General features: G+C 51.5%; 1 protein-coding gene across 4 annotated transcripts; it reads left to right on the top strand.

Annotated features, from left to right (window-relative positions):
* Positions 1-25,637: 25,637 nt before the first annotated feature.
* On the top strand, positions 25,638-212,419 carry DYSF (dysferlin; the record flags this gene model as incomplete). Of its 4 annotated transcripts, XM_081100951.1 has the most annotated exons (56): positions 25,638-25,725; positions 37,558-37,613; positions 38,477-38,568; positions 55,373-55,478; positions 63,488-63,602; positions 64,948-65,040; positions 65,391-65,602; positions 67,479-67,607; positions 68,060-68,122; positions 69,104-69,154; positions 71,525-71,555; positions 72,170-72,285; positions 75,212-75,338; positions 78,076-78,179; positions 84,143-84,211; positions 84,325-84,368; positions 88,276-88,358; positions 98,371-98,486; positions 98,972-99,085; positions 100,852-101,029; positions 101,569-101,693; positions 103,464-103,570; positions 108,718-108,910; positions 111,027-111,182; positions 114,664-114,795; positions 114,881-115,047; positions 115,875-115,989; positions 116,273-116,378; positions 116,614-116,756; positions 117,265-117,438; positions 130,576-130,669; positions 131,189-131,266; positions 139,396-139,577; positions 142,124-142,264; positions 143,082-143,111; positions 144,484-144,513; positions 153,231-153,332; positions 153,438-153,599; positions 154,646-154,811; positions 155,334-155,410; positions 163,662-163,724; positions 181,059-181,157; positions 188,598-188,726; positions 189,036-189,191; positions 190,744-190,835; positions 193,623-193,793; positions 194,451-194,593; positions 196,606-196,745; positions 197,522-197,610; positions 197,859-197,954; positions 198,325-198,466; positions 203,906-204,005; positions 205,293-205,471; positions 207,194-207,303; positions 208,631-208,778; positions 212,138-212,412. In XM_081100951.1, 56 exons carry the CDS (start codon positions 25,638-25,640, stop codon positions 212,174-212,176), a joined length of 6,363 nt encoding a protein of 2,120 aa, XP_080957077.1. In that variant the 3' UTR covers positions 212,177-212,412. The 4 variants fall into 4 exon arrangements, with proteins under 4 accessions (XP_080957077.1, XP_080957078.1, XP_080957075.1 ...); XM_081100952.1 differs by lacking the exon at positions 163,662-163,724 and having other exon boundaries at positions 212,138-212,419; XM_081100949.1 differs by lacking the exons at positions 25,638-25,725; positions 37,558-37,613 and having other exon boundaries at positions 38,481-38,568.
* Positions 212,420-252,438: the final 40,019 nt, after the last annotated feature.

Below are 252,438 nucleotides of genomic sequence, written 5' to 3'. Positions count from 1 at the left end.
AGCCTGGATCCACAAAGACAAAGCAGCCTTTACTTCTTTGCACCACTAGGATCACTTTTTAAACATTTAAATTATTACTGAATAGGTGTGTAAGAAATCATAAGGGTATAAAAAATAATAATACAGTGGGTTGTTAAATGCTGGATACAGCCCAGTACTATAAATTTTAGAATAGACCATGCTTAAAAAATAAGCCTGCTGACTTTGAATTATTTTAGTACCTGATTTTTTAGCTCCTCCATGAGTGCACCAATTAATAATAGAGGGTGAGTGAAGGGAACAGATACTACATTTTTAGGTTTCTTTTTCATCATAGCACAAGAGTTGCCTCACAGTCTGCAAGAGTGGAGTGAAGTTGCTTACATTATAAAAGATAAGAGCTCAATTCAATTTATAACTCAAGAAACTGGAAAAAGAATAGTAAAACCCAAAGCAACCAGAAGGACAAAAATGATAAAAGCAGAAATCAGTGAAATTGAAAAGGGGAAAATGAGATGGAAAAAATTAATGAAATACAAAGGTAGTCCCTTAAATCAATAAAATCGATAAACCTCTAGTACGGTTAACAAAAAGATACAAATTGCTAATATCCAGAATGAAATGGAATACTACAACAAATTCTGCAGTGATTAAAAGAATAAAGAAATATTCACAACTCTGCTCAAAATCACCAATTTAGAAGAAATGGACAAATTCCTTAAAAATTACAAGCCACAAAAACTAAGCCAAGATGAAGTAGAGAATCTGAATAAAACTGAATAATTGCAAGTTGAATTTATAATTAATTTCAAAAAAAGATACCTCCAAACCCATACTATTTTTCTGGAGAATTTACAAAGCAAAGAATTTATACAGTCTCGCCCAGAAAATTGAAGAGAGATTACTTCTCAACTCATTTTATGAGGGATTGACTCCAGATCTGCAAGGCTGGTTCAATATTGGAAACCCAATCGATATAATCTACCATATGATATCAAAATTCAGAAAAAAGGGGCATTTGACAAAATTCAACACCCATTTGTGATAAAAACAAAAACTCATCAATACACTAAAAATAGAGTCCTCAGTCTCATAAAGAGGTTCTACAAAAAATAAAAATCTACAGCCAGCATCATACTTAATTTTGAAAGACAATGCTTTTCCTCTGAGATCAGGAACAATGAAAGTATGTCCACATTTACCACTGCTATTCAACATAGTACTACAAGTTCTAACCATTGCTAGAAAAAAGAAAGACACATATTAGACACATGTCTCTATTTGCAGGTAACATGACTGTCTACATAGAAAACTCCCAAGAACTAATAAATGGCTTCAGTAAGATACAAGATTAACACAAAAGTCAATTGTATTTTCTATATACTGACAACAAGCAAGTAGAAACCAAACTTTAAAAATTTGGACAGGTACATGCAAAAGAATGAAATTAGCCAAACCGGTTTGGCTCAGTGGATGGAGCGTCGGCCTGCAGACTGAAAGGTCCCAGGTTCGATTCCAGTCAAGGGCATGTACCTGGGTTGCGGGCACATCCCCAGTAGGAGATGTGCAGGAGGCAGCTGGTCGATGTTTCTCTCTCATCGATCTTTCTAACTCTCTATCCCTCTCCCTTCCTCTCTGTAAAAATCAATAAAATATATTAAAAAAAAAGAATGAAATTAGACTACTAATTTACATCATATACAAGAGTAAACTCAAAATGGGTAAAAGACTTAAGTGTAAGTCACAAAACCGTAAAAATTTTAGAAGAAAACACAGGCAGTAAAATCCCAGACATTTCACTTAGTGACATCTCGGGCAAGAGTAACAAAGAAAATAAACAAATCGGACTACATCAAACTGAAAGCTTCCATACAGCAGGAAACCAACAAAATGAAAAGGGAGCCCACTGTATGGGAGAACATACCTGCCAATAATACATTAGATAAGGTGTAAATTTCCAAAATAACATACAACGCAATGCGAGGAAAACGATCCAATTTAAAAATAGGCAAAGAACCTGAATAGACACTTCTCCAAAGAGGACATACAGATGGTCAATAGACGTAAGAACTAACAGGAAGGGAAGAGATTATATGCAGTAGGATGATTGGTCTCAATTACCAGGAGGAACTTGAATTGCACCTCAGTTGTTACACCCAGCATAAAATATAACGGGAGGGTTAAACTTGAATTGCTTCTACACATACAGAAGGACTATATTTGTAATCCAGAAGATTCATGAGAGTGCCCCTTAAAACTCTTGCCCAGTAGTTCTCATCAATGGAAAACTGCGGCAATTTGGTAAAGACAAGACCAGCAAAGACTCAAATCTACCCAGCTTTTATGCTGGCAGAGGGTAGGAGGAAGCTGGAATGAGTAATAGAAAAATTCAACTGTGATTATCAACAAAGGCCTTGTTATCAGATACAGACGTTGGGACTACAGCAAGCATTTGGTATGATTTTAACCCATTATATTTTATCCTGGGTGTAACAAACTGAGGTGCTCTGACAAGTACCCAATTGTAAAACTAAGAGATTTGAATATGAATAAAGATTGACCTCAGGGCCTAGGTTTGAAGGGGATCACCTTGGAGGGGAAAGAGTCCTCAAATGTTGGTATCTGTAGGATCTGATTTCTGGATCAGACATCGGGCAATGACTGGCCAAGAAAAGAGCAGTTGTGAAATACTGTGACTCTGGGTAGGAAACACTGCATCATGCTTTGTCCTGCTGTCTCAGCAGGGCCTATGGTTCAGTCCTGGTTTTCTCAAGAGGTTGTCCTCAGCTGACTCTATAGAAAGAAAGCTTTTGGAAGGGGTGGGTATTTGCCAGGGTCAGGCAATTAAATAGATTTCCTAGGCTCGGGGGAGCCTGGTTAATACAGCATGTTGTGGAAATCACAGCGTTTGGGTCTTGAAAGCTGGTCATCACCCTGGCCAGCATCCATCCTGAAGATTCTTCCAGGTTTCTCTTCTGCCCTTGCTTTTCCAACCAGTTCTTTCTTGGTCAGGATTAGGTTCCATGTAGCAGATTTCTTTTTTTTTTTTTTTTTTTAATATATTTTATTGATTTTTTTACAGCGAGGAAGGGAGGAAGGATAGAGTTAGAAACATCGATGAGAGGAAAACATCGATCAGCTGCCTCCTGCACACCCCCTACTGGGGATGTGCCTGCAACCAAGGTACATGCCCTTGACCGGAATCCAACCTAGGACCCTTGAGTCTGCAGGCCGATGCTCTGTCCACTGAGCCAAACCGGTTAGGGCAGATTTCTTTCTGAGAGATGCGATTGTTCCTTAGATAAGTCAAAACATTATGAGATGCTTGTCTTTGAGCTAGTGTAACTTCCCTTAATGTCCAGAGAATGCAAGTCTGTCTTCATCACCTCAGCTGGCCTTGCACTAGAATCATCATTCTCATCTTTCCTTCCCCTGTAATGCGCACATAGACCCTTCCTTGCATGAGTCTTGGTGAGGATTTCTATGCAGAGGTATATTTTCTTAATCTGCAGTCTCCTGCCTTCTGGTTGTTACGCTTCCTTGAACAAGGAGTATCTTTCATCACTTTGTTGGATTGTTATAAATACCCCTTCTGTTAAAACCTCAAATGCTTTTATTGCAGTCTGAATGTTTGTGGCCCCTCAAATTCATATGCTGAAATCCTAACCCCTAAAGGTGATAGTATTAGTAGGTAGGACCTTTGATAGGTGCTTAGGTCATGAGGGTGAAAGCCTCATGAATGGGATGAGTGCCTTATAAAAGAGGCTCCAGAGAGATTCCTAGCCCCTTTCCACTGCATGAGGAGGTAGTGAGAGGTCTATGTTATTTTGTTATAGCAGCCTGAATGTTCTAAGCTTACAACATTTTTACAGATGTCAGAGACCTTAAATATCTATGGCTTCATTTTTAAAGTTTTAATTCTATGAAATACTAGTTACACATTCCAGTGATAACAATTCCAATAATAATACCTAATATTTATTGAATGTTCACCAGGCACATATAATGTATGTCAAGCACTATTAGTAAAATTTCCTCAGCCCTAACTGGTTTGGCTCAGTGGATAGAGCATCGGCCTGCAGACCCAAGGGTCCCAGGTTCGATTCCAGTCAGGGGCATGTACCTTGGTTGCGGGCACATACCCAGTGGGGAGTGTGCAGGAGGCAGCTGATCAATGTTTGTTTCTCTCCCATTGATGTTTCTAACTCTCCCTATCCCTTCCTTTGTAAAAAAAAAAAAAAAAAAAAAGTCAATAAAATATATTTTAAAAAAAATTTTCTCAGAGAAACAGAACCAGTAGAATATATATAAATGCAGAGGTTTATTATGAGGGATTGCTCTTGGATTATGGAGGCTGAGAAATCCCATGATCTGCCTTCTGCAAGCTGGAGGCCCAGAAAGCTGGTTGTGTAGTTCCAGTCCCAACCCAGGATAATTAGGGTGGAATGGGTGGAGTGGGAGAGTAGGTTGCTGATGGTGTAAGTCCTAGTCCAAGTTTGAAGGCCCAAGAACCAGGAACACCGGTAGTGTCTGAGGGTAGGAGAAGATGGTTGTCCCAGCTCAAGCAGAGAGCAAATCTATCCTTCCTCTGCTGTGTTTACTCAGTCTGTTCAGGCCCTCAAAAGGTTGGGAGATGCCCACCTGCATTGTGAGGGTGATTTTCATTCAACCTACTGATTCCAATGGTAATCTCATTCAGAAACACTCCCACAGACATATGCAGAAGTAATATTTTACCAGCTCTCTGGGCATCTCTTAGATCAGTCAAGCTGTCATAGAGTTAACCAAAGCACTTGTCCTATGAGGCAGATATATTTATAGACCCCACTGTACAGATAAGAAAACCGAGACTCAGGAAGATAAAGTAACTTGCCCAAGACCATAGAGCTAGTGAAGAGAACTGAGGATTGAATCGAGGGTCCAACTCCAGGGTCATCCCTTTACACTGCTGCCATTGTTCTTCTCTAGTCCTTCTGGTTTCCCAGTTTTTAGCTGAATATTATATCCCTCATCTTCTCCCCACTCCTCCCACTGCTGTGTTTTCCCACTTAATGCCAATTTCCAGACGGACAAGACTTCACAGTCCTTGCTGAAATATACTCCACCTGGATTCCCGAGTGCTTTCATCTGGCATCTTAGATTATGATCTGGAGAGCTGAAGCCTGTTCTTTGACAATACCTATGTCAGTGTTCATGGTCTTTGGTCTGCATAATAACTGGGAAGCTTTTAAAAGCCTGAGTCCTGGGCCATTTGCAGAGATTTTGATTCAGTAGGTCTAGGAGTGCAGCGGCTCTTGGTGTGTCTATGTTTTACAGGAAGATTTCTGATGCAGGAGACCTTCAATTGGCCACACCAAGAAACTTGATAAGTCAAATATCCACTTTCCTTTCATTTTCAAAGTGCCAAAGAAGAAACACTGGGGATGCCACCATTTATTGCCCTCTTAACTCCTGGGAATATTCTCTAGGCATTTTCTGGTGGTATCTCTTACTGAATTGACGGAATCCTTTGGTATGTGAGCCTCAGGAAGCTCTCTGGCTCATCTCCGCCCTGAGACACAGCAGGGACCACTCTGACCTGCTCCCCTTCATCTGCATCAGCCCTGCCTGTGCCCTCATCCTGCACCTTAGCAGAGACCCATCCATCGCCAGGACCTGACTCTGCCCCCTATTGGGGCCCGGAACAGATTTCCTCACATTTGCTAAGATTGGTGCATCCTGGGATGTTGTGACTTCTTCCAGGAGATGAGATCATCTCACTTCAGAAAAAGTTTAATTCCTGTTCTGCCCTTCACGCCATCACCTTCGTTTGGATCTTTCTGCTTCCTCAGACGCATGTGCTTGCTTTTCCTTCTGTCTTTCCCAGCCTGTGTGCATGTGCACACACTTTTCGTCATCCTGTCTAGAGACTCCTCATCCTCTAGAATTAATTCAAAAGGAGGACTATGCCACAAATGGACCCTCCTGCATTAGTCCCAAAGCATTCACCCTGCAGTTCAGCAGACGGGCCACTCTCCACTCCCTGCTCAGGGGCAGGGCTTTCCGGGGGGAATGTCAGAGCAGAGGGACTTCAGCCCTCCTTTCTGAGCATACTCCTTTCTGCTGTATCAGCAGCCAGGCCTGAACAGACAGAAATAAATACTTGTCTATTCATTGAGTGTTTACTGAGTGTTTATTATGGTAGGTTCTCAGGAAGGCCCCCTCCATAAGAAATTGATACTGACACTACCAGGAGTGTTTCTTCTCAGGGGAAGCAGATGAGGTGACCAGAGTGTGACCAGGGTCGGTGGTTCTTAGCAAGCTTCACCAAAAAATCATGTCGGGTGTTCAGATGATCTCCGGGTAAAAAATCCGTTGCTGCTTTCTTCCTTTCTGTTTTCTATTGGAAATCAGTATCAACATGTGTCTCTTGATTTCCCAGTTGCGCTGACAGAGGGTTGGTTAATTAGTTTCTTATGGCTGCTCCAACCAGTTGTCACAAATGTGGCGATTAAAACAATAACTTGATTCTTCTGCAGTTCTGGAGGCCAAAAGTCCAAGATTAAGGTGTCAGCAGGGCCATACTCCCACCAAAGACTTTTAGGGGAGAATCCAGTCCTTGCCTCTTAGTCTGTTGGCTGCCTAGCATTCCTTGACCTGTGGGCCCATCACTTCAGTCTTCTGCCTCCATCTTCGCATCGCCTTCTCTGTTTGCCTCATTTCCCTCTGCCTCTCTGACCAGGATACAAGTGATTGCATTTAAGGCCCAATGCAATAATCCAGAATAAATGCCTCCTCTCTAGATCCTTAACTTCATCACATGTTTTGCCATCTAAAGTAACATTCACAGGTTCTGGGGATTAGGAAGTGAACGTATCTTTGTGGAGGCATTTTTCTGCCTGCCACACTTGACTGTGGGAAGTAGGTACCCTGTGTTGTCAGCCCCCAAAGATCAAGCAAGAGAAGCCCACCCCCCTAACCCTGGACCATATAGAGAGTTAAGGAATCTCACTTTAAGCAGAGGGCAGAAAAGTAGTGGACATTTTGGGATTTCATAGGAAATAAAGAATAAAATATTTTGATCAGCTTCTGTATCTTGATGTGCTGTAATTTCTTACCCGCTATGATAAAAATAAAATAAAAATCTTACCTAGGCCAGAGAAGAGAGGCACCCCTGCTTCTGGAAGACCCCAAAATAGTGCTTTGCATACATTTTACTTTCATTTTATCCTCACCATACACTGATTATATTCACCTTACAGATGAGGAAACCACAGCTCAGAGATGTTAAATCTGTCAGCGGTCAGGTGGTAACTGGGATCTAACACTGTTCCCACCCCACTTCCTGCCCCCAGTACATCGTGGCCCACCAGATTCCTCTGCCCAGAAGACCTGAGCTCACAGAAGCGAAAATGTATTGACCTTGGTTTAAGTAATATTTCTGTAAATTGCCAAAGTTGGAAAGTGCTCTACTTCTTTCTTTTCTTCCCCAGAAGAGAAACAAACTGTAACCTGAGAGAATTTTAAGAATTGAACAAACTAAACTGGTAAATATAGGTAAAATCTAAGCAAATCTAGATAAATTTTTAAAAAATATATTTTATTGAATTTTTACAGAGAGGAAGGGAGAGAGATAGTTAGAAACATTGATGAGAGAAACATCGATCAGCTGCCTCCTGCAAACCTCCCACTGGGGATGTGCCTGCAACCAAGGTACATGCCCCTGACTGGAATCGAACCTGGGACCTTTAAGTCCGAAGGCCAACTTTCTATCCACTGAGTCAAACTGGTCAGGGCTCTAGAAAATTTATGTAAGTCTTTTTATAACTTTGGGATGAGGCAGGGAACTTATCAAGCCAACAAAGGTAGAAACCACAGGGAAAGGACTAATAAATTTAACTACATGAAGATGTATATCTTCTGCAGGTTGGCCAGGCTATCTACAGAGTAGAATTCATTTCTAGGGAGTTCCTGAGATGAAGCTGACTGCCTGCCTGTTTATTTCCTCCAGCTAGAGATCCTGACTTCGATGCTGCCATAGTCTAGGAGGGTCTCCATGTGTCATTCATTGTTCAGTATACTACCTGTGTGGCATACACACGTAGCCGCCCTGGTTATTCTCATGATGCCCCAAGTAAAAGATGGACCCCAGCCCATAAAGATTGCCCTGACAATAAAACACACACACACACACACACACACACACACACACACACACACACACTTCACCTCATCCTCTGAGGAGTATTCTGGGTTACATCAGAGCTCTAACTCCTTATACTCTTCACTTCCTCTCTTCCTTCATGGACTGATCCCAAACATAACCCCAAGGAGAAATATAAGATGCTGGTGATGCTTAATGCATCTTGAATGTCATAATGAGGTTCTTTTACAGCAAGAAACAGAACTATGCTTCAAGTTACCTGAAGCAAAATATGAAGGGATCCACTAGAAGGACTAGTCAGTTGGATTCTTGGCTGCTAGCAATAGCAGCCCAGCCTTGACATCTGAGGCAAAAGAGGATTACAAGAGAGGTTTGGGGGCTCAGAATGGCAGCCTCCGGTAGGAAGTGGGCAGGACTCAGGGCAGCAGGAGCCACAGCGGGAACACGGTGGTCACTGGCAGTCACTGCAGCTGCCACATCTGACTTCCCGAAGCTCCTTAAGGACTTACTTCAAATCCGGGAGAGTGGTCGACTGGCTGAGTCTGGGCCATGCAGCACAGTGATGGGGACAGGGCCCTGGCTCTCTGAAACTTCCATAGAGAGAGGCAGGCACCTCTGCTCCCCAAAACTGCTCACAGGGAGTGGGGAGAAGGTGTTTTATGAGGGGGAGGGAGAAAGCTGAGAGCCCCAAATGACCACCACCCTCAAGGCCATCTCTCAGAATTCATAGACTCATGAGGAATGGGATCCAGGAACAACCTTTCTCTCTGTCCTTCCACCCCATCTCCTGCTTATGATCTCATTTTCTCTGACTGCAGAACATTCTCCATTTCATGCATGTGGCTCCGCTGAGCCCCCAGTTTTATTCATCCCAGCTCCAACCAAACATAGGCTAGCAGCTCTCAGACTCAATTCCAGATTCCTGGGAGAGATCGTCAGATTGGTTCAGCTTGAATCAGATGTCTTTTCCTGCTGCCAGGGGTGGTCTCAGAGACCGTGGTTCTTTTAAGTAGAGAAGACACCCCAAACACGTCCTACATATAGAGGAATGAAATCAGGTGCCTTCTCACTGGGGCTCATTTCTGAACAGATGGGGCTCTGTGCATGAAGAATTTGAAGAGAACCTACCATGTGAATAAGTGATGCAGAGAAGTTGTGAGGGGGATACTTAACTTATAAAGAAGACTGGTTCTTTTCAAACCACTTTAGTCACACCATATTTGCAAATAGCTACGTGCTTCTTAGATCCAATGTTAGCTCTGCCTTAGAGCAGGTTCATATTACTTTATGCATCTGGATAGAGTCAAACTGTACTTTAAAAATAGGTCAGCCTGAATGGTGTGGCTCAGTGGTTGAGCATTGACTTATGAACCAAGAGGTCACTGTTAGGTTCCATTGATCATTGATTGCTGCCTCCTGCATGCCCCCTTCTGGGGACTGAACCCCAACCCGGGCATGCAGGAGGCAGTGATCAATGATTCTCATTCATCAGTGCTGTTTCTATCTCTCCCTCCCTCTTCTTTCCTCTCTGAAATCAATAAAAAATATATTTTTTTAAATAGACTATAATTTGGGCTTTCCCTAGATCAACAGGACCTTGCCCTTCTTCCCAATGAAATTAAATTTGACTCCCTACTTGGTACCTTTCTCTAAAACTTGAATCTGACAAACTTCTGCCACAAAGCACCCTATAAATCTTGGTTAAATGAATGAGTGAATGAATCAATTAGTCAGTCACTTTATCTAGCAACACATAATGGCCAAGTGAAGCAGCAAGATATTTGATCTACTCCACCTGGTCTGCAGAATGCCCCTCATACTCCCTGCAGCTCTATTAGCTCCATCCCACTTTCCCCATCCCAGGCCAAGTCATCATCACGGCTCACCTTGACCCTCTGCTGTAGCTTCTAACTGGTCTCCTCACCTCTCCTCTGGCCTCTTTTACTTCATTCTCCAAAAAAGCAGCCAGAGGGAGCTTTTGAAAAGTAAGTTGGTTCTTATTATTCCTATGGACTTAGCAGGCCTTGGGTACCTTCCCATAGGCCCCGCTGGTTCTCTATAGCAGCGATTTTCAATCAGGGTGTCACAAGAATTTCTAAAACATGCAATACCTATTTAGTTAGGGACACTGACCTCTTTTCCCTTAGATTGTCAAATTAAAAAAAAAAACAGACAGCCAACATAACAATAGCTGTCTGGTGTGAATGAATCAAAATTGTGCCTATTTTTTTGTCAGATCGACCAAAATATATTTTTTGTTGTGCCACAGCATTTTAGTGACTAGTTTATGCGTGCCATGAGATGAAAAGGGTTGAAAACCGCTGCTCTCCAGCCTCACCTCCTCCACCCTCCCAATCTGCACTGTAGTCACGATGTTCTTTCCGCACTCTTCCCTGGGCCTTGACCCAGAGCACTCCCTTCCTTCTCTTTAGAACACACTTGTCCTCTCTGATCCAACCTCAGTCTTGTCCAGTGAACTCCAAATTGGCCTTCTGATCTCATCTCCCATAGCTGTCTGTCAGTGTCCCCGGGTCCCTGCTATCTGGTCTCACACCCACCCATTTTCTGTCCTTATTACACATACAGGTTTGTAATGGTTGTGATTGGCTTGGTTATTTCATAGATATCAGTTTCCTCTACTGAAGTGGAAACTTCTTGAAGTCAGGGGCTGTATTGATTTTCTCAAGCTGCCGTAACAAAAGCTCACACACTGGGTGACTTAAGCAATAGAGATTTATTGTCGCACTGCCTGGAGGCTAGAAATTTAAGAAAAGTTGTTGGTTGGCAGGTTTGGTTTCTTCTGAGGCTTCTCTCCATGGCTCACTGTGTCCACATGGTCTTTCCTCTGTGTGAGCACATTTCTGGTGTCTCTGTGTCTGTCCAAATTTCCTCTTCTGATAAGAACACCCATCAGATTGAATTAGAACCCACTCGAACAGCCTTGTTTTAATGACGTAGTCACCATTTAAAGGCCATACCTTCAAATACTGTCACATTCCTAACTGGGGTTAAGGGCTTCAACATCTGGATTTTAGGGGGCCACAATTCAGCCCATAACAGTGACCATGTTACTTGTCCTCGCCATTGAGTCTCCGTCCCCTAGAATGGTGCTTGGCATGTTGTAGGACTTGATACATACCTGTCAAATGAATGATTACATTTACCCCCTCCCTTTTCCTCTCCCCCATCACATATTGTGCTAGAGACAAATAAAAGAGGAGGCACAGATTGCAACAAAAGCCTAAGTGACCACAGGAAATGTTTGCTATCCTGATCTTAAAATTACAGACCCCCCCTTAGCTGGCTTGGCTCAGTGGATAGAGCGTGGGCCTATGGACTGAAGGGTCCCAGGTTTGATTCCGCTCAAGGGCACTTGCCTCCTACCTTGGTTGCAAGCTTGATCCTGGCCCTGCTTTGGGAGGCAACCAATCAATGTGTCTCTCTCATATCAGTGTTTCTCTCTCTGTATCTCCCTCTCTCTTCACTCTCTAAAAAGCAATAGAAATTCTCAGGTGATGATTTTTGAAAATTACAGACCTTGGGGGAATGTTTCCCCCTCCTGGTACCTCCAAACCAGCCCTGCCAGCCGCTGACCCTTCCTGCCCTGGAGGGGCAGATGGAGGAGAAGTTTTGCTGACAGCTGCGCAAGCATCCATGTAGCTCTCTTTAGAAGGTGAGTCACCCAACTGCTGGGCCTGCGGATCTGCACGGCTCCCTCCCGGAAGGCAGTTTAGCAATAGGTACTGGGACCTAAAAAAAGGCATGTCCTTCTCCAGGGCTAGGAATCCAATCTGAGGAACTAGCAGAGGGGGACTGAGATAAGGTTTGTTTTTTTTTAATCCAAGTTTTATAATCCAAGTAATACAACAATTTTTTATTTGCCACATAAAAATTACTTCTCACTATTACAATAGTGAGAAACTGGGAAGAGCCTAAGAGTGTAGCAACAGGAGAAAGCTTTGCAAATCTAGTCCATTCTAATGGTAGAAAATCAGGTAGTTCCTGAGAAATTTGTGAATGAAGGATTTTTAATGATGTGAGAAAATGTTACATGAAATAGCAGGACAAGATCTCAGATATATAATAAATAATGTAACTTCCACGCATATATACGTACATTCACAGGAAAAAGCCTGGATTGGTAAAAATCCAAATGTTCATGCTATTTTTTTCCTAGACTCAGAGATTTCTTGTGTGTGTGTGTGTGTGTGTGTGTGTGTGTGTGTGTGTGTGAAAAATAGCATGTGTTGCTTTTACAACCAGAAAAGAGGGAGCAAAGTTTTACAGGCAGCCGGCGCTTCTTGTCAATGAAATTCCTCCTCCAGCGCCTGCTCCCAGCTTGGCCCCGGATCTCGCTGCGGCCCAGGGCGGTCCCGGCGGCTCGGCTCGGTGCGGGAATGAGTGCTGGCATCCCTGGGCCCGGAGGAGGCGACAGCTCAGCTCCGCGCTCGGCCGGAGGTGGGAGGTCCGGGGCGGGTCCAGGAGGGAGAGCTGGCTGCCCACAGCGCCCGCCGGGAGCGCAGGTCCAGCCGGGCCACCGCGGCCGCCGCCCAGCCCGTGTCCGCGCGGCCAGGTGCAAAATGCCGTGTCATCGGGAGAGTCCGCGGCCGGAGCATTGAATTACAGCCCAGCCGAGCCCGGGAGGACGGCGAAGGTGGAGGAAGAGCAGAGGCTCCCGAGCCCCCCCAGGGCGCGCTGAGCGGCGGGGCAGCGCCGCGGGAGGGGCACGGAAGGCCGCCCCTCGGGGCCGCCCGGCCGGCTGCTCCTCTTCAGGGCAGGTCTGCGAAGCGAGCCAGTGCTCCGAGCCGCGCTCTCCAGGGAGGCACCCTCGCCGCGCCCTTCCCCGGCCCTCTCCGCGCCCGGGGCCAGGGCCCTAACTCGTGCCAGTCATGCTGAGGGTCTTCATCCTCTACGCCGAGAATGTGCGAACCCCGGACACCGACATCAGCGACGCCTACTGCTCCGCGGTGTTTGCAGGTAGGAGGGGTCTGCGATCCCGGCCGGCAGGAGGTGGGGGTCGGGCAGGGGACGCCGCGGCCCTCCATGACCCGCAAGACTCTCCGCCCCGGCCAGGCTGACTCGGGGGGCTGCAAAGAAGCATGTCCTGGGGACTCAAAGGGAAACGGCAGGGAGGGAGAGGTGGCTGAGCTGCGCTTCTCCGACGGAAGCTGAGCCCAGGTTGGGGCTGAGGTGGGCCTGGAGGGCGGGCCAGTGTCTCTTTCCACAGACGGCATCTCTTAGCACAGGTCTCTCTGCGCCGTGGGCTGCGAAGCACTGTGCTGTCCGGCTCCCCAGCTCTCCCCGGAAGGCTGGGTCCAGGCCTATTTATAACCCAGGTCTCCCCGCGGGGCCCAGGCCGAGGCCTTTGATCTCTGTCACAGGCCAGGCGGGCAGGCCAGCAGCCACTGGGGCAGCGGCACCGCCCACCAGCCCAGGGGGCACTACCTTGGCTTTGGGCACTGGATGGGGAAAATTTAGCAGCAGGAACCACTGTCACCAGCACCACCTCTAAGGACTTTCTTCCCCTACCCCGAGACGGAGCCTGTGGGGGTGAGCCTGGGGGTGGTATCTCGTCAGCAGATGGGGGCTTCCGAGCAGGGGGCCTGCTCCCCCGTCAGATTGGGATCCCCATGGGATAATCTCCACGTGGGTCTGAGGACTTTCCTTCTGGAGGTGAAGGCTGGGCCGGGTCAGCTTCCTCTCCACCCTTAGGGGCCAAGCCAGAACTGGGGCTACACAGCCGGGTCTTTGGGTTTGGAGACAAACTGTGGGAGAAGGACCAGGGGCAGGAGTGTGAGAGGTACCTGCGCATTCCCTCAGCCTCCATTACAGTCATCCCCATCTCCCTAGAGAGGGGGTTATGCCCCAGGCACCTGGAACTCAGAGTATCAGCCGGTCCCTTTCAGTTTCATGAGCTCCTGGAAATCCCTGCTCCCAGGTGCCCGTGTGCACACATGCTCCCACACACCTGCACACCTGCCAGTGCATGTGACACCTGCAGTGCTCCAAGGAGTAGGGCAGTGATGGCGAACCTATGACACGCGAACTCATTTTTTTGGTTGATTTTTCTTTGTTAAATGGCATTTAAATATATAAAACAAATATCAAAAATATAATGTTTATAATGTACCCCGGGAATCACAGAAGGACGCCTTAAGAAGTCGAATTAAAGAGTCACATTTATTGCCATCCGGGACTATGAGGGGCCATTTTGCTTTCCCAAATCTCATAGTAACAAGATGGTCACAGCTCCAGGGTTAGATAGGCAAAAAAATCACAAAGGTAATTATAGTTTTGGGTCTCAGAGTCACTGAATTGACAGAAACACATTATCTAGAGCCCTCCGGTCTGGAATGAGGAACCTGAGTTAAACTGAGGCATGTTACCTAAATTACAGTTTGGGGTCTCTGGAACAATGAGTCAACAAGGATACTTAACTGGAGCCTCTGACCTTGGGATAACTGTGCTGTCCTTCCCAGGTAAAGGGAAATGTGCTTTCTAAGACCAGTATGACCACAACCCATGGGATATTCACAGTACAATCAATAAGGCATTTAATCGAATGGGATGATTTGTATAATTCAGAAAATCAAAATAACCTGTCCATTGTTAAACAAAGCAAAGAGGTACCATACTTCAATAAGTCTTTGTTTTACTATGGTTGCAAATACCAAAAAATTTCTATATGTGACACGGCACCAGAGTTAAGTTAGGGTTTTTCAAAATGCTGACACGACGAGCTCAAAAGGTTCGCCATAGCTGGAGTAGGGACACTAAGAGGACACAGGCATGTGGTCACAACAGCGCACACACACACACACACACACACACACACACACACACACTCCTGGGCCTGCGGCCAGGAAAGCAGCCTAGACCAGGAGGAGGGACAGAGGGGGCATTAGAGGTGACCCTCCAGCTGTGTTTGGAGGTGACCCTCCAGCTGTGTGTTTTTCCTAACGTGCCTCTTTGGCCTGTTCCCCCGTTTCCCACAGCTGCCTCTGGAAACGAGCTTTAGCGAGGTGTTTCCAGGGGAAGGGCAAGGGCACGAATGGGGGCCTCCACACTCCCTGTGTTTTCTCACCTGCATGGCCCAAGCTTGCAGCCTGGCTGAGGGGAGCAGCCCTGGGCTCCGAGTTGTGCAGCTCCAGGGAACACTCTGTGTCCTGACAATGTCCCTGTGGCTGAGGGGAGGGAGATATTCTCAGGCTGTGGAGGGAGGACAGGCACCCTGTGCATTAAGCAGCTGCCTCTCCCTCCGGCACCTCTCCCCATCACCGTCTCTCACCCAAGGGCCGAGCAGGCTTTGTGCACAGCATCTGGAGCGGTCGGTCCAGTGCACAGATGAACCCTAAGAGAGCCCACCTTGAGCTCCTGCCTCTGTTCTTAGGGGTCTTGTCTCCTCTGGGGTGCAGATTTTCCTCCACCTTCCCTGATCACACCCCCACCTTCCAGTATCCCCCCTACACACACACTGCCTCACACTTTATGAACCCCCTGTTCCCCTGACCCAGGCAGGCTCAGAACCCTTGCAGGAGAAAGGAACGAATGAATAATGAATGGGGAAGCACTTTCTAACCCAGAAGTACTTCACCCACAGGAAGTACTGCTGGGGTTGGCTGCTCTCATCATTATTTCAGCCTCAAGCGCTGTCTGTGGAACAGTCTTTCCCATCCTCCATCCACATCCCTATCTCTGACTGAGCCCCTCCCCCCATCTGCCTGATGTCAGTCTGTGATCCTGCCTGTTTTTGCTGCTTGGCTCCTCGATGTGGGCTCCCCTTTCCCTGGGGAGAAATAACGTTCTCTGTGCTGACTGTGGGGGCCCTCAGCCTGTGGCGGGGGCTGGCTAGAACCCCGACTTGAAGTCATCACAGTCACTGTCAGGCAGTCACTGGGAATGCAGGCCCTCCCTCCCACAGCCCTGGCCACATTCCACCTCCTGCACTGGCCAACCTCTTAGCCCATGTCCAAATTTGGCCTCCCTGCGGCGTTCAGGCTGCGGGGCCTCCTTCTCCCTGCCAGGGCCAGGTTGGTGACTGATTGCAGGGAAGGCGCTGGTCTCAGGGACACACTACCCAGATCAAACACCCTTCTGGGAAGCCTTGCTCACCGGCTGGCCCTCCCCTGGCCTCCCCAGGCTCTTCAGGTTTGACTCCCAGATGATAATATCCCACATGACACCTTGTCTCCTCCGTGCACCCATACATCCATTTCCTGCTCACAACAGCTTTGTGCGGCCTGTGGACCAAAAAGGTCCACAAACTAAACCCGACGAGCTCAGGGGAGGCCAGCACGGAGCCCTTACAAACTCAGAGACCGAAAGTAACCACATGGAATGGTATGAACATAAAAATTCCTGACTGAAAGTGGGTCATGGCGCAGTCACGTCCCAGGCATGAACTTCCTTAGCAGAGGTCAGTCTTTACCTCACGGGGGCCTGTGTATGTCTTTTTGTATCTAAGGTAACAGACCTTTGAAATGTCAAAGTAGTCTCCTTTTCACAACCCCTCAGGGCGCAACCATCTCTGCGTGCTGTAAATGTTAACTATCCTGGACCCACAATGTAATAAGAGTGCGCATCTCTCCCCTGCACTCTTTATCCAGTCCTAGAGATCCCCCCCTTTGCTTTCTCCTGCCTCCCTAATCTACCACCAATGAACTTCATGCGACCCTCCTGAAGGCTCCTCCTTTGATTATAATGTATAAATAATGTATAAAACACGGTGGAACCTTGGTTCTCAAACTCAATTTATTCCAAAAACCGAATCATTTTTTCCCCATTAGAAATAATGTAAATTGAATTAATCTGTTCCAGACCCCCAAAGGATTCCCTGTTTTAACCTTTCTTATATACAGTACTTGTCTAATGTACTGTTTAATCTGTAAATAAACACTTCTCTTCTTAAATTTATCAAACCACCCCCTACTAGCCTTAAACAAAGTCACTTTAAGCATTCGGTCCAGGAGTGTCTTCCAGGTCAGCATGTAGCATCTTTGCTTGTTCCTATATCACCGCCTCCGAAAATGGCTGTCACTGGCTAACTGCTTTTCCAAATCAACAACAGCTTTTCTACCTCTTCACCTGTCTGTGATCATTGTTTCGTTCACACTCTTAGCAACGTTAGCACTCTAGATGGCTTTTTTATATTTTAAAATCGTGCTAATTGTTAATTTTGCTAGCAACAAAAACCTTCTCTCCTTTGTTTGTTGCCTGAGAAACGCCTCTTGTCAAGCGGATACGGTTGTCAGTTCAAAAACCGAAGTTTGGTTCGACAACTGAGACATTTTTTTCTGTGAACAACTTGGTGGAGAACTGAATTGTTCTATCCAGATGGGAGACATTTGAGAAATGAGATTTGTCTGTAGCTGTAAAACGGACTTTCTCTGGAATATTTTCTCAATCCGTTGAGATTTTGCTTCTCTGCAGTCCTCATCAGTTTGGCTCAAACTCTTACAAGAATTTTCCTTAAGGCTGGACATTCTTTTGTCGGCAGGTCAAGGGGCAGGGATATTATTCTCCTTCACAGATGAGTAAAGTGGCCCAGAGAAGTGCAGGGGCCTGGCCACGGCCCCACAGTGACCCCACTCCCGTCATCCGTCTCTCTCTTTTTTAAAAATGTATTTTATTAATTTTTTTGCAGAGAGGAAGGAAGAGGGATAGAGAGTTAGAAACATCGATGAGAGAGAAACACCGATCAGCTGCCTCCTGCATACTCCCTACTGGGGATGTGCCCGCAACCACGTACATGCCCTTGACCGGAATCAAACCTGGGACCTTTCAGTCCGCAGGCCGACGCTCTATCCACTGAGCCAAACCAGTTAGGGCCATCAGTCCCTCTCTTATCAGCATCCATGGCTCACAGATAAGAAAGTGCTTTGGAAAGCATAACATGTGCTGCCTACCCCTGGGCAAACCCACAGCCAGCACAGGGCAGGACTGTACTTGGGGTGCCAAACATGGGGGAGTGCAAGGCTGCAGGGAACAGTATAAGACAAATGACCAAAAGATGGAGGATTCTGATTTTGAAAATGTATTAATCCCAAGGAGAGAGGATGGGTATTCGTTAAGCATGAACAAGGTACTATTTTCAGATGCTGTTTCTTTTCTTTTTTTAAAAAAAATATATTTTATTGATTTTTTACAGAGAGGAAGGGCGAGAGATAGAGAGTTAGAAACATCGATCAGCTGCCTCCCGCACATCTATTGGGGATGTGCCCGCAACCCAGGTACATGCCCTTGACCGGAATCGAACCTGGGACCTTTCAGTCCGCAGGCCGACGCTCTAATCCACTGAGCCAAACCGGTTTCGGCCAGATGCTGTTTCTTTAAACCCTCCCAACAATCCTATGAAAAAGGCATATTTAACTGATGTTATACTTACTAGCTGCTTGCCACTGTTCTAAATAGAACTTATGTATTATGGGCTGTATCACATTCCAGTTAAATTTATCAAAGTGTATATATGTAGATGCGTAATCCTTCTGGCAACCATATTTGGTAGCAACTATCATCACCCCCATTTTACAGATGAGAAAACTGAGGCACAAAGAGGTTATGTTATATACTAGTTAGTAGTGGCGTTGGGAGGCAAGCCCACAGGATCTGGCTCCAGAGCTCTTGTCTTTGCCCACCCTACCATCTCCCTCTAGCCTTAGCTCTGATTTACAAGAGTCAAGAAGTAAAGGGGGAGGGGCAGGAAATTTTTTTTCATTAATCTTCGCCAGAGGATATTTTTTTAAATTGATTTTTAGAGAGATTGGAAGGGAAGGGGAGAGACAGAGAGGGAAACATCAGTGTGAGAGAGACACATTGATTGGTTGCTTCCCACACATGCCCTGACCAGGGTTGGGGATCGAGCCTGTAACCAAGGTAGGAACCCTTCTGTTTGGGGGCCAACACTTTATCCATTGAACCAAACCGGCTAGGGCGGAGGGGCAGGATTTGAATCCAGGTCTGGCTCACGCCCTGGAGCCTAGTCTCCATCTGAGGTTGCCTGCTCACATCCTGCCGTAGCTCACTCACTGTCTATACTGCCACTCAGTCCCTGTCTTTCCCAAGCACAGACAGCCTCACTCTTGCTCTCTGGTCTAGAGGATTCTTTCTTACTCAGAGGGGTCTCCGCTCTTCTGTATCACCTTCTCTGGGTCTCATGGGACCATTCAGTCATCAGTTGGTCCAGAATGCCCCCTCTAGGCATTACCCTCATGCCGGGCCGTCTCACAGGGCTCTGGCAGACCCTGGTGGCTGTTCAGGGTCTGATAAGCAGGATCATGGGCATGGGGCACTGAGGAGGGCAGCCTGCAATGGGTGAGGCAGGTACTCTGGGGCATCCAGAAGGGGGCAGTGTAACCTTGGGTTCCAAGCTTAGCCAGTCCAGTATGAAGTTGGGTGGAGGGGCTCAGGAGGGCAGATAGCTGGTAGCCTTGGTCACATTCCAGTGGGACAAGAGCATCAAACAAGAGGGAGAGAAAGATGGTAGCTGAGAGCATGGACTCTGGACCCAGACTGCCTGGGGTCTTGGATTTTGAATAGTTCTGCTGCTTTCCAGCTGTGTGTCTTTAGGCCAATTATTTAACCACACTGTGTTTCAGTCTCCTCACTTGTGAATGTTGATAATAATAGTCCCTGCTTCAGAATGGCTCTGAAGAGTTCATGTTTCTCCATATCAAGCACTTTGAATAGTACCTGGCACTCAACACATGTTAACTATTATTATATTATATATATTTATTATAATAATAATTATTATAGTTAACATGTATTGTATACATACTAAGAAATTACTGCACACGTCCATGAAGCTTTGCACAGTCTTTTTTGCCTTGTCAGTCATGCCATCAGCTCTGTTTGTCCATCCACTATCCTACCAGAGTGGGAATAATGGGCCAAGTCGTGAGTGCGTCCCCAGACTCTGGTCCTGTCTCCACTGGCTGCCCCTCCTGGAGCAGCCCCTTCTGAGCCAAAGGCAGTTGTTTCTCTGCGTGATGGCTGCCCGTGGCCCTCCCCATGGTGCTAGGACTTTCTTGGAACAAATATCTCTCCGGTGACAGGGCCCACAAACCTCAGTCCCTCTCCCCAGGCCGACTCACTCTCTTTCTCTACTTCCTGCATGCCAGTCTCTCTCCAGATTGGTTCACTAGAATGAGTGTTAGCAGGAAGAGCTCTAACATCTATCTTACCCCGACTGTGCACCAGGCACTGTGCTAGTGTTTGGTTCGATCCTCCCAAACACCTGTGTGAAACTGTCATTCTCTTGATTTCACAGAAGGGGAAGCAGACTCTGAAAGGGCAAGTCACATGCCTCAGGTCACACAGCTAGAAAAAGGTGGACTGGACGGAAGCCTGGAATTATGAGCCGGTGCTTCCCGGGCAGAAACATAATCATGGCTGTAGCCAGGATCACTGCTTCCTGTGCGTGCATTTTACGCCCTGGTGGACACGCAGGTGCCCTTCAGCCCCCCTGGTTGAATAGATTGGGATATACATGCACACATATTCTTCAATGAATGTGAGGGGAGAGGGCAGACGGATGCATTGGATCATCCATCTTCCTTGAAGGTTTTGGACTTTGGCAAATGTGCCCTGAGGAATCCTGTAAACTCACATGCAGTGTTCACCTCATGGTCAATGGTGTTGAGCAGAAGGGCAAGGATTGTTTGCTTCTTGCACACCTAATGTCAGGCTTTGGGGGAAAACCAGAGACCTGAGCCCGAGCAGGCCAGCTGGCCCAACTCCAACAGCAAAAAGGGGCCCTGTTAGAAGTACCTCTTCCTTGACTGTCAGGGAGGTAGGGCCCCAACGAGTGATAGAAGAGGACAGGGGTCACAAACTCAGATGTCCATGGGAGCCTGGCAGGTGGCATAACTAAGATGAGGCCAGAAGGAAAAGCACATGCCTATGGGGTGAGTGGTGGCAAGTGGGGTGACCTGAGAAGGGCAATGCTCCAGCCACAGGTGTCAGATGATCAGTGTTAGGCAGAGACTTTGGGTCCATGGGCCAGCTTCTCTGATTTTTTCAAGAGAAGCTAAAGTCCAGATCTATATGGGAAATCTCCTAATATTTAATTCAAGTACAATATTGTTCTAAAACATTGTGTTGGTCAAAGACAACGGGGCTATGAACTGGATGTGTCCCCAGGAGACACCAGTGAGAGCATCCGAGGTTCAGTGTTTCATTTAATCTTGGAGACCTTTGTCCTAGGCTCTCTGGAAAACAGGCAGCCAGTCTTCTCTCACGTGGGATTATCAGTCAGCACCTATCCGTGACTGCATCGATGGGGCGATGGGGGAGAGCTTCGGTTCCCCGCCCCCTTACTTCTATTAGCAATGAAATGTCATTGAAGTTAACGTGACATCGTAAGTGAAAATGGTTTGCTGTGAAAACTCAGCTTCAAAACAGGTCCCTTCTCCCCTTTGCTACACAACGTGGCTCCTATGTCAGCTCTATCACCTTCACAGTGGGGCTGGCATTGTCAGGGGTGCCAGGGATCTGCTCTTACCTGCGGCTTTTGGTAGGATGAAACCTGGCTGTTAGCAAGCCCTAACTAACGATGTCTCTCTCACTCACATAACAGTTGATATGCAGGCAGTCCTGGCTGGTGAAGTTCTGACTGTCAAGAGCCCCAGGTCCTTCTGGCTTGTTGCTCTGCTGTCCCCATGCTGACAACATGGTTGGTGGCAGCTCACCATCACAATCTATATTGTAACTTGGGCAGGCATGCCCCTTCCCTATAAGGCAGTGATGGCGACCTATGATACGCGTGTCAGAGGTGACACGCGAACTCATTTTTTTGGTTGATTTTTCTTTGTTAAATGGCATTTAAATATATAAAATAAATATCAAAAATAAAAGTCTTTGTTTTACTATGGTTGCAAATATCAAAAAATTTCTATATGTGACACGGCACCAGAGTTAAGTTAGGGTTTTTCAAAATGCTGACACGCTGAGCTCAAAAGGTTCGCCATCACTGCTCTTAGGACACAACCAGGCAGTTACATACATCCCTTCTGCTCACATCCTATGGGTCATCACTTGTTTTCATAACCACAGCTAGCTGCAAGGGAGGCTGGGAAATGTAGTCTTTCTATGTGTCCACGTAAAACTCTTTGGAAAATTTCTGTGGAAGAAGGAGAGAACATATGGGAAGGGGACCAGTGGAGGTCTCACTCACACTCTCCATGAAAGCTGCATTCATGATACAAGTCCCCATGGGAGGAAGCCCCCTTGAGCACCAGGCCCTGGTATGATGTCCCCCAGGCACAGGCAGCTGTCTGATCAGGAAGGAGTCCTGGGCAGTGAGCAGCAGCCATGGCTGGAAGTTGGAGGTTGGGATGGAAAAGAAGCCTCAGGAAGTGTCCAGCAGCCAGGCCACCAGCTGCTGCGTTTCTGGTTTACAGAACAGGTGTGTGGAGCCCCTGCTCCTTGGACACAAGCCAAGTGTTTGTAAAAGTCCCCTGGAAGACTCACTGGACATGTTCGCCTGCAGACTTCCTGTGCTGACTGACAGCAGAAGTACGGTGTGGCGAGCCAGCATGGCCATGGCATACTCAGCCCCAGGGCGCCTTATGTGCCGAGCCAGCTCAGCCAGGTTCAGTGAGCCTGAGCGGGGGCGGTGAAGGATGGAGAAAAGACAGACAAGAGAATAAAAGCTGGGTCTGGGTGGGACGCTGTCCTCTCTGATGGAGAGTTAGTGACAGTGCCACGGATTACAAGCCTTGTCTTTATTTTATAGCCAGATTCCACGAGGCAAAGCAAGGGCGTGGTCAAGATGTTTACAGCGTTCTCATGGGTTTTGAGTTTACTCAATTACATGCTCCTGAACTCTATCAAGCCCACATCACTCGGGCACGTGGGGCCACGTGTTCGGACCATAGGTTCAAGCTCACAACTATAGCTGTTGGCTATCATTGTGCTGGGAGGGCTCTGCCCCCCAAGCTGGGACTTGCACGTGGCCATGAGAGGACTGTGCCCTCTCATTAGTCCAAGGCTCGAACCTGTCCAAACACTGTAGCCGCTCTCCACAGTATAGGGCAGTGATGGCGAACCTTTTGAGCTCGGCGTGTCAGCATTTTGAAAAACCCTAACTTAATTCTGGTGCCGTGTCACATATAGAAATTTTTTGATATTTGCAACCATAGTAAAACAGATTTATATTTTTGATATTTATTTTATATATTTAAATGCCATTTAACACAGAAAAATCAACCAAAAAAATGAGTTCACGTGTCACCTCTGACACGCATGTCATAGGTTCGCCATCACTGGTCTAGGGCAACGTGTAGTGTGGTGGGGGGAAGGAGCCAAGCCAGGGATCACTGTGAAAATAAAACTATCCCAAATCATCATATCCGAAACGCCCCCTAGGGGGCAGTACTATCCTTATTGAGAACCACTGGCTTAGCCTGATCTTGGGGGGAAGGAACACTGGGAAGCCCAGGACAATGCCCACGACACCAACCCTGGGGGGCCCCTTACTATGCACTGGAATGTCTGGCTGACTGAGACGGCCTGGGCCTGTCCCCTTATTGCTAGCCAGACACCAAACAGGTAGTTACCCTCATGTTATTCTTACAATTGCGACGGTGCAAAGGAGGAAAAGTGCTGCTGTGCGGTGGTTTGCCACAGGGAGCAGCCTAGACCAGGAGGTCAGAGACGGCTTCCTGGGGGCGGGACGTTTAAGCTGAGGCTTAAGGGGTGAATGAGGGTGGCCCTGTAAAGAGAAGGGAGAAGTTGCATGGTGATAGTTACTAGATTTATCATGGTGAGCCCATCATAAGGTATATAAATGTTGAATTACTATGTTGTACACCTGAAACTACTATCGTATTGCATGCCAACTATGTTTTAAGAAAATAATTAGGGCTCACGGGGGCCAGGAGGCTGGGAGCCTGAGGAAGTTTTCTGCTGGATAAATAGCAAGTAAACAGAGTGGGGATGGCGGTGGGGTTGTCGTGGGTTTGGGTAAGAAAAGGGAAAGAGGGGAGAGGGAGACTGAAGACCCTGGAAATACGGAATAATTGCCAAGCAGCAGTGAGGGCCCACCGGAGTCAGGGGTCACGACTGTCCAGCGACAGGAGGCAGGTTAGCTGTTATTCTCCAGCACCCTGAGCGGTTAGTGCAGGGGTGGAGTGGGCAGAGGGGAATTCCAGCAGGTTATGATTTCGCCACATGAAAATGCTGGATCCTCAAAATAAGAGAGGGGAAAGGGCGCTGCGGCTTTGTGCAGCGGAATGAGAACTAGTTACTGAATTGAGGCTGAGAAAGGAGCTCAGTGAGGACCTGGGAGGCGGGAGGGGGACCTGTCCGGTGCAAGGCGCAGGAGTATAAGCGTACAGAGGTGAGCAGCCAGGGCCCCTGTAGTTAAGTTCATCAGCTGGAAAGGAACCAGATGTAATGCGGAAAAGCGTGCTAAGAGCTGTCACACACGGCTCACGCTACAATCAGTTTCCCCCACGGTGGGGGCCAGGGAGCCCGGAGATGGCTGGGGTGTGTGTGTGTGTGTGGCGCCAGTGGACCCTTGTACTCCAGGGACGCAATGTAATTTGGACGCAGACCCCTGCCCCAGAGATGAGCGACTCCCGGCTGCCCTGAAGAAGGAGCAGAGGCGGGTTCGAGGGCTCGGGCCTCGGAGTCTGAGCCGCGGGGCTCCCAGCAGCCGGACCGACTGCCTGAGCTCCGAGCGCGGGAATGAGGCTGGCGGGGCCGATGCGCCGCACGGAGGCTGGGGGTCCCGGCGCAGAGCGCGCTCCGTTGCTCGCAACTCCACGCGCTCCTTCGACGCCCGCGCCAAGTTGCAGTTCCCGCTAGACACACTTTGGTCCCCGAGGCTGGGTCTCCCGGTCCTCCCGCGCCTTCGCTCATCTCTCCGGCGCCGCCATTCACCCAGCGCATTCGGCTTGCCGGCCGCGGGAGCGCAGCACGTGCGCGGCAGCGGGCAAGTCGCACAGAGGCGCTGGGGTTCTGGAGCCTGGCTGGGCGGGGAGTCCCCGAGAGGCGCTCGGGGTTCTGGAGCCTGGCTGGGCGGGGAGTCCCGGAGAGGCGCACGGGGTTCTGGAGCCTGGCTGGGCGGGGAGTCCCCGAGAGGCGCTCGGGGTTCTGGAGCCTGGCTGGGGCGGCGGGGCGGGGGGTAGGAGGGGAGTCCCGGAGAGGCGCTCGGGGTTCAGGAGCCTGGCTGGGCGGGGCGTCCCGGTCGCTGGGGGCTCCCGCGAGCCAGGCCGGCTTGTGCGTCCGCCTGCTGCCCGGCAGAGCTGTGCTTCCCGCGTCAGAGGCGCTGTCACTCGGACGCGGGCGGGGACTCCCACGGGCGCGCGCCTGCCCTCTGTCCCGCCCCGCCCGCCGTGGGGAGGGTCCGCCCAGCCAGAGTCCGGTGTCCTCCCCAGGCCTCTCCCAGGCGTTCGGACTTCTCCGCTGAGGCGCGGCGAAGGCAACAGCTCCCCTTCGGTGGGTGTCTGGGCTTGGCGCGCCCGCTCCCCTCCCGCCCGAGCGCCTCTGCGCTCCCCCAGGCGCCAGAACCATGCTGTGCTGCCTGCTGGTGAGGGCCAGCAACCTCCCTAGTGTGAAGAAGGACCGCAGCGACCCGGTCGCCAGCTTGACTTTCCGAGGTGAGAGCCCCTTGGCCACCGCGCCCACGCGCCCGCGCCACCCGCCTCTCCTCACGCACCGCAGGGTTCGCAGCCCCGGCTCCAGCACTAACCCGAGTCCAAGCCGCAGTTTTCTCCCTCTGTCAGCAGGACAGGCATCTCCGCCCTGTCTTCCGCAGGAGGCCAGGAGGATGAAACACAGCACATTGCCGCTGTGCTCTGAGATCTGGGAAACGTGCATGTGCTGTAATATGTCAACAGTTACCACTTAAAAAAATGTTTTCATTGCTTTTTAGAGAGAGAGAGAGAGAGAGAGAGAGAGAGAGAGAGAGAGAGAGAAATAAACATTGATGTGAGAGAGACACATTGATTGGTTGCCTCCCACACGCACCTCAACTGGGGCCAGGAATCAAACCTGCAACCCAGGTACGTGCCCTTGACCGGGAATCAAACCGGTGACCTTAGATGCTCGGGGCCGGCGCTCTAACCACTGAGAAACACCAGCCAGGGCTATGCTCACAACTACCCGATACCCAGAGGGAATAAAGTGCAAGCTCTTATCTGTGCCTGTAGACTGGTGTGCTTTGAATCTTTATTTCATTCATTCATTGGCCTATCTTTATTGAGTCTACCAGGTCTCAGCTGGGAGTAAGGAGCATAATAGGTTAGATATGGCCTTGATACAAGGATTTTGAGGGTTGTCAGGGATTTTTTTTTTTTTATTCAAAGAGCCTAAGTACCTACATGTGGTGCTTAGATAAGAGTACCCCCACCCCCTCTGTGTTTGGGGCAACAAAGGACTTACAACCCCTGTCTTACCAGGCAGCTTTAACCCCCTACTTTAAGGCAATCATTCCCGTGGGTGGAGGTGTCTTAGGAGGGGAAAGGGAAGAGGAAGGATCTGTCAAAATTAAGAGAAGGAACAATGGCTGTGAGTCAGGACCCCAGTTCTGTAAAGAAAGATAAATAAGGAGAGGAGAGAGAGTTTTCCACTTACCAGGATGCATATCCTGTGGTTTTGTGGAATTAAAAAAATATATGTATCACAAAAGATGGTCAGCTCTGTAGGAAGAAATGGCTGGTGTTTTCATGAGGCTTGAAAACAATGGGGGCACTTTCAGCTCTGACCCATGATCTCCATTTGCCCCCCAAGCACCCACAAATACTAATAACCATAGATTTGGCCAAGTGAGAACTATGTGCAGCTTTAATTATTTGTTATGGGATAATTTACATTGTATTTCTCTTTTGAGAAGTGTGAGTTGAAACATTTTAGAAAACTGCTATTTTCATGAATTGGTGACATCCCTGGGTGCCCACTATTATATGCAGCTTCAGGACCAGGTTCCTAGCTCTCTCTTGTCCATCAGACTTAGCCTAAGCCATTCCTGAGCAGAAATTATGAGGCCACCACTGGCTGGAAAAGAAGTTCCCAAAGGTCCCTGAGCTAAAGGCCCACATCAGCCTAGTTCTCTCAGATGCTTTGGAAATCTTTTGGGTCTGTTCACAGCTCTCTTTCCTTGGTTCTTTTCTTAAAATATATTTTTATTGATTTCAGAGAGGAAGGAAGAGGGAGAGATAGAAACATCAATGATGAGAGAGAATCATTGATTGGCTACCTCGTGCATGCCCCACACTGGGGATCCAGCCCACAACCCGGGCATATGGCTTGACCAGGAATCGAACTGTGACCTCTTGGCTCATTGGTCAATGCTCAACCACTGAGCTATCTCAGCTGGGCTTTCCCTGGTTCTGTAACAGTCTCTGGTAGCTACTAATCTCATTCTGCAGATAAGGAAATGGCAATCTGGGGAAGTTAAATGATGTGTCCAGGTTGCGGTTGTGGCAGGGAGCTACCAGTGTTGGAGTGGGCAGTACCCATGAGTCAGGTAGGTGACTTAATAGGTAATCTATTAAGGCCCCCTCTTGGTTGTTGCTCTGGGCCAGGTACCCTGCCTGCATGGCTGCTGTCCTCCCCTAATCTCTGCATGGGCCACTCTTCACAACATCTTACTATTGATGCGCTGACAAGCCCCGAGCAAAACTGAAATATAGAATATAACATATCCGATTGCTCAGAGTCCATTCGTCTTTCAAAGCCCCAGTGCAATACCACCTTCTCCAGGGAGGCACCCAGGATTCCCCGGGCTAGCATTAGTCCCTCCTCTCCGGAGGCACAGCGCCTGGTTACGTCTGCTAGCCATTCAGTCCAGCAGGTCTGTGCGCAGTCCTCAGCTCCGCACTTAGGACCCTGCGACTCCTTGAGAGCAGCGGCCTGTCCTCCGCACGGGGCACCAGAATGCCAGGGCTGGGTGCAGACAGGTGCTCTGTAGTGTTTGTGCCTTTTCTGGTCCAGCCTCTGGCCATCACACAGTCTGGGACAGCGGTCTTCACGCTTTCCTGTGCCTGACAGATTCCTGGGTCCCATCCATAGAGGTTCCGAAAGTCAGCATTGGTCACCTACTAATATTTCCATTTTGGAAACACACCTTGAGAGAAATTGGTGGGAGATGTGAAAGGTGAAATCGATGTGGCTTCTCTTTCCCCCCCTCCCACCCTGGTTTGCCAGGGGGAATTCATGCTGGAGTTTGGGGCTGAGTTGGTGCTTAGAGAGAGAGGCTGTTAGAAGCAGACCCAGAACTTAAAGATCACTTAGACGGGGGTAGTCAACCTGGCTGCACGTCAGAGTCACTTGGGGAGCTTTAAAAATATTCACTGCCAGCCTCCCTGTCCCCTCCTCTCTCTTGGAGGAGGGGCCCAGATACAGGTGATTCTAAACAGACTCCAGATATGTCAGCTGTCGGGATTGAGAATCCTTGAGCCCAACCCCCTCAGATGAATCTCAGATGGGACTGAAGCCTGCTCGCAGAGAAGCCAGCCTCGCCCTGTGCTTGGCTCCCGCACGGGGCCCCCAGTGCATGGGCCTGGCTGGCCCCACTTTCCAAGCAGTTGTTCCCCCAGCATTCCAGCCTCGGATGTAATTTCAGGACCTGCCTCCCAAAATAGACTATGAGCTTTGGAAGGCCCCACCCCGAGGGTACTTTTTTGGTTTCCCTGTCTCAAGGCTTCAGGGTAGAGGTGATTAATGAATCTTTACCATTCCTTTGTTCCTATACTAATTAATTAGTTAACTAAAATTACCTCGAGTCCCGGGCTGTAGAGGTACTTTTGACCAGTGATCTTTGTGAACGAGCAGCTTAATTTCTTGTAGCATTTAGTGATCTGTCTTTTCTTCTGCCCTGCCCATGTGCTGTCCTGGAATGTGATTATGTCCCTCCATTCATGCATTTAGTTCATTGAACACATATTTATTGAGCACCTACTATAGGCTGGGTGGTGTTCCAGATGCTGGCGATACATCCAAGAACAAAACCCGAAGCTTAGACTTTCATTTCCTTGAAGTTCGGATCTCCTGTACCCCCACTTGGTGAATTTCTGTTGGCTTCCCAGGGCCCACACGCCAGAAAACTGAATCATTACTGTCTCTTCTCCCTCCCTCATCCCTCCCCATGTCTCTCCAGGTAACCCCACTCCTTTCTCCCCGTCTTCTCCCTTCTATCTCCTGGGAGGTCTCTAGACTTTAGACAGGAGCCTGGGGGAACCTCCTAGAACTGCCTGAAGGCTGAGAGACAACTGAGGGGCAGACCTGACCCCCCTTTGTAGGGAAGGTGGGCTAAGGAGATACTGGATTCTCTGAACCTGGCTTTTTAAACATTAGAGGTGACTTTAAAGCATTGAAAATAGCCTTCTGCTTTCTTTTTGAGAACATAATATGCACTCAGTGTATGAGAGGATATACTAGAGAGGGGAGTGAGGCAAGAGTAATAAATGGCCCTGAACCCTGGCACTTTGAATTAATTTTTAATAATTTGACATATACCCTCTAAGATTTCTTTCCCATTAAAAAAAAAGCCATTTTAGTTGTGAAATTTAAGACCCAAATAAAGGACTTAGAATACAAATGTATGCCTTAATGCAGGGGTTCTCACCTGGGGTGATTTCGTTCTTTAGGGGACGTTTGGCATTGTCTGGAGACATTGTGGGGTGTCATCACTGGGTGTGTGTGTGGAGGGGGTGTGGTGGTACCCACAGGCGCGTGCTGCCACCGTTGGCAGCTAGTGGGTAGAGGCCAGGGATGCTGCTAAACATCGTGCAGTGCATAGCCCCCTCCCACAAGAAATATCCAGCCTCAATGTTTATGGTGCCCACATTGAGAGACCCTGCTTTAATGGCTAAATTAGGAAGGGCATACCCACATGTATCACCCAGGTCAAGGAATGGAGTCTTTGGGCCCCACCCTCCCACCAGAGGCCTCCAGACCCCTTGCCTTTCTCTCTAGACTCTCTAGTCTAGAGTAATAGCTTCTCTCAAAGGTCTGTCAACTTACATTTTCACTCAGCAGTACACCAGGGGCATTTTTCTCTGTCAGTCAGTATTCTCCACACCTTTTAGAAATGCCTGCATAGTATTTTAATGTGTGGGTGTACCATAATTCAGTTATACAACTTCCTATTGATGAATATTTAGGTTATACCAAATGCTTTTTAAAAAATATATTTTATTGATTTTTTACAGAGAGGAAGGGAGAGGAATAGAGAGTTGGAAACATCAATGAGAGAGAGACATCGATCAGCTGCCTCCTGCACACCCTCTACTGGGGATGTGCCCACAACCAAGGTACATGCCCTTGACTGGGATCGAACCTGGGACCCTTGAGTCCGCAGGCTGACACTCTATCCACTGAGCCAAACCGGTGAGGGTGATATACCAAATGTTTTATATTTATAGTCGATACCTAAATGATACTGTCACTGTTAGAATTATCCTGGTGTCTAAATCTTTGCCCACATATTTAATTATTTTGGGGGGTAAATACCAGAAGTGACATTACTGTGTCAGAGGTTTATGTATTTAAGGCTTTGCTGCATTTCCCAAATTGCTCTCCTGAAAATCTGTACCAACTTTACCCTCCCATCAGGGGAGTATGGGGCTTGTTTTCCTATACTAATCCTGCTAACATAAAGCATTATCATGCAAATCTCTTTAATAATTTCTTTGGTTCAAATAGCATTTGTGATATTTCAAAGTTATTACCTATTTGAATTTATTTTTACTGAATGCTTTTTAAAAAAAGTTATTGATTATTTTAGAGAGAGAGAGAAAGGGAGAGGGAGAGGGAGAGAAACATGGATGCAAGAGCAGAACCTTGATCGGCTGCCTACTGCATATCCCCTAGTAGGGATTGAGCCTGCAACCCGGGCATGTGCCCTGACTAGGAATGGATCTGGCAACCTTTCGGTGCACGGTACCACACCCACCCAACCGAGTCACACCAGCCAGGGCCCGAATTGCCTTTTAATTACCCATTAAGAGAGGGCTTCAGGGCTTGTCTTTTTCTTAATTAGTTGCAGTGCTCTTTATATGTTAAGAACATTAAAATGTCATCATAGGTGTTTCGAATATCTCCCCAGTTCTAATTGGCCTTTTGAGTTTCAAGATTACCCCTCTCAGAGTACATTCCACCACCGCCCCTTCCTTTCCTGGCTGCTGTTTCCGGGAAGTGTGGTTTCAGTTAGGATTTAAAAAGATGGAGATGGAGTAGGAGTTCTTGAGGGTGAGGAGGGCAGGGCTTCTGCTGGGCAGGGCGGGAAATGACAGCTGCCCAGCTCTTGGGGCGCCCAGGCTTGAGTCAGGGCAGAACCTGTCCTTTGTGACGGGGGCTCTGTGCCAGGATGCAGAGCAGACTGCCCTTCAGCGGAAGCCAGGGTGCCTCTTCTCCTTTCAGCTGCCGCTGCCTTTGGTGTTTGCTGACATTCCGAATGTCTATCAGGGTCTTTGTCTGATGGGTGTTCTAATGAAGTGTCAAGAAAGGGCCCAGTACAGAGCAAGTCCTCAGTAAACCTTGAGGAACAAATGAGAGGCTGCCTGCAGGACCTGAAGGCTGCCCAGCGTCCGGCAGCCAGTTCTTCACCCCGGACAGAGACAGCTGTCTCTCTAGGTGCCTGGCACCCCCAGCCAGCCACGCACCCCTGTCCGAACCTGAGACATCCTCTGCCACTCCCCCTACCCCCTTCCTCACGCAGACACTGGCCTAGACCCAGCCCCACAGCCTGTGTCCTCTCATCTTTCACCTGGACTTTAAAAAAAAGTTCGTGGTAAAATTTACCATCTTAACCACTTTGAAGTGTACAGTTCAGTGTCACTAAGTACATTCATACTGTGTGCAACCACCAGCACCATCCATCTCCAGAACTCCTTCATCTTTCCCAACTGAACTCTATGCCCGTCAAATAATATCTCCCCCTCCCCCCTCCCCAAGCTTATTTCACTTCTATAATGTCCTCAAGGTCCATCCATGTTGTAGCTTGTTTCAGAATTTCCTTCCTTTTTAAGGCTGAGTAATATTCCATTGTATGTACATCTCACGTTTTGTTTATCCATTTATCTGTCGGTGGACGCTTGGGCTGCCTATACGTTTTAACTACTGTGAATAATGCTGCTATGGATATGGGCATATAAATATCTCTTTGGGTCCCTGCTGGATTTTTATCTAGCCTGCGACTGTCCCTGTTTTTAGTCCACATGCTCCCAGGTGTGGAGACCCCTAGGCCCCTCTGCCTCTAGCACATCCCTCCAGCAGAGTAGCTGCACTTCCTACATGGACATTCAGGGCTCCCGGGGGCATGGAAGTAGAAGCTGCGGGCCCTCCTTTGGCCCCAGGGCTGGACCAGATCAACGTGGGGGGCAGCATGCAAGGATGTGGTTGCCAGGATGCTGGTTCAGTGGGCCAGCCTAGGCAATATCAGGTCTTCTCCCTGACACCTTCAGCTCCAGGAAGTGGGGCTGCTTCTTTGTCTGCTTGGATATGAGGGCAGGGTGGCTGTGGCATCTGCACCCCCTTTAATTAATCCTGCCTCCAGCCTTGTACCAGGCACATAACAGGTGTGGGAAAAGATCTGCACACTTTTGTACATCATTCCCCTCATGAAAGTCAGTGTCCCTCACACACTAGGGACAGCAACTCTAAGTGTTGAGTTGTTTCACTTCTTGGGGCCTTAAAACTATTTTTATTGTGGTAAAATATACGTAACAACATTTACCATTTTAACTATTTTGAATACAATTCAGTGGTATTCAACACATCCACATTGTTGTGCAGTCATGCCCGTTATCGACCTCTAGAACTTCTTTATTATCCCAACTGAATCTCCACACCCATTACATAACAACTCCCCGTTCTTCCTGCCCCCGCTCCTGGTAACTTCTGTTCTACTTTCTGTGTCTATGAATTTGACATTCCAGGTACCTAAGTTGAATCATATAATATTTGTCCTTTTGTGTCTGGCTTATTTCATTTAGAATAATGTTTTCAGTGTTCATCTGGTACCATGTGTCAGAATTGCCATCCTTTTTAAGGCTGAATAATATTCCATTTTAGTGGCTATTCCACATTCTGTTTATCCATTTATCTGTCCATGGACATTTGGGCCATGGTGCCTAGAGATGCAAAGGGAAATGGACCAGTATTCCTCAGCCTTTCCTTAAAACATCCTTCGTCAGGCATGAAACTCGCCCACGGCAAAGACTGTGGTGTGCGCTCTCAGTGAGCACCCTGCCTTAGAGTTTGTCTTCTCTGTGATCCCACCAGCCCCAAAGATCCCATTGTCATCAGTGTCCCAAAACCCAGTGTTTCGTCTGCTTCCCAAATGTATCGTTACCTTTATAATTGAGTTGGGGGGCGGGGTGAGGGGGAGGGTCTGTCCTGTCTTGGCTACTGGAGATTGACAGCTGGCTGGGTGATCCCTTCCACACTCTAACCTCTGTGTGTGTCCAAGCCCTGGGGGGCTAACAAGCATCTTGGGCCTCTGAAAGGTATCTGTCCCCACAAGATGGGCCCAGACCACTGGCGGGCATAGTACCCTGGCCACTAGTAGGGGGACGTACCAGGTGGTGAGCAGAAGGGCTCCTTATACAAGGCCATGGCCATAGCTGACCTTTAGGTAACAGGATGTATGTGGGCTCTTGGCAGTGGAGATTGCTCAGCCAGGTGGTCTCCAGCTGGGACAGGATGGTCTGGCTTCTTACCTGTCTCTGTGACCCTCCTCACTTCCCTTCCTCAGCCCATGGTCTTTATTGGAGTTGGCTTCTGTGGGGGACCAGGACCGTGTTCTATGCCATTCCTGCCACACACCTTGGCTCTTGGCACTCAAGGGCTAGGATGGTGATTTCTTTGTTCTCTAGTTCTCCTCGGACAATCTTCCTTTAAGGCAATATTTTCAAACTTTTTGGACTGTTACATACAACAAGACTTAGATTTTACATTAAGTTGCGGTACACCTAAGTTTTAAGTAATAGTACTTTTCTGACAAAAGACGTACTCTGAGATTTTCTTCTCTAGTCTGTCCTGTCATTAAAAAGACAGATTGGTTCACTTACTCAATTGATGTCATGGCCCTCTATTGGGTCCCAATGAGTAGATTGAAACTCACCACCGTGCAGTCATGGGACATTGTGGTCTAGGAGTGTGGGGTAGAGTTGTGTGGGTGAGGCTTGAGGAAACAAGTGACAAATTGCCATGGGGAATGGAAGAGTAGGTTTATTCCTCTTCACTGAGTCTTTCCGTCTGGAGGATCACCTCATGTCTTCACGAATGCTTGCTGGCCCCCAATTCTGCAGAGCAACCTCAGGAGAGGGCATAGTCCCCTGCCCCCCAAACCCCAGCATGAGCTGTGAGCTCTTCTGTATCTTTAATTATTGAGTCTATTATATGTGTATAAAACCACATCTCTTAAGGCCAAAATTAATTAGCAAGGACAGGACAAGTCTAAATTCATGATGAGGAAGGAACTGTTTCCTAATTAGCAGCGCGCCTTCCCTTTTCTTGGCGCCTGTCAGGCATGTGATTGTGTGGAGTTACTGTTTCATTTCTTTCTTGCTCCTCTTTGGGGCTCTGGTGCCCATGGGTGACCCCTCAGTGTCATCCAGAGGGTCCAGAGTTGGCCCTTCTAACCAGGACTTAGTGAAATCCAGTTGAGGGCCTTTGTTCCCGTCATCCTCAGGGAAGGCAGGAAGTGGAAAATATTTAAAAGCCATTTTGCACAGGGCTTGGCACACAGACACTACCTAATTAATACTAGCCAGGAGCACCGGGAAGTGCTTCCAGCTGCACAGCTCAGGAGAGGCTGCGGATGGAATTTTCCATGTTACTCCTGTAGGTCCTAGGAATTGATAGAGGAGGGGACATCGATGCTTAGATGGCATCTTATATCCTTTCCAACCCCGTAAAGGAGACACTCATTATAATTAATTTGTTGCCGAGAGAACTAAGACCTAGAGATGTTATAAGCCCCACCTCAGGCCACACAGCAGTGGCTGCTATTTGAATGACTCCAAAGCCGTGTGTCTCATGCCTGCTGGAGCCACACCAGCATAGCCCACAAGGAGATTTAGAGTGGTTCCGCCAGGGCAGACCTGGGCCATTTTGATAAGGAAACTGGTGTCCTGCCCAGGACATCCCTCCCCCTGTGCTTCCTGCCATCCCCTCCATTCGTTGATACACAGCCGTATTGTGAATGCAGTCTTATGGCGTTCTCTGAGAACAGTGATCCCATCCTCTGGTGAGGAAGTGAACGTGCAGCCAAGTTGGAAAAGGACCCATTCATTCAGCGCCCAGTTACTGGGGACCTCGCTATATATGGGGATACTAGCATGGTAAGGCATGGTGTCTGCCCCTTGAAGTTCATGGTCCAGTTGGGAGGACAGCCATAGAAGCACACAGTTATCCTGCGGTCTGCTACCTGTGGTCACAGCTTACAACTATAAGGGAGGCTTATCAGAGGAGAAAATGAGCTGGGTATTGAAGAATCAGTAGGAGTTCACGAAATGCTTCCCGGTGGGGCACAGTGGGGAGGGGAGGGGTAGTAGACTTACGTTTAATGAAAATGCTGTGTGTTGGGCACCTCACTCATCCTATCTTTTTTTTTTTTAAGTTTAGTTATTTATAAATATATTTTTATTGATTTCAGAGAGGAAGGAAGAGGGAGAGATAGAAACATCAAAGATAAGAGAGAATCATTGATCGGCTGCCTCCTGCACGCCCCCCACTGGGGATCAAGCCTGCAACCCGGGCTTGTGCCCTTGACCGGAATCGAACCTGGGACCCCTCAGTCCGCAGGCTGACGCTCCATCCACTGAGCCAAACCAGCTAGGTCCACTCATCCTATCTTGTCTAATTTTCGCTGCGGGTCTGATCTCACCACCACAGTGTCGGTTCTGGTTGTCTACCCCGACCATTCTGTGTTACCTTGTCCCAGCCCTCGTGAACACATAGACCTGCCTTGGGATAGCCCGCTTCAGACAGACCCCTTCAAGGCCAGGGTAAGCTGGATCTTTTAAAGTCTGAGATAGCCCAGCTGGCATGGCTCAGTGGTTGAGCATTGACCTATGAATCAGAAAGTCACAGTTCGATTCCTAGTCAGGGCATATGCCCGGGTTGGGGGCTCAGTCTCCAGTGTGGGGCGTGCAGGAGGCAGCTGACCCATGATTTTCTCTCATCATTGATGTTTCTATCTCTCTCTCCCTCTCCCTTCCTCTCTGAAGTCAATCAAAATATATTTAAAAAAATAAAAATTGAGATAAAATTCCTATGCTCTAAAATTCACCATTTTAACTATGTAAAGGTGACATTTTAAATAGTTTTTAGTATATTCACAATACTGTGCAATCATCATCGCTCTCTAACCTCAGCCCATTTCGTCACCCCGACAAGAAACCTCTGTTAAGCATTCACTCCCCATTCCCATCTGCCCCCAACCCCTGGAAAGTACTTACCTGTGGATTTGCTTATTCTGGATGTTCATGTAAATGGAATCCTATAATATGTGGAGGTGGGTGGCTTTAAAAAGAAAAATAGAATCTTTTTTGTGTGAATATAAAGCCATTTATTTTCATTCTTCCTGTAAATTTTTGTCCATTTGAAGTTTTATAATTCTAAAGTTTATGTCCTCAGGCAAAAGGCATTGTGGGGAGAGACAGACAATGAATTGCTAAATTTCTTTAAAACCTTCTTTAGCAGATTAAGGTCCAGGACTCAGCTTAAAATTTTTGCCCAGCTCAGATTGTGGAGAAAATTGACCTTTAAGCTATAAAACTTACTTTTCACTGATGAAAAGGAAATATGACCTGGAAAGAAGCCGCAGAAGTGAAAGTAAAAATCAGTATCATTTTTTGTTTTTTTTTTTTTTAGTGAAAATGAGCATATCCTAAATTAATAGTTTAAATTATTTAAACTTAGAGGACTAATTAGTCTGCTCAGGCTGCCATAGCAAAATACCACAGATTATGTGGCTTTAACAAGAGGAACTAATTTCTTACAGTTCCAGAGGCTGGGGAGTTCAAGGTCAAGGTGCTGGCCTATTTGGTTTCTGAGGAGAGCTCTCCTCCTGGCTTGCAGATGCTTCCTTGCTACTGGGGGCTCACAGGACACAGAGAAAGCGAAAAATGGAATCTTTTCAATGAAGATCATTCATTCTTAGAGTCAGAAAATGTGCAATTGAAAAATTTTACTTAGAAAATCTGGAATAACAATTACAAATCATTAAGAAAAGTCAGCCTGGGTATTTTCCTTTAAAAACAGCCTTCTGATGGGCTGCTGCTTCTCCATCCCGGAGCTGGGAGAGGAGTCGGTGACTGGCGCTGGGCATCCATGTGGACCGGTGGGGTCCTCAGGGCAGCCGCTGGTTTGTAAGGCTTCCTTTGGCAGGTGAGCTGCAGTGCGTGTCTGAGGAGCTGCCCCTCCGGATGGGAGGTGCAGGGGTGGGACAGTCTCTCACTCCCTCTTTGTGTCTCTCATAGGGGTGAAGAAGAGAACCAAAGTCATCAAGAACAACGTGAACCCTGTGTGGAATGAGGTATGCGCGTTTCTTCACCCTCCTCTCCTCTCTCTGCCGCCACTGCCTCTGTAGGGACAAGTCAGGGGCCGGTGCCGGAGGGGCTGGTGGTCCCATGTGCCAACTAAATCCTCCTGGCGCTTGGAAGCTGGGAGGACGGTGGTGGCCTGGCATGCCCGGCAAACAGAGGTGGGTGTGGCCTGGGGAGGAGTAAGTGTCCATGTTCCCTCCAGCTCTGTCAGCCAGGTGGTTAGAGGCTCCCTTGCCTGTCTCGTCTCCCTTACACAGGCCATTCTCCTGCCCAAGGCCCACCTCTTTCCCATCGAGCTCCCAGATGCACCAGGTCCTCCTCTGGCTCCTGCTGGCCCCTTGCCCTTAACCAGCTCCCTTCACAGGCCCCCCTGGTGGTCCTTGGGAAGCCCTGGATGCCTTCGGTGGATGGGGCTGGGATGTGCAGGGGAGCCCCTGCTCTGAGGAAGGTCCGGGGCCTCTGGCTGGGCCTCCCCAGTGTGGCACTAACGCCCGCTGCCCAGCAGGGAGGGGCCTGGCTTCTGATGAGCACATTGGTCTTGGCCCTGAGGACGCTGCAGGCTTCCCGGGCATTTTCCCCAGCGGTGCTTCTAGGCCTGGTGATTGGTGGAATTGACTTGGGGAGGGGGTTAGGGGAGTCTGGCCTCCTCTCTTCTGTTGCCGTCAGCTCTCACTGTCACCCTGAATCTTGGGACCCTGCCATTCATGTATTCATTCATTCACTCATTTACCCGCTTATCCACCAGCATCATTTATGGGTGCCTGGTCCATCTTGCATGACCAGGGTGAACGAGACAGCCTCTTCTCCTCGGGGGCCACGGGTTAAGTGCGATGTCTTTTCTCCTTTCTCCCAGGGCTTTGAGTGGGACCTCAAGGGCATCCCCCTGGACCAGAGCTCCGAGCTGCATGTGGTGGTCAAAGACCACGAGACGATGGGGAGGAACAGGTGAGGCGGGCAAGGGGGTCTCTGTGCCTGCAGGTGCAGCTAGGCTCATGGTGGACATATATTCCACAGTCTGGGCTCGGAGAGCTGGTGTTTCAACTCAGCATTTGCTGAACACCTGCCTCCCCTGGCTGCCTGGCTGCAGCCTCAAAAACTCAGCCCTGGGTAAGTCCGAGCTGCCCAGGCTGCAGGGAAGGTGATGGCTGGAATCAGGTGTGCATGTGTTTGCACAGACAGCCTGTGGCCCAGGGAGTGGGGAGGAGAAGGCGCCCTGTGTGGGCGTGGTTCTCTCTCCTCGCCCTGCCCAGACTGGAGAGGGCAGCGGCACACTGCGGGAGGCAGGCAGGCCACCAGCAGGGAGCTCTCGAGGAAGGCTTCATGGAAGAGGTGGGCTTGGAGCTGAGATTTGTGGTTTGGACGTCGGAAGGGTAATAACGGTTCCCACGGACTGCACTCCTCCCTGGCGGTGTTTTCTGTTATTTCACTAGGTAGCAGGGAGGGTTGCCAGGCAGAGGGCATAGCAGATGCAAAATTGTGGTGGCAAAAGCAGGCTTTCTGGTGATCCCTTCTCTTGGCATTGAGCTGCTGGGCTTTGTATGTGCTGGTGGTAGGGGTGTGGGGGTGGGCAGGACCAACGGAGCATGCGGAGGGTCCTGTTGATTGTGGGTGGCGTGGCCTGGGGGCAGAGGCAGCTTGCAAGGCTGCACAGCTGTGACTGTCAGGGGCTCAGCAGTGCCCGCTGGGCACGGTGGGGTGCAGGGGCAGCTGTGTTCGGTGCCGGCAGGGGTGGGTTCATGCTCTTGGTCCCATTTACTGAGGTCTGGGCGCAAGGATCAGGCATGGTGGCCTTGCTGTTTTGTGATCTGCTCACAGGGGAGCCTTTGTTTGGGAACTGGGTCAGTGGTGTCTGAGTCCTGGGAGGCCTGGCTGTGTTACCTTGGGGTGGAGGAGGGGAGAGAGGGAAGGAGGGAGGATTCAGAGACCTGGGGAAGGCTGACAAGGGTCTTGGGCTGCAAAACACCTGGGAAGTTTGAAATCTTAAAAGGCTTGGAAGAGAAACCCAACTGTCACTGTTTCTCTGTGGTTCTACTGGCCATGCGTGCAGGGCATGGTATGTGTGGGGTCACTTCCGCTGGGCCTTCCCAAGGTGGGGCTGTAAGGTGTGGGAGCCAGGGCCTCAGCAACACCAACCTGCACAGGCAGCGGGGGCTAGAACCAGCTCACACAAAGCTATCCCAACACAGGCAAACATTTTGTAGAAAACACAGCAGCCTCCAACAAGAACAAATGGTGGGCCAGCAGATCAGGAAGGGAGTGATTCTGAGCACTGGGTAGTCCTGGAGGGCTTCCTGGAGGAGGGCCACTCAGCCTGACTTAGAGGCTGGGGTAGGCTTTAGAGAGGCGAGGAAGGGAGGGCATCCGGTGTCTGGGTACGGAGGCAGCCAGGCTAAGGCCTTATAGGTGGGACTAAGTCACATGACAAGTGAGCCAACTGAGAAGGCAGCAATTGGCCCAGATTGCTAGGGGCCTCCAATACCAGGCTGAGGATAATAGTAGAAAAACCACAACAGCTGATGTTTTCTGAGAGCTTAGCCAAGGGTCTGGCCCTGGGCTGAGTCTTTATGTACAGGATCTTTTAAAGTCAGTTACATACTACTATTAGAATCGTCATCATTACAGGTGGGGAAACTGAGGCGCTGAGAGAATGGGTGATTTTCTCCAAGGATAGTGACAGCAGAGCGGTGATGAGAGGGCTCATCTGCAACTTGCTCCTGATCATTACACCTTTCAGAGGCTCCTGGAAGCCCTAGGAGGGGGCTGGGACCTTCTGGAGACTTCAGTTCCCTGAAGATGCTGGCGTGGAGGGGGAGAGCTTAGTGAGGCAAAGGTAGGGCAGTCTGTATACTGAGAGGCATGCAGAGAAAATGCATGTTTCATTTTCATGATCAGATGCAGCATTTTACAGACCTTGTGGGGAAATTTCTAAGATCCTGAAGGCAGCATGAGTGCAGGGGCCATAAACATATGTTTGATCAATTCAGGGGCCAGGCTGGCCTTCAGGGTGACACCAGGCCAGTGCCACACATGGCCTGTCCTGGCCGTGGGTCAGAGGTCACAGCAGGGGCCAGGCTGCACTGCACCTTGGGGCCCTCTCATTGGCCCCCGGGGGCGTTCTCCAGCTCCTGGAGGGAAGCTGGCTCTCAGAAAACCACTTCCCATGTGACTAGTTCACTGCAGGGCCAGTGTGCTAGAACCAGTTCCTCAAACACGAAGTTGCGGAAGAGCAGTTCACATAAGTTCCCAATTTACCAGCCCATTGAGATATAATTTCTAAAAACCATTGAAATATAATTTTTGAGTTTTCCAAACATTTATCTCAATTTTGCATTTCTAGCAATTAAAAATTAAACATTGGCCCTGGCCGGGTAGCTCAGTTGGTTAGAGCGTCGTCCTCGATACACCAAGGTTGTGGGTTTGATCCCTGGTCAGGGCACATACAAGAAGCAACCAAAAGCCGAAACCGGTTTGGCTCAGTGGATAGAGCGTCGGACTGTGGACTGAAAGGTCCCAGGTTCGATTCCGGTCGGGGGCATGTACCTTGGTTGCGGGCACGTCCCCGGTGGGGAGTGTGCAGGAGGCAGCTGGTCGATGTTTCTCTCTCATCGATGTTTCTAACTCTCTATCCCTCTCCCTTCCTCTCTGTAAAAAATCAATAAAATATATTAAAAAAAAAAAAGAAGCAACCAATGAAGGCATAAATAAGTGAACAAATCGATGTTTCTCTCACTCTCTCTCTCAAATCAATAAGTAAAAATTTAAATATGAATTAAATCAAACTCAAATGTAAACTTAGATTTATAAATATCTGAAGCATTTCAGAGGTTGCCCACACAACACTGCCACCTGTGGAAATGATAGAATTCTGGCCTACGTGGAGGAGCCAATGGGTGCCCAGCCCGGGTCGCAGTTTGCCTGAATGTTGGATGCGTGAGGGGGACCTGCTGGAGCAGGGCAGGCAGGCAGGCAGGATACGTGCCCGGTGCTGCCGTGAAGCCTCCATGGCGAGACCTCACCTTACACATGAAATCTGAGAGAAGAATTCGAGAGTAACCATTCTAAAGCGATGAAAGTAAGAAACATACCGGGAAGTGACATGAGTAACCCTGTGACATTTTTCATTTTGAAAGAGAAAACGGGAAAAAGTCAGTGACCTGCGTTGGGGGAACATTTTAAATAGCACGCCTACTCACCGCCCTCCAGTCGTCACCGGCTGGTCAGGAAGCAAACCGGGAAGTAACAGGCATGACCGTGACCGTGGTCACCTGATTGTCCTCAGGGCCTCTGTGAAGCCCCTCGGGGTCGTCGTGCAGCAGCCCCCTTCGTTGCTGGGGTTTTGGGCGTGTGCCCTGCGAGCTCATGACTGGTGTACCCAGGCCACCTTCCAAGCAGGTGGGTCTCAGCCCTCCGCCGCTGTTCACGCCTGCGGTCTCCCTCCATCCGGCCTCCTCTCCCTCCCTGACCTCCCTCCTCGGCCTCCATCTGTTGCTAGAGTTCTCCTCAACGCCTTGCTTGTTCTTTTGTCTCAAAGTCTCTCGCTTTGCTTTTTTTCCTTCCTCACCCCCCTTTCCTTTTAGTCTTTCTCCCCACCACGTCTCCCCACCTCCCTTCTCCTCTCTTTCTCCAGGGCTTTTGGGGCGCTTGACACTTCTGTGTTTCCCTGATGGCTGATGGCAGTTTGGGGTGACCGCGCTATCCTAGACTGGTCCACTGGCCTGGAGTGGGATCTTGGAAAGTCCCGGGTGGTGGTGGGAGGGGTGCAGGGGGAGGAAATCTCAGGCTGGGAACTGCCTCCTGGCTGCTCAGCACCCCATCCACCCTCAGCCTGAGGGACCCCAAGGGTGAATACACTTTGTGTTGATAAAATCGGGTTTGAAATGCACATAAAAGGAAACTCTACTTCTACGGATGGGAGGCGCTCATTGTAAATCCAGCTGGAGGTCCTGGACTCCCATCCCAGGCTGCACTGAACAGCTCACTTCCTGTTTACTCTGGGCGTCTCAGAGGGATGCTGGAGGGGAGGGGACCCTGATCCCTGACCAGCTGTTTTGACCCCTGGGACGTTCAGCCCAGAGGTTCCTAATGCAGCCACACCACAGCTTCCCTGACAGCTTTCACAGACACTGTCTGGCCCCACCCTGGGATTCGGATTTAATTGGTTGGGGGTGGGCTGCCATTGGGACAAACTCCCAGGTGTTGGGTATTTCTATGTGCAGCCTGGCCTGAGACCCCCTCATCTCCACTCCGGACCAGTGCTACCCAGTAGAACTTTCTGAGATGATGGAACTGTGTTGGCGTGTGTAACGGAGGAATGGAATCTTAAATTTTATTGAATTGAAATATAAATAGCGAATGTGTGTGGTGGCTGTGTGGTGGACAGTGCAGGTCTAGGTTTTTAGACCAGTGTTGCAATCCTGCCTGCATATGAGAATGATCTGGAGGCTATAAAACATCCGTGTCTGGGTGCCGAGGCAAACGGCTCAGAGGATGAACTGGAGTAGGAGGCAGGAGTGAGCACTTCTTGAAACTGCCCAGGGGAGGCCAGTGTGCACCAGGGTTGAGCAGTGCGGGCCCTTCTGCCAGGAATTGCTCTCAATTTTCTTCATGGATTAGCTAAGAAACAAATATAAGCTGGTAATAGTTTATGTATGTAATTGTTGGTGGAAATGATCACCATACAGTAATATGGTCCAAACTGCACGTGATAAACTTGATAAGGAAATGAAAACTGACGGAAGAATCTTGTTGGCAACTGTAAACACTGACCTGGAAAAATGGGTTTTAATAGAAATAATTTCACCAAAGAAAACTCAAAATGGAAGGGAGCCAAATTTGGTAAAGCTTAGTATGAGCCCCCAAAAAGAAAACAAATCTGAGCTAAATCTGTGTTGGGGAATTTAAACAGAAAACAATTGTTATCAGTGGCAATGATGTTGGTAAAATAAAAATGAAGATTAAGAAAAAAGGAAAGTTTGATTGCATTGTTTAGAAAATGTATCCAATTAAACGGGGTTACCTTGTTCTGGAAAATGCCTTCCTGGTGAAAATTAATTAATGTAAGTGTATTTTTGATTCAAATGTCTGGTACATACCAGCATGGAAGCAGCCGTCTCCACAGGGTCAATACATCCGGCTGCCGAAGCATCAGGTTCAAAATGCTCACCTTGACTGCAGCACCTCACTGGCCAGGTCCAGCCAGGCCCGGGCGGGTGGCCAGCTTCGTCAAAGACGCATACAGGATACCCAGTTAAGTGCCTGGGACACACTTAAATGATCCATTGTTTATCTGGGATGTGAACTCACAGGGAATCCTGCATTTGGTCTGACCAGCGTGCCCCGGGGTGACTGTGCCCAGCTCCGTTAGTCAGGACGTGGAGAAGAGACCTGGATTTACCAGGAGCCGGTTAGGGGGCTCTCACAATAGTGTTGCCCTTGGAATAGTGTGAGCCACTCACCACCTTTTAGCGACGCGGTGACTCGCTAAAGTGAAGTGGGGCTTTTGGGGGTTTCTCACCCCCACACAGAGCCTCCTCCTCCCCCGTGGTCCGTGTCATCCCATCAGTCCTGGTGCTCGCACGCTGGGGTTCCAGCAGGCAGCTCGGAACCTCCCTGAGTGCCGCTGCTCCTTCTCCGCACCCCACTGCGCGCGCCTCCCCCCCCCTCCCCGCAGCTGCTCTGCCTCCCACCTGACCCTAGGCTCCAGGAGCTGGTCTAGTGGGGTGAGCATGAACTTTGGCAAAAGCCAGAGTGTAGTCTCAACCGCAGTGTGGCCTCGAGCAGGTCACCGAAGCTCCCTGAGGCCGATTCTTCCTCCTTCGAGAGCATTGAACGAATCGCTAAAGCAGATCTCAGGGACCTGCCACAAGGGTTGCTCAATACGCCGTGGTTCCTTATGGCACAGCCTCTTTCCTTCTCTCTCTTGTGCTGCCCTCCGGCTGACACCAGTTGCTTCAAGCCCTTTCCCATCAAAGGCAGCGCGCAGCCAGCTACGGTTTGAAAAAGGACTAATTCATACTGAAGTGTTCACCTCTGGCTTAATGTTCTACTCCTCTGAGGAGCCTAGTGGATGCTGCTTTATGTGCCAGCCTGCTTAGGATAACAAGCGAATGCCCTTGGTGAGTGTCAGGCTCCAGCACAGGTGATGAGGACATATATTGGGAATGGTGGGGCCTCCTGGCTCAGGTGGCTGTCTCCTGTCGGGCTGTCTCTGAGCCTGGAGTAAGTCTTGGCAGAAGTGGGGGTGTCCTGGTGCTTCCTGGGAGCACAGGGGAATGTGGGCATTTTCAGGAAGGAGCTAAACATGAGTCTCAGTCCTCTTAATAAGAGGGCCCCGTGCAAGAATGCCGGGTGACAGAGGCACCTGCGGGGGAGGGGCGGGCCAGTCAGTGCCTGTCACTCACGCCTGGAGTGTGTCAATGTGGACGAGGGGTTCCAGCCTGGCGGGAGCAGGTGCTCTGAGTCCCCCAGGCTGTCCACCAGAGCTGAGCAGGGCAGGGGTGGTAGAATGAGAGGAAGGGTCAGGGGCTCCTCTCAGGGACCCCACTCTCAGTAGTGCATCTCCTCTTGGTGCCGTCTGTGACTTGGACCTCTCAGAACCTCTGTTTCCTCATCAGGGCAATGGCAATAACAGTACCTACATTGCAAGGTTGTTGTAACGTTTAAATGAGGTAATGTCAAATACCTACTTGATGCTTGGCACGCTGTAGTTGTTCAGTACGTGGGAACTATTGGTAGTGGCAGGATCTATATAGAGGCACATACATAAGCCACACTTATGTGTGAATATGACACTAGACCAGTGATGGCGAACCTATGACACGCGTGTCAGAGGTGACATGCGAACTCATTTTTTTGGTTGATTTTTCTTTGTTAAATGGCATTTAAATATATAAAATAAATATCAAAAATAGAAGTCTTTGTTTTACTATGGTTGCAAATATCAAAAAATTTCTATATGTGACACGGCACCAGAGTTAAGTTAGGGTTTTTCAAAATGCTGACACGCCGAGCTCAAAAGGTTCGCCATCACTGCACTATACCCATGCCCCATGTGGACACATGGCTGTACCTGGTGTGCACCAACGTATCGCATACATATATGCACACATATTCTTTTATTAAAAACTAGAGGCTTGGTGCACAGATTCATGCACTGGTGGAGTCCCTCAGCCTGGCCTGTACCCTCCCATAATCTGGGACCCCTTGGGGGATGTCAGACTGCCAGTTTTGGCCTGATTCCCGTAGACCAGGCCGAGGGACCCCACCGGTGCATGAATCCGTGCACTGGGCCTCTAGTATGCATATAAGATCTTGGTTAATCTCTTCCCACCCCCCCCCCCTCCCCTTCCCTCTAAGATTCATCAGTCTGTTCCATGTTTCCATGCCTGTGGATTGAGTGTCTGCCCCCCTGGTGGTCAGTGCGTGTCATAGCTACTGGTCGAATGGTTGAATGGTCATCCAGTCACTTAGGCTTTTATATTATAGATGGATAACTTAAAAACCCCCACACAAGTTAAAAATTATAAGTATTTTTATAGGCTAAGTAAGCTCCATTTTTGGCTCAGTGGTAAGAACTGAAGGCTCCCAGGTTCAATTCTGGACAAGGGCATGTACCTGGGTTGCAGGTTCCATCCCCAGCACCAGTTGGGATGCGTGTGGGAGGCAACCAATAGCTGTGTCTCTCACATCGATGTTTCTTTCTCTCTGTCTCTCCCCCTCCCTTCCACTCTAAGGATCAACGGAGAGAATATCCTCAGGTGAGGAGTAAGAGGACAACATAGTTATAAAAGGAAAAGTGCAAGTTCTCCCACCCACTCCCCATCCTCCCCTTCCCTCCAGTGGTGTCCATTGTTTGGAAATATCCCCTCCCCTTTTCCTAAGCAAATGCGAGTGTCTGTTTACATACATGTGTATACATTTACCTACACAAAAATGGAATTGTGCTCGACATATTGATCTGCACCTGGCTTTTCGTCACCTCATCATGAACTCTTTTCATCAAGGTGTACTGATCAACCCATTTTAAATGGCTGTGTGTAGTTCACAAAGTGGGTGCACCAGGCTTCACCCCCACCACAGTACCCTTATTTTTAAAAAAATATATTTTTATTGATTTCAGAGAGGAAGGGAGAGGGAGAGAGATAGAGATAGAAACATCAATAATGAGAGAATCATTGATTGGTTGCCTCCTGCTCCCCCCCCCCCCCCACACACACACACACACTGGATATCGAGCCTGTAACCCAGGCATGTGCCCTGACCGGGAATTGAACCGTGACCTCCTGGTTCATAGGTTGATGCTCAACCGTTGACCCACTTGGCCAGGCCCGCAGTACCCTTATTGACTTCTATTTAGATTCTTTCCAATTTCTGGCTCTCAAGTGATTATCCTTTGAACATCTTTATCCAAATGTTTCTATGTCCCTACACTATTTTTTCTTTTGGAGAGGTCTTTAGAAGTGGGATTACTGGATCCAAGGCTAGGGGTATGTAACATTTTCCAGATTCTACCAGAGTACTTTTCAACATGTTGCCCTAATTTATGACTACCAACAGAGGAAAATAAGTGTCTGTCAGTTTTTAATTTTTGTTAGTGCCGTGGGGGGGGGGGGGGGAATGGTTATCTTATAGTTTGTGTTTCCTTGACTAGTAAAGTTGAGCATCTCTTCATGTGTTTTTTGCCCATTTGTATTTCTTCTTCTGCCAGTTACCTAGCCTTATATTTTAGTTGCTTGTGTTTTTCTTAGTCATTCATGGTGGTTTGTATATTTAACCCTCAGTCTATTTTATGCTTGCCACCTGTCAGTTGCTTTGTCACAGAGTCATTCCACACAGAAATGGACAGTCACTCAGGTGTGTGTGTGTGTGTGGACATTTAAAGAGGCTGAGAGGTGGTTTGCTGTAGCTAGAAGTTGGGGAACGTAGGCCTCAAGTTCGGCCCTGGGTTTCAGCACGCAGGTTGGCAGGCCCCCCTTTCTGGAATCCTGGGGGGCTTGTTGGGCAGGAATATTTATAGTCCACCACCCCATTGTTCTCAGCCTGGAACAATTGGAAGTGCTGAGGCTACCCTTATTTTCCAAGGATTTTTTAAACTAGGTTTTGTTCTGGATTCTATCCAGGGCATCCCTGGCGTTCAGAGTAGTTTCTGTTTCTTTCTCTGAATTGAAGTGGGAAACTATTTAGAGTGAGTCTCAGGCAGCCCCAGGGAATCAGGTATTGGTGAGAAGGCTGCCAGAGGCCAGGCCGGCTCAGGGGGTGGGAATGTCCGGCTGTCCCTGGTTTCCTGCCCCTTGTGGCCAGGCACGCATGGTTGAGGGCTGGCGGGCTCACGGGTGTCTCCTCCCCCCAGTGCGTGCGTGTGGACGTGTCTGGCTGGGACAGGGGCTCTCTGGCTTTCCCGTCACTCCGGACACTTTGAGAGGAAGGTACAGCTGAGTCACTGATGAATGTGTCTACATATTTTAGTGGGTTTGTCCTTTTCTTAGTTTAAAAGGTAAAGAATGAGAAACTGCCCTGGCCGGTGGCTCAGGTGGTTGGAGTGTCGTCCTGTGCACCAAAAAGGTTTCAGGCTCCATTCAGTCAGGGCATGTACCCAGGTTGCTGGTTTGATCCCTGGTCGGAGTGCCTATGGGAGGTAACTGATCGATGTTTCCCTCTTGCCCTGCTTCTCTCTTTAAAATCAATAAAAACATATCCTCCTATGAGAATTAAAAAATAAAAAGAGTGAGAAACTGACCCATGGAAACCTTTCTGGAGCTATTTTTTAGGAAATAATTTCAAAATTATAGAGTAGTTGCAAAAATAGAACAAAACATACATATACTGTTGCCAGACCTGCACCCTACACCCAACCCTCGCTCTATCTCTGCTCCCTGTCCCAGGGCACAGCCTTCCCAGTCACCCCCCGAAAACTCCAGTGCATAGTGTAGCCCAGTGGTCAGCAAACTCATTAGTCAACAGAGCCAAATATCAACAGTACAACAATTGAAATTTCTTTTGAGAGCCAAATTTTTTAAACTTAAACTATATAGGTAGGTACATTGTTATTAACTTAATTAGGGTACTCCTAAGGCTTAGGAAGAGCCACACTCAAGGGGCCAAAGAGCCGCATGTGGCTCGCGAGCCGCAGTTTGCCGACCACTGACCTAGAGGATGGGGTGGGCCATACCATGCAGGGCCACTAGGAAAACACCAGGGTGAGTCAGGAGGCAGAGGGGTGAGGGGAAACATGGACAGAGCCTTTGCTGTGGTTTCTTTTGAAAAGGGCTCGCAAGGAGGGTAAGAGGGCTGGGGATTGGCTAGTTTGAGTAATTTCGGCAGCTTCTGGAGGGGGGTGGCTGTCTGGAGTTGTGTGGTACCTCCCTGGGGTGATCAGGGCCGGGGAATAGTGCCCTGGAGTGTGGGAGCCCATAGTGGCGGGGGTGTGGGCTCTGGATTGGCTGCTTTGCACTTGCAGGTGTAGAATTTACTATCTCTAGAAATTGGCTAGCCCTGGCCCCAGACACCAAAGCATCAAAATACAGAGACTAATAGGCATGCACATGAATGCAGCTTGGAATTTGATTTTTTTAAAAAGTTGGACCTGATCAAACTTTTAGGCTGGGTTCCTTTTGTTTCTTTCCTGTTGTTCTCATGGGCTCTGAGGTGTCCCAGCTGCTCTGGGGTGTGGTACAAGGCCAAGCACGGAGTCTGGCTCTGCCTCTTACTGGTGTGAAGTCAGGCAGGTTAAATGCCTTTCTGAGTTCCAGTTTCATCACTGTGTAGTGGGTTGACCAGTAACAGTACCCACACCAACAGGGAGGGGGGCGCTTTTTTTATACAGTGGTTGGGTGAGGGGCAGGGACATGAGCTGAGGTATTCAGCTGAGGAAGTTTCAGCTGCAGGGGGTCAGCAAGGTATTCAGGAAGAAGTCAGTATCTGTGTGGGGGTCGTGGAGAAGCCAGTATCTGTGTCTGGCATGCTGATCTGTTAGAAATGCCAGGGGGAGTCCATTATCTCGTCACACGTCTGCATGTATCCGATGCTGGGCTCTCTCCGACCTAACAGTTGCTACTTCATCACTCTAATGTTGCTACTGTTATGAATCGTCATGTAAATATCCGATATGCAGGATATATTTTCATTGTTACAAATTGAACATAATTAAAGCATAGTGATTAATCACAAAAACAATATGTAATTATATATGTGTTTTCCGATGGTCTTAGGTGACCCCTGTGAAAGGGTCGTTCGACCCCCAAAGGGGTCGCGACCCACAGGTTGAGAACCGCTGCTCTATAGGCATTGAACAGTAACTTTCCATTCTCCCTTTTCCTGAGTCTCTGGCAGCCATGAGATTAGGCTCTCTGTCCGTGCTTTTTATTCCTCGAAGTATTGGTGGTTTATTGTACACACACTTTGCACATTTTTAAAAAAAAGTGTTGAAGGTTTTCCATAGAGAAGCTTATGGTGTACTTCCCATGTCCACCGCATGGACCACGCTGGATTTAAATATTTACCCCTCGTCCGCAATGGACATCTGGGCTGCCTCCCATGCTTTCTTTTCACAATGACGTAAAATGGTCCGATGTTTTAAAATAAAATTGTTTAGATTTCTTTGTGCTTCATGAAAATAAACTTACTTGGCCACATTAATGCACTCCCCCCACCCCCCACTTCAGGCTCAGATTTGGAGGCCACCACCCCATAGCTCTTTTCCCATCTCCGACAGGGCAGTGGCCCTAGTGGATGGTGGATTTGGGAATGAATTCTTTTTCCGTGGAGGAAAAATGTGTGTCCTGTGAATATGGAAATTGCTTTGACCTCTCCCGCTCTCCTGCGTGCCAGCTCCTGTCTCCTTCTGTTTCTGGGTTGGCAGCAGCTCTTTCAGCCCCTACGCTTCTGCCCCCACATTCCAGGAGCGGCTGAAACACAGTCCAGCCCAGCCCGGAGGGATGACGAGGGATGGGGGCCGGGGGAGAGGGGGCTCTGGGGAGGCTGAGAGAGCAGTGGCATTTTTCTGTGAGTAGGTGCAGGGGGTGGGGTCAAGGCCCACGGGGGTTTCTTTACCACCAGCAGGGCCTCTGCACACACCCAGAGCTGCTAGAGGCAGCCTGTACAGGCCCCCAGGTCCCTCCCTGCCTCTGTGACCCCTCCTGAACCCCCCTGCCACACTTGGCCATGGGTTGGTGCCCACTGAGAGTGGGGCATGTCTGATTTGGAAGCCTGGGCCCTAGGGTCTATTCTCAGTCAAGGGTTTGGGTCCTCCCACTCCCCAAGCCCCCGGAATAAAGCTATGGCTCCTGCATCCTCTGGGAAATGAAGGAACAGCGGCCATCAGGGCTTCCTGTGATCAAGCCCCTGACCCCTGCTACCTCCCATAGAGTCCCTCCTCGGCTCCCCCAGTGCAGTTCTGTGCTCCCCACTCAGGGCAGCCCCTCCTGAGGCTCGGGGCAGGCAGCCTGCCCGCAGCCCTTCCTTCTAGGGGCGTGGGGGCCCGTGAAGCCACCCAGCTCCTCAGGGGGACTTCCAGGGTCTACGGCAGGGGTGTCAGGTGGGGCATTTCATAGCCCAGAAAGACATTTCAGGGAGGAAATAACAAGCTGTCCTTCGTGGCCAGAGGTGCCTGGGCTGGCAGGGGTGGGGCCTGCCCTTCCTTCTGCATTTCCTGCCATTGTTCCTGCCCCTCTTCCTGGAATTCTCCTGGGGGAGGGGGGCGGCTGGGCGCCAGAAAGGGAGGCCGAGGCGGCCTGGCTCTGCTGTGTGTGCGGCTGATGACCAGGCCTGCTGCTGCCTCTGCTCCTCTGCCCGCCTGCCTCCCGCTTCCCCAGGCTGACCCCCCAGGGACTCGGGGACCCAGTCTCAGGGCGGGCCCCCTGAGAGGAATTGCCCCACTCTGCAGCCTTGGTGTTCCCGTGAGGGACAGGGTCACTCTGACCACCAGTGTCACATGGACGCGCAGGTCCTCTATACCCACTATCTGATCGTTTTGGTTTTGTAAATCCTCACTTGAGTACATGCTTAGAGAGAGGGAGAGACAGTGAGAGAGATCGACAGCGAGCAAGAGAAAGAGAGAGAGACAGACAGAGACAGACACAGAGACACAGAGACTGTGTGAGAGAGAAACATCCATCAGTTGCCTTCCAAACGCTCCCTGCCGGGGATTAAACCCACAACCTGGGTATGTGCCCTGACCGCCAACCGAATTGGCAATGCTTCGGTACACGGGACAGTGCTCAACCAATCTGGTCTCTTTGATAGCGCCTGGGTCCCAAGGACACTTCAGGCCACACATGGGGGACAGACGTCTCCCCCTCACTGGCCCCGGGATGGAGACACTCCAGAGCCCTCAGTGAACTGTGGTACAAGTCTGCTCCACACTCCAAAGGAATGTAACACAAACCATCCCAAATCCTAGAAAATGTGACGCTACTGGCATGGTCTCTACCAGAACCCAGAATGAGTATCAGTGAACATCTGTCTTTTTAGTCCTTTCTCTAAAGAGATGTTAGAAAAATGCGTGTTGCACATACACCAGGCGTATTGCCTTGCTGGCAAGGGTACTGCAAGGTGGCCAAGAGTCTGCTGGTTCCCAGAGGGATGGAAAAGGAGGGGTTTTGTTGTGCAGAAGCTTGCATAAGCAGCTAGTTTATTTATTTAGCATCTTAAAGTATGCATGACAAAACGTAACCAATTTAACCAGGGTCAGCAAAGAAAAGGGTTATGAGTTTATTTGAGCCAAATTTTGAGGACATGCCCAGAAGCAAGGTCTCAAGGGATTGCGAAAATGCTCCCGGGAAAGCCCATTTTGCAGACCTTGTTATGCACCTAGAATCAAAGGAGGAAGCATAAGGAAGGTGCATGGACTCCCTTGGTGGTAGAGGCAGGAGAAAGCAAAGTTGGGAAACCTCTAGGATTGGATAGACTGCAAATTAGAGACATACGTCTTTCAGACTGGTGGGTACAGGATGAGTGACAGTGTGCATTTACAGCACATGGAGATGGAATGCGGGGAACCAGATGACCAGGAAGTGCTCTGTGGTCTAGTGATCTGGTGCCTGGGGCTGTGCCTTCCAGGGTAGGAAAAGAAAATGACTGACATTTCAAAGTTATGCTATCCTAGATGTGCAAGAACACGGGGCAGGGCTCCATTGAGGTAAAGATTAATTTCCTGGAAGGAAGCCATAGGCCTAGGACGTGATGCCCGCTGTGACCTGGGCCACAGGTTTTTACACAGCCCCCTTTTTGCTCACACCATTCAACGTGTACCGCTCAGTGGCATTAAGTACATTCACACTGCTGTGCAACCATCACTACCATCCTTCTCTAGAACGCTCTTGTCCCTCTACATTGACCCTCTGCACTCACGAAATTTTAGCCCCTTTTCCTCCTTTCCACTCAGCCCCAGATAACTGCTATTCTACTTCCTGTCTCTAAAACTTGCCTACTTTAGGTATCTCATGTAAGCAGAGTCATACACTTTTTACCCCTTTGTGTCTGTCTTATTTCATTTAGCATAATGTCCTCAAGGTTCATCCCCCTGTTGTAGCAGATGTCAGAATTCCTCTCCTTGTTAAGTCTGAATAACGATCCATTGTATGTACCTGCCACATGTTATTTATCCTTTGATCTGCTGATAGCCTCTTGGGTTGCTCCCACCTGTTAGCTATTGTGAATAATGCTGCTATGAAGGTGGGTGGACAAATATCTCTGTGAGTCCCTGATTTTAATTCTTTGGGTAAATGCCAGAAGTGGAGTTGCTGGGTCGGATTGTAGTTCTATTTTTCAGTTTTCGAGGAACCACTGTTCTGTTTTCCACAGTGGCTGCACCTTTTTCATTCCTACTCACAGTGCACAGGGTTCCAATTTCTCCACATCTTCAATAACATTTGTAGTTTCCTCCCTTCCTTCCTCCCTTCCTCCCTTCCTTCCTTCCTTCCTCCCTTCCTCCCTTCCTCCCTTCCTCCCTTCCTTCCTTCCTTCCTTCCTCCCTTCCTCCCTTCCTTCCTCCCTTCCTTCCTTCCTTCCTCCCTTCCTCCCTTCCTCCCTTCCTCCCTTCCTCCCTTCCTTCCTTCCTTCCTCCACCTAATGGGTGTGACATTGTAAGCAGTGGGTTTTAAAAATCAGCTAATAGCCCTGGCTGGGTGGTTCCATTGGTTGGAGTGTCATCCCATATACCAAAAGGTTGTAGGTTTGATCCCTGGTTGGGGTACAGACAGGAGACAACTGATAGGTGTTTCTCTCTTACACTAATGTTTCTCTCTCTCTCTCTCTCTCTCTCTCTCTCTCTCTCTCTCTCTCTCTCTCATCAATGAAACACAGCCTCGGGTGAGGATAAAAAAATTATCAGCTAATTAGGTCAAGATTAAAATTTCATTTCATGAGATTATAAAAACCCATATTCAAATCAGTTGTTACAGAGACCAGATGTGCTATTTATTCACGAGGAAAGAAAATGAAAAAGCAGATGAGAGGACACCGCGGCAGAGCCTTGGCTGTGCGGGAGGCGCGCAGAAGTTCCGGGCAAGCACCAGGCCGCAGCCGCGGTGGACACAGGCCACTTGCTGTCCTTCTGCCACTGCGGAATGCTGTTGGCCCCTTTCATAGCTTATGGAACGTCACCGTTTTCCCTGGCGACCTACTGATTCCTAAGAGCCCATCGTGTATGGGGTCCCCTCCCCTCAGTGAGAGATGCGGCTCTGGTGTGTGAGGTGTGACCGTCATGGGCTGCCCTCAGAGACAGGACGGTCTGTTTGTTTTCATGTATAATCATTGCTGGCCAAGCTCTAGGAGACCTGTGTAGACGCCTGTGCAGACTGGGTCAGTGTGCTGCTGAGGCCTGGGAGCAATGCGGATGTGCTGAGGGACTGCCCCTGCTTTCAGGAGACGCCCACGTGGTGGATGGCTGAGGTCTGAGGGCCAAGACAAGTCCTTCTGTGGGGCACCCAGGCCGACAGGGGTGGAGGGCTGGCCCTCTGGGGAGGGGCAGAAAGGGGTCAGAGTTGACCTTGGGGGAAGGGAAGGTGTGCCTCTGGTGCAGGGAGAGGGGCCTGGCCCTCCAGGGATGGTGATGGGGTGCCTAGGAGGAGGGGTCCTAAGTGACTGGTGTTCTAGGCAGATCAGCTTGTCTGTGTGGTTTGCGTAGTGGTGGTGTTATGGGGTGGGGCCACAACATTAGTAACAAAGAAACCGAATTTCCGGAGGATGAGGCCCAGAAATCAGGATTTTAAAAAGATTCCCAGGTGATTCTAATGTGCAGCCAAGGTTGAGAACCACTGGACTAGACTATAAGCCAGTGATGGCGAAACTTTTGAGCTCGGCGTGTCAGCATTTTGAAAAACCCTAACTTAACTCTGGTGCCGTGTCACATACAGAAATTTTTTGATCTTTGCAACCATAGTAAAACAAAGACTTATATTTTTGATATTTATTTTATATATTTAAATGCCATTTAACACAGAAAAATCAACCAAAAAAATGAATTTGCGTGTCATAGGTTCACCATCCCTGCATAAGGCTCACAAGAATGTGCCTCAGGAACATTGATTCACCTAGGTACAGAGTCCGCTGCTTGTCTCCCACATTCTTTCACAAATGGAGTTAATTATCGGCTAGCAAGAGAGTGCAGTAGAAAGCAGGTTACTGGGACAAATTCAGATTGCTAGCCCCCAAAATCTCTTATGCTCCCCATCTGTGGTGGTGGTGAGGGGTGTGGTGAGAAACAAGCCAGACACAGGCTAGTTTTCTAGATTCTACTTTTCCCTCCTCTCAGGTTCCTGGGGGAAGCCAAGATCCCACTCCGGGAGGTCCTCGCCACCCCCAGCCTGTCTGCCAGCTTCAATGCCCCGCTACTGGACACCAAGAAGCAGCCCACGGGGGTAAGTGCTCACGGAGCCTCCGCACAGGCCAGTTTCCGGGCCGAGGCCTTGCCTTTCTGATCCCAGAGTTGTGTGACTCCAGCTCCCAGCAGCCAGGTCTGGGCCTGCCCACCAGGGCTCAGGGTACCTGGGAGGGCTCTAGGCTGGAAGAGAGGGGAGGGGGGCCACAGGCAGCCTGGTCCCACCTGCAGGGTTAGTCATCCTTGGCTGCCCTGGGTCCCTTCCTGGGGTTGGTCTTCCCAAGCTCCCCGCATCCTTGGGTATCCCCACCCCAGTCTCCCTGGCGGCTTTTCTCACCATCCAACCTCCTTCTCCAGATCCAGAAAAGCTGAGTCATCTGGGTCACAGATCACAAGGGAAGGGAGACAGACAGACATCCCTCTCCCTGGCACCCGGACCTGTCAGAGCCCTTCCTTTCCTCCATTGTCTTCCCGCCCCTCCCCCAGCCTGCCCAGTGCTCTCCCAGTTCTCCCAGACAATTTCCAGCCCCCAACTCTCGCCTCCTGCTATTTTTAGTGAGCTAAATATACCCTGCAGGGTTCTCTCTTCCTGGTCAGTGGAATTCCTGACCTTCCCTTAGGGCCAGCCTCCCAGGATGCCCTGGGGGAATGATCGATTTGGTAAAGCTTCCTCCCTGTGGCGTCTCAGGGGGTGGGATACGGTGGGGGGTTTGCGGCTGAGTTATTTCAGACAGAGTGGGGCTACCTTGCCCCATGGAGTGTGTGTATGGGTGTGAGTATAAGCGAGTGTGTGAATGTGACAGCGGGTGTGTGAGTGTGTGAGTAGATGAGTGTGAGCGTCTATGGGTGTGAGTGTGTGTATATGAGTGTGAGTGTGAGTGTGTGTATGGGGAGGCTCCTGGCTGGCTTGGTGAATCAGAAGTGGCCAGTCTGAGCAGGGCTCTGAATGGCATCACTGTGAGACCTAGAGAGACGGTGACTGAAGTCACACGGGAATCGATGTCCAAGTGGGGACATGCATCAGAGGGTGCATCTCCCACACGCTCAGGGGACTTGAATAGACTCAGTTATACAGGTTACGGGCTCAGACTTACAAGACGAGCCCCCCGCCCCCCATGCCAGTCACAAGTCCAGGTTGTGCTGACCGACTGGCTATAGATTCGAAGTTTCAGCGACCCTGTGCTTGGGTTCAGTTACTTTCCTAGAGCGCCTCACAGAACCCAGAGGCCCATTTAACTTCCTGGATTCCTGGGTTATTGTAAAAGGATGTAGCGTAGGAACAGCCAGGTGAAGAGGTGCAGAGAGCAAAGTGGGGAGAGGGCCAGGAGCTTCCGTGCCTCCCAGGCCCACCATTCTCCCCCATCTCCTCGTGCGCGTTCACCAGCCCAGACGGCTTCGGTTCTTGTTCTGTGGGGTTTTTATGGTGGCTCCATTACAGAGGCATGAATGATTAAATCATTGGTCATTGGTGATTAAACTCAATCTCTAGCCCCTCATTCCTCCCTGGAGGATGGGGTGGCTGGGGAAGTGGGGGGATCGTGGGGCTGAAAGTTTCAACCCTCTAATCACATGGTCTCGCTCTCCTGGTCACCTCATTCATACAACAAAAGGCACCTTTACCACCCTCATCACTTAGGAAATTCCAAGGGTTTTGGGAGCTCTGTGCCAGAAACAGGGTGCTAAGACCAAATATGTCTTTCTTATCCTAAATCACAATATCACATCACTACGGTCCAGAAGGACCCTGGGGACATCTGAACTCCCCTCGGGGGTCCTGGAGAGGCTGTGAAGGTGTGAGCTCTAGTGGAGAAATGGGGGCAGGCATCAGCGGCTGCTGAGGGCTGTTTTGAGTCAGGGATGGGGCTCCTCCTTTACTTTGTGTCCGGCCCCCAGCGCCTCCAACCGGGGTTTCTCACTTCCCAGTCGAGCTGCTCAAATGTGTCTGCCTCTAGCCCTGTGTGCACCCCGACACTGGTTCCTGCAGGCTCAGCATTGGCTCCACTCCGAGCTCAGGGGCGCACCCACCCCTGGGACAGAGCTTTTCACACTGGGTCCCTGTCCATGGGCCGAGCCAGGCTGGCAGCGTCCCCAGAGGCCTGGCCGCTCCTCCTCTCTCTGGGTTCCCATGGCCTGTCTGCAGTCGGCTCACCTGCTGCCTTCTCTTCCCCGGGCTGGGATCCCTGTTGGCTGCAGAGCTTGTCAATCCTTCACAAACCCTGTCTCCAAGAAGGGGGTGTGAGAGCCAGAGGTGATGGATGGGAGAGGAGGGCTGGGCCCCGCTTGGGTGAGCCCCCAGCTGAGCACGGCCTGGGGGAGAGGGGGCCTCCCTCCTGTGGCGAGGCCTCAGGACTGTCTTCTAGTTCCTGTGACAGCACGAAGTCATGGGGCAGCCCCAGGCAGGTCCCAAGACCCTCTGTGCTGGGGCTTCCTGGGTACCCGGGAAGGGGCCGCACTGCAGTGGGAGGCACAGGAAACGGGGATGTGGCAGAAGGGACAGGGCCTTGCCAGAAGCCGTAGCTTCTCACTGGCCTTTTATCGAAGCTGATTTCTGGCTGAGCCCAATGGGCCGAGCATGCCAGGCTCCCCTCCCCGAGTGGCTGCCTCAGAGGGCCGAGGGGGCCCACTGGTGGAGTGACAGGAGTGAACACAGGGCCTGTGGGACCCGTAGAAAACCCTGGAAGGGCTGAGAGGGGGCGGGGGCTGCCGTCCATCTGCCTGTCACTCCGTGTCCTCTTCGAAGTCCCTTCAGATTGGCACACTGGGCTGCGGGCCATGGGAAGATGCCAAATCTGCCTCAGACAGATTCCAGACTGAAGAGGAAAACGCTACCCCTGTCCTGGGGGAGCCTCCAGCACGGGGGTGTGGACACACAGAGGAAAGAAGTCACGTGCTCACAGATGGAGAGGGAGAGAGAGAGAGAGAGAGAGAGAGAGAGAGAGAGAGAGAGACAGAGAGACAGACTTGCTCATGAGGGTCTGGCGACACCACGAACACTGTCGGCATTGCCTCAGCCTTGACAGCCAGAGTCAGATCAGAAAAAGAAGCCCATCGGTGCGGAGTGCACCTGGAACCTGGTGGTGTGGTGGGTCGGGAGCCAGGAGGAAGCGTGTTGGAGGCAGGGACCTGGGGTGGAGCTGAGCAGGGCGGGAGTGAAGGACCCCAGAGCCCGGCTGCGTGACCTGTAGGGGGATCTGATGAGTTGTCCCCTGTCTTTGCCTTTGGTTTCTTGGGCCTTCCTAGCCTGGGGGCCAGACAGGACCCTCAGAATTCCGTGATATTGTTGACCGTGACCCCAAGATGGCAGGCATGGGTGACTCAGGTTCCTGCCTCCAGATGGTCGACACATGACGGACTGCTAGGATGTCTGCGTGGTGGTGCTGGGGTTGGAGAGCTGAGGATTGGGGCTGTCATGTGGGGAGACTTAAAGAGGGTCCTACTGGGGGCTGTAGGCCAAGGTCATGTGGTCTGGGAAAGCATGGAGCTCACACTTCCCACAGGAAGAAAATCTCAGCGCTGGTTATGTCTGGAGTTGGGGAGAGGGGATGAAGTATGATGTCCCGGTTGGGATGGGATGTCCTGACTGGGGGTGGGATCCACAGACATGCCCTTTTCCTTTAGATCCTCAGCAGAGCTAGAGGCTTCCAGTATTAGCCACCTCTGGTTTTGAAGCAGTGGCCCCTGGACTCTGCCCCCTGGTGGCGAGATGTGTTTTAGATCCTGGTTCTAGGTCCTTGGAAGCTGCCAGGGCTGTTCCTGTGGCTCCGTGACGGGCCTGTAAAGGATGGAGCTGGCTCTGGGCTGTACGTCTCTCTCAGGCGCCTGGAGCCAGCTCTTCAGGAGGTCGGTGTGGTTATCAGTGTGGAGGAAACCGGGTCCTTAGGAAACCCCAGGGAGGGCTGCCCAGGTGGCCTTGGGATTCTGGGGTTGCGGTCCTCCCTGCTTCTCCAGAGGGCTGCCCCGGAGCCCAGGTGCTGACATCCAGGCCGTGGGGTTACACTCCTGCAGCTCCAACTCCGCACAGAGATGCAAATGCCCCCGGGTGGTGTGGGAGGGGGTGGGTGGGCAGGGTGAGCCCTGAGAAATAGGAAAGGGTGTTCTTCAAGGGGAGCTGGTCCCAGGGTCAGGGGACCTCAGTCACCAAGTGTTAGAAGAACCTGGGGCTGAGGGACGCCCAGGCTGTGCCCTCTTTACGTTTTTGCTCCATTTTCTTCACCGGGGTCCACTCAGACCACGAAACTCTGCAACCTGCACTCCCTCCTGCTCCCCTGACCCACTTGGCTCACCCTTCCTTTTCTTCCTCACGTGCTGTATAATTTATATATTTATTTTGTTTATCATTTATTGTCTGTCTGCTCTGCTAGATGTCAGCTCCATGGGGGCGGGGCCTTTGCTTTGTTCCCGAAAGTATCCCAGGATCCCAGTGCCTGGCCCCGTGCAGGTGCTCGGTGTGTATTTGTGGGGGGAACGAATGAATGAAAATAGGCCGGACCAGCTACTTCAGGTGGGGTCCCCCTTCCCCTCTTTCGGAAGCAGGACCCACTCAGGCTGAGCCATGCAGACACGCCACGCAGGCCAGCCCCGTGGGCATGTGGTTGAATTCTCTGCTGTCACCATCTTAAAATTCTCGGTAAATTTGTAACAAGGGGCCTGAAATTCTGTTTTGTATCAGGCCTGCAAACTCCGGGGCTGGTCTTGAGGTCACATGACTCCTGGAGAGGAGGAGTCAGCATGGGGGGCGGGGGGGCTGCTGTGTGTCTCTGCTGAGTGTGAATCCTGTGGTTAGAGCAGAAGCAGATTTCTAAGGGTTTCTTAACCTTTTACTTAAAAGCTAAGGTTCAGAGAGGAGCTGCAAGAGTAGGATAAAGAAGATTTTTGTCCTGAACCATTTGTGACTAAGTTGCCAATTTTCCTGAATTTAGTGTGTATTTTCTCTGATTAAGGACTTTCTCCTACTGAACCATAACTCAACCGTCAATACTGATAAAATGGTCACTGAGATAGCACTGCATCTAATGCAGTGGTCCACCTCCAAGTTTCTTTTGTAAACCTCACCTAAGGATATGGTGAGAGAGAGAGAGAGAGAGAGAGAGAGAGATCAGTTTGCCCTTCATAAGTACCCCAATTGGGGACTGAACCTGCAAACATGCCTGGCAACCTTTTGGTGTACAGGACGATGCTTCAGCCACCTGAGCCACTCTGGCCGGGCTCACCAACCTCTTCAACAGTGTCTTTTAGAGCAAAAAGATCCAATTAAGGATCATGCTGTGTTAGTTGTTTTGACTCTTTAGTCTCCTTCCCTCTGGGAGAATTCCTCAGTCTTTCTTTGACTTTTACAACCTGAAACCTTGACATTTTTGGAAATACAGGCTTGTAATTGTCCCTCAGTTTGATGTTTCCCCACAATTAGATGTAGGTTGTGCATCTTTGGCAGGAAAATCACACAGTGATGCTGGGCTGCCCTATTGTATCCAGGGGGGCTATGACTCTGATTTATTTCATTACTGTGCTATTAAGCTTGTTTGTTTGTTTTTTTTTTGGTTAAAGTAGCATTTGCTGAATTTCTCCACTAACCCCAAATCCATTGCTCTAAGAAGTAAGAATTTGAGGGGGAGGTACTTTGTGCCTCATTCAACTTTCACCCATCAATTAAAAAAATATTTTTATTGATTTCAGACAGGAAGGGTGGGGGAGAGAGAGATAGAAATATTAATGATGAGAATCACTGATGGGCTGCCTCCTGGACGCCCCTTACTGGGGATCGAGCCAGCAACTTAGGCATGTGCCCTGACCAGAATTTAATGGAACCGTGACCTCCTGGTTCATAGGTCGACGCTCAACCACTGATTCACACAGACAGGGCTACCCATTAGTTTTAACAACCACTGTTGCTTCTTGGTTGGGTTTATTATTATTTTTTAATTTATTTTAGGGAGAGAGTAAGGGGCAGAGGAAGAGAGAAAGAGAGAGAGAAATATGAGGGAGAAACATGGATTGGTTACCTCCCCCACTTGCCCCAACTGGGGATTGAACCTGAAATCTGGGTATATACTCTGACTGGGATTTGAACCCTTGACCCTTCGGTGAATGGATGATGCTCCAGTCAACTGAGCCATACAGGCCAGGGCTAATGGTTGTGTTGATGATTGTTAAATGGTGGTATTTTAAATTAGTTATTTTTGTGTGTGTGTGAATCAGTTGGCATTTCACTGTAAGAAAAAAGCTTCCTTCCTGTTTGATTTACTTACTTATTTCCATTTGGAATCAGGTATTTTTCTTTTAGTCAATGGTTTAATGTAATTATCTTTTATTTTCATGTTTAAATTGTCCCAGATTAGGCCAGTGGCAACCACTGACTCATTGTCCTTTTGACATGTTTCTATCATTTTTTGATTATTTCCTTGGTTTCTGGCATAAAATGTTTCCGGGTTGTCTTCTACCAATCCTGGCCTAACCCTGCAATTAGTTATTTCTCCAAAGAGCACAAATAATTGCCTTTTGATGAAGTGGAGAAAAATAGAGATGTCCAGATCCACCCCAACCTGATTGGAGTCTCCAGGAGTCAGGCTGGGCACGGGAGGGCCTGGGTATTTGGGGACCACCCCCCCCCCCCTCTTTTTTTCCTTCTTTGGGTTGCAGGAGCCTGGGATGCCAGTGCGAGGCACTCTGGCTGCGCGCGTGGCGACACCTGGTGGTGGTGTAGGAACCTGCAGCGGCGGTTAGGCAAGGCCTCGGACCCAGATATTTAAAGGGTCTCACTGCCTTCCCAGGCCTCCTGCAGGGTCTCCTGGGATGTGGAGCTGCTCGGCAGGCCTCCTTCTGAGGGTTCTGAGCCCCGCCCCCCCCCATCCCTGCCTTTCCTTAGCCTGGCTGCCCCTGCTCAGGCCTCAATCTGAGGGTTCAAGCCCCAGAGCTGGATGACATCCAGGGCCTGGAGCATCTTCTGTCTCAGAATCAGATTTTGCTCCAGGACCTTCTGGAAACCTCTACGATTACTCAGCTGAGAGAGAGACCTAGTGAATCACACTAGAGCTGCTCAGACGGTATTATGCATCATTAACAATGACATTTATAAAGAGTTTGTCAAAACCTGGGGGCGTGCTTACTGTCTAACATGAAGTGAAAGAAAAGCATTTTATGTATAACAGAGCTGTACACTGTTTAAAAGCCATTAGAGATAATGATATCGAGAAGCAATTATAGCAGTTTGTTTCCTTTTGCCTTTGTTCAATAGAGCACTTATTACTTTGATTGATAAAAAGGCTACTCCAGGAGGCCTGTTGGCCCTGGGGTTCCAGGGAAGGCCTGGCCAGGCCCCCACTGGCCTAGGAGCTGCAAGGCTGGAGAGCTTGCTGTGACTGCACCGTTTCTTCGGGTTCAGGGGCCCTTTGAGCAGCGCACCACTTATGGTGGGTCAGTGGGTGGGGACACAGGCAGCCTCCCCCTGTCCATTCCAGTGATGTGACCAGTCCCTCTCCTCTTGGGTGGTCAACGCTGGAGCCGCGGGAGGTGAGGTGGGGACAGAAGTGCCTTTGGGAGTGAAGAGGGCTCAGAAAGCCTGTCTCGGAGCTGGGGCCGAGCAGAACAGGCTGAGCTGTCTGTGGAGACAATCCCCTTGTCTCCTCGGCCCTCGGCTGAGCAGAGAGGTCAGGTCTTGGCTGAGAGTTGAAAAATTCTTAGGAGAGGCTGGGTTGCTGACTCATTTATAGAAGCTTATGATGTGCTCTGTCCTCTCATCTAATCCTCATTGGACCCCCGGGGGAAGGTGCTATTGCTATTACACCCCCTTTTTTATAGAGGAAGAAAGTGAGGCACAGAGAGGCTACAGACGTTGCTGAAGGTTGCACAGCTCCTGGGTGGCGGAACCTGACTTCAGATTCTGGGCTCTTATGCTGAGGGAGCCCTCAGAGTGGCTCTGTCACAGCCTCCTGCAAACCTGACCCTCCTCAGAGCCGTCTTCCTCCATGGAGGGATGAAAGGAACAGGAAAGATGGTGGAGGGCGGTGGCTGAGGCCAGTGCACCCACCTGCTCCCCTCCCCCCTCTCTTTCAGGCCTCACTGGTCCTGCAGGTGTCCTACACGCCGCTCCCCGGAGCTGTGCCCCTCTTCCCACCTACCACTCCTCTGGACCCCTCCCCGACTCTGCCTGACCAGGATATGATGGCTGGTGAGGAGCCCCCTCACCTTGGAGGTCCAGGGAAGAGGCCCAGCCAGGCTCCCCGAGCATGGGGGCGGGGCCACAGTGAGGCTGCAGCAGCCTGTGCGGCCTTGGGGGGCGGGGGAGGACACGGGGTGGGGTGGGGGGGGGAGGGGATCCTGAGAACTGCCAGGAGGCATGCTCCCCAGGTGCCACTCGGATTAGTGGGAGGATGTGCCCCCCTCCAACCCCCCCCCCCGCAGCTCAACTCGGCTCCATTGAGGGAGCTGTGCCTGGGCGGGTGCTCACACTGTGCGCCCCGCATGGGTGGGTGCTGTCGTGTAGAGGACACGCCTGTGGGACAGGGCCTTTTCCCAGGTGATGCCGGAGGCCCCACCCACTCCCCAGAGCCCAGTGCCTCCCTGCCCGGGACCTAGCAGGCCTTGGGTGATGACATGGGACAAAAGGGCTGGAATTTGCTTGAAAGAGCTGGGGGTCGAAGTCAGGGGACATGAGTTACAGTCTCACCTTTGACACCCAGTAGCTGTGTGACGTTGGGCTGGCCACGCCCCCTCTCTGGGCCTGTAGTTCATCATTTGTGAAAAGAGCAGACACGGAGTCCCACGGTTGCTTCCGCTCGCTCCACTTGCCTCTGCTGGGCTTGTCAAGGGAGGACCCAGCCCAGGGTGGCTGGCTGACAGTCAGGGGCCTGGGTGGCCGGGCCTGCTGGGTGGGCAGGAAGCTACACAGGTGGGCCAGGTGGGGACTCGCCCACGGAAAAGAGTCTACAGCTTCTCTCCTGGTAAAGAGACCTGGAGGCAGACGCAGCACAACCTGAGCAGCCCCTGTCCCCATGTGGAGCCCTGTCTCCGGGTGCAGCCCCTGTCCCCGTGTGGAGCCCCTGTCCCCGTGTGGAGCCCTATCTCCGGGTGCCCCAGGCCAGTCCGGGAGCCCAGCCCTGTGTGGGCTCTTGGAGAGGGGGCGGCGCAGGCCCGTCTCACTGAGGCCTGCCTGTCTGAGCTTGGCGATGGGAGGTCACTCTGGCTGGGGTACAGGTGGAGGGAGGAAGGAGGGGTGCTCCTGGGGACAGCGGGTGGGAGCCTGCAGGACCCTGAATGTTCTGGGGCAACTTCTGAGGTGGCTCTGACAGAGGTAGGTTCACACTGGGCAGGGGAGGCTCCCAGAGGTGCCCAGTTCCTGGTCCCGCCTGGAAGGTGGTGAGAGGGACAGTCCCCCCCAGATGTGGCATCTGCTCCTGAGCTTCATGTGGGGCTGGGCTTGCAGGGAGAGCAGGGTTGGGGGGAGAGGGGAGCTGGCTGGCTTCCCTTACCCACTCCCTCCTCCCCTCCTGGGGCTGTGCCCGCCCACGTGCCAGGTGGGGGACAGAGCCAGGCAGAGACGTGGTCCCTGCTCAGTGACAGCACTGTGGACACAAGATACTCGGGGAAGAAGTGGCTGGCCCCCACGGGTGAGACACGGCCAGGGCTGTCCTGACCCACCCGTTCCCTGTAACCATCTCACAGCTGCCGTCGTCAGCTCACGGGAGTGGGCCGCGGTGGCCAGGGGTTCACCTTGCAGGACGGGCGGGGGGCCATTCTCTCTCCTTCCTGTTGACTAACTGGACTGACCGCCCCCACGTGTAGCTGCTGGACGCGTCTCTTCTCCTTCCTCATCCATCCTGGCTCATCGATGGGGGAAGGAGAGGGGCTGGGGTGGTGGTGAGTACTGGTGCCGTGCCCTATGGACCCCCATTTACCTGGCTGGGTCCCCAGGGCAGGGCCAGAGGGACCAGGACTCACTAGCACCCTCTCCTCCCAGACACAGGAGGAGAGGGGGACACCGAGGACCAGGGCCTCACGGGAGATGAGGCAGAGCCCTTCCTGGACCAGACCGGCCCCCCAGACCCGGGGGCTCCTTCCACGCCCAAGAAGCCAGCTTCCCACCCTCCCCCATACCACCCGGGGAATAAAAGGAAGAGAGGCGCCCCCGCGCCCAGGAAGGTGCTGTCGGACAAGCCGCAGGACTTCCAGGTAAGGGCCGTCTGCGGCCACAGTCTCCCCTTTGGTGGGCCCACGGCTGTAGTGCTGGTGCCTGCTTGTCTGTCCCAACTCAGGGGAGACCCTAGCAGTGCTCCTGGGGGAAGCCTGGTTTTCCGGGGCTGGGGAAGGTGTGGAACAGGCAGTCACATCATAGGGCCTCAGAATAAGCCTCTGCCCAGCCCTGGTTCTGCTCTTAAAAAGGGGGTGGGGGGGTACACTGCAGAGATTCAGCATGTCTGTTTGCCAACCAGAGTTTACCTGGCTCGCTAGCTCCTGCTGCGCCAGGTGTGGTCCTTGGGCATGCAGGGCGAGCATCAGCTGAGAAGCTGCCTGGCTATGTTTCCTCCCCCGATATCCACGCCCTTCCTTCGTGCCATGATTTTTCTGAAAGTCTGTGAAATGTGAATTTGTTTAACCTCTTCAGGTAATGACACTATTAACCCTTTGACGTGTTTTTATCCAAAAATCCATTCCATTTTATTTGCCTTTTAATTTTGGTCCCTTGTTTATCTGTTTGCTTTTCTACAAAATGTTCCATTTTGATAGAGTTGCACTTAGTGGTATTTAACGCTTCAGAACTACTTTTAAAATTAAAAATAGGAAACAGCCTGGCCTAGCTCCGTGGTTGAGCGTCAACCTATGAACTAGGAGGTCATGGTTCGATTCCCGGTCAGGGCACATACCTGGGTTGCGGGCTTGAACCCCAGTGGGTGACGTGCAGGAGGCAGCTGATCAATGATTCTCTCTCAGCACTGATGTTTCTATCTCTCCCTCTCCCTTCCTCTTTGAAATCAATAAAAATAATATAAAAAAAATAGGAAACAAATTTTTAGTAAGTGCAACAAATTGTAAAAATATATTTTAGTTTTAAATCATGGTAATTTAGGCAAACGTGCCAGCTATCAGCCTATGTTTGCCTGAAAGACAAAATTCTAACGTATTTTTATTATTCCCAAGACATGTTCTTATTGCCTTTTTTTCCTCCTTAGAAGGTTAATATTTATATTGTAGAAAATATGGAAAAGACAGCAAAAAGAAGAGAATAAAAACCACTCATCTACCTTTCCATTGTTATTAATAATATATTCTTCTACAGAATGCTAGTTTAAAAAAATCAATCAATCAATAGGTAACTACTGATTAGGAATTAGAACCAGTACGCATTATTTTTCCCATGAAAATTGTTTTAATATTTTAAAATTTCGTACTTTTGAAACCTTCGTTTACTTATAGTCAGTGGAGGAAACTCTTAGTTTATTTCTCAGAATGTGAACAGCGTTGCATCTTATAAAGAGCAGAGACGGGGAGCCTTACTCTCTGAGTTCAGGCTCTGAGGGAATTGTCATTGCCGGATGTTCAAGCCACTTAAAAGCATCAGCGTCAAAGGCCTGCAGGAACCTGGGGAGGGATGCCTGGCCCGGTGCCAGGAATTAATGCCGCAGCTTACCTGGTGCCTGGCAGCTCTGTGTGGAAACGTGGGGTGTATAGGAGCAAGGGACCTGGGTGGGGCCTGTTTTCACAAGGCTTTCCCAAGTCTTTAAAAAAAAATACATGTTTTTGTTAATTTCAGAGAGGACGAGAGAGGGAGAGAGAGATAGAAACATCAGTGATGAGAGAGGATCATTGATCAGCTGCCTGGGGATCGAGCCTGCAACCCAGGAATCGAGCTGTGACCTCCTGGTTCGTAGGCTGATGCTCAAGCACTGAGCCACGCCTGCCGGGTTTCTCCTCTTTAATAACCTTCCCGAGACCTGCAGTGAGGATGGTCCCCGAGATTTCTGATTTTTTTTCGGGGCGGGGGGGAGCGGGATGTGTGTTTCTGACCACTTCTGCTTTCCTCCTGCTCACACCCCCTCTTGGCTTTCAGATCAGGGTCCAGGTGATCGAGGGGCGCCAGCTGCCAGGGGTGAACATCAAGCCCGTGGTCAAGGTCACTGCCGCTGGGCAGACCAGGCGGACGCGGATCCACAAGGGAAACAGCCCACTCTTCAATGAGGTGGGAGGCAGTGGGGCTAGGGCTGGGGCCCTGGTGGGCCTCTGATGGGGAGCACACAGCCGACGCCCGGCAAGCCTCTCAGTATTTACATAGGCGCTGACTTTGGGTGGAGACATGTGCCACCCAAAGGTGTGAACAGGCTGTTGGAGGAACGGGAGAGATGGTTTTAGCTCGTGTTCTTGCCTTGGGCTCCCACAGCTCCACATCCCTGTCATCCTGTAGGGCCAGCCACTCACCTGGTCCCTGAGATGACGACCTCTGTGGAGTCAGGGAGGGGTCGTCCCAGAATCTGTCAGGTCCCAGAGCTCAGTGCGGGCTGAGCTCATTCCACGATTTCCGATTTCCGTGTGGACCAGCCCGAGTGCTGTGGTGGGTGGTTGACTCTCTCCCGGGCCTGGGGGCCTGGGCATCGGCAGGCACTCACTCGTCTCCCTTCTGCCCTGAACCAACAGACTCTGTTCTTCAACGTGTTTGACTCTCCAGCCGAGCTGTTCGATGAGCCCATCTTCATCACGGTACGTGTGGTGACCAGAGGTCCTCTGTGGGCTGTGTACACGCACATGCCCGTCACACATGCACGTGTGGCAGAGAAGCCGTGAAGCCGAGGGCATGAGTGCTGTGCAGAGGCTCACCTCAAGGCTGCTGGTCACGGAAATGCCTCCAGCAGTTGAGATGGAGGCAGCAGCTGAGAGGGAGAGCCCGCTGCTCAGCACCCCCAGGTGTCTCTGGTCAGGGTCCTGAAATCATTCTTGTAGCGGGAACATTGATTTTCATCTTATACTAGAGGCACAGGTAGAGTCCCTAGGCCTGGCTGGCGATCAGGGCCAATCTGTGGGGTGACCAGTGGGGTGATCAGGGGGCCCCCACTGGCACCTGCCTTGGCCTGCCTGATGCCGCCTACTTGCCAGCAAATTGCGCCCCCTGCTGCCACCGCTGCTGCAAGGGTGATGGGGGGCGGGCCCGCTGGCACCCACCCTTGGCTGGCCTGGGGCCTGTGGGCTAGGGGCAGCTCCTGCGTTTGAGCGTCTGCCCCCTGGTGGTCAGTGCGTGTCATAGAGACCGGTCAGTCCACCGGTTGTTTTGCCATTTGGTTGATTTGCATATTAGGCTTTTATTATATAAGATTGTTTGTCCATGTGCCATTTCTGGCCAAGATTTTCTTCTTGGCTCTGGCAGCTCTTTTCTCCTTTCCTCTAAAAGACAATATAGGTTAGTGGCTAAAAGCATGGGCTCTGGAGCCAAAGTGCATTCTCACCCTGCCGCTGCCCTTTAGGAGTTGTGTGATTCTGTGCAAGTCCTGTAATCTCTCTTTCTTTGCCTCTGTTCTTCATCTGTGAAATGGGGAGAATAATAGCACCTACTCACAGGGTTCTTGTGCGGGTTAAACAAGGCTTAGCACAATCTCTGGAGTAGAGTGCGGGGGGAAGAGCTATCGGGCCGGACCCTGTCTGGGCCAACCTTTACTTGTGAGAGTTTTAATTTATCTTTCCCTCCAGGTGGTGGACTCCCGTTCCCGCAGGACTGACGCTCTCATCGGGGAGTTCCGGGTAATGGTTTATGTTCTTTGCAAGCAGCCAGTTCTCGCGTGTCCGTGTGAGCGGAGGCTCTGTGGGTAGTGTGTCAGGGTTGGCACTTCAGAACTCCTGTCTTGGTCGGTGTTGGCAAAATAGAATGAACAAAACAGGGTCTCCCGGCCCGGAAATCCTCTCCACAGCCGTAGGAGGGAAAGAGCACTGTGTGACTGAGGAATCATTGAGCCAGCGCCGGTGTGCGTCCCGGCACTCCACCGAGAGGCTGAGAGGCAGAAGTCTCTTCATGTCGTGTCCAGACACAGAACCCAACCCCCACAGGTTCTCAAGATGGACAGTCACTCGTCCTCCGGCGAGCGGGCCTGACAGCACGGTCACACGTCCGCGTCCTCACGCGACCTGGCCCTCGGGGTGGCCGTCTGTGTTGTCAGGTGACTTTATCCAGAGGGAACAGAAAACAAGCTCACGTTTTCAGGAGGGGACGTACTTTACCCCTCGGAGCAAGGCAGGCCCTGAAGTTAGGCCCTTCCCTCCCCACAGAGATGGGGAGAACCGGGGGGGGTGGGCGGGGGGAGATGCGTCTTGGGTCACAAAACTGAGGAAAGGCTTATTTAGATTCTAAAAAGATCCATTTCGCCCCAGCTGGTTTAGCTCAGTGGATAGAGTGTCAGCCTGTGGATGGAAGGGTCCTGGGTTCAATTCCAGCCAAAGGCACAGGCCCAAGTTGTGGGCCTGATCCCCAGTAGGAGGCAGGAAGGAGGCAGCTGATCAATGATTCTCTCTCATCATTGATGTTTCTCTCTCTCTCTCCCTCTCCCTTCCTCTCTGAAATCAATAAAAACATAAAAAAATTTTTTAAAAAAATGATCATTTCAAAGAAAGAGAAAATACTTAACATTTGCAAGTTGTTAAGGTAAATGTTCTGCCAAAAAGAGGGAAGAGAAGTCTCTTCCCTTATTTCTGATAGGGGTTCAGCTTCTTATTTTTATCTTGTATTTGTCCTGACACCTGGACCGGCAGCGTGCAATTGGAGTTTCGGCAGCGCTCCTCCTGGTTCGGACCATCAGGGCCAGTGAGACGCCGGTGCTCTGTGCCGGGGCTCACGTCACCCAGGGCTGGGAGTGGGACCCCAGGTGTGCAGCGAGTCACTCGGGTGGGGCAGTGGGGGGTGAGGGGAGCCCGCCCCCGCCCCCCTTATTTGTCTCAAATAGTGCAGAAGTGAACAGGCCCTTCTGGAGAACTGAGAAACGTACAGTTCAGCTCAGAGAATTGCTTTCACAGGCTACACACAGGGAAGCAGCTAGCCAAGGAGACCTCCCTGAATGCTGTTGTAATGTAATTCTTACTGATTTCCTCATTTTTGAGTCTTCAAGCATTTATCAAATGGAAAGAAAGGGCACAGCTTACTTTAACCTCCCCTGCTATGCAAATAAAACGTGACCCCTTTCCTCTGGGAATTAAGCCACCAGGTAGAACACTAGGTCTCTCTTCCTGGGGAGGCAGTTTTCAAAGGCACGGGCTCCAGCCTGTCGTTCTGTAACAAATGGGTCTTCATTGTATTTGGAGTCGCTAATCTTTGAAACACTTCTTGTCCTGAGAACCCGACAGTTAAGGTAAAACACTTTTTTCTAATGATCAAAGTAATCCATGATTTAAGAAAATATTTCTCAGAACAGCTTTAGGTTCATGGCAAAGTTGAGAGGACAGTACAGAGTTCCCACATATCCCTGCTCCTCCCCCCAGTTTCCCCACCATCAACATCACCCTCATCTATGATTTTTTTTTTTTTTTACAGAAAGTTATAAAATACAGGAAAGAACAAAAATAAAATAAAACCCACCCAAATTTACCACCCAGAAAGAGCACAGTTCCAGCTGTATTTCCTTTCCTCTTTCTTTTCTGTGCACGTATATACTTGACCAAACTTTAATAAAAATAAATTCCACTTTTAACCTGGCCAGTGTAGATCAGTGGTTAGAGCAGGGGCTCGTGCAAGGGCGGGTTGTGGGTTCGATTCCTAGTCTGGGTTAGGGCGCCTGTGGGAGGCAGCCAGTTGATATATCTCCCCCTTTCTCTCAAAATCAGTGGGAAAGACATCCTTAGGTGAGGATTAACAACAACAACAACAAAACATTCCGCTTTCTTCCTTCCCATGTATTATCAAAGGAGGAACATCTCCCCATGCCGCCCTATGTTCTTCAAAACATGATGTTTTTTGAAGGTCTAACTGGCTTTATTAAGTGATTCACGAGTCGCCAGCATCCCGTCCAGCTACCAGAGGGCAGTCCCTTCAGAACATGATTTTTCATGGGCTGATACGATGCACCACACTTTATGTAGCACTCCAGGGGCAAGAGTGTGATGTGTGTTCTCTCTGTTTAATTTCAGATAGATGTGGGTGCCGTCTACAGAGAGCCCCGTGAGTCACCTTCTCGTCACCTTGGCCATGTCCTTGCTTTTTGGTCTGGAGGCTGCTTGGGGGACACCCAGTTCCCTCCTGGGGCGTTTTAGGATGTAGAGGTGGAGTTAGGTCCTGGGGGTTTTAAGATGCGGAGGTGAGAGCTGCAGGAGTGAGGGAGGGCAGGCCTCCACCTTCCAGGAGGAACAGGCCCCCCAGGGAGCGCCAGCCCTCATGAGGGTCTCAGCGGGTCAGCCAGGGATGCTCATTCTGGGAGGCCCCAAGCAAAGGCAGCTGGAGGCTGGGGTCACCTTGGACAGGGGTGGGCCGGGTCATTTGGGTGACACATCTAGCATTTCTCCACAGCCAGGTTTCTGCCCTGCCCCGGTCACCTCCTGAGGGGAGAGGTAAATGGCCCCGAGTCTGGCTTTGGGGTTCCTGTTAACGTTTCTGACTCCAACCTACTTGCACACTCCAAGCACCTTTTATTCTACAAGTTGCATGCTGCCCCCCTGTCCAGTGGATGAGTCCTTCATCTCACCCACGTGTAGTCAGTCTGCCCTCGGCTCCCGGATGTGGTTGCAGACCTGGGTCCTCCCAATAACGTGACCACCCACGGACGTTGTCTCCCGTAGGACACGCCTTTCTCAGGAAGTGGCTGCTGCTCTCAGACCCTGATGATTTCTCCGCTGGGGCCAGAGGCTACCTGAAAGCAAGCCTGTGTGTGCTGGGGCCTGGAAACGAAGCGCCTGTGAGTCCATGTCCCTTTCCTCCTCACAGCACCGTACCTGGTAGCGGAGGGCCAACCGACCAACCAACAAACCAACAAGCAACTTCTGTTTTTCTGCTTTAAGAGAACACACAGTAATTGTGAGAAATGTAGGCTACGTGGAAAAGTCTCAGTAAAAAACGAATCACTCATAATTCTACCACCCAGTGAGAACTGTTATTAATATCTCTTTGCATATCCTCTCAGAAGGATATACATTCGTATTTTCTTCTCTTAATACTTTTTTGATTGAGGTCTGACATGTAACACGTTAGTTTCATGTTATATGTTATACTGATTCCATATTTGTGTATATTGTGAAATGATCACCACAGAAAGTCTAGTTACATCTGTCACCTCACATAGTTACAAAAAAAAATCTTTTTTCTTGTGGTGATAACTTTTAAGATCTCGTCTCTTAGCAACGTCCCATATGCATTTTACATGATTAACTATAGTTGCCATGCTGCATCTTATGTCCCCATGACTTGCCGCTGGAAGGTTGTACCTCTTGACCATCTTCCCATTTCCTCCACTCTTCCCTCCCCCCCGTCTCTGGCAATCATCTGTCTTTTGCATATTTTTCTTCTTTGCAGACGTGAGATCATTTCAGGAAGAACAGTTATACGTTGGAGGTGGTAGAAGGAGAAAGTTTAGAGTTGGGGAAATAGCAGCATCATTGTGTGTCTGGAGAGAGGAGAAAACGTTTGGAGGAGTAGTTGTGGGAGAGGAATGAGGTGTTCGTTAAGAAACGGAGGGTTTCTGGACCCACTCCGGGTTGGGGACTTCGTGGCACAGCCTCATGATGCTCAGTGGCCCAGAAGCAGACCGGGAGGTGGATGGCGGAGGTGTCAGGCGTGGCTCAGGCAGGCCTGGTGGAGGCACAGGGCCGAGGTGGCCAGGGCATCGGGGCAGGGAGGATGCAGGAGGATGGGGCCTAGAGCTGATGCAGAGGACAGATAATACGGAATGCACACTATTGAGCGCCTGCTGTGTGCCCCTCTGTGTGCTGGTGTCTCGCTCTGTGAGGGGTTGGAGGAGGCGGATAGCTTGCAAGCTGTCTTCTGAGAGGGGTGTCAGTGGTCAAGGTTTTGCGGGAGGAGTGGTTCTGTGTGGTTGGAAGTTGGAGATGGGGCCATGCCTCTAGCAGCTGAAGGGGACAGGAGATGAAGACGCTGTTGGTGGAGGACAAGGAGCTGTGCTGGCGAATGGCTTGTCCAGATGTGGATTCCCTGATGGGAGAATTGGAACTCAGATAGGCAAACGGTGAGGCAGGTGCTGCAGTCATCCAGGCAAGGCGAGCACAGGGCCTGGGCTTGGCTGTGACAGCAGTGAGAGCCGTGGGGGAGAGGTGCTTGTGGGTGGTGAGGACTTCTGGGAGGGAGAGATGGAGGGGGGCAGCTGCCAGGGGTGGCCCTCTCTTTGCAGCCCATGCTGGCCAGGAGGAGTGGGAGAGTCAGGAGGAGGGAAGCGATCCCCAGTGGAGGGGTGGTGGGAGGTGGGGTTCCCAGGGGAAGTCTGGTATAATGGTGGAGGCCAAGGGCAAGCCCCATGAGGATGTCAAGGAGGAGGAGCTGGCTGGTGACAAGAGCTCAAGCACCCACAGTGGAAAGTTTAGGGGAGGGAGAACGCAGGTGCTGTGTTGAGGGCCGATGGAGCTCAGGTAGACAGCCCCACCCCCGGGCACCCGTCCCTGCTCTCTCATCCCGTGCACTCCAGCCCTGTCCCTCTGTCGCCCTGCTCTCCGCACTGTGCTTCTTGCTCCTTCTATGGGGCATCTCCGAATCTGTTATCCTCTTGTAAAGCAACGCTTCCTCCTCTTCCTAGTACCTGGAACCTTGTTTTCCCCTGCGGAAGTCACTCCTCTTAGAACCGGCTCAGAAGGAGGCCCCTGCTTTCGGCTCCGGCTCTCCCCAGGCCTCTGGGATTGGAGAGCAGCTGCCTCTGGTCCTCACCGCAGTGCCGTGCAGGTGCCAGCAGCCTTTCCCAGCCGGCCCCAGCGCTGCCTCCTCCCGCAGCGGCTGCTTCCCCGGCTTCTTCCTCCTCTGTGGGTCCTCTGGGCTGTGACCGGCTCTGCAGAGCTGGCCCCGGAGGGTCCTTGTGTGTGGATTCCTGTCTTTGCCACGGAGTGTGACGTGTCCTCACGGACGAGCCATCAACATCTGATCTTCTTCTAAGATCTGAGCTCGGGCGTCCCTCTCCCCACCAGTCTCTTTCCGCCTCTCTCCCTCCCTCACCTGCTGGGTGACAGCTCTTCCTCACTGGGGTGACAGCCCCCCATCCCTCTCAGTTTCCCAATCCATCAGCTCCCCCTTGCCACACTCTCCCCTCTCCCCATGACCCTAATTCTCACTGCGTGCTTACTAACCCCTGGGTCTCCCACATACCCCCTGTCCCCCACTGTCCCTACCACACACTGTCCACTCCACTCTGTGGTCAGTTTGGGAGGCAGAAGTCACCTGGAGGTGCTGGTTGCCACGGGTGCAGTTTATTCCTGATCTCATTCCCCACAGTGGCTGTTTCTAAACTTGTCTCTCTCCTGAGCTCCACCCTCAGCCTCCCTCGGGGAGTCACAGCGGCACCGTGTGAGAGCCCTGGCTGCTGACCCTCCTCCCTCCGCTCCCTTCCATCTCCGCTGTCTCCTGCCATTCCCCGCTCTCCCCTCTGCTGGGCCCTGTGCCCTGTCCTCTGCCACCTGGTCCCACCTTCTCTTCCTGGTCTCTTTTCTTGTTATTGTCTCCACTGCCCAGAGGAGGAAGCGCGTCCCAGGTGAGGAACCTGCCTGGGGTCCAGGCTGGTGCGCGGCCCGGTGCGGCCTGCCTCTCTTCAGAACGCACCCTTTCGCCGGTGTTGGTTGAGGAAGGGAAAAAGTCCTTGAGTCAGGAGTCACATTTGGTTTGCGTTGTAGCTGGAGAGAAAGGACCCCTCGGAAGACAAGGAGGACATTGAAGGCAACCTGCTGCGGCCGACCGGCGTGGCCCTCCGAGGGGCGCACTTCTGCCTGAAGATCTTCAGGGCCGAGGACTTACCGCAGAGTGAGTGGGCCTTCCCTGGGACGGAAGGCCTGGGCCGGTGGGGACCCGCTGGGCTACATCAGCTCCCGGGGGCGGGGGGGGGGTGGGGGGGGACGGGATGGATGGAGGGGCTGCCCCTCACTCTCGCCCTGCCTCCCGGTGGCCTGGCGTCCTCACTCCCGGAATCTGCTAGATCAGTGCCCGGCCTCCGCGCTGTCCTCCGGGGAAGCCCCAACCCTCTCTGGGTTCCCCGAGGGTGCTTATTGTTCTTAGCAGAGACGCAGTCATAGTGAATGAAAAGACATATAAGTGTGTTGGTGGAGTCACAGAGATGCCAGACATCTTGGGACGAATAGCTGCCCTGGGCTCCATTTCCGCATCCCCTCGGCCTGGTCTGGCTGTGTAGCCTCTGTGGACCCATTTCCTGGCTCTCACCAGGGAGTCAGCACCATCGGACTCTGTTCTGTGCTCAGGGCTGGATCTCACTGATTTTCGTTCCTCTTTGAGGAAGCCCAGCCTGCAAGTTGGCAGACCCTGGACTGGGGAGGCAGACACTGACGTGCTGGGAGAGCTCAGTGTCTCTGCGGGTGAAGGATGAGCACCCGGTTTGCCTCCGACTGTCCTGGGTTAACCCTGAAAGTCCCGTGTCCCGGGAAGCCACTCGGGCTCCGGCACTGGAGCAGTGGGCCACCTTGGTGTGGCCGTGCCCTCCTCCTCCCAGGAAGGCCACCGTGGCCACTGCCTGGCTTCTCACCGTGGCTAGCCCTGTATTGGCCCCGTCCGTGTGCTCAGTAAATGGCGGGGGGATTACAGCAGGTCCTCAAACGTCATTTTGTTCAACATCTTTTGTTATAATGCTGATGCGATGCCATATGAACTTAACTCTTGTTTATATCAATTAGTTTATGATAAAATTGGTTGCATATGTATTGGTTCCCTTAAAGTCACAGAACCTATTGATGACCTCAAGTGAGGACTTACTGTACCTATACTGAATATCCTAGGGCTGTGGGTGCTAGGACCACCGGGGGAGCTTTAGCGTAGGGATGCCTGGGCCACCCCTTTGGTGGTTCAGATCGACTTGGTTTGAGGTAAGGTTCAAACATTGGTCGTTTTTATTTTTATTTAATTTATTTATTTTTGTTAGTTCTCACCTGAGGATATTTTTCCATTGATTTTAGAGAGAGTGGAAGGGAGGGCAGGGGAGGGAGGGAAAGAGAAAGGGAAACATGAATGTGAGAGACACACATTGATTGGTTGCCTCCCACATGTGCCCCGGGGGTGGGGGATTAAATCTGCACCCAGCTCCCTGCCCTTGACCGGGAATTTAACCTGTGACAACGTCGGTGTGTGGGGGTGATGCTCTATCCACTGAACCACCAGCCAGGGCCTCATTGGTCATTTTTAAAGGCTCCCGAAGTGGTCCAGCTGTTCTGTGGGCTGTGAGCCCCTGCTTCGAGTGTGCGTTGGTGGCATATGAGCCAGTTGTGGTTCATAAGTCAGGGAGAACATTTGCTACTTGGGTCTCTGTTGACAAGTTTTGCATAAAGCTAATTGAGGGTTTCTGCTTTGACTAATGACAGCAATAAATGAAATGGGTTCCTTCTGTACAGGTTTATTTGAACCAAAATCATGGGGAAAGCCTTTAAATATATAATGGGTATTAAATGGTCATTAAAATACATGCTTAGCCCTGGCTGATGTGCTAAGTGGTTAGAGCATCAGCCTGCAAACCGAAGGGTCTTGGATTCGATTCTGGTCCAGGGCACGTACCTGGGTTGTAGGTTCCCCGGCCCATTTGGGGGAGTGTGGATAGCTCTCTCACATCGATGCGTCTCTTTCTCCCCCCTCCCTTCCACTCTCCCTAAAATCAATGGAAAAAATATCCTCCAGTGAGGATTAACAACAATAACAAAAAATATGTGCTTAAAAACATTCTGCACTTACTGGTTAAACTATGCAGAGTGAAGCTGGTGAGATTCCAAAAGGGGGTTGGGGAAATGGAAATGTTTGCTTTGCTGAAGGTGAAGGTGCTCTATGTTTAATTCTCTGCAATGTTGTTTAACTATAAATAAAACAAAATAGGTGGGTATATAGAATATAAATGTTAATTGTTATCTGTTGTAGTCATGTAGACATTAGCAAGACTATGATCTTTAACTGTCAATTTCCTCTCTCATTCATATACATTATAGATAACACATCCATATGCATACATTCACAAATACACATCTCTCTCTCTCTCTCTCTCTGTACATATATATGTAAACATGGCTAATTTAGTAAAGTATTGATTTGAAGCAACATAGATTAAAAATTCATAAAAACCCCAGAATTGACTTGTTGGTTAACCTTAGGTAAATCACGGAGCTAGTGGATGTAAAGAAAAATGTCAAAAGGATGCCAATAATGGGATATTATTATAACAACTTCCAGTCCTTTTCCGGAAGTTTACTGCCCTCACTGATGTAGCTTTCTAACCCATCAATTGGTGGGTCTGTTCTGAAAGATGCTGAGGGGTGGGGTGGTGGTGTTAGTGAACAAGCTGTGGTGTGTGTGTGTGGGGGGGGGAGGCTGGGTGAGGAAATATTCCGGGGATCCTCCCTCCTGGGCGCCCTCACTCCCGGAGTCCCTGGGCTGAGCGGGCGCCTCAGCGTCTCTCTCTTTGCCAAGAGCACCTGGAGACTGGCAGGCAGAAGGCCCGGGTTTTGGAGGCGGGGCAGCAGGTGGGCAGTGACCAGCGTGTCCTTCTCTCTAGTGGACGATGCCGTGATGGACAACGTGAAGCAGCTCTTCGGCTTCGACAGCAACAGGAAGAACTTGGTGGATCCCTTCATGGAGGTCAGCTTCGCAGGGAAAATGGTAAGGAGCAAAGAAGCGCGAGGATGCTCGGGGAGGGCAGAGCATGGGACAGAGTGAGGTGCAGGTGCTGCCCTTGGCCACGCCCACTAGAGGCGCGTGCGCACAGGTGAGGCTGATTGTGCTGCCCTTGGCCACGCCCACCAGAGGCTCGTGCGCACAGGTGAGATGAGCGTGGGACTCCAGGGGAGACACTGGCCTAGCCCTCGGGGCAGCAGCACGCATGTGGGTGGGTGCGCTTGGGTCTCTGAGATTGACACATGTTTGTGGATGGACACGGAGCAGGCAGATGGATAGTGGGTGGATACGAGACTATTTGGAGAGAAATGAAGCAATTGTATAAAAACTAGATGTGAAGGCGTAAAGATAGGGAAACTGAAAACTATGTAATAAAGACATAATAGTTATTTTTAAAAATTTGTGGTGGGAGTTCGGCAGAGGAAGGCCACGTTGGTGGGGGCCCTTGGGATCACGCTGACGTTCCTCTCTTCCTTGCAGCCCACCTTCCTGCCCAGAGGCAGGCTTGTGGCTCTAGTCCCTGTTGATTTCTGCTCCCTCCCGCCTCACCTAGGATGGAGTCCCCAGCATCTGTCTGCCCAGCCCACAGGCTCTCCTTGGCCGTGCCCAGCCTTCAGACGGCCCTTCGCCACAGGAGGACGCCCACTTGTTTAACCCCGACCCTCCCTTCACGCCCAGGCCTGCAGGGCCCTTTCTGCACATTTCTACCTACTGCCTCTTGGGCCCCTTCAAAGAGTCATCTTCTGCCTCATCCTGCCCATGTTTGGGAGCCTCCATCCTCCCCGGGTACCGCCATCGAAGGCAGAACACGTGGGCCTGCGTCAGTTCTTCCCCCGTTTAAGCCCTTGCTACACCCAATATGCCTCCCCTGGCCCTGACTTCAGACATGTCTTGAGGCCCATCCCTTCTCTCTGCCCCACAGCTCACTGTGGGTCCTTACCCAAATGCAGTTTGGTTAGGGCTTGGGGTCAGGGTCTGATGCCCTCTTCCGGCCTTCAGGGGCTCTGGGGCAAGAAGGCAGGAAGGAAGGAAGCAGGAAGGCTTGCTTGACACTTCATCTAAGGACTGGGACCAATTTTTCCAGTTAGATGGATCGGAAAGTCCTGAGATGGTTTTATTCCACGTTCCCAGGGATGGTAGGATGCTCTGATGACGGGTATAGCCAAGACCAACCTGTCTTTGGCTCCTGGCTGTTCCTGGGTCGCTGTCAGTCCCTCTGTCCCCCTAGGCCTTCTCCTGTCCTGGGGTGCCCTTGGCTGGCCCTGGGCTCTTTTTCTAGGCAGGTGCAAATGTCTGAGGGTGGTGATGGAGGTAGGGAACCTGGTGTAGGTAAAGCCAATTAGTGGCTGGGCTGGTGTGAGAAGCTGCACCCTCCACTTTCCCTCTAGAACAGCGGTTCTCAACCTTCTGGCCCTTTAAATACAGTTCCTCACGTTGTGACCCCAACCATAAAATTATTTTCGTTGCTACTTCATAACTGTAATGTTGCTACTGTTATGTATCGTCATGTAAATATCTGATATGCAGGATGGTCTTAAGCGACCCCTGTGAAAGGGTCCATTCGACCGCCAAAGGGGTCGAGACCCACAGGTTGAGAACCGCTGCTCTAGAAGGAAGGGGCTTATCATGGAGGAGCCAGTGGAGACCTTCCCTCTTGAAAGCTTTAGCCTGGGCGTCCCCAGGCCCCTGTGCCCCTCTCTCCCCATGGTCACCTCGTCGTGGCCTCCCCCACACACTCTGCTCCCTTCACTGCCTGTCTCATTCTGCCTGCCTCTCTCTCAGTCAGCTTGTGTGTCACTTTTTCTCATTGATTACAGCCTAATCTGAGCAGACCTGGGGTTTTGTCCTCTCTGTGTACCCACCCACCTCAGCCGGGTACTCTTTGCATTTCCTCTTATAGACACTTGATGGCACTATTATCTAAGATGTGAAGCTTACCTGATTTGGCTGAGCTACTTACTAGGGGAGTATGAGAGAGATAGATATAGAGATAGAGATAGAGTTAGAGATAGAGATAGAGATAGATGTGTGTGTATGTGTGTGTGTGTGTGTGTGTGTGTGTGTGTGTGTGTAGATACTTTGAGGGCAGAGCAGGAAACTAAAACAAACTTTTTTTTTCTAAATGCAAAAATAATATTTATTAATTGTAAAAAAAAAAAGTGAAAATAATCAGAGAAACCCAAGGAAAACAATCAAAAGAATAACCGTCCCCCTCCTACAAAGGCGTGTCTGTGGTTCCCTGTCTTTGGACATGTAAGAACTGGAGGCAAAGCAATGTGGACTTGGAGAAGTCTGGAGCCAGCTAGCTCCCTGCAGGCTCAAGATCAACCATCCCACATAGAGAAAAAAAGAAAAAAAAGAAAAAAAAGAAAAAAAAAAGAATAACCGTATTTCTGTACCCACCGTGCTCTGGGGACAACTATTGTTAACATTTGTGCCATGTTTTCCTCTCTGCAGTTCTCACTCCTCCTGTTGGCCTCACCCCCACTCCATCCCCGGAAAAAAATTAGATCCAGTCACAGCTGATTTTCATTATTTGCAGATTCTGTATTTGCAAGTTCGCCTTCTCGCTAAAATGTATTTGGAGCTGCAAACTCACGGTGCTTTTTTGATCGTTTGCGCATGGTGCCGGTGGCGAGGACTGGGAGCTGGCTGGCTTGCTCGTTGCCAGCCGAGTTGGAGCAACGGGAGCTCAGCTCTCAGCCTGTAAAAAGCGTCCCTTTCTTGGCCTCCTTGGTGTCACGTTTTCCGCATGTTACTGGCGATTTCACATTTACAACAGTCCCAGGCGAGTGCGGAATTGCTTTCCTAAGTGCAGGAAGGCTGTGACATGCCTCATGGAGAAAATCTATGTTAGAAATGCTTCATGACAGCAGGAGGAATCGTGCTGTTGACCATGAATTCAATGTTAATGAATCAACAAGATTTATTAAGTAAGGTGTCTTTAAACAGAAACACATGTAACACAAAATTATGAATTGATTGGTTGACAAAAATGTTGTGACAGAGGCTGGCAGGAGCCTAATCCTGTATTTCCCCCTGGAGCAGCGGGTCAGCACTCGCTGATTCTGTGTTCTTGGTGAACTAAAGAACGCGCAACTACCACCCATAGGGAGAATCGCGGTACCTGTGCAGTCTGGGACACTGCTTTTCGCCTCTCGCATTTCCTTAGGTTACTAAATAGCCTTTGAAAACAATTTCTTCGTGACTGCATACTATTCCATTAAGTGAATGGAACATAATAGTAACCTATTTTTGGATAATTTTGTTGCTGTAGTTTTCCTTTTTTATGAGCAATGCTATGACAAATCCGTGTTGTGGAATCTTTATCCACACTCTGGTTGCTCTTCCATAGGGAGGTTTCTAGGCCCAGGTCAGAAGGCATGCTTATTTTTAAGTATTTGATAAAGGTGGCCAAGTAGCCCTCCAGAAAGTTTGTACTAACTATACGTCATCATCCAGTAAAAGAGAGAGAGTGTGTGTGTGTGTGTGTGTGTGTGTGTGTGTGTTTTAAGGCTTAGAGGAGCGAAGGAGGAGGAGAAGCTTGGTGCTGCCTTGGCTGAGTGTGTGGGGAGTGGAGAGGGTGCGGGAAGGATGTTGGGGACTTTAGGACCAGAGGCAGTGCTGGCCTGGGTGCGGCCATGGGGCCGGCTGTTATCCCATTGGCTTTCTCAGTGGTGGCAAGCGCAGCCAGGTGGAAGCGCTTCCCGTGATGTGGCGGAGGTCTGCCACTTCCTGCACTGCTCCTGGGGGCGTAGGGACAAACCTGGGCCTCTTGCTCCAGGGAGCTGAGGCACCATGCTGGCACATCTCTCAGCTGTGGCTGGTTAGGGAGTCCTTTTTTTTCCTTTTAAAATTTTGTTCATCTAAATTTTGAATTAGCTAGTACATTTATTACATCTATAAATCAATCTATCTATCTATCTATCTATCTATCTATCTATCTATCTATCATCTGTCTCTACCATCCATCATGAAAGCTCTCCTGCTTGCTCGGCCCTGCCCGTCAGTCCGGCATGTCTTCCCTCCCCTGCAGGTGAAAGCACTGCAGTTAGCTTCCTCCCATCATTCTGGCTTTATTCTGCAAATGCAAGCACATCTGGCTATAAATTTTTAGCTTTTACCCTTTTTATACAAACGTTTGCACATTATACTGTCCTGCCCCTTGCTTTTTAACCCCCCCCCCGCCCCCCAGTTTTATTGAGATATAACCACAGACCTGTATAAGTTTGAGGCACACAGCATAATGGCGTGGCTTATATTGTGAAATGATTATCATAATAAGTTTAGTTGACATCCAGCATCTCATATAGAGACCCGCTGAAGAAAACAATGCTTTTTTCCTTGTGATGAGAATCCTTAGGATCTACTCACCTAACAGCTTTCAAATGTACCTCTCAGCCGTGTTACCTGCAGTCTCTGTGTTACATGTGACGTCCCCGATGTTTAGCTTTTCAATTAATAAGATAACTTGGAGGCTGTTTTGTAACACCGAGCAGCCCTCATTCTTTTTAGAGCGGCACAGTGCTCCATCGTGGGGATGGACCATCATTTATTCAGCCGGTCCTTTAACCTGAGTTATTCCACATCCTCGCCAGCAGAAGCCACAGTGCCGTAAATAACCTCATCCGGATGCCATTCTGCACACGTGCGGGTGTTTCTGTAGGATAAATGTCTAGCAGTAGAACTGGTAGGTCGAAGGGTGTTTGCATTTGTGATTTTGATAGTAGCCAGTTGCCCTCTGTAGGGGTCGAGCTTCCGTCAAAGCCCTGCCAATAGAAGGCTGCCAGGCTTTAGAGATTTTTACAAAACAAATCTGATGGATGAGAAATGGTATTTCATTAGGTTTATTTGTGCTTCTTTCATGACAAGGGAGGCTGAACATCTTTTTTGTGCTTTGCAACCCTTTGTAAACCCATCCCTGAGAACCGTGTGCCATGCTGCCGATGGTTCTACCAGGCTGTAGGGCTCTCTTCTTTCCTTTTGATCACACAAGGGCCATATCCTGGTACCCATCCCTGCCCAGCCTCAGCCTGGGCTCTTCTCACAGGGAGGTGAGGAGGGTGGGGGCAGGGGCTGGCACTGGGTGAACCAAGGAGAGAGGCAGTCTTGGCTGCACCATCGTCTCATGAAGGGACCGAAACCCCGGATCTAGGTCAGCTAAATGAGCTAATGCATGGAAAATGCTCACGCACTGCAGGGCCCATAGTAAATGCTCTGAAAAAGGCTGCTCAGTATTTTATGTGTAGAACATGCAAACCTACCAGGATCTATATCTCTAAAATCGGGCCTTGACCTGTCGTCCCCATGTGGACACAGGATGCCCTGAGCTGGCTGAGGGGCCTGGTGCTGCCCCGGGGAACCCAAGGGCAGAGCAGAGCAGAGCAGAGCACTGGAGCTAATGCTTGGATCCGATTTCCACTCTGCTAGGTTTCTTGTTTGTGGAAAGCCAAGTCTTAAGAGCAGGGCTTAATCTGAGGCAGACTGTGGCTGACGGGGTGTGTATATTCACTTAATTTTCTCCTCACTCTCAGATGCTGGTGCGTGGCCCTGGCCTGGCCCTTCAGCTCTCTTATCCCCTTCTCCCCTCCTCTCCCCCCAACTCTAAACTCCTGGGACTCACAGTCTTCCACAGGGGCAGGTTATGGGCCCTTGGGAAAGCCAGGCTGGACTCAGGGGCCCCACATTCAGGGTTATGACCATAATGGGAGGTAGGAGAGGGGGAATTCCAGCCAGAAATACAAACTGAGAGTGAAGGGTTGTGGTATTCAGGCAATCTATTCCCCAGACCTGGGTTTGACCTACCATGGAGCAAAGATTCCCTGTGCCTGAGCCCACTACACAGGGCCTTCTGCCCAGTATGACAGAGAACGGCTGCTGGCTGGACTGGTGGTCCCCAAGGGAGTCCAGAGTCTCCTCGGAGCTCCAGCCACCTCTGTGTCTTGTAGCTCTGCAGCAAAATCCTGGAGAAGACGGCCAACCCTCAGTGGAACCAGAGCATCACGGTGCCTGCCATGGTGAGCCCACCCGGGGGCCCCAGGCTCCTGGCCTCCCCAGCATCCCACCCGCATCCCAGACTCCTGGTTCTTCAAAAGGACTCTACACCAACATGTATCTTTTCTCTCTATAGTTTCCCTCCATGTGTGAGAAAATGAGGATTCGTATCATGGACTGGTGAGTTCCGCGCCGCAGTCCTTAGAGGGAGGTGTCCTCAGAAGTGGCCGTCCTCAGGGGTCACTGGGTTGTTCAGTTCAGTCTGCACGCAGTGGGCGTGTGTGTTCTGGGTGACTCAGTCTCCTCTGGGGGAGGCAGAGGAGGGAAGGTGTGGGCCATTCTTGGGAAACTCACTTGTAGCCCTGCTCAGAGGCAGATAGGAGGGCAGCCAGGTAGGACTGGGAGGACTCCAGGAGCCTAAGATCCCTGAGGTCAGGAGGGGGCAGGAAGGCTTCCTGGAGGAGGTGGGGTTTTGATGAGGGCATTCCAGTAAAGAGGGGATCACAAGCAAAGGCAAGGGGGCTGAAACAGCAGAGCTTCTGGGGGCATGGGCTGCGATGCCTTCTGGGTAGGTGGGATGGGGTGGGAGGGCCCTATGCTGAGAAGTGCCAGGATTGTCTAAGCAGGGGGTGCCACTGGGGGCTTGAAACAGGTGAGGGCAGTAGCCACACGGGCGTGTTGGAAAAGGAATAGTACCTACCACTTGTTGAGCACCTACGGTCCGCCAGGCTGTGCCCAGCAAACACTTTACATGCACGATCTCACCTGACCTTCAGCTTGACTCCCTTTTTTGTGTGTGAATCCTCACCTGGGGATATTTTTTCCCAGTGTTAGAGAGAGTGGAAGGGAGGGGGAGGGACAAAGAGAGAAACATCGATGTGAGAGAGACACATCAATTGGTTGCCTTCCGCACGTGCCCTGACCAGGGCCAGGGATTGGGCCTGCAACTGAGGTACATGCCCTTGCCCGGAATCGAACCTGGGACCCTTCAATCTGTGGACTGATGCTCTATCCACTGAGCCAAACCAGCTAGGGCTTGACTCCTTCTTTACAGGTGAGGAGGGAGGCTTGCAGAGACTGAGCAATCTGCTCTGGGTGACAGCTGGGGGCAGCTGAGGCCAGGCTTGCTCCCCAAGCCCACACTTCACCAGTGGCCGTGCCGCCTCCTGCTATGTGGAGGGGGGTCTCTCCCGCACCTGAGGGCCCTTGGGGGTTCATACACTGATCTCCAGGACCTTCCATGCACCAGGCTTTCCAAACAGAGAGAGTTGTCCTTTCTCTGCCCCCAAAAGCCTTGGCTGTGCGGTTTCCAGTGTGTTGTCCTTTGGTCTCGGGCCCAGGGCACCCCCAGCAGGAGGATAATGAGAGACTGGGGAAAACCCCCAGGCCACAGAGCCATTACCTTGCACGCCAGTTCCCCCGGCCCCAAAGCAAACAGCTTGTGAGAATTAGAGGAGAGGGAGGGAGCAGCCAGGAGGGCGGGAGGGAGAGGCCTCTGGGGCCCTGACCGCCGGTATGTTCCGTGGGGAAGCGGTCTGGGGGGAGACGTGCTTTGTGTCCACAGATGATCTCTTCATCTTAGCTCGCAGTGCGTGTGCGCATGTGTGCGCGTGGTGTTGCCTGGGGCGATGGGCTGTGCACGGCTGTGCATGTGGATGCATGTGTCTGTGCGTGTGGATGCATGTGTGCGTGGGTGTACATGGGGCGGTTGTCCCGTGTGTGGGGGGACAGGCCTTGCCTGAGCCCCCGTGAGCTGTGTCAAAGGCCTCGGCATACTGTACAATCCAAACACATGACGGAATCTGGTGGTTGCCTCTCTGGTTTGGGTTGAAGTGGCATTTTTATTGTGAGTCTATTTTCAGACGGGCTGTATTTTCCAAAAGCAACCCCAAGCCCCAAAACCCAACTTCTGGCCAGAAAGCATTCTGCTGCTGAAAGTTCCTGTCCAGAGCAGTGCTTTCTTCCCAGAAAATGCAGATCAACTTGTGTTTCTACCTGAGGCCTGGAAATATGATCCAGTCCATACGGCCTTTTCTCTGTAACTTAAACTTCCGTTCGATTCTTTAAGAATTTCTTCTTCATTAAAAAAATAAACCCCCCCAAATTACCCCGCTCCTGCCCCCTTAAAAACAAAACTTCTCTTCCCATTCTCTTTGCCTCCTCAGCTGGTTCAGGTAAGACCAGAGGTTCCCCTCCAAGTTCTGGGCTGGTCGTGGAGGCAGTTTAAAAGTGCCCTGCGGCGACTGTCGGTGACCTGGTGTCGATAATCCCATTGTAAAAAGTGAATTTTAACGTTCTAGTTGTTCTAGTTCGCATCAGCATTGTTCACCGGGAGAAATGATAAAGATCAGTGCTGACAATCACTCTTCCTAGCGTAGCTGCCCTGGTGGAGAAAGTTAAAACCAAGCTTAATCACCGCCCTGGGAAACATGAAGGGGAAGGAAGGGAGCAGCCCAGATGGGGCTTAGATTTGAAAAAGAGGAAAAAGTCACCAGGCCTGGGTATCTTTCACATGGGACTTGTGTATCATCGCCTGACGCCACCCAGGGCCAAAGGACGGGAAGCAGGGAGAGAGGGCCTTCAGGCTGCAAAAGTAAAAAACAAACAAAACAAAAAACAAAACAAAAAAAAAACACAGGGCAAATGCACCTTGGAAACTTCCAGAAGGAGATAACTTGCTCAGCCCAGCGTTTCTCAGCCTCAGCATGATGATACTTTGGCCAGAAAATGTGGGAGCTGTATCATGCATTGTAGGATGTTTAGCAACCGGGGCCTCTCTCTACAGCCCTCCCCCCCAATACCAAAAATGCCTCAGACATTGCCAAGGGTCCGCTGGGGTCCACATCACTGGATTGAGAGACCCTGGTGTAGCCAAGCGGGGAAGCAGCAGGTTGCTGTAATCAAATGTCGGGCATGGCCCGCTCAGATGCCATCTTGACAAATTATTTAATCTTCTAAACCTCCGCTTTCTCATCTGAGGTTCGGGCTGATTGTAGTACCTACCTCAGAAGGCTGCTGTGAGGACATGAGCTGGGTCCCGTGATGGTTTTAGCAAGTGCTTGGCTTTCTGCAGGTGCTCAGTAAATGCCAGCTATTACTCTATATTATTACCAAAGGGGGCAGGTGTGGGTCTCACAGGACATGGTTGGCTCATGGGTTCACGCATCAGTAAGTCTCCTCGAACTCGTACCCACAGTCCCCTATGCTGGTTGGGAGGAGAGAAGCCTCCCCCCTGGGAAGCAGGACAGGCCCCTCAGGGCACTGAGCAGGAGACAGGACATCAGGGCTGGGTTCTGCTCTGCCCTTCCTTCCCAGGCTGAGCTTGGACAAGGACCTTCCTGGTTCGAAGTCTCAGTTTTAAGGCCGTTGTGAGGGTCCTGAGAGATAAAGGAGGTTAACAGTGTGTTGTCACATAGAAAGTCAGATGGAAAAAGGAATAGTGGCCCAGCCGGCGTGGCTCAGTGGTTGAGCATCGACATAAGAACGAGGAGGTTACAGTTCGATTCCCGGTCAGGGCACGTGCCTGGGCAGTGGGCTCGATCCCCAGTGCAGAGCGTGCAGGAGGCAGCTGCTCAATGATTCTCTCTCATCATTGATGTTTCTTTCTCCCTCTCCTCTCCTCTCTGAAATCAATAAAAATATATTCAAATCTCCCCTCTCCCCCAAGCACAGAAAAGGAATAGTGCATTTGTGTTGGAGGTAGTGTCTTCCCGGGTACTTGGTTTTCTCCTGGGTCTGGATATTTCTTGAGCTCCTGGTGCCTGGCTCTCCCAGGGTCTGGGGGTCTGGCTCCCTGAGCAGCCTCCTGCCTCCTCCCCCCTCCCTGTCACCTGAAGTGTCCCCAAGGACATCCCGGTGTTGGCTTGATCATGGTGCTGATGGGTGTGAAACGGACTAGTTTCCACCTGAGGCGGCTTGAGCAACACTTTCTTCCCAGTTTCTCCTTCCCTGGGGTGACCATGCCTCAGTGAAATATCCAGTGTGAAGACTGGGACCCCTGGTGATGGACAGCCAGAGCCATTTCCTGCTGGGTGGGCTGTGTCCTCAATCTTCCCCCTGCCCAGGCCCTTTCTGTCCCCTGTTCTAGGGACCGCCTTACCCACAATGACATCGTGGCCACCACCTACCTGAGTATGTCGAAGATCTCTGCCCCTGGCGGAGAAATAGAAGGTAAGCTCCCCTCTGTTCTGCCCTCTAGTACCCAATGCTCCCCCTCGTCCCACCCCTGCCCATCTTGCACCTCTGGTTTTGAGAGTTTGCAGAAAAGGGAAGATGATAAGTCTTTGCTGCCCATTTCCCAAGGCTCTGACCAACGAGAGATGGGCCTATGGACACCTAGGATTCTCCACCCTCGGAGTTGGGGATGCACCTCCGATGGGATAGAGAGGACAGTTCACTCCTGCAGATAACATGGGGGTGGCACCACCCCTCCCAGGGGTTCGGTATTGGCCGACTGTGCTCTCGCAGCATCTCCTTTGAAATACGTTTGGTCTGTTAAAAAGTAGTCCATGATCATTTTGTAAAATGTTAAAGAAACCATCTGAAAGATAACATTTACCCAGGAAATTACCCATAAGCCTACCTTGTATCCAGCCTACCCTCTATCCAGACAGGAACCAACTTGGTATTCTGGGACCTTTCTATATGTATGTATGTATGTACACCTACATGCATGTACGTGTATGTATATATACACGTTCATGCATGTGTATGTACCTATATACATGAAAAACATTGTTTTGAAAAAATTTTCAGTTGCTTTGAACATTGCTTTCTATCACTTGGCAATACAGCATAGATGTTTATTCATGTTGTTAAATATTCTTCTACAATATAATTCTAAATGAATACACATGTTCCACATATGCATGTACCAAAATCCATGTTAACTAGCTAATGTTGAACTGTTTAGATATTTTCTAATTTTTCCACATTATAAACAACTGACTTTATGTTGAATATTTTTGTAGCTGACTCTATTCAATTCACAATTTTCCTTTTGGGGGAACGCCTAGCAGTGGAATTGCTGTGTCAAAGGATTTGAACATTCCAAAGCTTTTGGTATATATCAAAACCGCCCTTCAAAAAGATTGGGCAGATTTACATTCTAATCACTTGCAGAAGTTTTTTTCTTTTTGCACCTTCACCAACACAGAGCAAAGTAATGATATTAAAACAGAACTTTGTTAATTTGACGGGTGAATTTCATTGTTGCCTTGGTTTTCATTTCATTGAAAACTGATGAAGTTGACCAATGCAAATTTAAAAATATTTTATTTATATTTTATTTTTTATTTATATTTTTATTGATTTCAGAGAGGAAGGGAGAGGAGAGAGAGGAGAGAGAGATAGAAACATCAATGATGACAGAGAATCATTGATCAGCTGCCTCCTGCATGGCCCACATTGGGGACTGAACCCGCAGCGAGGAGAACCAAACCGTGACCTCCTGGTTCATAGGTTGACACTCAACCACTGAGCCACGCCGGTCGGGGCAAATTTAAAAATATTATAATAATTAAATATATTTATATACTTTATTCTATTACATTCTATTGTAAATTGTATGTTTATGTTCTTGTCCAAATTTCTGGTGGTATGTTTGTCTTTTTCTCATTGTTTTATAAGAGTTCTGTATGTGTATGGATGTTCACTTTCTCCCATCATTTATGCTGATTAATTTTTGTCAGCTTTATTTTACCATTTAATAGTTTTTGATGAATAGAAATTTAAAATCTTTATGTAGCCAAATCTGTTATATTTTTTCTTAGTGTATAAGGCAAGGAGCTAACATTATTTTTTTCAAAATCGTCCTTTGGTGATACTCACACTATATATTGAATAGTCTTTTCCCTACATTTGGAAATACCGCCAACCCTTACTAAATTACTAGATGTGTTCTTGGGCTTGTTTGAAAAAAATATTGTTGAAAGTATTACATATGCCCCCCTTTTCCCTCATTGACCCCTTCTAGCCTGCCCCCGCCCCCTGCTACCACCCTGTTGTCTGTGTCCATGGGTTATGCATATTTGCATACAAGTTTTTGGTTGATCTCTTTCCACCCACCCACCCACCTACTTCCGCCTTCCCTCTGCGATTCTGCAGTCTGTTCCATGCTTCTATGATCTATTTTGTCTCTAGACCTATTTTGTTAACAGTTTATTTTGTTCATTAGACTCCACATGTGAGTGAGATCATGTGATACTTGTCTTTCTCTGACTCTGGCTTACTTTGCTTAGCATAGTACTCCCCAGGTCCCTCCATGCTGTCTCAAAGGGTAAGAGATCCTTCTTTATTACTGCTGCATAGAATTCTATGGTGTATGTAGATGTACCACAGCTTTTTTATCCACTCATCTATTGATGGGCTGTTTCTAGATCTTAGCTATTGTATTACGTGCTGCTATGAACATAGGGGTGCATACATTCTTTCTGATTGGTGTTTTGGTTTTCTTAAGATATCTTCCTAGAAGTAGGATCACTGGGTCAAATGGCAGTTCCATATTTAATTTTTTGAGAAAACTCCATACTCTTTTTCATAATGGCTGTACCAATTCTTGGGCTTGTTTTTTGATTTTCTGTTATCTTTAACCAGAGGCCCGGTGCACGAAATTCATGCACTCAGGGCGGGGAGGGTCCCTCAGCCTGGCACGTGCCCTTTCACAGTCCGGGAGTCCTTGGGAAATGTCCGACTGGGAGTGGGCCTAAGCTGGCAGTTGGACATCCTTAGCACTGCTGCGGAGGCGGGAGAGGCTCCCGTCACTGCCGCTGCGCTCACCAGCCATGAGCCCTGCTTCTGGCTGAGTGGTGCTCCCCCTGTGGGAGTGCACTGACCACCAGGAGGCAGCTCCTGCATTGAGCGGTTGCCCCCTGGTGGTCAGTGTGCATCGTAACGACTGGTCGTTCCACCGTTTGGTCAATTTGCATATTACCCTTTTATTATATAGGATGGGTATGTGTGCTTACTATTTCTTAGGTTTTGGTTTCTAGGTTATTTTAGCTCCGCAAAATTAATTGGACAAATTTAAATCTTTTCTAAAATCTGGAACAGTTTATATAACATGAGAATATAGTCTTTTGAGGGTTTGAAATAATTCACCCATAAAACCATATGGGCTGGGTGCCCTTTTTGAGTGAGTATAACACTAGCTCTTTAAAAACTTTTCTGTTTCTCTTGTGATCATTGTTATTTTCAGTTTGATACTTTTACTACAGTCAGTTTTGATGATTTATATTTTCCTAGAAAAGCATTATTACATTGAGGTCTTCTAATTTATTTATACAATATTGTACAGATCAATAATTTAAACAATTCTCTATCTGTGATGTTTCCTGCTTTCATATTTCTAATGATATGTATTTGAGTTTTCTTTCTTTTTTCATAATTAGCCTTATTAGAAAAATTTTAACCCCTACTTTATTGGACATTTCAAAAATCAGTTGTTTGGATTTATTTATCAATTCTGATATTTTTCTAGTTTTTAATTCTCTATGTTTTTACTCTTTTCTTTAACTCTATACGTATTTTGTTGTCTCTTATTTCAGCTTTCTAGTCAACTTCTTGTGTTTATTTTCAGTATTTCTAACTTAAATAATGTAAATATGGTTTCTGGTCCCATATGTCATGCTTTTGGCCTTCAGCAAACCACAAGCTTATATTTACTTCTATTTTTTATTTTTTACATCTAGATGTTTAATCTATTTTGGGGTGTTTTCAGAGAGCAGCCTGATTTGATTCCTTTGTAGGTAGTCTATTTTTTCTAACTAGATGCTGCTTGTAGGCATGTATTGTTTTATTGCAGTTTAAAACATTACTTTCATCTGTCTAGAATAGATGCAGCGCTCCTTTTATTGAATTTTGTCTGAGACATGGTGAATTCTTAAATCTGAGCTGAGGAGTAATTTCCTTTATTCTACCATCACAGCCTGGGTGCTGACGGCAGGGTGGGCAGAGATAGAGCAGGAGTTCTGGAACCAGCAGCTTACGTTCAGTTGTGCTTTTTGTAGCTGCGTGAGTTGCTCCAGTCTCCTCTTAGGAACCCCAGGCGCAGGAGGTGGTTATAAGGATCCAGTGAGATTTTAAGTGTGAAGTTCTTAGAGTGTCTGGTACGCAATAAACCCTAAAGTAAGGTTTAGTAGCATCGGCATTGGCTTTTATCTCACTGATTTCCCCCCTGTATTAATTCTGATATTTCCCCCTGTATTAATTCTGCTTTGTACTATATCTCATGTGGTTTAAAATTGGCAATTACATTTTTAGATTCTTTTTAAAAAAATATATTTTATTGATTTCTTACAGAGAAGAAGGGAGAGGGATAGAGAGTTGGAAACATCGATGAGAGAGAAACATCAATCAGCTGCCTCCTGCACAATCCCTACTGGGGATGTGCCCGCAACCAAGGTACATGCCCTTGACCGGAATCGAACCTGGGACCCTTGAGCCCGCAGGCCGATGCTCTATCCATTGAGCCAAACCTGTTAGGGCCATTTTTAGATTCTCGTCATGCCTTCTTTTCTTGTCATTCCTTTTAATGTTTTTTCCTTTCCCTCGTTGTCTGCTCTCTCTCCCAGAAGTTTAGCTTTGTTCCACGAAAGCTATGTCTCCTTGCATTCTGCTGAGGGTTCAACATTATTTCCTGACATCTCCAGGGGAACGCGCTCCTGAATCTCACAGATGCCATCTCCCTCTCCTGTCGGCACTGTTGTTCCTCCCCCTTCGTCACTCACGCTGACAAGAGTGTTGGTGTCTTTCTATGGGGCCTGTCCATCCATCTGGCCAGATCTTTCCCTGGAGGACAGGTGAACGCGCCCAGTTTCTAGAAGACTCCACCTAGTGCCCTGGAAGTTGACCAATCCCTCGAGGTTCTCTGAAACATTACAAAAAGAACTTCTAATTATAGAAAATTCAAGCACACATAAAAGTAAAGGATTGTACAATGAACTCCCAGGTTTCCTCACCCAGCTTCAACATCTAGCTGCTCTGATTTCATTGCTGATACTTGTAATGAGTGAAACACACAAAAACTGCCTCCCAGAAGGCACTGCGACCAGGCTTCCTCCTGCCCCAGCCCCAGCCCCTCACCCTCCGAACTGTGGGAGCTGCTGCCCCGGGAGGTGGCCCCGTCTCTAATGCGGTTCAGATCATTTCTGAGGGTGGCTGTCTTGGCTGTAGAAAGATTTGAGGCGGGGGCAGGGGGGTGGGTGGGGTGGGAGACAGGCTGTCCTGGCCCCCGTCGCAGACCGAAGCTCCTGCAATGGAAGAAACGTCCCCAGTTTGCTGCCTGGCGCTTCCCTGTCCCTGAATCCAGGGACAGACCCGGGGAGAGGCACAAAGTAACCGCCCGACTCTCCCGGCAGCTGCTGTTTCCTGAGGTTACAGCGACGCCTGCCATCGGCCGCCAAAGGGGAGTTTAGGCCCCTGGCTCCCCTCAGGCTTCCTTCTGGTGGTGATGATGGCCTTGATCTGTTCTCTGGGTTATGATGAATATTTTAATGGAAACCTGAGAAAGGCGCTGATTTGGCCACTAGATGGCGCTCAGGCCGTAGGCAACTCCGCGCGGCTCAGGGAGGCGTTCAAAGGCTGATTGTTGTGGAACGAAATGAGAATCACCAGTGTTACATGAGCTGTGAGATGGCGCGATCGCTGTAGCGGTAACTGAGTTAAACGAACCGCTCACCCCGGAGCCCTTCTGCACCACCGCTCTGACGTCCCTGCCCGCAGACGGCCCGCGCCCAGGCCCTGGAATCGCGCACCGGCCTCGCTCCGGGCCAGCCCCCTCCCACTTGTCCTGAGGCCGCCTCGGCAGATGCCACCGCACCTTTCCGTCCGGCTCTTAGTCTTTTCCTTCACCCCGGGGTGGGGGGGAGGGGGGGTGGGGGGGAGGGGGGGTGGGGGGGAGGGGGGGTGGGGTGGGGGCGGTTACAGCATGACAATGCACCGTCCTTTATTTTGCCACTGCTCTCCAAACCCAAACTAAACTGAGCTGTAAAAATGGGCTTTTTCTCTGTATTCCTGGCCTCATGGTTCACCAGATTATTTGGTCCAACCGGGAGTTTTTGTTTTCGTGTTTATTTCCAATGAGGACCGGACCTAACAGTAGCCTCTTAAGCCCTCTGCCCACAAGTTTGCCTGGCACACTGAAGTGTTCCTTGGACCCTGCGCGCCAAGGCACTTAGTAAAAATTTTGTTTTCTGAAAAAGAGTGCTTTCCCCAGAAGCTGCAGCTCTTTTAAAAGGGAACAGATGCACGAGACCCGTGAAACCCACAGAGATCCTCTTGTAATCTTATACGTATGAAGACCCGCGCTACCTAAATAGCACTGTGCCCTACAGTTTCTCCACAGTGAAGAAATCTCAAGTTCCTCTTTTGGTCTTTAGATGATAGTGATTTCCCAGCAGTTCTCGGTGTCTCCTCCCGCCTGGCGCAGGCTGGTGTCAGACAGCCAAACTGTGGGTATGTGGGGTGTGCCGAGGGGCAGTCAGCGTCTCCAGCGGACACGGGTGCCCCTGGGGACTGCCCGGGGGCTGTGATGTGTGGCTCCTTGGGCTGGGAGAGCCTGCTCTCGTCTCCCTTAGCTTCCCCAGGTGAGAGAATTGGGCTTGGTTGCTCAGGCCACAAAACTGGGAGTATTCATCTGTGTTTTGGGGCTTCTTTGGTCTGAGGGAAAACACACCGAAACACTTGGTGTTTTGGCAGAAGGGCGATGAGGACTGAATAGACGCATTGTCTTGGGTGCCTTCACTGGTCACTCTGCCCTTGACTTTATGAGCTGTCTGCAGACACAGGGGAGAGACCCTGGGGTGATCCTCAACACCTGGAGCCCTAGCACCCTGCCCCCAAGTTAAGAAGCATTGGTGTAAGTTGTCAGCAGGGCTATGTCCTACTAGCGCCCAGCACTGTGCCTGGGCTGGCCTGCTGAACAAACAAACGAATGGATGGAGGAATTAATGAAAGGTACTGTTGGGAAACAGGCTATTCTGCAGCCACCCTTTGGTCCTCCTAGCCACCCACTGGTGGGTTTAGGGGACAGTTGTGTCTGGGCTGGGCACCGGTTTGCAGCCAGGAACCAGAGTTGGTCTGTGGGTGGGAAGGCGAGTTTGTCTCTGCACCGAGCACATGGAGGTTGGAAGCATGACCTTGGCCTTATTAGCCTGAGATAACTGGCTGGCCCTGTTTGTGCTCCTTTGGAAGGAGCTTAAAATGGAATCAGTTTGCTCCAGGGGGGCCCTGGCCACTGCTCTCCTCGGGGCTCTAGCCGGGTCTGTGTGGGTCCTCTCGCTGTTGCCGAAAGCTCCCCTGTGACCAGAGGCCCACTCCCCCACTGACGAGAACCTGTGCCTGTGGGTATGAACATGGCCATGGGCTGTGGTTTCTGCAGTGGACTTCTGCCAGGTGGTGTTCTAGCTGAGGCCTGGCTGGGAGAGCAGAGGGGCTGGCTCCCATGCCCCCTGGAGCTGGGCCTCGCCCTCCTGGCTGCCTTCTGTGCTCAGTGGTCAGCCCTGGCCGTGGATCCACACTTCCAAACTCCCCTCTTCTCCACACACACTCTCTCTGTGTCTCTGCTCATTCTTCTTTCACAGTGTTTTGCTGAGCGCTTGGCTCTTACCTGCAGTCGTGGAGCCCTGGGGAAATAGTCATGGGCATCATTTTTCTTAAGGAGACCAATAAGTAAGGGTGACCAATGCATGAGAATAATTAGGGTTTCACCATCCACATCTCCAGGCGTGGCCATGACCCCAAACTAAGTTGCCCTTAGCTGATTGGAGGAGGAGTATGGGAAAGGGCAAAAACCAGAGAGGACTGTGGAAGGTGACTGAGGGGTGCTCACTCTTTGGGGGGCATCTTGTAATTGCCTAGAAGTGAGGGATGGATTCCAAGAGCCTGGAAGTTTGCCAGAGCATCTCCTTCCTTGCTTCTCTTATTTCTGGACACCCATGGCCAGCATTGAGGGTCACGCCCGAGCGTGGAGAACCTTCAGCTGATGGGCAGTGTCTGTCACTGTGTTTCACTTGCGGAGAGGCAGGTGGCAGAAGCCAGATCCCAGCGCCTGCTGTTGTGAAAGTGCAACATGGCGGCAATGCTAGAAATGGCCACTAGGTGGAGATGTTGTGCCTTGAAATGCCACATCTGGGGCGCTGGGTCCCAAGTGTCAACCTGCCTGTTGGGTGGAGCCCTGGGTGTGCCTGGCTGCCTCGCTCTGGCCCTTTCGTGCTTCCCCCACCCTTTCTTTGTGTCTGTACTTTGTTTCCCTCACTTTTCTGGCTATAATATGGAAAAGCACATTTTCTTCTCTGTGTTATTTCTTGAATGTATCGAGTCAAGTTTTGGGTCCAATTTTCAATTGGCAAACAGAGCACACAGACGTGCAGGCAGACACCAGTGGGGAGGGACTGAGGGCTCACCAGGGTGCTGGGGGCTGTGTTTGGATCGGGTGGGGGGGGCTCCTTGATGACTTAGTTGGTGATAAATTCACAGCAGGGCTGGGCCACATCTGTTTCCCACACGGGAGCTGTCTTTCCATCTGTCTGCCTGCCAGCTCTCCGTCCACATTCCCGTTCGCGTAACCAGACTTCCTCCGAGCCATGCCCATCCTAACCCCTTTTCCATTTCTTTACGCTTCAGAGGAGCCTGCAGGTGTGGCCAAGCCTCCTCCAGCCTCGGACAGTACGTGCTGTGGGGAAGATGAGGGGTGGGCCTGGGGTTTCTGCTGGAGGGAAGAGGGTGCTGCTTGCCGGGAAGTTTTGATTTGCCTGAGGTGGGTCTGAGATTCCCCACCATGGTCCCCTAGTTTACCGTTGACGGAACCTCTCAATCTTGATGGAATACTGGTATATAAATTGCTTTAAAGGCCATTGCCTCCCACTCCCCAAACCTCTTTCTAAATCTGCTGGGCTCCATCGGATGCTCAAATGAACCCATTCTCTCAGCAGGGAGCGGGTGGGGCCTGCATGGGTGTCCTTGGCGGGGAAGGGGAGGTCTTGGGGGCCAGTAGGAGGACAGGGGGAGCTGAGAACTCTTGAAGTTGAAATTTGAAAGGTAACTCAGAGTTGAGACGATTGTTACAAGTAATTAGCAATGCTTTGTTCCATCGGCCTGGGCTTCCCACCCCTGTCCCAGTGCCGGAGCCCTGTCTGTGCCAACAGGAGGGAGCGTGGAGATGGACACAGGGTGGCCCCTGGCTCTGGGGGAGGCATGCTGTTCCTGCCTTCTGGTCAGGAATTTCTTATTTCTCAAGCCCCGCCCCTGCCCTCACCCTGTCCCCCCACCAGCGTCTCACCACTGGCTGGGATTCGGGGATCACAGCTCAGGTCTGGCTCAAGCCCTTCTTCGCTGAGGCCATTTGTTTTGTGCCCACCTTACTCCTTGTATGGATTGGAGCACCCCGGATAGTTCTTGTCTCCCCTCCCCCCAACCCCAGCCTCCACCCCCAATATTCCCAGAGTACAGCCAGTGAAGTCCCATCCTGGAGAACTTGGCTGCCAGCTGGAAAATGATGACATGAACAAAAGAGGGCCCCTAAGAAGGATGCTGAGGAGAGCTTTTCCCTGATGTTAGTGTAGTTCTTCTATCTCCCCTCCAGCCTTGGCCACTGGAAGGTTGTTCTGTGCACAGTGAGGGAAGAGGGAGGGGTTGCCAGCATGAGTCGGGGCTCTTCGGTCTGTTTCCGGGGTGGAGAGATAGGTGCCAGGGGCTGCTTGTGGGGGGGTATCTGGCTGGGCCCGCTCCTTGGTGCCCTGGGAGAGGGCTTCTCCACTCATGAGGTCCTGGGCCTCCTCTGTGCCTCCCTCCTCTCGTGTATGGGTTGGGGAGGCGCTGAGGGATGGGTGTGGCCTGAGGGGGGCAGGGGAGGACCCTGGCCCCAGATTTACGTGCCGGCTTGGTGCATGGACCTGAGCTCAGACCGTTTTGGGCCATGCCACATTGGAGTCAGGGGCCCCTTTGCACCCTGAGCCTCAGTTTCCCCGTCTATAAGAGGAGATCATAAAAAGAATAAAAATGCCCACATCTCAACCTTGTGGTGGGGATTAGAGGGACGAGTGGGAAACAGTGGGAGCTCTCATCAGTGTCACTGCTCTTTAGGCACGTATGAGGCTGTGCCCCTCACCCGCGTAGGGAACTGGGGCCCGGGGGTGGGCGCAGGCCCGAGGGTGGCCAGCCGTCTGACCCTGCCTGTGTCTCCCAGTGGACGACCATCTGGGCTTCCTGCCCACCTTTGGGCCCTGCTACGTCAACCTCTACGGCAGTCCCAGGGAGTTCACCGGCTTCCCGGACCCTTACGCAGAGCTCAACATGGGCAAGGTGAGTCAGCCAGACCCCTCACACTCCTGGATCCCCAGGTCTTCCAGCCGGTACCGGGGGCCACCTGGACTGCAAGGCCTGGCAGGGCTTGAGCAGGCCCAGGGCTAGTAGCCCTCCTCCTGCCTGGCCCCATCCTGGCCCCTTCCTCCCTCCCACTGCCCTCTCTTTTGCCTCTGCTTTGGGGCCAGCCTGCTTCCCCCACTTTCCTGGCCCCTGAGGGGCCCCGGTCCCCCTCCCCCGTTACCCGCTATCTGTCTCAGGTTTCACCTCTCCTCTGGCTGGGTTGGAGTCTGGTACTGACCATCTGGGAGACTTGGCCTGTCACCCGGACTCTCTGGGCACCATTTCCTTATTTGCAGAGTGATGGGGTGGCCCAGGGGCCTCCTTGGTGCCTGGGAAATGAGCAGCCTCAGGGACAGATGAGGCCCCTTTCCTTCTCCTCCTCTCCATCCCCCCTGCTCCTAGTGATCCAACCTCCGCTCTAGGGGGAAGGTGTGGCCTACCGAGGCCGGGTGCTGCTGTCCCTGGAGACCAAGCTGGTGGAGCACTGCGAGCAGAAGGTGGAGGATCTCCCCGCAGACGACATTCTCCGGGTGGAGGTGAGGGGTGTGGCTCTCTGAGGCATGAGGGTGGTGGTCGAGGGGGGCTGGCCTGGAGGTGTCCTGGTGGGGGAAGCTCGGCTCCACCCACGCTCATATGCCTTCACCTCCCTGGGCCTCACTGGGAAGTGGGAGTAACCCCATCACTACCCTGCCTCCCCGAGGAATGTTCAGAGACTCAAAAAAGATGAACGAAAGTACTTTAAAAGTCTAGAGCTCAATCCAAACCGAGAGGCTATTTAATAGCAATAATGTGAGAATAGCTAACACCATGTGTCAGACACTGTGCTAGTGACAGTCCGCTGTCTCTGCGTCCTCCCAGCAGCCACCAGATGACGACTGTTAGTATCTCCATTTTACAGATGAGGAAGCGGAGGCTCAAATGAATCAGAGCAGCAAGTGGGAGAGCTGGGCCTTGTGTCCAAGAGGCAGCTGTGTGGAGCCTGCACTCTCAGGCGCTGTAGTCAGCAGGCGCTTGCTTCAGTCCTGGCTGGACCACCCACCAGCTGTCTGAGCCCCCCTGTCTGTAAAGTGGGGGTAATCATTACATTTACCTCGTCAGTGTGTTGTGAAGATTAAATTCACACCCATTGCAGGAAGCACTCCATCAGTGTTAGCTGTTATTACTATTTACATCAGCGGTTCTCAACCTGTGGGTCGGGACCCCTTTGGGGGTCGAACGACCCTTTCACAGGGGTCGCCTGAGACCATTGGAAAACGCATATATAATTACATATTGTTTTTGTGATTAATCACCATGCTTTAATTATGTTCAATTTGTAACAATGAAATTGGGGGTCACCACAACATGAGGAACTGTATTAAAGGGTCGCGGCATTAGGAAGGTTGAGAACCACTGATTTACATGACCCCAAACCCACTCGTGTGACCCTCTTCTCTCTGCCTTCCACGAAGCGGGTGGTTGAGGCAGGGGGTCCCGCGGGGGTGAGGCCGACGGAGTCCTAACGAAGCATGCCCGACTCCGGAGACCGGTTCAAGACGCAGATCTGACTTTATTGTTTAAGTGCAGCGACATATATAACATTCCAGACCAATCAGAAGTTTACACCACCCTTAGGGCAACCAATGGTAAGAAAGATAGGGTACTATGTAGGGGCTCTAGGGGGCTTCCTCAGGCGGGCGCTGCCACTTCCTGGTGTGCCAAGGAAGCTTGTATAGGCGGAGTGCACTCACACCATTGCATCTGCCACTGCACTGAGATAAATCTCCTGAGCTCTTCCCACAGGTGGTAAAGTCACCTTGGTTCTTGTATTGAGTGCTTCCCATGTCCTTCGCCCTGTGCCTGATGCCCAGAGGGGACCAGGGGATCCATTGGTCCCAAGCCCATGGCAGCCTGGGACACTGCAGGGCTGGCTGGCGCAGGGAGACCCTGAGCGGTGGGCTGGGAGCCCTGGGCAGGACACGTGGTCGAGAGCCTTCATCCCTACTCAACAGCAGATGCAGAAGACAGGCTCCTTGGGCTGGTGGTGCCATGGCTGCTGGTATGGATTAAGGAGCAGCATGGCCTTGGAGGCGTAACCTTATTAGAGGAACGTGGCCAAGCACACAGGCCTGGAATGAGTTTGCTCAGTTAGTAACCGAATCTGGGCGCTGTTGCTGAGCTGGACCATGCGCCACCCATCCGTCCAGCCAGGATTTACTAGGCGCCAGGCACCGCCAGGGCCTGCCAGACATGTGACCCCTCTGCACCCCGGTGTCTCCCTTCCCCCTCCCTGTGACTCTCTGGCCGCCCTCTCTGCTTCCAGAAGTACCTCCGAAGGCGCAAGTACTCCCTCTTCGCGGCCTTCTACTCGGCGTCCATGCTGCAGGACGTCGACGATGCCATTCAGTTTGAGGTCAGCATCGGGAACTATGGCAACAAGTTCGATAACACCTGCCTGCCGCTGGCCTCCACCACCCAGTACAGCCGGGCGGTCTTTGACGGTGAGGCCAGAGGCCATGTGCCGGGATGGAGCCCAGATCCTGGAGGGGGGCCGGCCCTACGTCCTGCCTCCCATTCGGAGTTGCCAGAGGTCCACTCGAGGGCCTGTTGGGGGGACCCTCTGCTGGCTCCCCCTGTGCCTCCTCCCCCATCACCTTCCAGGGGTCGCTGCTGCCAGGACCCACAGATTGGTTTCCCCAAACTGCCTATAGTGAGCCTTGATTCTGACCTGTGGGGTCATTGATCACCTGGTGGCTGTGGGGCTTGGCGTAGAGAATGTAGAGAATGCGGGCTCCCAGCATCCTTCCAGCAGCCCCCCTGCTTTGCTGCGTTAAGGAGCCCCCGTGAGAGCAGCGGCTGTCGTCAGCACAGAGGGGAGCGTGGGCACCTTGTCTGGACTCTGGGAAACACTGTCACACGCGTGTGTGTCCCACGGAGTTCTCAGTGGGGAGGGGGAGCAGGTGCCGGAATCCATCCCACCCTCGGCCCCTCCCCCAGCCCTGCACCCCGGGCTCAGCGCCAGGCCCTCTGTGTCCTGCAGGCTGCCACTACTACTACCTCCCCTGGGGCAACGTGAAGCCCGTGGTGGTGCTGTCGTCTTACTGGGAGGACATCAGCCACCGGATCGAGGCGCAGAACCAGCTGCTCAGGATCGCTGACCGGCTGGTGAGTGGAAGCAGCCTGCGCCTGCACCCCCGCCGTGGGCGTCCTCAGACCGGCCCCGCGGGTGCACACACTCACCTACAGCTGGTCCTCACGGGGCCGGGCTGTGGTCCTGTCCTGCATCCGGGGAAGAGAGGACAGGGAGTGAGAACGGTGCCAGGGGAACCCTCAGTCTGATGGGGAGACAGCACCGAAAGGCGCCGAGAGAGGCTGAGCGAGGAGCAGGACAGACAGCCTGGCGCCCGCGCATTCATCCATGCTTTTAGCAGATGCCTTTGACTGTTATCACAGAAAGGACTTGTGCTAGAAACGTCCAGATAGAAGTTAGACATGAACAAGAAGCTGAGCTGCCTTCAGGGAGTCAGTGTAGTGCGGGGGGCCTAGGCTCGCCCACACAGAAGCCCTAAACTTCAGGAGTAGCAGGGGCTCCGGGAGGGAGGGCCGGGGAGCATCAGGGAGGCATCTCAGAGCCGCGAGGGGGGAGCAGGAGAGAGTGGTCCAGGGGAGAGTGACCAGCACTGGGAAGGAGATGACCTGGGTGGAAATTCCTCGGATTTGGGCTAGGAGGCCCTGGGAGTCTATTGGATGAGGGAAGGGGGAGGACTGGGAATTAGGAAGTCAGGAGAGAGGCAGGTGGTGAATCCTGATTTGGATGCTACCAGGGCTTTGCCCGTGGAGGCTGGGTGTGGCCGGCCTGGTGCTGGGCCGGAGAATGGCGGGGAATCACCGTGGGCAGAAGCGTAGAGGCCAGGGCGGGAGCCGGTGCTCTGGCGGTGGCCCAGGCCGTTCCTGTGTGTGCATGTGGCGGAGGCTCGCCCACAAGGCCCGTGGCCCGTGGGAACGAGGAGGCAGGTGTGGCCACACCGCTGGAGCAGGTGAGGAGCAACGCTGGAGGGAAGGGGTGTGGAAGGCTCGGGCACATCCGTGGGTGAGGAGGTGAGCGCGGCGAGGAGGGAAGGGGGATGAGGAAGGCGAGGAGGGAAGGGGGATGAGGAAGGGGAAGGTGGGGTGTTGGAGTGGCTGGGCGAGGATACAGGCCCAGGTGGAGGGCCGTGGTGGCCCACGCCTTCCCTGAGACTGGAACACTGCGAGGTGCAGGAGGACTTGGCGTCGATGCCTTTGAAGTCCAACTCCGTCCTCTGGGTCAGCCATTCTCCCCTGGGACAGCCCCTGAGGGTGGGAGCTGTGTTCTTTCCAGGACCTGTCCTGCCTGGTGGTCCCAGGGAGGAGCACATGGCAGGAGGCTGGGCTGGGGAGGGCGCGGGGGGCCGAGGGACAGTGCTGGCCTGGTGGGTGCTCTGTGGGAGATCCCTGCCTCCCAGCTCAGGGCTGAGGCTCAGGAACGGGCTGATGAACCCTGGCATGACCCGGCCGCGGGAGTTTGTAGGATGGGAGCGCTGTGATGGGAGGTTTCTGAGTGCTCCCGAGGCAGGGAGGCTGTGCCCTAAGCCTGGCCAGGTGGTAGGGTTTGTAAGGAGAGAGCAGTGAGACGGCGAACCTGGCTTGAAGGGGCCTGTGAGGAGCTGCACGCAGCACCTAACCTCCTTGTGACCACATGCGCCCCAGGCTGGAGCCCCAGGTTCAGAAGTTGGGTGTGGGAGCCCTGGAATGTTCTTGAGCCAGGACAGACCCTGATTTGTCGGGCCTCGTCTTTACTCTAATGCTCTCCTCTTTGGCTTAGGGCCTGGGGGTGGTGACGGGGCTTGGGGCTGGGCTCCACGGTGCATCTTGGGCCTGCAGCGGCCGTCTTGACTCTTGCCCGCCTTTCCCCAGGAAGCCGGCCTGGAGCAAGTCCACTTGGCCCTGAAGGCGCAGTGCTCCTCCGAGGACATGGACGCCCTGGTGGCTCAGCTGATGGATGAGCTCATCGCAGACTGCAGGTAGGGGTGCCCGGCACCCACGCCCACCCTCCTGACGCAGCCAGGCCCTTTCCCGCGAGTGTTCGTGGGTGGCGGTGAGCGGCGGCACGTCTCCCGGCCCTGCTTGGCCAGCAGTCCAGCCATGCTGAGTCCAGAGGTGGCGGAGCCAGCGTGGGGAGTTGAAAAGGTGACATTTAGAGCAGGTCATAAATCTCCCTGCAGCAGCGGCAGCTGTGGGCCCTGGGCGGCCGCTCACCTGAATGGGGAGCATTGTGTCTCTGATCCCCGACCTCTTATTTCCCTGATGGAATCTGCAGGAGGAGCGGGCTGGGGGGAGTGACGGCGGCGTCCCTCCTTCCCCCAAGGCCATGTCGGGGACCATGGTTTCGGTTTGGCCGTCTATTGACGTGGCTGATGGTCAGGAAAAGGGGGCCTTGGGTGCTGGAGAACAGGGGCTCCGAGGCCCGGGAGACGGTGCACCTCAGCATCTCCTCCCCGTGCGGCCGCGACTTGGGGCTCACCACCCACCTGCTCTGGCCTCGGTTTCCTCATCTTTAACGGACACGGAGAATAACTAACTTGTAAAAGCGCACACACAGGCGCCCAGCCCCATGTTTAACACACGGTAACTGTGATTATTATTGAGAAGCAGCGATGCCAGGAGATGTGGGTTCTTGTCCCTTTCACCAGCCCTGCAGCTCTGGCAGCCTCACTTCTCTGGACCTCAGCTGTTACAGGGACCTGACAGCAACAAGTGGCCTTTCTGCTTCCTACGGAGTCAGTGTGAACATATGCAGATGCGCTCTGGGTGCCTCTCAGCCCTGTCAGCCCACCCCCTAGGGAAGGTGTGACCAGTACCTTCATGCGGAGACCTGGGTCACCTTCCTGCCGCCCGATGCAGCGTCCTCCTAGACCAGTGATGGCGAACCTTTTGAGCTCGGCGTGCCAGCATTCTGAAAAACCCTAACTTAACTCTGGTGCCGTGTCACATAGAGAAATTTTTTGATATCTGCAACCACAGTAAAACAAAGACTTATATTTTTGTTATTTATTTTATGTATTTAAATGCCATTTAACAACGAAAAATCAACCCAAAAAATGAGTTCGCGTGTCACCTCTGACACGCGTGTTATAGGTTCACCATCACTGTCCTAGTCCTTTGTACCTTGGCTGGGAAGGACCAGGACAAACATTTCCCCAAAGAATCACCTCCCTCTCCCCTGACCCGTGGTGGGATTGCGGGTGGGTCATTCATCCATGCCCCAGCCTTCCTGAAGGCTTGCATGCAGAGCAGGTTGACAAGGGGCAGCGTTAGCCCTCACGTGACTCATGCGAGAGTGAGCAGATGCTGTCAGGTGTGTCGGGTTGGAGGCATGTGCTATAGGAGCTCAGAGCAGGTGCGTGTAACTCAAGTCTAATGTGGATGCTTCCTGGGGGAGGGGATGCCCGATGTGAGCTCTGAAGGGGGAGGACCAGGAGTCAGCCCTGGAGAGAGGGTCCCCCAGGCAAAGGCAGAGAAGCCTGAAGTGCCTGCTGCCTCTGGGAGGGGATAGTGACCGGGCAGCTCAAGTCCAAACGAGACAGGCCTCAGGGGTCCCCGAAGGTGGACTCAGTCTTGGGAACTGTCTGGGTGCACAGTGGTCCTCATGGTTCAGATGCTCACTGTGGCTGCAGTTCAAGGGATGGGCTGGTGGTGGTGATGGGAGACTGGACCAGGCATCACGGAAGGAGGGACTCTGGGAGGGGAGGGGGCAGAGGGCAGCAGAGGGCAGCGTGGACTACACAGGAGGCATCAAGACGACAGCAACCCCAGAAAGAGCAGGTTCTGTGCCAGGTGCTGTCCTAGAATTTTGCACGTATGAGCTAATCATAACAGCCTTATGGGGTAGGAACTAGAATGATCCCCATTCTACAGAGGAGGAAACAGACCTGGTGAGGTTAATGAACCTGGCCAGACTGACACCCCTAGTAGGTGGCCGAGTCCCTTCGTGCTGTACTGCTCCTTAAGGACAGGACGTGATGGGGGATTGGCTGTGGGGGCCCAAGGAAGGTGAAGCATGATCCCCTGGCTCTGGCCAGGGCAGCTGGGTGGATGGCAGGGCCCGTCCAGAGAGGTCAGCAGGAGAAGCAGCTTTTGGAGGCAATAAATTCAGGGCTGGCCATGTGGAGTGGGAGGTGCCTGTGGGATGCCCGTCTGTGATCTGGAGGTCAGAGGGCAGAGGGAGGCTGGAGGGGCACACAGGGACACGGCCCCCATGGGGAGGGCCTCGGCAGGCCTCTCTGTGCCCCGCTGGCCGGGCCTGACAGCTGGGGTGCGGAGGTGGGCCAGGGCCCCGCTCATGACTCACGCGTTGTGTGGACCGTGGCAGGTCTGAGGCGCCTGAAACATCTCAGACGAGTGGACCCAGTGCGGGGCTGCCCTTGCTGCCCTCGCAGGTTCTCGGAGGATTTGGCTAAAAACGCTTCTGCTAAAGCCTGGCCCCCTCGAGCCACTGTCCTCAGGACAGAGGGGGCCTGGGGCCTCGAGGCACTGGTCCCAGGTCAGGAACTCTGGAGGAGGTCCTCACCCTCTGAGGAACCCAGGAACGGCTCTCCCTCACCAGACTGACTCCCTCAGGCTCCACCCGAGGCCCCCACCAGCCCCGGGGCCACGGCAAGGGGACTTCCTTCCCCTTTGGCTCTGTGCTGCGCATCATCACAGCAGGGCAGCTGGGTCCGGGTCCAGAGCCAGCTCGCCATGGCTGACCCTGGCTGCTCACCCCTCCTCGGCCAGCCCTGCCCCTGCCCCTGCCTCCACCATGTCCTTTGTTCCATCGGACCCTTTTCCTGCCTCCTCTCCCTGGGAGCCCCTCTGCTGCCACGGCCAGTGGCCCTCACCCTGTTCTTCTGGCCCAGCCCTCTCGTCTCATCGCTAACCCGACTGCCCACCCGACCTCTCCACTGGGTGTCCTGCAGCACGTTCAGTGCATTCCCTGATCTTCCCAAAACGGTGCCCGGCTCCTCCACCTCAGCCCTGCGGTGTCCCCGGTTAGGAAAAGTCCCGGCTCTTACCCTGGTGGACAATCTCTCTGTCCCTGCTCCCTGCCTGGTGGGCCCCAGGGATCCTACACCTGACCTCTTCAGAGCCTCCCTGCACATGCTCCCTCCTGCCCCTGAGGTTTCGTCTTGTGCATATACGGCTCCTTCTGCTAGAACACCCTTCCTGCTCTTGTTGGCCTGACAGGTGCAGCGAGGGGCCACTTCCTCCAGGAAGCACTCCTGACTCCGAGGCTGCTCAGTGTGGGCTCCCTGAAGGCAGGGCTGGACTCAGCCAGGACCAGCAGAGCCGCTGCTCCTGAGGCTTGACTGAATGGCCCTGTGGCCAGTTCATCCTTCAGGCTGGACCCTGCTGCCTCCCTGGCGGCACCCACTCATGGCAGGGGCAGGGGCAGGGGCAGGGGCAGGGACAGGCAGCCACGTGTGGGCAGCTCAGCTCTGTTGTCAGCCTACGCCGCGCCTGCCTACCATTTTCAGGTCGGCAGGGTCGGCCACAGCAAGCTGCCCCGGTTGGGGGTACAGTGTCACCCAGACTCTTCTCCCAGGTCTCCCTTGCTTTCCGTACTCTCTGCCTTGGGCTTTTCTGGGGCAGGACAGGTCTGAGGCGTCTCATGGTGGTGGCAGTCCCGGGTCCCAGCTGTTTCTTGGGGAGTCTTGGCGGGGCTGGTGGCCTCCGTGAAAGTCTCCCTTTGGTGGTCTGTATGGCAGTCCCTCCCGGCTCCCGACGCAGGCTGGGAGCATAAATCACTCTGGTTGGCTCAGCAATCCAGACCCCACTCCAGACCCGCCTGCCCCCACCCTCAGGCCCTCTCAGGCCTCCTTCCCAGGCAGGGCTCCGGCCCAGGCCCCCCTTCACCCACCGAGCATGCCCCTCCGCCACGCTCCAGTGGGCTGGGGCTGGAGGGATGGCGGCCGGCCCTCTCCCGGCCTGGGGCAGCCCCATCCGAGGCACCCTCGGGGCAGTAAATATTATATTACTACGGGGTGTGCAGTACGTGACCTGAGACAGGTCCCGGGGCTTAAGTTTCCTGAGATGGAGTTTGCGTACTGCTCCCCCCACCCTAAAAATTCAATTAAAAAAAATAACAGGAAAAATGTAGTGCGCCGAGGGCCTGCCAGAGCGGTGTATCTGGCGCGGCGGTGCCGCTGCGCTCCAGCGGTAATTGGTTCTGCATAGCTCGGGGAAATTGGCAGAAAAATAAATCAGCCGGGAGCCGGAGTCGAGACGCTGCCGGGAGGGGAGTATGAGGTGGGGGGGCTGCAAGCGGTGGGAGCAGAACTGGCGGAGCGGGTTTGACTGATGTCCTGTTTGGGAGTCAAGGGCTCAGCAGAGGTGGGGCAGCCCCCCATGCGCTCCAGCGGGGATCATCTAGAGGGGTCCTGCTGGTGAGGGAGGGCAGGGAGCTCCCCACTCCCCACCGCATCCTGCAGGACCCCGTGCGCGTACTGACTGACCTTGGAGGGGTGGTACGGTGAGGAGGAGCCGTAGGAAGGACTATTCGGGAGCCCAGTGGGATGGGGGGCGGTCAGAGTTCTTTGCCTCCAAACAGGATGGAGTTTAAATCCAGCCCCCCCACTTGGGACCTAGGGCTGTGTTTCTGGGACTGTTTCCCCCCCCCCCAGAGGCTTCCTAAACAGAGGGTTCTGGGAGGGGTGTGTGGGGCTGCCCCAAGTCGACACATCTGTATTGCTGGCCGCCGGCCTCCCCACAGCGTCTGCAGTGGCTTGTCAGGGATCCATAAATTTCCTTCTTGAAGAAAGTGTGCATACAACAGAAGGGATTCGTCTCAGCCAAGGGCAACTTAGCGCTCAGGCCTCTGCTCTAGGAGGATGCAGGGGGCAGGGAGGAACCCCCGCTCCAAGTCCCCCCCCCCCCCCCCGGGACTTCAGAGCAGTGACCTGTGGGCCAGTGTGGTTGGGGAAGGCTTCCCGGAGGAGGTGAGGGCGGAGCAGGTTGCACAGAAATGACTGTGCAGGCGGGTCAAGCTGGAGAAGGTGCCCAGCAGGTGGGCTGAGGGTGTGATGCTTGTTGTGGGGCCTGTCCTCATATGTGTGCTCATGCATGTGTGTGCCTGGACTGGGGTCTGCACTGGGCTCCTGCTCATCAGGTACATCCCATCTGTCCCTCACAGTCAGCCCCTGAGCAACGTCCAAGAGAGGCCCTCTGCCACCTACCTGGACCAGTACCTGTACAAGCTGCGCACCCGGCACCTGAATCAGATCACCGAGGCGGCCTTGGACCTGAAGCTAGGCCACTATGAGCTCCCCGCTATCTTGGAGCAGGCTGAGGACTGGCTCCTGCGGCTCCGGACCCTGGCGGATGAGGTAGCTCACCCTGCAAGGCACCTCCCTTCCTGTCTGATCATCAGAATGGGGAGGGGCCTGGGACTGTCTGGACCACGATCCAGCCCTGGCTTCATTGTTGAGTGACCTTGAGCCAGTGACTTAATCTCTCTGAGCCTCCAGGTCCCCATGTGTGGGAGGAGGAGAGAGCAAGCAATGGGAAACTGGATGTTGTGGGGCCCAGCACAGAGCCTGGTGTGATGTAGGTGCTCAATAAATGTCCCCACATGTGCATAAGAAATACTGACAAGGTGTTTCAGAGACAGAGCTGGGACCAGGACCCAGGGCGCCTGGCTCTAGGTCCAGTGCTGGGCCTGCTTTCCTGGGACCTAACGCCTTCTCCCTGCCAGCGCCCTGGTTTCCTGCCCTCGTGGATGCCTCTGAGCCCAGGCCCGAGGAGGATGCATGTGCAGTAACTCTGAGCATCGTCATATCTAGTCAGAGAGAAGAGGCTCCAGTTTGTCCTCAGGGGCACCTCCCCCCCCGCCCCCCCAGTGCCGCCCCCCCCCCCCCCACACACACACACACTTCAGGGCAGATGCACTGACCCGGTTCCTTGGTTGACCAGATAGGACACAGATTTGTCTAGAATAGGACATAGGTCCACTCATATCAGAGGCAGGCCAGCTGTTGCCCACTCTGACCAGGGCCATCTGGGTCCCCCAGGGAGGGGACGGTGATGGATGGTAGGAAGGATCCTCCCAGGAGCGAGAAGAAAAGGGCAGGGCTTGCAAGGGGCTTCTGGAGGAGCGAGTTGTTGAGGAGCGAGGGGGGCCAGGAAGTGGAAAGGAGACTCAGGAGGGGAAGGCAACCTGGGCCGTGGGTCCCTGAGTCGGTTCCCGAGCAGGGTCTCAGGCACAGGCCAATTACACGGGGAACGCGTGTTGCTCAGCCACAGGCTGCCGCCCCCCCCCCCCCCCCCCCCCGCCGTCCCCCAGTGGCCATGGACTATCCTCTCGGGCTGGTCAAGGCATGCCTCCCCAGATCATGCCCAGACCAACCCCAGAACTCAGCACAGGTTGCGACAGGGCTTGGAGAGGTTCAGGTCAAACAGGTGCTGTTGACTGTATGGGAGCCCAGAGAGAATCTTCCTCAGATTTGAGTGCACATCGGAATCCCCTGAAAAGTTCATTAAAACAGGTCACAGTCCCCCCACCCCACCTCACATATCTGGGTGGAGCCTGGGAATTTGCATTTCTGTTCCGGGGACCACACTCTGAGAACCCCTGGCATTATGGTTAGCAACATGTTTTTGGAGACAGAAACACCCAGCTCCTAGCCTCGTGGAGCCTGAATTTCCTCACCTGGCACATGGCTGCCTTTCTCTGCCTCCTGGGCTGCCGCAGAGCAGACGTGAACAAGGCCAGTGAAATGCTGAGCAAGTGCCGCAGGAGTCGGAGGCCCGGTCAGAGGCAGACCCAGCCTCCTCCCGGTGCACTTCGCTCACCAACCTTGGTAGAGATGGACCGTACCCCACCAGCCACCTCCCCCTCACAGCCAGAGGCTCCGAGGGCTCAGGGGCCTGGCAGTTTTGTTCTGAGCTAGTCACCATTTTCAGAGCCCACTGTCCCCAGGCCCAGTGAGAGTCAGCTCCCAGGGCCCCTGCTCTGGATTTGCTGCTGCTCCTGGGCGTGGGGAAGGGGGCGGCGAGGAAGGGAGCGAGGAAGGGGGTGAGGAAGGAGGCGGTCATCTTAGGTGTAATGTCATCTTCCGGGTCAGATGGAATCCTCCATGTATGTCTATGCCGGGAGCATCCACCTACCCAGTGTGTGGAGGGGGGTGGGCGTGGGGAATCTAAGAACGTAAGCTCTGGGCTCCAGGCAGGAGTGTCTTTTCCCAGAAAATGTGAACTCAGCTCAGTGATTTTTGGCAGGCTCCTATGTGAGCCCGGGGCAGTCCCCTGTCCTGGGAACTCTTGGCTTCCGAAATCAGAGGTGCCCGGCTGAACCTGGGAGGCCACCGGGGTGGGGCAGGGGTGGGCATCTGGGGATGGAGGCCGGGGGAGAGACCTGTGCGGCCCCTGAGCCAGGGTGGTCAGCTCATGGGGTGTGGGCCCAGGCGGGCCACGGTCCCCACCCTGACGGCCACCTTCTCTCAGCCCCAGAACAGCCTGCCCGACATCGTGATCTGGATGCTGCAGGGAGACAAGCGCGTGGCGTACCAGCGGGTGCCCGTCCACGAGGTCCTCTTCTCCCGGCGGGGCGCCAACTACTGTGGCAAGAATTGCGGGAAGCTGCAGACGATCTTCCTGAAAGTGGGTTCTTTCTCCTCAAGTTACGGCCACATTTTCTCAGCCCCAGGCCTGTCCCTGTCCTCTTCCCTTTCCCCTCCGGTTCTCTCTCTGCCTCTGAGTCCGAGGACTCTGTTCTTGGAAAGGGCCGAGGGCTTTAGGTAAAACTCCCTCCCTTCTCCTCCCTCTCACAGGGTTCCCTGGACCCCACGCACCCGCCAGGTCCAGAGCGTGAGCAGTGAGAGCGGAGCCGGCCCCTGAGGCTGTGCTTGCCCTCCAGCCTCTAAGGGCCCTGACACAGACCCCCTCCATCCCTGCCTGAGTGTCTTCCACTCCAGCTGGGGCCTCAGGGCAGCCATGGCACAGGGAGGTTCAAGTTCCTCCCTGTGGGAAGGCTGGTGTCTGGGCACCAGGTGTGCCATGGTTCTGCCCCACCAGAGAGCCGGGAGCAAGTCTCCTGCCCCCCCAGCCTCACCCCACCCCTGCTCCCTTTGTGTCTCTCCTCCTCTAACACCCGTCCTTGCTCCCTCTCCATCTTCCCTCAGGGGACTGACCTGACTAGCCGTGGGTGACAGGGAAGTGAGTGGGTACCTGCGGACCCTCCATCCTCTCTCTGGGTTAATGTGGGGACACAGAGCCAAGGCCGCTTTGGTCTGGGGACTGTGGCCTGGTGGTCAGGACATAATCTGGGGAAATTCCTCCCTGTGTCATGGCTGCCCTGGCGCAAGGGGAGGGTCCCTGTTGGGATGGCTGTCATTGAGGCTGCCCTGCTAGAGGAGGGGTGGCCTTGGGAAGCAGGCGAACCCCTTACCACTTACTATTGGCTCCAGGTGGCCCTGTTGGCATTATACACTGCCTGGCTTTTCCTTCCCCTGCCCTGTGTCTCCTCCCAGTGCACCAGGACCCACCCCACCTCACCTCTTCTAGTCATTGTTGGCTAACTTCAGCCTCACACCTCTGAGTGGCTGCTGGCCAACTCGTTCATATATTGGCCGATCATTCTTGTCCGGCCTGGGGTGGGTGGAGAGGGCAGGTTTCAAAGGTGCAGTGTGAGTGGACAGGTGGCGGGGCTGGCTGGACTCCTGTGTGGCCGTAGGCAGATCTCCTGAGCTCTCCTGAGCTGTCTGTCTTCTCACCTGTAAATGAAGGTCAGGCTGCCTGCTTGATAGGTTTTGAGAATTGAATTAGGTAACACAGGTCACGGGTCTTGCTGGAACTTGGTGGTCAATGAATGTTAGCTTCTCTCCCTGCTTCTCCCCTTTTCCTTGGGAGCCCCCTGGCTCCCTGGGGGAGAGGAGGCTCCATGAGCACCATGCCTGGAGGTCAACCCAAAGTCAGGGATGAGCAGACGTCTGCACGTGGGGAATTGATACCTCAAATGAGAGGCAGTTTTGCCTAGAAAGAGGGTGGGAGGTGTGTCAGGCAGTGGGCTTCCCCTCCCACCTGCTCACAGGCCACCCAGGGCTCGTCCCCCTTGCGATCTTTCCCTGAGCCAGCTCCTCGCCTGGTAGGAGAGAAGGGACAGGAAGTCAAGGAGCGGCCACATCTGAGTGGGGCTACCGAGGGAAGGCTGTCTGGCTGGAGCGGAGGTGGGGTTGCGGAGGGCGCCTGGGGGACATGCTCCAGGCTTTGACCTCTCGGCCCTGCAGCCTTGGGGAAATGCAAACTGAAAAATTTCCCTGATTCCAAGCAGAGGAAAAAAAAAAGATATAGAATTGTTTCTCGAAGTCTTCCCCACTGAGTTTATGAGCCCTGCCAGTAGCTCCTGAGCAAGCTCTACAAAAATGTTGGCAGCAAGCAGAGACCAAGAAAACATTGGTGTTTCTTAACTTAAACCAAAGTTGGAAAAAATGAGCACCAGCAGAGAGGGAGAGGAGCCCCAAACTAGACATTTCTTTATTTGCTGTTGCTATTTTGGGTCCGGCAGGCTGGCCCCGTCTGGGGGAGGGCAGGGGAGAGACTGGGGGTGGCGGGGGAAGGGGGGGTCAGGCATTCCTGCCATGTCCCTGGGGCTGGTGGTTTGGAGGGGAAAAGGCTGCTAACCACCCCAGGGAGAGGACAGCTGAAGAGAACAGTCATGGGGAGGTTTCCAGGGGGGTGACACTTGGGGTCACGGGCTGCTCCAGGCTTCATTGAGGATGAACCTTAGCAGAGAGGCTAGGGGAAGGGTGAGAGCGTCATGGCCTTGGCCGGGCACCCCTTCCCCAGCCTCTTACCTGGACGGGCTCTGTCTCCAGCATCCAGGCCTCCTCCATCAGGGAGACCCCTTACCCCGGCCTCTCTTTCCCCTTCTCAACCCATCAAAATGACTTTCTTGTCTCATTCTGCTCCCTGTCTCAGAGGAGTTACTGCTCCCAGCTCAGGTACATGAAGCCAAGACACTAATACGTTACTTCCTCTAAGGGACAATGCAATGTGTTTCTCTAAGGGTGAGGCACTCCTGCCCCGCAGGCCATATCTGACCCTGATTTCAATCAAAGGGTGAAGTAGTTGGGGAGAATACATCTCCTCTGTTGGGACACTGTGGTTATTCCCTTTTGGCAGAGCTTGTGAAAGTTTCAGGCTACAAAGACCAATGAATAGTGGTTAACAATGCTGATAAGCACTTGAAAGGGTAGAGGTATCAGATGATACACTCACATCCAGCCAAAAAACCCCCAGAAAAACAGACAAACAAATACACAAACAAATAAAAGAACCCAACTGAAAACGAAGGGGGAGGTTTAACCTCTTCACCTTCCAGACCTGGATCATCATCTCCTTTAGAGACTTCCTAGAACTGCATTCTCCAATATGGTGGCCATATGTGCTGTTTCAATCTAAATTAATGAAAATGAAATAAGCCCTGGCTGGCTGGCTCAGTTGGTTGGAGCATTGCTCCAGACACTAAAAGGTTGCGGGTTGAATTCCCAGTCAGGGCACATACCTGGGTTGTGGGCTTGATCCCTGATTTTCTCTCACATTGATGCTCCTCTCTCTGTCTCTATCTCTGTTCCTCTTTCTCTCTCTCTCTCTCTCTCTCTCTCTCTCTCTCTCTCTCTCTCTCAAAACATACCCTTGGGTGAGGATTAAAAAAATGAAATAAAACTAAAAATTTAGTTCTTCAGTCACACTAGCTACAGTTTAAGTGGCCAGTTGCCCATGGACTAGTGTCTACCATATTGGGCCACGTAGATGGAAATCATTACCATTGTAGCAGAACATCCCATTGGGCCGTGCTTCCTAGACGAGAACAGCAATGAGGATGAGGCGGGAGAGGAGAGAATGGGGGGTGCTGGTCTCTACTGGAGAGAGCGTGTAGGTGGGGGTGGTGGGGTGCAGTCTTTTCCTTTGATGGGAAGGAATCCTGGCAGGTGAGGAGAAGGTATTTGATAATCACACACATCTCTTCCATGAAATGCTGACAAGTCCTTTGACAGGGCACACGCCGAATGGGGTGTCCGGCTGGTATGCCCACTCCCATAGGCCCCCTCTAGTTGGGTTTCTGTTCTTCTCTGGTACCCAGTATCCGATGGAGGACGTGCCCAGGGTCCGGATGCCGGTGCAGATACGGGTGAAGCTCTGGTTCGGGCTCTCTGTGGATGAGAAGGAGTTCAACCAGTTTGCCGAGGGCAAGCTCTCCGTCTTTGCTGAGACTGTGAGTGCCTGCAGCCCTCCCCATGCCCCCTCACCCCCTGAGCTGCCACCGGACCCCGCTCACTCCTCCGCTGCTTGCTCTCCAGTATGAGAACCAGACCAAGCTGGCCCTGGTCGGGAACTGGGGCACGACGGGCCTCACCTACCCCAAGTTTTCTGATGTCACGGGCAAGATCAAGCTCCCCAAGGACAGCTTCCGCCCCTCGGCCGGCTGGGCCTGGGCTGGAGATTGGTTCGTGTGTCCGGAGAAGACGTGAGTTGTGGGTCGGGACGGCTTGGGGACCCCGCCGCCTCAGCCCTTTTCCTGAAAGGCCTCGGCCATTTTCATTCCTCTGCCTGCTCCCCTCATCTCTGCCCTGGTCGTAGGGACCTCCACCCGAACTCCCCAGAACCGGGACTCACTAGCAGCATTCGTCTCTGGAAGAGCTCTAACAGCCGGAAGGCTCTTTATTATTAAATCAGAGTTGGCCTCCGTCCGACTTTGCTCCTGTTGGTTGCAGCCTTTCCTCCAAGACACCACAGAAAGCCGCTTCCCCCTCCTGCATTAACGCTCCTCGTGCCCGAGGCCCCTTTTTTCCTCGGTGTTTCTCAGAACAGCATCATCCTTCTCCACCTCACTGATATCTGCCTCTTTCTCCTCTCTTCCAGCTGGGTTGACATTCAACAACTGTTTCTTTTAAACTTTAAAAACATTGAAGCATGATTTGTATTGTAGTTACGTACTCAGCTGTTAAGCATACAGCTTGATAACATTTCCCATCTCTATAGTTACCTATCGAGCTTCAACTACCCCCTGGCTTAGGCGTCTTCAGTGGGTCTTTCTCTTTCTTGGGGGCGATGTATTCTTCTGCCCTTGAGTGTCCCTAGGTCTCCCTGGTCTCCTTTCTCTCTCCCCCCATGCTCCTGACCCCTCCTCACTCTCTCCCCTCTGCCTGTCTTATTGTGGGTTGGGTGAGGCTGATGCAGGAAGGTTGGCCCAGGCCTGGGCTGCTCTGCTGGAGGCTGTGGGTGGATGTGGGCGGGGGGGGGGGGCGGGGGGGGCTCCCTTCAGCAGAGGCGCTGACTGTCCCCCGCCCACAGCCTGCTCTATGACACTGATGCGGGCCACCTGAGCTTCGTGGAGGAGGTGTTTGAGAACCAGACCCGGCTCCCTGGAGGCCAGTGGATCTACATGAGTGACAACTACACGGATGTGGTAAGCGGGTGCTCCAGGCAGGGGGGTTCCGCTTTCTTAGATCCTGTAGATTGGGGCCTGAGAGGGACCTGTGAGTCAAAGAAGGGGGGACCTTTTCTCTCTTGCTCCGACGTCCCTAGCCTCTGTGCTTCGGTTACCAGCGGGACAGTGTGAGGTCCAGCTCGGGTGGGACTCGACCTGAGTCACACCTGGGGTGTTGAGAGCGTCTGTTGTCAAGTGGCATCTTCCCAGCCTCCCTGCTCACCCCGTCTCTCCTCATGCTTGCCTGTCCCTTGCTGCCCAGAATGGGGAGAAGGTGCTTCCCAAGGAGGACATCGAGTGCCCACTCGGCTGGAAGTGGGAAGATGAAGAGTGGTCCACTGACCTCAATCGGGCCGTGGACGAGCAAGGTGGGTGGCACCTGGCACCCGGTGAGCCCCACCCTGGCAAGCTCACAAGGTGTGCTGGTGAGGACAGCTGAGTGAGGGCACCTTGGCCTGGGGACTTCCTGGGTTAGCCTCCCTGCAAGCTACCAGCTAGGAGTCAGTGGCCGCCAGTGAGTCTGTGAGCATGCCCCACCTGAAGGGATAGCTCTGCAGAGATGGAGAGTGGCCGGGCCATGAGTGATGGGTGCCCCTCCCCCAGGCTGGGAGTACAGTATCACCATCCCCCCGGACCGGAAGCCGAGGCACTGGGTCCCTGCCGAGAAGATGTACTACACACATCGTCGGCGGCGCTGGGTCCGCCTGCGCAGGAGGGACATCAGCCAGATGGAGGCGCTGAAGAAGGTGAGCCCGGTGGATGGTGGGTGGGAGTGAGGTCTTGGTGCGGGAAGGCAAGCTGGGAGCCCACACACACAGGTGTACAAAGGACATGTATAAGGCACATGAGCTCACTGGAGATGCTCACAGATCACACTCAGCACATGCACACATCACACCCAGCACAAACACAGATACACACAGATCACAAGTAGCACACACACAGACAAACAAACAAACCTGAAGCTCAGACTTCACCACCTCAGTCTACCTTCCCTTCCTGGCTCCTCAGTTCTCCCCACAGCCTAGGGCGTATCTTTCCCTCCTGGTGTTCTGACCCAGAGTCCTTGTCACTGCAGAAGCTGCTCAGAGGGTTCCCCCTCCAGGCAGCCCTCCCAGGTTTTCCCATCTAGAGGGTGCTGGTGTGAGGTGGGAGGGGAATTGTGGGGGCAGGAAGGGCGCAGCTGGAGCTGAGCCCAGGACTCCCTGCAGGCCCGCCAGCGGCCTCTGAGTCTGCCCTGTTCTCCCCTCGCAGCATAGGCAGGCCGAGGCCGAGGGCGAGGGCTGGGAGTACGCCTCGCTCTTCGGCTGGAAGTTTCACCTGGAGTACCGCAAGACCGACGCCTTCCGCCGCCGCCGCTGGCGCCGCCGCATGGAGCCGCTGGAGAAGACGGGGCCTGCGGCTGTGTTCGCCCTTGAGGGGGCCCTGGTATGTCCCCTGCCCCCCCCCCCCCGGGCCTGGGTCGGGTGGGGTGCACCTGGGGTTCCCAGAGCTGCTCAGGGCCGATGCAGAGCAGGCAGGGGCCCCAGGATAGAACCTTGGATGGAACATTGACCAGGTGTTGTGGCTTCGGGTCCTCCGGGGCCGCATGTGGAGAAAGTGGACACAGGTCCCCGTGTCTTCCTACCATAAAACTGCTCCTGTTCTGGCACCAGAAGACCTGCTGCTTCTGTGCATAGTCAAGATGGCCTGCCTTGTGCCTGGAGCCGAGAGACCCGTTCTTCTTGAAGAGGCTGGCACGGGCTGTGCTGGGGAGGCTTTGGCCTAGCCCAGTGGTCGGCAAACTGTGGCTCGGCAAACCGTGGCTCGCGAGCCACATGCGGCTCTTTGGGCCCTTGAGTGTGGCTCTTCTACAAAATACCGGCTCTTCCACAAAATACCGACTTCTGCGCATGGGCCACGAAGTTTCAATCGCACTGTGCGTGCGCGCCCGCACGTGGTATTTTGTGGAAGAGCCACACTCAAGGGGCCAAAGAGCCGCATGTGGCTTGCGAGCCGTGGTTTGCTGACCACGGGCCTAGCCCATGGGCGTAGCCAGAGAGGCCTAATGACCCCAGAATTCCTTGGTTGGACCTGAGTGTCCTGGGACAGGCCATTGTGTCCCTAGGAATTGTGGGAGGGATGTGCCTCCAAAACTGAGCCGCAGCCCGGCTGTCCTGCCCAGTGCACACTTTCTGGAGCCAGTGGAACGGGGGGTCAGCTCAAGGTTATCCAGGGTCTGCATGCTGTGTTCCCCCAAAGAGATGAGCAGGCCCTGCCAGGATATCTGAGTGGAGACATTCAGGGCTAGGATATGTCCTGTTCCCTGCTCTGTTGGCCTGGGGGTTCCTGGAGATAGAGTGAGATGTCCAGGATGAGACACCCCCCCCGAAAATCCAGTCACAACTACCCGCCCCCTGAGCTGGGGGGCTTTGGGTTGTGACCCTGGGAGCAGGCTCTACCAGCTGTGCTGGCTGATGAAATCTGAGCGAGTTCATGTGCAGCCAGCTGTGCATGTGCATGTATGTGTGTGAGTATTTGGTTGGGGTGAGGAGCTTGAGTCTTAACCCTGGGCCAAGGCTGGCTACCCATTTGTGGGGCAGCGCAGCTACAAGGGCTGGGGGAGTCGAGTGGGGCAGGGCAGGGGTGGGGCTGGGGAGTACAGGGGGCAGTTCTGTGACTCCCTATCTTGTCTGAAAGGCACAGGGCAGGGCCTGGCCGTGGTCGTGTGGCTCCAGCTGGGGGTTCGGGGCATAAAGACTGTGGCGGACCTAGCAGTCAGGGCCAGGGCTGAGGAGGCTGGGCAGGCACCTAAGGATCCAGGACTTGTTTTCTTCAGTGGAAACGCGACTCAAATGCCTACAGGGAGGAGAAGAGTTTCAGGGCTCAGATGGCTAGACAGAGCCCCAGAGATGAATGAGGCATTAGTGTGGCGGGAAATGGGTCCACGCAGTGTCCCAGGACTATGTTTCTAACGTGGTCTCCTGTCTGGTCTCGTCTCACACCGGCTCCGTCCATGTGATAGCAAAGATGGCACCTGTGACAAAAGGCTGACGTCATCTTTATAACCAGCAAAGCCCTGCTGGGTAGAATAGCTTGGCCCTCCTGGCGTCCTCTTTTTGCTCACACTGGAGACCATGAGGAGAGGAGAATGCCACTCTCAGTAGCGCCAGTAGCCATCCAGTGTGGCCGGCTGGCCCCGGAGCCTGGGTGAGGAACAGCGTGTTCTGATTGGCCGTCCGGGGCCAGGCACTTTTTCTGTGGTTGACAGCATCACCAGGTGGGGGAGGAAAAGAAAACCCCAGAGAGTGCTGGGCAAAGAGCTACAGAGGATGACCACGGACCCTATTCAGTGAGCAGCAGGAGCCAGAGTGGGCGGCTGAGCGGAATGTGCTGTCAGAGCTGGGCTTTAGGACCAGTAATGAAGGAGCCCTGGAGGCTGGTTGGAGGGAGAGCCTCCCGTCAGGAGACCATCAGGAATCTGGGTTAGGGACCAGGACGCCGTGGCCATGTGGGATGGGGGCTGTGGACCAGAGTGGAAGTGGAGTGGCAGGGCCTGGGGAGGAAAGGGTCAAATGGGCTCAGAGGCCCTGCTGGGTGCACAATGGGGCGATTCCCATCGCCAGGCCACGGGGCGGGGTGGACCTGGGGCAGCGATGAGTTCACGGCTGGCCCTGGCAAGTCTGACACACACGGTGAACTGCTGTGTGGGAAAGACGGATGTGGCAGCCGCCTGCCAGGCGGTCCAGGGCAGGGAGGCCGGGGGGCACGGGGGCTGAGCGTCAGCTGTGAGGTGTTGGGCCAGAGGAGAGAGTGCACAGGCCAGAGGCGCACGTAAGTGCATGCATGGAAGCGTGGACGGGCTCTGGGCTGCGGGAAGATGAGCAATCCCAGTAAAGCTGTCTGAGTCTGACCTAGAGAAAGAACCAGGCGGACGGGCTGGATAGTGTTTAGGTGTGGCCGTCATCGGGACAGGGCCATTGGCCCATTTGACAGGAGCAGTCTGACCACTCTACTTCAGTGAATAGAACCTCCATCTGCACCAATACACAAGCAAACACACACACACACACACACACACACACACACACGTGTACACACCTGCACACACATGCACACACACTCCCCTTCCATGGTCATCTTTAGTATATGCTTCCTGCCAGGACCAAGGCCAGCCTGGGCTCCTATCCCTGAGCCTGCTGTTCTTCCTCCTGGGATGTACTGATGCCCAGCCAGGCACAGGGCAAAGGTCCAACCTGCAGGCAGGCGAGTTGGTTTCCTGGGTGCCAGGACCCAGCTACTCTCCCAGGCACTGGTCTTTGCCCACTGGCCACCGATGCCGGTGGCTGCACCGGGCAGGAGCGTGGTGGGTGACGGTGAAGGTTTGGTTCCAGTTCTGCTTCCTCTGCTTCCTAGTTATGGACCAGTCCTTTTTCTCTTTAGTGACTCTGTTACCTCATCAGGAAAGTAAGTCACTGCCTCCGAGGGGTGCTGTAAGGAGTAAGGACACGACGCATGCAAAGAAGCGCTTCTCAGCCCTTAGGAACCTAGGAGCCATCTGGGGATCTTGTTAAAATGCACACTCTGCATTCAGTGCCTGGGTGGGGCCCGACAGGCTCCGTTTCTAACCAGCTTCCAGGTGATGCGATGCTGCTGGTCCAAGGACCACCTTTGGGTATCGAGGATGTAACGTGCACAGAGCATCATGAAGGTGAGGGAGGTGGTCCCATTGCCCTCCCCCGCTCCCCCGCGTACCCTGAGAGAGGCAGGGTGTGTCCATTCTTGGCTGAAGGTGTGTGGCCAGGGTCCTGGACAGGGAGGCAGGGAAAGGTGACATGTTCTCCCTGCTCCTTGGAGGGAGAAATGTGTTCTTTACTTCAAATGATCCCTCGATTGGGTGGTGGAGGCCTGACCCATGGGAATGCTTGTCTGATTAGGACAGTGGTTCTCAACCTTCTGGCCCTTTAAATACAGTTCCTCATGTTGTAACCCAACCATAAAATTACGTTCGTTGCTACTGTTATGAATTGTAATGTAAATATCTGATATGCAGGATTGCCTTAGGCGACCCCCGTGAAAGGGTTTTTCGACCACCAAAGGGGTCGCGACCCACAGGTTGAGAACTGCTGGATTAGGAAGAGAGACCTTCACATGTGAATGTGCAGAAACCCAGTAGAATTTGCACCTTTGAAGTGCAGAGGTGCTGAATAAGAGTCATTCCAGGGTGACTTTTTGGAGGAGGACATTGAGCTTGAAGGAGTTTAGGGAAAGACGGTGTGCGGGTGGTGGCCAGGTGGCCCTCCTGGGAATCTGACATTTCTGGGACCAGGCCTGTGGCGCCCCCTTGCCTAGTAGCACCCCTCCCCGGGCCCACGTGTTCCCCGGCAAGCTGGGCCTCGCTTGCCAGCTCCCCTCCTGAAGACGTCTCGCTGGAAGGCAGGCTCTGTCTGCTCATTAGCACAGGCAGCCTTTCCCTGAAACCTTCCGCCGGGGCCAAGCCTGGCTCCCTCCACGGAGCAGGAGGCCCTGGCTCCGTCTGCTAATCGTCTGCTGTCTCCATCGTGAGCATTATTTTATTTTCGTATTATTCTTTTTCCAGCTAATATCCTGGCATTCCCAAAGACACCGGGTTTCATAATCTCGCTGGCGTTCCCAGGGAGCTGGGAAGCGGAGCACAAAGCTGCTATTATAGCGCGTTCCGTCCAGCCTCCCTCTCCTGCCCCACACCCCTCACTGCCGCCACCGCGGGCTCCCACCCAGTCACCCCTCCTGACGCCACTGGCCTCTCTGGGAACTCTGGTGACGGCTGCCGGGATGAGCTCACAGAATCCATCCTGTCGCTCTTGCCCTGGGCCTGCCCTCCACACACAAGGATTTTTCCAGAGCCCGTCTCTGAGCTTGGCCCTGAGTGTCAGGAAGGGTTTTCTGAGATGCCTGATCCTGGGCAGGGAGGGAAGGAGATGGAAACTCAGCAATTTGTTCACATAGCCTGGGAGTTTTTAGAGCTGGGAGGGGCTTTCATTTTCGAAAGGTGCTCTCCACCTGGCTTTAGAGCTGCCGGAGCCTAGAAATTGGATGCGAAGTTGTGGGTGTGCATGTGTGTGCACTTATGTCTGATGTGTAATCATACGTGTGATGTAATAACATACAACACACATGCAAATTACATGTATGCATGTGATACACCTATGCAGGTGTGTGCAATGTGTACAATGCGTGCACGTGTGTGTGCAATGAGCACATGTGTGTCTGTGATGGGAAATCCTGGTGGAAGGTCCATGGTTTTCTTCAATTCTAATGAGAATGGAGGTCCCCAAAGAAGGTAGGAAATACCAAATTCCATTTTGCCATGTCCCAGAGACCAGGCTGAGAGCCTTATGAGCACCATCTCGTTCTGTTCTCACAGTGACCCCAGAAGGCTGGGTTCTGTTATTAAGCCCATTGTATAGTTGCGGAGACTGAGGTTCAGAATCACGTTGTCCAATATGGTAGCCACTAGCTAGCATATGTGGCTATTTAGATTTATATTTAACGTAATTAAAATAAGAAAATTCAGTTCCCCAGTCACACCAGCCTCATCCCCAGGGCCCAGTAGCCACGCCTGGTGACCGCATGGGACAGTGCTGCCCTAGAACGGCTCCGAGTCCCTCTGTTGCCCCAGAAGAAACAGAGACCTGAGAAGGGGTCTGCCCAGGGGCACAGCACAAGTCAATCTGGAACCAAGGCCAGAAGAGTGGCTCTTCTGCCCTCTCTCCCTAGGATCGTCCCACTCCTGTTCCGGCATGATGTCCCTGAGTGGGGTCTGAGGGAGGGCCCTGGCATCTGGCTAGAGCCCTGGGGTGTGGGCATCACCCTCTTGTCTTGTAGTCAGGTAGCTTGGCCTCCCTGGAGCGGGAGGGGAGCTGTACGGAGGCCCACCCGGGAAGCCTCCAAGTTGGCTGGCAGAGGCCCGAGTCCTGACCAGAAGTGGGGAGGACGTACCGAGACAGGAATCAAGCCCCCGCCGGGGGCAGGGAAGGGCCGCTGGGAGCCAGAAGTGCTAGGAGAGGGGGTCAGGGAGAGGCTGGTGCCAGAGAGGAGTAATTTGAGATTTGAACTGGCTGAAAAGGAGGAGAGATGTGGGTGGGGAGGGGAGGAGCCATCACCGGACCTGGATGGAGCCCTGCTGTGCCCGTTTGGAGCAAGGGCAGCGCCTGGGAGGTGAGAGGGGTTTGCCTCGTGACCTAACCACGGCCCGGGACAGGCTTGGCTCATACGGAGAGGTGGCTCCCGGTGTCCCTGGGTTCTGTTTATTGAATATGCAAATTGAGCACCTGTTCTGGACTTGGCATTGTGCTAGCAGGGCAGCTTCAGGGCTGGCTGCCAGCCCTCTCAAGCAGGGCCTCCCTGCCCCTCCTGCTCCCCCACATGGACAAACTTTTGGGTAATTCCTCTAACTGTGCACACCCAGGCTCCGTCTAGCTCAAAGTTTGGATATGATGTCCGAAGGGCCCAGCTATGTGTCTGTGTAGCCGGGACAGAGCGCCAGCACGTGAATGTGTGTGTATCACAGCGAGTGGATGTGCTGGCACCCCGATGTCTGTCACTGTACATGCATGAGGCCTGCACCCACCGTTCCCAGGGTGCCCTCAGCATTCCCTGCCTGGTCTGGGACACTGTTAGGAGCTATGCACGAACACAGGTAGGGCCATTCCTGGCAAACTGGGACACACAGTATCCTCATTACGAGGTGCTCTGTCGTGGGATAGAGTGTGCCCTGCAGCCTCCACATGCGAAGCCGTGGAGACCCTGGAGGGACACGCGCACACATGCAGGCGGACACACGTGGCATCGTGGACTCTCCAGGTATCCTGATTCCACTCCTGCTCCCCAGGGCCTGGCCGGGAGTTTTGCAAGGAGTTTAGCAGCTGCTTCCAAGCCTTGGCTCCAGCTGTGACTTCAATGGGGTTGCACCCTCAGCTGCTATTCCACTTAAGGCTGCGATCAGCCCCAAGGAGGAAGGGAGGTCTGTGTATTCCCGAGTTCCCTCTTTTAAAGGGTTCTCCTCCTCTGGCCTAGCCGGCTGGCCGGTGTGGGGTTTCCCTAGAAACCGAGACCAGGGCAGCCAGGGCAGTGACGTGGGCCCTGGATCCCCCAGGCCCTGCCTTGGCACTTGGCTCTCTCCTGCCCCAGAGCCCTGCTCAGGTCCTGAGTTCTGTGAAGAAGCAGGATTTACTCTCTGGCCCTTTATGGACAAGTTTGCCAGCTGTCCTAGAGCACTTGCTACGTGTCAAGCATTGCCCTGTTCCCTGTTCCCATGGTATCTCACTTAACCCCCCCAGCGATCCCAAGAGATGGGTTTTAGTAGTATTCCCATTTTACAGTTGCGTAAACTGAGGCACAGAGAAGACAAGTAGCACTCTAGCTGTTTTCTGGCATGAGTATTTTGAACTGTCTTGTGGGCCATGATGGGGCTGTGCCATTTGTAGCGCTCTACCCTACACCGCTGTGTTGCTATTTGGATGTCCCAGCAAGGACCACAGTGAAGAAGAGATCCTGGCAGGTCACCCTAGGGCTGTGCGGGCCTTTTTCTCCGGAAAAGAACCCCGACAACAAATCCAGCCTGGTCTGTAGCACTTGCTGATTCCCATGGTGTAAATACCTCTGCCAGCGATGTGGCATCATGCAGGTGGGTATGGGAAGGGTGGGCAGTAGTAGCACATGGTACCATCTACCCTAGAGATATACTAGACATAGCCTCAGGAGCAGGATAACAGTAAAAAGCAGTAAAACAATTAGGAGGCGATGCGTTTGAATATTTATCACCTTTGTCTTTTGAGTGAATTTCTGTAGTTATAAATTTATAGGATTTGGCTTTTACAAAGGGCCATGTTTAACAACCGCCTTGCAAAATGGTTGAAAATTTAACGATCTGTTCTCGTGAGCCCCTGAGTGGGTCCCTGCCCTTGCTGCTCTGGGGGTGGGGTGGGGTCCTGATCCTGTTGACATAAGAGATGGGGGCCTTCAGTAGTAGCTCCCTTCCCAACAGCTCTGTCACCTGTGTTCTTTGAGTCCATCATGCAAAGGACTTGAGTTCTCCCCATAAAGCGAGGAGGGCAGCTGATCCCCCCATGCCCATCTGCTTGACTGTGCGAGGGAAGGAGGTACCCTGGTGGGCGCCCAGGAGACCTCCGAGGCCCTGTGGTCTCCTTCCTGACCACCGTGGGTGTGGCTGCTGTGGCTGCTGTGGCTGCTGTGGCTGCTGTGGCTGCTGTGGCTCTGTCCCCTGCCTGCTCAACCCCGGGGAATCCCACTGCAAAGCCTGTGTCCTCTTGCTCTGCCCCTTCTGTCCCCCTCCTGCCTCCGCTCTACAGATCCTGACCCAACCTCTAGGCCTGTGTGGGGCAATGTGCCATTACCAGAGGGAGGAGGCGCGTATGTGACTGACAGTGTGGGGTGCAGAGGAGTCTCAGACATGCGAGTGGTCTCACGCTGCTCTGCGGGTCCAGTTCAGGCCCGTGGAGGAGTCCCCTGCATTGAAACTGCTTGTTTCCCTAGGACCTGCCCATCTCCTCCCAGTGTGGTGGCCACACTGAGGTCCTAGGGCAGAACCATCAGCAGGCGGAGGTGGGCTGGGCCTCTGGCTCGGGGACCCCTGGGGGAGCCCCTGGCATCTGGGAGGGAGCGTGTTCCTTACTATTCTGAGCTCAGGCTGCCCCGGGAGCCCTGGCTGCCAGCTGGGCAGCAGCAGTTGGAGGCCACCCAGTCCCCTGGGCGAGCGGCAGGATCCCTTACACAGCTAGCCCCAAGACAGAGTGCGTGGCCGCAGACCGCGTGGCTGCCAGCCCCAGCCCCAGCCCGGGAGTCTCATTGCCATGAGCTATGGAGGCAGGAATGTGACTGTGGGAAACCCAATGCCCTGGGCCTGGCCCTGGGGCTGAGGAAGAGGGTGCGTGTGCAGTGGGAGTGAAGGTCGCTGGGTGGAAAAGGAGCATCAGCCACCCCTGCAGCCTGGCTCTGCCTGGGCTCCGAGGGAGCGCAGAGGAAGCCAGCCCTCCCTCTCTGGGCTGTGCCTCCCCCTGCCCCAGCTCGCCCCTCTAGCCAGCCTTCCCCTGAGCTCACGGGTGGGCCTCCAGCACGCTGCTGCTCTCCCCGTTCTAGCACCTTCTTCGTGCCCTTCCTCCAGGGAGACCTCCTGAATGGGATCTCCCAAGGGCCCACGACGGTCTTTTCACCCCACAGATGGCCCTGCCCTGGGTGCAGTGATGCACATCACTTGTCCTTCCTGTAGAGGTGTCAGGCCCCGAGCCTCCCGAGGGTGGGAGGTGCTGTCCAATGCACACTTTCCTGTCCCTTCCCCTGGGACCTTAGGCCCGGGTGATGCACTCCTGGCTTAGGGTGGGGAATGCTGGGATCCACGTGGTAAGCCTTCAGTGGATAGTGACCCAGTGCCAGATGCAGGGCTGGGTGCAGGGGAGAGAGGAGTGTGCATATCTTGCGTGCGCACACGGGGAGATGGATGCAGGGGAGAAGCTAGGAGAGGCTGGGTGGGGGACGCCGATGCAGGCAAGGCAGGCAAGGAGGTGCCTAGGCCTCAGTGATGACTGAGCCCAGGGAAGAGCTCAAGTTAGCTCATCAGGGAGGACATTCCAAGGTGGAGAGAACAGCCCGTGCAAAGGTCCTGTGGAAGAGGGAAGGTGGTGGATTCCAAAGTTACAGAAAGCTGAAGGGCGTGCAGTAAGGAGGGGAGAGTATTGACACGAGACTGGAGAGATGAAGGCAGTGGGTGCATTTATGTAATATTCTCCAGTGGTTCTCAACCGGGGGAAATTTCTATTCCCCACCCCATTCCCCAGGGGACATTAGACAATGTCTGGCGAGGGGTGGGTGGGTGGGGGGTGCTATGGGCATCTACTGGGTAGAGGCCCTGGATTCTGCTAAACATTCAACAACACATAGCACAGCCCCAACAAATAATTACCTGGCCCTAAATATCCAGAGTGCCAAGGTTGGAGATACCTGCATGTCTATAGTCCTCGCACTGGGTGTTGCCACAATTGACACTTTACAATGAGGAACCCGAGCTTCAGGAACTGAGCTTCCCTGGGGCACACCAGCTCCCCTTCCCTGACCCACACCATGTTCCAGCCAGTTCTGACTCTCGGAGACTGGGCTGGGAGGGAGAGCTGGCCTCCCCTCTGCTCCTGGGATCTGAGCGGATGCGTGGAGAGCTCAGGTCCCCCTGGGAGGGTCAGAAGACGTAAAGACGTTGGCCAGCTCTGAGGGTGGGGTTCTGCCCTGGGTGGGAAACAGGGCAGCGTCAGGGCCCTGGCTAGTGGGTGTCCCGCAGCCCACCTCCTGTTCTCCCTGCTTCTTCCCAGCAAACTCCATCGGTCTCTGTGAGCTAGGGGGAGGAAGGAAGGAGGAGGCAGGGCCACACTTGGGTGGTGGGTGGGGGTGGGGCGGGGTGGGGGATGGAAGAGGGCCTGTGGAGTGGCATGGTGGGGTGGTGGTCAGGGGCATTGGCAGTGGGCCCCTCCTCTGGGGGCAGGGCAGATGGAGGAGCCCTGGCAGTGTGAGGGGCATTCCCGGAGGGAACACTGGTTTCTCTCTCTGAAGAATGGTCCTTCTCAGGGCCTGAGATACCTCGGCGAGCCTTCGTGGAGATCCCAGGGAGGGGGACACCCTTTCTGATCGCAGGCGGTGGCCCTGCCCTTGGACGGAGACCCAGAAAGTGCTGCCAAAGCCCCAGACAGAAGCCTTGGTGGGAGTGGTGCTGATGGAGGCGGCTGGGGGAGGCCCTCTAGAGGAGGTGTGAGGTGAGTGGGGATGTGCACTGGCAGTGATCCGCGAGCAGGGAGGTCCCTGTAGGCACCTGGAGGGAGAGAAGGAATTCTGGGGCCTGTGTGCGGCCGAGTCAGCCTCGCTCCTTACGCTCGCCCCAGCTACCTACCTTTGGGGAGGAGGGGGGCGCACGTGTGTTGCCAGGCTAAGGCGAAGGGGCTATAGAGTCCTGGACCTTCAGTCCCACCCCAAGCTGAACTTTCCCCCATCCTCTCCCCCACGAAAGTGCACTGAGCTGCTTGTGCTATGCGTTGTTGCACCCGGGGGCTGGCCAAGCCATTTCCAGCGTCCTGATCTGCTTTCCTTGGCGTGCCTGCACCTCACGCCTGGGGTGGCCTGCTGGGCCCCCCAGGTCCAGCCCTATGCGCAGCCTCACAGACCCTGAAACTGGGAACGGTTAGCTGTTGGACTTGGTGCATGCTCTGGCGGGATGCCAGCACGCAGCCAGGCCAGACGCCTCTCCTTGTGGGAATGCAGGATGCTTGGGGGCCACACCTGCCTGGGAGGGAGGATCCAGGCGTGCTGGCCTTTGGGTCTTTCTGTAGTAGTCTTCCCTGTCTGTAGTATGACACCCTCCCTCTTATCCTGCTCTCGTGGTGTGTGTGTGTGTGTGTGTGTGTGTGTGTGTGTGTGTTGAGAGACTGAGGGCTGTAGCTCCTGAAGTGTCCACTTTTCCAGCTCCCGGAATAATGTTGAACAACTATGGGATGTATGAATACCACCCCTAAGCACAATTGCTAACTTCATAGTTTATGACTTAATCCCCCCTGTCCTGACTGTGCCCCATTTCTCTCATAATAGCAAACATTTATGGAGCATTTATTATGTGCCAAGTGGTATGCTAAGAACATGTAATTTTTCTCCTTAACAATCACAGCAACTCTGAGACAGATACTGTAGGATTATCCCGAATTTACAGAGACTGGTTCAGAGAGGTTAAGCAACCTGCCCAAAGTCACACAGCCAGTAAATGGCAGGGCCAGAATTGGAACCCAAGTAATCTGGTTCTAGAGCTTGTGTTAAAACTGTGGCCAAAAGAAGGGGGGTCACTTCCTCTCTCTGTCAGAGAGGGGGGTGTCCTGTGGTGGGAGCTAGAGCCTGCCCAGGTGTAGTAAACCTTGGTGTTCCCTGGGAGAGCCGATGAACACGTCCTTCCAGTATGCGTGTTTTATGGGCCTCCTTTCAGGATGGAGCAGAGGAAGACTAGCCTACCTTTCGGATGCATTTCTTTGTTGACCCCGAGTGACCAGGACAGGACTGGGACGATCAATGACTCTCCTGGCTAGGGAACAGCATGAGCTTGGGATGGGAGCAGAAGGGAGCCTGGACCATCCTTGAGGAGCGTGGCTGGCCTGAAGCTGAGGATGAGTTTGAGGGAAGCAAGCCCTGGTGTCAGATGGGAAAGATGGGCCAGGTCATTGGGTCTGACCAGGACCATTCAGGTAGTGAGAGCCACCGAAAGATTTGGCTGGGGAGCCAGTGGTGACTGTGGTAATGACGCTGTGCGGGCTCTGGGTGTGGGCAGATCAGAAGTGGATGGGCCAGTGCCCAGAGAGGCTTCTTGGGCCAGGGGTCTGGGCTGGGGCCTGAGGGTGGGCGTGGTTTGAAGAGGGAGGCACAAAAGTGGCCCTGTGCTTTGTGTTTGGAGGCACTGGGGGACTGGGTAGCTTAGGGCCCCCTGGGAGAGGCTGAGGTTCTTGGGAAATGTTTGCAGGTGGGGATCTCGGCTGCCCAGGAGAAAGGCTTTGGGAAGTGGCCATTCCGGGTGGGCCTGGGTAGGGGATGAACAGGCCATCCACGGGGAGGCCAGGGTCTCCTTTCAAGGGTATGTGTGCTTGTATGCTAGCAAGGGGGACTGGGCCAGCAGCAGGTGTGGGAGAGGGGAGAGGGACTTAGAGAAATCTGCACGACAGCAGCAGGAGCGGACAGCGTGGGAGTGCTGCCCAGCTCTCCCTAGCCCCTCTGCTGAGCTCCTGGCTGAGGAAGGCTGGTGGGCCCGATGTTATAGAGAGCCCAGGCTGGGAGGCGGGGCTGGGTGTGAGTGGAGCATTTCCTCTTCTTGTATGGGCCTTGGTTCCTATTGGCTCACCAAGTCCCCCAAGATACACAGAACCCCGATGAGTGGTGGCAGGGTGGCGGAGGTGGCAAAGGGGCATCCCTGAATCACGAGGTGGACATGGGGCCCGGGGCAGGTGGTTGATCGCCCAGTGGTTAGACCCCAGTGCTAATGAGGACAAGGGAAGAGGAATGACCATATAGCTTTAAGCACAGACTGGTTTCTGAGCCTCAGTGTAGACCCCCACTGCCTCCTGCTCTTGTCCCTGCCTCCGGCCTCAGCCTGAGCCCAGGAACCCAGGCTCACGGGTGGACAGAGATGCTAGAGCGGGCCCTCCCGACTTTGCTTCTTCTTAACTCATCCCGGTGGGCAGATCACCACTGGATTTCCCTGCAGATCCTCTTAAAGTCCCACCTTCTTTCAAACACCAACCCTGTAGACTGGAACTACTCAAACTTCCATTCTGACTTGTCTGGTCTCCACTAGAGAGGAGAAAAATTTCCCCGTGGACTTGATGTTGGAGTCTGCGGGCTGTAGCAGAGGATGAGCTGCCCTAGGGTGAAGGTAGAGGCTGATGGCCCAGCTCTCAGCAGCCGAGGAGCATTGTCTAGAGGTCTCCTGACCTGGGGACCAGGCCCTCTGGGTCAACCTCCCTGTCACCCTCAGGCGTGGGGTCGAATCTGTCCTGACCAGCTCTGTGTCTCCAGGGCGGTGTGGTGGATGACAGGAGTGAGGATTCCCGGTCCGTCTCCACCTTGAGCTTTGGCGTGAACAGACCCACGATTTCCTGCATCTTTGACTGTAAGTGATGCTTCGAGGTGTCTATGGGGTGATATGATTGGGTGTGTGATCTTTTGTTTCTGTTTGAATGGGGCTGTATGTGTATGTGGGGCTGTGGAGAATGGAGTCTGTGTTCTTTTGGTGAGTCAGTGTCTTCTGGTGTGTGTGTGTGTGTGTGTGTGTGTGTGCCTGCACACGCACATGCCTGTCTATGTATGGTGTGTCACCTCTAAGCTTCAAATCGGGCATTCAAGATCTGGTGCATTCTGGCTTCTCCTGTCATCTGTTTAGCCTCCCCCACTTCTCCTCCTCCTCTGTCCCCTCTCTCCAACTCTCGCCAGGCCCAAGGATACACCACTCAGGTGTCTACTTCTGAGCTGTGGTCTGTTCTGACTTCTGCAGAGTGTGACATGTGCCATTTCTATCGTTCAGTCCCTGTGCCTGCCGCCCTTCCCAGGGACAGACTCCCCCTTTTCCTCTAACCCCAGCTCTCAGCCACCTCCAGCCCCTCACTTGTTATCTGTTTCTTCCCTGGTGCAGACGGGAACCGCTACCATCTGCGCTGCTACATGTACCAGGCCCGGGACCTGCCTGCGATGGACAAGGACTCTTTCTCTGGTAGGTGGGGGAAGGGAGGAGAGCCAGGGACCAGAGCTGAGAGCTGGGAACCGAGCCACGGGGCCTTGGGACCCCGGGGCACAGGCCCAGGGCTGCTCCTGCAGGTGGGGGTGGTGCTTGCTGGGTTTGTGGAGGTGGCTGTTGTTGCCAGGTCACTGTGGCTTCCTAGTTGTCAGGTGGCTGGCTGGACCCCTCTGTAGGGTTTGACTTTACTGACCATCCCCTCCTAAAAGCCCCTCTGGCCTTGACCCCCAGGATGCCCTCTCTCTAGGGTCTCCTGTAGCCTCCTCTTGCTCTACCTGCTCCTACCCAGGTGCTTCTCTGCCTTCTAAGCCTGGTGTTCCCAAGAGTATATCTGTGTCCTCTTCTCTGGGCACTGGGGTCCCCGTCTTCCCAGCTTCAGTGACCACTCATATCAGGGAAGCTTCTAGGTCTTCAGTTCCTAGAAGCCCCTTATGTCCAGCCACATCTTGGTCTCTCCCCCGGGATGCCTCAGAGACACCTCAGTTCATCCTGTCCACACTGAACTTCCTATGACATTCCAGCCCCCCCCCCCCCCCCAATCCTAGGCTTTCTGTTCATTTCCCACCTTGGTCCTGGTGCCCCATCAGCATGGAAACAGTCCGTCACCCCATCCTGTTGATCCTGAAACTTCCTCAAAGATGTCCCTGAGAACTGACTGAACTTGCCCCTTCGTATATGGACACTCTGGTCATCTCCTGACCTCCCTGCTTCCTTCTGTACTGCCCCGAAGGAGATCTGGTCATGTCACTCCCCCGGTTTCAAATGTAGACACTGACAGATACATCCTCAGCTCTCCAGCCTGACAGGCAACCCTTGTGATCTGACTGCATGGACCTTGCCAGTTTCAGTTTTCCCTGGCTGCCCTCTATCCACTAGCTCTGGCCCCACCAACTTTTGTCATCTCTCTAGCCTTTGTCCCCAGTGTCCTCTCTACCTAGAATGCATTCCCTCCCTATTGCTAACCCAGCGAACTCCTCATCCTTCACGACCCAGCCCAGATGCCTTCTGACTCTTCCCCAAGCCGACATGGCTGTTCCTTTCTGACCGCCCAGCACCTCTCTCAGAGCCCTGACCCGCTGCACAGGTGAATTGCCGTCTGTCTCGGTCACATGCTTCCCCCGGTGACTGTGAGCTCCTCCAGGGAGGGGCCTTGTCTTACCCTTGAGCCTGCAGCACTTCCTGTCTGCAGAACGGACACAACGCAGTGCTCACGATGAGCCCAGGCGCTCCACTGGCATGATTTCATGTAACCCTTATAACTCTTGTGAAGTGGATATTTAACACTCTGTTTTATAAAGAAACAGAGACCCAGATGGCTTAACTAATGGCTTGAGTTAAAATACCTGACAGGTGACATATCAGCCTCCAAAGGCTTGAGTAGCACCGAGCTCTGCTTTGAGAATGATTTGTTCGCAGAATGGCCCTGCAGCTTAGAGCCACGTGCAGTCCTCCTTCCCAGCCCCGCCCCTGCCCCTGCCCCTGCCCCTGCCCCAGGGGGACTCTTTGGTTCCTCCTTCCCAGCAGCTGTGCCCCGCATCCCCTCCTCTCAGGGACTTGTTCTCCAGCCCCGGGCAGCCAGACTCAGGGCGGATAGAGCAATTTCTCCTCTGTGGCTTGGGTCCCGGGTCCCGGGTCCCGAGAGTGCCCTTTGCAAAGCCTACGCAAAGCCAGCGGGCAGGGATTGCAGGCCAAGGGCGGGCAGCTGCAGCTCCCGGGGAAACTGTGCCAGGCGGCTTTCTGACACTTAGAATGTACCCTGGGAAAAAAGAAGTGGACTAATTCACAACCTTGTTTCCTCTTCATTTGGGGAGGATAGGAGAGGTGGGGGTGTAGGTGGCAGGTTTGTGTGAGGCGGGCGGGAGGGGGGGTGGGGCTCAGGGGGGAGGCCTTAGGGCTGGCAGGGACCCTGCAGGGAGGGAACTCCTCCAAGGAGCCCGCCCTAGGAGTCAGCGTGCACCTCTAGACAGCAGGCAGGCAGGCCGGCAGGCCGGCCTGCGTCAGCCTGGGACTGGCCTGCAGAGACGTCACACTTTCCATCCTAGCCCCACCCCCTCCCCCAAGTAAACATCCCTTGAGCGCTGAGGGCACTGCCCAGGGCTTCCTCAGAGGCCACTGGCTTCTGAATGAAAGGCCTGATTGAGCAGCTGCTGGAAAGGAAAACAGCAGCCAACACGGGTGAACCTATAAAACCCAGAGTGTTTATTTTCACTCCCAACCCCTAAACCAGAGCAATTTCTCCCCTGGAACTGACCCTGGGGCGGCTGGCGGCCGGGGCTGTGTATGGCCACCGGCTGGCATTTCTCAGAGGAAACTCCTGTGTGAATCCAGAGTGTCTGGGGCCGGGGAGGGTCCAGCGCGAAGTCTGTCTCGAGTCTTAGGGTCTGGCCTGCCCGCCGGGGGTCTGGAACCTGCGGCTACTCTGACCGGCGGTGGCCTGGGCCTTGCCCCACAGGGGTGGGCTCCAGTGGCCCCAAGCTGTGCTCCCACCTGTCCCCTGTCTGTGGGCCTTGGGACTGCCTGGAGACCCGGCTGTGTCTGCTTCCTTCTCCCTGGCTGAGGGTTTGGGGGAACACACAGGAATTTCCCAGGAAACATTTGTCGAATAATAGTAAACTCAGTCAGGAAAGGGAGACTCGTGGAGATACTGCCGCCTGGGCTGCCCGAGGGCTTCGCCGTGGGTGGGGCTGAGTGGACGTCCAGCACGATTCTCTGGACCACGGGAGGGGCGCATGTGGCCTGTGGTTATGGGTGTGTGGCCCTGTGGCGAGTGGGCATAAGAAATGTAAAGTGATGTTTAATTCAGATGGCCTTTGTGATATTGGGCTGGGGCTGCCACTCCTGGGGGAGCACCTGGAGAAGGCACTGGCTTTACTTTGGATGGAAAAGATGGAGCCGACTTAGGGCTCACATGTCCTCACACCATCCCTTCCCCGGGAATTAGGGGGTCGGGGGCAGCTGTCTGCCTTTCCCAACTGTCCCCCACGGAATTCTGCTTTGCTCTCCCCCAGTTGGGTACCAACATTGCTGTGGTTTGAGGGAACCGTAAGTTCTGCTTACAGAACTGCCACCAAGACAGACTCTGTTCTGAGGTCACCACAGTCCAGAGAATGGCCCTTAGCACGAGGGACCCAGAGATGGTCTTTGAGAGCCCCACAGGTAAGGGGGGTCCGGGGGCCTGACCTGGCTAAACACGAGAGTGAGAGATGGTGAGCAGCCCAGGTGCCGGGGTGGCGTGTCTGTCAAGAAAAAAAGCTCCCGTGTCCTCTTTGCTGCCCTCGTGGTTCTGGGGGAGTCAGAGCCATACCGGCGGGGTGGTCCTGAGGATGGTGCTGCAAGGCCCGTCTTCAGTGAGGGCTGATGACCTGTGGCTGCCCCACCATTGGGCAGCTCACTCTGTGGGGACCAGGGCTTTCTCCCCCCCGCCCCCCCCCGCCAGATGCAGACCCTGTCCTGGGTGGGGCTGGGACATTCTTACGTTTGGGCTCCCCGTGTCTGGACTCCAGTCAGGGTCCACCCCCTCTTCTGAAGCCCAGCGTTCAGGGAAGGCTGGCTCTGCTTGGGGGACTTTTCTAGTTGAGCTTAAGGAGCTGTTTTCCAAAGGGCATCGGAGGCTTGTGAAGTGCTCCACTTACAAAGGTTCCTGAGCAGGAGAGGCTGGGGAACGCTGCACACAGATTTACGGCACCGTGGCCTTGAGGTGCTCCGCGGCGGCGGCCGCAGACGGGGCCGGTGTGATTGTTTGAGCGCTCACTCGCTCCCCAGAGAACGCACGTTTCGAAGAACACATTTTGGGAGACACTGATCTATCTACGTAGGATTCAGTCCAAACTGCTCAGCGTGAATCCAGGACCGTGCGTGATCTGCCGCCGCCTCCTCCTCCCGCCTCTGTCCCCCTGCCCTGCGCCCTCTTCTTCCTCCCCTTAACCAGATCAACGCCTTGCTGTTTCCCACGGGTCTGTGCTCTTTGGAGCCTTTGGCCACCTGTGCTGGGTGCCTCCACACCCTCTTTGCCTTGGTCTGCCTTGGGAACTTCCACTTGTTGGAGATGCAGGGTGGGAGACCGCCTGTGGGAAGACTGACTTAGTGTCACCAGGCCACACCCAGCACCCCTCACCCTCGCACCTTATACGCCCCGCCATCAAGTCGCGCATCTCCTTGTCTTGTAACCGTCGTGTAGTTACCACATCCAACCGGTAGTCGTGATCTTAAGAGCCTGGATCGTGTCTCATTCATCTTCATACTCCTAGCACCGTGCCTCCCTCCCACATGTGGTTAGTCAATCATTGTATACTGAATGAATGATGGATGACAAATAGCGCTGGAGTGAACATCTTTGTACATATAGGTTTTTGGTTAATTTGGACGGTGCCCAGGAATATGGGAAGCGGGGTATAAACAGGACTGTGTTTTCCTGGGCATGCTGCCCAATTGCTTTCCTGAAGAGCTGCTGAACGGCGTCCAGCAATGAAGGGGAGCACACCTAGTTCATCAAACACGTGCCAACGCTGGGTTTTATAAATCTGCACGATTTTTCTTAATTTTATAGCAAAAATACTGCTGTCTTACAGTTTTCATGTGCAGCGCCTTACTGTGACGAAGTCTGCTCTCTTAGGGACCCTTACCCTGTAAACATGGCAGCAGGAGCACTGGGCTAGGAATCATGGTGTCCAGTCAGGGGCCATGCGTGAGCACGGGCTCGTGACCTAGACTTCCTGGGGCAAAGCTCCCTCTCTGGCAAGTGGGGTGATGCTACCTGCCCTGGCCCCTATTCGGATGCTCTGAGCTGGTTGGTGGAAGGTCCACGAGGAAAGCTTAGGGTATGGGGAATGCAGAAGTGTCCGCCCTGGAGCTCCAGGAGGGTTTGAGCGGCAGAGCTGGGACGCAGGACTCCGGGTCCAGAGAAGCATCACCTGCCTGGGGCCTCTCCTGGGGATGGAGTCCGGCAGGACCTCCTGTGATCAGGGCCGGAGTGTCCCAGGGCAGCTGTGGTCCTCGGGGAGCTCCAGTCCAGCCGCATTTCGCCTCAGCTCTGGTGGCACTCTGGCTGGCCTGGCGGGCAAGGCCTGAGGGCTCGCGCCGGCCTCTCCTGTGGGAGTGGTGGCCCTGCAGAGAGCGCGGGGCTGGGCGGACAGGGAAGAGATGGCCCTCACCCCTCCTTCGCCTCTCCTTGGGATCTGCTCCTCCCTGCTCTGGGCTTTCCTGGAAGAGGGATGTGTCTGTGCGTCTGTCTGGCTTGCCTTCATCTGACCACCTTGCTTCAGCAACACCCACCCCCACTTGCTTCTTTTTTTTGGAGGGGCTGGCCCCTGTGGGGGGGAGAGGCCAGGCCCCGGCACACAGTAGCCCAGTGTCTGAGGCCCCAGGCCTCCAGGCCTGCTCTTTACAATGCCTTTGTTGTGTGTTTTTTCCTCCCATGGGCGGGCGGGGCGCGTGTGTGGGTCTGGGTGATTTTTGTTTGAAAGCCACCCCCTCCCGTCCCCCCGCGCTGAGCTCATTGCTGTGCTGATGGGCCTGCTGGAAGGAGCCGGCCTGCTCAGGGGCCAGCGTGGGGGGTGCTGCCAACACCAATACAGTGTGCACAGCCGCTACAATGTGCAATTGTGATCTTTGTGTAAACGCGGTCGGTCTGGGGCTCACACGCTTATAAAAATAAAGCGTTGGGAAGCACAGGGGGTGGGAACAAAAGGGGCTTTTTCGCCGGCTCTCTAATATGGTTTTATTTATCGGAACGCTCCCTCTTTCCCTTACTGGAACCAGGGAGAGGTTCTCTGCCGAGCTTGGAGCTGATGGTATCACAGCCAGACGGTTTCATTAAATGCACAGACGCCGCTGGGCCCTGCCAGGGGCAGGAAGGGAAGGGCTCGGGCCAGCCCTGCCAGGCTGGTGCATGGAAGGGGGAGCCCCATGCCAGGGAGGCTCCCACCACGTAGCGGTGGTGAGATGTGGTAGCCTTTCTCCCCGGCCAAGAGCCTCCTACTGCCCTCTCCTACCCCCAGAATCAGGTTCCAAACCAGTTTCCTGCGGGAAGTCTTCCAAGATTTACCCCATGGTGCCTTTGTGCCTGAGGCTGAGGAGCTCATCCAGGCTGGTGGCTGCCTCGTTAGCCACACCTGTCCTTGTTCAGCCCACAGCATCTGCCTCCTCACTTAGATCCTCTTCTCGTTTAAACCTGGCCCTGTGGGTGACAGCTAGAGTCTTAGACCCTGCTCCCTCCATCCCATAATGGGAGTCCTCGCATTGCCCACCTCAGCCTCCCCGCCTCTTCTGTCGTCACTCTCTGCCACCTCCCCTGCAGTGGCCATGGTGTGCCACTTGGTCTCCTTCAGGCCAAGGAGCTTGTCCTGCTCACCTCCCGTTTGCGGAGAAATTCTCTCTCCCCATCCCAGCCCCAGGATTGCGGGTGGACATCCCAGCACCCTTCTGAGGCCAGCAGGGCAGACCCATTACCTCTGAAGCCCTTTTGAGGCCACGTGTGGGGTTAGGGAAGGGCATTGGGTTGGACTGTGAGGCTCAGAGGGTGGAGGTACTGCAGGATGGAGCAGGTGCGAAGGGGATAGGGCATGTGTTAGAGCACTTGGCCTCCACCTTCTCAGTACATCTAGCACCCAGCTGCCAGCCTCCTGCATCCCTAGACTTTGCTGTCATGTGCCCTCAGCATTTGGCAGTTTTGAGTCTTATAAAACGGCAACCAACTGGACCCCTCCCCCAGGCTGATGCCCTAATGGGAGAAGTTGGGGAGCCCCTTCTCCAGGCCCTCTGCTCCTCTCGTAAATTACACGCACGTGGTCTCATGGGCCCTTCTCTTGCATTGGTTTCCAAAGTGTGGCCCTGGGGGCCGATCAGTAAGTACCACCTGGGAACTTGTCAGAAATATAGATTCTCAGCCCCCAGCCCAGACCTGAAGCATGAGTCTCTGGGGTGGGACCCAGCAGCCTTCGTAAGCTTCCAGGCGGTTCTGCTGCATGTTCACACTTGGAACCACTGCGCTAGAATCTTCTCTAGTGACTCCAACCTTCCCTGTGGGACTGGGCAGAGGGAGTGACTCGTGGCTGGGTCCCAGGCCAGCATGGCTGGGGCCGGCATGCGGGAGAGGAGTTTGGGGACAGTAGGAAGCTGCAGGGGCAAAGGGTTCCTCTCACACCACCCACAGCTCCTGAGCCCATGTGCTTCTCTCTGGGCCTTCCCACTCATCTAAGCACCACCATCTCTGCCCGGCCTCTTCCAGTAGCCTCTTACCTGGTCCCCCTGCACTCACTTCTACCCGCTCCGTGAGGCAGCCGGAGTGAGCTTGCTGGAATGCAGCCCTAGGCACGCCATGCTGATGGCACCGAAATCTCTGTTCTACCCCAGCCCCTGTCCCCGCCCCCCTTCCTCAAAGAAGCCAGGTCTCTTCCTCACACACTCCACTGCACCTTATCTCTAGTCTTCAAAGCACTGACCACAATGGTAATTTTATGTTTATATGAATTGTGGTTTTGATTCAATTGCATTTTCAGCCCCTAGCCCAGGGGTGGGCAAACTTTTTGACTCGAGGGCCACAATGGGTTCTTAAACTGGACCGGAGGGCCGGAACAAAAGCATGGATGGAGTGTTTGTGTGAACTAATATAAATTCAAAGTAAACATCATTACATAAAAGGGTACGGTCTTTTTTTTTTTTTTAGTTTTATTCATTTCAAACGGGCCGGATCCGGCCCGCGGGCCGTAGTTTGCCCACGGCTGCCCTAGCCTCTAGCCTGGCATACAGAAGGCACTCAATAAATGCTTGTTGGATGACTGAATGAACAAATGAGTGAGCCCTCCAGGGCTCACTTCTTCCAACTGGACCTTGCCCTCTGGGGATCAGCCCCAGAAGGAGCCCAGGAGGGGAAGTTCTCTGGGTTACTGTGCCCTCTTGCCTGGATCCAGGCTCCACTTCCCCATGGTGGCCCACCTGCCCGCTCCTGGAGGTGAGGGAGAGCCCAGGAAATGGGTGCCCACCTGACGCTGTAGCACCAGACGGGCAGGCACAGCTCTGCTCCAGCTCTGTGGCCCGAATGACTCCTGAGCAGCCCGTTCTCACGGTCTCTGCTGTGTCCTGTCTCCCTTCCCTTCCCCCGCCCACAGATCCCTACGCAATCGTCTCCTTCCTGCACCAGAGCCAGAAGACGGTGGTGGCGAAGAACACCCTGAACCCCACCTGGGACCAGACGCTCATCTTCTACGAGATCGAGATCTTCGGCGAGCCGGCCACCATCGCCGAGCAGCCGCCCAGCATCGTGGTGGAGCTGTACGACCACGACACCTATGTGAGCCTCCTGCCTTCCTGCATCCCCTCACTGCCCACTTCCTCCAGGGGCCCCGGGAGGGACGCTGCTGTGAGGACCAGCTCCCCAAGCAGATGGGTGCCCCCTGAGGCTGGGACTGATGGCCTCTGCCCTGGCCCCACAGACTGCAGCATGGTCAGAACTATTTTAGAGGAACGAAAACGGGATTGCTAGCGCCCATGCTGTGCCCACAGCAGAGAGAGGGGACAGGTCTGGAAAGGAAGGTGCTGGCTGTGGCTCACAAGCCGGGGTTTTCTCTGCCTCTAACTTGCTTACAGGGTCCCAGGCCAATCCCTTCTCCTCATCAGCGTGCTGTGTTGACTCCACAGACATTTGTTAAGCACTTTGTGCTGGGCTGGGTGGCCCCTCACTTCGTGTTCCCAGTCTAGGTGGGAGCCAAGACACACCCACAGACAGAGAACCTTCCAGGGAGACAGTGGGTCCCTGAGTGCCATGTGGCTCTGAGGCACAGGCAGGCCCTCTAGCAGAGCTGCCCACAGAGTGTCCTTTGCTGATGGAAATGCGCTGGGAGCCACTAGCTACATGTGGCTATTGAGCAGCTGAAATGTGGCTAATGAAACTGAGAAACTGACTTTTGAATTTCATTTAGTTGGAACTAATCCAGCTTTAACTGTAAATAGCCGCAGGTGGCTTGTGGCTCTGGTATCGGGCAGCACGGCTGAGGGAGGGTGCACTGTGGGCTGGATGTGCAGAAGCCTGTGGGGAAGATGCAGCCCTGAGGAAATGTGGGAGCGGGGGTGGGTGTTGGGAGGAGGGAGCCTTGGGGCGAGTGGGAGACCGAGGAGAGAGGAGGGCAGGAGGAGAACAGAGAATGAGGCCAGGGGAGCAGGGAGTGACAGGTCACAGTGACGTTTTAAAACGAGGAGAGATGAGAGAGACTATGTCAGCTGATGGGGCATGTGGCAAAGAGGTCACCTCCTAGGTTGGGGACAGCAGTGTGATGAAAGGGGAGGAGGCAGGGTTTTGAAAATGTTTCCAGAAAGAGTTGCCATGACCGGATGTCAGGTGCCCTGGGAGGGTGTGGAGATGGGGGTGGGGAAGGTGAAACTGTCTGGGGTGCCTTTAGGTGGTGGGGGGCCAGTTGGCAGTGGGCAGTGCAGACCTGGGCTGGGGAGTCAGCCTTCGAGCTCTTCCTTTGGAAAGAAAACCTGGCTCTTTGGGAGTGGGGTCGGGGGATGAGCAACTGGAGTCTATTTGGCATTGTTGGGAGAAGAGCACAGGGCCTGGTGCCTTTGCAGCAGGAGGAGGGAGGGAGGAGGACCAGGAAGGTCCTGGGCTGAAGGAGCAGGTGCAGCCATGACCTCTTCTGGGTGGGTGGGCTCCAAGGACCTGGGGAAGAGCTGAGGCTGTGCTCATTGTTAATATAGTCAAGCTCGTCCGTACTGTGGCACATACCCTGGGCTCCTGCTGTCCTGGCTGCCTGAGCTGTGCATGGATTCCCCTACTCCAGTCTCTCCGTGACCCATCGGTAGGACAATACCTGCCCAGAGGAGCCTTCAGGAGCCCTCCCAGGGCTGGGGCTGGCGTCCACTCTGAGTGGTTGCTGCTGGACTGTCATTTGATGATCTGGGCATCTATGCAGCAGCTGGTGGCTCTCTGGGGTGTCCCCCGCAGGGAGGTGACTGCAGGTGGGGAGACCTCCCAGTCCGGTTCTGGGTTTCTCCAGAGGAGGGCCTTGAGCAAATCGCCAGGGCTTGTGAGGGCTGCAGCACCAGCTGGCTGAGACCCACATTCTGTGCCCTGCCCCTGCCCCTGGGAAAGCTGACCACAGGCCAGCGAGGTCACGGAGGGCCATGTCGGAGGCTGAGCTTGGGCAGGGCTGTGGGTCATGGCTAATCAGGGCAGAGGGCAGCATGGCTGGAACCGGCCCAGGCAAAGGCCAGCAGTGAGAGACCAGCCAGGACCCGCAGGCTGGAGTAGAGGGTGTGTGTCAGGAGGGAAAGACAGGGCAGGAGAGGTGAGCAGGCTCCAGGACGGGCCTTCCGTCCCAGGGGAAGAGTTTGGACTCTCTCCTCTAGGCAGTGGGGAGCCATGAAAAGTGCCCGAGCAAAGGACGAAACATCATTTCAGCAAGATTCATATAATTCGATGAGTGTGGTCAGTTTCTCTGTCTGGAAGGTGGTAGAGTTTAAAGGTGAAATGAACAGGATAAAGAAAAGTCCTTGGAACTATCAAATGCCTCGTCTGTGAGGGCGTCAGAGAAATGCCAGGATCCCGCCACTCTGGTCTCTAATCGGCTCAGGGCTTGATTAAATTAAAACAAGGCCCTGCTAGTTGGACATGCAGAGGCTCTTCCTCCCCCACCATGACGGGAATTCACATCTAGCAGCAGTGACCAGGCCACTGCACGTTGTTCTCGAATCCTTTTAAGGGGGCAGAGCTCACCATTCAGCGCTAGGGGCTGCCCTTTAGGGTTCAGAGGCCAGATGTGGGTCTGACGATCCCTCTGAGGCCATCAGGGCCCTGGGCTGGGGATGCTGACTCTTCTTTCTCCACTCCCTGTCCAGGGTGCAGACGAGTTCATGGGACGCTGCATCTGTCAGCCGAGTCTGGACCGGATGCCCCGGCTGGCCTGGTTCCCCCTGACTCGGGGAAGCCAGCCGGCAGGTGAGCTGCTGGCCTCTTTTGAGCTCATCCAGAGAGAGAAGGTGAGGCTGGGCCACGTCCAAATCCAGGAGGCGGGGAGTACCTGGTGGAGGATTCTGGTGGGGCGGGGTGGGGGGGACACAGGCAGGGTCAGCCTGTGGAAGGCAGGGGGCTGCCGAGCCATCCTCTCCCTCCACCGGGGGCCTGACAGTGGGGACCACTGCAGGGAAGTCAGGCCTCCTGCTGAGATGGGTCTCAGCCATCTTTTCTGAACCCCAAATCAGGACATGCTTTAACTGTGGGGTCCAATGCTGGAATCTCTGAGTCCTCTGGCCATTGGATGTATTTCCCCAGGGTCATATCCTGAGGTTGTTTCTGGTTGGGGCTCAGGGCCTTAATTGTGATGGTGGTGGTGGTGGTGGTGGTGGTGGTGGTGGTGGACTCCAAGGACAGGGAAGGGCAAGCCCCCTGTTCCAGCGCTGATGTGCCACAGCCCAGCTGTGATCCTGGGCCAGCCCCTTCCCTGCTGTAAAGTAGGGGGTTGGCATTAGAACTAAATCATCAAACTTGCTTTTACTGTGATGTGAACCCCAATATATTAGCCAGATAGAAGTGGGGCTGCTCCAGGTGAAGTGTCTGGAGAGGGACACAGCCTATGCCAGCCTGGTTCCCGTGCACCCTGCCTCCAACTCCCAGGCGGCTCTGAGGGACCCCAGGCCTCTGAGGAAGAGAGCGTGCAGACCCCTGGACTATCTGATCACTGGCATATGCCACGAGGGTTGTTTTGTGGTTGGCAATGGCTTTGCCTGGCCAGGGCAGAAGGGAAGGTGAGGGGGCCTGAGTGACCAGCACCTGAGCGAGCTCTTTCCTTCCCTCTAGCCGGCCATCCACCACATTCCTGGCTTTGAGGTAAGTCTTGCTCTCAGCTTTCCTTCTTCAAACTCCCTGCTGGCCTCCCTGTGTTGGTAGCTCTGTGCTTTGCTAGCAAGGGCAGCAGGCAGAGGAGGGCCCAGTGGGGCCACAGGGGTGGAGTGGACGGGGGGGAGGGGGGGCGGGGGCTGGGGTCCGAGCCCAGCTCAGGCCTTTCCTGCCCATCTTCCCGGAGAAGATCACACTCTCAGACTGAAGGGACCTCTCGATCAGCCAGCCCAGTGCCTCTTAGCCTGGTTGCAGGTTAGAATCCTTGCGAAGCCTTCAAAATCCCCGGCGCTCAGGCCTCACCCCAGACCAGAGGAAGCGGGATCTTTCCGGAGTGGCCCAGGCATTGGTGGTTTTCAAAGCCACGCGGGGGATTTCAGTGTGCAGCCAGGGCTGAGAGCCATCGACTCGCCAGGCGGTTCCCTGCGCGGCATCACGGGGATGCTGTGGGAAGTACTTCTTGGGTCCCACTGCGAACCTACTGTAGCAAACGTGCAGGGGCCGCGTGCAGCTGCTCACAAGCCCGCGGAGGGTTCTGGTTTAGACCGTAGTTCCCAGCTCACGGTGCCCACCCCGACGTGACCGTGACCGGGAGGAGGGGACTAGGCTCCCTGTCCCCGCTCTTCTTCTTCCTGGGCGTCACGGTCATGCAGACCTTTCGCTGTGGTGCCCGGGCTAATTGGCTTCTCAAACACTACTCTCGGCCGGGCTCAGCTGCAGCTTTGGGAGGTGGTCAGCGGGGCTCTGTTTGGATGCCTCCTCCTTAGAGGCAGCCCACACAATTTGTAGACAGCTCTTACCATGCAGGCCCTCCTGCCCGCTGTGCCCCCTCCACCCTTTGCTTTACCCCCCCTCCCCCTTCTCTCACTCTCCATTCATCTCCTGTCAAGTCCAAGCTCCCAAGCTCAGTCTGCCAGACCCTGGGGGACCCGTTGTTTCTTCTTGGCCCCCAAGTTCACGTGCTCAGGTAGGAGCAGCAGCTCCAGGACCTGAGGCCTGTCTGCTTCCTGGGCTGCCGCACAGGCCCGGGCCCTTCCCACCACCTGTTTGCCATTTTCCTTTCCCCTGCCTGTCACTTCCGGACATGCCTGGGCTCTAGGCTTATGTTTTGGCCTCCTCTCCTGCCAGCTCCTTGGCATCAACGTCCATCACACCTTCTTTCTCAGGGACCACAAGGAGGGCGTGGCTAGAAGTACATGGCACTTGCTGGGGATGGGAGGTGGTCTCTGTTGGCTCCTCTTAGGTGACGTCTGGTGTGCTGATCTCTGCCCAGCCTAGTGCGCTTTGTCACTGATGGCGAACTTTTTATCCCCCTTCTCTCCTCTTTTCTCCTGGATGTGGAACGTTCCATGATGTGGTCCAGGTACAGGATACATCACGGATCCTGGAAGAGGTGAGGTGGACCCTCGTGGCTGTGGCGGTTGCTGGGGGGTGGAGGGGTGGGCAGAGACAGAGGGGAGGTCGAGGCCATCTTCTGGACACGTGCCCTGGAGCCTTCATTCCCCTCACTCTGTGTGGATCCAGGGCTGCCTGGGGTGAGTCCTGGAATGATTCTGCCTCAGAGGACTGGCTGTCCTGTTGAAGGTCAGATTCATCTAGATCTCATGGTTGGCAGTATGTAGTCTCATCTGGCCGAGGACCAGGTGGCATGTTTTCAAGAAGAAAATGTGCATAAGAGGCCAGAGTAGGCAAGGAAGCCTTTCTGGTGGAAGTGGCATCAGCCAGGCATTGTTGCAGGAAAAAGGTGGGAAACCTGCCCAAGGGGACAAGCACCAGTTTAGGGCCTGAATGGTTCGGGGCCTGGATGGCTGAGGGGCTCGGTGGGTTGGGGACTCCCGGTTCTAGAAGGAGTTTGGGGTTTGTCCTTTGCCATGGGGATGATGAGGAGCACATTCCCTATGGCTTCCTGCACATCTGGGAGCGGGTCCTCATGCATGAGTCGGGCAGAGGCCTGGGCGGAGAGGCAGGAAGGAGAGCCCTGGTCAGATGGGGGTTGGGCAGAAGGCAGCTACTTCCTGCCGTCAGGGAATCCCCAGGCAGGGAGCGAACACCATTTGACATTTGCAGTGCAATTTGGACTTGAAGTGCAGGGTCAGGATGTGGGATCTGCAGGCCCCGCGCCCCTTACCTCACTTCCTTTTGCTCCCAGACCGAGGTGGGGTCCGCCAAATGAGCTGGCCGTAATTGCGCCTGACAGGCAGCCTCCTGCTCTTGGCTGCAGTTGGAAAGACTGCCGATTTGGAAAGGGGAGCAGAGTCCTGTCCAGGGAAGCAGCACGGAGCCCTCTCTCAATTGAGAGCATTCTGTGGCCAAAACCCACAGCCTGCTCCAAAGAAGACCCAGCCCAGGGATGCGTTATTAAAAAAAAGTTACAATCCTTAATAACTAACTGGATCTGTAATATATAACAGTGAAGGCTCAGATTCCGAGAGCGAGGATCAGGCTGTGGTCTCCTCGTCAGGAAGCAAAGCCAGATTTGCAGCTTTTGGGCCAGACCCCAAAGAGGGCCAAGTGTCCTGCTGCCGGGCCGGCCCCAGAGCGAGGTGGGGTGTGGGTCACCAGGGCCAAGTGAGAGAAAGTCCTGTGGAGTGTGGAGTGGGGGGTGGGGTCAGGGGGCACAGGGCTGGGCTAGTCATCAGGTTCAGAGGATTTGAGGCCTCTGAGGATAAATGGAGTAACAACTCACCCCGGGAACCACCCCAGAAGATGACCTGGTGACCCCCTCATCCCCAGGGCCCGTAGCTCATCCACCTCCCCTGCTCTCGAAGGCTAAGCCTCATGTCAAGTCCCGAGTCCTGTTTGGTTTTAGGAATCCTTTGGTACTGGGTGGAGGCAGGGGTCCTGCTGCCGCCGCTGGTTCTGCAGGAAGCTTTACGACTGTGCAGGGTTAATCTGTCTTTGCGTGAGCTCAGCTCTTGCCTTGTATCTATCCCCTGTTCAGTCCCATCTAGGTCTCAGTCTGATCCCTGTGAGGATCGCTCCAGGAGCCCGCGGGGCCGTGATAAGCCAGGCCAGGAGCTTAGATTCTTAGAGCAGAGAGGGCAGATGGGTGGTTAGCAAGTTGTCTGGATGGAGGGGAGACCAGCTAGGAGGCTTCGGTGACTGTAGGATGGTTTAAGGATGGCCTCTCCGGTGGCGAGTGCCTTTGGGCCAGCACAGCCCAAGACTGCGGGAGACAGTGTCTGTGAATGAGATGAAACGCCATCTGTCTGCGCTGAGGGCTCCCAGAGCAGATGGAGGACAGTGGAGGTGGCTTCCTGGAAGAGGTGACACCGAGCTTGCTTCTGAAGCACAGATTGGCAGGTGGGGGCAGGAGTGCAGGTGTCAATGCTTTGGGCTGGAGGCTGTCATCAGTGGGGGCCAGTTTGTTGGGTGAGATTTCTCTCTGCCCAGTCTTTACGCCCATCCAGAGGGTCTCTTTCTGGGGCTCTTGGCAGGGAAGGAGAACTGTGGCGTCCTCAGGTTGAGACTTGGTTGATGCCTGGGAGGCCTGGGTCGTGGCAGAGAGCAGGGGTGGAGGAGGGCATCTCTCTGGCTCCCTAGCCTGTCTCTGTGTCGCTGAGTCCCCTCTTCTGAGCCCTGCTCGCCTTCCCCTCTTCCTGCTCTCCCTTCGAGTTTCCCTCTGCCTCCGTTTGCTCCTTGGCCCTGGCTCCGTCTCTCCCTCCTTCTCCCGCCTCTTCTGAGCCCTCTGTCTCGTTTCTTTTCCTTTTTGTCTGGAGAACAAAGGCAGTCCGTGCTGCCAAGGGGAATGAGTTCAAAGAAACTGCAATTTTAGATTTCCTGAGAACTGGAGAGTGTGCACATGCACGTTGGAGTGTGTGCGAGTGTGTACACTCGCATGAACACACACACACACACACACACACACACACACGTGCACGCACACGCGGCAGGAGAGGGGCTGGCTGACTCCTTCCTAACTGGGGCTGGGATGTGGCATGTGCCGAGGAAGACCCACCTGGGGGCTGAGGCGGGAGCAGGGGCTGAGGTCCTGACCACCGAAGGGGGTGTGGTGGGACCGGTGCCCCTGGCTCTGCTTCTGCCCTGCTCCGTGGCGGGGATGTCCTGGTAGGAGAGACCGCATGCTCTGTGGCTGTTTTCAGGAGGCTCAGGGTCCAACCAGATGTTACTCCCTCAGCCCTTCCAAATCCAGGCGATGGGGTATGGCGAGGTCCTCTCCTGCACCCCCAAATCCACTAGAAGGAAAACTTTGGTATTTTGCAATCAAGAAAATAAACCCAGTGGTCCCCCATCCCCCATCCCCCCCCCAAGGCCTTAATTTAAAACACTGTTTTTCCTCCCAAGTGTAATTAGAGCAACATGTTGTTCCTAACGAGCTGGGTGGGGCAGGCAGACAATGGAGCCCTCCCAGCCGCCTGGCTGCCCCTGCCTGGAGCTCCCTGAGGAACCAGGATCTGAATGACTACAGGTCCCCTGACTGTACCCTGTTGGGTGAGGTGGGAGTCTATGGGCTACTGGTGGTGGGACTGACCTAGGTGGCTGGGTGGGCTTGCCAACATGTCCCCCGGCCCTAGGAATGAGGGTCTGTCTAGTGTGGTGGCTCCTAGGACGGGGGGAGGAAGTCCCCCTGTTGGTTCAGGGCCTGGGCTAACCTGTACTGGACCGACCAGCAGGATGGCTAGACTAAAGGGGCATTCAGGTGTTCTCTGCTCTGATGGGGAGAGAGCCAAAAGCCCGCACCCCTGTAGAGGCCCATTAGCAGAGCAGCCTCAGGTCTGCCCTGCCTTCAGGGTTGGGTGGGGAGGGTGGCCAAGGAAGGGCTTGGTCAGGTGTTGCTGTATCTAATGAGGCTTCTATCCTAAGGCTGCCCCGAGGTCTGTGTCCCTCAGGGTCCCCTGTCACACTCAAGACAGTGAATCAGGATGTCCTGGTGGCACTTTCCGTCTACACCCACCCCTGCCTGCCAATGCTGATGTGCGTCCCCAGTTCTGATAGGGCCACGGCAGCCCACCCTGTGGAGAGTCACAGCCTGGAGAGAGGAGGTGCCTCAGGTCGGACGGACTAGAGAACAGCTGAGAAACTCGTGCACAGAGCTGCCACCTGGCCGGGCCACAGGACTCTCACGTGAGACGTCAGAAACCTGTTAGGATCTTGGGAAACTGGACACAAGGTCACTTAGAATTCAAAGAAGCCAGAAAGCAGGCTTATAAGAATTTTCTGGAGTGGTTGGGGAGACTCTCTGGAGGCTGGAGAGCTTGAACTGGGCCCTGAAAGATGTCATAGGCTCAGAAGGAGGTTAAGGGAAACCCATTCAAACCGCGGGAGCCATCAGCAGGCCCAGGGGAGGGAAGGCTGGGTGAAGACCCAAGGATCGGGCTGGAGCAGACAAGGAGGGGAGAGTATGTTGGAGCCAGTCCTTCATTCACACAGCCACCCACCCACTTATCCCTCTGTCCCCACTCCTTCCCTCCCTTCAGCTATCCATTCATAACCCTTTATTTATTGGGCAGGGGATTCAGCTGCGGTCCCTGTGTTGCAGAATAGCTGGTTTAGTCGGGGACACAGACAAATGAACACATAGGGATGGCACAGGATGGTGTGTCTTTCCACTGGAGAGGATCAAGTTGCTATGGGAGCCATGGGGGTGCTTAAGTTAGGCTCAGGCCCCCCAGGGAAGATTTAATGGAGACCTAAAGCCGAGTAGGAGGTAGCCAGATGAAGTGGGCAGAGAGCATCCAGACAGAAGGACCCAGAGCTGCAGGCCTCACAGGCAAAGACAGCATGGTGTCTCCTGTAACCTGCCAGGGCAGGCACTGAGCGTGTTCACGGTGGTGGCATATTTCTCTGGCGGCCTGGAAGGGAAAGTTATCTGGTGAGAGGTGAGACAGGAGAAGTCAGGGGCTAGAAGATGAGGGGTCTTGGAGGCCACGTCAAGGAGTTTGGACTTCATCCTGAGTGGGTGGGGAACCTCTGATGGGTCTTAAACAGAGTGACATTCATAGGTAGTGCCTCCTGGCTGCAGAGCACAGCATACCTTTGTTGCAGGGAGTAGGTGTGCAAAGCCAGGTGCAAGACCACTTGGCAGGATGCTGGCGAATCCAGGCAAGAGGGGCGGTGACCCCAGCTGAGGAAAGAAGACAGGTGGATGCACATGCAAGAGATTTAGGGGACAGAATCGCCAAGGCTAGGCGACGAGGGGAGGAGAGCTGAGGATGGCACGGGACTCTGTGGCCTGGCTGTTGAGTGGATGGTGGGGTGGGTTTCTGACATGACATTTGAAAGGAGCGCGTTTTGGTGGGGAAGGTAGGGAATCCACTTTTGGGTAAGTCCAGTGTGAGAGGCCAGTGGGACACAAGGATGAACTGAGCAAAAGAGGTTGGGGCCGTGGGTCTAGAGTTTAGCAGAGATGTTTGGGAGCAGAAAGCCTGGGAGACGACTGGGCAGAGGAGGGGACTCAACAAGCAGAGGGTAGGGGTGGAGGGCCAGTGTGGGACCAGAGGGACGGTTTCAGGAAGGAGCCCGAGGTCAGCTGGCCACATGCTGCTGAGGGAGTGAAGAAAGATGGGAGCTGGTGAGGGATGGCCTCTGGGTTGAGTTACGAGCAGGTCGTTGTTAACTTTGGGGATAGAAGTTTCCAGGGAGAGGATGCAGGGAGCCAAGCTGAATGCAGAGGGCTGCATAGAAGTGAGAGGCAGTGGATGGGTGCAGTCCTTCTCAGGAAGAGAGAGGAGAGGGAGGCTGCTGGAGAGGACACCGAGCAGGGTGGATCTGATGGACAAGCTTTAAATGAGGAAGGAAAAGATTTAGCAGAGCCCTAACTGGTTTGGCTCAGTGGGTAGAGCGTCAGCCTGTGGACTGAAGGGCCCCAGGTTCGATTCCGGTCAAGGGCATGTACCTTGGTTGCGGGCACATCCCCAGTTGGGGGTGTGCAGGAGGCAGCTGATCGATGTTTCTCATCAATGTTTCTAACTATCCCTCTCCCTTCTTCTCTGTAAAAAATCAATAAAATATATTTAAAAAAAGATTTAGCAGATAGTGGGGAAAACTGGGGGCGGGGGAGGGGGGGGCGTGGGGACTGGATGAGACTGGGTTAAGGAGCCAGAGAGTGTTTAGGCGTTGAAGCTCCGTGATAGCCTCACCAGTATGCACAGCGAGGAGGGGGCACAGAGGGCCAATGTGGCAGCTTGCAGGCCTGGTGGAAGGGGGGCCCTATAGCGGCAGGGGGCCTGGGGAGTGGCAACAAATGACAGGGAGCAAGGATGTTCTGGGACCCCGGGGGACAGCGAGGTGGATGGAGATGAGATGGCCTTGGGATGAGGATGGTGGCCTCGTGCGGAGGAAGCTGCTCCACAGACACACTCTAACCACTGTCTCTGCTTGTCTCTCCCTGCTGCCTCTGCGGGCCTGGCGCTCCACAGCTGTGTGCACCTGCCTTCTTCCTCCAGGGCCTCCTCCAAACGGTACTGGAGTCTATCCTTCTCGAGGTTCTGGTTCCCTGGCCTCCTCCGTAAATAGGTTCCTGGAAATGGGGAGCCTGGTCCTCAGCATATAGAGAGGAATGCCATCAACTGGAGCTCAAGGGAGCCTGAAGGAAAGATGCAACATGGAAGCGAGGGACAGGAAGGGACCAAAGGGACACTGCTCAGAGTTGGGGGCCTAGAGAAGAACGTCTGGGAGGAAATACGTGAAGGAGCTTTCCTGGGTGATTTCGGGAAAATGTTGCAACAATGTGAGAAAGGCTTATCTTTCTGTCTCCCCACCCAGGGGAGTTTGGGCATGGTTCCCTCCCTGATACCTTCTTTTTGCCCCTTTGCATCTTGGGCTTTTGGCCCTGGGCCCACATTGGACTGGGCATCACCCTCAAGCAGGCCACAAACGGGCCATGAGCAGGCCTTCAGGCCTCACCCTTCCCTTAATGAGGCAACCCTTGATGTGCCACCGCTGCAGCTGGTGGCTTGGAGTGCCAACGGTGGGCACTCAGCCAGGTGTCCCCATAGCAGCCAGGCCATTGTGGTGGCCGTCCAGGCCCTGCCTGCCCCCTCCAGGGGCACCATTCACGCAGACTGTGATGTGCACATCAGTCCCTGGAGTTGTGCCCCGTGGCAGCCCTGCACATCACCCCCCCTCCTCCTGATGGCATTTGTCTCCCCAACACCCTAAAAATGTAGGTGCTCCCTACATCGTCGTCTGCATTGTGGGTCTGCAGGAAAACGGTGAATGTCTTCACTTTGTGCCCTGGTGACATAGGGACAGTTATGAAGCCAGTGTTCTGAGGAATGCTTTCAGTGGCTCACATCTCGTCAAGCCACCCTGGGAGATCAAGGTTAATGGTAAAAACCAAGGTTGGGTGACACCAAACAGCAATACAGGAACCAGAGTCACCACTATCTAGGAAGCACTTCCTATGTGCCAGACACTCTCTATATTTGTTCTCCACCTGAATTCTCACAGCAACTTCGAAGGGTATTGTAATCCCAGATCTTCCCATGAGGGTATGAGTCACAAAGGTTGGGTAATGTGCCCGAGGTCAGACAGCTAGGAAGTGGTACGACGGGCACGAGAACCAAGGTCTGGTCTGATTCTAGAAATGAGCTCCTTGCCAGTGCAGGCCAGGGAGCATAGCAGCGTGGCTGTGCCATTGGGCAGGAGTGACAGCGGGGGCTGGCTGCGAAGTGCTGAGGCTGGAGCGAGCTGGTGTGTTTCTCCTGCTGCTCCAAGGATCCGTGTCAGAGCATCTGTAGGTGGATGCACTGTCCTCTGAGACAGAACCCAGAGCAAGTCGCTTGGAGAATGAATCCAATCATTCCACTGTTTATTAAATGAGATCAGATGAGGCAAGCTCTGTGAAGTGCCCAGCAGAGCCCTTTTAATTATAGTGAACATTTCCCGAGGGTCAGGAACTCCATGTGTGGACGTGCAGGTTGTGCACTGCACAAGGGTACTGTGTCCAAAGAGGTGCAATTTCCAGGGCAGACACCATAGATTTGTATTTATTATAACAAGTTTCCAGTAGGTGGCAGTAGAGTGTCTTGTTCTAATAAACTAGTGAGGTATGATGATTTTCTAACCTGGATGTAAAGGTCTTTAGGAAAGAGACATCTTTCTCTAATTGTCACAAGGGTGCCACGTGGGCTAGCAGTCCGACTATTGAGAGTTTACATGAATCAGACACTATTCTAAATGTTGTTTTAACTTCTTCAAGTTTCACACTAACCTTTAGAGGTTGATCCCTTTAATACCATGTCATAGATGTAAAAAAAATGAGCCATAGAGAGATGAAAGAACTTACTTAACTCAGTGAGTGGTGGAGCCAGGATTCATACCCAGAGCCCGTGTTCCAACCACTGTGAGACGGGGTCGTTGCTTAATCCATGGTGGTACCTGCTTCCCTTGCCCCGTCTGCTTCCCCATATAATTCTTCGTGATCATTGGGATTCCTGCCCATGTCTTTTTGGCAAACCCTTAGAAGGTCAAAGTTGACATATGCTGTGCTCAACTCTGGTCTGTGGTGGTGAAGGAGCCTCCCCAGCAGTGCCCTTTGGTGCCTGTAGATGACGGGCATTTGTATACCTTTCTCCCGCTGGGAAATACTCTGACTCCCAGTGTAAGTGCTCTGTCCTCACAGCAGACGGGTAGGAGAGGCGGGTGTTAGGGGCTGACAGGTGTCTGGGTGTGGGTATGGGGGGTAGGGATGGAACTCCAGGGTGGGTGGTAAGTTGGGAGGGTGTGAGACAGGAGGCAGGAGAACCAGGCCAGTGGGGGGCCAAAGTGGACGTGTCAGGATGAAGAGGGCAGCATTGTGTGTGCACACGTGTGTGTGTGTGTGTGTGTGTGTGTGTGTGTGTGTGTAGGAGATGAGGTGACCCTGAGCAGCTCATTGGTGCATCAGAGCCTGCATTGTGGAAGAAGGGGTGACCTAAACCCTGGGCCATGGTGCTTGAATTGTGATCCTGGAGAAGATCGTGCCTGGAAAAACTGACTTTGCTTTCTCATTTCTGCCTGCCCTTTGCCCACTTGTGTGTCCTTGCTTCTCTGTTTCTGTCTTTCTCATGCACGTCCTTCTTTCCATCCCACCTGTCCACCTTTCTTGTCTCTCTGCCTTGGTCTTTCTCCCACCCCTGTGTCTGTTCCACCTGATATTCCCTGTAGTCGGAGGACACAGACCTGCCCTACCCGCCACCCCAGAGGGAGGCCAACATCTACATGGTTCCCCAGAACATCAAGCCAGTTCTCCAGCGGACCGCCATCGAGGTGAGCCTGGCTCCCGTGTGGGGCTGGAGGGCAGCCTGGACCTTCCCCTTCCTGGCCCAGCCCTCCATGGCCTTTCTAGCTGCTCTCCTCACTCTGTGTCCCCAGATCCTGGCATGGGGCCTGCGGAACATGAAGAGTTACCAGCTGGCCAATGTCTCCTCCCCCAGCCTTGTGGTGGAGTGCGGGGGCCAGATGGTACAGTCCTGTGTCATCAGGAACCTCCGGAAGAACCCCAACTTTGACATCTGCACCCTCTTCATGGAAGTGGTGAGCCTGAACCCCCTGCAGTCCTCTTCCAGTGCCCTGGTGGCTAGAACCTCCTGGCAACCCCAAGCAGTCTGGGAGTCTGCTCCCACTCCTCTGGGAACCTGTGTGGTCACGGTTTCTCTCCCACCTCGCTTGTCTATGAAAGTGGGAGGAGATGCTCATGCTCTCCTCACTGGAAGAGGTGAAGCGTATGAGCAACACCGATGGGACCAGCTTGCTCCCTCCTATCTAGATCCCGAGTCCGCAGAGGTCCTGAGGACCCATCACCATGGCTGTTCTCTCTTTTAGGGCAGGTCTCTATCCTCTGAAGTTCCCCTCAGGGCCCGCCAGGGCTCTGATCTTCCAAACCTTCCCCACCTGGGCCTCCGCAGATGGGCTCACCCTACCGCCCTCCAGTCCTCCGGCCCTCAGTCCTCTCCAGCTCCCGGGGCTGCCTGGGCCTAGTGGCCAGATCAAGGCCAGCCTGAGGAAAGGAACATGGTTTGCAAGATGAAAGCACTATAGAAATTCCAGGCCCAGTGGCTGTCAACAGGAGCCTCCTCTTGGCTGAGCCAAACCCGCCACCGAAGGAGAGCATATAAATTATTTCAAGTTGTGTTCAAAGTGCTTTTGGGGCTGGGGAGGTGGGGTGGGGAGAAGAATCTGGGACTATAAGCCAACTCTTGAGTATCCACTTGGGGGGGACTGTCTGCAAGAAATGTTGAGTTCTGGGCCAACTTCTCCTCTCGTCCCCTCCCAGCCAGTGAGGGTTCAGGGAAAGGAGACTTGCTTTCACTCTGGGCTGAGCTGATGTGTTTGGAAGGTAAGGCTATGGGGGAAAAGCTGGCCTCCACATAGACTGTTCAAGAGGCAGGAGGAAAGGTGTGTGTTTTCTACTTCCCTGGCCAGCTCGTGGACTCAGCCAGCCACCACTTTGGAGTCATGGCCACTGGAGGTTACATGTGGGTTCATAGTCATTCTCTCTCCCTGGGCTTGTCCCTCCTCCTCTGAGACTCCCAGAGATGGGTTTAGGCCACTGCTCAGAACTTCCCTCCTCCTCTGCCCAGATGCTGCCCAGGGAGGAGCTCTATTGTCCCCCCATCGTGATCAAGGTCATTGATAACCGCCAGTTTGGCCGCCGGCCTGTGGTTGGCCAGTGTACCATCCGCTCTCTGGAGAGCTTCCTGTGTGACCCCTACTCAGGGGAGAGCCCATCCCCACAGGGTGGCCCAGGTAGGTGGAGGGGTTGTTAATGGGGAGGGCCTGGCAGAGGGGCCTTGGGCAGGTGGGACTTCCACTGAGAGTTGTCCTGAAGCTCTGCTTTTACTGGGACCTGACTGAAGGGTGGTTTCTGCTCAGCTGACCAGAATGGTAGGGACCTCATCTCTCTCAGGGCAAAGCCTGGATCTGGGCTGGGCGCACCAGGAGCAGGTACACGTGTCTATGGGGGCTGAGAGGCGAGGACTGAAGTGGGAGGTGGTTGAGGGAGAGAGAGATGCTGGGATTCAGTGGGATGAGGAGGGAGAGGAGAAATGGGAAGGGAGGAAGAGGGACATTCAGGAGACAGGGAATGTGAAGGAAGATGGGAGGGACAGAGATGGGAGAGGGAAGAATTGGGTGGGAGAAAGAGGAAGATTGAGAAGTGTGGAGAGAGAGACGGGTTTTGTCTCATAGTTCCCTGAGTCTTGTGGCTGAGGAGGGACGCGATCCCGGAGGGAGCCCCCTCTCAGGCCTGGACACTGGTCTCTCCTACAGATGATGTGAGCTTACTCAGTCCTGGGGAAGATGTGCTCATTGACATTGACGATAAGGAGCCCCTCATCCCCATCCAGGTAGGATGATCTGGGTCCTGGGGGAAAGACACTGGTTCTGGCCAAGAGCTGGCCTTGATTGCTCCCCACGCCCTTCCTCATCTCTCCCACTCCTGCTCTCCCTCCCTCACATGGCCTTCCAAGAGGTCTCCCTCTGGACCTGGGTGGAAGGACGCCATACAGATGGCGGGGCCTGGAAGGAGGGGTCTTTGTCCAAGTCTCTCCACCTCCTGCATTCCTCCACGGCCAGGAGAAGGAAGGGGGAGGGGCGGGGGGGGGCCTTATTTCAAGGGTGTCCCAACCTGCTGCAGGTAAGTGGTGTCCCTTTGTTATGCACTTGGCAACATAGGGCCAGCTGGTGAGTCAGACACCCATGCCAACCAGCATGGCAGGGTGTGTGTGGCATCTCTCACCAAGGGGGAGCACTCTTCCTACCTGGGGACCTGGGGTGGCCCTGGGTCCTGTCGGGCTGAGACCACCCAGTCCTTCCTGCAGTGGAGATGGAGAAAGGCCTCACCGTGAGCGAGCATAGGCCTCGAACTGGCCATCTGTTCTAGGTGTCACCTCCTCTCAGCTTTGCATGATGCTGGCCACACCCCTGGCACCTGGGGCTCCCAGAGCGTTGGGGCTGCCTGGGGGCAGAGCCTCCCTGTCTACGCAGTTAGCAGCTGTGTCCCCATGCCCAGAGCCTGCTTACTCACCCCGGGATGGGATGGTGTAGCACTTCAGAGGGTTTGTTTTCTTTAAACCATCAATCCAATATCAGCATTGAGAGCAGGAGAGCAGACTTGGTGTTGGGCTCAGGATCCTCAAAGCTGTCCCTGGAGGTGTGTTGATAGGGGCTTCCCTCTGACATTATTGGCTGATAGCCTCTTCTTTTTTTTTTTTTTTTTTTTTTTTTAATATTTTTTATTGATTAAGATATTACATATGTGTACCCTCTACCCCCCCTCTCCCCGCTCACCCCCTCACCCCCCCGTTGTCCATGTCCATTGGTTAGGCCTATATGCTTGCATATAAGTCCTTTGGTTGATCTTTCCCCCTTGCCCCCACCCTCCCCTACCTTCCCTCCAAGGCCCGATAGTCCAATCAATGCCTCTCCGTCTCTGGATCAGTCCTTGTTCATCAGTTTATGTTGTTCATTATATTCCACAAATAAGTGAGATCTTGTGGTATTTATCCGCTCTCCAGTTCCATCCATGCTGTGGCAAATGGTAAGAGTTCCTTTTTCTTCTTCCTCTTCTTAAAGAATACCTTTCAGCTTTTCATATAATGCTGGTTTGGTGGTGATGAACTCCTTTAGCTTATTCTTATCCGTGAAGCTCTTTATCTGACCTTCCATTCTGAATGATAGCTTTGCTGGATAAAGTAATCTTGGTTGCAGGTTCTTGCTATTCATCTCTTTGAATATTTCTTGCCACTCTCTTCTGGCCTGCATGGTTTCTGTTGAGAAATCAGCTGACAGTCGGATGGGTACTCCCTTGTAGGTAACTGACTGTCTTTCTCTTGCTGCTTTTAAGATTCTCTCTTTATCTTTTGCTCTTGGCATTTTAATTATGATGTGTCTTGGTGTGGTCCTCTTTGGATTCCTTTTGTTTGGGGATCTCTGCGCTTCCTGGACTTGTAAGTCCATTTCTTTCACCAGGTGGGGGAAGTTTTCTGTCATTATTTCTTCAAAAAGGTTTTCAATATCTTGCCCTCTCTCTCCTTCTGGTACCCCTATAATTCTGATGTTGGTACGCTTGAAGTTGTCCCAGAGGTTCCTTACACTATCTTCATATTTTTTGAATCTCTTTTCTTTTTTCTTTTTCGGTTGGGTATTTTTTGTTTCTTTGCATTTCAAATCTTTGACTTGATTCTTGGGATCCTCTTGTCTGCTGTTGGAGCTCTGTAAAGTATTCTTTATTTCAGTCAGTGTATGCATAATTTCTAATTGGTCCTTTTTCATGACCTCCATGGTCTCACCATACTCCTTGAGGGATTCATTAAATTTATCGGCGGTTTCCATAAAATTCTTGAAAAACCTTATAAACGTGGCCTTGAACTCTATATCCAGTCGTCTGGCCTCCTCCGTTTCTGCCAATTGTGACCTGTTTCTTTGTCTCCGCATTTTGGCTGCTTCCCTGTGTTGATAGAGTGGCCTGCGCGCCAGGTGTCCTGTAGGGCCCAGTGGCTCAGCCTCCCCAGTTACCCGAGGTGGACACTCTTGGTGCACTCTTGGTGCCTCGCTTGTTGTAGGATCACTGGGAGGAATTGACCTCCAGGCCAATTGGCTGTGGGAAGCAGCTGTGTCTGAAGTGGGAGAATGGTCCCCCTCTGACCACTGGGTACAGTGGCTCCTGGATCTAAGGAGGTGCTAATTCAGCCCCTGCCTGAGGCCACACAGCAGGAACTACGAAGAGGCTCAGCTGTGAAGCAATGCAAGCCGCTGCGGGGCCTTGGGCCTTCTCTTGGAAGTTCCGGGTCTGGCTGGCCCGGCTGCAGTTAGGTAATTATCAGGTTGCAAAGTTCTGGGGCATTCACATGCAAAAAGCCTCTGCTGCAGCCCGGGTGGGGCGGGGCCTCAGGGAGGCAAAAGGCCGGAGAAAGAAGCTATGGCTGATTCTCCGCGCCCGGAGTCGCGCGTCTCAGTGTCCCGGTAACGGCTGCAAGCACCTCTGAGGGAAAGCGGCCCCCCAAGTTCGCCCGCTGCTGCCTGAGAGAGCAGCCTCTGCCCGTATGAGTCCTAAGTCCCCAGAGACTTCCCAGAACCGGAGTTCAGAGCAGTCGGGAGCTTGTGATTCAAAAAGACAGCCGCGTCCTCAGGTGCCACCCCCTTTCCGCGCGCGCGAGCCGCCGCGTACCTCTGCACTCAGCCTCCGCAGCTCCTCTGGCTCTCAGCGTGCTTTTCTTTTCTTCTAGTTGTAGAAATTACACTCAGCCAGCCTTCCTGTTGTTTTGGACGATGTTTGCTCCGTCCTTTGGGCTAATTTTCAATTGTTGTGGGAGGCGACTATTTCCCGGTGTTTATCTATGCCGCCATCTTAGTCTGATAGCCTCTTCTTTATCACTTGCTCATCATCTTACTTTGCAGGGAGTGTCCTTGTGTTCAGCCCTGGGCCTCACTGTTGCCAGAACAAGAGGTCTTGCTCTATAGTTTCTCTGATGTTGAGAGTCCTCAGAAGTCCCAAGCTCTCCATTTCTCCCGTGTCTGTGGCTCTCCAGGGCTCTGCCCCACCATCCTTTCTGCTGGGGACACCTGATCATTCTTTAAGACTCAACTTAGTTGTAGTCACCTCCTTCCAGAATTCTTCCCTGGCTCCTCCCCCTTCCCTGCAAGTCTTGTCTGTATGTTGGTCATTGCACCTGCCTTAGGTCCTGCTTGTTTCTGTAGATGGCAGTGTCCTTCCTAGACTAGGATCAGGGCAGTGACTGGGCATGCTTCTCTTTGTGTCCTTAATGCTTAGCAGAGGACCTGACTTAGCAGGAGATATCCAGTGAAGTCTGCCTGGATTGGTGGATGCACAGTGGGTGGACAGATGGACAGATGGGTGACCTGCCTACACTCTGTAGGGGGTCTACGCAGGAGCTTCTCTTGACTGGGGAAACCCAAGAGGACATTTCAGCTGGCCCTACAAGGATTCCGCTGTACTGGGTGCTAGTGCTTTCAGGCCTGGGTAGGTGTTTGTAGCCGAATTAGGCAGATAATTAGCCCCAAACTCCAGGCTGCCTGATCCTGGCTCCCACTTCCCACCCTCTCAGCAGGCTGTCTGAGTCTGTGCAGGGAAGCGTGGGGCTTGCCCAGCAGGATTTCCGTTCTGTGTGTGCTGCCCTCAAAACGTCTACAGATGCAGGGAGGAGGGACTATTTTGGGTCCTGCTGGCTACAAGCACTGCCAGAGGCTGACGGTGAGGAGGCCCCGTCTGGTCATCCTCCTGGTGTTGACATCAGTGAACTGGGGCAGGGGTCTGAGGCAGAATAGGGTCTGTCCTCTGTGGTAGCACAGCCACTCGGCCTAGAGCTGCTGGCCAGACAGAGGGTGAGGAGCTGGAATCGGGCTAGGCTCACAGGGTCTCAGGTGGGCAGACAGAAGGAGGATGTGAAGTCCGCCTGCTCTGATGGAAGAGGTTTGGACTCTCCCTTCACTGATCTCCTCATCTGATGGAGGAGACATGACCCTGCTCTCAAGGAGTCCAGAGGCCAGCATGGAAACCATTCCTGGTATCTAGGAAGCCCTGCCCTGATGGGGTCTGATGGGGGCGGGGGGTTAGGGGAAAGTGCTTTTATATTGCATTTTCCTCTGAGATCCATTGGTTCGATTTGACTGGTTCAGGAAATCTTTTTTTTTTTTTAATATATTTTATTGATTTTTTACAGAGAGGAAGGGAGAGAGATAGAGAGTTAGAAACATCGATGGGAGAGAAACATCGATCAGCCGCCTCCTGCACATCTCCCACTGGGGATGTGCCCGCAACCCAGGTACATGCCCTTGACTGGAATCGAACCTGGGACCCTTCAGTCTGCAGGCTGACGCTCTATCCACCGAGCCAAACCGGTTTCGGCTCCAGGAAATCTTTTACTCACTCTGTCTTTCCTGCACATCCTCTGGCACTGAGGAGGACTGGACATTCCGAGGCTGATCCAGGAGGCAGAGGTTCCAGTAGCAAATGCTATGCCAGATAATTATGGCTGAGCTCTCCTTCCCTCTCTGCTCCCCCAGTGCAGATAGAATGGAGGGCTCTGGCCTCTGAGGATGGGAGGGACAAGAATTTGAATTTCTCCTGGCTCCTGCTTGTTCAACCAGGTCTCTCGGCAGCCTGTTTCATTCTTTCCATGATGTGGCCCCTGTTGCTATGCTCATCAGGTCTGGGCTGTGGACCCAGCTCAGGGCACCTTCCCAACTTCAAATATGCTCTTGCCACATCTGGCTTCTGTCTTGGTCCCTCCATCTCCTTCCTTGGTCGCACCTTCTCTGCTGTATAACTTCTCACCATCATCTACCCCGTTCCTGGGATGAGCCTGCCACATGTTGAAAAACATCACCTCAGACTTTCCTGATGCTCGAGTCATTGGATGGACACTCATGGTAGAATGTTCTTCAAGGTTCTAGAAATGTTTTGGATTCTGTCAAGAGTGGCCAATTCTAGAGATGATCTAAAACGTACGTATAATGCAGATCTCTCTACTCTGCCTTCCAGGGCTCGTAGGTCAGCACCCACCTTTGGGGGTGAGGATGATCCCTCAGGAGTGGGTGCCTGACCCTGTGAACTCTTCTCCGTGGCCTGAGGGCTGGGATGAGATAGGCTCACACAGGTTAACTCCATGGTTGATTCTTGGTCTGTGTGGCTGTCCTTTGCATAGATTTCAGATCCATAGCCTGGGGGTGGATGTAGTCTGCGTGTGTGTGTGTGTGTGTGTGTGTGTGTGTGTGTGTGGCATGTACATGAGTGTGTGTGAGAGGTGGGGGGAGGCTGGGAGCAGGTGTGTGTGCAAACTCTCCAGTGTGTGTATAGTCTTCAGTGGTGGTGTTGCGGGAATCATGGCCATGACCTTTAACTTTCCGAGGGCAGGCATGGTTATATCCTCAGAGAGGGGGCAGGGAGGTCTTTTATCCATCTAGTGTTCTTCCTTAAAAAAAGGATCTCATTTATTTTTTTCTGATTAAAAATATATGCTCATGATATCAAATTTGGAAAATAAAGACAAATGAACAAATAGGCATTGCCTTCAACCAAGAACGCAATCTGAATGAACTGCCACCGACCCGTCATTCTCTAGCCTTGCCTTTCTCCTGGGTTTCTCCTGTCTCCGATTGTGTCTCTGACTCTGAATTGGACTCTATCTTTAAAACAAAACTGGGGTCTTTGTTTACTAAGCTGCTTTTTCATTGAGCTAGCTCTGGTGTTCTGATTATGAAGATGGGGAGAGAATCAGTGAGCAGGAACACACGGAACCTGCTCCTCCCTAGAGAGGGCCTTCAAGCTCAAAGTAGAGGTGGTGTCCTCTGTTCACCCCATATGTCACCTCACCTCCAACCACTAGATGCCCCTGGAGACACCTGGTGAAGGGTGACTCTTGGCTATAATCCTGAGAGACCATTCTGGGTAGGAGGGTCTCCTTTTTAAGTCCCCAGAGAAGAATTTCTGGGGGTGGGGAATACGTGTGAGCTGAGGAGGGATAAAGAGCAGGAGCACACTGGGGATGTTTTCACTCTGTTTGAGAGACAGATGAGAGACATGTTAGCAGATTTAAAATGAGATGCCCAGAGCGGCATCAAAGTGATGAAATGCTTTATTAGCAAGGACACCAAGATCATGGGCTCTCTTGGCCCTTGGAGGTCAGTGTGGCCAAAGTAATCAGGAAAGCTTCTCCGAGGGCGTGGGGTTGGAACAGCAGAGGGGAGAGGAAGGCTTTTCTGGTGGGTAGAGTGGCTGGGCAAGGGCTTGGTCGTGGGACTGTGTGTGTGTGTGTGTGTGTGTGTGTGATGGGCTTGGGGATTAGGGAGGAAACCCCGGCTAGCATCCAGGAAGCCTCCCAAGGCATGCTGACCTGTGCCCCCCACCGTGGGGTGTGGTGGGTGGGGTGCTGGGGCTGGCTGCTCCCTGCCTGCCCGACCGGGGCTAATTTTGAGCTGGCTGCTCCGGTTATAGTCTTTGGGACGCCGTGAAGGTGGAAATGTGCTCCTAGAACCGGAGCGGCAAATTATGCCTGAGTCCCAAAGGGGAACGTGTAATTTCGGAAGCTGGACCAGATCTTTGGAGCACTATGTTTAGCTTTATTTTTTCTCCCTCTTGCTCTGGTGAACTGCCGGTTTCCCTCTCACCTTTCTAAAAACGAACCGTATTAAAAATAACAGTAAGGCTTCTGTGAGGTTCATGGTGAGAATAGGAGGGGGCAGCGCTGCTACTTGGCCTGGCCGTCTCTGGGCAGCTGGGGGTTTCACATGGAGTTCATCCGGTCTGTTCCGGGGTCACACCACACCCACCAACCTGTGGCCAGCCCCCCCAGAGCCATCCAGCAGCCTGGCTGGGTGCCCACTGGCCCTTCCGCTTTCCTGCCCAGCTCTGGCTCTGACCAGCCCTGAGGCCTAGTCCAGGGGAGGCAAGGGTTCCCTCAGTGCTGCCCCTTCACAGGGCAGGGGTGAGTCTGTAGTTGCCAAGTCCCCCCAGTTTCTAGCAGGCTTCACTGGCCAAGCGTTCCTGAGCCCTCCTGACCCCAGGTGAGCATGTCTCCCAGGCTCTTCCTGCCCAGGGAAGGAGGAGGCTTGGGCTTGGCCTCCTCTGGACTCCCCAGAGCCCCCTGCTCAGGCTCAAAGGAAGAGCGGGTCTGGCCCTGGGAGCCCTGGTCCAGCCGGTCTCCCACCCCTCCAGCCCTATGCTCCTGGCCCGAACCTTCCCTCTCTCTTGCATGTGCTGTGCTCCTTTGCTCCTCTGCCTCTGTGCACTTGCCAGTCCCCCGCCCCTGCCTGCAAGGCATCTCCTGGCCTTGTCCACTAGACTGGTCTCATCCAGGGAGGGCTCCATCTCCGGGGCTGTTGTAACGGCCTCTGCAAAAGTCACCCACCTCCAGTCCCGACACCCGAGGCCCCTGGACCCTGTGGCCCAGGGACTCACCCTATAAAACATCGATTCAGAGTCGCAGAAGATGGCAGGCAAGCCTCTGGTGCCAGAAAAGGACGCAGAAAGCTTTCTGTAGTACAGGGGGCATAAAACTCTGAGAGCTGCTCTTGTACAGGGTTCTGGGGAAGACGCACGATGCCCTGGCTCTTGTCCTGGAGGAAAGAAGACTCAGAAACCTGCACTAGCTTAGGAACTGTGCCCAAGCAGGCGTTGGTGTAGCTCAGCTGTCAGAAGAAACCATCAGGGATAATGGGGAGGTTTAAAAGGAAGAGGGGCATTGAGTCAATGGCCAAAGGCAGTGAAGAAGTGGGCAAGATGCAGGCATTGGCTGATCACATTCCTGTGCCTCACCTATGCTAGGTGTGCATGGCCTTTATCTCATCCTCACTTATGGTTTCCCTGTGAGGGGAGCTTTGCGCCCATTTTCCAGATGGGGATGCTGACTCTGAGAGGTCAGGTGCTTGGCCAAGGGCATGCAATGGGTAAAGCAACGGGGCCAGGATTTGAAGCCAGGCTTGTTCAACTCCAAAGCACATGTTCCTCCCGCAGCTTCACAGCCTCCCTGGAGGGAGAGTGGAGGGTGTCTGGTCGAGGACAGTGCTTCCTCGGGGCTCTCGGCCTTTCCTGAAGTGGTTTGTCTAATCGTGTTGCTAACCAGCGTGTTTAATTTGTAGCTTGCAGACGGTCTGTCGGGTTCGGCCCCCACTAACATGGCATCTTCTCCATCCAGTCCTCATGTATGTATTATTTACCTATTTGTGGGTTCCTGATTTCCCTGGGGGGGCTGGGAATGGGGACGGGATGAGGAAGGGGGAGTGGAGGGGAAGAAAGGAAGTATTTCCTGAGCCCCCGCAAAAAAACAGTTATCTGCCCTGTGCCATGATGGAGCAGGTGGGGAGAAAGCTAAAGGAAGACTCACAGAAACAGACATCCTTGAGTTATCTCTCAGTGCATGCTGGGATTTTCCTTAATTCCATTTAACTGCATGAGGACTGGGGGTGTGGTGTGGTTGGGGTTGCATGAGCCAGTGGAAACAGGAAAGTCTCTAGATTAGACCCTGACTGCTGGGACATGGGACACGAGAAGCCTCTGTGGGCAGCGGCAGGCTGACTTTCTCTGTCTTCCCAGAGGCATGAAGGGTATGTGTGACCGAGGAACCCTGGCCGTCCCAGCAGCCTCTTCTGAGAGGTCTGCGGGCGCCCACAGCCTGCTCCTGCAGGTCCCAGCAGGGCCACTTCTTTCCTACCTGTCATCTTGGGGGGTTGGGGATCCTTCCAGGAAGAGGACTTTGGTGTCTGGCCTTCCACATACACTCACGAAATCCCAAGCTGAGGGCCAAGGGGGAGTCCCTGAGCTGCAGGGGGCGCAGAAGAGACAGGACCTGCCAAAAGTTCAGTTCCATTCATGGTGCCAGGGGAGGCACTGCTGTAGCGGGTGTTTTATGGGCTTTTAGGAGAAGGCGATCTATATTTTAGATTTTTTTCTGATTTATCCATTGTAGATACTCTAGACTACACAAATAAGTGTCAGGCAGAACATTGAAGCCACTTGTATTCCTACCAGTTTGGAGACAAGCACTGTTAAGGTTATAATGTGCCTATATTTTTAGGTATCTTTTATGCACATATATATTTTTTTTTTACAAAATGGAATCATATTATACTTTTTAATAATCTGCATTTTCTTTTACTTAAAAGTATATTGTGAATGTTTTCTCATATCTTTACATTCTTTTAAAATATGGCAGCATGTCATTTCATTATATGGACACCCATAAAGTTTTAACTATTGCCCTACCATTGGACATTTTTTCCCTAATTTCTACTATTATTTTATTTTATTTAGATGGGTTATTTTTAAATTTACTTTATATAGGTCCAGCCCATTTTTTTTATTATGTTTATTCCTATGTATTTTTTAGCCTTTGTTGCTAAGTGGAATATCTTTTTTTTTTATGACTTTGTCTAACTGATTATTTCTGGAATATAGGAAAACAATATTTTTATTTGTTTACTTTGAAGTATAATCTTTATTAAGCTTCTTCATTAGTTCTGACAGTTGTTAATTGATTCTGTTGGGTTTTTCGGGTAGGTAAGACTGTTTTCTTCAAACAATAATAAATGCTACCTTTTTTCTAATTTATACTTTATTTCTTTTTCCAAAATAACATTTGATAATTGAGATGCTAGTGAGCAAACATATTTAGTTACTGATTGTAATGAGAAGGCCTCTACCATTTTTCCATTAATTATGATAATGATTGGTAGTTTCAGATAGATATTCTTGATTTTGTTAAGTTGTACCCTTTATTATTAGTTCACTAATAGTTTAAAATTAGGTACAGAAGTTTAATGTTACCCAATGCTATTTGGCATTTATCAAGTTGATCATGTTGCTTCCCATTGTTCTGTTGATGTAATGTATAATTGTCCTGCATTCCTGTAGTAAACCCAATCCAGTCAGGTGGTCTTGGTATTATACTTACTACAGCTAAAGTCCTCTTATCTAATTGATCAAGGAAGGTAGGTGATTGGCTAATTGAAAAAGTTGATTCAATAAGGACTCATTAAAAGTCATACATATGTACCATAATCATTTAATTTCTAACCGTATCCATGTATTTTCATTTGTCAATTATTTGGATGTGCCAAGGCCTCTTTGAATTTGGATTTGCTATTTGAGTGTGGTCATTCTTCTGGTATAAACCACATCCGAAGTGCATTACCTATTATTTTCCCTTTAGGTTTATTGAAGCTTGATGAGATCTTAAGAATACCTGCAAAAAATTTGTATGGGGTACTTTTAAAGTTTAAGATCCCCTCCTCCCACCTTTTAAAAGTCCCACTTATCTTTAACTTTCATTATTAAAAACAAAACAAAACACCCCGCATTAAATTAGTTTTCATAGATATATGTCCTTTCTTTTTAAATTCAAATTTTATATATTTTTGTAATACTTACTCATTGATCTAATTACCATATTAGTACAACTGGCATAAACTGGCTTAAGAACTAGTACAGTTGACTCTTGGTCAACATACAGCGCTTCTGCTTTGAGCTGCAGTGGACATTCTAGATGAGCCGCAGGTTTTCAGCTGGCTCTGGACCACAGTCAGTAGACTGTTAGTTGAGAGAATGGATAGTGTTTATTGATTTATTAAAAGGAAGTTTGTGACTAGAATTTCTAAAAGGTATCACTGAGTTAGATTTGCTATTACTTATTTAGGATTTTTGTATCTCTATTAATAAGGCTTATGTTTAGTTTATTTTTCTAGGTTTTGATATCAGGGTTATAATAGTTTCATAAAATATTTTTTTTTTTGGTAAAAAAAAATATTTTTTTTGTGGTAGATTCTCATTTTCTGTGATCTTGAACAGTCTCTATGGCATTACAATGATTATTTCTTAAAGGGTTGAAAATACATTTGTGCCACTCTTTATGAATTTGAATTATGCAAGTTGGAAATTACATGATATAAATATTTTAATAGTCTTGCTTGTGTACAAAATATGTAATGATATAAATCAACCTAAATTTAAAAAAATGATTAACAGTTATGTAATTTAAAAGGTGGTGGCCAGCCCAGCCAGCGTGGCACAGTAGTTGAGTGTTGACCTATGAACCAGGAGGTCACAGTTTGATTCCCAGTCAGGGCATATGCCCGGGTTGTGGGCTCGATCCCTGGTGTGGGGCATTATTCCTGGAGTAAACCCAAACTGGTCAGTTGGTCTTGGTATTACAGTTACTGCAACTGAAGTCTTCCTCTCTGAAGTCAATAAAATATATATAAATAAAGGTGGTGACCAGGTGAATTGTGTTTATGGTTTAGCTGGTAAATAGGGTTCCCATTATCTTTTCTGGAAAATGGCATTATATTATGTGAGTTCTGAATTATATCTTATGTAATTGTATATGATGCATCAATAAGATAAGAAAAATAAACAATAAAAAATTAAAAAATAAAAAGTACACAGAAGAATCAAATCTGAGATTAATCACAAATTATATGAGTCGATCGCAGGAATGCATAGCTTGTGTAATTGTGTAAGATGCATCAGCTCTGCACTCCTTTGTAAAATTGGGCCCAGCCCCTGTCGGGAAGGGGATTCTTTGATCACTTTCTACTTTTTAGTCAATTTGGTGGCTTAGAAGTTCCCCGATATGGCCTATTAATACATATGATAACAATAAAAGAAGGACTTCAGTATATGTTCTGTTTTTCCCCTCATTCCTAATTTTGTAGATTTGTGTTTTTATCTTTCTTACTAGACTTAATAGCACTTCATCTACTTTATAGTTGTTTTTTATCTGAAGAACCAGCTGTTTGAAAATTCTATGAGGCTAATTTCTTTAATTTGTAGACTTAAGTCATTTTTAAGCTCTCTTCCTATGAAATTCCATATATATATATGATATCTTGGGCTATCACTTTATATCTCTCTCTTGCTTCAACAATTGTTTTAAAAAGACAAATTTATGCACATTTTATTCTAAGAATTCTAGAGTTTTGCTTTCCATACTTAAGTCCTTAATCCCTCTGAATTGTGTGTGTGTGTGTGTGTGTGTGTGAAGTGTAAAGTAGAGATTAGATTTTTATTTTTTCCCACATAGATAACCAGTGAATTCATATCATTACAGAATGACCTGTCTGGTCTCATTGATCTATAAATGATAGCTGTGCCCGTATCAGGTTTCCATTTAAGTGTGAGTCTGTGGGCACTCTAGTTTGTTCCACTGGTCCGTTTGTCTTTCCTAGTACTAATACTTCACTGTCTTATTTATTATAGCTTTATAATAAACTTTGACATCTGGTAAAGGAAATATTGCACCTGTTCATTTTCAGGAGTGTTACTGTTATTGTCCTTTGCTTTTTCACCTCACTTTTGAAATCAGCTCACCAACTTCTTTGAAAAAACTGTTGTGATTTGTGAGTGAGTTACAGTAAATTTCTGGATAAATTTGTGGAGAGCTGACATTTTTATAATATTTTAACAATGAACACGATATATTTAATGTCTCGCCATTTATTTAGATCATCTTTAATGCCTGGTACTGTTTTTGTTAGATTTAGTTCTAGCTAGTTTATGCTTTATTGTTATTTTCACTTGGGCTTTTTGAGGTACATTTCTGATTATTTTTTGGGCTTGTATATAAATGAAATGAATTCTCATATGCTGGTGTTATATTCAGAAACTTTATGGAACTCCCCTGTTAATTCTACTGATTTGAGGAGTCTTCTGGGTTTTCTGTGTAGCAACTCATATAATTTGTGATTAATCACAGATTTGATTCTCCTGTGTACTTTTTATTTCTTTTTCTTTTTTATTGCTTATTTTTCTTGTCTTATTGTACTGGCGAGGACCTTCAGTTTAATATTCCAAGTAACTGATAATAGAGACTTTTCTTATCTGGTCCTAATTTAAAAGTGCATATTTTTATGTTTCATCAATGAGAAACGATTACTAGTTAGCAAAGAATTTTTATCATGAACTTTTATTAACTTTTATTAAATGTTCTTTTGTATCTGTTGATAGAGTAAATGGGGAATATATAATATTTGAAAAGATTGAGAACTATCCAGAACGAATAAAAGAAAAACAAACACCAGCTCTCAGATTTAGGAGGACGAGAGCATGACAGAGGCCAGAGATAGTGAAATCATGTCTTCCAAGTGCTGACAGAAAATAGGTGTCAGTGAAGCTTGTATTTCCAAGCTAAGGGTGAAATAAAAACATTTCCAAACAATAATTTTAAATGGAGAAATTTTACAATGAGCTTAACCCAATTAAAGGAATTCCTGTAGGCTCTACTTTATGATGAAAAAAGATGTTACTAGGAGGGAGTCTGACATAGGAAAAGAAATAATAACCGTGGGTTACTATTTACTAGAAAAATGGGTTACTTAAAAGGTAATGCTTCAAAAACGTAGTTTATAAAGGTAAAGCACAAGTTTGTAAATTGGTAGATGACTGAAGTTAAATTGGTGGATGATGCCGGTTATATTTCCTTCAGGACTGCAAACTGACTTCGTGTCTGTGGTATCCTCTTCAGACTTCCTGTGAATATAAATGAGTCATTTGTTTTCTTCTGTTAATTTACTCAGTTCTTTAACAAACCACTTGTCTTAATCCTCTTACTGATCCTCTTGTTTTGAACCAGAATCTCTTCTTTCTGTCTATTCTTACAGAGGGAAGTCCTTGCTTGTCAAGTCCTGGGAGCTCAGATGGCTTATGCCCACTAGTGCATGGGCTCCCTCTAATCTCCAGCTTAGATAAAGGAAGGACTCAGCCAAAGGTTGCTGTATTTTTGCTTGGCCAGTTAGGACTCCAGCAGGGTGGAGACATAGGAAGGAAAGCAGGGTCAGAGGCTTTTCTCCTGGGCTAAAGAGGTTGTTTCCTGTTTGTTGTGGCCACCAGGTGTTGGCTAGCTAGGTCAGGGCCACAGCCCTTGCCTTATCAACTCCTATGTAAGAATCTTTTTTTTTAGAGATATGGAAGGAGGGGAGAGATAGAGAGACAGTGTGAGAGAGAGAGAGAGAGAGAGAGAGAGAGAGAGAGAGTGAGAGAGAGAGAGAGAGAAAGAAAGAAATGTCAGAGAGACACATCTATTGGCTGCCTCCTGCACGCACCCCTAACCTGGGCTGGGGATCGAACCTACAACCCAGGTACGTGCCCTTGATCAAGAATCGAACCCATGACCCTTCAGTGCTCGAGCGGACGCTCTAACCACTGAGATACTGGCCAGGGCCAATGTAGGAATCTTTTAAATAAAGGACTGTCTCCCAACAGGTCCACCAGAAGGGGTGTTCTTTAGGGAAGTGTCCACAGTCTTGGCTCAGTGGATCCTTAATCTTGTGGCTTCAGACCTTAACCCAATGGGTCAGTTTTCTTAGGGTTGGATACATATTTCTTAAGTCAAACGGGTTGCCAGTTTATGAGATTACAGTGAGAGATACTTCTGCTTAGGGGATGTGACCTTGAATAGTGGTCTAGCTGTAGTCTCTCTATAGCGGTGGTTGAGAACCACTGCTCTATAGGCTCAGCAATGGGGAAGCCAAATTGGGATTGGAAATGAGTGAGGAATCAGAATGAGGAGAGAGAATTCAGTGATTTAAATTTGATGGCAGCTGACCAAGATGGGTGAATACATCTACCTTTACTGGTAAAGGTGGGGACAGTTTAGTCCCTAAGCGGGTGCCCCCTCTCCCCTGAAGGTGCCGATGTGAATGTCTCTCAGCAGTGAACCCTTACTCCTCTTTCCCTCTGTTTTCAGGACTGACCACTCCCTTTTTTTCCCGCGAACATATTCTTTCTCTACATGTATGAGTACAATCTACTCACTTAGGGTTAAGGCTCAGGGTAGGAGCTGCTCTTCCCCGCGAGGTGATTTTGCCTCTCCTTGCTTTGAACCATGATGCATTGATTTCATGGCCTAATTCCCTAAGGACAGACCTATTTCCCTTAATTCCAAGTTTCAGGGGGAATGCCTCATTTCAGTTCATGAGTACTGACAACCATTTATCCACAGACTTTGAAGCAAAGGTTTTGTGAGCAAAGGAATCAATTACAGGGTGTGGCTCCTAAGTGAGGAAGCATTTCCAGAGGCATCCAAGGCGGTTTGTCTCATGGTTGCACCTCTGAACTCAAGAGCTTGAGGCAGAATATTTGAAGGTTAATAACGTCAGTGATTTTACCTGTACTTTGGTGTATGTCCGCTGTGCTAATTAGGAAGATACTTATCTTCTTAAAATGGGTTTCTTAAGGACATGTTTTTGGCAATATTGGTTTAGCAAAAATTACTATATGTGCTTGAAAGTAACAAAACTGTACTTCTTTAAAAATATCTCCGGTTCAGATGTGTTGCCAGTGCAGCCTGGCCTCCCCCCACTCCCATTAGTTCTGATTAGGGAGGGTTGATGCCTGTCACTGCGTGTGATCTGGACCTTCCTTTGTGAGTCATTCCTTCGCTCATTTTCTCAGAGCAAATACAAATCGCCCATCAAATGACAAGTGAAGGCACAGGGGAGGCGAGGGGAGGGAAATCAGAGCCGAAATCTGTTAGCTATTTGGAATAATTGGTTATTTGCTGTGTTTGCTGGTTGGGAAGCAGAGCACATACTTTACGGTCTCTCCTGTTACGGGGGCTGGAGTCACCCGCCGATATTGGATCCTTGTTGCCGGAGCCCTTGGCTCATGGCGCCTTTCCCCTGCTTGGCATTCCTGTGGTCTCCTCGGGGGTGCACCCCTCCTCCCTGGATGCACACTGCAGGGGGGACAGCCCGGGGTGAAACTTGTCTGGCAAACTCCAGGGCCTCATCAGGCAGGAGGAGGCCCCAGTCCCCTCCAACCATTGGTCCTTGCCTCCGTCTCCACCCCTGCCATGCTCCCCTCTTCCTGAGAGGTCTTTCCCCTGGTCCATGAGGGACCTGTCTTCCCACCCAGAGAAAAAAGGTTCTTCTCTTCCCAGAGGGAAAGTCTCAGCTTTCCTTGGAAATCTACAGTCCAAGAAGTTTTCTCTGAGGTCTAATTTAATGCCTTTTTAACCCCTGTTGGTCCTGTCACCATTCCTGTCCCACCCCTGCCCCCTGTCTTGGGTCAGAACAGTGCTTGGAACTCGCTGCTGAGCACCAGTCCTCCTGAGGTTGCTCAGTGAAGCTCACTAACCCACCCAGTGTCTTCAACACGGCTCTTATGTTCACGGGGGCGTGGGGAGACCATACTGAATTAACAGCAAGCTCAAAATATAAGTATTTAAAAAGTAATGTGATTTTTTGTGTATGGAAACACACACTGTAACTAGGAAGTCGGTTGACTTTGGCACACAGTAGGTGCCCCCAAAATATTTTTAAAATTGAATTTAAGATAGTTAAGATTAGTGTCTATAGTTTGATGAATGCTTCTGCAGTTCTGGGAAGGCCTTCAAAAAGAGTTTTTCTCTGAAGCAGATTGTTGGAACTCTTGTTAAGCAAAATTGTCTACATAAGCAGAATGAAGGTAAGGTAAGCTTTGGCCCAGGCCCTATTGGAATCATCTCAGATTCTGAATTAGTGATGTCTCATTGCTTTCTTCCTAAGTTTGAAGACTCTGGTGCGATCCTTTTCATTCAACCTACTGGATAGATTCCATTTTTCTGGGCTTTCGGAATGGGGGTAGGTGGTCATGCTGTCCTCCAAGGATCAGGTCATGGACCCATATGCCCACCTTAGGCTCCTGAGTTGGGAAAGAGACAGCGAGCTGGGATTTCTCACAGGCTTCCCCACCCCATTTGGGTCCCCCATCTGGAACAGGCCCATAGTCAAATTGACCCTTCTCTGCTCACCATCTGCTTGACTTTGCTAGATTTCAGACACATTTATTCACTGGGCCTTTTGGAAGCAATTCAGCATTTTGGTTAAAGGTCTTCCCTCCCACCTCTGCTGATCCACCTTGAAGCAAGAGTAAGCAGAGCAATGATCCCCCTTTGACAGACATGGAGGCAGGACTGTGAAAGTGTCAACAAGAGGTTGAAAGCCCAGTGTTCCACTTGTGGAAATAATTAAGTGATTTTTGTTATGGATGTGTAGAGTTCTGCTGAATCAACATGGTAGCTGGCTGTGGGCATATGTTTGTGTGGTTTGGGGGGCATAAGAGGTTTAGTATGCATGGGGTGAGGTAGGTTTGAAACTGGGGTATCTGCATATCTGGGAGTTTGTCTGATCTACATGTAGAAATGAGTACTTGTATGTTATGTCTTTGTTTGTATTAGTGTGCACATGAACAAATAGGCTCAGTTTCTTAAGCCTTAGGACATTAATGAAAGAATTAGAGGAAGCATCATGCCATTATGTCAATTATGCAAATGTTAAGCTTTGGGGCAGCAGTGATGGGGATCAAAGTGATGATATTGGCAATGCCAACAAGAGCATTTATCATGGTAAACTTTACTGGACTCAGAATATCTTTACAGACATTAACTCAGGGCCTCACAATAACCCCAGTGTTGGGTTGTTATGTCATTACCATCTTGATGATAATGATCTGTGCTATGAGAGAAGTTCCTTTCAACACAGTCTAGATGTCTATCTCTGGGTTGACATAGGCAACGAAGGCCTGCTTAAAATTAAAAAAATAATAATAATGGACTTCTTTTTTAGATGTGGGTGTATATAGTTCAACGTAGTGACCCAAGGTTTAACATTATAACTTTGGTGATTCATACATTTGACCCAGAACTTTTCTCTTTGATTCAAGTGGTCATCACAAGTGCTATGACCCCTCTCCTACACTTTTCTCCCTTCTCAGAAAGGCAGGCTTAGATTATTGTTGTCAATTTTGCTGCCCATATTCATAAAATGTGTTAGGCCCACCGAATGAAAACGGAAAATTAAACCTTCGGAATGCGCTGTGCTGATTTGGGTCTTCGAAGGGATTAGAGTGCCCATTAGACTGGATCAGGGTTGGAGAAGCATGTCTTTGTTACATGGCTCTGGTTGCTCAGGAACTGAATGTTGGTTATTAGTTGAAATTGGAGAGGCTGCCAGTCCGTGCCTTGATCAGACTTTTTTTGCTTGGCCGCCTGAACGATGAGGAGCCTTGAACCTTGAACATGGGAAAATAAAGTTTTAATGATCAGACTTCTTGCCAAAGCCCGAGATGACTCTTCAACAATCAAGCCTTTTGCATTTGTTTCTTCCCCCTGCCATGGTCCAAGACTGGATGCCTAGTTATTGCAAAATGAGGTCATGAACACACTTGGAATGAGAAAACATTTGACCCTTTTGGAGCTTTGGGTTATGGGATTACAGTAACATCAGAGTGTTGGTTGGCTTTGGCACATCTGGGTTAAGACCTGGAAGGGCTGTCCTCTTTCCATGGGGCTCATTGTTATGGCTAAGCTAACTTATTCTTGGACTTCCTGAGGAAGAAGCAGGCTTGAGATAATTTCACTGGAAGGCAGATTAGTGAAATAGCAGGAATACTGTTTCTTTTCTTTTTTACATTTTTAAAATCCTCACCCAAGGATATTTTTCCATTGCTTTTAGATAGAGTGGAAGGGAGGGAGGGGAGAGAGAGAGAGAGAAACATTGATGTGAGAGAGGAACATTGATTGGTTGCCTCCTGCATGAGCCCCGACCAAGTTGGGGAATAAACCTGCAACTGAGGTATGTGCCCTTGACCTGGAATTGACCCTGCGACCCTCTTGGTGCTTGGGCTGATGCTCTAACTACTTAGCAAAACCAGCCAGGGCAAGAATGGTATTTTCTTTTCCTTTTAAAATATTTTTTATTGATTTCAGAGAGGAAGGGAGAGGGAGAGAGAGATAGAAACATCAATGATGAGAGAGAATCATTGATTGGCTGCCTCCTGCATGCCCCCTACTGGAGATCGAGCCCCCAACCCCAGCATGTGCCCTGGATTGGAATCAATCCCAGGACCCTTCAATTGCAGGCCAATGCTCTATCAAGTGAGCCAAACCAGCTAGGGCGGGAATGATATTTTCAAGTCACACCTGTGAGTGTGCTAAAACCTTATTTTTTTAATAATTCAATTTAATCTCTCTGTTGAGTTCACATTTTCCCTGATAGCAGAAAAGTCCCAGTATTCTGCAACAATAAAGATTTAAGCTTAGTCAGTTTTGGGCTTTTACTCCTTGTCTTCTCCTTGGGGGGCAGCTAAATTCTGTATTGGGCTTCCATCATGTCATGACTTCCACAGAGAGGGACTCCTGGTCACCAGCAGGTGTCCTTTCTGGATCTATCTCAGTGATGGCGAACCTTTTGAGCTCGGCGTGTCAGCATTTTGAAAAACCCCAACTTAACTCTGGTGCCATGTCACATATAGAAATTTTTTGATATATGCAACCATAGTAAAACAAAGACTTATATTTTTGATATTTATTTTATATATTTAAATGCCATTTAACAAAGAAAAATCAACCAAAAAAATGAGTTCGCGTGTCACCTCTGACACGCGTGTCAGGTTCACCATCACTGATCTACCTGATTTCCACCGATGTCTGAGCACATAGACCACACAGTCTTGTCATATTGGCCATAAGACCTTTTCATGTTCCTTTGTTCTCGCTCTCTCTTGCCTCACTTTTAAGCCCTTCTGGAGAGCATGGTACAATTTGGCAGCTCTCCCATGAACTCTGGGATCCACAGGAAATGACAAAGGCAGCCATCTTCTGCCAAATGCTCCATGCCCTAATTCCTCTGGCAACTTCTTGGTGGCTGTTGTTTACCAGATCCCCAAATTTATGGAGGAATATTTTCCATATATAGCTTTGGGCTAACCTAACGGGGGAGGTTATGGGGGTGCCTTATCAGACACCATCACAAATCTCTAGTTCTTGCTTCTTTTCCCCCCTCTACATTTTCATCTCGCCCGTTTCTGGTGGGAAAACTGGCTGGACCAAACATCCTTTTAAACCTATTATTTTAATGGCATGTCATCTGCTTTTGGAAATCTAAAAGCCAAGGATCACCCATCCTCCTGCTAATTAGGCATTCATATATCCATCAACTATTTACTGAGCTTCAAATATGTGCCAGGCAGTGTTCTACGTCCTGGGGACATAGTGTTAAAAGATAAAAATCTCTGCCCTATGGGGAAGGAGACACAATAAACAAAAACCTAAGTAAAATATATGCAATGTCAGATGATGTTGGTTGGTAAGGAGAAAAAGCAAGGAAAGGGGAATAAGACTTTCTGGGAGGGGGTTGTGATTTAAAATATGGTGAGTAGGAGGGTAAAACAGATTACAATTAAGTCAAGACCTGGAGGAGGTGAAGAGGTCTCTTATGCATCTAGCATGCAAATAGACTTCCTGCCATGGGAAGGGCATGCAGGTGCTGGAATGTTGAAGGACAGGGAAGGCCACTGTGGCTGGAGCAGCGTGAGTAAGGAAGAAAATTCGAGGACATGAGATCAGGGAGGAGTGAAAGCCTCATCATGATGGACTTGTTTGTAATGGCTTTAGCTTTATTCTGAGGGAGTTGGCAAATCATTGGAGGGATTCGTACAGAGAGGTGACGTGTTCCAATGTGTGTGGCTATTGTGTTGAGATAGATCTGGCAGCTAAGGTAAAAGCAAGGAGGCCAGTTAGAAGACTGATGCAGTAATCCAGATGATGGGGAACTAGAGGACAAGTGATCTGATTCTGAATCTGTACTGAAGATGATGCCAGTAGGATTTGCTGATGGATTGAATGTGGAGCAGGAGGAACAGGAGTCCAAGGTGACTGCTTTGTTTTTGGCTTGAACATCTGGAAGGAAGAAGTTGGCATCTATTTACAAGAGGAAGACTGTGGAAGGAGCAGGTGGGTGGGGGATGATCTGAAATTGGATTCTGGACATGGTACATTTGAGGAATTTAGTGGCTGTCCAGTGGGATACCTACTGTAGGATATAGGTGAACTAGGCAGCTGGAGTTCAGAGGAGTCATCCAGGCTGGGGTTTGTCAATGTATGTCAATGTATGTGTTATTTAAATATGTAAGACCTGAGGAGAACCCCAAGGGAGTGAAAGTGGATGGGGAGGACTAGAGGTCTGATCAGGGAGGAGCACCGAGACACTCAGATGATCAGAGGGTGAGTGACAAGGAGGAATTAGCAAAGACTTTGAAGGCATGGCCAGTGAGATGGGAGGGTCACTGTGCTCTCCAAGGCAAGGGGAGTGACTGCCTATATCAAATACAGCTACTAGATTGATTATGAGGCCCCAGCGTTTGTGACCTTGACAAACATGTTTTGGTAGAGCAGAGAGAATGGAAAACAAGAATTAGAGACAAGTGTAGGCAATTCTTTCTAGAAGTTTTTCAGTAAAAGGAAGAGTAGGGGCCAAAAGAGAAAGTGTGGTCAAAGATTTTTTTTAAAAAAAATAATGGAGAACTAGTGTCACATGATTGAATGCTGATGGGAATGATCTGGTAGAGAGGGAAGTCTGATGATGCAGAAGAGGCTGAGAAGCATCATGGAGTAGTGTCCTCGAGGAGACCAGAAAGCATGCAACCCAGGACACCGGTGCAGGGTTGGCTTTGGTTTGGGGTGCAAGTAGAGCACCCACAGTAATAAGAAGGAAGGCAGGATGTCTAATAATCTTTTTGTTTCAATAGCTTTGCCTACTCTGGACATTTCATATAAATGGAATCATACAATATGTGGTCTTTTGTGCTAAACTTCTTTTATTTAGCATAATGTTTTCACAGTTCATCCATGTTGTAGCATGCATCAGTTCTTCATTGTTTTTTATTATCAAATAATATGCCATTGTATGGATATATTATTTTCTTTATTTATCAGCTGATGGACTGGTTCTACTTTTTGGCAATTTCTAATAGTGCTGCTATGAACAGCAAGTTTTTGTGTGGACAAGCATTTTCTCTTGGAAACCTAAAAGCCAAGGATCACCCAAATTTATCAAATTTGTGCTATTATTTTTCTATTTCACAGGTAAGTTAACTGAGGCAGAGAGGAGTTAAGTAGTTGTGCAGGGCCACACAGAAAGGAGTGGCAGGATTTGAACACTGCTAGTCTGGCTCCCAAGTCCTACCTCTCAACTACTCTGACTCTGTATAGCCATAGCACGTGAAAATTATTGGTAGAGGCAGCCTCATGCCCATAAACCCAGAAGGGAGAATGCCTGATGCTATTAAGCACAATGCTGGCTATTCCTTTAAACAGTGGTTTTCAAGCTTCCTAATGCCGCGACCCTTTAATACAGTTCCTCATGTTGTGGTGACCCCCAATTTCATTGTTACAAATTGAACATAATTAAAGCATAGTGATTAATCACAAAAACAATATGTAATTATATATGTGTTTTCCGATGGTCTTAGGCAACCCCTGTGAAAGGGTCATTCGACCCCCAAAGGGGTCACGACCCACAGGTTGAGAACTTCTGCTTTAAGATATTCTTATGCTAAAAAAGCTTCCTTTAATTCTTAATTCACTGAGAGTTTCATTTAGGAATAACTGAAACATTTTATCACCCCTGCTTCTTTTTTGCATGTTATGAATTAGGGGTTGATGAACTTTTTCTTAAATGGACAGATAGTAAATATTTTAAGCCATAGGTAATATTTGAATTATAAAACCAGGTGTCCGGCTAGTGGGCCACAGTTGCCAAATTTCTGTTATAGATGATCAGGTGGGTTTTCTCTCCTTACTCAGTGATATTGAAGCACCCCTACATTCTGGAATAGTTCAGCTTGACCATGTCAGAGTTACTGCAGTAATCTCTTTGTTAGTATTTTATTTAAGATCTTTACATCTTCATTTAGGAATACGATCTCTCTCTCTCTCTCTCTCTCTCTCTCTCTCTCTCTCAAAAATGAATGGGGAAACTTCATCTTGTTTCTATGCTATGGAACAAAGAATGATTTATTAAGACTTGTAGGATTTCCCCCTGAAGAAACCATCTTGGTTTGGTGTTTTTTTGTTTGTTTGTTTTTTAAGTAGTGTTTTGAGATCTCTTTCACCTCCAGGGTTACTGATTTCTTCATGGTTTCTATTACTTTTGAATCCATTTTAGCAATTTATAATTTTTCTAGAAAATCATCCACTTCATCTAGATTTTCTAAGGTTTTTTCATTGATTTGGGTATGGTTAATCTCTTAATGTGTCTATTCTCCTCATATCTTCTTATTTTATCTTCTTGATTTCTAATGGTATACCCATTTTTTTAATGCTAGACTTAATAAATGCTTATTTTATTGATCTTTTAAAAGTTTTCTCTGGGGTTTAATTATTAATTGTAATACCCCTTTTCTTTCTACTATATTAATTTCTACTTGTCACTTTCAATTTTTGGTGTTCCTACTTTTCTCTTTCTAATAAAATAATTTATTTTCATTCCTTCTGTATAAAAGCGAAAACATTTAAGACTGAATTTTCCTTTGAGTTCATACTTGGCTACCACTCACAAATTTGGGAACATAGTCCTCTCACTGTTGATACTTTCTATGTATCTGATTTTAGTTGTGGTTTTCTCTTTGACTTAGAAGGGTTTTAAGAGTATGCCTTTAAATTTATAAAAGTTTGGGATTTTTAATTTTAAATTTCTCATTAGTTTCCAGTTTTATTGCATTATGGTTAGAGAGTGTGATAATGGTGCATATTTGGACTTTATTGAAATTTGCTTTGTGGCTTTTAATTTTTCTAAGTGCTCCAACGATGCTGGACAAGAAGGTATATTTTCTGTGTTTGGATTACATAATGTTTGTCTATTTAATTAATACTCTTAATGGTATCATTCATATTCTCCGTCTCCATATTCTTTTTAAAAATTTACTTGATTTTTCAAGACTGAGGGAAATGCAATAACTTTTCTGTAACTGTTGTGTTAATGTCATTTCTTCATACAAAACACACTGGTTGTTGCCTATTTATGCCTGACTCTGAGCCTGAGTCATCCACCCAAATCTTTAAGTATCTGGGCTGGAGAAGAAAATAAATACTGAGGAGGAATCAAAAAGCTAAATGAAATTCCATTCTAATCATTTCTACATATGTGTACATGTGTGTATTTGGGGGGTTGTATATGTGTATTTTGGCATATATATCCCTTGGGCATATCTATTTAAATAGTCTTCCATGTGTTGATGATGTTTGAGTTTGACATGTCTGTCTGTATACGTTTATATATCCATAGTATCTTTTTCTTTAAATTGAACTTAAAACATCAGGGCTAAGGTCTGTCTTGCCCTATGCCAGCTTTTTCAAGAGTGGTTACAAGTGAGAAAGCTCTGCTACCTTATGTCTTAACACATCTGACACTCTTTTCCTCTCTTCTGGCTACAGAAGCTCCTCCTGGTAAGTTGTTCAAATAGCGGCTCTCTGCAGACCCATCCTCGCTCTGACACCCGCTCTCTGTGCCATGTGTCTGGGAACTGCATTCTGGCCACACAGAGGGTGTTAGGGCTATACGCTGAGGATGGGTGAGATGCTGAGAGCCTCATTCCACCCTTTCCCCATTGTGCCCGTCCAGGTTCCGGCAGCCTTTCTTTCTTCAGCTTGTGCTCACCCTTAATATGCCAGAACTCAAAGGACTGAGCATTGGTTTAAAGGGAGCCTGTAACATTTCCAGACACTCGATGGTAGACATTCAGTTCGTTTTATAGAACCAGAGCGGGGTCCTGGGAGATCTCCTGACTCACCCCCTCATATGGAGGAGGAAAGTGAGTCCCAGATGGGCTATCCTTACACCTTGTCCTTGGCCCTTCCCACTGAACTGGTGAGCTCTAATGGTAGTCACAGGCACAGACCAAGTGCCTGGCCCTTGGAGATTTTGTGCGGAGGCCTGGGGAAGAGTGACAATCCCACCTACAAGAGGTAAAAGGTCGTGTAGGCACAGCATGTGCAGGAGGAGTTAAAAGTGGAGAGACGTGTGTGTACCATACATAATAGGCTTGTCTACCTTTCCCTACAAGTGTGAGTACATGGAGGAGGGACAGGGCAGAGAGTGGGTTGTCACAGCCTTCCTTTCTTCTCACCTAATTTCTCTCAGGTAGCATAATGTTTTTTGAACAAAGGACACTTAGTATTTGTTGATTTTCAAGGATTTGACCTTGATTTGACCTTGGGGGAGGCTGAGTTCTGGTATTGAATGCTTTCTTTTTTTTTTGCTGGGGTGGGGGTGGGTGCAGGATAGCTCTTTGGGGGGTCTGAGTTACCCTGGGTCTACTGCATTATATTTATAAATAAGACATTATTGACATTTCCCCCAAAGAGTTACCCTATGTACCGTCACATTTTAGCCTCAGGGGATTTATGCCCACTTCCCAGAAGGAAAAGGGAAACCCGAGAGCTTAACAGATCCACACAATGAATGGGGGTCAGGGCCCAGGCTAGAGCTTCTGCCTCTTCATGCACCAAGCAAGTATTCAAACCCTTTTTTTTTTTTTCCAGTCTGTGCAGTCTTGGTCCCCCTGGAGGGTCAGGAAGTTCCAGCTCTCTGCTCCCCTAAACTCACCCCAACAGGGGTGCTTTGAAGTCCAGGCCAACCTGTAGACATTGCCAGCAGTTCAGTCCAGAAGGACCTTGCTTGGCAAGATCTGTTTCTGAAATGATGGGTGTCTTTCTCTCTGCTCAGGAGGAGGAGTTCATCGATTGGTGGAGCAAATTCTATGCCTCGATCGGGGAGAGGGAAAAGTGTGGCTCCTACTTGGAGAAGGACTTCGACACTCTAAAGGTGAGGCCTCTCTAATGTTCTCTTCTGTCTGTTAGCCACGGGCACATGTGATGGGCACGGGAGACACAACAGAAAGAGAATATATGTATATTTATGTTTGTCTCCTCGTTTGGTACCTGAAGGCTGAAGAATCTGGATGAACTAATTGAGGTAAGAAAGGTCACCAGAGATTTAGAGCAAGAAGTCACTGTGGGCTGGGATGACCCAGGAAGTGTTTTTAGAAGAATGCTAGAAAGTACTGAAGTATTTATGGGTGAAACGATGTTTGAGCTTTGTTTTATGATGCTCAAGAAAAAATAATAGTAAGGGGGAAGATGGATGGTATAGGTGGTCCTCTGATAGATTTTCAAAATATTAAAAATTATTGAGATTGCAAAATGTTGAAAATTGTTAAAGCTTAGAGATAGGTACTTAGGGATTTGTTATACTATTCTGTATCTATTGAAGACATTTGAATTTTTCTATAATAAAATTTTGTGTCAAAGGAAAAAAGAAAGTCAGCTTAAGAATGTTGCTGTGATTACCCTACACCTACAATTAGGACAGAAATTACCCAGTAAATATAAAAATAAGGTAAACTCTCTGTGGAAAGAAGAAAAGAAGCCCACCCACCCAAACAAACAAACAAAAAGCCAAGGATGAGTCAGAGAAATTCTGGTATTTTGAGGAAATTCAACAAATACAATTACACTTTAAAGAAATAGGCTACTTTTGAAAAAGATAACTAGAGGTGATTCAAAATCACTTCCCAAAGGAGTTGTGTAGTGTCCTGGAGAGGGTTGCCAGATACAGAATTTCAGGTTAGCATGCTTCAAATGTTTCATGAGACATACTTATCTGGTAATTATTTTTTTATTTATTTGAAATACAAATTTAACTGGGTGTCCTATATGTCCACTTGCTATATCTGGTCACCATATTTATAGAAGGACTGCAAAGGCTGTCAGACACATGGGAGTGGCCCATGGAGCACCCTAAAGGGTCTTGATGACTGGGGCTTGAGGCTAGTTGGCCGGGTGAGTGGCTGGGGCGTCCAGGCAACTCTTCTGGCTGAAAGCCTTTGGGGTGTACTCTGGAGGGCGATTTCACAAGACGTCAAGAATTGTCTGATACGTTGGAGGCTTATGGGCGAGTTGTGTCTGGAGACCTGGATGCACAGAGATGAGGCTCAGACAGCAAGCTCTTCATTGACTCGGCAGTTGGGTAGGCGAGGCTGGGCAAAGAGACAGAACTATTTGTGTACCAGGAAAAAGGTTCAACACGTTAGGTCTGGCATGTTTTTACTGTAGCCTTGTCAAGAAATGAGAAAAACCAAGTAAGAATGAGAGCTCCTGCCAGGGCGGCCCATTGTGTTGCCCTCGCTTGCTGCTCCCTCAGACGCCGGATGCTGAATTGGCACCAGCCCTCCAGCTGGACCTCTCTGAGGTCTCTGACAGCATCCAAGAGAAAATGGGCTCTCTGAAAGCATGCACCCAACATGTTACCGGGGAGGGGAGAAACAGATGTGAAAGAACACTGGTCCTTTAAGGATAAATAAATAGGAGAAAACCACCAACAACAACATGAGACTGAAAAATAGCCTGCAGCAATATGGAAAGGATGGATACACAGTGGGTAAAAAGAAAAATACATTTTGGTAATCATTAGCATGGGGGAAAACCAACAACTCATAGTCTCAATAGCAAAAGATAGAGAACAAAAGATACAGCAAGAAAGCATTAAAAAAAAAATCCCAGTCATCATAGGAAAACACAATAGAAAAAGAATAAAATACATTCATTTTCCTAATACATAAAAATAAATTAAACATATCTATTAAGTGATAAGAATTCTTAGAATATACCAGAAGTCAAAGACATGTACTATCATTCAAAGACATGTCTAAAGCAGTGAAACTTAGAATGGTGAAAAGTAAATATTTTGGCAAACAAAATAAGATCAGTGCAAACAAAAGAGAAAGGGATAGAATTTAAAGTGAAAAGCAAAGGAAACAAAATGGAGTATTTTATAGAAATAAAACATGTACATCTGAATGAAAGAAATTCCCAAATATGTTTGCATAGAACAATAAATCTTAGAAATACTTAAAGCAAAAATGATAGGAATATATAAACTAAATTAAAATTGCAGTGGGGATTTTAATGTACCTCTCTCCTAGACAGATGAAGCAGGAAATAAATAAGGCAATAAAAGATATGAATAACAAAGTAAATGTTTTTAAGCTACATTAAAAGTAGCTTTATAATAGAGAATAAAAATAATTTAAAAAGAGAATACATTTTTTCCTAATGCTCAGAGAACACTTACAAAATTTGATCATATATTAGTTTAGTAATATGTTACCAAAAGCAGAAATCATACAAGACAGATTAAAATGTAATAAGACGAGAAATTAATAACAAAAGTTTAAACAAAAGACCAACCACTTGGAAATTTAAAAAGTATTTTATTGGAACTTCCAGTATGAACATGGCTGCATACGTCAGCATTTTTCCCCCTTTCTTCTGGAAATCATTCAAACCCACAAACTCCATTTTCAGTAAAAGTTGGAAACAAATAAAATTTGCAGACTCCAAAATACATGTAAGGGTTGTCCAAAGGCAACTGAGATTGGGTAGAAGCCACTCGGCAGTAAATTAAGAGACGATGCATGGAAATGATGAAAGGTCATAGTGGTAGCAGATCTCAGGAAACCCTGACTTCCTAATAAAAGAATGCTGATAACTATTTGAAACAGGTTATAAGTACATGGGGGCTTATTATCTCTTCTCTTTACTGTTGTGTGTGCTTGAAAATTTCATAACAAATAGTTAAAAAATATAGTTCCTGAAATTGAGGTTTAACCATAAAATATAAAAGTTATATCCCTTGTTCACCACAATGGATATGGGAACTTGGAAGACAGGCTCAGGCTGGTTACAAAAGCCTCATAGAGCCTGCTTGGTTCACAGAAGCTGAGAAGGTAGAGCTACACAAGAATCACACAGATGGGCCGTATTTGCAGGAAGCTGTCTGCATCTGTGGTGAAACAAAAGAAATAATTCATCTAGGAAAATCCAACACATTTAGTGACAAGTAATAATAAAAGAAATAACACAGCATTAATTTTAAAATGCTATGAAAAAAGGAAGAGAAAATCTAAATCATAACTTAACCAAAAGAAGAAGATATGTACCCATCAGAAAAAGTTTGCCAAGGAGCAGACAAGATGACATATTTTGCTATAAACTTTTTAGAAATGGGTAGTCAGAATACAAAGCAGAAATGAAAAAAACTCAAGGTATCGAGATGAGAAGAGATGAAATATGAGCTGATAAGATTCAGGAAAGGAAGGGAAGGAAACACGAAGGAGCCCAAGGCAGAATGTCCACTTTGGAAAACATGGTAAGGGGCATAGAGGACAGAAATGGTGAAAGTAAGCACAAGGAAATGGAAATAAAGAAGGAGTTATAAAAAAAGAAAAGAAAAAATGACATATAGACACTGGGAAAGGAGATCCAACATTTGCATAATTGGAGTTTCAGAGGAAGACAAAACAATGAAATAAAACAAATGAACACAACACGTTAATAAAATTTGAGATAAAAGAATACTTGAATATACATACTAGAAAGTCCACTTTGTGTCAGGAAAAATTGACCCAGATTGATCAATCCTGAGACAAATCCTACATATGCTATTGGACTTTAGAGATAAAGAATGTTTTGGTGAGGTCATGTACACATATTCTTAAAAAATATTGTCATTTAAAATAAGAAATAAATCAAGGTGGCTTTAATTTCTCCACAACATTTAATACCCAAGGATAACAAAGCAACATCCACTGATCATCGAGTAAAGAAAGGGTGACTGAGGATTTGTATTCAGCCACATTGCCTTTCAAGCACAAAGGCTATGAACACCCAGGCATGCATATTCAGGAACAGGTAATGTGATTCCCATGAGCCCATCCTGAGGAGCTTCTGGGGAATGAACTTCAACCAACTAGGAGATAACTGGGAAAACCACAACAAGGGGACTAGTTGTGATCACGTTTTATCTTAGACCTAAAATCAAAATAAATGGAAGGGTTAGGGTAATAGGATGGAATATTAATATATATACTGAAAATGTAGAAATGATAAAACTGACAAAAATTAGATGGAAAAGAAAAAAAGGTGATGTGATACAAAATAAGACAATGATTGCCATGTTATAGAACAAATAGTGTTGACAGGTATTATTTAAAATTGGCAAATTATAAACAAACAGTACAGGAGTAAATATTAAGGAAGATAATATTGTCTAATATTGGGTGATGGAGAGGACAGGAGATGCAATTTGATTAATTTATCATTGCTATAGTAGGTAATTTATAAATATTGTCTCTAAAGACAAAGATGGAATAGAGCATTGTTACTATATATAAATTTATAATAATGCTAGAGGCCTGGTGCATGAAATTTGTGCACTGGGGGGGGGGGCGGGACAGGGGAGTGTCCTCAGCCCAGCCTGTGCCCTCTCGCAGTACGGGACCCCTCGGGGGATGTATGCCTGCGGCTTAGGCCCGCTCTCCATGGGGATTGGGCCTAAGCCAGCAGTCAGACATCCCTCTTGCAGTCTGGGACCCTCACTCCTTACAGCCCTCCTGCTCTCTGCTCCTTACCACTGGGCTCTCTGCTCCTTCCTTAGTGCTGCTGCGGAAGCAGGAGAGGCTCCACCAGCCATGAGCCTGGCTTCTGGCTGAGTGGCACTCTCCCTATGGGAGCACACTGACCACCAGGGGGCAGCTCCTGCGTCTGCCCCCTGGTGGTCAGTGCACATTATAGCAACCGGTCATTCTGGTCGTTCTGCTGTAAAGGTTGCTTAGGCTTTTATTATATAGATGAGAATATAAATTCAAGTCATCCTAGATATCAGAAGAATCACACACACACACACACACATGCACACACACACACACACACACACCCCAGACCATGCAGGCAAAGATTAAACAAAAATCAATGAATCTGCCCTAGCTGGTTTAGCTCAGTGGATAGAGCATCAGCCTGAGGACTGAAGGGTCCAGGATTCAATTTTGGTCAAGGGCATATACCTCAATTGTAGACTCCTCCCTGGCCCCTGCCCTGGTTGGGGTGCATTCAGAAGGTAACCAATCAATGTGCTTCTCTCACATCAATATTTCTCTCTGTTTTTCCCTTTCTCTTCCACTCTCTCTAAACATCAATGGAAAAATATTCTTGGGTGAGGATTAAAAAATAACCGATGAATCTAGAAAACTATAACTATATAAATATAAGTGTAAAAGCAGACTAAACTTATATGCCATATCAATCACTTAATAACGAAATTGAAATCAGATCTCAGAACAAAACCTAACTCTAAAATAAAAACATCCATAAAGGCTGAAAATAAAAAAAAAATGGGGAAAATGTGTGCCTGGCAAATGCAAACTAAAAGAAAGCAGAAGTCACAATCTTCAATCTTCACATTAGATGAAAGTGCATTCAAGTCCCCAAAGTAAGTGAGGCAAAGAATGGCACCTAATAACTTTAAATGGGTCAATTCCAAGAGATGATAGTTTTGAGAGTATCTATGTGCTAAGTAATATATCAATATTTACTCAATTTCTGTTGTGAAGATACAAGAAGAAATGGAACACTCTGGTAGGTAGGGGGAGATTTAATTCTATTTTCTCAGTTCATGTCAGGTCAAAGGAACAAAAATGTGAGAGGATATAGAAAATCAGCATAATTATTAACTTGATTAAACCCTGCAGCCTGAAAATAGAGACTGCACAGTTGTAAAAATTGACCATGTAATAGGCCATGAAAAAAACCTTAATAAATTTCAAAAAGTACCAATGCCACTGATAATGGTTTTTGATCATACTATAAAATTAGAACTTACTAACAAGATCAAAAGCCCCCAAAGGCACTTCTGTCTAGAAAAAAAATTTAAGGCCCTATTTTTTTTTTTTTTAGCAATTCTTGGTGAAAAAGAAAATACAAACCAAAATTGCAGAATATCTGGGAAATGATAAAATGCTTCGCATTAGCATTTACTGGTTATAGCTAAAGCAGTGTTCAGAGGAAGTTTGTAACCTTAAAAGCTTATGTAAACTAAAAAGAAAGAATGAAAACTAATGAAGCATCTGGCTCTTGGATCAAATAATAAAGTAAAACTATGATTACGGAATGCCAAGAAAATGAAAACATTATACAGCAAAAACAAATGGGGCAGTGCCAAGGCAGTAGGAAGCAGAGACGACTTCAGAGCAGTAAGTATTTTTCTTATCAGAATAGAGGCAGCAAAGTAAACAAAGCTTCAAGTGAAGAAGTTAGAATTTTAAAAAAACCTTAAAACAATAGCAAGAAGAAAATAATAAAATCAGAAATAAGGAACTAGAATAGAGACAATGGTAGGATTGACGAATCAAAAGACTGGTCCTTTGATTGAAATGAATCAGCTGTGTAAATAGAGCAAGAAAAAATTCAAAATGATGCGTATCAAATGTTAACCAAGCAATGAGTTGTTATATACTGGGACTCAGAATACAAGGCAATAACACTATTTTCTTTATGTTTACTTGTATTTTGTATTTTGTAATAATGAACCTATATCACTTGCATAATTAATGCTTTCTTGGAAGAGCTAGAACTTGAGCTAGTCCTCAATGAGAAATAATATTTAACTCTATGAGAAAGGAACTTTCCTGAAGTATCTTGTCAGTTTCAGATATAACCAAGGTAGCATGTCTGCAAGGTTGTTGAATATCACTATTAGGTATATTTTATTTTCTAAAACAGAAAGCCACTGCTTTGTTTAAATCTAAGCAATTCCAAAATACTGTCCTAACAAATAAAAGTCACTGGCTGTTTGGGAGGCATGAAATAAAGAAATCGAGTTCGCAAATTTAAAGTGGTGCTGAAAAGGCCCACTTGGCCGGGTGTTGGATCCCATTGCCATTCGAACATCAGGACAAGGAGTACAGTGGCTTGACTTGCTGACCTGTGACTTTTCTGGAGTTCTGTCTTGATCTTCAAACAAAATGTCAGTTAACTTTTCATGCATTTGTTTGACTATAATCTTATTCTCTTGAAAAAGTGCACCACCTGTGTATGAGATGACTCTCAGATACCTAGAATACTGCTTTAACCAGAAAACCCTGTTCCCCAGTGGCACTAAATAAATGTCTTCCTCTTACTCCCCCCCCCCCCCCGCCCTCTTTAATCTCCACTATTTGCATCTTTGTTATCTCTGCCTTTGTTCTTTCCCTCTCCTGCCTCTGCTCTCCTCTTTGCCTATGTTCCTCTAATTTGCTTGTGGTCTTTCCCTCTCATTTTCATCTCTCTTCTCTCCTCTCCTTCACTCGAACACTGTCATGTTTCCTCTGCCTTTGCTATCTTTCTTCTTTCTCTCTTTTCCTGTCCCATTCTCTTGTCCCACATGTGGCAGGTCTATGACACACAACTGGAGAATGTGGAGGCCTTTGAGGGCCTGTCTGACTTTTGTAACACCTTCAAGCTCTACCGGGGCAAGACTCAGGAGGAAATGGAGGACCCATCTGTCATTGGGGAATTTAAGGTAAGGCCTTGAGGACATGTTTGTAGCCCAGGGAGGCCTAAGCCCAGAGGGGCAGCAGTCAGTGAAGGGGGCAGTACTGTAGTAATATCCATATGACTGTGGTGCTGATGTTGGTGACCATGTGGATGAGGGAGGTGGTGACAGTGATGGTGATGCTGCTGATGCAGAATCTGATGGTGGTGATGGGATGGCATTGGGCTTGGTTGATCTCAGTGGTGATGACTCTGGAAGAGATGAGAGTCATGATCATAGTGGGGATTGTGTTGGTGACAATGATGTTAAAAATAAAAGCTGACTCCTTCTTTTTAGGGCCTTTTCAAAATTTATCCCCTCCCAGAAGACCCATCCATCCCCATACCCCCAAGACAGTTTCACCAGCTGGCTGCCCAGGGGCCCCAGGAGTGCCTGGTCCGCATCTATATTATCCAAGCATTTGGCCTGCAGCCCAAGGACCCCAATGGGAAGGTAACATTTGTAGAGCTCTCACCTGCACTCAGAGGTACAAAGGGCTACAGAATCTGGATACACCTGTGCCCCAGGAAGTTCACAGCAATCCAGGGAAACCAGACAAATATACAAAACTGAGATGTGGCTGGATGGAGTTCCATCAAGGGCCAGTGCTCTAGGAGTTCAGAAAAGGCCTAAGTCAGTACAAGACATTGGAATAATGAGGAAGGCTTCCGAAAGAATAGGATTCTTAAGGATTGATGGAGTTTTGATAGGCTGGGAGGGAGGAGAAAATAGTATTTTAGGAGGCATCAAAATCCTCTGCAGAAGTTCTCCAGAAGACTTCTTAGAGCACAAGGATAAGGCATAAGGACAGGCAGCCTTGAAGGTGTAGGCTGGGACTTGTCTTGTAGGACTTTTGATGGTGGGGGAGAGAGAGAAGTGGTGCAGGATCAGCAGTTCTGCTATGCCATGATGGACCCTGGGGCTAAAAGAAAAATCAGTAATACTGATCCTGTATTTATTTAAACTTTTGATATTTTGTTGACCATGGATTGTTGGCATTGATTTTAATTTTTTAAATATTTCATTAAAATATTGCTTATCTTGATGACTGAGCTTTTTTGGCCCTTCCTTCAATTTTATGCCTGAAGCAAGTACCTCATCACCTCTCTCTAGTCCTGGCCCTGAATGAAAGAGGGGACTTGAAGGAGGGCAGGAGTCTGGAGTTGTGGGGAGCTGGTGGGGGAGAGGCAGAGTTAAGTTGGAAAGAGAGAGAAAGAGGGAAGAGATGAGGCAGGCGTGGGGGCGATTGGAGTTCAGATGTATGAGGCTATGGTCCTCTCCTGACCCCTTAGATGAGTGTAGGCCTAGCATGTGTCCTTGAAGTTGTGGGTAAAGGCCTAGTGTCCTACCCTTGGAGTCCAGGTTTTCAAGGTGAGAAGTCGTGGCTGCCCCTGTCCTTCTGGGAAGTCACACAGCAGAATGGAACCATCCCCAGAACAGGCACTACCAGGGGCCTCCAAGAAGTGCTAGTGACCAATGATCAGCTCATGCACTTCAAGACTTCTTGAGGCCAAGAATGACTGTGAGAACTCTCCGGCCCTGGCTCCTGGCAGCTAGTGGAGGGGATGCTGTTGCTCACAGGAAGCTTTCAGGGAAGGCCACTGGGGCTGGGTTTGGCTGACAAAGCCTGGCCATCTCTCTCCTTTTCCATCTGCTGAAGCAGAGGTCACAGAGAGGACCCCAGCTTGGCCCAATCACATATGTCATACAAACTGGCATGCTTATGAGGATATCAGCCTGGCCCCCACCCACCTTCTGCCAGTGGGGAAGTGGGATGGGGGTATGGAGGGGACTCAGGTACGCCATGTCCACTGCTGGACTGTGGCTAGAAGCCCACCTTAGGGCCAAGTGCTATGGCATGCAGGTCCCTGGCCTGGCAGGATGACAGGATGACAGCTCCTTGATGGCTGGCCACCTAGTCCCATTGGGAGGCAGAGGACTGAAGAGGCCTCAAAGATACGCTGGGGAGGTGATTTCACTAAAATCTTTCTGTCTCCTCCTTCAGTGTGATCCTTACGTCAAGATTTCCATAGGGAAGAAATCGGTGAGTGACCAGGATAACTACATCCCCTGTACCCTGGAGCCTGTGTTTGGAAAGTAAGTTGGGGGCAGCCTGGGTCTTGGGGTGGAGGTGCCAGTCTGGATAACCCACAGCTCCTTGGCAGAGACGTGGCTGCCTCTGGGAAGTCCCCGATTCCTGGAGCAGAGCTGTATTCCCTAAGTCTTGGCTGTCTGGGGGGAAGGGGGTTAACCTCAGTTATTTCCTCATTGTGCGCTAAAGGCTTGAGTCCTGGCAGAAACTCCTAGTTAAAGCCGTAAACAATTACCTCAAAGATCAGAAATCTAAATAGGAACCCAAAGCATGCATTTGCTAGTTAGTCTCTTTTTTAAGATTAACTTTTCTATTGGAATAATTTTAGATTTATAGAAAAGTTACAAAGATAGTACCATTTCTGTATACCCTTCACTCAATTTCCCCCACTGTTGACATCTTACCAAACCATGGTATATTTGTCAAATCCAGTTAATTGATATTGGTGAACTCTAGGCTTTATTAGGATTTTGGCAGTTTTCCCCCTAATGTCCTTTGCCTGTTCCAGGGTCTAATCCAGGATCCCTCATTATGTTTAGCGATTACCTTCTTGGCTGCACCTTTGTCTGTAGTGATTAGGTAGAGCAGTGGTTCTCAACCTTCTGGCCCTTTAAATACAGTTCCTCATGTTGTGACCCAACCATAAAGTTATTTTCGTTGCTACTTCATAACTGTAATGTTGCTACTGTTATGAATCGTAATGTAAATATCTGATATGCAGGATGGGCTTAGGCGAACCCTGTGAAAGGGTCGTTCGACCGCCAAAGGGGTCGAGACCCACAGGTTGAGAACCGCTGAGACAGAGGAAGGATGTGAACTCAAGAGAGTAAGGTGCTTCTTGAAACCTAAGGAAAGGAAAGATCAGTCCCGTTGCACGGGCGCAGCTCCCAGACATGCTGATGTGCTTGCTCTTTGGATGTGAGCTTATTTAGGCTAAAGAAAGGAGAATCACAGAGGGCGGTCGGCAGCTATTTCTCTAGCCCTTGTAAGGAGATGGCGGGGCGTTCTGATATTGTTAAGTGGCACATTGGATTTACCAACTGGTAGCTACCAAGTTAGCTGTAGTCACTCAGCTCAACAGCAGGGGCCCAATGAGCCTGGGGAAGTGCCATTTTTGAAGGTGAAACAGTCTTTGGCAGTGATGAGCCATCACCAGCTGGGATTGGAGGAAGGGCAGCAGAGAAGATGGGGGCGGGAGCTCTACTTGGTGAGCCCCAGTGGCCAGCATGGGGGCACAGGCTCATGGGCGGCCTATCGGCAGATCAGGCCTATTTACCATGTGGGGGGTGAGGTGGGGTGGAGGTTGGGACCAGGCCCGGGTGGGGGAGTGAGTGTAGAAACACACCCCTCCCTCTTTGTTCCACCACCTTCCCCACTGCATGGCCAGGCTGGTCTGCCTGGGGTTTCAAGCCTCCCTCCGGTCACCGCAGAAAGTCTTTCTCTCTATAACCCATGTGTCGAACAAGCACGACGCAAGAGATATAATCAAAGCACATTTGTTTTTGTCTGCTGGTGTCCTGTAAACATTTATTCTGTGGGTTGCCTTCCTCATTCCCTGAGTGGAAACTGTGGCAGGCAGGCAAGCAGGCAACTTTCTGCTCATGTTTAGACAATGTGCTTTGTCATAAGCCCACGGTCTCAAGTTGGTAACTAGAGTGCCCACTCATGAGTAATTACAAACACTCTGGATGGCTGGAGGGCAGTGGTGCCCCTCTTCCAGCTGGTCTACCTTGGGTACAGCTGTGCACAGCATGTGGATGTGTGTGGCTTGCGCCTCTGCCTGGTGTCTCTTCCTCCCCCTCTGGCTAGCACTGGGGTTCCGGATTCCCGCAGGGCCAGGACTAGGGGAAGTATCAGAGCAGAGGGCCCCTTTCCCCGTCCTGGTATCCTGGTGCCCTCTGGGTGTCTGATGTTTAAAGCTGATTTATTTTCTGGTGGGTGCTTTCCAGAGAGCCTGGGTCCCCCACTGCAGCTCCTGGGATGTGGCAGATACTGTGTCCCTTCAGCTGGTGGCCTCTGTTCCCTGGTTCTCAGTGGGCCTCTCCACAGTCTCACTGCTGGAGCCCCAACTCCCGAGGGGCAGGATTCAAACTGGCTCCAGTCCGGCCTTGTGGTGGTCCAGCCAAGATGGGAGCAATGTGGCTCCTCCCAAGTGGAGCCCCTCTCTCCTCGCTGCCACAAGCTCTTTCTCTTCCTCAAGTGTGCGAGTGTGCGTCGGTGCCAGGCTGGCTCCCTCCTCAGAGAACTCACTGGGGAGAAGGGCCAACACCTCCACATTTGACCCCCATGTGGGGTGGGGGTCTCAGCATAGCAGGAGCTCTCTCCAAAAATTTCTTCACAAATCCTCTCTCCATGCTACTCCGGAAGCAGGTGTGAAGCCCCAAGAGTCCTGAAAGTGGGTCCCAGGCCATCCCCTGGGTGAACTCCAGAGCTCTGGCACCTTGCTCTGGCATTTCGCCTCTCTGGCCTCCTGGTGTCCTGCAGGGAACTTCAGTTTTAATGTCCTGTTTCAACTATTCATTCATTCTGTGGTCTATCAGATGGGTGCTGTGTGCCCAGCCCAGGTTATTTGGGAAAACCACACACACACACACACACACACACACACACACACACACACACACACCCCAGTACCAGTAGAGTGCTGTGGGTGGTGTGTGTTAAAAGCTACTGGAGACCCAAGGAAGGAGGGCTGCAGGGCCACTCCTGGGAGGGGAGGAAGAGGCGAGTTCCCACGGTGTCCGGTGACAGGAAGGGGCGGCGTTGTCTGACATCCGCGCCCACCTCTGCAGGATGTTCGAGCTGACCTGCACGCTGCCTCTGGAGAAGGACCTGAAGATCACTCTCTATGACTACGACCTCCTCTCCAAGGACGAAAAGATCGGGGAGACAGTCATCGACCTGGAGAACAGGCTGCTGTCCAAGTTTGGGGCTCGTTGTGGGCTCCCACAGACCTACTGTGTGTAGGTGCACAGGGGCAGGCTGCTTCTCTGACCACAATCCCACCCCCTGAGCACGGACTGTGTGCCAGCTCACCCGTGTTCTCACTCAGTCCAACTGGGTCTTGTGCCGACTCCACAGATCAGGAAATGGAGGCCCGGAGACCTTATAGCTTCTAAGGGGTGGGAAGAGGATTTGAGTCTCTTTGTCCGACTCTAAGAACCTTGCTCTTCATCATGATTTTATGATCCAGTTCTCCTTAAGGGCCTGGAGAGGAAAAGAGGAAAGGAGAGTTCGGAGAGGCAGACAGACAGTGGGACACATGGGCCCCAGCTGGACCCTGAGGGGGTTTATGCTAGGTGAAGTCATGTGTGGACAGCCCCCGCCCGCTTCCTACCAACTTGGCTCTGATTTGGGTCTGATTGTCTAAATCTGGAAATTGGAAACATCTAAGTTCCAATTCTGTGCGTATGTGTTTGAACAAGTCCTATTATCTACAGGCCTCAGTTTCTCTATCTGTAAAGTGGAGATCCCCAGGCATAGTGAATGACCAGATGGGGTGCCCACTGTAAAGGGAAGGGCGGGTGATGTTGTGCATGTGGGTACACAGGTCACTGCACGCCCCCTGCCCTCATCAGTGTCCTGGAGCATCTCACCTTTGCCTTGTGTTTGGGCCTCAGCTCTGGACCGAACCAGTGGCGGGACCAGCTCCGCCCCTCCCAGCTCCTCCACCTGTTCTGCCAGCAGCACAGAGTCAAAGCCCCCGTGTACCAGGCAGACCGCGTGATGTTTCAGGACAAAGAATACACCATTGAAGAAATAGGTGAGCTGCCCGCTGGCCAGGAAACCTGTGGACTCTTCCTCTGTCTCCTCCTCTCTTGTTGGCCCCCTCCTGTCATAAAGGGGCCAAATGGATGCGACCCACATCAGCAGGGTGTGGTCTGGGATCCTCCAGGGCGGCACAGAGGGGGTCGGTGCTCTGGGGATCAATACTTACCTGTGACCCTGATGTAAAAATAAGAGGTCAAGGTGGAGCCAAGGTCAGAGCTCAGTTCAATGCCAGGGTGAGGCTCTTCTGAAGGCAAGAGCAGGGGTGAGTCTGAAGTCGTGGTCAGGGTCATGGTTAGGATCAGTCTACTTCTGGCTTTGGGGAGTCAGACTTTGATCTGAGCTTGGGGTACAGTGCACTGAGAAACAGTTTTCTACCTAGTCGCACTAGCCCACTTGTCCCTGATGGTCCATTCTGAGCCCCCACTCACAGATCCTGCACCTAAAGCATCCACAAGGCAGGCAGGAAGTCCGGCAGTCCCCACCTTACCCCTGGTTTGCCTAATGCTCATGCCTGAGAATCCCACCACATGCTTCCTGCATGTCGAGGTGCCCAGAGGCCTGCAAGGCCCACCCGGAGCAGCTCAGACTCCCTGGTGGTATGTATAGGCCCAGCTGGCCCCTCGCTCCTGCTGGTTTCAGAGATGTCTAATGTCAGAGCTGGTGCTGAGGTTAGAAAAGGGGAACAGTGGCTTTGACTACCCCACCCAAATCCCCTCCTCATTCTGTTTTGCTGACTCCCAGGTCATGGCTGAGCCAGGCCTTCTCCATCAGGCCCTGCTCCTGCCCCATTCTCTTTTTCTTAGAACGTGCATCTGTTTTAGGGGCGGTCTCATTTTCTTCTGCTGGTCTGTGAGCAGCGTTAGCCCAGGGGCCAGGACTCATGGTCATACATTGGTAGGAAAGGAAGGCCAGAAAGCTAGAGTTGGTGAAGTCTCACATTAGCCTATTTTTGCAGATAAGGCTGTTGAGGCCTCAAGTGGCTAATGACCTGCCCAAAGTCACCCAGCCAGTTAGGAGCAGAGCCAGATTCCTGGACCGGTGTCCTTCTGTGATACCCTGCTGCTTCCCTAGTGGCACCTATTAAAGGGGACAGGACAGGTTTGATGAATGAACACATTTGTGTGTGTGTGTGTGCACACGAGACTGAACAGGGCACACCTGAGTATATATATACCTGTGTGTGTATGTGTGTGTAGATATGTAGAACCTCTGGCCCCCAGTCAAGGTGTCTCATGAGAGCTCCAGGTTCAAGTTGCTGGCTGGTTGGCCAGGCTTGTCAAGGTCAGAACCATCCCTGAGTCCTCACTTGGTCCAGTGCCAGTCCCGGGTAGGACGGAGCTCCCCCTGGAAAGCACAAGGGGGAGGGAGTGTCATGTCCAGTCATGCACCTTTCCCTAAGTGAGTGTGTGGTCTCAGCCGCCCTGCTGACCAGCTGGGCGACTGCTGTGTGCTTCATTTCTGTCACCTGGACAATGGGGATAATAGTAGCACTTACCTTCTAGGGTTGTTATGAGAATTCAACCTGTTCTATCTGTGAAGAACAGTGCCTGGTTCCTGCTTTATAAGAGTTTGAAACTGTTATTGCTATTATTTTAGCTACTGCTACTAATAGAACCGCTTGCATGAGGCAGAGACCAGCACTAAGAGCATGTAGATGCCCAGTCTGGGAATAGAGGTTACGGAGGCTCAGAGTTCGGAGTAGTCAGGGAGGGCTTCTTGAAAGGGGTGGGTTTTGGTGGGCAGGCAGGATTTGAATGGGTGGGAAAGAGGATGAAGTGCTTTATAGAAGAGGCTTGGTAGGAATGATGGCAATGGGGAATCTGGAGTTTAAGCCTGGAGCCCAGGGACAGTGAGGTTTCCCCTACAGAGGGTGAGACGTGAGGACCAGAAGTATGTCTGGGCTTGGGTGAGGCTATTGGGGTTAGGAGCATCCCTAGGACTGCAGGTTGCTCTATTTCTTGCTCACTCATCCCCAGCAACGTTTCTGTCTTCTCTCTGTGGCAGAGGCTGGCAGGGTCCCGAACCCACACCTGGGCCCAGTGGAGGAGCGTCTGGCTTTGCACGTCCTCCAGCAGCAAGGCCTAGTCCCTGAGCATGTGGAGTCTCGGCCCCTCTACAGCCCCCTCCAGCCAGACATCGAGCAGGTAGGATGTCAACCATCAGACCCCAGAGTCCCCAACCTTAAGCTAGCACCACCCCAAGGACAACATGGACACCCCAGAGGCACGACCAGGGATCCCAGGATTTGGTCAGCCCCTTCTTGGGGGTATTCCTCCTCTTCAGTCTGAGTGTCACCACTGTTGGCCTTCCAGGGCACCTGTTGGGCCTAGCCTCCTCTGGCTACCTGCAGGCCCTAGGGCAGTGATGGCAAACCTTTTGAGCTCGGCGTGTCAGCATTTTGAAAAACCCTAACTTAACTCTGGTGCCATGTCACATATAGAAATTTTTTGATATTTGCAACCATAGTAAAACAAAGACTTATATTTTTGATATTTATTTTATATATTTAAATGCCATTTAACAAAGAAAAATCAACCCCAAAAATGAGTTCGCGTGTCACCTCTGACACGCGTGTCATAGGTTCGCCATCACTGACTTAGAGCATGCCATCCCCTTGGCCTGAAATGTCCTCTTCCCCTTTTCCATCCGGCACACTGAGTCTCAGCTCAGATAGCACCATCTCTGGGAAGCCTTCCCTGACCCTTGACCCCCAGGCACAGACCCAAGTCATCAGCCTGTGGGCCAGTGGGCTCACCTTTGCAGTTGGCCCTGTGGTCCCACTTGGGGCACCTCCTCTATGGGGTGGTGAGCCTCTCCATGGCCGGGCCTGGATTTTCTCTGTCATGTGCCCCAAGAGCAGATGGTCATAGATGTTGGTTGAATGAAAAGGATGTGAGAGAACAGGGTCATGTCTCCTCAGGGGAAGCTGCAGATGTGGATTGACCTGTTTCCAAAGGCCCTGGGGCGGCCTGGACCTCCCTTCAACATCACCCCACGGAGAGCCAAAAGGTGACTTGCTCCAGCCACAGGCTTAGAGCTGAGCAGGGTGGTGGGATGGTCCCCGCCAGCCTGGGTGGGACAAGGAGGTTGTTCTTGGGGTGGGCTTTGGACCACCTCGACCACAGGATACCAGTCTTGTCTAGCCAGGCAAGCATCCAAGTCTTCTTGGGTGAGGTGGCTTCTTGGCTTCTCAGTCAAAGACCTCCCCGCCACTGGTGGGAGATCCATGTGATGTGAATAATTCTTCTTCCCCACAGGTTTTTCCTGCGTTGCATTGTCTGGAACACCAAGGATGTGATCCTGGATGACCTCAGCCTCACGGGGGAAAAGATGAGCGACATTTATGTGAAAGGGTAGGGAGTCCTCCTCCTGCCCACCCATCCCGGCTCCAGGGTGCTGCCCCATTGGGAAGGGGGTTCTTGGGTAGGCACGGGGAGGGAAAGACAGGAAGGAGGGTTTAAGGGTGTAACCTCTGCCTCTGGGGAGTTGTTTCCCGACTAGATTTCTTCTTCCACATTAATATTGGGGGTGACGATGTCTGCCGAGAGAAAGTTTAAAGGTTTGTGGCATCATTGGCACATCATGGAGATTTCTTGAGAATGATTTCTCCTTTATCATTTACCAAGTTCATTTACCTTCTTAATGCCTCATTTGCCTAAGGTGAGGATGCATATTGTGGTGGAAACCTTAATTAGAAATGTTCTCTAAAATGTTTGTGTCCAGTTGGATGGTTGGCTTTGAGGAACACAAGCAGAAGACGGACGTGCATTATCGGTCCCTGGGAGGCGAAGGCAGCTTTAACTGGAGGTTCGTGTTCCCCTTCGACTACCTGCCAGCTGAGCAAGTCTGCACCGTCACCAAGAAGGTGAGTGTTGTTCCTGTCCCCAAAGGTGCTAGCTCCTGGGCTTTCTAATGTCAGGGTGATTGCACTACCAGCACTGGCATGCCATAGTCATACCCCCTCCGCCCCAGTGCCCCCTCTCCCCACTGGAACAAGCACTGCCATCATTGCAGAATAACCGTCACCATTGTCCCCTCACTTCCAGTGTCACATTCTCCATTGTCCCCTCACTCCCAACATCACCACACCATTGTCCCCTCACTGCCAACATCACCACACCATTGTCCCCTCACTGCCAACATTACCACACCATTGTCCCCTCACTGCCAACGTCACCACACCATTGTCCCCTCACTGCCAACATTACCACACCATTGTCCCCTCACTGCCAACATTACCACACCATTGTCCCCTCACTGCCAACATTACCACACCATTGTCCTCTCACTGCCAACATTACCACACCATTGTCCCCTCACTGCTAATGTCACATTCTCCATTGTCCCCTCACTGCCAACATCACCACACCACTGTCTCCTCACTGCCAACATTACCACACCATTGTCCCCTCACTGCTAATGTCACATTCTCCATTGTCCCCTCACTGCCAACATCACCACACCACTGTCTCTTCACTGCCAACATTACCACACCATTGTCCCCTCACTGCCAACATTACCACACCATTGTCCCCTCACTGCCAACATTACCACACCATTGTCCCCTCACTGCTAATGTCACATTCTCCATTGTCCCCTCACTGCCAACATCACCACACCACTGTCTCCTCACTGCCAACATTACCACACCATTGTCCCCTCACTGCTAATGTCACATTCTCCATTGTCCCCTCACTGCCAACATCACCACACCACTGTCTCCTCACTGCCAACATTACCACACCATTGTCCCCTCACTGCCAACATTACCACACCATTGTCCCCTCACTGCTAATGTCACATTCTCCATTGTCCCCTCACTGCCAACATCACCACACCACTGTCTCCTCACTGCCAACATTACCACACCATTGTCCCCTCACTGCTAATGTCACATTCTCCATTGTCTCCTCACTGCCAACATCACCACACCACTGTCTCCTCACTGCCAACATTACCACACCATTGTCCCCTCACTGCCAACATTACCACACCATTGTCCCCTCACTGCCAACATCACCACACCACTGTCTCCTCACTGCCAACATTACCACACCATTGTCCCCTCACTGCCAACATTACCACACCATTGTCCCCTCACTGCCAACATCACCACACCATTGTCCCCTCACTGCCAACATTACCACACCATTGTCCCCTCACTGCCAACATCACCATACCATTGTCCCCTCACTGCCAACATTACCACACCATTGTCCCCTCCCTGCCAACATCACCACACCATTGTCCCCTCACTGCTAATGTCACATTCTCCATTGTCCCCTCACGGCCAACATCACCACTACCACTGTCCCCATCACTCATGACATTGCCACAGCTTCTCCCACTGCTCCATCACTGCCAAAGCCACCACCACCATCGTCACCATCCCACTACTTCTTCCACTCTCACCATCATTGCCATTGCTGGCATTGCCGCCATCCCACAGCCACCCCACACTGGTGCCACAACCGTCATATGTTGCTAACTCCAAATCCTAAAACCACTGCCTTTCTCCGAATCCTAGATAAACCAAGAGGAAGGGTCACGGGGTCCGGGTGGGAAACCGGTATGGCCATGATCAGGGCAGTGGGGCAGACCTTGTGCAAGCATGTTGAACTCTCTGGCCACAAGTTTGACATGCTTGCTGTGGAGCTTCCCAAGGGGGTGCCTACCTGGCTGATGGATCGGGCCGTCCATAGGATTGGGTGTTGCTTAGCTAGATTCCTCCTGCCACCTAGTTTCCTACATTTCCCCATCTGGTGCCTGTGGTTATTGTCTAAGCTGGACAGTCACTAGGGAGTGACTCTGCCCTTCCAGGCCTCAGAGTTTTGGTCCTTTTCTCTCCACCTCCCTTCTCTCACCGCAGACTGAAGGCACCCGGGAGAGCCGTCAGCATCAGCCAGAGGGAGGGGTGGGTTCAGAACCTCTGCTCTTTGTGTCTCAGCATCTTCCAGGGGAGCTCTCATCTGCGCTTTCCTCTTGAAATAGAAGTAAAGAGTTGTCCCCTCACTCCTTCCTGGTGGCTCTACATCTGCCCTTAGCAAGCAGACCCAGATCACAATGAGGAGGTGCTGTGGGCAGTGAGGGCCTCGCAGCCAGGCTGACTGGAGGTGGAGCGCACCTAGAATCAAGGTTCTCTCCTATTTGACATAGTAAAGACCTCTCTGGTGTTTCGGTTCTGCTGGTCCGATTTCCTTCCAGAGGTAGCTCGAGGCTTCAAGCTGCAAAAGTTCTCTGACTCCCCTTTCTTTCCTGAGTGGTTGAGTGGCTTAAAGAAGGGAAAAAATAATGTACCTCAGCCGAATTGTCTTCCTAATTCTCTTCATTACATCCCTTCCACATGACCCCCTCCCGACTCGACACAGGATTGTATGCGTTCTAGAGAAACCAGAATGTGCTGTGGAGCACTCTGAAGCCGTCAGAAGAAAATATGGTTTAAACATGGTTACATGAATTCTTCTGCATAGTGCCTGCCAGGAAATAGAATTTAGCTACAGCCCTGGTTCTGTGCAGGCCAGGAAGGCCTAACCTATGTGTAGCTTTGATCTTGTCATCCTTCGCTCAGTGTGCTTGTCTATAACGAGATGTTTCCATAACAAAGCAAATGCTGCCTTTGGTGGGGAGGACTCTAAACCAAGCAAACAGTTTGCTGTGGACAGACGGAGTGGGGGCGGGGAATGGGGAAGGGAGGGTCTTGGCATCCTGCCAACCAGCTCTGGTTGGGGGGGAAACTGAGGCTGAGACACGATAGGCCTGCTCAAATGAGAGGCGGGACAACCCCTCTGTCGACAGGTGGGCATGTCAGCAAGAAGGTGCAGGACGCAGAGCTTCTGCATTTTCTACAAAGTAGGAGGAGAGAGAATCTCCTGCTACTGTGGCAGGTGATGTGAGACAAATGGAAAAGGCTGGAAGTGGCTATTATCCTGAGTGAGGGAGAGGAAGAGGGGGAGAGGGAGGGAGAGAGAGCGGGAGAGGGAGAGAGAACAGTCTCCGTGCTGGCACGGAGAAGGGTTACCCGGAAGTTCTGAGGGCCCAGCTGGGTTGCTAGGTGAGAATTTGAGGTGGGTCCATTCTGGCCATGATGGGGTTTCATCCCTGAATTACAGGCACCGCAAGGAAGAGGAGAGAGTTGGGCGGGCTCCTGGTGGCAGAGCCGGGGCCAGCCCTGAGAGGATGAGAGGCCCATGGGGACTGCGGGGTGGAGAGGAGGAAGGGGAGTGGGGAGTCCAGAAGAGGCACCCGGAGTGGGGAAGGCTGGGGAACGGGCATTCCGTGTGGTGCGGGCTCCCGGAGAGGGGGCTGGAGGAGGTTGAGAGACAGAGCCCACGGGATTCTGCGGTCAACCAGGGGCGTGAGGGAGAACTGGCTTGACCCAGGTCCTTCTGTGGGAAAAGGGCCCTGGGAGGCAAGTGGAGCGTGCACACAGCGGGCACCAAGGAGCCGGTCTGGGCTACAGGCCCGAGTCTCGGGGTGGGTTTGTGTGGGGGCACTGAGCAGCCTCTGGGCCCCTCGGTCATGCCGCAGAGCCGGCCCTCTGCCGAGGGGTTCAGGGCCTCTGCAGGCAGGCCCTCCAGGGACCCCATTAACCAGACGAGACTGTCGTAAAGTACAAGGTCTCCTTTCATCCGGCTGCTTTGAACCACCGCTGGTCGCCCTGGCCGCCTCCCCACCTGGAGCCCAGCACACCCACCGGGGGCTGCCTGCGCGTCAGGCACCCACCCTGCAAATAAACAGCTAGTAAAAGGGCCCAGACCGGGAGCGTAATGAGCGCCTGGGACCTGGGGGGCCATTCCCCAGGCTGGAGCCCCAGCCCAGCTGCTCCCACCAGGGGCTGTTTGAACCTCTGGCTCATTACTGAGCCCATAAACCGGGCCGGCCGGAGGAATGGAGGCTGCTGGCGGCCTGTGCAGGCGGGCCTGCGGTGCTGGCCATAAAAGCCCCGCCAGAGGAGGCAGGCACCTGCAGGAGGGCCGGGGCCCGGAAAAGGGGGAGGCACCAGACAGGGGCTGGGGGGCAAGGGCCCAGCTGGGGACCTGAGCCCCTTCCCCAAGTCAGGCCGCGGTCCAGACGGAGGCCGGGTGCTTTGCGAGGTGACCATTGCTCAGGTCATGGTCCCGGTTTAGGGGCTCTGGGGGTTTGCATGGCTTGGGGTGGCCACACAGCAGGCACGGACCTGAGGCTGTGTGTACGAGGCCCCCAGGGCCAGACAAACCACGTGTGGTCAGCAGTGTTCCCCAACTCCCTATGGAGTCTGTCTCTCCGAGACTCAGTCTAGGCCCCTGCTATGACCTGCAGGCTGGCCGGAAGGTTTCCTGTCCTTGCCTCTGTTCGGGAGAGGCTACAGTGAGAGGACAGCGGACAGGCATGAGCAGGAAAGCCCCAGTGGCAGTGCTTTGGGTGGAGTGAGTCTGGACCCAAGGTAAACCCGGGCCTTGGCATGCCCAGTCCCCATCCTTCAGGGGCTCGGTGAGGCCTCTTGGGAAGAAACCCAAGATGACAGTCTCAGGCTGCCTGGTGCGAGGGAGCTGGGATGGGGAGCGCAGGAGGGCGGGGAACTTGCCAGCACCAGGGGCTTTGGTTTGCCCCAGAGCAAGCTCTCAGGGGGTGAAGGTGGGTGGGTTGGCATGGCAGGGAAGGAGGTGGGGTCACTGCCCCCCCCCCGCAGTGTCAGCTCCTTATAGCAATGTGTCAGAGGTGGGGTGCCTCAAGTTCCCAGCTAGCCCACTCTGTCCCCAAGATCACAAGGGCAGAGCAGGATTTCGAGGTGCGAACTGGACTCTGAAACCTGACTGCCTGGTGTGGACCCTGGTCGCCACTTCCCAGGGGTATGACTCACGTGGTACCTGCTCTGCTTTCCTCAGCACCGAGGCGTGCCTCCCTTATAGGTTATTGGAAAGAGAGATGAGTTCATAGTGGTAAAGGGCTGGCGCCTAAGAGGTGCAATATTATTATTATTATTATTATTATTGTTATTATTATTATTAGCTGTCAGATCGTGGGCAAACGCTTAACTTCTCCAAGCCTCCGTTTCATCATCTGTAAAACGGGAGTGAGAACATCGAATCAGCGAGTTGGGAGGATCCAAGCAGCCACCTGTGTGCAGGGAGCCTGCACGGTGCCCTCCTGAACCAGAACCCTGCTCTTTGGGGTCTCATGAGTTTTTCCGCCAGAACCTGGCTCTGGCAAGTCCCTAAGGGATACCCCATCCCACTGCCTCCTCCAGGCAGCCGTACAGGCTGGAAGGGACCAGCCTCTCTCTAATCTCTCTTCTCTCTTCCTTCTCTGCTCCTCCTCTGGCCAGGATGCTTTCTGGAGGCTGGACAAGACTGAGAGCAAAATCCCAGCGCGAGTGGTCTTCCAGATCTGGGACAACGACAAGTTCTCCTTTGATGACTTTCTGGGTGAGCACTGCTTCTCGTCAGCACTGTTCTGTACATTGAGGCAACCCCAGAGGCGCCCCCCCGCCCCCCGTGTGTGTATGTGTGCCATTCTTGGCTGGTTGGCAGGAGGTGCAGTCCTACTTTCTGCCCACAGGGAGCTCAGAGTCCCTGGTCCCTGGTGCTGAGTGAGATCCATGATGCAGAGCAGTGCCAGCGTGGTCAGCAGGGTGGTCTAGCAGCAGAGGTGGCACTGACACTGCACCACGGTGGATGGTAGGACTCAGATAGGCGAGGAAGAGAGGGAACACAGGCTGAGGCAGTGCAGGCATATGCTGGCCGTCGCTGGCTGGCTGGCCTCAGGCTTGACAGGATGCCTCCCACCCCCCCATCCCACCCCTCAGTCTAGATGCAGACTGAGCCCAGCCAGCGAGGGGCTCAAGACACTCTTCACCCTTGTGCCTGAGTGATGACCGAATGAGTGAACATGTCTCCATCCCCCCAGGCCCCAGACAGGATTCTTGGGGTGCAGAAGTGTGCTGAACCCTGAACTGGGAAGCAGGGAGCGCAGGGCCGAAGGATATGGTAGAGACCGTGTTCTCACAGGAGTGAGATTTGGGGGGAGGAGGACGGCCTTGTATGGGGCCAACAGGCTGGACTGTAACAGTCCCATCACAGCTTTAAAAGTTAACCAGGAAAGTGCGGTCTACCCATACAATTGTATATTATTCAGCCATAGAAAGAATGAAATACCGATGCATGCTACAGCATGGGTGGACCTTGAAAGCATGCTAAGTGACGCATGTTTTATGATTCCATTGATAAGAAATGTCCACAATAGGACATTCTATATGGCTCAACATTGTCAGGCTTGGAAGGAGGGGGGAATGGGGAATGGCTGCTAATGGGTGTGCTATTTCTTTTAGGGGTGATCCATTTTGAATTAAAATAACAAATTTTATGTCAAATAGATTTTTCTACGATAAAAACAATTTAAAATGGATAGATGATAGATGTAGACAATGAATGGATTCGTGCATAGGAAGATGAATAGTTGAGCTCTCTTAAGGCAAATCAATAGGTAGATTAGTGGGCATACGGGTACGTGAGTAGATGAATGGGAAGCTGTATGGATGGAATAAGAGGGCATGGATGGGGAGCTGGAGTTTGAGGGATCTGACCAGTGGCTAAGCCCATGGATGGAGGTTGAGGAGTAACTGAGAGTTTTTGTGGAACCTGCCCCGCCCCTGGGTGGGACTCGCTGCCCAGTGACTGAGAAACCCTCTGACAAGGAGCCCCTCTTTGCCACAGGCTCCTTGCAGCTGGATCTCAACCGCATGCCCAAGCCCGCCAAGACGGCGGAGAAGTGCTCCCTGGACCTGCTGGATGACACTTTCCACCCGGAGTGGTTCGTGTCCCTTTTTGAACAGAAAACAGTGAAGGGCTGGTGGCCCTGTGTGGCAGAGGAGGGTGAGAAGAAGATCTTAGCGGTAAGTCTGCTCCCCGCCAGCCAGTGGAGGCACCAGAGCGTACGTGCGCCTGTCCCCCTCTCTTGTCCTCCCTCTCCCTGGTTTCCAAGGCGCCAGCCGTCTTCCCTTTCCAGTCCCCAGCCTTCCTCTCCTTGAGGCTCACATACCAGGGAAGCCCATTTAAATCTAAAGATGCGCTTATCTCCCTCTGACCCTGTTTGTGCTCCGGCTCCTGGGTCTTCACAGTGATCTGTGTGCTGGGACCCCTCTGGCCTGGGCTCCTGCAGAGGATGGGGTCCTGCCTTGCTCACTCGAGCAGGACCCTACAAGGGACCTTCCTTGTCCTACTGTCCTTGCCCAGAGTCTGCCCAGGGATGTGACAGGGGACTGTGAACTGTCCCTCCTCTGCAGAGGAAGTGAATCCCTGACACTTTATTTAGAAATATAGGCCGTCAGCCAGCCCCTAACGTGGCCCTTGAAATAAAATACCCTTGTTGTATAATGAATCATAACAATTAACAAGAAATAATGAACACCTCAAAAAAAATGAGCAAAGGGCATGCATAGGTAATGCACAAAAGAAGCACAGATGGGCATTAAACATTTGAAAAGGTTGACTCCCCATAGTAATTAAATAAAGGCATATTTTAAAGTGTAAAAGCTTTTTGCCTATTAAATTAGGATTTAAAACCAGAAATGCTCACTTCTGGTGAAGATGCAGACACGCTCCTCATTTACTTCCGCTGGGGTGCTCACAGTTCTACCATGTGTGGAAGCAATTCGGTACATACAACAAGAGATTTAACAATACTTATTATGCCTTTGTCCTCTGTCATCCCACTTCTAAAAATCTCTCCAAAAGAAATAACCCGCTAAAAGGAAAAAAATAGCTTCTGGGATATTTGCTGCAGCATTATTTATAGTACTGCACAGTCGGAAACAACCTAAATGAACCAAAATAAGTAGTTTACGAAACAAATTATGGCCAACCATCCCATAGAATGTCATACAGGCATTACGAAGCAAACTTTAAAGAATATATAATTATACAGTAAAATAGGATGTATTTCTAAGTGAAAGAAGCAAGCCGTAGAAGTATGTGTATACAGTGTGGTAGTTCATATACTTGCTGAGAACACCGGCTACGTAACAATGTTAACGGTGCGTGTCTCCACACAGTGGAGGCACCTCTGATGTTCTCCTTTGTCTGCACAGGCAGACCTCAGAGATATTGTGGGTTTGGTTCCAAATGACCACAATAAAACCAGTCACACGGATCTTTTGGTTTCCCAGTGAATATGAAAGCTATGTGTACACTATCTTGTAGTCTGTTAAGTGTGCCATAGCATTATGTCTATAAAAACAATGTACCTACCTTATTTTAACAATACCTGATTGCTAAAAAATACTAACCATCATTTGGGCCTTTAGCAAGTCGGAATCTTTTTTGCTGGTGGAGGGTCTAACCTTCAATTTGTAAAAAATGCAATATCTGCAAAGCGCAGTAAGCAAAGTACAATAAAACAAGGTGTGCCTGTGTATTTCTGTAGTTTTTAAATGCTCTACCAGGAGCAGTTACTGCTTTTATGATCAGATCAACCCAATAGCACTAAAAAAATTAAATAAAGTGGCTCTTACTATTGTCCTGGGGTCTAGTCCTTGTCTTCCCTACATCATAGGCCCCTACATCAATGGCTCCTCTCCCGGCCATTGGGCAAAGCCTCTGTCCCTCTGTCTCCACAGGGCAAACTGGAGATGACCTTGGAGATTGTAGCAGAGAGTGAGCATGAGGAGCGACCTGCTGGCCAGGGCCGGGATGAGCCCAACATGAACCCCAAACTCGAGGACCCAAAGTCAGTGCCAAGCCCCTGATCCCCGATGCCCAGGGGAGCCGGGAGGTGTAGCCACGGTCTAGGAGGCATCTATTACAGAGGTCATGAAACATTTAAGAAGGCCACAATGCCCACCTGGCCCAGAGAGGGCCACACAGTGTTAGGGGGCAGGTGACAGACGTCATTCCAGGAACACTGGGCTTCCTCAGCTAGTTCCAGAAGCGGGCACTGTTGGGTAGCTGTTGGCTATGTGCTGAGCAAGCTGTCATATGGCATGTACGTGCTGTGCTGTGGGACCTTCTCTGCGGGGTTGTTATTATCTCCTTTTACAGGTGAGGAAACAGTCTTAGCAAAGTCGAGTAAGGAAAGTGGTGAGGCTGGAATTCTCCCACTTGATCTGATTGGCTGTGGAGCCTGATCAGGGTTTTTCCCTTGACCAAGCTGTCTTCCATGGCTCTCCTGGTATCAGTGTGGCTTTCAAACAGTCTTTCAGCCGTCATTTTCCCATCTGTGAGATGGGGGACCGGTCCTTATCTCCCCTACCACATAGGCCCATAAGTGGATGTAGATGCCTTGAAGGCAGTTACTGGGGGCTGAAAGACTACAGTTGGGGGAGGTGGTGTCAGGGTTGCGTTTGCTAGGTCCTTCCCTGTGGCCTGTGTGGCTCAAGGCAGACTTGGCAGAGACAGCCCACTTCATCACCAGGCTGCTCCAAGTGCCACGGTGCTGGCAGAGTGGGGAGAGCCATCCTGGGATGGCTGGGATCTGGCTGGAAAGATGAGAGAGGCCCAGGAGATTCAGTGACATGTAGTTAAAAGGCCATTATTGCGACACAAAATCCTGCAAGCTCATTGAGTTGTGAGGCTGACCTTGGGGCAGGTCTTGAGGTTCTTGGTTATGAGAGAAACTGGACTCACTTCCCATGGACCAGCCATGTGTATCTAGGCAGGTGGCTTGGCTTATCTGGGGCTCATTGGGCCATAGCTCACTTAATGTGACAGTCCCTTGAGGTTCTGCCCAGCTCCCAAATCTCTAGTCTTTGAAGTCCTGGGTCAGGAAGGAAAGAGGGTGGCAGGGAAGGTGTCCTGGACAGAGTGGCAGAGAAGGGGCCCCTGAGGGTGTATAGGGTTGGTGGCACCATGAAGAGGAGGGCAGCTCAGGTGGGGCTCACACTATAGTGAAGGCTTGGAGGACAAGGGAGTGCAGGTGAGTTCTGGGGTAGGGACTGGGTCTCAGGCTGGGCGGGGCCTGGGGGCTGACTGTGGAGGGTCAGGGTGGTTTGGGAGCAGGACTTGGAGAAAGCAGCCATGATAGGTCTGCCTGCTGACCTCTGGGATCTCACTTCCAGGCGCCCTGACACCTCCTTCCTCTGGTTCACCTCCCCGTACAAGACGATGAAATTCATCCTGTGGCGGAGGTTCCGGTGCACCATCATCCTCTTCATCATCCTCTTCATCCTCCTGCTGTTCTTGGGCATCTTCATCTACGCCTTCCCGGTGAGCAGGCCCGGCAGGGGAGGCACAGGCCCTGTCTTGGAGGAGCTCCTGGTCTGATGTGGGGGGCACAGCTCTTGACCTCCAGCAGAGCCTGGACTCAGGGAGCATCGGTCCTTTTCCTCAAAGAGCCCCAATCTGATGGAGAGACACAGCCTCTGTCCTTGCAGAGCCCACGGTCTGAGGAGGGAGACATGACCCCTACTCTGGGAGTTCCCAGGCTGGTAGACAAAGTCCTACCCTTAGGGAGCTCTTAGTCCAAAAGGGGAAACAGTTCTTGCTGTCGATGGGGAGACATAGCTGTCCTCAGCAAGCCCCTGGACTATGTAATCAAAGGGTTGGTAGGTGAGCCCCTGGGTAGGGGGAATGGGGGACCTTCCTGAGGAGGGTGTGGGACTGGGTCAGGAAGGGACGGTATAGATGGCAGAACAGAGGAGGAGGTCCCTCTGTTTGCGAGGATGGCACCTGCTGAGGTCCAGAGGAAGGGACCTGAGGCCAGGAGACGGTCTCTTGTCCACCTGAGCACAGTGACACAGTGTCCTGCCTCCTGCAGAGGGTAGGCCTGGGGGAAGATTCGTGTGGATAGACAGGAGGTGGCCCTCTCACTTGGTACAGTGCACATTGGGGGTCCCTTTCACCTGGTGAGAAGCCAGCTGTTGCCCCCCAGCTCCATGGGGCCACGCCCAAAAGAGGAGGATCTGGGACTGTATTCTTGGTCTTGGCTTCCCTGGTCCTCACAGCTCATCAGGGGAACCCTGAAGATGCTCCCGTCCCCTACCCTATCCCCCCAATGTCTCCGGAACTTAAAACTTTGAAGAGACCACAGTGTTATTAGGCTGATGCCTGACTTTTAATATTCTTTAAACAATTTTAAACTTTTATAAATGAAAATTTCAAACTGATAAGAAAATAGGATGGCATAATCAACTCCATATCACCCTGATTTGTTGTTGTTTTTAATCCTCATTTGAAGATATTTTTTCCATTGCTTTTTAGAGAGAGTGGAAGGGAGAGCGGGAGAGAGAGGGAGAGGGAGAGAGAGAGAAAGAGCCATCGATATGAGAGACAAACATCAATTGGTTGCAGGGTATTGAACCTGCAACCCAGATGTGTGCCCTTGACTGGTAATCGAACCCTAGACCTTTGGTGTGCCGGCTGACGCTCTAACCACTGAGCTATACTGACCAGGGCCATGTCACCCTGATCTGAATGGCAAAGAAGGAGACAGCCAGAGAAGGGAAGGGACTGGCTCAGAGCTGCACGGCAATCTGTTCATGGCTCCTAATGCAGGGACACTGTAAGCCTCAGTCTGGTCAAGTGCAGTACGCCACAGCAAGCAGTCTGCTCTGGGAATAACTTGCCTGTGTGCATTTTGCTTTGTGAATCCTGCAGGAGGAGGAGGTGGGTGGAGAGCTCTCTCCCACAGTGACTGGCGAGAGCCCATGCACCAGCAGGTTTTCCATGTGTGAGAATGTAATTTAAAGTTATTTATATATATATAAAAGGCTAATATGCAAAGTGTCCCCTTGGGAGTTCGACCGGGAGACTGGGAGTTTTATTGCTCACTATGATGTGCGCTGACCACCAGGGGGCAGCATGGAACGAAGGAAGGCTCCGACCGCCAGCCTGAAGGCTCCAATCGGCCCTGATTGCCGGCCAGGCCTAGGGACCCTATCAGTGCACGCATTTCATGCACTGGGCCTCTAGTTTCATTATAACATTGATGTGATGTCGGAGGAACTTAACTCTTGTTTCTATCAGTTAGCTTATGGTAAAAATTGGTTTCGTTATATGTCGCTTCACTTAAAGTGTCAGAACCTGTGGATGATGTTGAGTGAGGACTTACTATATTAGCAGCTTGCACCTCTTGTAGTTAAAACCACAAAGCCATCCCTTCGGTCTCTTACATGGACTGTGGAGACCAGCAGAGGGAACCATGTGGGCCTAAGTGACAAAGGAGAGTCCAGGTCCAGAAATTCAGGGTTCTCCCATCAGCATAAGGATGGGCGGGTTGGACTGGGTCAGCTCTGACCTGCTGTGCTAGCATAGTGGTTAGGGGAGCCCTTTCACCTTCCTTGGGGGCCTTCACATCAAGCCAGTGTCCTCCTGAAGAGCTAAGGGGAGGGCAGGGCAGAGCCAGAGTGACATCCCCACCACCCTTTCTGTGCCTAGTGTCTGCCCCTGCCTGGCGGGCCCTGTGGGCAGAGCAGAGGGGCACTTTGCCACTAGCCCTGGTCAGAACCCTCCCCTGTCTCCAGGGTCTCTAGCAGTGGCCATCACCCTCCTTTGAGTTCTTCTGAAAATTGTCCTCTTTAAAACACCAGCTTCACCATCCCTCTCCCAGGGCTGGCGTATCGGGGGACACATCCTAGGTGAGAGGTCCAGGGCTGGAGGGGCAGCCTGGGCCTGAGGCCGCAGACTGGTTTTGCGGACAGGCCTTTGCTACAACCTGGGCAAATCCTGCTGCTCTCCAGCCAAGTTGCCTCATCACCTGGTGGCCCAAGACCCTCACCTGGCTTTTTGGCCTTGGGGGGAGGGCAGAGGGCCTGGTGGAGGAGACTACGTCGAGGGGCTGCTCCCTCCAGTTGGTCTAGTCTCCCACCCTCTTGGAAGTTCCCCTGGGAGGAGGACAGGGAGGGCAGCCTGTCTGGTTCCTCCTGCTGCCCCCAGCCAGCGGGAGCAGGGCCAGCGTGGGGAGGCAGCGGGTCTGGCGGGAAGGCTTTGTTTCCAGAGCTGGCTTTCCCGGGCCGGCGCTGGGGAACATACTGTCCCAATTAGGAGCCCTGTGTTGTGTTGTGTGTGTTTTCATGGTTTGGGGGGAGGAGTGGGTGGGAGATTCCTTTCAGTCCTACAGCAGCCAGGGTCTAATCAGGGGTGACCCATCCCAGGTGCTGGCCTGCATCGCGGGTCATCCCCGTACACCAGCCCCCCAACTCTCTCTCTCTCTCTACTTTCTGGACAGGAGCATGGTGGCCAGTGAGCCCTGGGTCCATGTGGGAGGGGGCGAGGGTCATGGCCATGCCTTCAGGCCACCTGTCTGGCGAAGAGGCCAGGGCAGGCCCAGGTGGTCAGAATACTCTTGGCTGTGGTTGGAACATGAGAGTGGGCCCTGGATTGATGGGGGAGAAGACAGAGCAATTCAGGCAGCTGTGGCCCCCCAATGGGGAGGGTTCCAGAAGAGTTTCAGGAAGGTCTGGGCTTGTGTGATTGGCAAGGGCACCAGGAGGGTGGTGTTGAGCTGAGTGAGGGGTAAGGGTGCTGAGGGCGAAGTGCAGGCAGGTGGTTGAGTAGATGAGCCTCCTTTCCCTGCTCCATCCCTCCTGCAGCTGCCATCACATGTCCCTGCCTCCTCTCTCCTCTAGAACTATGCTGCCATGAAGCTGGTGAAGCCCTTCAGCTGAGGACTGCCTGGGCCAGGACTGGCTGCTTCCTCTGCCCAGCTCAGCTGAGCTCCTCCAGACCTCCAGGCCAGACTGTCCTGCCAGGGTGGGCAGACAGACAGGTGGACTGGCACATGCTCCAAGAGTTGGTAACATCGAGCCCTGGGATCACCCACTTTCATCATTTCTTCCTCCCCCAGTTCGACCCTTTTTGGATCAGCCCATGTGCATTTCAGTATAAAATGGTTGGAACCTCAAAGCTGTGTTGGTGTGTGTATCTCTTTAGAACCTGAATGGGGTGTGACTGTGTAGGCATGTGTTTGCGTGGGCAGGATGGGAGTGGAGTGTGCGACATCTCTGGCTCAGCCTTCTGAGTGGAACTGTGAATCCTTTGGCAAGACTGCTTGGGGGCAGGGTGGGCTTTGAGGCTTAAAGACCCAGTGTGTTCTGTGTCTCCCCGACTTTCCGCCCCCCCCCCCCCTCACTCAGGCATCACCTCTTCCCTTTCCAGGTGCCCTTTGCTTAGGTCAGCGGTTCTCAACCTGTGGGTCGCGACCCCTTTGGCGGTTGAACGACCCTTTCACAGGGGTCGCCTAAGACCATCCTGCATATCAGATATTTACATTACGATTGATAACAGTAGCAACATTACAATTATGAAGTAGCAATGCAAATGATTTTATGGTTGGGTCACAACATGAGGAACTGTATTTAAAGGGCCCGAAGGTTGAGAACCACTGGCTTAGGTAGTAGTTACCTTTGCCTTGTGGTCACACTTGGGAAGGCGTTCCGCTTTATGAAAATTGAGCCCCAAGGAATGGGTTGTGCCAGAAGCTATCTGGACAGGGCGGGCTGCTGGTCTTGGGATTTCTTGGGATTCCCTCCCTCTGCTTCTTCACTCTTCTTTCAAGATCTGGTCTGGACAAACACACCTTTTTCTTGTGGTCTGAAGCTTAGCATTTGCCATGGGTCTGACATCTCCTGCAGGAATCAAGTTTAATCCATGGGAGCAGTAGGAACATACTTAGAGAAAAAGCAAAAAGCATGAAAACATCTCTCCCCCGAGGGGCTGGAACTCTGGAGCACAGCTGGCCGCATTCTCCTGTTACCCAGGAAGCGTCTCCTATTTCCCGCTGTGAGCCCGCTCCCTTGGCCCAGACACCAAGGCCCCAAAGTGATCCTTCCAGACGCCTCTGTCTTGACTGCACTCTGAGATCTAGACAAGGGCCCTGCCAAGTCCCCCCTGATTGGCAGGACTGGAAGTGATTGGCACAGGGCTGGCTGATGACCTGGGCCCTCCTGGAAGAGGGAGCTATACCTCCAATGCTGAGTGATTCTCTCTTCAGGAGAGGGCAGGCTGGCGGTGGCCTTCAGTGTCCAGGCTCTGCATGGGCCTGAGAACCTGGGTGTCTAAGTCCTGAGACCTTGACAACAGAACCCCGGAGCCAGGTGGCAACACCTCACACAGAACACGGAGCAGGGACCAGGGTCCAAGGCTCTTCTGAGAAGGTCAGTCTGGTGATGCACTTTCCTTGAGCACCCACGGCGCATGCCTGTGCCAAGGCCCTGAGAGCCAGCCTCCTACAGAGGAGACTGTAGGAGAAAGGGAGAAAGAGGCAGGGCTGTGGCCTCCGGAGGTATGGAGAGAGCTCGAGAGGCTGGGGAGACCCGAGAATATCTGAAGGTAGAGAAGAGGAAGCCACTGGGGAAGGGAAGATCAAAGACACAAGACAGAATGTGGGATAATTCATGGGACCAGTTTCTGGAGAGGAAGAGAATGGGGTTAGCTTGGAAGGAAAGTTCTCTTTTCTTCCAGGGACAGGAAGGCAGGAGGAAATAAACACACGCCGTGCAGCTATCAGCTGGGTTAAGAGAGTTTTGGGGGATACTGATTGTGTCCACGCATTCATTTTTTTTCCATTCATTCATTTGCTTTTTCTTGCTGTCCTGAGTTGCACGTAATAGAACACATTACTCAAACTAGTAAAGGGAACTTAATGGCTTTATGGAAGCAAAATCTCAGTCCTCAAGTAGGTCACCAAGAGCTTGCATTCTCTCTCAGCTCATCAAGGTGGGCTGCGTCTAAACCCGGCTTTATTCTCAGAGTTGGGGTGAAAGCTGCTCCCTGGTATAAGCCACCAAGCAACACGAAGGGGAATAGGGAGTGGATGGTGAGGAGACCAGCAAACATTTATGAGATCCTCCACATGGCAGCCCGAAAGCAGGTTCCAGGGTACAGCAGTGAGTTACATATGACTCCTAACCTTCCGAGGCTTCTGAAAAGTGTATTAGGAAACTATGGTTATTTTTACTCCTTTGGGAGCAGCAGAGAAGGGGCACCTACTGCCCTGGGGTAGGGAGGGCAAGAGAACCTCAAGAACAAATATGATCTGCACAGCCAGTGTGGCTCAGTGGTTGAGCATCGAACCATTAACCAAGAGGTCACTGGTTCAATTCTGGGCCAGGGCATATGCCTGGGTTGCAGGCTCAATCCCCAGCAGGGGGTGTGCAGGAGGCAGCCGATTGATATTGATGTTTCTCTTTCATCAATGTTTCTATCTCTCTTTCCCTTCCTCTCTTTCTCAAATCAATAAAAACTTTTTTTAAGTAAAAAGAACAAATCGGATCTGAGCAGAATGTTGGACAGGCCCTGTGACTAAGCGGGTCAAAGTATGCTGGGCCACAGAAGTAGAGGGGAAGTCTGGAGCTGTCTGAGAGCCTGGCTGCTTCAGGACATGGTCACGGGAGAAGGAGCCTGCAGGAAAGCATGCTGAGATGGGAGGGAAGAGGGGTTGGAAGGGCAAGGCCAAGTGTTGAAGGGCATTGTATGTGCAGGTTTGGAGTTAGAACTTCATTCTGGAGGCAAGGAAGAACACAGAAGGATATAAAACTGGACTTGAAAAAATTCTAGCTTAGGGCTTATCTTCAGAAACGGTAATCCACTGGGTACACATGGGTGGGCTTCAGGTTATAGGTCTTATGGCCTTTGAGGAGGTGAAGGTCTAGTGATCTCCCCCAGTCCTCAGCAAGGTCCGTAATCACAAATGGTGAAGAATAATTGCTTAAGACGCTGTGTGGCCAGTTGCTGAGGGCCATTCTAAAGGCTGGTTTATTAGTCCAACAGCCAACTGGGGAATATCTGAAAGGCAGGGCAGAAGTGATTCACTCATTCATGCCTTTTATTCATATATGGCCAGATTATTATGAGTACTTCGTTGGGCCACCTTTTGCCTTCAATACTGCGGCGATTCTTTTTGGCATTGACTCCACGAGATGTTGAAAGGTGATACGAGGAATCTGACACCATGCCTGATGAATAGCACTGTCCAGTCTGTGAGATTTGATGGTTGTGGAACCAGCTGCCTGATGGCTCTTTTAACTTCGTCCCACAAATGCTCAGTTGGATTGAGATCTGGTGATTGTGGGGGTCCCCTAAGCAAGGTAAAGTCTCCCTCATGTTCTTGAAACCACTCCTGCACAATACGAGCACCGTGGCATGGCGCACTGTCTTGTTGGAAGAAGCCATCTCCATTGGGATACGCCATCAACATGACAGGATGAACCTGATCAGCAACGATACTTAGGTATATTGTGCTATTCAGACGTTGTTCCACACGAATTAAAGGGCCCAAATCATGCCAGGAAAACATGCCCCAAACCATAACACTGCCCCCACCAGCTTGAAGGGTTGTACTCATGCATGTGGGGTGCATGGTTTCATGATGTTTCCGCCAAATTCTCACTCTGCCATCTGCATGATGCGACTGGAAACGTGATTCATCGGACCACATGACTTTTTTCCAATGCTCCACTGTCCAATCCTTGTGTTCCTGTGCGAATTGGAAATGTTTTTTCTTGGTAACTGCAGACAGCAAAGTGTTCGAACAGGCCTTCGGCTTCCATATTCCATATGATGCAGTGTATGGCTAATTTGCCTACAAACGTCAGGTGGTCGTAATAATCTGGACACTCAGTATATATACTAACTGTGTACCAGGCAGGGTGCTACAGCCTAAAGATACAATGTTGAGCAAGATAAACATGGTTCCCAGAGCTCACAACTAAGGAGATAAGAGACATAAGTAGATCGTCAATTATAATACACTGATGGATGAACAGGGGTTGCAGGATTAGGGCAAGGGTGGAAAAGATGAGAGAGGGAACAGAGTGTGCATAAAGACTGGCCAAATTTGCACATGAGCACAGAGCAGTGGTTCTCAACCAGGGGCAATTCCCCCCACCACTCCCAGGGCACATTTGGCAATGTCTAGAGATGTTTTTGATAGTCAAGAGTGAAGGTTGGGGGGTGAGGGTGCTACTAGCTTCAAGGAGCTGCTAAGCACCCTTTAATGCATAGGACAGCCCCCTGCCCCCAATAATTATCCAGTTTAAAATACTGATAGTGCTGCTGCTGTAAAAAAATCTCTAGATAGTGGATTCTAGAGATACTGAGTGATTAGACTTGGTAGACCTGTAGGATTAGCTAGTTAGGGCTGAAGGGGGCAGGGGTGTATGGGATGAGAGTTAAATTCAAAATGATTCCCAACTGTCTGGCTTTATGAGTGGTGGTACCAGTCACGAAGTCAGTTTTGGACAAGAAGTTTCAGGCATGTTTAGGGCACAATCAAAATGTATTTCCTGCCCCCATGTCTCTCATCTCAAAGTTGTAGAGAGCATCATCTACACCTGCTGTCTCCATGTCTCCTCACCTCGAGCTAATTCCTCCACCCACTGTGGTCCGACTTTATTCAGGGGGCAGACTCTGTGGGTCTCCTTTCCCAATAGCCACCCCCTCTCTTTTCCTCTTTGGTGATACCCTTCACCTTTCCCTATGGCCATGTGCCCAGAAAGGAGGCTGCCACAGCCCTAGGGCGAAGTGTCTTATTAGCCCACACCAGTCACAGTGAAGCCAGTACCCTTGCCAGTGATTGGTTTAGGAAGAGGCATGTGACTCATTTATGACCAATGGGAGTGAGGGGAAGGTGGAGGTAGCTATAGGGGGTATGGGGGCAGGATAAAAGTTTTTCTGAAAGTTTTATCCCCCCCTCCCAACAACAAAGGACACGCACAGGGAGATGCAGCTTCACCTGCCTTTTAATCTTGTTGGGGAGAAACGTAATGACGGGAGCCATGGTTGCCATCTCGTGATGCTGAAGGACAAGCCTGAGGAAGAAAGCCAACACGCAGAGGATGGCAAGGACCTGGTGCTCCGGGGGGCGACTGAGAAAGAACCGACACTGGCACTGCCCCACCTCCAGATGTCTCGTTATGTGGGCTCATAAATTCCTTATTGCTGAAGCCTTCTCTGGTTGGGTAGTGCACTACCCACAGCTCAAGCATCCTTCCTGGTCAATTGCGTTCTGCAACCCTGAAGACTGATTTTTACTGCAGCTGCCAATAAGCAGGGCTGCCGTGTACAGGCACCACATCTAAGGCATCATACATTTATTATTTATTATAACAATTTTCCCACAGATGGCAGTAAAGCGTTTTGCTCTAATAAAAGCAGTGTGTTACAGTAGTTTTCTGATAGAAGTAGACTACCTTGAGGAGAGAGCACCTTTTTCTAATTCACACCAAGGCCCCATGTAGCCCTGGTTGTTAAATCTGTGGACGCTCACCCTCCCCAACACTTGGCAGCAGCTGGCAGCGCTGAATGTCCTCTGCTTCTTCAGATGTTTTCAGGCTCTGGCTTCCGTGGTACAATGTCCTCTCTGCCCCCCCCCCCCCCGATGTTCCTCCCCTCTCTCTGACCTCATTCCTGGTGTCCTTCTCTGTTCTCCGGCCTCCACTGCTCTTCTTCCCACCCTCACACCGCCTCGGCAGCCTCGAGCACTCCTGTGGCCTCGATTACTGTCCAAGGCTGCTGACCCCACAGTGCCTGCCTCTAGCCCGGGTCTGCTCTGGGCTGCAGCCGCTTTCCCAGTGGGCATCTCCCCAGCGTGATTCACAGGCACCACACACTCAAGACCGCCCACCCAACACCTCCATCCTGCACCCCATGAAGACTGTTTCTGCTCTGTTGTTCCCTCCACACGCCCAGCCACTGGAGCTGGCCGTGTGGAGGCAACTTTAGTCCTACCTCCTCTTCACCCCTATCCCCTGATCCCACAGATTCAGGCTCTTGAGTCTTCTCTGGATCAAGTTACTTCTCTCCCCATGACCATCACCCCCACTTATACTCTGGTCCCAGCAGGTTGCCATCACTGAAAGCCAAGTGTCACTCCATTAGCCTTCCTCTTCTCCACTCCCCTATCCACTGTCCACAGGCAGGCAAAGCTGGACCTGGCATTCCTCAGGGAGGAGGTGAACCGCACTGGCACAGGGCGCGGCCCCCACAGAGGCCCCTGCTTGCTTGCCTTTCCTGCTTCGTCTGTTGCCTTTCCATCTGCTCTGCTGAGCCAAACCATTTGCAGGCCTGGCCTTTGCCCACGGCTTGGGTCTGAGCGTGGCCCCTTCCTCTGGGGTGTTTCCTCTGACCTGCCCTGGTCCCATCCACTATTGAAACCCAGCGGGCTTGACTGTCCCCTCCTCCCTGGACCTTAGCCTGTGCCTCTGGGCTAGAATCACATCTCAAGCTTAATGAGATGTCTGCTTTGTTCACGGAAGGGATTTCAACAAGTGTTTCATTGCAAGTTCTCTTTAAACGCCCAGGCCCCCCGAGCCACTTCAAATGGGATTTTTATGTCCTGAAATTCAGTTAGTGCTCCACAGTTGAGACCCATTCTCGCCACAACATGGAGAATCACTCTCCTCTGTTAAAAAACGGTTCAGTAAAACTTGATAAAGCCTTTTATATCTGGAAGACTCAGTCCCCAGCCTTTATTTTCTCTGCGGGGGCTTTGGAGATAGATGTTCTGTGTGCACACACAGGCTCCATTTTCTGTTCCTTCTCCAGGGCTCTGTGGACAGCCCAGGATGGGGCCACAGGCAGAGCTCAGCCTGGCTCGCCCCTGGGCCCATTCCCACACCCCCATTTCATTTCCATCCCCAGGGAACAAACCTTGTCTCAATCCTCTCTCCATGTGTTTCATAAATGTAGGATTATGGGATTTCCAGAGGAGCCAGGTGGGCACCTGTGACTGGGACATGGGGACAGCCAGGACACAGGTTCTGCTTGTGGGAGAGAACAGGGTACGGGCCAGCGCTCAGCCTGACGCACTCGCTTGTCCTTAAATGGCAGCTGAGATACTGACGTGACAAGTGGAAACTTCCTCCCTCCTGTCTCCATTTCTGCTGTCCCTTCCTCTGGGACAGCAGTGCGGCTCCTGTGCCTGTGGCTGCCCCACGTGGGTTTCATACCCTGCTTTGCTGCCTTTGTTTTGGTCTGGGTCTTTCCTGCTGTGTGTGTGTGTGTGTGTGTGTGTGTGTGTGTGTGTGTGTGTGTGTGGTGTGTAAAAGAGACACCAGAAGAGACATGTAGGGAAACAGATACGTGGTAAGGATGGAGAGAGACAGACAAAGACCATGCATTGGGGACGGAAAAGAGCCCAGGACCTCACACATCATTCTTCCAGAGCTGGCTCCCCTCAGCGCCCCCACCCCCGTTCCGGCCCCCAGGCTTACCCAGTTAGAAAGAGAATATGGGATGGAGACAGTCACCCTGTGTGCATGTGTCCTCAGGTCCCCCCTCATCCAGCTGGGGAAGTCTCACACCCTGTTTTCCTCATAACCCAGGAGTTCACCATGGGCTCCATGTCCCTTCACTCTGCAGGGCTGCCTGGTGTGTGTTTAGGGGTGCGGAGCGGTTGGGGGGCGGTGGCTGATTCAGCTCCAGGGCAGAGGGGCCAAAGTGTTTGCCTAGCCTGGCTGGTTCTCCTTATTTCTACCATCACCCTGGACTGAGTCTGGCAGCTTCCTCCCGGTGCTCAATTTATTTTGAAAAGGCTGCGTGTGCTGGCTGAGTATTGGGGAGGAGGGAGAGTGTTAAAGAAGAAGACAGGCAGGTGCGAGGTGGCTCCCCATTTCTGGAGAGCTCCTCCCGTGTGGGGGTGACGCGACTCCATATCTCTTCCCCGGGAAGAACTGGGCTGGCTGCTGTCTGCATGTGGAAGGGATTGAGAGGAGCCGGGCCGCCGCCCTGACCCTGGCAGGCTCACCACACCCCCGTGCTGCGGCCACCACGTCCAGGCTCTCCTTTCATAGCAGGCGCGACCTGTGATCCCACCTGCCACCAGATGTGCATCGTAGAGAGGCCCACCCCCCACCCATACAGCCCCACTTGTGCTGACGGTCACACCCCCGGGAATCACTGTGCTCTCTCACACACAGTCACCAATGCAGGCATCGGCACAGGCACACACACAGGCAACATGCACGCAGGGCACACATGTGCTTTCTCTCCGTGTGTGTGTGTGTGTGTGTGTGTGTGTGTGTGTGTGTGTTTCACACTGTTGGCCAGAATAGGCTTCGGAAACCTAAGCAGAAAGGAGCGTGCGAATGTGGCCATCATCAGGGATAAATTAATCCCAGGCCCATGAAGGGTTTTCTTTCTTCATTCTCAGCCCTCCTGCAAATTCAATTATGACTCTCTGCCAGCTACTGAAACGAGGGGACAAGGAAGTACGTGGCTGGGCCTGGAAAACGGGGCAGGGCAGGGGACCCTTCTCCTCCACACCCTCATCCCCCTTTCCTGCTGTCCGGGGTCCAGGAAAGAGTTGCAGTCATTCCTGGATCCCCACAGCCACTGAGCCTCGGAGCAGCAGCAAGGTGCCAGCCAAGAACGTGGAAGTGGCAGAAATAGAGCTGCCCTCTGAGAGCTGAACCAGGAAATGACACACGCACCTCAGGGCGGAGGCTGGCAAGTCTCCCAGGGAGGCCACTGGGCCCAGGGGCGGGCAAGCCCTAAGGGCCTAGCGCTGGCGCATGGACGGAGAGTAGCATGGGTCTCAGACACCCATCCTGACTGTGAGCGGGGGAGAGAGACATAGCTGCGGACCCCTCTGCACCCTGGCTCTCAAGGCCTACGGCTGGAGGACACTGACTTTATCCCTTGCCGCTGGACCTCCCTCCCTCAGACCCACACAGTCAGGGTCTTAGCCTGCGAGGATGCCTGGAGCAGCGGTAGTGCAGGGGGGTGGGGGTGGGGTGAAGAATGCCCCTGGAGAAGCCTTCTGGGGGACCTGTGGCCAGCCTCTCCTTGCTCATCCCTTCCTTCCCTTGGGCAACGGGCCGTTTGGGCCTTGCTGTCGGTCCCAGGTTGGGAATGAAGAGCATCCCCTCAGACTGAGGCGTGGCCCTTGGGGACAGCAGCCTGCTCCTCTGAATCATCCAGACGCAGTGGCAGGGAGGGCACTGAGTCACTTTAAGGAGACAGCAGCGGTGGAGGGCACGGGGCACATTTGATTCCATGAGAATCCTGACCAGGTCAGATAAGGCTGGTTTTGAGAGGATGGATGAATTGGCGGAGATCATATGTTGCGTGAGGAGGGTGTTGTGGGTGGGCAGGGAGTTTGAGGCGGGGAGGGTCACCAGGAATGGCCCTGGTGACCCAGAACAGAGAGACTGGAAGGGCCCCACGTGGGAAGAGGCCTCAGGCTGGAGGTAGGGGCTCTGCCTGCCCCACCCGCAGGGCTTCTGGGCCTCTTACATAACCCAGGCCTGGCCAGGGGGAGCTGGGTTTTCAGTTAGGCTCTGGCTGCCAGAAGAATGAAAAAAGTGGCCTGAGGGAAACCTTCACCACTGAGACTAGGAGGGAGGAAGCTAGGGCGGGAGGGGTGGTGTGTGTGTGTGTGTGTGTGTGTGTGTGTGTGCTGGGGACATCTGTGTCAGCCCCTGGCCAATCGGTGTCTGTCCTGGAGGAGTCCCAGTGTCCCTGTCCTGCCCACGGGCCCCACCCCACCTTCAGTCAGCTGTCTGAACCCAAAGCTCTCCTCTTCTGCCCCCAGTGGGGGGGGGGGGGCATCCCTGGGAGAGGGCAGGGAGCAGTGATCTCCCTTCCCCACCTCCATAGCTGGCTCGACCAGGGGCAAGGATAAAGTTGGAGGCTGGTCCCACTGCCTCCGGGCTGCTTAGAGAGGGAGCGCTTGGCTGCTGAGTGCCCGTGTGTGTCAGGCACCGTGCTAGGCGTGTCGTCACGTTAATCCTCCGCTGGGAGAAGTAGCTATTTTGAGCCCCATTTCAAAGGTGAGAAAACAGGCTTGGGAGGCCAGGCGGCTATTAATGAAAGGTAAACCCCAGCCATGTTGACTCAGAGTGCTTGCTTCCTCCCCTCCCCCCCGGCCCAGCCACCCGCTCCGTTCCCCAGTCTCACAACTGGTGGCTTCCAGGCCGGACCCAGACCCCCTGCCTGGGAGGCCTGGGAGTCAGGAGGCCGGGCAGGGCTGGTGGTGTATGAGGTGGCACTGGCTCCGTGAAGTTTCAATGTGTTCATTTACTCAACAAATATTTACTGAGCACCTTTCGTGCCCAGGCTCTGATCTAAGCACAGAATTCTCGCCCCTGTAAAAACTCCACGTCAGGGAGCCAGACGATAAACAATGTCAGGTAGTAATAAGTGAATCTGGGGAGGAAAAATAAAGTGAGGAGCGGGGAGATACAAGTGGCTATGGGTGGGGGGCGGGGGAGCTTTCTTCCACAGGGTTTGGGGAGAAGCCCTCTGCAATGACATCAGAGCAAACCTGGCGGAAGTGAGCCAGGGAGCCATGTAAACCCTGGGGGAGCAGGTTCCAGCCAGAGGGCAGAGCTGGTGTGGAGGCCCTGGAGCAGGAATGAACTGGGCTTGCTGGTCTGGCCACACTGGTGCCTGGGAGTTGACCGGCATCCCCCATGTGGCTCATCATCTCAGAAAGTGTCATCGTGGTTCATGCCCAGTGCGCCCTGCATTGCCCTTCCCAGGACTGAGTGGGCGCCCTCACCCGCTCCAGGCTGGCAGGGCACAGCTGCCTGCTCTCCATGGTGGGCCACTTGGGGAAATGCTTCCAGTGTTCACACTCCTCACTGCCCAGTCTCACCCCTGCTGGGGATTCAGGCAACACGCTTGTTCCAGATGGGCAAGGGTGACTATTTTCTCTTTTAAAATAGCTTTATTGGCGTTTGTCTTATCACAGAAGTAATATATGTTCATGATAGAAATGTGGGAAAACGGCTTACAAAAGGAAGAGCATAAAAGAGCCACTAATCCCATTGCCCCAAAAGAACCACTGTTGGCACTTGGGTATCTCTAGAATTTTCCATGTGAGTATGAAATATGTTGGTATTTTTAAAGATGATCTCACTGTACACAGTGGTTTGCAACCACGATAACGTGACTATCCATCCGCATCACTGACTGAACTGAATGAGGGTTTTATGGTTCCATAGTAGTCTATCATTTGGATAAGCCATGGTTTGTTTATGTAGCTGGGCCCTATTGGTGGACTTTTAGGTAATGTTTCTCCCGCTCTCTCTCATCTTGTCCACAGGGCTCTCCCCCTGGCCATTCTGGCAGGCTGTTTGAAGTGTCTGAGCAGTCCTTGAAATCTGGGCCAGGCTAAGATATCTCTGGATGCCAGAGGTCAAGATGGGGTCTGGAGTGGGTGGGTGGGTCCCTGCAAACTGTGTTTGCCCTGCAGCCATCCACACACGGGCTGCTTATGGAGGAGGAAACTCTGGACTTCCAGCCTGCCCACCGCAGGCTGGAGGAGGGGAGGGGAACTGAACACACAGCAGTGGTGGTGGGAACAGGGAGCTCATGATCTCCTGCCCTGAGGTGGAAGTCCTGAGAATCTGCAGTTTTTCCAGGAGACATTGCAGGAAAGCTTTGGGGTGGTGGTGATGGCCGGAGAGTATCAGACGAGGACCCCCAGGGGAGCGTAGGTGCAGTCTGGGTGAGTGAGGCTGTCTGAAAGCCACTGACTGTAAAAAAGCTCCTTTGCCTCCTTCACGAAGCCACCTCCGATTTTTCCACCAGGGCAGCCTGGAGCCCTTGCTTTCTGTCTCCCTCGGAGCCCTCATCACCCTTTGCTTATCATCACAGCAGTTATTTGGGTCAGCCTGAACTTGACTCCCAGCTCTTTGGCTTCTCTCCCCACCATCAGTGAGGCCAGGGGCAGCTCTGCTCCCCAACTCAAATGCGGAGTCATCATATCTCCTTTAGAGAACTACTGTGAGGTCCAGAGGCCAGGAATACAGAATGTGACACATGGTAGATGCCCAATTTTTAAAAAATTTCTTTTACATATTTTTCTCCCACCTTAGTTTAAGTGATTGAGGGGGTGTAAAATGTTTTCTCCATCTCTGTGCCTTCCCCCAACCCCAGGGGTGCTCTCTAGATACCTCTGGAGGCACACATTTCATCGGGGTACTGGAAGAAAATACTAAATCAAAGCTCTTACTCTTTCTTAATACGCAGAATCACCCTTGTTTAGATTTTGGTGTATTAACTTTTGATATTAGCCTGGTTAAGAGGGGCTACAGATCACATTATCTGGATTTAACTAAAGTACCCCTCACAAAAATGGACCGTTGGCACGGAAAGATTCCTGTTGTGAAACACCGATTGAAGAGAAGCTAACAATGCAAACAGAAGAGAACAGCAGATTGAAGAGAAGCTGACAAGGCCAAGGAGGCATAACCAGCAGAAACGACTCACACATATCCTACCCCAGCCAGGGCTCGGCTGACAAGTTGCATTAGGAAGTGAAAGAACAAGGATTTAATCAGATCTGACAAGAAGTCAGTGACACAAGCTGAAATATGGAGAGGACTAGTCAAAATTAGGACTTACATCCATTACCTGTACCAGTGAACCCTGTCCTAAACATAGAGTGCGCCTTGAGATATTAACGCTCGGCAATCGTGCATGGATGTAATTTATGGAGAGATAAGTAGCCATACATTGGGAGTGCATGCTCAGACTTTCCACGGCTGGGGGTTTGTTCTCCAAGGGTTTGGAGACCGCTGCCCCACAGCCTCCAGCATCAGGCCTGGCACTCAGCGGGGCTCAGGAAGCTTGTGTGGGGCTGACCTGCTCTTTGTGTGTGTGTCTGCAAGAGGTTTTTATGACTGCATAACTGTTCCGCTCGCCTCCCTCATTCGGAACACTCCCCTCCTCCTCCTCCTGCCCCCCTTCCTCTCATTTATCCCCTTTTGCCAGTGGGTGCCCCTGCATGACCCTCATTAACTCAAAGTGTAAAACCCATTTGTCTACGGCCCCCTAGCCCCCCTCCTTCCCCAGCTGGGGGCTGGGGCCAGGCCATTCTTTCCTCCTATCGGCTGTCTATGCTCAGACCTCTGTGGTTTATGAGCTAGATCCAAATCTGCTAGGCCCCATAGCACAGGCAGGACTTGTTAGGGGATGGCCTCGGGGCTGCTCAGAAGACCTATAGAGAGTGAGTTTATGCCCCAGGGAGAGCCCAGGTCTGCCCCGCATTCCTCAGAAGCTGGCATGGCTGTCTAGGAAGGCTGTACAGGTTGTGCCCTGCACACCTCTGAGGGCTCGAGCCTTCATGACAATGATGTAGATGGCACTCCATGCCCAGGGCCATGTAGACACTAGCAGTGCAGCCATGAGCATTCTCCAGCTCTCTCCTCTGCCCCCTGCCCCTGCCTCCAGGGCAGCTTCTGCCCCAAGGAGCTCTGTCCCTTACTGTCCCACCTGGAGGGAATTGGCAGGGAGGGAGGAGGGGAACTGGAGCCTGGGATTAAACCCGTTATTAAGTGTCAAGTCCAGCACTCTATGACGTGTTTGCTGAGATGCCAAGGAGGTGATGGGTCAGGGTAGCTGAGGTCTAGGGCCCTGGCCTTAGGGTGGCGGCACTGAAGGTCCTGAGGATTGGAGACTGTCATTAAATGAAGAGGGAGCCAGCCTGGAGTGGGAGTGCATGACTTCTGGGGGCTGCGCATGGCACCCCCAGGGTCGTTCCTGGGCCGGGGGACCCATATCTTCCACTGGCTCAGTCTCCTTAGGGTAGACCAGCAGGGCAGGCGGAGATGGGCCGGACGGGGGTGTCCCGCTCCACACACCCACGCTGGCAGGGGCCCAGAGGAATCCAGGAGTCAGAAGCGGAGCCATGGTTTGTGGCCGGAAGCCCAGCCGGCCCTGCGTAAGAAGGCGTTTGAGCTTTCATTACTCAGGGGGAGCCACAAATTGTCTTGACGATCGTGGTTGGGTTTATGTAATGTAAACACCTCAGCACACGGCGTCCACCTTGTGGGGAGGACAGGTGGGGCCTCAGATGCTGGCCACTGGAGGCAAGGGGTGGGGCTACCCAGCCTCAGCCAGGAGCTGGGTAGATGCCACCCAAGCAGTGTGCCAGGCTGGTATTAGAGTCTGAGGTTCCCCATCTGAACTTCACTCACTGGCTCAGCAACCGCCTCTCCTGGCTCCTTATTTAAAGGCCAACCCACCCTCCACTCCCAAAGGAAGGTAACTGAGCAGGTGTTCCCATCTGGGTGAGTTAGCCGAGACCCTCTCTTCCTCCCTCTACCCTCTCTGACTTCGATGGCCCAGAGCACCCTCAGGGACCTGGGGTGAGGCAGGTGGTGGTCCTTAACTAGGAGTGGGTGTGGGTGTGGGGACCAGGCTCTGTTCCAGGCTGACCTTGTCTGGCAGCAGGGACCAGAGCGCATGTCTGATGGCAGAGCCAGGGATAGACACAGTGCATCCTGGGCCTCCTGCAGGGGGGCGCTCTTGCTCCTTGGCCCCTGGCATTGTTCGGTGGGCTGCCTGGGTGGCCATCTGCTGCCTGGGACTGCCCCCCGGCCCCATGCTTCCTCATGGCTGTCCCAGCCCAGGCCCACACTGGCCCCTGTGGTGGCTGCTCTGGGACTCACTCAAAGCCACCGCTGACCTGCCTCCAGCCCGCCGGGGTAAAAATAGACGTTTCCACCACGGCCACCTCCGCAGCCTCAACTTTCTCCCACTTGAGCCCCTGCCAGCGCTTGCTCAGTGAGTGGAGCACAAAATGCAGGGCTGAGCCTAGTGCGGGCCCCGCTGAGGAGCCAGCCGGCTGCTAGTGAATGTCTCATTGTTCCCCCTGTGTGTCCCTCCCCCAGGCCTGGGCCCGCCCTGCTCACCTCCAGGCCTTTCCCCATGCGTTGTGCCCATCTGGCCTCTGGCTCCTTGCCCTCCATCTCCTACGATGAGGAGGCCTGGTTCCTCCCTTGCAGGGCCAGCTCATGGGCACATGGCCTGTGCACAGGGCCCCATGTGGAGAAGAGCTCCTGGTCTTGGTTCAATGCTCTGCTGTCACGGCCTTAAAATTCTTAATTATTTCGGATCAAGGAGCCCTGTGTTTTAATTTTGTACTGGGACCTGTGAATGGTGTAGCTGGGCCTGCTCCATTGGAGCCACTGGTCTGATGGGAAAGGCCCAGCCTCTCCCTTAGGGGGCCCACAGATTGGAGAAAGAGGCATGGCAACTCCTAGAACACAAACCCCCCCAGGGGGCAGGCATGGTCTTTACCACTGTGAGTCCACAGGCTGAGATGGGAGGCACCTTCCTTGCTCTCAGAGGGCCTCTGGTCTCCAGCTTAGAGAGCTCAAAGATGAACGGAGCCCGCATAGCCACCGCCCTAACTGAGCATCTATTCTGATGGGGAGGCAGAGCCCCTGCCTTTAGTACACCCATAATCAAATGATGGAGACGCAGCCTCTGCCCTTGGAGACCTTTAGAAAAATGGCGAAGGCCAGAGACGCATAGATGGTGAGGTGGGTCCCAGCTGAGACTCAAGACCTTCTCAGTGGGGTGACAAGTGGAGTTCATCCACTAAGAATGTAGGAGGGAGGGGGCTGTTGAGGAGGAGAGAAGGGAGGATAGAGATATGGTGGGGATAGGGCCTTGGGGGACCAGGATGAAGGCCGGGAACAGACCTTTTTTACCTTTGCAAAATGACTGTGTCCACCAGGTAAGGTGGTAGGGGGGCCTCAGCTGTGGGGTCCACCTAGGCCTTCTTAGCAAACAGGGTCCCTTAACTAAGCACCCCAGGCACAGCCTCTGCCCTGCTCCAGTCTTGGCCGTACTCGGGGATACACACAGGGACACAGTGAATGCCAGAGAGCATATTGGAAAAACTCAGTTTGGTCCACTTCATAGGTAGGGAAAACCCAGTTTTTCCTCTATTGCGTGTTTCTCCCGGGTGCCTCCTTTACCACTTCAGGGTGTCCTATAATTTAACTCAATTCTACCTCGAGACAGCATCAGATCCCACAGGTTAAAGGGCTCAGTCCCTCAAGACTGCTGCACCCCCTTCCAAATACTAATTGCAAGTAGCAGGTTTCCAGGTTACCCACACATTTTTATCCAATTTGGCTCCAAATCGGAGGTTCCCATGACCCCCTCCTCAGGTTCAATTAATTTGCTAGGGTGGCTCACAACTTAGGGGAACCCTTACTTACACTTACCAGCTCAGTAAAGGATATGATGAGGGTACAGATGAACAGCCAGATGAAAAAGAGCAGAGGACGAGGTCTGGGGGTCGCTGAGTGCAGGAGCTTTTCCCCGTGGGGATGGGTGTGTTACTTTCCTCGTTCACGACTATGTTCAGCAACCGGAAAGCTGTGTGAAGGCTGCACTTCAGGTGATTGTATGGAGGTTTCCTCATGGGGGTATGATTGATTATCAGCTCCATTGACAGCCTCCTCCCCTCTCTGGTGGATGGAGGGTGGGGCTGAAGATGCCAAGCTTCTCCCCATGGCTTGGTCTTCCTGGCGATCAGCCCCCATCCACGCGTCATCCAGGAGCCCACCCAGAGTTGCCTCCATAGAACAAAGATGCTCCTAGTGACCGTATCATTTAGGAATTTACAAGGGTTTCAGGGGCTCTGTGCCAGGAGTTGGGGAAGAGACAATATATATTTTCAATGATCTCACAGAGGCTGAGGGTCAAGATGCCCAGTTCTCACAAGTCCCCACCTGCCCGCAATGATTGGTGGTGGGATGTGCATAGGGGCTGTTTTGGGGTGGCGTTCCCACATTCACTGTCCTTGTCTGACCCTTTGACTTTGTACATGTAGCAGGTCAAGCAGGAGGAGGAAATGTGGTCCAATGTCAAGGAGAACTTCTGGATGGTCTCAGGCACTGATGCATCAGGAATCCAGGCACCTGGGGAGTTTCTCCCTCCTGGACATTCCTGGCCCCGCCTGAAGCTGGGTGGGCAGGAGTAGCCCTTCCCACTCTCCTCTCACCGAGGTTACTGTCTTCAGGACTCAGCTCAACCCCTTTCCCAGAAGCCCCCCAACTTCTATGCCCCCATAGCCGTGTTTGCCTTCTCTGTTCTTGCAAAGCAGTTCTTGCGTGCACCTTTCTGCCACAGCCCCTTAGATCCTACTGTGTTGGGGAGACAGGAGCACCCCACTCCCAGCTCATTTAGTCTAATCCTCTGAGGCCAGAGACAGCAAAGGAAGCTGTGGGAGCCTGTGCAGCCACCAGCCACGGAGGGGAGAGCAGAACCTAGGGCTCCACGCTCTGCCTCCTAGGCTGCTGGTTTGTGTGAGTGCCATCCCTTCATTTGTTTATTCATTTACTCATTTAGTCAACAAGAATTTATGGAGTGTGTGCTGACCACAGGAGTAAGGAGGCTGGACAGCTGAGACTGATGCTGCCCTTGGGAAAGCAGACAGATCTGGGCAAGCAAGTGTCCCTGTGTGCTGCAAGGCTGCTTCAGAGCGAGCGGTGGGGTGGGAGGGGCAGCCCTACTGGAGCGAGCAAGTGGGTGGGGGCGCCCTTGGAAGGCTTCTGGGGAGAGACTATAGCCCTAGGGCTTGTTGGATGGGGAGGATGGGGTGAGGCAGGAATTAAGATTAAGGGCAGAGGAGGCTTGGGATAGTAGGGAGGTACCCCAGTATCTAGCTATCTCCTAGGACTGTCCCCCAAGGACTGTGGGCCTGACCTCTGCTTGACCTCCCCGCTCCCCTCTGGGCTGTGGCCCCTCTCAGCTGCCTCATTCGCTTCCCCTTGCACCTCCAGAGGAAGTGTCCCTCTCTCCTCACTAGGCTCCCACCTTCTCCTCGCCTCCCTGTCACCTCCACTCCAGAAAGAGCCTTCCCTTTCCCCACCTGCCTCTCTCTCAGCCCCCAGCATCTGCTGGGGAAATTGGGCCATTTGAAGAATAAAGGGGAAGGCAGGAGGGAGGAAACTCCCGTCTCAAGGCCCAGAGCACAGCTGGGGTGAAAACCTGTTCCTCGTTAACACCCTGAGTCAGGGAACAGAATGGGGAGGTGTCGTGCCTCCTCGGTCCTCCTGCAGGGACCAGGAGGTGAAAGGCATGCTGGGAGAGACTAGCTGGAATTATTGGGAGCAGATGGGAAGGAGTGGTGGGAGGGGCAGGGAGGTGGGGGAGGAAGAGGGTCAGCCTAGGGGTGGGAGAGTGGTGGGATTATGTGTCGGAGGGGACTGGACAGACCCTCACTCAGATCACTGGGGTCCTGAGCCAATTATCTGGAAATATCTCCTCCATGGGTAGGTCTTTGACTAGACTATAGGGAAACCCAGATTTGGGGCACACAGAGGCCTTCAGGAAGGGCAGTCAAGAGCCATGTCTGTCTGTGAGGGTGCACCCTATCGGAAGCCCTGGTGGACACTGGGAGTTCGCACCATCCTGCCCCTCTCATGAACCCCTCTGAGGTCTGAGGGTCGCTGTCCAGGGCACTAGCAGGGGTGGGGTGAGGGGTGGGAGCATACATTAAGGTTGGACTATGTACAAGGAAGCTGGGGTCTGCTAGATTGGAAACAGGAGACTGGACACAGGGCCCGGCTAGGAAGGAGGTGGGTATTCCACCGAGGGGGTGGTTTCAAGGGCATCGTGACCAATGACCAGCATTCAGAGCGCTGTCAGTAACGGTGACAGTGCTGACAGTGGCAGTGTGATGGTGGTGATGGGGCAATAACGTGGAGACTGATGCCCTCAGTTTGGCTCACTCCAATGCCCAATTTTATGAGGTATCAGGTTGGTGAGCCTTTCTCTTCAGCGGGACCCCACACCCTCATCTTCAGGCCCCAGAAATACCTTGGACTTAGCTGGGCCACATTCTAGTCTTCATCCCTGACCCCCTCCCTCATCCTCGGCCCTCAGCCCAGAGCTGATTCTTTCTGCAGAGAGCAGTGGAGTGGTGCCCAAGTCCCCAGCCACGTTAGAATCCACGTGATTAGGTCCTGGAGCAAGAGTTGGGGCCGGGAAGGGTGGGGTCAGGGCTCCAGTTGTGTACCCCCTGACCCCTGCTCCTCAGGCATTCGTCCCTCGTAACCCAGACCCAGCCAGGCCCCGGCCTGCACTTCCTGTGCCACATGGCTTGGGCCCAGATTCCTCCTCCAATGTTTTAATTAGATCCCTCGCTCATTAGCTGCCCAAATGCCTTCCAGACACTCTGCAGCTGCTCTGCCCTCCCCACACCTGCCCGGCCAGCTGGGCCTCCCCCACACCTGGAAGACATTGAAACCTCCAGCCCCTCCCTGTGGCCTTGAACGGCTGGGACCAGGGGAGGAGACTGGGGGAGGGTGAGAGGCCACAGGAGGTGCCCCTGCAGGAAGGCTGGGAAGTGAGGTGTGGTGACAGCGCAGAGGACAAGGGTCCCGATGCATGTCGGCCTCGGCCGGGGGAGTCAAGTCTGGTCTGTGGCCTCCGTGCCAGGCCCTCCCCCCAGGCCCCTTGGAGCGGACTGCTCAGGGCCCAGAGTTCGCCTTTTGTATGTGTGGAGTGGCCACAAAGGGTGAGAGAGACAGATACTCAGAAAGGGGACTTTGGGAAGCTGGGCTTTGATCTCAGCAGGCTTTCCTGCAGAATTTGCCAACCCCAATCATCGTTCAATGAGTAGCAGAAAGAGGGTCACATTCAAGGTCATAGAAAATGGCCCAGGCTTGAACTCAGATTTGCCCCTAGCAGCAGTCACCCTTCCTGGTCCAGGGGGCACCAGCCACATAGAACCTAACGAATTTATTTAACATTCAATACACGTATGAGGAGACAGGCACTGTGTTGAGGGCTTTGCAAATATTAACTCATTTAATCTCACCATAATCCTATGAGACAGTTACTATTATTTGTCCTCATTTAACAGAGAAGTTGGAAAACTTGCTCAAGTTCACACAGGTTGTAAGAGGCTGGTGGCGACAGGATTCTAGTCCCAGGGGTCTGTGCTCTCAGTCCTCCTGCCCTGATGCCTTGCTAAGTAACCTGAACGGTGTGTCCTGGCAGGGGACAGTGATGGCCCTAGGAAGGCTCCCCCCAACCAGGAAACAATAGGTGCTGGAATTGCTGCCACCCCAGGGAGATGGGAGATTCTGGTTGTGTGACCAGGGACAGGTGAGCTAGTTCACGTCTTTCTGACGCAGGTTGCGTGGTGTAAAATGGGAAAACCATCCTAAGATCCTAGAACTGCCTTGAGCATCAGGTAGAGCGGTAGAGCCTCCCCTTGCTTCCCCATCCTGATTCTGATCCCTGCCCAGAAGGATGAGAGTCTCAGCTGCTGCTCAGCACCCCCGCTCCCCAACCCCCACCCACCTCATAGGATGATGGGTTTTTTAAGAGTTACAGCCCCTTCCCGGAATGAATGGTTGAGGACTGCCAGTTATGAAGGCAGGTGAAAGCAGAGCTGAGCTGGTTAAAGTGGGGTTTGGATGAGGGTGATGGGGAGGAGGCTGGTGTTGGGCTGCCCAGTCCCCAGCACTCCCCCATTCTTCAAGCACCCTAAGAGCCCTAGGACTCCCCAGACCTCGGAGTCATTGTCCTGAAGGGGCCAGCTGACCACCTAATGGGGGGCAGCTGGTGCGCTGGTTGACGTCCCAGCCAGTCCCTCCGGAGCCTGCCTCAGGGCTCTCTCTCTTCTCTCATGTGATGTGATGATAATTTTGGGCTAAATGACTTGGTCTGGCAGAATATATGGAAATAAAAGCATTGTGCTGGGGTTCACTTACACGTAGGGAGAAAAGAAGGGAAGCAGAGAGCCACCGTGCCAGCAGCCATCCCAACTGTGTGTGTGTGTGTGTGTGTGTGTGTGTTAGTTCCTTAAATAGTTTTTCCATCCACCTTCCACCCCGCATTGTCAGTTTCCCCAGCAGGACACTGGAAGGACTGGCTGCCAGGACCAGCTGTAAATGTCAAGGCCTGGAAAATCCAACCAGCCCCCATGGCCCTACATTACCGTCCCAGGCAGCAAGATCATGGAAGCAGGCATGGGAGGAGGATGATGATCTTCATCCCCCGCCTTACCCCTTCCCACCTCTGTAGAATCACTCTGCTGCCAGCCTGGACCCCATGCCTCCCAGGTCCAGGCTCCTCCGTAGCCATCCCGCACACCTTGACCAACTCAGGCCTCGCCATATCCCTGCTGCTCAAGAACCTACCATGGCTTTTACCACCCAGCTGAGTCCATATTAGGTCTTCAGCCTGGTACTTAAGTTCCTGCCATTCATTCAGTGAAGGGGATTTATATCTTAAAAAACCATCAGCCTAGGAGTTGGGTGGGGGTTGGGGAGCAGAGGTGCTGAGCAGCAGCTGAGACCCTGGTCCTGCCAGGCAGGGTTCAGAATCAGATGGGGAAGCACAGGCGGCTCTCCGCTCTCTACCCCATGCTCAGGGCAGTTCCAGGAGATGAGGATGGCTAACCTCGCGAGCTAGTGTTCTCTCGTGCTCTATTGAGATCTGCTGCCTTAACCAATGGCTGCATAAGTTTTTCTAACTTGAAGGCAAGGTAAACATGACTGTCCCACCCAGAGAAAAGAACAGTAACAGGCAGCTTTTTAATGTTAGATCATCAGTGAGTAGTTCAGTTTGTGACATTGTCAACCTTGCCTGTTAGAATGCTAAGTGAGGTTCCCCAAACCTATAACTTCTATTCTTTCTTCCTTCCTTCCTTTCTTTTTTCCTCTTTCTTTCTTTCTTTCTTTCTTTCTTTCTTTCTTTCTTTCTTTCTTTCTTTCTTCCTTTCTCTCTCTCTCTCTCTCTCTCTCTCTCTCTCTCTCTCTCTCTCTCCCTCCCTCCCTCCCTCCCTTCCTTCCTTCCTTCCTTCCTTCCTTCCTTCCTTCCTTCCTTCCTTCCTTCCTTCCCACCAACTAATGCTGACTGGCAGGTGTACCCTGGTGTGGATCCCAGATCAGGGCCCTGGAGGGCAGCTCTTTGCCATCAGATGTCATCGTGCCTTTGCTGCATTTCAGTTGTAGCCTTGCCTGGAGGCTGAGTAATGGACAGCTGTCAGTGGGATAATGCTTCATCTTCCCCTTCACCTTATGTGCATGACCCCTAAATCCCTTTGCTGAAATTGGTGCCGTGTGGAAGTTGTGATCTGGGACGCTTTACTCCAAGATCTGAACGCCAGCAGCGTTGCGTCCCCTGGGAGCTTGTTAGAGATGCAGAGTCTCAGGTCCCACTGCAGACCTATTGAACCAGAATCTGCATTTAGCCACCCCAGGTGATTGATAGGCGGACTCATTGAGGTGTGAGAAGTACTGGTCTGGAACAGTGGTTTAGAACCACAGGTTAAGACACAAAGTGGATTCTAAAACAATGCTATGAGCTGCAATCAGTATTTAAAAAATAAGAGTAGAATTGAAAATATAGGATGCACTGACTTAATAAAGGCCAAGTTGTTTGTTGTTTTTGGAAACGTTGTGTGTTCTGGGTTGTGGCATAAAATGTGTCGCTATTAAAAAAGTTTGAAGACACTGGTGTAGGGCCATGGCACTCTAACGGTGGGACAGGACTGGCTGTGGTGACTTTGCCTGGCCCCTCCCACCCTCTCCCCATCTGGCCTCCCCCCAGCTGCTTTGGATGCCTAAGGGTTTCCCGTCACTGACCACACACACCTTGTCACCACACCCTGTGGCCCAATGCCTGGGTTTTGGGGTGTGGTCGGGGAGAGCTGGAACCCAAAAGAGTGACTTTTAAAATAGGTTCTTTTCCAGGTTTATTTTTCCCCAGCTTCATCTCCCCTTCCTTTTCCAGCTCCTTGCCCTGGCTCCTCCTTCTCCCTCTCCAGTTCCAGGCTGGAAGGCAAAGCCGAATGCAGTTCTCTTTCCCTCCACACTATAGATGTCTCCTTCCCAAGGCCCCTTACCCCATGCTAGGAGTCAAAGTAACCCAGCCACTCAGAGCCTGCAGGGCCGTTCCCACTTCCAGCAGTGGCCACCAGCCCTGGGTCTGATCTTTGAACCTGCACTTCCCTGGAGACAAACCTGCGTGGCTGCTAAAAGCATCAGAGTCAGGGCATGCAGGAGGCCGAAGGGCGGGAAGCCCGGCAGCAGGGCTGGGAGGCGGAGGGACTGTCTGCACCTTTTTCTCTCACCCTTCACCCTCAGACCCTGGCTCAAGGGCAAAGTGAAATGTCTGAAAACCTACTGGGGCTCTTCACCTTGGAAATCCATCATCAATCATCATCATCATCATCATCATCATCACCATCATCACATCATCATCACCATCACTATTGTAGACATGGGTGATCACATGTCCCCGTTTGCCTGGAATGTTGGGGTTCATACCTGCTGTCTGGGTGTGATTTTAATAGGGCTCTGTTTCACTCTTAAGAGCGTCCCAATGTAGATTTTGAATTATCTTGTCACCCTATATAAAAAAAAAAACTAAACTAAAGAAAACTTTGCCAAGGTCATTAAACTAATAAGCAGCTTGGCTGGGACTTGACCCAAATTACACACTCCGCCAAGGATGCCTCATAGCCCTCCCAGCATGCCTCACTTTTCCCAGGATGCCTCATGGCCCTCCCAGGATGCCTCACGGTCTGCTTCACCCTCTACCTGGTGCAAAGAGTAATGTGGATTGGTGTGTGAGCCTCTGTGCTGGGGTCCTAGACTCCTTACAGCCGTGAGAGGCTCAGTTCCCCCTCTAACAATCTCTCCCGGCTGCAGGTGCAGCAGAACCCAGAGAGGTCTCAGGTTTCACTTCATGGGCAGGCTGGCTGAGATGGACGGTGAAGTATTACCCAGGGGTACGGGATCTTTTCTCCCAGCGCTCTCTGGTTCCCCCCTCAGGCTTGCTCAGAATCCCGGCTGTGGGAAGCATGAGCTTCCTGAGGTTTGAAACACATGGGTTCCCTCTTCCTGTTTTCTGCAAAGGTGTGTGTGGCGAGTGGAGTGGGTCAGGTGGACATGGGAGTTAGTGATGCGATAGGGAAGCAGGGGCTAGTGCTTTGCATGCAGAGGGACAGGGACCCGGGGATAGGAATTTGGGATAGAAGAATGGCATTACCAGTAGTTGGAGGTTGTGTGAACTGGCAGTAACTGCCTCATGAACTTGGACTTGGTGTTGGGGTAATAACTTTGAAGTAGGAGGCCACCCCAAAGGCTCCTGGTATCCTTGTTCCTTCAGGCCACCCATGGGCACTAAACTGTTGACAGATTTCTGGCTCTGTCAGGGCTACTACTGGCCACAGACTCTAGAGACCTGGGATATTGTCCCACTGGACCCAAGCCCTGAAGCTTTGCTGGGAATCTGCCACATCCAGGCCCAGGACTGTGCAGGAAACACGGTGAGGGGGCATTGCAGGGCGCCTGCCCCCCAAAGCACACTGCTGATCAGGGATGGGAAAGCAACATACTCTCAAAAACATACACACACACAAAAGCACACATGTAGACACACCCCATATGTAACACATTCGCAATATTCTCATAACTCTTATATACCCACACATATATCAAACATACACACTGACTTCTAAACACCTTACACGTACCCACTCATCTGTATCCATGTATATGCACACAAGTGTGCATATACACACAATCACACAAACATTCATACACACATGCAGATACATCCACATGTATGAGCACAAATATGCACACACCCTGCATAGCAGGTACTCATATGTGTCCCTGGACCAGTCATGCAGGAATGAGGAACGGCCCCCTGTCATGAGAGAGGGGAGGTCTCGAGCTCTGAGAATAGGGGCTGTGTGTATGGACAGTACCTTGATTCTCAGGGACTCGAGGCTCAGGAATACTGGAGAGGGAAGAGTGGTTGGGCTTGGAGCATAGGAGCAGATAGGTGACAAGACACCCAGACCCCCAGCCACTGTATACACAATGTCCCAAAGGATAATCTTCTCCTTGCCCCTTCTGCCCTGTACCCCCTCTCCTGACTCACGACAAAGGACAGATTACCTGTAAAGAGAAACCCAAATCAATTGACCCTTGACTTCTTCCCAGCAACAATACATGCAAGAAGACAGAGAACTTTTCTTTAAATGATTCCAGAATTCCACTCGCCACACACACCTTTGCAGATATATGTGTGGGTATACAAGAGATAGGAGAACATTGTGAATGCGTTACATATGGGGTGGCCTCCACTGAATTTTGTTGGGGGAAGTAAGGGGTGAATCCTGTGACCACTCTTGGTTGGAGAGAAACGTTCCTTAGTGACCCTCAGAGGACACTTCCTGTGAGGATCATGCAGGTCAAAGCTCTTTGAAAACCTAGGTGGGGTCAGACCGGCCTCCATCAGGCAGGTAGGACTGGACCTGGCAGGGTTAGAGTAAGCAAAGGGAAGAAGGCCTGTCCGGTGGGAAACACCAGGGCAAGGGGTCAGAGATCAAGCAAGCTGTTGTGCTTGGCAAATAGTTGACTCTCAGGTGTTCTAGAAGGTGCTTCTGGGAGCAGTTACTCAGGACCTGTTTGCTGCAGGAGGCCCTAGGTTTGCATAAGACAGACCCTCCTCCTGGCCCATGGTTGTCACTCAAAGTGTAGCCAGATTGTTGTACCTGTGGGTCCATGAAGCTGTGCTATGGTTTGATACACTCCACCAACTCTATTCAGAGTTTGGAGATCAGTCTGTGGTCAGGATCGGGGTCAGTTTTGCAGCCAGGGTCTGAGATAGTCTTTGAACAGGGTCAGTTTTGTGGCCAGTGTCAGAGGCTGGTCTTGGCCAGGGTTGGAATCAGTCCCTGTCAGTGTCAGGGTCAGTCTACAGCCATGGTTGTGGTCAGCCTGAGGTCACATGGCTGTGACCAGAATCAGGGCTGAGTGTGACTGGGAAGCAGTTTTTGCTCAGTGTAACTGATGTGGATGAGGCTTGCGGTGAGGCTGTGACCTCACAAGGCCCAGCTGATGAAAGGTTGCCTGGCCCTTCCTCCAATGGAGAAATATGCAGTGTCTCAACATTAGTAGCTCTGAGCTCCAGACTCCTTGGTGAGGCCTGGAGTGGGCGGAAGCACATCTGCCAGTCCCTGTGCTCCACAACTGGACACCCAGCTCCCCACTGACAGGACTCCTGCACATGGCTTCAGTCTGGGGGGTCTGGTGGGGGCTGTGGCAGATGGCGGCCCTGACTCTGGAGCTTGGCATCTGGAAGCTGGGCTTTGACGTGGACTGGGGCCCATGGCAAGGGCCCTTCAGATGTGACATGGCTGGCCATGGACTCTTTGTGGGCCTTTACAAGGCTGGCTGACAACTCTCATCGTATCCAGACCCATTCCTCATCCCCTAAAACAGCCAGTGACCCCACTCGGTGCTGCACCTCTGCCCCAGGAAAGCAACAACCCAGCAGTTTCTTTGCCTGGAGCTCATGCCTCTATGTGGTGTGTCAGAAACTGCCCATTCCAAAGGGAAAAGCAGGGAAATGAAGGGACTTGGAAGGCTGGGCAAAGGCCAGGCACCTCTGCTCTGGGTCAGTTCAATGTCAGAACGCGCTGGCAGGGAATGGGGTGGCCCAACTGGAGGGCAGGAATCCTGGGATCCTCAGAGGCATGCCACCCCACTGGTATCCCTTGAGACCTTGCTATGCTCCAGGCCCTGGCCTGGGCTCTGTAGGGAATTTAGAGTTGAACCAGATTCTCCTCCTCAAGTCTTTACAGAAAGGGCTGGAGAAATGGATCCATTTACTGTATGTGGGCCAACAGAAAATACTAGAATTGCCCTCATGCTCAGTGGTCCTCAACTCAAGTTGCACATTAGAATCACCTGTGGAGCTTCTGAAAAGTAGGGATGTCTGCACTCTGCTCCAGAGCAGTTGTAACCCGAATCTGTGTGAATCAACACCTAGGGAGGAGACACGATGCCTCCCGGGCCCCCATGAGCGAAAACTTCATTAAAGCATAATCAGAGATGATGGTGATGCTGATGTAGATTAATAGTAATAATAACATCGACCCTTTATGGAGTCCCTGCTGTGTACTCCCAAATCTCACAATAACTCTGGTGGGTTTCAAACATGGCTGCCACATTCTTTGACCTCCTTTCCAATGAGAGGTGGGTCTATATAGACTCCCCTTGAATCTGGGCTCTGTGGCAGCTTGACCAACAGACTATGATGAAAGTGACCCAGGGCCAGTTCTGGGACCAGGTCTTAAGAAACTGGCAGCTTCAACTTCCCGCCTTTGGTGACATGTGCTTTTGGAAGCCAGCCACCATGCTGTGAGGGAGCCAAGCAGCCACATGGAGAGGTCACTTGTAGGTGATCTGACCAAAGGTCCCAGCTGAGGTCCCAGCGGGCAGCCCCACCGACTGCCAGACAGGTGAGTGAGCAGGGCTTCAGACAGTTCTTCCCCTGACGGTGAGTCACTCCCAGCCTCAAGCCAGCCCACATGCTGCCGAAGGCACAGAGATAACCTGTCCCCACTGAGCGCTGCTCAAACTGCAGACCTGTGGGCAAAATAAGTGACAGCTGATGTTTTAAATCAGGGGTTGGCAAAGTTCATGGTACTAAATATTTTAGGCTCTGTGGGCCATTATGTCTCTGTTGCCCTACAAAAGCAGCCACCGGCAGTGCACAAATGAATGGGCGTGGCTGTGTTCCAATAAAACTTTATGTACACTGAAACTTGAATTTCATATCATTTTCATCTGTCGTGAAATAGCATGCTTTTGATGTTTTCCCAACTCTTTAAAAACATAAGAAACCATTCTGAGCTTGTGGGCTGTACAAAAACTGAAGTGAGCCATAGTTTGCCAACCTCTGATTTAAGCCATGAGGATTGAGGTGGTCTGTTATGCAGCAAAAGATAACTAGAACAATCCAGCCACTTAGATGATTTTGTGAAATTTATGTGAAATTGAGGAGTGGGGCATTAAGAAACTCTGAGTTCACAGCTACAGACCTTGTGAACTTAGCTCATTGATGCTTAGCTCATTTATAAAGGGGCTGGTGGGTTGGAATAGTGAGATTAGAATGAAAAAGATCAGAGAAATAAGAGCTGTTTGCTGCTTTCTATCTATGTTCAGGGAAGAGAGGTCTGGAAATGCAGGAGGGGTCTGATCGCTCTGTGTAGTTGAGATATTTTATTAGGCTTCTCCAGAGTGAAGTAAAATTTCTCTCCAAACCTTCCACCTCTTTTCTGGTTCCCCATTCACTAAGCAATCCTCTGAATCAGAATTTGTCTTCTCAGATAGTAGCAGTTGTTATTATTAACATTTATTGGGTGCTTAGTGTATGCCAGGCACTATTCTAAATGTTTTATGTTTATTAACTCATTACATCTTCACAATAATCTGTTGTTATCCTGAATTTGTAAATGAGGAAATTGAAACTCAAAGAGGTGAAGGTAAAATATAGGGCAAGGATTGGAACCCAGGCTGCTTAGCTCCTGATGACACGTACTTAACTATTCTGCTATTCTGTTCCCCACCCTGATCCTGGGAAAGGGTGCCTGGAGTGGAGGTGTAATCCAGACCTGAAGAAGGGACAGTTTCTGCTACAGGAGAACAAATCAGCATCTGGTTGGCATCCTGGCTTGTGTGAACTAATGCAAGTCAGTGTCTGAGATCCATTGAGACCCTTCAGCCCTTGAGCTAGGATTTGAAAGGCAACAGCCTCCACCTGGAAAGTCAGGGCCCCTGAGGTCTTGCCTGGAGCAGGGAGGACATCTGACAGGGAGGACAAACAGACAGAGGGCTGGCATCATGGTCCATGCCCTCATGGGTCATTTTACTTGACCTCTCAGTAGCATACAACTTTATGCATATACAATTTTTTATAGCATTCTTTTATCTTTCTACATCTTTACAGAATCTGCAGTGATGTCTATTTTCTCATCCTGCTTGCTATTGGTTATTCATGTCTCCTCTCATTCTCTCTCTCTCTCTCTCTCTCTCTCTCTCTCTCTCTCCCTCCCTCCCTCCCTCTCTCCCTCCCTCCCTCCCTCCCTCCCTCCCTCCCTCTCTCTCTCCCTTCCTCCCTCCCTGATCATTCCCAGTGGTTTTTAAATTTTATCAGCCTTTTCAAAGACTCAATTACTGGCTTTGTTGAACCTCTATATTATATACTTGTTTTCTATTTCATCATTTTCTGTTCCAGTTTTTAGTATTTCCTTTTAGTATCTTTGGGTTTGTTTTGGTATTCTTCTAACTTATTGAGATTGATGCTTAACTCATTAATTTTCAGCCTCTTTCCTTTTCTAATATTTAAAGGCAGTAAATTTTCCTCTTTTTGCTTTGGGTGCATTACAAATTTTCATATATAATATTTTCATTATTTTACAGTTCAAAATATTTTGTAGTTTTCTTATGATTTATTCTTTGACACTTAAATTACTTACAAATGTTTTTCTTAATTTCCAAACATAAGTGGATTTTTCTGTTGTCTTTTTTTTTAAATCCTCAATCGAGGATATGTTTTTATTGATTTTAGGGAGAGAGAAAGAGAGAGAGAGAGAGAGATGGGTTGCCTCCCATACACATCTTGATCAGGGATCAAATCTACAACCTAGATATGTGCCCTGACCGGGAATTGAACCCACCACCTTTTGGTGTATGGGACAACCTTTCAACTGACAGCCACCTGGCCAGGGCTCTGTTGACCTTTTGAAATAAATTTCTTGTTTAATTGCATTAGGATTAGAGAGCATGCTCTTTATGATTTCATTTTTTTATGTATGCTGAGATTTGCTGGAACCCAGTTTACGACCAATTTATATAAATTTTCCCAGGGTAGTTGAAAAAAAAAAAGGCTTTTCTGTAGGTGTGGAGTGCTGTTTTCTATATATGTACACTAGGTAAAGTTTGTTAATCCCATTTTTCAAAATATCTATATCTCTACTGATTTTTTTCTTTTGGTTTTATCAACGATTAACAGCATGTATTAAAACCTCCCACCATGATGGTGGATTTGTCAAGTTTTTGAAGTTCTGATAATTTTTACTTTATACACTTTAGAGGCTATGTTATTAGGTGCATATTGATCAAATTTGTATATTTTTTTCTGGTGAGCGAAATATTTTATGATTGTGAATGGATCACCTTATCTTAGACCTTTTCCTAAAAGCCTATTTTGTCTGAAATTAACACAGCTACCTCAGGTTTTCTTTGGTAAGCATATCCATAGCATATACCCTTAGGTTTTTGAGATCTAATTTTTAATAGGATTAAAAATGTTATCTTCTCAATCATATAAAGTGAAAAAACTGACTAAAAGTATGATCCCAATGAAATAAAATTTCATAGTTTGAGAGTCCTTGAACTCCCCCAGTGATATAAATCCGGTCCAGTGATTCCAGTGGGGACCTGTGTTTGTTTTATAAACTCTTTATTCTCCCTTCTCTCTTCCCTTCCTTACTTCCCCCATTAACTTTTTTTCCTTCCTCAGTAGGACACATCAAGGCAACTCTGCATAACCCTGAGAGGCACACATGTGTGTACACATGCACCCACGCAGCCCTTGGGGCTGGTGGGCGGGGCGGGGGAGAGAGAGAAGGTGAGTGGCCTTCTTCCTTCCAGTGCCCCCTTATACCCTGAGGGTGCAGTTCTTCAGAATTCCAGCTTAGTGTGGCTGCGGCCTGTTAGAGCCTGGGAAAGCCCTGGGCTTTCTCTCTCTCTCTCTCTCTCTCTCTCTCTCTCTCTCTCTCTCTCTCTCTCTCTCTCTCTCTCTCCCCCCCTCTCCCCTCCGCGCCCGTCCCCCTTCAGGAGAGTGTGAAAAATTACAGCTAGTCTTTGAAGCTTTTTCTTAGAGATTGGCAAGTGCTTTCAGGGTTGGGGTGCTCCCTTACCTTTCTCCTTCTTCTAGATGTGGCCTGGTAACTCCCACTTTCTTGTGAGCTCTTCTCTGCTCTTCAGATTACGTTTTTAAAAGGAATCCACCACCGCTTCTGTTGTCCTTAGGAGGAGGATTGATCCAAGTAACGCAGCTCACCTGTACCGGAAGTAGAGGTCAGTGTGCGCCTTCTTCAAACTCTGCCTTCCCCTGGCTCTCAACGCATCACTCGCCTGATTTGTCCCTGGTCTCTGCTGCTCCTCCTCAGTTTGCTTTGGAGTCCCCTTGGCCCACGTCTTAAATGTCATTGTTCCTCAGGGCCCCGCCCCATATGTTGGTTTTCTTTCCTGTATACATGTTTCCCAACGGCCTCACCTAATTCCTTGACTTTAATTATTGCTCGGGACACTCCTGGCTCCCAAAGCAACATCCTGGGCCCCACGTCTCTCCTGTGGTCCATGGCACATGTCAGTTGCCCACTGGATATTCCTCTTGAGTCTTTTGCTGACACCTCAAAATCATCATGTTTAAGACTGAACTCACCATTTCCTTCCACACTGGTCCCCCTCAGTACTACCACCTCAGTAAAGACTATGGCCGCCCACTGCTTCCTCACTGGATACCTGACAGTGTAAGTACCTAAGATCTCTAGTATCAAATTACACTTACCAAGCATAAGAGTGAATGCAGATGCTATGGGTTGGATTGTGTTCCATTCCAACGTTATTTGTTGAAATCCTAACACCAGTATCTCAGAATGTGACTTATTTGGAAGTAGGATCTTTGCAGTTGTAATTAATTAAGATGAGGTCATTAGGGTGGGCCCTAATCCAATAGGCCTGGTGTCCTTATAAAAAGGGGAAATTTGGACAAAGACACGAACACATGGGGGAATGCCACATGAAGATGAAGGCAGACATTGGGGTGATGCTTTTCTATAAGCCAAGGAAAGGCAAAGATTTCCAGCCACCTCCTCAGTCTAGAGGAGAAGATGGATGACTTTTTCTCATGGCCCTCAAAAGGAACCAACCTGCTGACACCTTGATCTCAGACTTTTAGCCAGCACACTGGGAGACAGTACCTTTCCGTTGTTTAAGCCACTCAGTGTGTGGTACTTTGCTATTTGAGCCCTAGCAAACTAATATAGCCATGAAGCTGCTGAAAATCTTTTTAAAAAGCATAACCCAGTCCAGCTGGCGTGGCTCAGTGGTTGAGCGTCAACTTATGAACCAGGAGGTCACGGTTCAATTCCCGGTCAGGGTACATGCCCAGGTTGTGGCTCGATCCCCAGTGTGGGGCATATAGGAGGCAGCTGATCAGTGATTCTCTCTCATCATTGATGTTTCTATCTCTCTCTCTCTCCTTCTCCTTTTCTCTCTGAAATCAAATATATATATATTTGATTTATATATTTGATATTATATATATCATAACTCAGATCAGGTCCCTCCAGTGACTCCCTGTTTCATTTAAAACAAAATTGAAATGAGTCACTGCGGCCTACAAGATGTGGCTGTTTGGCTGTTGCCTGATTCCCATCATCATTTTCTTTAAGCTTCTACTCACTCACTGCAACCCAGTCACGCTGGTCTTCCTTCTGTTCCTCAGAGACTGCGCTGGCTTCCCCCTCTCAGCTTCTGCACTTGGATTCTCTCCTCTGGAAATACCTTCAAAGAACAGCCTATCCAAGGCAGGCCCTTCCTCTAAACTACTCTTTCATATTTATTCTGTTTTATTGCCATTTTAGCGTTTATCACTACCTGCCATGATCTTACATTCATTCGTTTCTGTGTTTGTTTTACATCTGCACTGGAACGTGAACTCCTGGGAGCAAGACCTCATTGTCTTGCTCACTACACTATCCCCAGTGCTTGGCAGAGAACTTCATGTATAGCTGATAAATGAATGTATAAGTGAATGAATGAGTGAATGTTTTACTTTTCTCTCTCTCTCCTTCCAACATCCAAGTATTCACCTTGTTTTATGAATTCTATTGCCTAACTGTGTCTTAAGACTGACCACCTCTCCCTATATCCTCCTTCCATTATCAGAGTCCAGGCTACCTCCATTGCTCACCTGAACATTGACAAGTGTCTCCTACCTGGTCTGCCAACATCCTGTGCAGGCACCCTTCATCCACTCTCCATGCTGTGGCTGAAGGACCCTCTGAACATATAAATAGATCAGGTTACCTACTGATTAATACCTTTCAATGATTCCCTATTGCCCTCATAGGAGTCGCCTTAGGCATGATCTGTCTATCACTCCCTCATTTAACCTTACTTTACATCTCTTGTCTCCCCCTCATTGGAGCACCAGCCACACTGTTCTTCCACATCCTCAAATAGGCTCCCTCCCTGCCTCTCATGTGGAATCTTCAACACACAGGGCCCCTGCCTGGAGTCTCTCAACCCTTCTGCCTCCTTGGCCTCCAGAGTCTTCCTGAGCCTTGTTCCCATGGGTGGGGCCTCCTGTTTCCTCCGTCATCACTCAGCACCCCTGACTGTGAGCGGCTGCAGGAGTGGCTCCGGGGTCTCCTTCCTTCTGGCACCTGCAGTAACTAGCATACCATGTGGCAGAGGGTGGACTCTCAGGACATTTTTGTGGAGGAAAGGGCCAGGGCCCCACACAGGACCCCAGAGTTGGGTGCTCCATGTGTGCAGCTCCCCCCCTCACACTGTTGCAGAAGCCCTGACAGCTGCAGCCTCGGGGGCTGAGGGGTTCCTCTCGGCATGTTCTTTGCTGAACTGTGCAGGGTACTTGGCCCCAGCTGTCAGGGACAGAGAGGAGAGGATTTGGCACTCCCACCTTCTGAAGTGGGGAGTGGGCATTGCTTCCCACAGGATCACACACCCAAGGGGAGTTCCCTTCCATTGGAAGGATGTGGAAGGGAGGGCAAGCCGTGTGCTAAGTGTGGATCGTACCCGTGACAGAGAGAAGCTGCTGTACTGGGTGGGATTTGGGGTTCGGGCAGTGATGCTTCAGGCCACGCAGCACAGCAGTGGGATGCTTCATTTCTCCGTGGGACCCAATGACTAGCCGCAGGGAGGCGTGGAAGGAAAGCAGCACAGTCTAGCATTCTCAGGGATGTGGGGACACCTGGGCATGGAGGGGTTCTCAGAAACAGTGGCAGCAAGGTCTCTCTGACAGTTAGGGGCAGCCTTTAAGGCTAAGTCCTGGCCAATGAGGTGTGAGTGGAAGTGGTGCATGTCATTCCTAGCCGTGTCCTTAGCGGGAAAGGTGTGTCCCTCTTACTCCTGCCCTTCTGACTGGTATGCAGGACTCCTTCAGTGGCTTACAGCGAGGAGGCTCTTCCCCCGCCGTGAGCTGAGACCCTGTCTGGGACCTCATGTAGGGGATGCCTCCACACGGGCAGGAGGGCCTGAGACCTGGAGTCCTCCACCCTATTTGCTACTGTCTAGAGCAGTGATGGCAAACCTTTTGAGCTCGGCGTGTCAGCATGTTGAAAAACCCTAACTTAACTCTGGGGCCGTGTCACATATAGAAATGTTTTGATATTTGCAACCATAGTAAAACAAAGACTTATATTTTTGATATTTATTTTATATATTTAAATGCCATTTAACAAAGAAAAATCAGCCAAAAAGATGAGTTCACGTGTCACCTCTGACACGCATGTCATAGGTTCGCCATCACTGGTCTAGAAACTCCCGAAGCTGGGGCGGGTGGCACTCTCTCTCTCCAAAACCCAGAGCTCAGAACCAAGCTCCTGCCTAATGGAGGGCCGAAGGGACCTTAGAGGGAACAGTTAGGAGCAGAGAAAAGTTTGCCAGGACTATTAACCCAAGCAGCCTGTGGCATCATTCCGGGGCAGCTGGTGCAGGATCCTGCTCTAGAGGGGCGCTGAGGGAGGAGGGGCCATGCTACTTTCTCAGAGGCCCCTGGGAATCACTCCGGGCTCTGGACTCCAGAACTTTCCATGTCTCTCATTTCCATTTCTGCCCTGGCCTGCGCCTTCTTGGAGAAGCGGTCTTAGCATCATTCCTCCTGGAATTGAAAGGGGTATAGGGTCCTGACAAGCTGTTTTGGGAATGAGATACCCTCTGTCTCAAGGCATGGCCTCACTGCTCCGTGAAACGGGCCCTTCTAGAAGGTCCCAGCAGAGCCGCTCTTCTTGGTCCCCAGTTTTTTGCAGACGTCTCCACAGCCTTGGGCTCCATCACTACCAGGTCCCTTCAGTTCCTCCCCTCCAGGCCTCTGGCTCTCACTTCCTTGGGAAAAGGAGATCTGAGCCGATTTGGGAAAAGCTCTCTGCAGAGGACGCTGGCATGGTGTCCAGGTCGGCAGAGTTATATTTAACCAGCTATATTTGCAGTCCCACTCACTTGTCCCAACTCCGGCCCCGCCTGTCACCCCTCTCCCCCCTCAGCGGCCTGTCCTGCACCATTGAGCCCGCGTCGCCACTGCTCACCCTGCTCCAGCTGTGCAATTGTGGTCTGGGCCACAGGCTATTTTTTGCTTGGTGCCAAAGATTATTCACTTATCAGGAATGTGTGTTTAAGTGGCCGTCTCCGGAACAGAGATTATAAATAGGAACTTGGGGTCAAGGCCAGTGTCCTCCTCCTCTTTGTCCCAGTTCCTGTCCCTGCTCCTAGGTTTTACTTGGGGTGGTCACCAGGGGGCCATGGCGAGGTCGTCTGGGAGAAGGGACCCCGGGCTGGGAGGCCAGAGGTCCAGGACTAAGTACACCCTCACGGGCAAGTCACCTAACCTTTCTGAGACTTCTTTCTGCACCTGGGAAATGGGGAGACTCAGGCCCCTTCTTGGAGTGGCAGGCACATGGTGGGTCTCTGTTGGTCTACGGAGGAAAATCCAGGATTGACAGATGGGTATCTGGAAGGAGAAAGTAGCAACTATTGAATGCCCATTTTCTTGGGGTTAGGGGAGATGGCGGGGTGTTAAAAAGAAAGGAAAAAGCAAGAAACGGTCCTGGGAGTAAACACGGAAAGTGGAAGGAAGAGAGATCCGGAGTTTGCCTTTAGAGAGCTCCCAGTCTGATGGTGGAGGCTGGGCCCAGGTGTGATTCCAGCACAAAGTGGCCTAAGCAGAACGGAGCAGGCAGCTTGGACACAGGTGCTCAAGATGAGGCTAATTTTCCTCTGACGGAGTGAGGGCTGGTTTCTAAGGTGCCAGTTCTCCTGGACAGTAGGCCCAGGCCAGAGGCCCTGGCCTAGGAAGTTTGGCTGGTCACTGTGGGTGAGGATACCTGGCCAACAGGGTTGGACTACTTCCTGGTGACCAGTGTCCCCTCCTGTCCCACTGAGAGTCAGACTCTATGGCCTGGCTCAGGCAGCTCTGGTTCCTCTTTACCCCACCCAAAGGGCAAGGACAGGGCTGTACCAAAAGGCAGGGCTTGAAGTAGCCCCTGGGGACTTCAAACTCCTCCCTGGGCTCCTCCTCAGGTTTCTGCCATGAAGTGTCCATAAGGAAAAAGGACACAAACATCATCACTTCAGCTTTTCTATCTGTAAAATAGCAGAATTAATGCACAACTCCATCCCTGGAGTTATTAGCTTTGAGAGTGATTGGAAAGAATATTGTTCTAATAAATGATAATGATATTCTGAGCAGAAAGGCATTGATTGGCCCTGGTGTCACCAACCTAGGCCAAGGCCCACCGTCCTTGTGGCCATAATCCCCATACTTTGGGCCTGAAGGGTAGTTTTTTCATCTGTCTTGCTTTCTGAGTGATCTTTCCCACCCTTCCCCTCACTTTGGTGAATCTCAGGCCTGGTTGACATCTGACACACAATTATGGAGACCCCTTCTCCCCCCATTTCAGGTCTGGACCTGCAGGCACTTAGCTCTTTCTCCTCTTTGGGTGGTGCCAGTACCTGTCCCACATGACATCACCAGGATGGGGCTGCATTGCCAGGAATGGCATTGCACCTGCGGCTCCAGCCCTTGCTCTGGAGTTAGCGATGCACATGAGTCTCTTCTTTTGGATAATGTTGGTGCGTTAAATGTTCGCTAATTAAATGGAGTAGATTTTTATATATTGGTCAAATTTTCCACTTAAATTTTCAAGCAAGAGAAAAAAATTCTTTGACAGACTACATTTTGGTTTAAAACAAGTAGCCATAGATGGACGAGTGAGATGCTCCCAAGTGGAGGTGTGGGCTAGGCAGGGGACAGCCTTCCAGGCTGAGGATTCAGAGGGCTCTGCAGTGTGAAGAGAGTGGGCGGGTGCCCAGAGTAGTCACCTGGCAGGATAGAGTTCTGGGGATGGCAAACTCATTAAGCGTCTCCACAGGCTCTTGGGGAGCTCTTGCTGGGTCATTGCCAAGGGCTTCCTTTGCCTTTACCTCTGGGCGTTCTAGCTGAGGGTCATAGGGGACCTTAGTCAAGTTCCACAGGCAAGCGCAGGCACCATCAGAGGAATTTTCTAAGAAGTGCCTAAGTGTACTATTGGGGGCGGGTAATAGGAGAGAAGGAGGAAGTCAGGGGAGAGGTGATGCTTCACTTATTTAAGTCCTGATCCCCACTCCCCACCTGGTCCCCAGACCCTGGCTGCTCCCAGGCTGACTCACAGGGCAGCTTTGTAGACCAGAATGTGGACTTTTACTAGGTAGCTGTCAGGATTCAGTCACATATAGGACTGAATCAACAGGGCGGCTTGAATATTTTTCTCTGAGGGCTCAGCTGCCATCTCCTTTTCCTACAACCTTAAGGCCAAGATAACTCTCAGCTCCTGATCCTGTGACCACATAGAAGAAAATCTATTTCCTTGCCTCTTTTCGGATGGATGCTGTCCTTATTCCTTGGCTCATGGCTGCATCACTCCAATTTTTGCTTTCATTGTCATACCGCCTTCTCTTATTTCATCCTCTATGTCCCCTTCAGTCCAAGCTGACAGTGTCTTTGTTAGTATAACGTCCTCAAGAACCTCCCTTGGGTGACCTGCAGCTTGAACTCTGCTGGCTTCAAGTACCTGTTTTGGATAACAGGTCTTTATCTTGGCCTTCTGCCCTCCCCCATAGCGCCTCTTCTCACCCATATCCCTCTTCTCAAGAAGAACAGAGCTCTGGCCCCGGGGCTGGCACCGGGGTAAGGAGAAGCGATATTGGCCAGTACAACTCATCCTGGCATCTCTGGAAGGAGGGCCAAGATTGTAGACCTGGACCGCATGGCCATAGGCAAGTTCACCTGTTGCACGCAAGGCCAGGACCATAACCAGAATGCTGGGCTATGACTCTTCACAACAGCTCTCATTGTTTTACCGATGAGGAACGTGAGGCCCAGAGAGCAACAGAGGATGGCCTGAGGTCACATGGCCGGTAAAAGACAGAGTCAGGACTAAAACCCGAGCCCCTCAGTATCCCCCACTGTAGAAGTTTGAGGTACCCTGCTGAGAGGTCACTTCCTCCAGTCTCAGTACCACCAGCTGGACAAGAAGGACTCCAGCCTCAGAATACTTGCCTTAAAAATGTTAGGTCCCCTTCTGTGGCTAGGACTGACCAAGGCTGGCAGTGCCATCTGAGTGGGCACCCTGAGCTGGGACTGGGACCTGTGTGGGCTCCAGTCCATCTTTCTCCTCCAGGAACTCTCTAACCCTCTATCCCATGTGTGGGGTTGACCAGTTGCACCAACAAAGCAATGGGATCCATGCTTATGCAGTCATTCTGGACCTTATATCCACACTTGGTTCCAGGCTGGCAGTCTGGCTTGTGAAGAATTTTTAATCCTCACCCAAGGATATGTTTTTATTGATTTTTAGAGAGAAAGGGAGAGAAAAACATCAATGTCAGAGAAAAACACCCATTCATTGTCTCCGATACACTCCCCTCCCATACACTCCCCAACCAGTAATTGAACTCATAACCTAGGTATGTGTTCTGACTGGGAATTGAATCTGCAACTTTTTGGTGTATGGGACAATAATCCAACCAACTGAGCCACCCAGCCAAGGTTCGTGAATTATTTTTTATGTGGGATCATGTGAGAATTGGGCTTTTAGAATGCCGCTGACACACTAATTTTAAATGACTCAAATTGTTTACATAGACAGGAGCCTGACCAAAAAAAAAAATTTTTTTTTCTTGGAGTCCCACACAGCTCAGGAACGGCTCTGCCATTCCCCTGACATCAAGCCATCCTGTTGTATTGCTGCTTATTGTATTAATTGATTTTCCCTTTGTTGCCTTGAAGCCTCTTTAAAAAGACCTACACCAAAAGAGATTTCCCAAATTCCCTTTATTACCCCCTCCCCACCATGTTTCACAATTCTTAGATTTTAAAATTGGATCCAGATCTGACTTCCAGGCCTTAGTTCTTCAGCTCAAACAATTTCCCTTTGTCCTGACCTCTGTGGACAGTGCTCAGCCACACCCAACCCTTAGCCTGCTCACAAAAAAGCAGGAGGCCCGCTCACACCCTGGGAATTATAGGAGTCCAAGGATGTAATAAAACCCTCCAGAGATCAGACGGCTGTCCAGGAGGTATGGGATTGTCACAGCTTATACTTCCACCCTGAAATGGGGCACTCCGAATTGTCAGTGGAGATGGTGTCCATAGGGCAGGCATCCTTTGTGCTTGGCACCTGCTCCCCTCCCCTCTTTCTCTTGGCTGCTTGCCCAGGTCCTGACCGCCTAGGTCTCCTTCTAACACATGATCTGGCCTGTGCTCCCAAGTAAAGTTAGGACGAGGGCTTGGAATGGAACAGCCATTGTTTAGGGAGTGACTGTCCCTTGGCAGATCGAGGTGAATAGACCATCTCTCATCTCAGAGGTCAATACTGTGAACCACATTTCCTTCCCAGCAGCATCTGCCATAGGCCCCTCTCTGAGCCTCTTTGTCTCTCTCTTCTCAGTGGGGCTGTCAAAAGTGGAGCCTCACAGGTTGTGACTAATCACTAGCAGACTTTTTTTCCGTCCAAGAAGAAGAAAAAGCTGAAGGAGATGAAGAAAAACCCCAACAGTGAATAACTCGGACGAGTTTCCAACATGTGGGTGTTTTTCTGGGACCAAAGTTCAGGAAGACTCCAAATGTAAACAATCCCAAAATAACTCAGCTCTCCCAACCCCAGGCATTCCCAGGACTGAATGTCCATACTCCCTCCCTCTCCCTCTGGGAATCCAAGGTCAGGGAGAGGTGGCAGGGATTGGGCACTGTGAAGAGTTGCTTGAGTGAGGTCTTCAGGCAGAGTACAGGCTCTTTGAGCCTGGGATGGGATCTTCTTCATCAGATAACAGTCTTTTTGAGAAAGGGGCTTCTTCCTGTCTCATCGGACCAGATCTCGCTGGGATCAGGGACCATAACTATGGCTTTCTTTGCTCAGAGTCATAACCCATTGTGCTTAAACTGAGCTCCTGAGATTTCTCGCCAGTATAGTGTAATGGAAAGAATATGGACTTTGAAGTCACACAGGGCTGGAATCTTGGCTCCACCACTCATTAATTGTGTGGCCTTGAATATGTTATTTAGCATCTGG

The sequence above is a fragment of the Myotis nattereri genome, assembly GCF_964212035.1.
Source record: "Myotis nattereri genome assembly, chromosome: 10".
NCBI classification, from domain to species: Eukaryota; Metazoa; Chordata; class Mammalia; order Chiroptera; family Vespertilionidae; genus Myotis; species Myotis nattereri.
Note: the sequence above shows the minus strand (reverse complement) of the source record. Positions and strands in the feature narration are given on the sequence as shown.